We start from the raw sequence: 288,358 nt of genomic DNA on the forward strand, positions 1-288,358 counted from the left end.
AGGATTGGGGGATTGCAATGTTTCCATTGAATTTTGTCATGTATTAGGGTATGGAACTCGTATTTAATCAAGAGCACCAAACCAAGAGCTTCTGAAAATGTCGCTCCTGCTCCCGTTTTCGTTCCCGCTCCCCGCTTTCGCTCCCGCTCCCAAGTAACACTGTTCCTGATGATATGGGTCTGGACACCAGTGTTGAGTTGGCATTGGCCAACATGGATCTAAATTATCCAGTGCTAGAGCCTGTTAGATTTGATGACTTAGAGGGGTCATCCTCCACACCAGCAGGAGGAGGATGCAGAGGAGAGCAGTGGGGACCATGATGATGAGGACATTGATGCTGATTCTGATGTTGATTGATGCCTTGAGGCTTGTATACCTGTAGTTGTTTTATATTTTCTATTTCTATTTGCCATTGGCATTGCACCAGCACTACCTATGTAACACATTTTGACTTGATGACTTAATGAGAAAACTACAGTTGTCAGTGTGTTTATCTTACTATCTTGTAGTTGTAAGTTGTCTTTCAGTTATGAATTATGAATCATGATTTAAATTTTTAATAGATTTATCATTTATGTGACTAGTACCACTGACATTTATTTGAATTTTGTATGTACTATGCATGCTAATAGCTATAGATGAAGATCTATGTTTGAAATCAATAAATTTGTATCATTAATTAAAATTTGTGTAGGAAATATCTAATTTTAATATATATATATATATATATATATTTTAATAAAATAATATATAACGAATCCTACGTGTCCTGTTCTAGGGGGTCAACGTGTCCGAATCCGACACCACGAATCTCGAATCCTACGTGTCCCGAATCCCCGTGTCAGGTGACTTAGGTTGCCACAGAAGGTGTTCGAGGAGATTTCTTGCAGTGAGGGGCAGGGATAATTTTCCGGAGAGGCAGTGTTGGGCCACGCAGTGGTAGCACAGAGCTTCAGAGGGAGTCTGTATTTATGTTGGGGAACAGTCGGGATCTAGCGCTGGAGCCAGGGTGTGAGACCAGGGGGCCTGAGGGCCGAAGTTTCCAGCGAGTAGAGGATTGAGAGGAGGTGCAACGCAGTCCCAACAGCAGTGATGCAGTAACTGCGTGGGTGTGACACCGTGCTGTGTAGAGGCTCATCTCCATCGCAGATCAGTGCTGAATTTCCCAGTGACAGGGGGCGATCATCTCACTATCATTTTGTCTAGTTAGGTCTCTGTATAACATTGCCAGTTTGGGCATCCGAAGAATTGTACTAAGAGATTACTGCATAATAATTCAAACCCTCAGTTGCTACACCGATTTTCCCACATTGGGTTTTTCCGGGGACGTTTGTCCAAAAGCAACGGTGTCACTTGTGTGTGCTATTTTTTTCTTGCTCAGTTCTTGCTTCCGCATATTATTGAAGTTGTGAAGGCTGCAATTGTATTTATTTCGATGTTTATTGTATAATACTGTAAATAACTTGATTCAGTAGGAGAAATATAATCAGTTGCTGCATTAGTGATTCGGGGATTCCAAATTTTCACATCATCTATAGAAGACAATCATGCCTCCAAGTTACTGTTGTACTGTTCTTACATCATGGTCACAAATATTTAAATCACAATCATGCAAGCTCACTACCATATAAGAGATCATCGCCATAGAACAAGACTACTGTCATGTCTAAGGTTCACTCTGTGATACACGATTACAATCATCACAAGTATTATTTCCAGCATATATTATTCTTTGTCTAGAATGTTACTAACATAAAAATAGATAATTACTGCCTTGTATCTGGTCCCTCATCACTCTCATGATCACAACCATACAACATTGTCATGATAGCAGATGATGTTGCCAAGAACCATGCCCATCAAACACTAGAAGTGTTACTGCATTATGTCATTGTCTAAACATCATAGGGATAAAGTCGAACTACAAAGAAGCCATAGATATGCTAATGCGAGCCACTGAAATTGGGAGTCATAAAATGCGAGTTACAGAGATGTGATCCATTGGGAATGCGAGCCTTAGAAAATCAAGTGCAAGTTACAAAGATCCGAGCCACAGTTAAGAATAGCGAGTCACAAATACGAATAGCGAGCCACAAAAATGCGAGCTATAGAGTGAACCATAGATAAGAATAGCGAGCCGCAGATACGAATAGTGAGCCATAAAAATGCGAAGTGTAGTTAGAGCGAGCCTTAGATAAGAATAGCGAGCCACAAATACGAATTGTGAGCCATAGAAATGCGAGCTACAGTTAGAGCTATTAGAATAATGCTATTTAGTGTTTAATGCTCATTCTTATTCGTTGTTTCTATTTTTATCGTATTAGCAGTTTCTTAGAAGAAACTGGTTGTTTCTATTTCCTAAATAGAAACTTGATGTTTCTATGTTTGTAAATATCTTTGTATTACTTATTGAGCTTCATTTGCTCATGAAAATCAATTCAATTCATTCATTGATTATGGTATCAGAGCACAGGTATTTTTCGAAATAATTTTTCATTGCTTGAAAAATTCTGTGGTTCATTTCGAAATTGCTCTTGGAATCTGAAATTTTTTCGGGGCATCAATTGTTTTTTGGACGTCGTCGTTTAATTTGCGCCTGCGGGATCTGACTACTCCGAGGATTTCTTGACTGCTGGAATATACTTGGGCGCACGATCTTTCTTAGCGTCGAACCCAAGCCAGGTAGATCCGTGGCACAACGTAATTTGTTCCGCGATTTCCGTTGCTGTTCGCAGACGCGGTTGTCATTTCCAGAATTGTGGAGGTGGCTCTAGTTATTCCCATGCTGTTTGGGAGAACGACAGTAAAATCACTGATATCTTTGACGTCATGCAGTTCAAGAGAACTCTGCAAGGTGACGTGCTGTTTTAATCTGCGGGTTTCGGTTTTTTAACACGCGGGTTTCGTTGTTTTAACATGCGGGCAAGAGTTAGATGGTATCTACAACCTGCAGGTTTTGGTCCTGATTAGCGCAGTAATCAAAGTATCACGTTCCACACAATCCAGAGTCTTGGCTGTCGGTGAAAAACACGACGACGTCTAACATCTCTACAGCACCGTGTTCAGGGTCAAGCCGGAAAACAGTCAGCGTCAAGACAACGACATCATCCATCATTTGTTTTTTGCCGAGTGTCTGAGCATTTCGGCTAGGCCATATTAAATTTTTCAGATCTACGCATCCACTTTGGCGGTGTTGTTTTTTGCAGAGTTTATTTCTGAGGATCTGCGGAAATGGTCAACGCAGCATAGTTGTTAATGATAAGCTGAATTCAGTTCTGTGATTAGTTTCTTAGAGAGAAGTCCGAACTTGTGAGTACCATCTGTGACAGCGTCAAGCCATAGCCTGTAGTGACAACATTCTCGACAAAGGGACCAGCCGAAGATCCTGATAGCACGTGATTATATGTGGATCCATATTCACTATCTTGGTGGGTTAGGTATTCTTGGGAGACAGTCAATGTAAAATCTGGTATGTTATTGTGGAGACCACGAATTACTGGTAGCCTGCCTGTATCAATCTCTCAGTATATGTTTTTTTATTATTTTTCAGAAAACATAGATTTTTTGCATACACATTAGTTTCTGGGCATACAAATATCTTCCAAGTTTCTCCCTGCCTAAGCTTCTCAGAACGATTTCTGGTTCTATTTACTTCAAACCTATGCCGGACTCCTTTTGTTGTTTTCTGTGTCTTGGGAAACGTGCAGATGGCTTCTCTAACCAATCTGATGTTAGAAGGCAGTCAACGCTTTAATGGCACCAATTATAACATCTGGAAACAGAGAATGTTGACCATTTTTGAATATAGGCATCTTGATCAGCTCATTTTGGGCAAAGAGCTACGTCCCGGTACAACTGGTACTGATCAAGATAAATTTGATGATCGAAATCGAGAAGCTGTTATGCTTCTCAAACTCTCTGTGACTGATGATCAGTTACCACAGATTCCTTCCGGCAAGATAGCTGCCGAAATCTGGCAACATTTGACATGAGACATTTGACAAGAGCAGAGCTTTCTTGCTAAAGAATCAGTGGTTCTCCATCATGATGGATGAACATATGTCTTTACAGGAACATCTTAACAAAATTAAAGAACTTCGAGATCAGCTCGAAGCCATTGGTTGGACAATGGAGGAAGAAGACATGGTAGTTATCACTCCGAAAAGTCTACCGAAATCTTATGAACACTTCATAGAAACACTCAACATTACCACCACTAATGTTGATCTGAAGTTTCCAGAGTTATGCACCAAACTCTTGTAGCAAGATCGTTGGAAACAACAGTTTGGTAGTGGTACTTCATATGCCTCCTCAGAAAATGCTTTTGCTGCCAAATATCAGTCCTCTCAGTCCTTTCAGCAGAAAGGTTCTTTGCAGCCTTTTGATCCTGCTAGGAAGAAAAATGTGCAGTGTAATTACTATCACAAGTTCGGCCACATGAAGAAAGATTGACGATAGAGGATTGCTTCTGAACAGAAGAAACAGGGAGGGCCCCATCAGACAGCGAATGTTGCAGAACATTTCGAGCAAGCAGAATCTGCCTTTTACGCCTTTATGGCTAAAAGGTCTTCAGATCATGTCCCGTCTTCTGCCTGGTACATTGACTCTGGTGCATCACACCATTTCTCTCACAGGTGTGACTGGTTTATTGACTTCTCACCTTTCAGTGATTCCGTGATATTCGACGGAGGTGAAAAGTACACAGTGGTTGATAGAGGTACAATTCAGATCCAGTCTGGTGGGCGCACACTCATCTTCCTGAATGTGTACTATGTTCCAGGTATGGAAATTAATCTACTGTCTGTCAGCCAGATTATGAGGAACTCTTCTCAGCTTGATGTAGTGTTCAGTGCGCATAAGTGCTCCATTATCGACAGGGAGACTAGTCTTATGGTTGCTGTTGGCCTAGAGGATCATGGTCTATACAGGCTTCTTGACACTGATGATTCTCCAAAAGTGGCTCTAGCAGCTCGTGTTTCTCCCATCAGTACTCTGTGGCATCAACGATATGGACATCTAAACATGCAGTATCTCTCTCAGCTCTCTTGCGTGCGACTTGTGTCAGGGTTACCTGATATTCAGACTCAATAGTTGGGAGTATGCGATGCCTGTCAAGCTGGAAAGCAACATCGGTGTTCATTCAAGGATAGAGAATCTTGGTACACATTTAAGGTACTCCAGTTAATTCATGCTGATATTTGTGGTCCTATGAATACATCTTCTATTACTGGTTGCAAATATTTTTTGCTTATTGTAGATGATTTCAGTAGAAAGATGTGGGTGTATTTTCTAAAATATAAATTTGATGTATTTAGTATCTTTCAGAAGTTTAAATCCTTAGTTGAAAAAGAGTCTGGCTGTAATATCATAACTCTTAAGACAGATAACGGCGGGGGGGGGGGGGGGGGGGATTTTGTTCTTTTGCTTTCTCCAACTTCTGTGATACTCATGGCATCAAATGCCAGTTAACTACACCCTACACTCCTTAGCAGAACATTGTTGTCGTGCGCCGCAACCGTACGGTTGTTGAAATGGCTCGTTCCATGTTACAACATAGGAGTGTTCTGAACAAATTCTGGGCTGAAGCAATATTTATTGTGGTCTATCTTCTTAACCGATCACCTACGTAGGTTGTTAAGGGGAAGACACCCGAAGAGGTTTGGTCTGGCCATAAGCCTAAGATCAGTCACCTCAAAGTATTTGGCTTGGTTGCATATGTTTGGATTCTAGCTGCTAAGCGCTCTAAGTTGGATTCCAAAAGCCAGAAACTCATGATGACAGGGTATAGTGATCATCACAAGGCCTATAGGCTGATAGATATAGCCACTGGTCGTCTTAGCTTCAGTCGGGATGTAGTATTTGATGAAGACAAAGGATTCTTTTAGTCTCCTCTTTCTGCGCAGTGTTCTGAGGATCAGCCTCACAGTGTTCTTCTACCGATAGGTCGACCCGCTGGGAGGGATGATGCAGCATCAGTATTTGATGATACACTACCTGAGCTTCCTCCGGAACATAACCCTCCTCTTGCTGCTCCTATTGTTCTTGAGCCTTCTCCACCTCCTCTTGATATTGGTTCCTCTACTCTCCGGCCTAAATGGTGGGCTAAAACCATTGGTGATCTTCGGGATAATGAGCTCCTTGAAGGTAGAACTTCTAGACATAAGAGCAAACAACAGTGTACAGTAAATTTTGTTCTTATGGCTAACCTGCACAGTGTTTTTGAGCCTCAAACCTATTCAGAGGCTAAGGGTACATCTGAGTGGGAACAAGCTATGGAAGTTGAATTCCAGAGTCTTCAGAAGAATCACATGTGGACCCTTTCTGTTCTTTCTGTAGGGAAAAAGCCCATCAGCTGCAAATGGGTGTATAAAGTGAAATACAAAGCTGACGGAACCCTAGACAAGTATAAAGCTCGTCTTATTGCTCGAGGGTTCTCATAGAAGGAAGGCATCGACTATGAGGAGACCTTTGCTCCTACAACCAAGATGAGTACCATACAACTTGTCCTTGCCCTAGCAGCGCAGTTCAATTGGAAATTTCATCAGATGGATGTAAAGAGTGCTTTCCTAAATGGTGACTTACAGGAAGAAGTCTACATGACGCAACCTCCAGGATTCAAGGTTGCCGGTCAAGAACAGAAAGTATGTAGATTAGTTAAAGCACTCTATGGATTGAAACAAGCTCCTCGGGCTTGGTACATGACAAATGATTAGTACCTAACAGATCATGGCTTTCAGCAGAGCCCATCTGATGCAAACTTGTATATCAAGCATACTGATGATGATATTTTGTTTGTGGTTGTCCATGTGGATGACCTTATCATTACTAGCAATTCAGCACATTTGATCCATGGGATCAAACAAGATTTGTGCAGCACCTTTGATATGACAGATTTGGGACTCCTTCATTACTGTCTGGGGGTTGAGGTCTGGCAGACTGAGAACAACATCTTTCTCTCTCAGTCCAAGTATGCCAAAAATCTTTTGGACAGGTTTAGAATGCAGGATTGCAAACCTGCCACGACTCTTATGGAACCAGGGCTCAGTCAGCCTCGCCCCTTGTGGATAAAACTTTATTCAGGCAATTAGTGGGCAGCCTCATCTACCTTACTGCCACTAGACCTGACATCAATTTTGTAGTGAGCTATATTTCTCGCTTCATGTCAGCTCCCAAGGTTGGTAATTGGATAGCAACGAAGCGTGTGCTGCGTTATGTGTGTGGCACCCCTGATTATGGACTTCTGTACACTCGAAGTTCCAATCCTATACTCAGTTGTTACACTGATTCTGACTGGGCCGGTTCGGTTGATGACCGTAAATCTACAGCTGGATATGTGTTTAGTCTAGGATCCAGTGTTGTCTTCTGGACTAGTAAGAAGCAGCAGGCAGTGGCTCTCTCCTCAACTGAAGCAGAATATCGGGGAGCAGTTAAGGCATCTTGTGAGGCAGTTTGGCTTCGACATATGCTTGCGGATATGCATGTTTCCCAGATAGGTCCTACTCCCTTGTTCTGTGATAATCAGGGAGTTCTCAAACTTGCCAAGAATCCAGTCTTTCATGAACGAACAAAGCATGTGGAAACCCATTACCACTACATTCGCTAGCTTGTTGAAGATGGATCCGTTTAGTTGCGATATGTTCCCACAACAGAGCAGCCCGCAGACATCTTCACCAAGCCCCTTGGTCCTGATAAGTTTGTAAAACTTAGAGGATCTATTGGTGTTGCAAATAGATTGAGCATTAAGGGAGGGTATTAGAATAATGCTATTTAGTGTTTAATGCTCATTCTTATTAGTTGTTTCTATTTTTATCGTATTAGCAGTTTCTTAGAAGAAACTGGTTGTTTCTATTTCCTAAACAGAAACTTGATGTTTCTATGTTTGTAAATATCTCTGTATTACTTATTGAACTTCATTTGCTCATGAAAATCAATTCAAATTCATTCATTGATTAAGAGCGAGCCATAGACAAGAATAGTGAGCCACATATACAAATAGTGGGCCACTCAAATGGATTGCGAGCCATAGAGGAAGATGTGAGTTTCCAAGAGAGATATGCCAACGATCCAATGTGTGTATTCCATATTTGATATGCTTGTTGCTACCTATGAAGGGTCACAACCCTTGGGCAAGCCGACATGTCAATATGGATGGCTGAGTTCAAATATTGGAGAGAAAATTACCAATTCAACTTTGCTAATTAAACCTTGCCCAAAAGTTTTTGTCAGAACAATAAATAATAAAGAGAGAAGTGCTAAACCAATAATAATTTCCTTTATCCAATATAAATTATCTTTGGGGTAGGATGGGCTTTCTTTTGGGGCCGATGGGTTCTCCTTGGGGTAGTTGGGTTTCTCATGGGAAATTCATCCCATAGTTGCCCGAATTGTCAAAATATAATAAATATGTGAATCATAAAATTTACATTTTATTACATTATGAAGACCAACACTAGTTACGTTTTCAGCAAAGGCCACTTCTATTAAATAAAAATAAGAGACATTAATGTCATTACAAAGTGGGTGGAGAGTATGGTCAAATAAAGAACAACAAAGTGCAATGCTTTAAGCTGTCCTTAAACTAAATTACTTGTATAAGAATGATCACAATATGTAATGAGAAGAATAGTGCTTGTGTATCTATACACAACTAAAGAGCTAGGGTGTTTTCCCCAAGGAGGGGTTGTGGGTGTACATTGAGTGGACTAGGTTGGTCTTTACCAAAACTAGAAATATGATCTAATACTAAAATAATATCAGCAGTGGCCATTGATTTGGCACTGACCTTGTGTTGATTTTGGGTGCTTTCTGTGCTAATTAAGAGTGCTTCCCAAGTATATGCATGCAGAGAATGTAGAAGCGTCAATTTGGATGATTTGGTTGTAAATCGTGTTGGAAAATGCAACGTGGAAACTTATTAATTCAATTTTCCTTAACCTTAATACTTTCTTGTGAACTTTATTATTTTTCTTGTGTTTCTTTATTAGATCTTCTTCATCAAACAAATATCAAGAGAAAAATAATAAAGACAATGGACACCAAAGTTATGCTCCATGAGAGGGGAAAACCCAAAAACTCTTCTCTTCTTATAGAATCTGCTTCAAATGAGACGACAATGACCCAAGCCCTAGAGCAAGTCCTCCTCTAAGTACCAAGTCAGCCCTTCAGATAATCATAGCTCAATCCTGCATCAACCAGCTTCCAACTACAACTTTGACCACATGTTCTGTCTTGCAATTTTGTTCTGTAACTTCGTCCTACAATTTCGGCCTTGTAGCTACTATAGAAACCTAATCCAACTTCTTCAAGAGTCCCTCCTAGAGCAAGACAGATCCTCCCAAGGTTAATGAGATCAAGATAGAGTATTCTCTCTTCCAACACCATGATACTGCAACTCGCTCTTCTGCAATTCAGACCTGCAATTTTATCATCCTTTGTAACTGCAGAAACCCTAGAATTTTGCACGTCAGAGAGAGAGAGAGCACAAAAACATGTTTTCTTTGACTTCTAGGTCTTCGTTCCACCTTCTGTGTCTCTTCTAGCTGTAGATCGAACTTGTTGATGGGTGAGTGCCAAATGAGGTCGAACTGTGTCTTTATATAGCCTTTCTAAGGGGTCAAATTCCCTCCTTTAGGTTGACTGGAAGCTTGTAGTGCCGACTTGTAATTTGGAGGTTTCTAGGACTTTATAGACTCAAAATAAATTCCTTACAAGATATATTTTGCCGGGAAGGGTCTTGTAAACATGATGTTGACTCTCTTGACTCATGACAATAAATCCTACGACTTAACAAACCCTAGAAGCATGAAGAACATGCTTTTACCCAGAAGACCATTAATATAGAGTATGAAACCCATGCTTAAAAATAATAACTTTTTCTTTTCTTCTTTTGTTTGTTACATAAGATACATATTAAAATGAGTACAATAGGAGTTATGAAGACCGAAACTAGTTACATTTCCAACAAATTGAAGTATGATTATTTTCACACTACAGAGGTCATTTAGAGCCTCAACAATTATGTATTTTGGGTCATATATGGATTGAATTTGGTGCTCTTTTGTTACATTAACTCATACATGTTATATACATGAGTGAACATTACATATTTTGTGTGCAATGTTTTGAATGTACATTGATATTGAAGTATATATAATTTTATTCAAAATTTGGATATTTTAGGTATGGTTTGGTCAACCAATATGTCTCTGGTTTTCAACAGTTATGAAGACCAAAACTAGTTACATTTCCAACAGATTGAAGTATGATTATTTTCACACTATAGAGTTCATTTAAAGCCTCAACAATTATGTATTTTGGGTCATATATGGATTGAACTTGGTGCTCTTTTGTTACATTAACTCATACATGTTATATACATGAGTGAACATTGCATATTTTTTGTCCAATGGTTTGAATGTACATTGATATTGAAGTATATATAATTTTATTCAAAATTTGGATATTTTGTGTATGTTTTGGTCAACCAATATGTCTCTGGTTTTTGGAGTTGACCAGATTGGTTTCAGTTCCGTTTCTGATAACATCGATCCGTAACAGCTCTGTCTTCTATTCTATAAAACTGTGATTTCCCGATTTCCTAAGTCTTTTGAAAGTTTGGTTTGTGAAATGGCTACTAGAGTTTTTCGAATTCGTATCCTTTCCATAAACCATACCTGTTTGCCTTTTCAGGTAACTAAGTTGATACAGTGTGTCACAAAAAATCTATATGAGATTATCATCTCAAACCTTTTAATTGAAGATAGATCAAATGGGAAATGGATCTTTAAGATGCAGAAATTCAATGGATTAAAAGATCCCTGCTTATATGGAAAAGCAGTGGGCAATGCAAATCTAGTGTTTTTAGCAAGCTTTTTGTTGATTAGTGATACGTAAGCTATTGTGGATATTCCACTAGACAGTTCATCACAATAGATTAGATAAATTATTTTTAAGCATATGAAATCTATGTTATTAGGGTTTATTACTGTTTAGATTCTTGGATCTTTAGATTAGTGTTAATTGCATATGCATGCACATTAAAATTCATGCAAAAAATAGAGAACAACGGAATAAAAAATCACATTTGACACGAGATATATCCTAGGAAACACCCAACTGGAAGATGAGGTCGCTTTGCTCTCTTTTACTGAATAGAAAATGGTTGCGAGTACAAAGAAGTATGGTCTATGACCCATGGGCTAGTATAGTGCACAAATCCTCTACAATGCTCATCAATGGAACAAAATACACTTGAAAAGAATGGAACCCCTTTTCCACCTAGTGGCCCAGTTATAACACATCCTGATAGGCTACTAATGGTTAGGTTTGACTCCATCTCTTAACCAGAGTTACAATATTGACTCTTCTATAGTCTTGTTCATTGTAATCACGTGGCTAATGTTGGAAAAATAACTAGGTTCGGTCTTCATAATTGTCTTTGTACTAATATATGATGTAAAGAAGAAAGAAAAATTATTTATTTGTTTAAGAAACATGGGTTTCATGCTTGATAGGTCAAGGCATCCATTGCATGCCTTTAGAATATCTTGTCTAAGAAGTCAATTAAGTCCTCTAGCTACAAGTCTAAGATGAACTACAAAAAGCACAAGAAAATCGGCCTAAAGACTCTACTAGACAACCTGAAGAAGACTCTACAAGTCGGCTTACATACCTCTATTCATGTCGGTCTGGTATGCATTTTTTCCTCGTGCAAGTCCATTTGTTGAATAAAATCTGGGATCATCTTTCTGGTCAAATCTGTTAATGAAAGGATTACTTACTGTAGTGATCCCTCTCTTGTTTTCAGGACTTGTGGTTCTTGTACATAGCAACATATGGATGTCAATTTTTTTTATGTATGATACTAGTCCATTTCAGTTTTGGCTTTCATCCACACCTCTCTCGATTTTCATCTTCTACGACCCGTGTCCCTTCATTTTTTTAGCAGAGTGTGCTGGAAAGAGGATGATGCCGGTTGAAAATTTCTAGATTAGGAACCCTTTAACGAGGATTGTAGTTATCAATGTGAAAAACAATTTTATGCCGATGAAGACAAGCATAAGAAATTGACGAAGCATAATTAAAGGAGCCTTTCCATGATATGGGCTAACTACAGTACAACTCCATCTTTTGAGAGAAACTCAGAATCACGAATCATTCCTTGGAGAGAAAATATGTCTATGTCCATGGGAACTATTTTATAGATAGAGAATACATAGATGTTTGAGATCGTGGATTGAGATTTCTAGTGTTTCAATATGAAAAATTTGGATGATAACTGAGTCAGGGGAGTTACCGACGATATTTTAATAAACGTTTCTGCCAAGTTTTTTATATCCTTCGTTAAACATTAAAAACAGTTGAAATCTCCTTCGATATTAAATCACCAAAATTTAAGTGCGATGAAAATTAATAGAATTTAGTACGACGAAAACCAAAAGTGGGGTTGTGAACTGTGTGGATTGATCATCGAATTTCATTGAGAAGCATTGATAATAAACACACTTATAAACCATTTGAAATGATAATTTTGGTACTTTGTTTGTGTAGGGCCGGTTTGAGATACTGTCCTTGTCAGGCTCATTCTTGCTTACAGAGAATGGTGGAACACGAAGTAGAACAGGTGGCCTGAGTGTTTCACTGGCTGGTCCTGATGGCCGTGTTATTGGTGGAGGGGTGGCTGGAATGTTAATGGCAGCCAGTCCAGTGCAGGTATTATAGGCATACATGTCGCTTTTCATTCAGTTGGTTGCTTAGAAAAGATTTTGATGCAGACTTCTTTTTCATACAGGTTGTCGTAGGAAGCTTCATTTCAAATGGTCGAAAAGCCCAGGCCAAGCCAGTGAATCCTGAACCTTCCATTGCCCAGTCACAGGCAGGGTATTCAGGAGGTCCAGCAGCGGCCATCCCCATCTCAAAGGGTGCTGTGAATGAGTCCTCGGCTGGTAAAACTGGTGGTGCAGGTAACCCTTCACTTAATCAAAATACGGGAGGTTCAGTTAGCAATACTTCTGCTCAGCAACCCATACAGAACACAGCCACATACCAGTCCATGGGCTGGCCAGGCTCGCAGTCTACAGGAGATTTAAGACGCAACACTGATATCAACATCCCTTTACCTGGTGGGTAACTGTAGAAATGTTCGGAATCTTTTCTGTGGCTATTTGACTGACTATATTTTTCAGTGATCAGGTCAATGGAGAAGGGCCTTAAAGTCAGGTGGGATTGTTTCCAGTTCTTTTTTTTGGATAGTTTCTGAAGGATCATCAGTTTGTGTATACTCTTGCAAACTAACCGATAAAATTTGTAGTCCTTAGAGAACAGTTGAAACAGCTATGCAAGCTGGAACTGCTTTTGATGTGAGATAAAAAGCTCTGATTGTAGTTTTTCATTGCTTGTGTAGCATTGATGAGTTTGTTTTTGCTCTTCGGATTTGCTGACACTGATATTGATAGGGCACATCTTTGCTGGGGTGTATTTTGATGATGTATTGCCCTTGATTTGTAAGTCCCAAATTGTATTGATGTTACTAAATGAAGTTGGGTCCATGAATTGTGACCTGCACCTGACTTGGTTTCATATTTGAGTTTTATTCAAGAAAAGTATCCTTATGTGTTGGTGGAATTAACTTTTTGAGTATGGCGTCAGTGAGCAGATGAAGTTAGCTTCCTAAACGTTTACAATTGAGTTTCAAGGAGATACTAAATAGTGCAAGGTGTCTTCCTAAGATTTTAATGGGTGTTTGAAATGCTGCACATGATTTATCAAATATCACAATTTCTATCTTTTTAGTAAATGCTTCTCGTGCAATTGAGAAAAATAAAACGTAGGGGTCATATTTTAAAATCTACATGCTTTTATTTTCAGAATTTTAGAAATCTAGGTGATTACTGTTCCTCTACTAGGGCTGCAATTTGTCTAAGCCTGAGCTTATTTGACCTGTCTTGAGGAGTGCGACGTGGAGGATCCGCAGTTACGAAATTTTAAAGTTCTAACACATGCCTCTACGGACAGCAATTACTTCTTGCTATAAACATTTATTTATGGATTAAAGCTCAAAGTTCTGTACGTTGCATTGCTGGCTCATGCGTTTCAGCATAATACAGCGTTTATGAAATTTTAGTAGAATTTTGGTATGATCTGGCATCTACACCTCTATGAAGGCTTAACTAAATGATCAATAGAACCTCTGGCCACTAGGAAAATGAGGAAAAAATAGGGAATTTTAAAACTGATTTAATATCAGGAAAATTTCTGATCTTAGTCTACGAATTTGCCACTGACTATATTTCAATATTCCGCTTTAGTGTAAAATATAAGACACGAAATAAATTGTTAAGAGCCATAAGTCGTAGGTTCCATTTTAGACTTACATTTAAAGGAGCAATAACCTTTAGAAGATTCTTTCTCCTGCAACGAAGAGCTTTGTACGATTGTTGGCGAAGTTATGGAAATTAGTATAGAAAGTTAAACGTCATTTAAACTATATATTTTCCTATGCAGCCGCCTAATAATCCTAATAATAGTGCAGGAATTACATGAGCTGCATGCGAACTACAATTTTAATATTACATCGGCTAAGGAGAGGACCTTGAATACTTATGGCAATCCTTTGAGTTTACTAATCTAAATTAATTAGAAAAAGAGAAGGAAAGTGACGTGATTATTTTTTCGTTTTGTGTCGTCGTCTTCTTTCTTTTTCATTATTTTTTTAATAAAATTGAAGAAATAAGTTTGTTGGATTTTAAATATAATTTAAAATTATATTTATCAAGGTAATGTTACCTATGAATTTTTACAAGCAGATTGTGGAAAATTTTACATAATTTAGATTAGAAAAAGGAGGGTATAAAAGAGTATTCATTTTACCAAATTGTTGTGTGCTTTTTAAAATTTTTACAAGTTAAATAAAAGGGAATTGAAGAAATAAGGTTGTTTGCTGAGAATTTTACTTAGATTAGGAAAAAGGATTATATAAAAGAGTATTTTTTTTTGGTAAAATGAAAATTGATGTGTTTCTTTTTTAATGAAAAAAGGATTATATAAAAGAGTATTTTTTTTGGTAAAATGAAAATTGATGTGTGTTTTTTTTTTAAATTTTTATAAGTTAAATAAAAGAGAATGGAAGAAAAATTTTAGTTAGATTAGGAAAAAAGATTATATAAAAGAGTATTTTTTTTGGTAAAATGAAAATTGATGTGTGTTTCTTTTTTAATTTTTATAAGTTAAATAAAAGAGAATGGAAGAAATAATGTTGTTTGTTGTGGTATGATTTAATGAAATTAGACACTGCAAAATCTTTCTTTTCAATATAAAAATGGATTAAAATAAAGATTATTAATATTTAGGAAAATATAATAGGGAAATTAAATATGTTAGGCATTTTATTCTTGATTTCATAGTTAGGTGAATATGGTATATCATGAACAGAACAAAATAGGTAAATGAAGAAATATGTTTGTTTACTCCAACATTATTCCATGATATTAGTCATAAGGAAATTTACTTTTAATAAAAAAGAATTAAATTAAATGTTTTTAATAGTCATGGAAGTATAATAGGGAAAGTGAGTATGTTGACATTACATTATTCCATGATATTAGTCATAAGGAAATTTACTTTTAATAAAAAAGGAATTAAATTAAAGTCTTTTAATATTCATGGAAGTATAATGGGGAAAGTGAGTATGTTGACATTTTTTTTTCCTTGTTTTCATAGTTAGAATACGACATGACAAATGATGGGTAAATGATGTAATAGGTTTGTTTGCTTTGGCATTATTAAGTTGTATTTTAATTTTAGGTTAAAAAAGAAGATTAAATTAAAGTTTGTTAATATTCATGAAAGTATAATAATGAGTATGTGTCTAGGCTATGGCTTGGAAATAAAGAAATAAAGAAACCTAGTGTATGCATTTCAAACAAGTAGAAGCACTGTAAATATTATGAGAAGAGACTAGCTAAAAGATGTGTATCTCATGTTTAAATAGATATCATTTAAATATATGTAAAATAGGGAAGAATTTGTGACTATGTATGTTTTACATGTATATTTCAATTTCTTATCTCTAAACATTTTATTACCTAATCCTAATTTTACTCTAGTGTAGATTGGACATGGTTGAGAAAAATACTCAACAATATAATCAACCCTCTAAATAGGTTCATGACAACATATATACACAACTCCTTGAATTATGTGCACAAATTTTCATCACTTGAGTTGATCACATGATTTTTTCTTGCTCTATCAAGTAAATCACTCATGGTAAGTTACGTTAACAAGTTATGTGATGTACGTATATAGTTGTTCTATCTCAACCATATAGTCATTTGCCTAATTAGGATTATAAAGAATAGATGCATATAACTCCTTGAATTATGTACACACATGTTAATCACGTGTCTTCATCACATGAAATCTGTCTCTCTTTCAAGGAAACACGTGGGAAAGTTAGATTAACAAGTTATCTGATACATATATAATTGTTTGTTTCTACTAATCAACTCACTCATCAAGACATACATCAAAGTTACTACATGACCAACACATACGACTATCACATGCTAGTGCATTACCTAAGATAAGGAGTTACATATTTCAATACTTCTATTAGTGAGTATTGATTTTGATCTTTTATCAAGAAATGCTTTTCTCTAGATCACTTCAAAAAATGTTTCCTATAAAATATAAACATGTTTGAAAATATATAAAGATTAGTCATTTATTAAAGTACATGAATAACAAACCACTTTAACTATTAGTCTATTAAGAAGTCTCTTTTGATCATGGTTCAATAACTCCTATGATGAGTTCATTAAACTCATCTTGAATGTGATGACAACAATTTCATAAATTAATGTAGTTAAATAGATGCACCTTCTCTCTAGCAACATATCCTTGGAGGCTTACATCATTTTAACATATAAAACAACTCATTTATAGAGTTCCAAGGCTAATAATTTACGTAAAGTTCACGACCAACATATGCCCTACATTATTAACATGTGTTAACAACCCCTTTATATGCAAACAACTTGCATGGCAATAAGCTCAACGCAACAATCATCACCAATGATATTATTACCTCAATTTTCTCAGGTCTATTTCAACTCTTAAAAGCTTTCAAAATCACTAATAACGAATTATTCAAAACTTGATGAAATGTGACTTGTTTTTATGTGTTGAGTGCAAGTATATCGAGTGAAAGTAAATAGGTCCATGCTTGACCTCCTATGTACACGTGGTATGTGAAACTTTAAACCATAATAATTCATCACAATAATTGAGTTTTACAATATCAACTATTTAGCATTAGAAAAACACTTGAAGTAGCATTCTAGGGAAAATATAAGCTCAGTAACTTAGGGACATATGTAAACTATGTAGGATATTTATATATATCACAAGCATGTCTTCTTCAGAATTAGTACAACCTTCTCTCAAATGTAAAGGTCTTGATGAGGTGATAGAGGTGTGACAATTACTTCAACTTTGACATAGGCTCAAACCTCAACATGTTCATTTTTTCATTGCACAACAATTGTATCGACATTTGACTCGATGTTGTTTATTACAAAACTACATTTGCCGTTGTCACAAGGATCAACTTTCAAATCAAACATGACATATGATAAGTGCTTTGCTAATGTGCACTACCATTACACTATCTCTCAACATAATGACTAGTTAAGGTTTGCACTCCCACACAAGGGCATGGTCCAATATATCTACGAGTCAATGCTTTCAATGTCCCTACATGATCCAGAGGCACTAAGCATTGTCTCAAAAAAAAAAAAACATGCACAGCTCTATGTTAGTGCTTGGATTAGTAGCCTAAGAAGGGTTTAATTAGGGTGTTAAGCAATAAACACATAATAGATGCACATATTGTCACCTTGGCACTTTAGGCCAACTCCTACAATGGTACAGGGGTTATCTTATACTACACATGTTTCACCAACAAGCAAAAAAGATCAGTGCCTATAAATAGTAAGTATGATGAAGGCTAGGTGTTAATTGAATCAAAATGTTAGGTCTAAATAACTACACAAAATACAAACCAGCATGCAAAGATCACTCAAAACACCCAATAGATGGTTACCTTTGATGCTCATTAGTGACGGGATGGTACATACATCAATTGAGACGGGTTGTCCTTGGTTGTCACTTGGTTTATAACCTAATTTGGAGAACCTTACTGCTATCCTACACTAGTAGATCTACATAATAATGAGAAAACATAGAAATACAAATTTTGTAGTTTCTTTGAAGCAACCTAGAAGTGTGGAAACACACTAGGATAATAGATCCTTGGGTGCTTGAGTTTAAATGTTGAAATGTGAATGAAAACTAACTATAATAAAAATGCAAGTAAATGGCAAGTTATAACAATCCGATCCAAACTTACATAAAAAAGGGGCCGAATACCCCTAGGGTCAAAATTGGAAAATGCCCTAATCAAGATAAAACCTTTTCTAGCACTTAGGGAGGCTTAAAACACTTCCAAATATTAATAATATGTAGTTGAAATATTTAAAAAATGGAACTATAACATTAAAGGGTTAGAAACCGCCTCTTTGACAAAACATTAAGGAGCCTTACTAATCATTGAGCCACTAGTTATGGTGGGTTCCTCCCCTTTAAATGCTTTAACCATACGCGCATCATGTTAAAACCATATTCCTGCTACCACATTTCGACGATTTGGCTTGCATCCAGTTTAGTGAAGACATTGCGCTCGTGGAGGAGAGGCCTAGGGATCGAATCCCTTAGACTCTTAAAGATTTTACATAATGCCTCATTTAGCCAACCAAAGAAAGCCACATGGCCCAATCCCGGCGTGCCACATGGAAGTTGTGGATTGGCTAATAAACCTATACTAAAAATCAAATTTTTAATATAGTTTTAAAATTAATGAAATTGCCTCCTTTTCTAAGGATATGGGCAATTTTCATTATACAATATCTCCTTCATTTGAAGGTCATTTTTGCCCATTCAAATTGCATTGGATTCAGAATGAAGAGATCTACGCAATGGGACTATTTCCAAAAACATCTATTAACTTCCATTTTTGAGCATTAAAAAGTCATCGAGGATCATTTCCTGATCACTCCTCCCAATTGGGAATCTTTTGGACCCCAAAATACTGATACACTGATCTGAACAATAGATGAGAGTATAATACCCTCTTCTTTCAGCGTCCATACACTTTCCTGCAGGGCTAGTGCCTTTGAACCAAAACTCGAAGGGAGTCAACACTTCTCTTCCTGGACGCACTTGTTCTCCTGTTAAGAACTGTCTTCCTTGAATTCATTTAGAATTTATAAAAGATCATCGAACATCGCTTCGAAGCCACTTCCATGGTGACCTTTGCTGCTGCAAATCTCCTTCAGCAGATGATGTCAAAATACAAGAAAACAACTTGACGACATAAATTCTTGCTCCATCAAAAGAAACAAATTTCACATCATGTGAATCAACAACATGTCTTTACATCTTATGCACAAATAATCGACTAAATCCCAAGCCGACAAAAACATGCCCTTTCAATGATTGACCCTTCAAGTCAAGCATGTACAAAAAGAATTTTAATGATTCTTTTACAAAGATGAAACACTTCATCATTATCTCCCTTTTACAATCTTGGAGACCAAATGAACTCTTCCAAGTCGATATGACATTACATGCATGTTTAAACAAAACAATATGATGGTCGATAGCTTTCCATAAAGTCAATTACATATATGTTCAAATACAAGGAAATCATTAACATCCCTGTGTTCATACATTCTATTCTCATGCATGTATTTGTTTCTTCAAATTTCTCTTAATTACAATCATAAGTACAAGATCCTCGATCACATGTACATGTATTTTCAAAGCTGAAATGAATATAATTTTGCTGCAATAAAGTGAGTTTACATACTCAAATTTTCCATCCTGCAACTTGCATTCCATTAGCAAAGAAATGCAAATAGATGTGACACATTTCTTTTCACATCAAAAGACATGTAACTTTAATTGGATAAGAACTCTAACCATTTCTTACCAATCCACACCAAAGGTGCTTCCTTTAACTGCACATTGATATCAACATGTGGATCATCTGGGAACACATCAATTATGGAAACTTCCTTTCCATTCTTGCCATACTCTTTTTCCACTTTCTTCAAATTTCGTGGAAGCATTGTTGGATTTAGAGTCCAACACCTTTCAACAATATGTCCTTGCTTATGGCAATAAGTACAACACATGTTCATCTTCTTGACAGCATAATTTGCCTTGTCCAATGGACCTTTGGCTTCTTGCCTCGTTTCTTTCAAAAGTTTCCTGTATGTGGCCATTCTCTTCCAACATCTAAAAACACTATGGTTAACCAAACCATAAAAGGAAAGTGCAATTATTTTCCAACGCTTATGTGGAAATTTACCATGCTTAACATAATCAAAAGAAGTGTGATTGAAATCAGATTTATACCTTTCTCTTTCACCTTTATTACCTTCATGAGGAGGTGAATCAAATGAAAAAGTAGCTCCCTTTGGAACACAATCAATCATTTCAATGGTTTTATAGCTTTCACAACTTTCTGGTTCAAGTGTATGCTTATGTACAATTTCTTCCTGCAAATGATGTTTCAAACAATTGCATTCCCCAAGAATGCAATCTTTACAAACTTGAGGTAGGGAACCTGAAATGAAACTCCTTCCATGAACTATTTCAATTGCTTTCATCGCTGCTTTGGAACTTTCTCCATAGTATTGTCCATAGCCAATACCCAAATACTTAGGCCTTTCCTCAACCATTATTAGCTCAACAATGCCTTGTTCATGTTTCCCTAATCCTTTTCCTTCATAGCCCATTTTGGACATTAACTTGGACCCTATGCCACTGGTATCTTTTTCAAAAGAACCGACATAAACATTCTTAGAGGAAATTGAAGACAAACTAGAATTGTTTACCTCTTCTTCAAGCTGATACTTGACTAAGGCTTCTTTGGCAACAAGGAGTTGTGTCTCCAACTCATGCATCTTTTCCAGATCCATATTTGCAATATGAAGTTGTCTCTCCATTTCCTGCAATTTGTCAGAAAGCAACTGCTTCTCTTCCTTCATGGAATTCAACTACTCTCGAAGTTCGATGCTCATTTCTCTCACCATATCCATCATGATGAACAAATCTCACTTCAAGTTTTCATCAAAGAATCTTGTGAAAGATGAGGATTTGGAAAACTCACTTGTAGAAGTTCTCATTATCAAAATGAACAAAATCACTTCAACAAAATTCACAAAGGTTTCAAAGAACTAATAACAAATTTCTGAACTAAATGGCAATGGAATCAAATTCTTATTCAAGCAGCCTTTTTTAAACCAACCTTCTTATGCTTCAAGGGTTTCCTTGAGCTTCTTTGGGTAAGGAGAATGCCTTCAGCCCTTCTTCTTGTCCTCTCCTTGAGTTAGCTTATTAGTAGCTTTCCCTTCACCTTTGCAAACTCAAACAATAGCCAGTGTACAAACAATCAAACAATAGAATTTGACTATTTGAACACCTTTCAAACAAGCAATCTTTTGCTTTGTCAATCAAACAACCTGCTCTGATACCACCTGATCTGAAATGAGGGTTTAACTTGTTATGCTTACAAGAACCCTCCATTCCAAAGCTTACAAATATATGATCTAGCGTATGTTGACAATTTTTGCGGAACTAAGAACTTGAAATAGGTGTATGCTTTTGTTTGTCTTTAACTGTTTATGTGCTTTAAGTTCTTTTACTTCGCTGATATTTAAACACACATAATAGTAAATGCGGAAAATAAGCAACCACAAAAGGCAACAAGTTTAATTAGGAGTTCACCCCACTCTCGTGGGCTACGTCTCCATGAACTCTTGTCAATTTAACTTGGTTCTTTAGGATTATGGCTTGAATTCTTTTACAAGTTCCACACTCAACTCCAATGGTTATTGACTTAACCAATGGGATTAGAATACCATCTATATCCCTAGCTATCACTGCAAAACAGATTCAAGCTCCCTTGGACTTGATTCCTTCAATCAGTGCCCCTACACCGTCTTGAGCTTCTTGATGACACTGACCCTTTAAAATTCTGCGACTCAAATGTTGAAACTAACCATATCAGAAAATTCAGAGCATCGAGACGATGTGAAACGCCTATAAACACACCCCTTTTCTGACAATCGACCTCCGGACATCCCAAAAATCAACTTTCTCTGCGACTGCCTCCAAATTTGGCAGTCCCGCCAAAAGTAACAGAGCGCTACTAAATGTGGCGACTTCTGCAAAACTCTGCAATAAAAGAAAATGCTCTCCGCACTGTTTTAAGTATCAACCGATCCCTGAATTGGTTGGGCGCCTTGATATATACGTGTAGGGTAGTCGCGGGATCGACTCCCCCTTCCTCCTTCCTCGACGCTCTTTGAGACCAAACCTTTTTTATATATAGTAAGGGCATCAATAATTGATCCGTGGCTCTTTATGTGGATCTTCGTGGCGGGTCTACATACTCTCATCACATAACTGTTGCAATGCGATTTGGTGTTGAATGTCGTGTACCGACTTTGTTGGAGTTGACGCTATGCTAAACTTAGAATAAGGCTTTAATGAACCTTACCACTCCTCCGTCTGTGGCATAGAACTTTCCTCTGTTGCCCTGTGGTTATCCGTTGGGTGTGGATACGTGGATAGAACCGTTGACTGCATATCGTGGAAAGATTCCATTCCATGCGTCATGGTAGATTGTATACATGGAAGAGTGGTTTAACGAAGGCTCGATGCGGCTTCCATATGTGGCAAAGGGAGGGGAGTGGAGCCGCTAGTTATGGTGGGCTCCTCCCGTTTTAATGCCTTAACCATAGCGCATCATGTTAAAGCCATGTTCCTGATGCCATATTTCGCCGATTTGGATTGCGTCCAGTTTGGTGAAAGCATTGCGCTTGTGGAGGAGATGTCTAGGGATCAAATCCCTTAGACTCTTAAAACTTTTACATAATTCCTCTTTTAGCCAAGCAGAGAAGGCCACGTACCCAATTCGGCCTGCCACGTGCCAACAGTGGATTGGCTAGTGAGCCTATATTAAAAATCAAAATTTTAATATAATTTTAAAATTAATGAAGTTGCTTCTTTTTTTAAGGACATTGGACAATTTTCAATTTACAATATCTCATTCGTTTGAAGGCCCATTCAAATTGCATTGGATTCAGAATGAAGAGATCTACACAATGGGACTATTTCCAAAAACATCCATTGACTTTCATTTTTGAGCATTAAAAAGTCATCGAGGATCATTTCCTCATCACATATCGCTAGGTGTCCTCTCAAATCTACTTTTGAGAAGATATGGTTTTCTCCAATTTATTTCCAAATTAAATATCCATATCCCAAGGTGTTTTCTTAAATCTATTTTTGAGAAGACATGATCTTCTCCAATTTATTTCGAAATTAAATATCCATATTCCAAGGTGTTTTCTCAAATCTACTTTTGAGAAGATATGGTCTTCTCCAATTTATTTCCAAATTAAATATCCATATCCCAAGGTGTCTTCTCAAATCTACTTTTGAGAAGATATGGTCTTATCCAATTTAATTCTAAATTAAATATCCATATTTTCTTCCCGAAACGTCTTCGCAAATCTACTTTGAATAAGATATGGTAAGAAAAGTCAATGATACTAAAATGAAAGTATGAGGGGTAGTTATGACATTAATGATAGATGGTTGAGGTGGATGGGAAGAAGAGACATAAAAGGGGAAGGAGGATGAGAAAAGAGAGGGAGAGATCCTTGGCCTTGATTTTGTTTTTTTCGAGGATTTTGTTTTGGGGGAGGAATGTGGAGAAAGAGAACAGAGAGAATGGAGAGATAAATGAAAGAATTCAAACTTAGATTTGGAGAGTGTTGGTTTAACTTGGACATGCTAAAGCTGGTTGGACCTAGGCTCGGAGGGCTAGGGAACTTTTGGAGGTTCCCTAGGCTAGGAAATCATTTCTAGTTGGTTGGGAGGTAAAGTTAGTCAGGTAGCCGAGAGGAGCATCGCAACTGAGTCAGGAGCATCTCAACCAAGCTATTGGAACAAATATTCCTCTATTTATTGATTACTTATGTAAATTGTTGCAATGAAATTTTACTTGTTTAATATGTTGTAAATAAATTTTAATTGTATATTGTCGTCAAATAAATGTTGAGTTATAAATAAGTTATTTCCCTTCTTATTGTGTTTAAAAAAATAATAATTTAAATTTAGTTTTAGTTAGAGGACCCTAGGATGGATCCTCACATATTGTATCAGAGCCTAGGTTCAAAATCTAGACCTTGAAACCTACCTACTAGCAAAAAAAAAACAACAAACAACATTGCAAACAAATTTAATTATTGAATTGAGGCTTCTGTGATTCATATCAAGTTTATGAGACAAAGTTTTTTGGCGTAAATCACATGATATTTGACGTGTTTCGAACCAACCAATGTGGTTCATCGTCAGGACAAGTTGAAGAAATAGATCTAGGCTGCATGTTATAGTCAGAGCAGAACATCCAATAATTATATTTGACTAGGCAATGGCTATATTGAACTGGTAGGCTAGACCGGCTAACGGCTATATTTGACTGGGAAACGGCTAGTCGGACTGGACCAAGGGACAGGGATAGGAGAGCATAACTATATTTAATTAAAAATTAATCAATAGGAATTAATCACATATATTTAAGTAAGATAAATAAATATTTAGTTAGTTAATTGAAAGTTAGTTAAGTATCAAATAAAACTAGGTAATATATTAAATAAATAAATAAGTTAAAGTTACAGATTTAAATAATTATTAAATCAATAGTAAGTTAGTTATACTATTATTAAATTAAAAGGGGTTTAAATTTATATATAATTAAATAGTTAATGGGAAGTTAGTTTAAAACATATGTAAATAAGGTAACATATGAATTTACATTAAATATACATAAAAGTTATTAAATATTTCATATTTACTTAAATATTTAGTTAATTAATTGTAAGTAGTAATGTTAGATTTATTAATATAACCACTGATTGTTGTTAGATCTATTAATCGATCTTATTAATAAAGCTATTAAAATAAATTAATTTAAATATTATATAATAAGAATATTTCTTTTATATTTTAATTTTTGAATAAATTATTAGGAATTTCTCATTTCTTTCTAATATTTATAATTTTAAAAATATAAATTAATAAGTCATAAAACATATTATCATTTTAATTTAACCCTAACTGTAGATTGAATTTCAATATCAAAACAATTATTTTTCTTTTTTATAATTAAGTTAAATTTAGTATATAAATAATTGTTTAAAATAAATTTAAATAATAAAGCCATCCACTTGGAACAAAAAATTGCTATTTAAATATCTTATGCTATATAACTAACCTACTAGAAGAGGATTATAAAGGAAGAATACCAAAGAGGATCAAAGAACTATGGCAAAAGAGATCAAGTTAAAGGATAACAAGGGGAAACTTTCTTTATAAGAAAACTAGAAAAAGCTATTAAAAGAAGGAGGGGAGGAAAGGAAGGACACTAGGAAGCGAGGGCTGGGACCCAACAACTACTTATCTTCCAACTTTCCTCTCTATAGAGATTGCTAGGCCTTTTTTCAATCTCAAGGGCTTCCCTAAATTTACACCGAAGAACTTTTTCTCATAAATTGAATTATATTAGAAACCAAAATAAATTGAATTATTAAATTATTAAATGACATTGACCATAAATTTAAATGATGGAAAAATAATATTTTTATGTTTTTTTATTTATTATTTTCCATATTTTCATCAAAATCAATATATATATATATATATATATATATATATATATATATATATTAGGCAGAATGTCACATTTACTTTTTCCCCACAATTTTTAGAGCAGAATTTTACCATTACTAGATGTAACCACGATGTATTTTTTTTTTTTTAGATTTAACCATCAACATTTTGAAAAATTAAAATCTATTGAAAATTAAAAAATTAAAAATATCACAAAACAATGGTGTTAAACAAGAGAGCAAGTATATAAAATTTTAAATTTGAACTAAGTTTTTAGTGTGGAGCATTTGAAATAAATACACTGATGGTCTCCTTTGAATGATGAAGAATGAGAGAATATGCAATAAGTTAGGGGTTTTTAAAGTTAAATGAAGGGTTACATGTCTCAAAGATCCCAAAAACCAGAAACTTCCTCCTTGTGCATCCTATACTTTGGTTGGTTACGAAATTACAATGCAAAAATTCTGCCTCTATCTTAGCCCTCAGATCCCAACTTTTGCATCTATCATCAACATATAGAAGAAACACCCATGACTAAGACCAAGTCAGAGATTCCATGACCATCGTACACCCATCCTCACCATCTTTGAAGTACTGTCTTTGAATATCGTTTGTCATTGCTCAGAAATAGGGGAAACTCCCAAAGTTCCACTGCAAATATTTAGTGGAAAATGCGTAGGGTATTGCTGCTACTTATAGTGAAAACACTCCGAAGAAATCAAGTTTAATAATTTTTTTACTCGGAAGAAATCAAGTTTAATGTAACCCTACTTGTCGTATAAGATTTCCTAACAAAAAAAATTAAATGTAGTTACAATGATAAAAAAAGGTCATAAATATTTACAGGGAGGAAGCTCGCAATGTTTTGTGATGGAACCTGGTTACAAGGCAACGAAATAGGGTTATAGAAAGGATATTGGCACACCCAATATCAAACCATGAATTTCAGTGAGATCATAACCATGAATTTCAGTGAGATCATAATCATGAATTTTATTTGAACTTAGTTTGAAAAGAAAGAGCAACACAAAAGAAATCTTCCGGGTCTTTAATCACTTTATCATTGCTTGCACAATATGTGAATGCATTGGCAATGAGAGGAATTCTTAACACGGTATTTGATGGTGATCACTTTCTTATTGCTTGCACAGTATGTGAATGCGTTGGCACTGAGAGGAATTCTTAACATGGTATTTGATGGTGAGCATCTTGGTGTGTGTGAAATCTTGCAGCCTATACAAGCTTTTGAGCCACACACATCCTCTGCAACACCATCTTGGAAGAAGACAATAGAAAATCTGTTTACATCAATAATAACTTTATGGGATCACAAAATAACTATTTTACTGTATCTTAGCTCTGTGGCAATTTTTTTTTCTGATAATCACGTGTAATAACTTATTCCATAACAATTTATTTTTCTTAGAATCAGGTGTAATAACTTATTTCATAACTCTTTTATGCTGGTGAAAAACACACTTTGTTATACTGTTATCAATATTTTTATCTTTAGAATCAGGTGTAATAACTTATTCCATAACTCTTTTATGCTGGTGAAAAAACACACTTTATTATACTGCTATCAATATCTTTAACTTTGCAACACACTTTGTTATACTGCTATCAATATCTTTATCTTTAGAATAACGTGTAATAACTTTTTCCATAACTCTTTTACACTGGTGAAAAAACACACTTTGTTATACTACTATCAATATCTTTATACACTTTGTTACACTGCTATCAATATCTTTATCTTTGCATATCGTGTCAGCTAGCTGCATATGAAATTTAGTCTCTATTCATGGGTCATATATGTTAAACAATATGCTTGGAGTTTTATGGTTCGTTTTGTTATAGTACAAATTAACATATATAAGATGTCAGATTCTAAAATAATTTTGATATATTGTTTACGAAAATTTTAACCTTCTCACAATATAACTTGTTAATAAATATGCGCAATAAATTCAAGGTAAATTTAACAACATATATATCAAGTTTCAGAAAATGATAATAACAATTTACATTATAAACTCTATATAAAATAAAACAAAATAATTTTGTAATAAATAATATTAACTCTTTGACAAGATAACTTGCATATTTGTTAGTTATATGTTATTAATATTTCATTTTTTTTTAAATTTTTTTACTTTGAATTATATATATATATATATATATATAGACACACACAAGAATTTACAACCATTTCCATGAAAGGTACTCATAACTGACTAATTTATCATGATTTTTTAATAGTCCGTCATAACTGACTAATTTCTTATGATTTTTTAATAGTCCACTTAGCACTCATTGCATCGGGTGATGCTCATAAGGGTGAAGAAGTGAGATTGAAACTAGTGAAATGAATCACATAGCGTCAATCATCACTCACTTTTGGGGCTTGACACCCGATAACTAGGACTTCCCGAGAGGTCACCCATTCCAGATCGCCTCTGGCTCAAGCGCGCTTAACTATGAAGTTTTCCCCACAATCAAGTTTACTTAGCTTGCTACCCCATTTGCAAAACCATAGCAAGTATTGTGCCTCATGAACCATTCAAGTACAGTTCTCTTCACGCTTTTGAATTTAAGTATTAAGGGGTTTTCGCAGTGCATTATATTAGATATCGTTTTTTGGGATTCAACTGCGTTAAGTAAGTCATTCATCTATGACCATTTCCATGAAAGGTAGTCATAAATGACTAATTTCTCATAATATTATTTATTTATATGACCATATATATATATATATATATATATATATATATATATATATATATATATATATATATATATATAATTTAGGCTTGAATTACACATAATATTTTAACTTTAGTTGAATTTATTCTTAGAATGTGTATATTAAGGGAAAAATCATGATTCAAAGGTTTTAACATAAAAATATAAGTGTTAAAAAAAACATTTATACCAAATAAATGTGATAAGAGATAATAGACATATTATTTTGTGATCCATATTCGACTATGACATAAATTCATGAGAAGATAATTTGTGAAACCAATATTGCAATAAACATAAAATTGTTTCTACTCATATAACATTTAGAGAAATTTAGTTAGAATGTGATATATTCTTTTATAGTATCGTCATTTAGGAATGATCGAGATTTGAAAGAGTTATAGTAGTGTAATTTGAAATAACCACCTGGTGTTGATCTATGATCTCAATTGATGAAAAAAAAATACTGTAGAAATTTTGAATAATTTAACACATATTCAACAGAGATTATCCCGATCATACAATTTAAGCGGAACATGTATAATACATAATCTCCTCTACGTTGATCAAGAATATAGCAGCATCAATAACAATAAAACATCAAGAGCATTCACACATTAACACAGTATGTATCACGGGGAAAGCATCTTGCTAAAAACCCCACACTATCTGTATATTAATGATTGAGTCATGTAACATTACATAGCATAATACTTCTCACAAGTATCTCCACCTCTGTTACACACAATACAACTCAGATCTGATCTCCAAATCTCTTCCACTGCTTGCCTGCCTCCACTGCTCAATACCTGCTCAAGAACTGATGAGAATTGCTTCCCAAACTCGATTTTCACCTGCAGAATAGTCACTCACTCTTTGTGGACGTGAGCAAAGGCTAAAATGTGGGCCAAATACGTGAGCAAACTCATTGGCATACTCAATCCCTTGATTGTGCAAGATCTGGTGCACAACTATAGTCACAACTGATAGCAATCTGATTCTCTACCACCTGTCCCTGTTGCACTGAACATGCACTGACATGCAACTGAGTTAACTGATGTATTCTTTAGTTGTATTATGAGTTAATAATTCGTTCAACAACTCATCATTAGTCTATCTGCAGTTAGACTAACTACAACCAGTTTAACTAAGTTAAACTGAACACAACTCCATCAACTGTACCTCCAGTCCACTAATCTCAACTCACTTGAGTTCTAACTGAAGTCATGCATGCAACAACTCAACTGACTCATAAGAAAAACGAATTTCCTTCTGACAGCTGCATGTGCCACTTCCGTAGCTCAAACTGAAGTGCTCCAAGAGAATAAGATTAAGTTTATAGTCCAAATATTATTGTGAGATAATAATATTTGACTTTTCTATTTTTGACAGCCAGTCTAAAAATAGACTTGATCACTCACACTGTGATCACTCACACTTTCATCAAAAATAGAAGTCCATCTATTTTTCCCAACTTGATCAATCATCCATAAACATAGACATGATCCATATGTCTAAAAATAGACATAGTCTAAAAATAGACTTGCGCCAAAAATAGCCTGCGGGCCCACTTAGTGAAGGCGACTCTTTTCACTAAGCTCCATCATCTTGTTGCAATCTCAACACTCCCTCTCGAAAAGATATGGATTATCAGCAACCCCTATCCTGCCTCGGTGGTACTCGAATTTTCTCCTGGTGAGAGCCTTCGTCAGAATATCAGCATCCTGATCCTCCGTTGGAATGTACGAAAGTAACATGATCCTCCGCTGCACACAATATCTGATATGATGGTACCTGATGTCAATATGTTTAGATCTATCATGAAATACAGGATTAGCCGAGAGTTTAATGCAACTCTGGTTATCACAGTAAATCACAGTAGGATCCAAATGAGAACCGAACAAACCAACCAGGATCTTCCTCATCCATATAGCCTCGCATGCAGCCAAACTTGCTGCCATATACTCGGCCTCCGCTGAACTGAGTGCCACGGATCTCTGCTTCCTGCTGTACCAAGAAACTGCTGTCGATCCGATACTGAAGACCCCTCCTGATGTGCTCTTTCTGTCTGTTGGGCTCCCTGCCCAATCTGCATCCGTGAAGCCACATAGCTTCACCTCATCCTCCTGTCTGTACCACAAACCATATCCCGATGTGCCTCTCAAGTAGCGCAATACATGCTTGCCCGCCTTCCAGAAGAGCTTGGTAGGCTTAACCATAGCTTGTGAAAGCTGGTTAACTGCATAGCATATATCAGGTCGTGTATTGACCAAATACATCAGCGACCCCACCAACTGTCGATAAACAGTGGCATCCACTTCTTCTCCCGAAGTGGCATCCTCCTTCCTCCAACCTCCAGGAAGAGGAGTATCAACAGGCTTGCAGCCATGCATGTTGAACTTCTCCAGTCTCTCCCGAGCATACTTGCCCTGAGAAACAAACAGTCCACCACTGCGCTGCCATATTTCCAATCCTAGGAAATAGTGAAGGAGGCCCAAATCCTTCATCTCAAACTCTGTAGCAAGATCCTTCTTGCATGACAGTATCAACAACTCATCACCCGTTAGAATCAAATCATCAACATACAGTACAATGATAAGCAACTTACCCTCCACCACAATCTGGTATAGGTTCGGATCCGCCTCGCTCTTGGAGAATCCAAGTCCTGTGAAATAGCTGTCTATCTGTGTGTACCAAGCACGTGGTGCTTGCTTCAACCCATACAACGCTCTCTTGAGCCTGCACACATGCGACTCGCTGCTGAAGACTTCAAAGCCTTCGGGTTGCTCAATGTACACCTCCTCCTCAATGACTCCGTTGAGGAACGCAGTCTTCACATCCATCTGATGAATGTGCCATCCCATCTGCGCTGAGAGAGCAAGAATCGTCTGTATGGAAGAATACCTTGCGACAGGTGCAAAGGTCTCCTCATAATCGATCCCCTCAATCTGTGAAAAGCCTCGGGCAACAAATCTTGCCTTGTACTTCTCCACACTCCCGTCAGCTGCCTGCTTAACTTTGTAGATCCATCTCGAACCCACCACTGATTTCCCTTCCGGTCTAGGAACAATCTCCCATGCACTGTTTCTGACAATAGAATCATACTCTTCCACCATGGCGTCTACCCATGCGAGATCCTCCACAGCTTCCTCGAAAGAGGATGGCTCAGTCACAACACACTTGCTCATAAGAGCCATGTATCCAGTGTACCGATCAGGTGACTGTCTCTGCCTGCGTTGGGCTGTAGGTGGTCCTACAACTTTCTCTGCATCTTGAGCCAGTCGCTCAGCTTCTGTCAAGCGCTTTCGCCCTCTGATGGTTGGCGCTGCATGAGTGGTCTCTTCCACTCCATGAACCTCGTCCTGTGGCTGATCCACGTCCTGAAGCTCATCCTTAGGAACTAATAGCTCCTCATCTGCATGCAAGTGTAGCTCCCTCTCAAGCGAACACTTCATGGCTTTCTCCTCCTGAAATTTAATATCCCGTCGCACAACAGTTTTACCACTGTCTGGCAAATACACACGATAATTGTGGGGCGTATCAGTGTACCCCACAAATATCCCAACCTCTGCAGTCGGCTCCAACTTCTTTCTGGCATCCTTCGTCACATGCATGTAAACGTTAGCACCAAAAATCCTCAAATGAGAAAGATCAGGCTTCTTACCAGAATAAGCCTCCTCGGGTGTACTCATGCCAAGTATCCTATGAGGACAACGGTTCTGCACATAAACTGCTGTATTGCATGCTTCCGCCCACAAGTGAAGGGGTAGGCCCTGATCATGCAACATTGCCCGTGCAGCACCCACAATCGTTCTGTTCTTCCGCTCAGCTACCCTGTTCTGCTGTGGGTTATGGGGAGCTATGAGCTCTCTACGAATCCCTTCTGCCTTGCAGAAATCCTTGAACTCGTCCGAGATGTATTCACCACCATTATCGCTCCTAAGAGCCTTCACCTTCTTCCCCGACTCCTTCTCGACCAGTGCTTTGAATTCACAGAACTTTGAATATGTCTCGCTCTTCTTCTGCATGAAGAAGATCCAGCACTTACGAGAGAAATCATCAACAAAAATCACATAATACCTATGTTTTGCTGTCGAAGCAACTGAGAAAGGTCCACACACGTCTGTGTGAATTCTCTCAAGGATCGTCGTGGCGCGACTATCCTTCTCGTGAAAGGTGGCTTTCACAAACTTCCCCAAAGTACACCCCTTGCACTGATCTGACTGCGCAAGTGTGCCTTTAGGAAGCCCTGTAGTGATCTGCTGCAGTATCTTCAAGGCTCCATGGTGAAGGTGACCCAATCTCCTGTGCCACAACTCGCCATCATCCCGGCTCACCAATCCTTCTGCCTTGCCTGCCATTGCTGCACATCCATCTACATGCAACTGATAAAGGTTCCTCACTTGAACCCCTATCTTCCGGGTCTCACCAGTTGTCTTGCTGCGCAGGAAGGCCTTTCCCTCGCTGAAAACAACATCATACCCCTTGTCTTCTAACATCGCCACTGAGATGAGATTCTTCTTCAATCCTGGAACATGCATGACTTCCTTCAATACAAAGGGTTTACCAGACTCCCTCTCAAAGGAAATGGTACCGATACCGGTCGCACTGTATCTACCATCATCACCCATCTCGATGTGCACTCCAAGATCTTTGTCCTCCAGATCAGAGAACAAATCTCTATCTCCCGTCATGTGAAAAGACGCACCACTGTCCAGCAACCACACTGATCCCATCACACTTGAAACCAAGCATTCGATCAATGAAAAATCAAGCTCAAACTGAGAAGCTAAAGCCTCTCCCCCTGCAGATCCAGCAGCTTGCTTGTTCTTCTTCTTCTGCGGACAATTTGTGGCATAGTGTCCATGCTGGTGACAGTGAAAACACTTCACTTTGGACATATCCTGCTTCTTTCCTTTCGCACCAGACTGAGAAGCTTTCTTGCTCTTCCCTTTCTTTGCTTTGGCAGCCAAAGCACAATTCTCTTCATCAGCTCCCTTTGACGAAGATCCGTCCCTGGTACTCCACCTGATCTCCTCCTGCACAAGATCTGACCATAGTCTTTCCCATCCTGGCAACTTCTCCCGACCATTGGCAGAGTCCTGATAGGAATGCCAACTCTTCGGAAGACCAAGGAGAGCCAAGCTCACCAAGTCCTCATCATCGACAGTAACCCCCACACTTCCCAGCTCATCTCGACACTGAGTGAACTTCGTGAGATACTTGGGAATACTGTCTCCCTTCTCGCATTTGATGTTTCTGAGTTTATCTTTGAGCGCCAGCTTCCTCTGATCGCTCTTGCTTTGGAATAATTCTGTTAATGATTTCCACATCAAATATGGAGTAGCCTTTCCATGGAGGCTGGACACAATGTGATCCTTCACGCCCTCCAACAGAATTCTTCGACATTTTGCGATCTTCTTTTGCCAAGCATCAGTAGGCTTTGGGATATCCGTATCTATGAATTCCTTCAGCCCGTTATCATCCAATACTGCCTCCATCCTGTCCTTCCATGCAATATAGTTTGAGCTGCCCTCAAGAGCATACTCCAATCGCAATCCGTTGAAAGACATTGCTGCGTTGTCACCAAGAAAACACTGCTGCAAATTCGAATTCCACCAGCAACCAACTCAACTGCTTCCGATCAACCCTCGCTTGATATCCTGTAAAAATCTCTTCTACAAATCAAGCTGCTCCGATACCATGTAGAAACTTTTTCTACAATTATCTAGCTCTGATACCATGTAGAAATTTTGAATAATTTAACACATATTCAACAGAGATTATCCTGATCATACAATTTAAGCGGAACATGTATAATACATAATCTCCTCTACGTTGATCAAGAATATAGCAGCATCAATAACAATAAAACATCAAGAGCATTCACACATTAACACAGTATGTATCACGGGGAAAGCATCTCGCTAAAAACCCCACACTATCTGTATATTAATGATTGAGTCATGTAACATTACATAGCATAATACTTCTCACAAGTATCTCCACCTCTGTTACACACAATACAACTCAGATCTGATCTCCAAATCTCTTCCACTGCTTGCCTGCCTCCACTGCTCAATACCTGCTCAAGAACTGATGAGAATTGCTTCCCAAACTCGATTTTCACCTACAAAATAGTCACTCACTCTTTGTGGACGTGAGCAAAGGCTAAAATGTGGGCCAAATACGTGAGCAAACTCATTGGCATACTCAATCCCTTGATTGTGCAAGATCTGGTGCACAACTATAGTCACAACTGATAGCAATCTGATTCTCTACCACCTGTCCCTGTTGCACTGAACATGCACTGACATGCAACTGAGTTAACTGATGTATTCTTTAGTTGTATTATGAGTTAATAATTCGTTCAACAACTCATCATTAGTCTATCTGCAGTTAGACTAACTACAACCAGTTTAACTAAGTTAAACTGAACACAAGTCCATCAACTGTACCTCCAGTCCACTAAACTCAACTCGCTTGAGTTCTAACTGAAGTCATGCATGCAACAACTCAACTGACTCATAAGAAAAATGAATTTCCTTCTGACAGCTGCATGTTCCACTTCCGTAGCTCAAACTGAAGTGCTCCAAGAGAATAAGATTAAGTTTATAGTCCAAATATTATTGTGAGATAATAATATTTGACTTTTCTATTTTTGACAGCCAGTCTAAAAATAGACTTGATCACTCACACTGTGATCACTCACACTTTCATCAAAAATAGAAGTCCATCTATTTTTCCCAATTTGATCAATCATCCATAAACATAGACATGATCCATATGTCTAAAAATAGACATAGTCTAAAAATAGACTTGCGCCAAACATAGCCTGCGGGCCCACTTAGTGAAGGTGACTCTTTTCACTAAGCTCCATCATCTTGTTGCAATCTCAACAAATACAACATACATTTATGGTTATTTGCTAAAACCGTCCAAGGACCAATTGTTTATATGTTCCCCAGGAAATCCTAAGATTCATAAAATGGACATAAATGATTTTAAAACATAGTATAAAGGTTGGGAAGGAGAAACTAATTCCCATAAAAGGAAGGCATGACTAAAAGGGTATTATTCACATTAGTATTTAATTTAATTATTTAAACCAAATTATTAATTAACTTTAATATTTATGGTTATCAAATAATTTGGTGTTAATAAAGCATCAGAGCGTGACTAACACGTACATTGCACTAGTAACCTAACTAGTATGAATAAAAAATTTGTACGTTATGTAGAGCTCACACATGAGAAGACTTAGTAGATCTTTGGGGATCTGCCCAGTACTAATAATGGTCATTTACGAGCATAGTAAAAGAAAATATGCCTCTCATTTTATATATGTGTGTAAGTCCTAAGTTGCATCAATAAGTTTCGTATGGTATAGATAATTGAACAATTCAAAATGGTGAAGACGCGAGGAAATCAAGGTCAAGGAGGATCATCACAAGGACCTCCTACAAATAACCCATTTCCATCACCGGAGCTAGCTCTCATCTTGCGTTCCCTAGAAGCAATTAATGAGACTTTAAGAGAACGCCAAACAATTGAAGTGGAAGTGGAGCACCTTCCATCAGGGTTAGGAAATCTCGAGGGATCAAGAGACTTTGATAGAGGACCTCCAATCGTGGATAGTACTAGGGAGCTCCAAGAGATTAAGCTCCCAGAGTTTGCTGGAGGTCGTGCCAGCGAACGAGCAGAAGCATGGTTAGAAGGAATGAGAAGGTGCTTCGCACTAAGAGATTATACTTCCACTTCAAAAGCTAAAATAACAATATTCCAACTTAGAGATCATGCTCTGAATTGGTGGGGTAACTTAGAGCGTCAACTACACCTCACTCCGGACACAGTTACCTAGGAGTTATTTGAGGAGAGATTCAGGAAAAAGTAACTACCAACATACTATGAAAAACAACAAGTAGGAGCCTTCTATGCTTTGGTACATGGAAATCATACGGTAGAAGAATATGAGATTAGATTCATGGAATTGGTCAAGTATTTCTTGTACATGGATACTGATGAATGCCAAGCATATCGTTTCATTTATGGATTGAACCTTAATATTTGGGCAATGGTGCGGATGTGGAAACCATCCTTAGTTGTAGAAGCTGTGGAACATGCTTGTTATGTTGAAGAGCACTTAGACTTAAAGGGTGGAAACAAAACCATTTTTCCACAAAAACCAAGGTTTATGGGGAAGGCCCCTCACACCTTCTCTAGGGGAGGAAGTTTGAGGCCACCACAATATGGAAACAATGTTTTACCCAGAGCACCGACAGTGGGGATTTAAATGGTTACCAGTGCAGCTTCACCCGCAACTTCAAGGACTCGGGCAAATCAAGGTCATACGTGAGGAGAAACAAGTAGGGGCAGGGGTCCCAAGGGAAGGAACTCTTTCCAAATAACTCCACAACATTTTGTTCAAACTCTACCACGCATCACTTGTTGGGGATGAGGGGGACCTCATTACCAGGGTGAATGTCCTGAGTTGCAAACTGGTAACAACCATAGAGAAGTAAAGGCACCAATGGGGGGAGAAAGTAGCCACCATCGAATATATGTAGTAGTTGATAACCAACAAGTTGAACACCAATCTGCCGTGGTATAAACCTCAGGTATAATAAATAAAGTAAAAGTTAAAATTTTGTTTGATTCTGGTTCTAAAAACAGTTTCATTTCACCAATTGCATTAGAAAAATTTGGTTTGGCATCTTATGAGCATGATGACTTTAAGCAATTTGAGATGGCTTCTGGGATAAAACAAGCAGTGGGACCTAGTGTTGACAAATGTCAGGTGAACCTCAGGAGCGAATTCATGAGTGAGTATGATTTTGGGATCTCATACATTAAGGGAAATGAGAATGTGGTGGCTGATGCACTAAGAATGAGGCCACAAACCTTCTCCCTAGTACCCTTGAGGGTCAATTTGAGGGAAAGTGTGTTGGAGAAACTCTTTGAAGATAGTTGGTATCTAAAGGTTATATTAGCATTCTAGAGTGGGAAGCAAATAAAACCAAAGTTTGAGGAATATTTCCTTGAACCATATGGACTATTGAGATTTCAAGGGAGAATGTACATAAGTAAGGAAGGGGGTATAAGAACAACCATCCTCGAAGAGTCACATAGAGCGCTCAATTGTGCACATCGTAGAGTGAAGAAGATGTATGAGGACATGAAGAAACTCTTCTTTTGGGCAGGCATGAAGCACTACATAGTCCATTTTGTCACCAAATTTCTTGAATGTCAATGAGTGGAGGCTGATCATCGCCATTTGACAGGACTGCTACAACCACATGACATCTTTATGTCTAAATGGGAGGTAATTTTTATGGAATTTTTTTATGGGTTTTCCACTCACTTCACAGAGGCACAATGTTATATTGGTTGTAGTTGATAAATTGATCAAAAGTGCCCATTTCATCCCAGTGAGAGACACTTACGATGTTACTGATGTGGAACGAGTTTTTATAAGTGAAGTTATTCGACTACATGGGTTACCCACAAAGATAATTTCTAATAGAGACTCTCGATTTACATCTAGGTTTTGGACAAGTTTGCAGTCAACACTAGGGACTCGGTTGAACTTGAGCATTGCATATCATCCAGAAACAGATGGGCAGACTGAAAGAGTAAATCAGGTTATGGAAGACATGCTTAGAATGTATGTCATGGATAATCAGACTCAGTGGGAAAGGTACTTACCATTGGTAGAGTTTTCCTATAATAACAGTTACCACAATTCAATCGGGATGCCTCCTTATCAAGCTCTATATGGGAGGCCATGTAGGACGCCATTGAGTTGGGAAAAGTTGGAGGACCGAGTAATAGTTGGGCCGGAATTAGTTCAAGAAATGGAGGAACAAGTAAGACAAATTCGACAAAGGTTAAAGGAAGCACAAGATAGACAGAAGAGTTATGTTGATTCACATAGGACTGATCGAAGTTATGAAGTAGGAGACCAAGTTTTTATTTGTATCCGACCCAAAAAAAACATCGTTTGGTTTGAGAAAGGGACGAATTTGTCACCTCGGTTTATAGGACCTTTCAGGATCAATGAGAAGATTGGACCAGTTGCTTATCGTCTTGTACTGCAACCTCATTTGCATAAAACTGATGATGTTTTTCATGTATCTATTTTACGACATTATGTTTCTGATGAATCTCACAAACTGGATTGGAGGGATTGCAGGTATTGGACGTGGGAACCATAATGGTCGAACCATTACACATATTGGACCGTAGGGTTCGACATCTCAGACATCGCATGGTGGAATAGGTTAAGGTCCAGTGGGACAAGTATAACCCAGGATCTGCTACGTGGGAGGATGCAAAGACTATACGTCGTGACTACCCCTTACCTTTTGAGCATTTGTAATGCCCATTTTGACTTACATAGCTACCTATGCTAAGGTTCTATTTGTAGTTCCATGTTATTTATTTATGAACGCTATGTAATATTGATGCATTTAGTTGGACAAGTGAAACTACTTATATAAATCATTATATGGATTAGGTATTGTTGATTGAAATGTCTGATGTATGACCTAATGTACGACTTACTTGGTTATGTTTTATCTAGTGTATGACTTATCAGAGTTATTCTTGTTTCGTGTATGGCTTAAGTGGATATGATTTATCAAATGAATGACTTAACAAAATTATGAATTATCACATCTAAGATTTATTTTCAGTATGAAGTACAAAATTAACATGTGGATACTAGACTTAATGACATGATGTTCAATATCACTTATCTATATATATTTTATTGTTATGTATATGCATGAATGAGAACTAACCTTCAGATTGGAAAGAACTATATGATAACCAAGATCTACTCTTCCGATTAGGAATGTCGAGACATCGAATGAAGAATGGTATGATGTACATTGTTCTATTACATTTTTTATCTACTTGATATGCACTCTTATGACATGGGTAAAATGTAAATGGTAGGTGACAAGACTACCTGACTAGATTATTGGATGACAAGTATCCAACCAGTGCTATAGTGTGGTCCATATTAGGGTGTTAACCTCAGTTGTGAGGATGGGTGGAGTAATTTCCCACAGTGTAACCTCCAAACCTGGAATCGTGGGAGGGAAGTGATGGACACACTCCCTTAGACGTGTGATGGTGATTGCCAGTTTCCTGATGGGGAAGTTAGGTCGATATAGTCGACGCTTCTGCCATATTGGTTTTATCAGTGGTTAGATCGGTATAGTCGATGCCATAGTATATAGCAGCAGAGGATGGATAGGGTGGGAGCGGAAGTAGGTTAGAAAGGATAGGAGGATATAACTTAGTTGGAGACTCTTGATGGGAAGTGGTATCATTTCCCGACTTACTTAATTTGACTACTATAACTCTCTCTATTTTGTTATACCTTATTGTCAAACTTCATTCGAACTCTGTGTATCTTTTCACTCTAACTTCGGGACGAAGTTTTTTGAAGGAGGGGTGTATGTAGTGCCCTACTTGATCCTATCATGATAATTTTTATTAGTGTTTAATTAACCTGAAAATATTGACTCATAATTATTAAGAAATATTGGTATATACCTACATTTGTGAAACTGTAATTTTATTTTACTGATATGAATTTTATTATTGTTATTATTCAATTCCCAAGTTGTCTTCTCAAATTTAATTTTGGATAGGATATGGTCTCCTCCAATTTATTTCCAAATTAAATATCCATATCCCTAGGTGTCTTCTCAAATATACTTTTGAGAAGATATGGTCTTCTCCAATTTATTTCCAAATTAAATATCCATATCCTAAGGTGTCTTCTCAAATATACTTTTGAGAAGATATGGTCTTCTCCAATTTATTTCCAAATTAAATATCCATATCCCAAGGTGTCTTCTCAAATCTACTTTTGAGAAGATATGGTCTTCTCCAATTTATTTCCAAATTAAATATCCATATCCCAAGGTGTCTTCTCAAATCTACTTTTGAGAAGATATGGTCTTCTCCAATTTAATTCTAAATTAAATATCCATATTTTATTCCCAAAGTGTCTTCTCAAATCTACTTTGAATAAGATATGGTAAGAAAAGTCAATGATACTAAAATGAAAGAATGAGAGGGTAGTCATGACATTAATGATAGGTGGTTGAGGTGGATGGGAGGAAGAGACATAAAAGGGGAAGGAGGATGACAAAAGAGGAGGAGAGATCCTTGGTCTTGGTTTTGGTTTTTTGGAGGATTTCATTTTGGGGGAGGAATGTGAAGAAAGAGAAGGGAGAGAATGGAGAGATAAATGAAAGAATTCAAACTTGGATCTGGAGAATGTTGGTTTGACTTGGACACACTATAGCTAGTTGGAATTGGGCGTGGAGGGCTAGGGAACTTGTGGAGGTTCCCTGGGCTAGGAAATCATTTCTAATTGGCTGGGAGGAAGATTCAGTCAGGTAGCTGAGAGGAGCATCCCAACAAAGTTAGGAGCATCTTAACCAGGCTATTGGAACATGTATTCTTGCATTTATTGATTACTTATGTAAATTGTTTCTTACTTGTTTAATATGTTGTAAATAAATTTTAATTGTATACCATCATCAATTAAATGTCGAGTTATAAATAAGCTATTTCCATTCTTATTGTGTTGAAAAAAATTTTAAATTTAGTTTTAGTTAGCGGACCCTAGGATGGATCCTCACAAATTTTGTCAAAAAATGGTTGGATATTGGATTAGTGTTTAAGTGTCTTATCTCCATTATGGAAATTGGGGTCAAGATAAATGTCCCTTTTAAGTTGGATTTTCAATTCTTATGGATTAGGAAAAGACGTAGAGCCCTATACATTAAAATATGTCTTTATGTGATCATCATAAGTTATGAAACCAAGCCATACTAGAAGGGATCTCTCTAAGGGAAACATCTTCAACCAAAGGATCAACTAAGGAATGAAATGCTATAAAAACTCTTGTTGAGGAACCTATAGGGTATGGCTTGACAATGAGAATTGACTCTTACCTCACACCAACAAAGGAGAATTGAGAGATTTACCCTAGATGTCTCTCCCCAAGTGACAAAGTTTCCCTTCAAATGGATTAATCTTGATAGCCTTGTAGTAGTATTGAATTAACATAAACTTGGGTTTTGAAAAATATGTAGAATAATCAAGAAAAATTCACTTCAAAGTTGACACTAATGATTTATGTAAATATTGCATTATGGTAAAATGATTGATAATTTTAGCAACAATGTCCTTAGACATGTAATTTTATTAATAAAAAAATAAGCATTACATAAGGGGTGAGAAGCATAACATATATATAAACTTTGTAGCCTTATATCAACATGCCATGTGTCACATTACCTCAAAATATAACAGGAATTTTGAGGGGTGTCAGAAGACAGTGGCTAAACCAAGAGACAATTACAAGGTGGGGGTCCACTATCACCACAACATATCACATCTTCTTTAGTGAAATTTCACCACAAGGGAGGCTTCCTAGTTGATGAGCCCTAGTATTGCATCAAGGATGTTGCAACTTCCACGACTCTTAACTTAAATGATCAACCTAGGATTCATACAAACTTATAGGTGATAGTGCTATATGCACAGTGGGTTAAGTTCTACTCATGTCACCCTCAATCCTTAGATCAAATCAAGGCATACATAGACCACTCCTTCAACTAACTAAAACGAGAATTTCTATGAAATCATATCATTATTGCAAGGGAATGAACATGATTCTAACTACAGAAATTAAAATACCATTAATTAAATGTAAAGGCTAATTGTAATTGTATGAAAGGAATAAATTGTTCTAGTTGCAGAAATAAACCATGTTACTCTATTTTCACACTAATCAAATCAATATTCTACTTGCATGAATCATTTATCTAATTGCAACTTGCTTGAGAAGGAGGAATTCAATCTTCAACACAACTATGAAATTAAAAAAAAAACTAAGTCTAATCTACTTGTTGTTTTGTGTTTGTAGTGAATAAAAGATAAGGTTGGAGTGGCCTTGGAGTCTCCTTAATCATGAAATCAAAGCCTGGGGGCCATTATTCAACTTCAAAATGCAAGATTCAAGGTCCTAGGGAAAATCTAGTTGGATTTAAGCAGTGCTACAAGACTGCTACAAGAAGTGCTATAGGAGTCCTTGTTTTGCTACAGGAGTGGGTCCGAGAGATTTCTAAGGGCAAGGATGGTGTCTTGAAGGTGGAGGAAGGTGGATGAAGGTGAATGAAGGATGTGGGAGCCCTTTTTCCAAGCCTAGTACCCCTCGAAGGTCTATTTTGCATAAACGTTCATGTGCATGGTATCCTTCATTGGACCCGAAAGAGTGATCTTAGTGGCAGAGTTTGAGAGAAGTATGAGGTGTCCAGGAGGAAGATGGAATTATCTGAGTGAATGTGGATGAGTGTTCCAACCCCTGCAAGTCAACAATAACCCCTGCAAACTAATCAAGCACATGCATTAAATGATCAATATTACAAAAAAATAAATCAAAGTGGAAGGGATGAGATGAATTTTATCTCTTTAAGATCTACTCTATCCTTCAACATATACCTACTGTCATTTCCAAATGAATGCAACTAACTTCTAAGTTGTAGAAACCAAGCATGCAAAAGAGTTACAATACAAAACTTACCAATTTCCAAGAAATCATAAACACATTTTTTTGGCTTCTTGTTGTAGATCCTCCAACCACAATTCCCACAAGAGAGGTGGTAGTGTGGTGAAGTAAAATTATAAGTGCGGACACAAACAAATTCCTCTAGCTCGATAATGGGTCTAGCCACAATAGGTACATTCTATGGAAGATTTCTTTAGGTTAGAATCAATCAAGAGGGCCTACCTCTTGGTTCGATTATTTTGCTTGATGATTTCCTCGCTTGCTCGCTTCCTTCTTCAAGCACCTGAAACAAGTAAACAACAACAAACAACAAACATGATAATAGACAAATTGTAATTCAACCTACTTAACAAGTCAAGAAACATTAATCCATGAATATGTAATATTAAAAAACATGTAGGAAATCAATCAATAGTTGCATATATTAATATCAAAGAGAGATTACAACCATTCGTCTTGACGTTGCAGTCCTCTTCTGACAAGACCAGGTTCCCACACACTTCTGCTAGCATTCCATGATGGCCTCAAGCAACAATAGCTTTAAGGCTCTTCCCTTTAGGCTTCACCCCAAACCAAACAACACTTCTTCCTCACACAACTAGATAGCTACAACTAGTAATAACTTGTTGTCTACTCCAAACCAAAATAACATAAGCACACTAACATCAACGCTCTAACTAAAAAATAGCTTGTGCTTGGGAAGAAGGGAGGTTTATATAGGAAAAATGGATGGAAGATGGATCTGACTCTCATGGAAAAAGGACTTATCCCTTGAGGTAGTTCCATCATTATAGGGGAAAGGAGCCCAAACTGTCATCCTCGACCCCATCCGGCCAAACCATTTACCAGACTTCTGTTACGAAGCTTCTAGAGCTGGAAGCTTCGACTCTAATTTAAAAAAAATTCCATAACAGGACCGACGCGACTGGAACACAACTCAATCGCTCCGGTTGGCGCGAGGAGTAGTGCTGATATCTGCACATTGGCGTGGGGGAGACAAAGGCCATTAGCGTTGGTCTTGTAAATTTGGAAAAACAGAATTTTCAGGGGAAATGGTGCAAAAGGGAATTTATCTGCTCATGAAGAGGGACACAATAGGAGTTTCTTCATGAAGGCAAAGCATGCGGGGTTCACTATAGAGGTCCTCCAGGATCAAGAAACGGGGAGTACCGGGACAATGACAAAATGCGATGTAACAGTAGTCAAATCCACAATTACAATTTTTGTAATATAATTCCTACTTAAACAAGGAAATAAATACAATTTATTGAACAAGAGCAAGGAAAGAATACATGATAGGGACTAAAGCCTCTGGGTTGGGCCCAAACGCAAGGGTTTCAACCCTCCAAAGTTAAATTAGATGTAGGGAAACAATAATATTTTCATTGACATAAAATATGTCACATACATCTAATGAACGATCAAAATAGCAGTATCAAGCACTAGGCTCTCAGTAGCTACTCCTATCTCCAACAAAAGTTTGAATCCTAATGAGCCTTTAGGCTTGTTTATTTATACAAAGAGTGGTTGAGGGGAAACTCCCTTGAAGGGAGGACTGCTTCCCTCCAAAATCTTGAAATTGGTGGATCTAGTTCCCTTGGATATTGACATGCACTTGAGTTCCTAGAGTGCCAATGAATTCGAGTTATTGGTGAGGAATCTTCGGTCTTAAGCTGAGTTGGAGAGTTAATGTGGTGGACAAACCTCCCATATTCTCTCTAGATGCCTCCAACAAGCCCCTTCATAGTAAATATATCCAAAAATGCTTTTTTTTTCTTGCATATTAATCACATTAGGCCATGAAATATGACAAGCACCCTTTATTCTTCCTACTAAGCATATTATGGCTAAAAATGCAAATTAATGTGAGAAAAGGAGAGTTTTAAGGGCTGGAGGATAGCACAATGGGCCTCAAAATATACCTATTGATGGGACCCATCATCACCCCCCCGTTGAAGGTGTTTCTCACCCTCTGAGCAACTCAGTCACTGATGTGAAGTTCATTCATGGCCCTAGTGGCCTCTCTGACATCCCAAGGCATCTCAGATGGTGTGCCTTCTTGTGGATAGAACCCTACATTTGCTTCTATGTCTGTCCACTCCTTTTGTTCTTCTTTCTAGTCTCTTCTCTCCTATAGGCCTAACAGTAAGAGAGTACTGAGTTTGAGCCCTATCAATTTGATCTTCAACCTTTTCGTGATTGTTTTGTAGAGTGGGGTTCTTCAAGGCATTCCTTAGTCTTTTTGGAGAGTGATACTATCTGATTTGCAAACTGTGAGGCAGAGCATGCCCTCTTCTTTGGCAAGCCCATAAAATTTTCATCCCCAACATCTTAAAGGTTTCCTCAAAATGGAGTATAGCTTGTTCTTAGGGTGACATATAACAAGGTGCCAATTCCGGATTAGTGGAGATGAGGTTGTGGTTACTAATGACAACCTTAGGGCTCACTAATTCTGCTCTGATGTATAAAGGCTCATTCTATTTTTCTGTCATCAACCTCATTACTTCTTCAACTCTTGTTTTTTCACGGGTCAGCCAAGAGGTTGGTGCCATTATTTGCATGTCCCACAATCTTGAGTTGAGGTCCCTTTAATTTCATGTCTGTGAGGATCATAATGTGCATGTAGATCTTAGACAGTTTGGCTATATCCTCATTACTTTCATTTTTTCAAAAGTCAATGAAATTCCTCTAGTCTTGGAAAGGTAAAGAGTCATATTGTGCTAATGTATTTATATGGAATTGGCACCACTGCTCCTTGAGGAAGATGGCATAGGATTTGGATGGTTGCCTACATTGTAGGACTTCCATGGATAAAATTTACATATTGGAAAGTTGTATCTCTTTAAGTTGTATATATTTTTCTTGTAGCTACTCTCTTAGCCTTTTGTTCTATGTTTGTAGCTGCTCCTTCATGAATAATTCCCTAAGCCTTAAGTTATTCAATTCCTTGCTCATTTCATACACTTTTTCCTCCATGAGGCCCACATATTCTACCTTCTTGGATCTTACAATTTGCATCCATCTATGAGTTCTACCTCTTTCCCTTTCCAACTCAAAGAAGAGTGGTATTGCAAATTTCTCAAGTATAATCCTACCTCCCTCAACAAATTTGTAGTAGGATCCAAGGTCAGGTTATGGATCAAGCTCCTGGAGTTCTTAGAGACCTTCTTCTTTTCCTTTTGATGTGGCTGCCACTTCCCGTAGTGTTTCCTATTACTCCTGTAACAATCCCTATTGCTCATGTAGTAGTCCTTTTTCTCCCTGTAGCAAACATGTTTTTGTTTGTAGCTCCTCTGTTTTCTCTTGTAACAAGGTAGCTTGTGCTTTGAGCCTCTTAGATGTGATTGCTCTAGTGGTGGGCCTCCCTATGGGTGGCAAAGGTTGTCTACCCTTTGCTTTAGGGGAGGTAACCTCCTCAAATTTTCCTTCACTAGGTCCCACTTCTTCTCTTTGGTTGGTTTATTCATCAATGGTGATAGGGATTGTTGAAGGAGGTTGAGGCTTCCCTTGCCTTGTTTTGGTGCTCTTTAAAGTATAAGGGGCCTTTCCTGGGCTTCCTTCTCTTGGGCTTGATAGGTGTGCCAAGTGTGGCCAATGTGGAAACCACCTCTTGTTCTGTGTTTCCTAGTGAGAGGCTTATTTACTTCCCTTGTCTTCATGTCCTTTGAGATTTAGAGGGAACCTCAGGGTTCTCTTCCTTTGCTCTCTATTTCTCTCCCTCTTTTTCCTCTATTCTCGCTTTCTCCTCCTCTTCTTCCTTTGTTTTTTCTTTAACCTTCTCTTCCTCCTCTGTTTTTGCTTTCTCATTCTCTTCTTCCTTTTAACATAGTTACCAAACAAATGGGAACTATTACCTCAAAATGGGTACTCAAGCCCAAAAATCCAAAAAAAAATGAAAAAACAACCCAAAAATAAAAGTGTTGATTCTGCATCACCCTTTTTTTTCAGAGTATTTTCAATATTTTTTAAAAATAGCAGTAAAAAACAATAAAATCCATTTTGTTTGGTGCAAAAAACACTTTGAAATTGAAAAGTTTTTATGCAAGACAAACGTTTTTTTTTAGGGTACATTTTCAACATTGTTTAATAATGATGTTAAAAATAAAATATCATGACTCTGAAAAACTTTAAATTTCCAACGATTTTCAAGTATGATATTAAAGATAAAATATCATGTCTTTGAAAAGCCTTAAAATTCCAACGATTTTTAAGCATGTCATTAAATTTAAATATCACTTTTTTGAAAAACCTTAAAATTCCAACAATTTTCAAGCATGGTGCTAAGAAAAAATACTTATAACTGTTTTCAACCATAGCATTAAAGATAAAATATCATGACTTAGAAAAACATTAAAATCTTGACAATTTTTCAACCATGGAATTAAAACTAAAGGTCATGACTATAAAACAGTCTTAAGTTTTCAAAATATTTCAAGCATGACATTATGGAAAAATTTTATGACTTAAAACACTTTAAAAATGAACACTCGAATGAAAGAGTTATTATACTTAAATGCTAAATGTAAAATGATTTCAAAATATTAGCCTAAGACAACTTGGTACATTGCAAAAGAAAATTAAAAATCAACTTTCAAATTGACATGCAATGTGGGTGAAATCAACCCATTGTAATGAAAACTTAAAGACCAACCATGAAATTAATACATTGTGGGGCAAATTCAATTCATTATAATGAAAAATTTAAAATCAACTATCAAATTGCACATAATGGGATCGAGTTGCTAGACAAGCATCGATAGGGGCCCTACTATATATATATAGATATAAGAAAGATACATGAGAAAACAAAAGTTCAAATATTGAAAAAGAAAAAAACACACAAAAATACAAAAGAAAACAAAAATTCAAATATTGAAAAAAAAATTTAAAAAATAATAACAAGTAATAAAACATAAAAAACATGACATAAAAAATCAAATATAAAAAAATATATAGAAATGCAAAAATTCAAATGTTGAAAAAAAAACACAAAAATACAAAAGAAAAAAAATTCAAATATTGAAAAAATAAAAAATAAAATAATAACAAGTAATAAAACATTACCCGGATGCGGGTGTTTACATTCGCAATCAATGATCGTGCCTACCTCGCAGACACCTGGCCTGACGGATGGCAGGCGGGAGATTAACCGGGTACGCGTCATCGAAGTTTGTTTAAGGTTTAAGGCAGGCGAATTAAAGCCTGTTCAGTCTCGAAGTAAGCTGAATTTCAATGCGCGCATGGCTCCTCTGTCCTTGATTCGGCTCATCAACATGGAACGCCTAAATTCCTCTGCTGCAGTAAATGCCTTTGCTCTATATGAAACCATGCCGCCTCAGTTCCCTTATCTGGTTTTTCATGTCGTTTTAGTGGGTCGGCTCCGGAATTGTCTAGACAACAGCAACATTCTAGTCACTTCGGGTTTCCTCTGTCTTAGTCGATTGCTCAGGTTTTCTGGCTCTGTTGCAATGCCTCGCAGTCAAGGTATTCCGCGTCGGGGGGGTCAGTCTGGTATCAGAGCTAGCCCCGCTCAATCTGAGCCCCAGCAAATTTCCCCAATGGCCTTGATCCCTCCCTTATCTCCGTTGTCAGACCAAGAGAGATTCATCCCCAAAAATTCTTACTAGACATCCAGATTTGTTTTCCAAAGTCGGCTCAACAGGCCGACGGTGACAGTGAATTTTACAGTTTTTGTTTCTGAGGAGGAGAGCTACCAGCTCAGCTCGACCCCTCCGGCTTCCTCAAATTCTCAGGAGAACAGCATTTTACTTGGGGATATGGCTGGGCTGGTGTATCATGTCGACCGCAGGAATGAGGGCGCCCCTGCTCAGGAAGTGCCTCAGCATCCAGCCCCAGCCAAGGATGATGAAAATGTCTGCGAGCCATCTCAACGCCCAACTGGCCGTTTGCATTTGGTCACTGATTCTGGTGGAGAGCCGCTTCTGGACGAAGATGGGTTTGTTACTTGGGTCGCCTCTCCAAGCCCAGCGAAGGAGGACATGCACGCTGATCCAAGTCAGGCGGACTGAATTTCCACTGGGTGCACATGCTATGCTTTTTGATTCTGTGTCTTCGGTTTTACAGCTCAAATCTCTGGTCTGTTTTAGTCTTATGCTTTAGATAGTAATTTCAGTCAACTCAGACTGCAATTTTTGTTGTAAAGTCAGATATGATAGTTGCTACTGTGTTTTTAAGATCACTGAAGGGTATGTTAACTGTAGTCCGGGTATTTTTTGTCAGTATGTCAGGGACCGAAATCATATTCTTGGAGTCTGCATTGCAAATCTGATTGACAAGTTAAACTGTATTGTCCCTGAGTTTATGGTTGAGGAACGGCCTCGGCCTCCTCTGAGGCTCTGACCTCATTGTACATATTTTTTCACTTTTTTAATAGAATAGTATTTACAGAGAAAAAAAAAATAAAACATTAGAAAACATGAAAATAGAAATCAATTAAAAAAAAGAAAAAAAAGTAAGAAAGTAAAAAAAGAAGAAGAAGAAGAAGAAGAAGAAGAAGAAGAAGAAGAAAGAGTAAAAAAAGTTAACCATACCACATAAAATAAAATAAAAACCAAATAAAAAAGTAAAAATTAAAAATTAAAAAATAAGAAAAAAAAGTTACAAAAATAAAATACAACATTAACAAAAAATTAAAAACTTAAAAGAAAAAATTAAATTTCGTTGGCTACCCCGAAGCCCAACTAGCCATGGATGGTAAGGGGACGATTCATGACCAAAAAAAAATAAAAAAAAATAAAAAATTAACTTGTAAAAATGAAAAACTAATATATATAAAAAAAATCAAAAATCAATTATAAATTTTAAATTATAAAAAAAGTTTAAAATTATAATTAAAAAATATTTAAATTTAAATTTAAAAATAAAAAAATAAAAGTATGAAAATATATAAATTTTTTTAATTTACATTATAAAATTAAAATTAAAAAAAAATTAAAATTAAAAATATTTAAATTTAATATATATATATATATAAAACAAAAAACGAAAAAACTATAAAATTGTTAAAAAAAAGCAAAATTAACTTGTACAAAAAAAATTGAATAAAAAACTTAACCGAAAAAAAAGGAAAAAAGAAAAAAGAAATGAAAAATTTTAAAAATAAAATAAAATTTAAAGAAAAACAAATTAAAAAAAAAACCTAAAACCATTATATATATATATATATATATATATATATATATAAACCTCATTTGAAAAAAAATTAAAATAATCACCCAAGAAAAAAGAAAAGATGTTAGGAAAAAAAATCACTTAAAATACAAAAAAATTAAATTAAAGAATTTAAACAAGCAAAATTTAAAATTTAAAATAAAATAAAATAAAATAAAATATAAGATTTTAACTCTTTCTTCAGTGAAAGAGTTCTGAGGCTCGGTGAAAGAGTTAAAAACATACTCTATATATTCTTCGGTGAAAGAGTTCTGAGGCTCAGTGAAAGAGTTAAAAACATACTCTATATATTCTTCGCATATATTCTTCGGTGAAAGAGTACTCTATATATTCTTCGCTGAAAGAGTTCTGAGGCTCGGTGAAAGAGTTAAACACATACTTTATATATTCTTCGCATATATTCTTCGGTGAAAGAGTTCTGAGGCTCGGTGAAAGAGTTAAAAACATACTCTATATATTCTTCGCATATATTCTTCAGTGAAAGAGTTCTGAGGCTCAGTGAAAGAGTTAAACATGTAACCTATTTACACTTCAGTGAAAGAGTTCTGAGGCTTGGTGAAAAAGTTAAACACGTACTTTATATATTCTTCGCATACATTCTTCGGTGAAAGAGTTCTGAGGCTCGGTGAAAGAGTTAAAAACGTACTCTATATATTCTTTGCATATATTCTTCGGTCTGCGGGCTGGGGTGGGCACGGGCGATCTGCAGTCAGGTTTGCTGATATCAGGTGCACACATTCCTTATCTTTTTCTTTTTCTAATACATATTTTCTCATATAATTTCAAGTATGAATATTTCACCACAGTTACCAAAGATTACCAAGGGCAGAGCTAGCACAGTTACTCTACAAGGCCTTTATGAGTATATAGAGTCTTTAGAGAAACATAGAGAAGAAAGAGAAGCCAAGCTACAAAAAGAGTTAGAAGCCATGCTGGAAATAAATTTGCATCTCTTGAAGACACGATCCAAAAAGAAATAGAAACTAAAATAGAACTACTGGAGAATAAAATGGAGGCTAGATTGCAGGTTATAGACAAACAAAACCAAGATACTAACCAACCATCCCAGCAAGGAGATGCTGATACTTTAGAGAGTCTTAAAATGAAAGACATGATTAAAGAACTAGAAGAAAAAGTTAATAGCCACCTCACCCTAAATAATGTGGTAGATAAGTTAGATACCAAACCAATTAAAGATGAAATGAAAAAATTAATAGAATTAGACCACGAACGTAACAAAAGGGCCTTGAACCTTATAATCTTCGGTTTAAAAGAGGAAGTAGATGAGGATACTTTAGCCTTAGCCCAGACAGAATTACATAATAGATTACAAATTGAAACAGTGTGTCTCACAAAAGCAACAAGGTTGGGGAAATTAACCAAGAATAAAGGAAGACTAATCCGCATAAAGGTGAGCTCCACTGATCATAAGTACAACATACTTAGTAAAACCTCAAGTCTAAAAGGAACGGGAATATTCATAAATGAAGATCTCATTCCAGAAGATCAAGCAAAATTAAGAAAGGAGGTTCAAAAGGTAAAAGAAGCTAGAAAGGAAGGAAAATGGGCAATAATCAGAAATAGAAAAGCCTTTATTCGAGATAGAAACCAAAAAGATAGTAATCAATAGCAATTAAACATGCTCTGGATCCTTTCTTGGAACTGTCGGGGCTTCCCATGGAACAAAGGCCCCAAGCTAAGTTGGATTTCAAATGATGTTGATATTATTTTGCTTGTTGAAACTTGGGAGCACGAAGAATCTAAGGTCCCTAACATAGATGGCTTTACGCTATGGTCTACTTGGAACAAGCGATCCTCCCGTAGAGGCATTGGGGGAATAGCTTGTTACATTAAGAAGAACATCTCCCCCCATGCTAGGATTTATAAAAACGACCCTCACAACCAATATAGTTGGATAGAGATTAGAGACATTAATAATAAAAAGTCCTACATAGCAATATGTTATTTTCCCCCATCAATTCTAACTTCTATAAGAAGAAGAATCTAGATAAAACTAACCCTTACAATGGTTTAGAGAATGATATTTCTAGCCTAAGGAATGACGGTAATATCCTTTTAATAGGTGACTTTAATGCTTGAACTTCAAACAACCAAGCTATTATTCTAAGCAATCATTCCAACCCTAATCCTCTTTGGTTAGATGAAGACCCTACTCTAGCTAGTAGGTACAAAAGAAGCTCTGAAGACCTCGGGGAAAATTTGTTTGGGTCGGAGCTAGTCAAGCTCTGTAGTGCTCAGGATCTCATAATTTGCAATGGTCTAAAGAAGTGGCCCAATTCCAGCAAGATGACCTGCATCCATGGACTTGGTAGCAGCGTGGTAGACTACGTTATTTCCGATCTCCCATTATACAACGAAATAATAAATTTTGACATCTTAAATGACCACGAACCTGACTCTGATCATAGGCCTTTACTTATAACTCTTAATTTTTTCATGCATAGAGTTCCCACAGAAAATAATACTTACAACCAAAAGAACTTAATATTTGATAGAAATAAAAATGATCTCTTTCTAAATGAATTAAAAACTAATTTGCTTCCTTTATCTAGTATAGACAACATAGAAGACCTTTATCATAATTTTACTACAACCCTCTTATATTCTATTAACAAGTTCTCAATTGAAGTTTCAAATAATAAAAGAAATAGAAAAACCAATCCATGGTATGACAAAGATTGTAAAAGTGCGAGGAGAGCAATTAAGGAAGTTGTTGATGAATCTCTTAAAATGGACAAGATAAAAATATATAAAGCCCTAACTAAAAGGAAAAAGAGGCAGTACATTCGTCAAAGACAGGAGAATCTCTTACACCTCTCTAAGGTAGCTCCTAAGAAATTTTGGAGGCAGATTCTGACTAGGAAGACTAAAGATAATAATAAAATTGCTCTTCACGATTGGAATTCCTATCTTAAAAATCTTTATGAATCTCCAAATGTCATGGATAATTTGGAAACCCTACTCACAACGAAAGAAGCTTTCTCTTTAGAAGACATTAAGTTTGGGGTTAATCGCCTCGCTAATGGGAAAGATAAGGACATTGAAGGTTACCAGGCGGAAATCTTAAAAATTGGAGGTCCTGTCCTCATCCCCCACATCCACAAGCTTTTCAATCAAGCAGTCAAGCAAGGGTTCCCTAAACCTTGGACTGAGAGCCTCATTATCCCTATTTTTAAAAGTGGGGATATAAATAACCCCTCTAATTATCGGACAATTATGATCAGCCCTCTCTTAGCCAAGTTATATGGTAGTATTTTGGAAAAGAAGTTAAGCATATGGCTTGAAAGTGAAGGTAAGCGGGCTAAAGGCCAAGTAGGTTTCAGAAGGCATCACTCAACAATAGACCACCTCGTTACGCTTAGGATCATTGCGGAGGAATGTCATAATGATAAATCCAATTTATTTTGTTGCTTTGTGGACTTTAGAAAGGATTTCGATACGATTCCTAGATATAACCTTTGGAATAGATTAGAAGAGCTAAAGGTTCCTCTCGAGTTGCGAGCTGCCGCTATAAGGTTATACGAGAATGTAATTGCCAAGCTAAAGAGCAATGAGGGGTGGTCGAAAGATATTAAGTTTAACATCGGAGTTAAACAAGGTTGCCCCCTCTCCCCTACCCTATTTGGCATTTACATCGATAAGCTCGAAGGCTATTTAGAGGAAGCAGGATGTGATGGCACGATCTTAGCTGGGATAGTCATCATCCTTCTTCTCTATGCTGACGATATTGTTCTTCTAGCAAGGTGGTGCCCATCTAATGTTGATAAGAAACTCAGGCTTCTTAAGGATTTCTTCTCTACCATGGGTATGACTATTAACACTGACAAAACAAAAGTTATGATTATCAAATCCAAGAAGGACACTTACGCTAATTTTATGTATGACAATAATAACTTGGAGGAAGTGTATTCTTACAAGTACCTAGGAATTGATATTCATCACAAGCTCAACTGGAACCATAGCATTGAGAAAAGGATTAATGGGGGGTGGAAAGCTTATTTTGGTCTTGAAAATAATTGTAAAACAACAAACCTTGTAATGTGGGATAAAAAGAAGTTCCTCTTTGAAACTTTAGTCACTCCTGTTATCTTATATGGCTGTGAGGTTTGGGGTTGCAGCATCTCCAGAGAATCATGGAGAAATATTGAGCAAATTCAGAAGCATTTTATAACTTATAACCTGAAAATTAAAAGTAATACACCCTATCCTATTCTCCTTATAGAAGCAGGTATTTCCCCTATTGAGAGTCTAGCTATGATTAGGTTTCTGTTGTACAAGCACAAACTCAATAACATAGATGATCATAGACTTTCTAAGCTAGCTTTAAATTCCAGCCAAAACCACCTAAGGCTCAATCGGGGGTGGCATAAAGACACAAGGGCCTGGTTAAACTATTGGGAGATCAACGAGAATGATGCATTGCAAAACATAAATAACATTAAAGATATTGTTACTTTTAAGTTCAAAGAAAAAATGTGGTGTGAGAAAGATTTAGCGGCTAAAAGAAAATTAAGTTATTATAAGAAGGTCATCAACCCCACCCTAAAAGATAAAAAGTATTTCTCTATTTTAACTAGCTCAAAGAAGAAAATTAATATAGTAAAGATTAGAACAAATTCTCACGAGCTCCATAGTGAAACAGGTCGTTAGGCAGTTCCTAAAACGCCATGGATGGAAAGGATCTGCCATATATGTGAGAATAGGAATATCGAGGATGAAAACCACTTCCTCTTAGAGTGCCCCGCGTACAACCACATTAGATCTCACTTTGACAATCTTTGTTACAATACTGACCTTCCTAGCCTTTTACAATGTCAAAATTATAGTGAGCTCGTGAGGCTTCTCTCCAAGCTTTTTGAGCATAGGAATAAAATCTTAAATCAAAATAAATAGTTTGTTTCTTTAGGTCCGATAGACCAATGTTTGGTCTTAGTGGACGTTAACCATCATCATCATCATCAACATAAAAATAAAAAAACAACATAACATAAAAATATATATATATATATATATATATATATATATATTGAAAAAAAATATATTATAAAATTTAAATTATATAAAAAAATTAAATTAAAACTAAAAACAATTTAAGAAATATTTAAATTGAAAAAAACTTTAAAAAAATATTTAAAAACCCCTCTCACTCCTCGTCCCACCTGACCCCCTTCCTCCCCTCCCTACCTCACCTGACCACCCCTCCGCTCCCCACCCGAACTCCCCTCGCCACCCCAGCTCCTCGCTGCCTTACCCGACCCTCCTTCCCCTCCCTACACGAGCTCTCCTCCCCACCCCACCTCCTCCCCGCTGCAGCCGAACCTCCCTCCCCTCCCCCTCCTCCCCCCTCCCCACCCAGCCTTCCTCGTCGGACTGACCCCCCAACCAGCAGCGAAAGGGGTCGCACACTGATTCTAAGAATTGCGGGAATTAGCTTGTGACCCCTTTGGCTGCTGGCTGGGGCCCCAGGCCGGCGGGGAGGGTCCGGCGGGGGGGGGGGGGGGGGGGGGGGCGGCGGTGAGGGAGGGGGTGGCAAAGGGGCAGGGGGTGGAGTAGGAAGGGGGCGCAAGGAGGGGAGGAGGGGTAGGGGTGAAGGGGACGAGTGGGGTGGGGAGGGGGACGCGAGGGGAGGAGAGGAGGGGGAGGGGAGAGGGGGTCGGGTGGGGCGAGGAGGGGGAGGTGAGGGGAGGTCAGGTGGGACGGGTGGCGAGGAGAGGAGGGGGAGAGGAGGGAGTCAGGTGGTGTGGGGAGGGGTAGGGGGAGGAGAAGGGGGGTTGGGAGGCGAGCAAGGGGGGGGGGGGGGGCGTTTTAATATATATATATATATAATTTTTTTTTCTTAATGTTTAACTTATATATATATATATATATATATATATATATATATTTTAATTTTTAAATTTAATATTTTTTAATTTGTTCCTTTAATTTTAATTTTAATTGTTTTGATTTTTTTTTAATGTTTTGTTTTTAAATTTTTATAATTAATTTTAATTTAATTTTATGTAATTTTTTATTTTTATAAATTTTAATTAAAAAAAATTTAATTCTTAAATTTTTATTTTATTTTGTTTATTTAAATTATTTAATTTAAATATTTTTTTAATTTTTATTTTAATTGATTTTTTTTCCTTAAGTTTTTTTTTTAATTATTTTAATTTTTTTTCCAATGAGGTTTTTATTTTTTATTTGTTTTTAACTTAAAAAAAATGGTTTTAGTTTTTTGTTTTGTTTTTCTTTAAATTATATTTGTTTTTGAAAAAATTTCATTTATTTATTAATTTTTTGATATATATATATATATATATATATATATATATATATATATATATTTCAATTTTTTTATTTTTACAAGTTAATTTTGTTTTTTTTTTTTACATTTTTTTTGTTTATATATATATATATATGTATATATATATATATATATATATATATATGTATTTTTGCATTTAATATTTTTTTGTCATTCTCTTTAAATTTAATTTTTATGTTTTATTATTAACATGAAAATCACCAACTTTAAAAAAAATATCTACATTTAATTCATTAGAGAATTTAAAGTGTAAAAAATAAGCTCTCTAAACAAAAAGGGTCGATGCTCATGAGCACTTTTCAAAATAAGATGAAAATCACTAACAAAAAAAAAAATGTTCACACTTGATACATAAAAAAAATGTAAAGTGTCAAAAATAAGTCTTCTAAAAAAATGTGTTGATGATGCATCAACACTTTTCAAAATCAGCATGAAAATCACCATGTATTATGAATCACCATTTTTCAAAATCGAGTGATTTTTTGCTACTTCAAAAAAACAGGTACTAGGTCATTTTCCCATTTGATTGGTAACTATGTTTTTTCTTCCCTACCCCCAGTACTAGATGTTGGTGTTTCTTCTTGCTGTGTGGAGGTAAGGGCGTGTTTCTCAATGAATACCTCCCTATCCATGTCCACAAAGTCAGCCCACAACGCATGGTTCTTTAGGTGGTTTAAGGAATCCATGGCAATGAGATTGATGAGGCCATGATGGGCAATGTGCTGGTGCTTCCCCTCCCTCAATTTCTAGCTCATTTCAATGATGGAATGTAAGAGGAAATGTGGAAGACTGAGCCTCTTTGGAATTGGAAACTCTGTATGGAACCTTAGCTCATAGAGAAACCTAAATTGATAGGCATACACAATTCTCAACCTCCCCTCACAGGATATGTACTTGAGGATGTGATAGGCCACTTCATCCCAAGGGTAAGGGAGGCTCTCTCTTCTTACTCTATTTTTGTCTTCCACAAGCTTCTCTTTATGGAGGAAGAAATTTTTCTTGGCTGTAACATTTATTGCCTTATCCTCCTTGACCCATTGAACTCCTAAGGTTATGGTGGATACTTTGGTTATGACCTTTGCATTCAAATGGATTGAAAGTCCTCTTACAATAGTAGTGGCACTATTTTCTCCTGTGAGAATTGAGGGCCATGGAAAATCCATGGCTTACCTCATCATCATACCCCATTAATTGCTCAAATAATCCCATCCACTTATGTCTCAGAAAAATGTCCCTAACAAGAGGATGTTGATGGATTATTTTGGTGTCTATGGGTTCTCTTCGATTGAAACCTCCTCCCATTGCTCCTACTTCTCCTTCTCTAAGTTATCTAAGGGAATTTTCAATATTTTTCTCTGAGCAGTCTCAGGTGCAGAGGTAGTGGCTAATGTTTTTCTTTTTGTGTCAGAGGAGGAGAAGGATGATACCCTTAACTATGGTAAAAACTTTCCTTTTCTTATAATGCAAGGGTTTGCTATAGGGTACCCATAGTAAGCAAAATTCTTCATGCAATTATATGAAAATTAGAGAGGGAGGAGGCCACTTACCCTTTTTAGGATGACTCTCTCATGTTCATGGGGGTTTGAGGAAAATTTCTGGTGGTTTTGGCTCCTTTTCTCCCCTTAATTCATCCCTGTAGCTTCTCTTATGTGTTCCTGTAGCACTTCAGGTCCTCCTGTAGTAGTGGTATCCAGTCTTGTAACACCTACAAAACTCAGCCTGTAGCAATTTAGTGGCACCCTAGGTAGACTCTGGTAGCATCTAGCTCATCCTTTGGTACCTTGGTGGGTCTCTCCAACTGTTTTCTAGGAATGAGAAATTGTGCAAGTGGAATCAAGCCTTGTACTTTTATTCCCTTTTGTGGTAATGGGCTCAGAGCACTTTGGTGACTTGGCCCTTGCATGAATTTCCTCTTTTAACCGTTGTCCCCACTCCTTGTAATTATCACTCCCCCTAGATTGGAGTTTTCACATTGCATGGGTGGCTGAGTAGATTGTAGTTTACTAATCGAAGGTGGCCAAGTTTATTGGCCACCGCCAACCACTAAACACTCTATTCTCGTTCATTACACACATTATTTTACTATTATGGGCATAGGGAAGAGGTGAGGGGTGTCATACCTAAGCCTACCTGTGATGTCAAATTGTTGGAGATGCATGCATGTTGCTGCTAAGATGATGATCGATTAAATTCCCTCTAGAGGTGTTGACTTCCTTTGTTTTCTTATGCACATGTTTTCACAGCATAATGATGTAGTCGACTGATGAAACCTTTATTCCATGCATGCCTCGTTCTAATGTTCGATCTGCTGTTGCTGGAGTGGATATGTGACCTTAGAATTTCTCCTTAGGGATGGCATGACTTCTCTAGACCTCATTAATGGCCTCTTTATGCCTTAGGGTGGTCAAATATTCATTTTGGAGCTACAAGAATGTTTGGTCTATGGTCTAGTTGGATCTATGCAGGTTGCTACCGGGCTGATCTCCTTCCTGTAGCAATCACTCCGTTCCTCCTAAAAAACTCATATTGCATTTAGGGACTTGGACAAATTATAATGGGTCTAGAGACATGAACATAATCTTCAGAAGGTGGTGAAAGTTTGTGAAAAATAAAAAGGTGAAGGCGTAGTCCTTTTTTGTGTGTGTGTTTTTTTTTTATATGGTTAGAGGTGGAATCTTAAGGATGAAATTGGCTAAACGAAAGTGGATGAGGGGTGAAGAAATTTGGGTGGACCTATCCCAAAATTTCCCAGGGAAAAACATGTCCTTTTGGCTCCTTTTTCCAAGTGGATTTCCCTCCTGTATCATTTTAGGTTGCTCCTATAGCAGTTCAGGACAATCCTGTAGCATTGCAAGAATGAGGCAAAATATGGTTCAATTGCTTGTTAAATGATGGAGAGAGGTAGGGAGGTGGATGAATGATGATGAAAATGCAATGGTTGGATGGGAAAAATGGAGAAATGTACTGTGGACCCTATTGATGTAAGGACACCTCCTTGTGCCTTATTATCTTTTTTTTCTCTCTTTTTGTTTTTTGAGTCATGCAAACTTCTTCTGAGAGGTTTTCAACCTGCATGCTTGCCCTAGGCACCTCAAAGGAGGTTTTCACTTGAGGATATTTTCATCTTATTTTTCTTGTCTTTTTTATTTTTTATTTTTATTTTTTTCTTATTTCTTTTTTGCTCTTGTGTTGCCTCACTGAGGTTTTCAACCCTAGACTTGGACTTAGATGCCTCATGGAGGTTTTCATCTAGGTCCTTTAATTTTTCTTTTTACTTTTTCAGAAGATTGGTGGACTGAGGGCTATGAGCCTCCAAATCACATTCAACTTCTTGCTAATTGAACTAATAAACTCTTCTTTGGACAGAGGTCTTTTGTACAACTTTAGCTTGTAGCCATTAACAAGCAAGGGAATACCTTCCTCATCAATTGTTTTGATTTGGATAGACCCATTATCATGACATATTTCCACTAGATAGGGGCCAAACCATCTTGTCATTAATTTTCCTTTGAAATATTTGAATTTGGAATCATACAACAGGGCACAATCACCTTCTTGAAAAGTCCTCTCCCTAATGTGTTTGTAATGCCAAATATTCCTTTCTAGCTGGATTACCTCAATGTGTAGGAGAGCTTGCCACCTGAATTCATATAAACCATTGATTTGGAGCAGCCTCTCTTGTTGTGTTGCAGTGTCCAAGTATAACTAAGCTACCATCCTTAAGGTATTGTATTCAAATTCAATGGACAACATGGCCTTCTTCCCATAGACTATTTTGAATGGGGTAAATCTAGTGGTGGTATTCCAAGTGGTGTTGTAGGCCCAAGTGGCTTCTACAAGTCTATTTTCCCAATCCTTTATGTTGCTACTAACAACCCTAGTCATAATGTTCTCCAATGCTCTATTTATGACCTCCACTTGCCCATTCGACTGAGGGTGATAGGAAGTTGTTGCTTCATGGGGTCTTTGATCATATTTGATGTGAATTGTGTCCCTTGATCAATGACCAACTCTCTTGGAAAACCAAACTTTTAGAAGATTTTCTACCTTAGAAACTCAACCACCTTCTACTCAATTTCTTCCTTTATTGTCTTTGTTTCAACCCATTTAGTCAGGTAATCAGTGCACACAATGATATACTTCTTCTGTCTTGATGGGGGATCAACGTGCCTAATGAAGTCCATGCCCCATTTCTCAAATGACTCTAGAGTCACTTGAGGTTGTAAGGGAATTTCATCCTTAAGTGTGGACTTACCCATCCTTTTTCATTGATCACACCTGGTGGTGTACCTTCTTGCATCTTGATGTAGAGTGGGTGAGTAGTAACATGTTTGTAGAAATTTGAAGGTTGTTCTCTTACCAACAAAGTGACCTCCACAAGGTCCATCATGGCATGCTGAGAGGATTTCAAAGGCCTCCTCTTGCCTCACACATCTCCTCAAGAGATGGTTTGGCCCCAACTTAAAAAGATTCCCCCCAATCTAAGTGAATGGGTCACCTTTCCTAATAATCTTTCTTTTCTCCTTGGAGGATAAATTAGGAGGGAACCTCCCTGCAACCAAGTAGTTGGATATATCACAAAACTAAGGAGAGATCACTGATATGGAAAAGAGGTGTTCATCTGGGAGCTGATCATCTACTATTTCCTCATTTTCTGCAGGCAAGGTTAGCCTTGACAAGAAATATGCAACAACATTCTCTTTCCCTGGTTTGTCAATAACAGTCAAATCAAATTTCTGCAATAATAACAACCATCTAATTATCCTATCATTGACATCAGGTCTATTCACTAAATACTTAATGGCTACATGATCAATGTGGAAAAAAGTTTGATATCCAATTATGTAATGCCTAAACTTGTTCAAAGAGTGTACCACAAGCAAGAATTTATTTTCAGTGACTATATAATTTAGCTCAGATTTAGAAAGGTTCTTATTGGTGAAATAGATAGCATAAGGCAATTTTTCTTCCACTTCTCCTAAGGTTGCCCCTACAACTTTATCTGATGCATATGTGTGTATATGGAAAGGTAATGCCCAGTTGGGTCCTCTAAGGATGAGTGTAATGATCAACTTTTCTTTTAGCACTTTAAAGGCCTCTTGAAAAATTTTTGTCCAACATAAATTTGAATCTTTAGCTAGTAGTCCAAATAAGGGTGAAGCCAATTTACTGAAGTATTTAATGAAACTTCTATAATACCCATGTGATCCAAGGAATCTCCTGGCATATCTTTACTTTTAAGGGATATGGACCCTTTTAATGATGGAAATTTTGTTGGGGTCAACTTGTATCCCTTCCTTGGATATGGAATGGCTAAGGACAGTCCCTGCATTCATAAAAAAATCACATTTCTCAGGACTCAATGAAATATTCATCTCAATGCATTTCTTTAAGACTTTTCATATATTAGAAAGAGCTTCTTGGAAGTCACATACATAAGGAGTGAAGTCATCCATGTATATCTCAACAGTGTCATGAAGAAGGTCAACAAAGATACTTAGAATTGTCCTCTGGAAGGTAGCAGAGGCATTTCATAGACCGAATGGAAGGATCCTATAGGAAAAAGTACCCCAAGGACATGTGAATGTGGTCTTATCTTGGTCCTCAGGGTTGATCTGTATTTGGTTGTACCCACTAAATCCATCTAGGAAGGAGAAGAATATCTTCCCTGCAAGGCCATATAGGACTTGGTCAATGAAGGGAAAAGGGAAGTGGTCCTTATTTGTATCCTTATTAAGTTCTCGGTAGTCAACATAGATCCTCCACTTCCCATTTTTCTTGGGGACTATAATGAGAGGGGACACCCACTCACTATCTGAAATGGGGTATATGAACCTTGCATCTAGTAGATTTTGTAATTCTTCTTTCACAATGTCCTTAAGAGATAGGTTTATCCTTCTATGGGGTTGGCACACAAGCTTGCATCCCTCTTTGATGTAGATATGATAAGTACAAACTGAGGGATGCACACACTTCATATTATTATAGTCCCAAGCAAAATCATCCAAGTGCTACCTCAACACATTGCATAATTGTTCTTCCTGCTCGGATGAGAGAGGGGTTGATATTTAGAGTTATGGATGGGCTAATCTCCACAAGCTTTGCATGTTCTAGGTTAGAGTCAACATAGCACAAATCAGTCCAAGGATTACTCTCAAATTCCTTTATCATTTCATCAACATGCATGGAAATGGGAGCCTGATTTTGTAAGATATGGTTGATAAGGTCATCTTCATCAAGCTCCCTTCCTCCTATATCAGTGTCTAGTGTGTAGATTGGGCAGAGGGATGCTTGATAAAATTATTCCTCTTCCTCATCCTCTAACCACAAGGGAAATTCATGCTCAATAGAAGGTTGAGTAGGAGGATACAACACAAGTTGTTTTGATAGATGCCCATTCTTGATGGTCATGTTCCCAACCTTGCAACTAATGTAGGCATCAACAATGGCTAACCAAGGTCTTCCTAGGATGAGATGATAGCCATTAAACTTATTTTTTGGCTCGAGGATAAGGAAATCAGTGGGGTACTCCCAGGAGTCAATGGATACCATTACATCCTCAATAACTCCCTTAGGAGCTACTGTGGATCTATCTGCAAGTTGCAGTACTGTAGTGGTCTTCCTCAAGGCCCCTTGGAGGTTGAGATTGAGCATGGTTTCCCTGGTCATCACATTGATTATAGCCTAGTAGTGGATGTGCACATTGATGGCATCATGGTCCCTAATACCTCGATTGAACTTGGGGACATTACCCTCCCAAGCATCAGATCAGACAACTATCTAACAACACTGGTAGTGGGGGTATCTCTTCTTCTTCTCCTAGGAATTTTGAAACACTCTTCCTTGATAAGCTTGTTGTAAATGGGGACATCTTTGATTGCCTAGAGAAGGGGTATTTTGACACACAAGTTCTTCGATTCTTCTAGAATTTCAGCCTCTTATGGGGTATGTTGTTTAGGGTAGACCAACCTTTCAGGGTAAGGAGGTGCATTGGCTTGAGGGGAACTGTTGGCTTGATGGGCCCTTGTAGGTTTTAACCCCGTACATAAATTACCTGCATACGAATTCTAAAACACAGAAAATAAACAATGCGAGAGCATAACACATAAAACACATATACACATAGATTTTCCCCTGGATCCCAAAACCGGGACTACCAGCTTGATTTTTCATTATGTTCCTTTCAATGTTACAATACATATTTATACATGCCAATTCATCCAATACCATGGACCAAAAACCATCGTGTCCAAAACCATGGACCTAAAACCATCGCGTCGAAAAACCATGTGCGAAAAACATGCACAAAACCATACGTAGGTCTGCCTAACCTAATATAGGGTCCAAAACCAAAGTTTTTTGGGACACTGCCCCTGAACACATAGAGTGGGGTTACCAGCACCCCTCAAACTCCCTGTGACTACCCCCGCTATGTAATCGATGCAACGAAGGGGGGGGGCTCCGCCCCCCTTCTAACCCCCCAGTTAACTACGTGGGCTAGTCGTGGAAAGAATATAACACAACCCAACATTCTCCCACTTGTTGTTTTCTTTCCACAGGGGCCACATGAGAGCTTAGTCATTTATCCAACCCTGCAATGCCTATTGTTTCTCTACACCAAGAGAACTTCTCAGAGCTCACAAATTTTGTCAATGCATTTGCAGTATTCTTCAAAGTGTCCACCTTTACCAACAACACCTTTTTGTCTTCTATATATCCCTCACAAAGTGATACTGAACATCAATGTGCTTTGTCTTTGAATGATATGTAGGGTTCTTTGCCAAGAATATTGCACTTTGGCTATCACAGTCTATCCTTATATCTCCCTGTACTAACCCCATACTTGAACATAATCTCTGCAACCAAACTGCTTCCTTGCTTGCATGAGTGGCTGCCATGTATTCTGCCTCTACAGTTGATAGTGCCACTACAGATTGTTTCTTACTCATCCAATTGACTGCACCTCCAAATAGGTTAAACAAATACCCACTTGTAGATCTTCTCTGATCCAGATCTCCAGCCCAGTCTGCGTCAACAAAGCCACGAATATCCAACACTCTATCCAATCTTGGTCTTCCTTGGTAGCACAAACCATAATCACTAGTGCCACGCAAATACCTGAAAAACCGCTTCACTGTTGTCCAGTGCTCATTCCCTGTTTTTGACATAAACCTGCTCAATACTCCCACTGCATGTGCAATGTCTAGTCTAGTACAGACCATTGCATACATCAGGCTACCGACTGCACTTGCATATGGAACATGGGACATGTCCTATTCCTCTTCTTGTGTCTTGGGACACTGTTCAATAGATAACTTTACACCTACAAGAATATGAACCTTCATCGGTTTACTATCCTGCATATTAAACCTCTGCATTATTGTCTCGACATACTTCCTCTGGTTTAACCAGAGCTTCCTCTTTGTCCGATCTCTTTTAATTTCCATGCCCAAAATACAGTTTGCAACACCCAGATATTTCATGTCGAATTTGGAGGACAAACGAGTCTTCAAATCATGGATAATTTCTTTGTCATTTCCAACCAGCAACATATCATCCACATACAAGACCAGATAAATAACACAGTCACCAATTAATTTAAAATACACACTGTGATTTGCTTTGCTTCGGGTGAAGCCAAGTCCCCGTATAAATGTATCAAATTTTTGATACCACATCCTTGGTGACTGTTTTAACCCATACAAAGACTTCTTTAACTTGCATACCAGTTCTTTCTTACCCTTCACCGCAAAGCCTTCAGGTTGCTTCATATAGATCTCCTCTTCGAGATCCCCATGAAGAAATGTTTTCTTCACATCTATCTATTCTACCTCAAAATCAAAAGCAGCAGCAACTGATAAAAGTAATCTAATAGAAGTTACCTTGGCAACAGGAGAAAAAATATCACCAAAATCAATTCCCGGCACCTGGGAATAACCTTTTGCTACTAATCGAGCTTTGTATTTCTCCACCTTTCCTTCTACATTCGTCTTCTTCTTGAACACCCATTTGCTGCCAATGGGTTTCCTTCCAACCGGCAACTCCACCAGATCCTAAGCCTCATTTTTGTGCAAAGATGCCATTTCATCAACCATGGCCTCTTTCTAGAGTTTTCCATCCTATGAATCTACTGCTTCCTTCACAGTTCTGGGATCATCGTCAATAATAGATAAAGCAAAATTTGAATAGAAAGTAGATGGACTATACCTTTCTGGCTGCCTTCTTTCTCGAGCTAATCTTCTCACACCCACATTTTGTGGCTCTTCATCTTCTGATTCCTCCTCGGTTTTAGAGTCTGATTCTTCCTCCTTAAGCTCAAACTCTATCTTCTCAGGTTCCTTTGGTTGGACTTCATGTTTACTAACATCTTTTACCTCTTTGAACACCACATCTCAGCTGTACACAACCTTCCTTGTTACTGGGTTCCAAAAATTATAACCCTTTAAACCATCCTTATGCCCAGTAAATATGCACTTTTTAGATTTACTATCCAACTTGGTTCATTTCTCCTTTGGAACATGTACATATGCATCACATTCAAATACCCTCAGATGTGAAAGAGAGGGTTTCTTACCAGTCCATACCTCTTGTGGAGTCTTATCCTCCAACGCTGATGAAGGTGATCTATTGACCAGGTAACATGTTGTCTCCACTACCTCTGCCCATAATTCCTATCCTAACCCGGCACAACTGAGCATGCTTCTTGCCCTTTCCATCAACGTCTTGTTAATTCTTTCTGCAAATCCATTTTTCTCAGGTGTGTATGGAGTAGTCTTCTGCCATGCTATACCACACTTCTTACAAAATTCTTCAAATTCCTCACTGCAAAACTCTCCACCATTATCTGTCCTCAACACCTTTATCTTCTTCTTTGTCTAGTTTTCCACCAGAGCCTTAAATTCTTTAAACCTGTCAAAGACTTCAAATTTCTTCTTAAGGAAATATATCCATGTATTCCTTGAGAAGTCATTTATAAATGATACATAGTACATAGACTTACCCAGTGATGGAACCTTCACAGGTCCAAACACATCACTGTGCACAACTTCTAATATCTGTTTTTCCCTCTTACCACCAGAGGGGAAACTCACCCGATTCTGCTTCCCATATACACAATTTTCACAGAAATCAAAATCTAGAGAGCTATTACTCATACCTTCTACCATACCTTTACCATGAAGTATTCGAAGGCCCTTCTATCCAATATGTCCAAGCCTTTAATTCCACAACATGGTCTTCTCTACAGAGACCACAGATTTTCTACTCCACTTTCAAGAACCACAGAGCTGTTGCACCCATCAACAACAGTGCTACCTTGTATCTTTTACAGAGTTCTAATCCGAACTCCCCGCATCAATACTAGTGCTTCCAGAACCATCTTGTGGGTATCCTTCTTGAACACTGTTTTTACACCTGCATCATCCAGCTTACTTACAGAAATCAAATTTTTGGCCAATGCAGGAATATGCAGAACACCCGGAAGTGTTCCAACCCTTCCACCTTGCAACTTCAACTTTACTTTTCTGTGACCAACGATTCTAGCCTTCCTATCATCCCATAAGAAGACATCACCACCATCGTATTTCTCATACTCGCAGAACCACTCTCTATGGGTAGTGAAGTGAAAGGATGCACTTGAGTCAATCAACCATGCCTCATGATCTACATGTGTACTTGAAGAAGCCAAGTACACATCCCCACCTTCATCTGAGGTGGTTTTCGCCTCTGTAGAAGGAGCATCATCAGATCCCTTTCCTTTACCAGGAGCTTTAGATTTACAGTCCCTTTTGTAGTGCCCTTCTTTTCCGCATTTCCAGCACACCACCTTTACAGGTTTTCCTGGAGATTTAGATCTCCCTCTAGATTTAGATCTCCCACTCGATGACTTATTTTTGTTTCTGTTCTGGGACCGTCCTCATACAAACAAGGCATCACCATTCTGGCTCTCCATATTTTTTCGTCTCATCTCCTCTGTCAGCAAGGATGAGACTATTTCATCAAACTGCAAGGCAATTGTATTGCTACTTATTCCAATAACTAGACTATCCCACGAATCTGGGAGAGAACACAACAAACTGATGCACTTATCTTCATCTTAAATTTTAATATCAACAGATAATAACTGACCTACCACAGTATTAAATGCATTCAGATGCTCTGTCACCGAGTCTCCATCTTTCATCCTTAGGTTATGCAGATTTTTTCGCAGGAACAGTTTATTCACCAAAGAATTAGATTGGTACAAAGTCCCTAACTTGTCTCACAAAGCCTTTGCCGTAGCTTCTCCCGATACATTCAGAAATACTGAATCTGAGACACACAATCGTATTGTGCTCTTTGCATTCCGATCCAACTTCTTCCATTCTTCATCAGACACTCACGTTGGTTTAGTACCCGGATCTACTGTGATCCATTTATATTTATCCACCAACAAATCCTCCATCTTGAGTTTCCACAACTCAAAACTATGACCATTAAATTTCACGATCTCTATCTTTCCACTGCACGCCATCTTCTTTCACCACCAGAATCGATCTCGCAGATCTCCCACTGAACAGGGTTTACCATAGGCCCGAGCGAAACCCCTCAACAACAAAGGCGTCCCCTTGAAGCCAAAACAACTCCGATACCAAATGTAGGTTTTAACCCCATACAAAAATTACCTGCATATGAATTCCAAAACACAGAAAATAAATAATGTGAGAGCATAACACATAAAACACATATACACAGAGATTTTCCCCTGGATCCCAAAACCGGGACTACCAGCTTGATTTTTCATTATGTTCCTTTCAATGTTACAATACATATTTATACATGCCGAAGCATCCAATACCATGGACCAAAAACCATCGCGTCCAAAACCATGGACCGAAAACCATCGCGTCCAAAACCATGTGTGAAAAACATGCACAAAACCATAGGTAGGTCCGCCCAACCTAATATAGGGTCGAAAACCAAAATTTTCTGGGGCGCTACCTCGGACCCCATAGAGTGGGGTTACCTGCACCCCTCAAACCCCCTGTGACTCCCCCCGCTAAGTAATCAAAACAACTAAGGGGGGGCTCCGCCCCCCTTCTAACCCCCCGGTTAACTATGTGGGCTAGTTGTGGAAAGAATATAACACAACCCAATAGCCCTGACCCAGGTTCGATGCTAATTAGCTAAGTAAATCCTTACACTACTAGCCCTTTCGGCATCAATCCGCAGAGCGTGGATTGAAGTCTCACCCAAAGCAGTATGGGGGGATGCAGGAACCAAGTTTCTGCACCCTGAGATGGTTGTGATGTTGGTTTTCTACCTTCAGCCCCTTCTTCGCGCATGTCGATGAGCCTTTTAGTCTTACTGATATATTCTTTTTATTTGTCCTCTAGACCTCCGCGAAGGTCTACGAAGGTCCTTCACGCAACCCTAATAGGTGGTTCAAGCACTTACGTGCCTCTACTATATAATTCCCTGAATTATCTTAAGTGTTGGCCAACTTTAACATGCATTTATGATTATCTTGGCGTAAACATATATCTCTACTTGCAGTCACATAAAATAGAGAAATGTATATATTCGCGCATCAGAGTAGCAATAAGACAAACCTAGTATTCAACATAACATAATTGCATGCAATGAACATAAGTAAAATACACAGATAATTTCAAAATACTCCTATTTGTTATTGATTCAAATATCCAGTACATACTTTAACTACCCTACGCACACAACTGCAGGGGTCCGCGCACTCAGTGACAGACTTCTACCCTAGGCCTCTGCGCACTCAGCTACAAAGCCTCTTCCTACGCTAAGAATCTTTGCTCGTAGACCCAAAAACCAACTTCCTCTGAACTACTTAGCTCCACTGAACTATCTTAGACTCCTCTAAGACCTCATTTTTATACAATCCCATGGTCAGCGAACCAAGGGAAGTTCTCATCAAGCGGACACCAACTATCTAAACTAAGGGTGGAAAACCTTTTTGACTCTTGACATCTTCATGCTCCACGACCAAAAAATGCAGAGAATTTACATTCCTTTATACAAAATTTGGGCTTTCTGCCCCAAAACTTGGGCTTTTAACCCCAAAATTGACCCTAGGGGACCCGTTCCCAACAAGCCCCCAACAAAAACATGGTGACTCACCCTCGAGTCACTTGGCTAGAGCGAAGGTCTTGTCCCGAAGACCTCCCAACTCCACTTGTACCACTACGACTTCGGTGGTGCACTGAGTTGCCTCTTGCTGTACCTACTCGACCAATTGCTCTATTTTTGGCCTTGCGTTGTCCGTTTGAATCTTGTGTTGTGTCACCTATATACTGGCTAGTTTTCCTTCGATGGTGGCTGTGAGCACATAGGCTTCATCAAGCTAAGGCCCTATTCTGGCCTTGAGGATGCCTCTTTGTGCTGCGTTGCATCCACCTACTCCTTTAGTGCCTTTGCCTCCTACAACTTTGTTAGCCTCTATGTAAGGGCAACGTTGCGTGCCGTCGCTTTGACTTCATCATATCTTTGTTGCAGCTCTCGGGCCTCTGTTTCCAACCTTTTCATGGTGGGATCCTCCTGCAAATTGGTAACCACTTCGAGTGCTTGCTTGAAGAGCGACGTGCACTCCTTTACTGTGCTATTTACAATGGCTACTGCATCTCTGATAGCGGCCTCACACTGCTCCTTTACCTCTGGCGAAGTCAAGGGATGGTCCCTCAATACAAGTTCTATGATCTTGAGGTTCAATTCCAATTGAACCTTGGCTAGCTCTTATCTCGCTTCACACGCTTTGGCAGCAAGCTTCTGAATTCGTTCATCCACTGGCGCATCTTTTGGAATATCCAGCTCGGGGATGGACTTGCATGCCTCCACCACTACCTTGGTAGTGTTCTCATTCTTCTTCGTGACAGCCTTAAAGAGCTCAATGGAAAAAGTCTTCTCGGCAAACATTTGGGTATTTTTCACCTTCTACTCATTGATGACGTTCAATGCTCGCTGTTCCCGAGCCCGAAGTTCTATGATCACACCATCATGTAGGGTGTGAAGGGCTTCTCTTGGATGCACATCCAAGTTTATCCTGACCTTCTGGAGGGCTTGGAGAGTGACCCGATCATACTCTGCTTTCGTGGTTAGCGCTCCATCTGGCAGTGCGATAAACCAGGGGTCCAAGGGGCGAACCATTTCTGCTGCTTCAACTTTCCCAGGTGCCAAGTTGGTTGACGTCGCGCTAATTCAACCCATACTGGTTTGCACTTGTGACGCCTGGATCTGAAGCTCGCATAGAACCATCTGAATGGCACCCAAGGCTTGCTTTTGCTACTGCTCAAACTGTTGTAGCAGTTCCACTTTGGCATCCCTCGCCGTATCACCAATGTCATTCAGATCACCTTCTGTCAAGGTGATTGAGTCACGAGATGTCTTTCTAGCCTTGGAATTCTTCCGCGGCCCTACTTTCTCTAGTTCCGTGTTGCGCTTGATCCGTAACAGAGTAGTCTCCGGGTCCGCTCCTCCTTGCCTTGTCTACTGTTCCTCCTCCTCTTCTGTTTCCGAGGAAGGCGACTTCTGACTCCTATCTGAGTCATGCTTCTCTTCTTCCTCTATCTATTTTTTGGCCGTTTGCTCTGCCCTGGCTTTGTCCTTAGTGTCCTTCTTCCATTTTTCTGCTAGTTGTTCCATCTTTCGCTTGGCACCTTCCTTCTTTCGCTGCACTACAGACTTGCTAGACCCCGCTGTCAAGTCCGAAGCAGTGCACCAATTTTCCAGCCAGTGGTCGAGGACCGCTACGATCGCGCCATCTATGGCTAGGTATGGAAGGTCATACCACTTTTGTTTGGGGTCCTTTCTTGCATGCATGGAGACATGGTGGATGTCCGCCTTGAACTCCACATACTCTGTAAATTGATCAAAAACTATGGGTGATAATCGTGGCTTGCGGTTGATGGCTATGTGGATACTCATCTCCATCAAAAGCCAGAACACATTGCTATCCTTAACCATTTGGGGGTCCTTCGTAGCCCAAAGCGAAGTGAACTTCACTGCTTCTGGTAAGTCTTGTGCGACTGGAGGAAACTGACTATCCTCTGGTAACTCCCACGTGACTAGCACTATGGACAATAAAACAACCATGCATAGTGAAATGTTTTACTTTGATCCTGCGCCTCTCTACAGTTCACGAGGAACTCACTGTAGAGGTAGCGTGCCCAGTTGAAATATTTCCCTCCAAGCACTGGGCCTCTAAAGACACTACTGGTGCCGACACTTCATCTGCACGACACTTCCACATAATCTTGCCTGCTAGGATCTGAGTGGCTACCTTGACCGTGGGGTTAGTTATGCTAGTGATGGAGTAGCCACGCGACTTCTTTGCGAGCTTAAATTTGTCCTTCTTTGCTTCGGCGAGGTCGCTCTCACCTGTCTTTCCTCCAAATGCCATGGCCAGATTTTCTCCTGCGTGCGACAACCGAGTGATCCTATGGATCAGCATGTCAGTGATTGGTATCAGCTCCTCTAGCCACAAGCACCCATCGTGCACTAAGCACAAAAGTTTCTTGATCACTACCATGGTTATGGGCATGCGGTTGTAATGCGGTACCCATAGCATGTTTAATAGACCAGCCTTATCCACCCATTTTACTCACTTCCTTGGCTCCAGTATGGTCACATCGGAGTCTTTGTAGAAATCCGTCGCTAAGTCTGGAAAGCGTTTAGTATTAGCCAAATCCCAGTCCTCCAATTTTAAATGGGGGACACACTCTAGGTGCGGTCCTTCAAAGACAATTTTATCTGGCAGTAAGGGTGTATGTAGCATGACCTTGCTTTCATCAATCTCCTTTGGAACCTTTGTTTTACCTCTGTGCGGAGGAATGTACTCAGGCAGTTTAGAGATAGGGTCAGACCCCTCAATGTCAACATCTTCCTCCCCCATGTCAATGTCTTCCATGCCCACATGGAGTTCTTCAACATCTACTTCAGGCTCTAGGTCAATTACCTTGCCCTTCTCCTGCGTAGTGGGCTTTTCTGTCTATGGGTGCTTTCTAGGTGATGTGCGCACCGGCTGTTGCACTTTTTGCTTATATTTCTTTGATTTTGGACCCTCTTTGGTCAGCGTAGGTCTCAGCCTGGGCATCCTTGGTGATTTAGGCACTTATTTCGGTACTTCGATGCTCTCAACCTCTGGGGCATCTCCCTTGACTGTCATTGCTACTTCTGGGGTAGTTCCCTCAGCTGCCATTGCTTCTCCTACACTCATGGTTTATGCGGGCGTCGAAATAATGCTAGACAACAAATCTTACATTTCCTTTGGAAATTTATCAAACACTGAACTCGGTATCAGAGCTTCAAAGTCTTCACGGTTCATACGCACCTGAGATTTTAAAACCTCAATTCTCAAAATGCCAAGTGTTTTTCGTTGGGCAGCCACTTGTAATTTATAGGCATTTTCGAATTAAAATCAAATAGTTCCCCCCAAAATTCGTTCATAAATGCTGGATTGGTGGCATATTTTCACAGATCTTGCCCTTAAATTTTGACTTAAATGTTGCCCCCCCCCACCCGGCTCCATTTGGTCATTTTCCCACTGTCAAGTCATGAACAGTGACCATAAAGGTCACTTTCCAGCTACCCTGCATGGTCCCTTCTTGGATAATGCAGCTCCCTGCATGTTTCTACTAATACTGTGACATTAATTCATTCCACACAATTCCCCAATCACGTAGCTCCCCAAACCGGGCAGTGTAGTTTATAGTCCTGCGCCTCCTTTCAGCTACCTGGAACGCTAAGACTATTTTTTCATCATGTAGTCATATAGCTGGATTGCCGACGTATAGCTTCAACCGGCTACCATTTACCTACCCTAGGAATGGTTCTCCATTCAACTTTACCAACTGAACTGCTCCACCATCGGTAATCTCCTTGATGACATAGGGCCCCAATTTTCCCGGAAATTTATCAAACTTGCTGTCATATAATATAACTAAATCATTTACCTTGAAGGTGCACAGTTTGATGTGTCGACCATACCATGCCTTTTCATGTTTCTTTTGGACTTGTTGATGGACTTGGGCGAGGGTGTAAGCAGTGGAGGTGAAGATGGAGGTGGTGTGGGTGGATGAGGTATTCGCGGGAACCCTTGTTTTATCAACTGAATAATGCTTTGTGGAGAAGCCTGTGCTGCTTCCTCGTCGTCACTTAGAGGAGATTCGATCAATGGGCTATATTCAGGGCCTCTTCTTCCTTCGTCCATGAAATTTCTTCCACTTCATGTAGCTCCAACCATCAAGGCAACTGCATAACCCACTTTTCACAAAATAGCATCTTAATCCAAGTATTTAAGGACCTTAAATACTTACCTTGCGGTCCTTTAAAGAAGCGCCACACCTCTTCGCTGTAACTGAATGAAGTATTGACCATGAACTCTATCACAAATCCTCCTATGATACGATCGAGCCAATGATCGATAGTGTGTGCGATCTGAACTTCAGAGACTTCCAATCTCTGCACTAACTTCGGGGTCCAGACAATCGGACCATCAAACCTCCACCTCCCTTGGCCATCTGCCAACTTCACGATCCACTCATATAATTCAATTGGGAAGGAACATAAGAAGATTTCATGTATCTCTGTGTACATATATATGTCCAACCACTTTTATTTCGTCAATTGCGGATTCTTGTTTTCCTGTGCCGCGAATTCGTGGATATTTCTATCCAACTAGTGTTCGATCTCTTTTTTAGTTGGGTTCCAATGATGCAAAACCACACATCTCATTATGCAGATCCTGATCCCGGCAATAGAACCATTTGTTGGCTTGATGGGCCCTGACCCAGGTTCGGTGCTAATTAGCCAAGAAAATCCCTACATTACTGGCCCTTTCGGCATCAATTCGTGGAGCACAAACTGATGTCTCACTCGAAGTAGTATGGGGGGATACAAGAACCAAGTTTTTGCACCCCGAGATGGTTGTGATGTTGGTTTTCTAGCTTCAAATCCTTCTTCGCACAGGTCGATGAGCCTTTTAGGCTTACCAATATATTCTTCTTATTTGTCCTCTAGATCTCCTCGAAGGTCTACGATGATCCTTTGCACAACCCTAATAGGTGGTTTAGGCACTTACAAGCCTCTACTATATAATTACCTGAATTATCTTAAGTGTTGGCCAACTTTAACATGCATTTATGATTATCTTCGCATAAACATATATCTCTACTTACAGTCATATAAAACAGAGAAACGTATATATTCGTGCATCAGAGTAACATTAAGACATAAACTCAGTACTCAACATAACTTAATCACATGCAATGAACAAAAGTAAAATACACAGGTAATTTGAGAATACTCCTCTTTATTATTGATTCAAATATCCATTACAGACTCTGATTACCTTGCGCACACAGTTGCAGGGGTATGTGCACTCAGCTACGGACTTCTACCCTAAGCCTCTGCGCACTCAGCTACAAAGCCTCTTCCTACGCTAAGACTCTTCGCTCTTAGACCCAAAAACCAACTTCCTCTGAACTACTTAGCTCCACTGAACTATCTTAGCCTCCTCTAAGGCCTCCTTTTTATACAATCCCATGGTCCACGAACCAAGGGCGGATCTCATCAAGCTGACACCAACTATCTAAACTAAGGGAGGAAACCCTTTTTGACTCTTGACATCTTCACACTCCGCGACCACAAAATGCGGAGACTTTACATTCCTTTATACAAAATTTGGGCTTTTTGCCCCAAAACTTGGGATTTTAACCCCAAAATTTACCCCAGGGGACACGTTCTCAACATGAACTCTCTTCCTTCTCTTATTTAAGCTCTCCAGGTGGAGAAGGTGGGTGATTATCTGGAAGCACCTTCCCGGACAAAAGGTTGATCTCTTGGATTTCCACAACTTAAGCAGGATAGGACGTCTCCCCAATATAAACATGTTGTTCCTACTTATTGTTTGGGTTTAGATGGGTTGAGTAGGAGTTTGAGGTTTCTTAGGTGGGTATGGTGAGGGAGCTATGGTTGAGTTTGAGGTGGAGGCATTAAAGTAGGAGGTTGGGTTGTTTGAGGCCTCCACCCTTGTGAGGAGTTTCCCCATTGGGAATATTGAGGTGGGTATGGCTACAAAGGAGGGTTAATAGGATGGGGATGATAATGAGGAGTATAAGGCCAATGAGGAGCTATGGGCCATGATTAATTAGTGGAAGGTTACCAAGGCTGGAAAGGTGCATTCTGAATTGGATTATAATGATCATCGTGTGCACCTTGCATGCCCCGTTGATACGACCGAGGGCCTTGAGTCCTCGGTTGGTTAATGAAGCAGAGTTGCTCTGAACCACCTTCTGTCCCTTGGTATACAACTTTCAGACCTGGCGGAGAGGGACACTTATCTGTTGCATTATTTTCTTCACAGGCAGAGTAGACTTCTATGAAATTTAGTGGGCACTCATTCCTAGGGTGTCTCTCAGTGCACCTACGACAGAAGATAGTTAGTACCCTTTATATTTCCTCTTGCTTCCTTTTAAATTGCATAGTATCCATTTGTAGGGAAAAGGTATGCAACATTTCACTCTTAAAATCCTCTAACATACTTCCTATCTCATTTTTGATGGCTGATGTAGAGGGATATGAACTAACCAAGCCTTGGCTAGACCTACCCCTTTTCCTAGCAGCCCTAGAGTGATTCCTGAATACTGTTTTAATGTCATCATAAGGCAATTGGTAGATGTCACCTCCAGAAAACGTGTTGAGGGTTTCCATTACATCCTCCCTAATCCCTCAGAGAATAACTATCTTGAGTGACTCAAGGTCATAGGTACAGTTAGCTCTCCTATAATTGAGTTGGAATATTTCCTCATAGTCTCAGGATACATTTGGTCCTAGGGTCATCCTAAACATTTCCTCTCTTTTTTCTTTGGACCTACAGTAATCCCTATACTTGTCATTAAAGGCTTGTTGCATTTGGGCCCAAGTAGTGATGATGCTTCCATGTAAACCCATACACTAGCGCAAGGCTTCATATTTAAGGGTAGATGGAAACAACTTCAACATCTTTTCATCAGAGGCATAGTCCTAGGTCCTACAAACAAAAACAAATTCAAACATGAAGGTGCTAGGGTCCTCAGAGGTTAGGCCATGGAAATGTGGGAGGGAAACATGGCTTATGTTATTCATTATGGCCTCCCCATTGGTTTCTATGATAGGTAAAAACTCATTTTGTCTATTTTCAGTGATGGCTTGGGTAGGTGAGATAGGTTCTTATTCCCCTATGGGTTCCTAAAAAATTTTAGTTTGCTCATCTAGAGGGTCTTCTAAATCCCTTGTACTTAGAGAGGGAAGTTCACAATCACCAAAGAAGAATGAAGGTTGACTTCTTGAAGGGGTGGGGGTGTTTGGTAGGAATTTGTCTTGACTATCCCTACTCCTTCGACGCATGAAAGAAATAGCTCTATTTTTTTTAAGCTTTCAAATCAATAAGATTGATGCAAAACATAAAGAAAAAAACAAGTAACTCCTAAGTAGAAACAATGCCTACTTAGACACCTCTCCTACTACGACGCCAAAAAGTGATGAACCCTAGTATTTCATCAAGGATGTTGCAATTTCCAAGGCTCTCAACTTAAATTATCAATACGGTGTTCGTAAAAACTTAGAGGTGACAATTCTATAGGCATAGTAGGTTAAGTTCTACTCATGTCACCCTCATTCATTAGATTAGATCAAGGTTACAGAGACCACTCTTTCAACTAACTACAAAGATAATTTCTATGAAATTGTAGCATGATTTCAAGGTAATGAACATGATTCTAACTATATAAATGAAAATACCATTCAATAAATGTAATAATTGTAATTGCATGAAAGGAATAGAATATTCTAGTTGTAGAAATAAACCATCCTACTCTATTTGCACACTAATAAATCAATATTCTACTTGTATGAATCATTTATCTAATTGAAACTTGCTTGAGAAGGAAGAATTCAATATTCAACACAACTATGGAATTAAAAAAAAAACTAAGTCTAATCTACTTGATGTTTTGTGTTTGTAGTGGAGAAAGTATAGGGTTGGAGTGGTCTTAGAGTCTCCTAAATCATGAAATCAAAGTCTGAGGGCCATTATTCAACTTCAAAAGGAAAGAGTCAAGGTCCTAGGGAAAGTTTATTTGGATTTAAGCGGTGCTACAAGAATGCTATAGGAAGTGCTACAGGAGTCCATATTTTGCTACAAGAGTGCCTTGTTTTTCTACAGGAGTGGGTCTGAGAGCTTTATGAGGGGAAGGATGGTGCTTTGAAGCTGGAGGAAGGTGGATGAATGTTAATGAAGGATGTGGGAGCCATTTTTCCAAGCCTAGTATGCCTTAGAGGCCTATCTCACACTTAATTTCATACCCATGATGTCCTTCATTGGCCCTGAAAGGGTGATCTCGGTGGCAGAGTCTGAGATAAATATGAGGTGTCCAAGAGAAATACAGATTTATCTAAGTGAATGTTGATGAGTGTGCCAACCGCTGCAAGTCAACAACAATCCCTGCAGAATAATGAAGTACATGCATTAAATGATCAATATTACAACAAAATAAGTCAAAGTGGAAAGGATGAGTTGAATTTTATTTCTTTAAGATCTACTCTATCCTACAACATATACATACTCTAATTTCCAAATCAATGCTACTAAATTCTAAGTTGCAGAAACCAAGCACGCATAAGAGCTATAATCCAAAACTTTGCAATTTCTAAGAAATCATAAACACATTTTTTTGGTTTGTTATTGTAGATCCTCCAATCACACTTCCCATAAGAGAGGTGATATTCAACTCTGCAACTAAAATTTTTGTAATATAATTCCTAATTAAATAAGGAAAGAAATACAATGAATTGAACAAGAACAAGGAAAAAATACATGAGAGGGACTAAATCCTCTGGATTGGGCCCAAACCCAAGGGTTTAAACCCTCCAAAGTTAACTCAAATGTAGGCCAACAGTAAGCTTTTCATTGTAAAAAATAAGAGTCACATAAATCTTATGAAAGATGAAAATAAAAATATCGATCACAAGGTTCTTAGTAGCTAATTCAATCTCCAACAAAATTTTGAATCCTAATGAGCCTTTAGGATTGTTTATTTATACAAAGAGTGGTTGAGGGGCAACTCCCTTGAAAGGAGGATTGTTTCCCTCCAAAATCTAGAAATTGCTGGATCTGGTTCCCTTGGATCTTCACATTCACTTGATTTCCTTATCTGCTAGTGGATTTGAGCTATTGATGAGGAATCTTTGGTCTCAAGATGATTTGGAGAGTTAATGTAATGGACAAGCCTTCCATATTCTCTCTAGATGCCTCCAACAAGCCCCTCTATGGTAAATATCTCCAAACATGCTTCTTTTTCCTACATATTAATCACATTAGGCCATGAAATATGACAAGCACCCTTTAGTCTTCCTACTAAGCATATTGTGGCTAAAAATTCAAATTAATGTGAGAAAAGGAGTGTTTTAAGGGCTGGATGATAGCACAATGGGCCTCAAAATATACCTATTGATGAGACCCATCACTAGTATTGGTCAGCTAATAGGTATTTTAGGCCTACAGTTTATAGGTGACAAATGGATAAACTCAAGAAGAGCACTCAAACTAAGGACAAGGCTCAATCCAATAGAGAGAAGGAAAAGAATGCAATTCAAGATGCCTATCAAAGTCACTTATGACCTAGGGTTTTATGTAATAATCAATGATAATGACTTACCAAGGTGCATAAGGCCAAGAAAAGGTTTGCAAAATATTTATATAATCAACTAAAGGAGACACAATCCTTAAAAAATCCCTAAGTTGAAGCCTAGTGTTAAGCTATGGTTTTTATAGGGAAAAGTTGCCCAGGGCTTGTGACATAGCCCTAAGGGCACAAAATTAACCATGGAAAAGGCTATATTTTGAAGCAGTTGTACTCAACCCACGTGTATGGCCTCACAACAAGGCAATACACTCCTCCTGGTTGAATTCGACCCTATGCCCAAATTAATAGCTTGCCTTCAAGTGCCAAAAATGTAAGTGAATGAGAAAAACAGGTTTTAGAAAGGTTTTCAATGATGCATGATCACCTATGTAGATGCTAGTGCTTGTTCATTGTGTGATGGAGTCTAAGAAAAACCTACTTATGGAGATATCAAACACTAGAATGGAGTAAGGGCAAGAAAAACACTAGTTTTCAAAACCCTAACTACCACTTTATGAGGGGTTAAAATCACGAAGAGATATTACTTTAAGATATTCAAGGGATGTCATATATTCTCTAGTTAAAACATGCAATACTTTACCAAGATTCCATATAAACATATTCAATTTAACAAGAGCATAAAATCCATAGCAACAATTATTCCATGCAATAACCATTAAAAATATAATCAACAACAACAATGTAACTCACAAGATATGCATGATCAAATCCTTTATTATCACAAAGTGATGTATGAAAAAGAAAAATCTAGTCTCCGAGAGAAAAATTATCCACAATAGATCACATCCCCACAAGAATACAAGTCACAACAACTAGAATGAAATCCTATAGGGAGGAAGAAATAGTAAAGTGATCATGATAATCAAATGTGAGGTGGAATCTATTAATATTAGGTATGTATCAATTAAATTTAGCCTAAGAAGCCCCTAAAACAAATTTGACAAATATTAAACCTTGGGTTACAAGCCGACCCACTATCTCAATGTTAAAACATGCCATAAATTTGCACACATGCAAGTCATAAGCCTTATAAAATCTAATTTCATGATATTTTTGGGATCCAAATGTCATTTTATGGTGAGATGAAGGCTAAAAACGTGTTTTTGGTCCATGATCAGCCACCATTTGAGGAGTAACCTCAAATCCACCTCAAATAATCCTCAGGGGTCTGAAATCCAGCCGAGGTGTCATCACACCATCACCATGTGTCTCAAGTGGTCAACACAAGGCCTCCTCTCTCTAACATTAAGGCTCCATCATGTACAATAATCCCACCCTAGTGATATCATGGAATCCCATCCTCATCCGGGCTTTGAATCATGGCTATCCCATCAGGTAGTGTGAAATCCAACCTGGGGTATGTTGGGTGTAGTGGTGCAATCATTAATAATCCTCTGTGCTGGGTCAAAAAAGGTCAATGTCTTGGGTCTTGAGGATGCTCTAGGACATGTATCATTTCCTCAAATCATCAAAAGGCCCAACACTTTGATGCAAGTGAGAGGAACTACATTTTTTAATTCATCAATCTCTTTTAAAGTCCTAAGTACTTGTGGAGTGGGTGCCCTCAAGGCCTAGGATGCTATGGACCAAGTGCCAAAAATGTAAGTGAATGAGAAAAACAGGTTTTAGAAAGGTTTTCAATGATGCATGATCACCTATGTAGATGCTAGTGCTTGTTCATTGTGTGATGGAGTCTAAGAAAAACCTACTTATGGAGATATCAAACACTAGAATGGAGTAAGGGCAAGAAAAACACTAGTTTTCAAAACCCTAACTACCACTTTATGAGGGGTTAAAATCACGAAGAGATATTACTTTAAGATATTCAAAGGATGTCATATATTCTCTAGTTAAAACATGCAATACTTTACCAAGATTCCATATAAACATATTCAATTTAACAAGAGCATAAAATCCATAGCAACAATTATTCCATGCAATAACCATTAAAAATATAATCAACAACAACAATGTAACTCACAAGATATGCATGATCAAATCCTTTATTATCACAAAGTGATGTATGAAAAAGAAAAATCTAGTCTCCAAGAGAAAAATTATCCACAATAGATCACATCCCCACAAGAATACAAGTCACAACAACTAGAATGAAATCCTATAGGGAGGAAGAAATAGTAAAGTGATCATGATAATCAAATGTGAGGTGGAATCTATTAATATTAGGTATGTATCAATTAAATTTAGCCTAAGAAGCCCCTAAAACAAATTTGACAAATATTAAACCTTGGGTTACAAGCCGACCCACTATCTCAATGTTAAAACATGCCATAAATTTGCACACATGCAAGTCGTAAGCCTTATAAAATCTAATTTCATGATATTTTTGGGATCCAAATGTCATTTTATGGTGAGATGAAGGCTAAAAACGTGTTTTTGGTCCATGATCAGCCACCATTTGAGGAGTAACCTCAAATCCACCTCAAATAATCCTCAGGGGTCTGAAATCCAGCCGAGTTGTCATCACACCATCACCATGTGTCTCAAGTGGTCAACACAAGGCCTCCTCTCTCTAACATTAAGGCTCCATCATGTACAATAATCCCACCCTAGTGATATCATGGAATCCCATCCTCATCCGGGCTTTGAATCATGGCTATCCCATCAGGTAGTGTGAAATCCAACCTGGGGTATGTTGGGTGTAGTGGTGCAATCATTAATAATCCTCTGTGCTGGGTCAAAAAAGGTCAATGTCTTGGGTCTTGAGGATGCTCTAGGACATGTATCATTTCCTCAAATCATCAAAAGGCCCAACACTTTGATGCAAGTGAGAGGAACTACATTTTTTAATTCATCAATCTCTTTTAAAGTCCTAAGTACTTGTGGAGTGGGTGCCCTCAAGGCCTAGGATGCTATGGACCACGTGACAAAACCAACTTAAACTCCAAGGAAAACAACCATTCATCAGAGACTAAGATCATATAACCATCTAAATGGACAAAACTTGCATGTTAAGGGCATATGAATACTTCAATCTTAGATCACCTTCTGATATCTAACTAAACCATGTCTTCTAAAGGTGTTCCCTACCTTGATAGAGGTGGTTAATGGTAAACCCTATTAGGTGCTTCCAGCCCCCAAGGGGAGGTGAAATTTCCAAGGTCATCCCCTTAATGAATATATGTTTGTGTAAATGAGTGGAAATGGATGGGAAAAGGATTCATGGCTAAGTTCCATGGTCAAGGGCACTAGCACATGGAGAGTTTTCATATTGAGTGTATAGATGTAAAGGAAGGAGCAATCATGGAGGCATGAGTTACCATACTTGGTATGCTTTCTCTACCCTTTTAGTGCATCTTTTACTTTTTCTTGATAATTCTTTGTATTAGCGTGCATAGCTCAAGGGTTACAACTTGCTCTTTATGATGTAGCATTTAATATCTCATTAAGATGGGACAATTCATCACTCATTAGGGTTGGGAAATGCAAGGGTTCCTTTGTATGTAATGGAGCATCATGTGCTTAGGAATTGTGTGATGGCTAATGACGACGGTGGAAATCATGCTAGGATTTTTCTCACGTGCTAACTTATATTCTTCTTTTTCTTGTATTGTGGCTTTATTATACTTTTTCATTATTTCAGCGACATCAACCTCCATGGCACTGTTTCTTGGACCTACTCAAGGAGTTTGGACATGAGGGTGCAAAATCCCAATGAACCAATGACAAGTTAGACCCGAAGAATGGAGGTGGTGTATAAAGAGGCTTGTAATGTGGTATGAAAAGTTTCAAGTATGATGTAGGGGAGAATGAACACACTATCTCAATCCAAGTTTTCAAAGTAGTTCCCCTCCTATAACCCTAAGGCCTTAATGTGGGTCCCAATGGACTAGAGCTAAATATTAACCCCTTGGTAAGGTGAGAGAACATATATATAGTCAATATCAGTCAATCTTCCAAGTCACCTCTTTATCCATACTAAATGCCCAAATAAAAAAAGTGTAAGCACCCGATTACAAAATGATTAAAGTACCTTTGAATAAAAACCCATGTTCATTCAAGCGGAAATGTTAGATGGCGAGGGGTATGTGGCTGATGCATATGGTATATCATCATCAACAAATGAACATTAGGGGTTGCTGGTTGCCTAGTTATATGTCTGGCTATTTGATGTAGGAGAAATATTTTCTCCTATGGGGTTACCCATTTTGGTAGGTAACAATTGGCTCCAACTAAGGGACATGAGATCAGTGTAGAGCGCATGATACATGTTCTTAAATGGGGAGTTCATGAAAACTCCAACAATCCCTGGGCTTACAGATCTATTACCTACACATTCAAATCAACTTGTTTGGGAGCATGTGCATTGGGTGTTGGTTATCATCTTGGTTTTATCTAATATAATAAAATCCATACAGAAAGTAAACTCTAACTAACTGAAATCTAATTTGTAATGCAACAAAACAATTGAAGAATGTAATAATTAGGATTCTCACACAACGTGCAATGCAACCTAGAAAAACATTCTAGTATATGACATGGTGACTAAGTATAGGCATACAACCAATGAAGAAAGCATAGTATCAAGTCAACATTACACCTTTACACCTATGATTAATCAAGAGATAAAACAAATTATTATCACAACTAGTGAATACAAGCTCATAATATTGAACAATCGGATTAGAGCAATGAGGGAGGGCGGTGGGAAAAAAAATGACCATGGATCATGGAGAGGACTCAAGGATGAAGAATGAAATGAGGAATTTAGATTACACCATTGGGTCCTCTCTTGTAACATTAATATGGTGTAATTAGTAATCAATTTAATGCATTATTTCCCAATAGATATTTTAGGTGTACAAATCTTATTGATTTTACTTAAGATAGGTTGTTAGTTTCCTGAGGAAGGATATGAATAGAGGGGAAAGGTCTCAACAAAAAGACTGTGTATCATAAGAATCATATTCAAAAGGCGCAACCTAAGTTGGTTCATCATGTTCACAAGTCATGGAATCTAAAAATGACAGAGGGAAGACAATAGGGAGATCTAAGGATGGCTCAAATACATTAACAATCATATCTTCCCAATTATATGAAGTGTAAGGCAGAACATTGTTGTTGTTAACATCATCATTGATATAATAAATTGGGTCCTTGTCCAAATTATGGATATTTATATCCCACTTCCCCTCTTTGATATACAAACCAATATTAATCTCCAGGGAATTTATGGGATCATCCTTTTCAAGGTCTTTAGAAAGTGTATCATCAAACTTTACATTGAAGAAAAGGGTGGAGCTCTCCTCAACTTCATTTTTCAAAGTATCATCTTCAATGGGATCCTCCCCTTCTAGGTCACCTTCAAGGTAAGATTCAATGTGTTCATATTGATGATACAAAGGGACTCTTTCTCTTGCTCATGGTGTTCCTTTTCAACTTCTTCAATGTGATCAAGGACACATCCCTCTTGAAGGGCTATGCCTAAATGTTTAACAATATCTTCAAAATGACACCATGGCCCCCAATGCTTAAGAAAAATTTCAATAAATATCTTAATGAACGTGATTATTTTAGGCATACAAGAAAATTTAAGCCATTCTCTTTGATGAAAAACCTCATGAGAGAATCCCCATGAACCATATTGATCCTTGAAGCATACTTGATGATTTTACAACATGATCCACAACTGAAGGACATCAAATCTTGATACATTTTTCATAGAATTCGTATCACAATGATTTGGATATCCAAGGATTTCCTTAACATCAAAAGCAAGTAACATGTCATGTAGATATCAAGGAGCCATTTCCTTGAGTCTTACATAATTACCAAATGGGGAGTCAATGTTATAGCCTATTTTTCCCACCTTGATTCAATGAGAGATACCATTGTCCATTTAAGACATGTTGACCTTAATGCACACTTTTTCCTCTCTGATAAATCATTTTAATAGGATGGTCACTCCCATGATGCTGACATGATGTGTGCAATCACTATGTTGCTAGAGACTGTTGGGTCCCTATAATACTAGTGATTACCCCATTACTATTGTAGTTATACCCCTTATTTATATTGTTGTGCCCCTATTACCCCCATATTGTTATTTCTATGCCCCATAGAATCCCTTATTGTTATTTTTGTGGCTTTATATTATTATTGTTAGGTCGGCTGGATTATATTGTGACTCCTTAGACTCCTATATATAGAAAGGAGGTTTTGTCATTTGAATCATCCAAGAATTTTTCATTTATGTAATGTAAAGGAGGTTGCTCCCTCGAAGAGGCTGAATTCTAAGGCGTTGATCTATCTTTTCTATCTTTTCTTGAGCTGGTTTCATAACATTTGGTATCAGAGCTTTGGATTCTAGGGTTTCGCTGCTCCAAACAGGTCATCGTGGCATTTTCGCTATAACTTTTTTTTCTGTGACATTTCAGAAGTCACAAAACAAACCCATTTTAGAAGAAATCGCGTTGAACCTTGGGTCCGAATTTCAGAGCTTTTCGCGCGATATTTGCGGAGATATGATCTGAGGAAGTTGGTCTTTTTGCAGACTCCTGAATTACATTCAAAACAGGTGACCTGGGGAAAATCGTCATAACTTTCTCTCTGGGGATTGGATTGAAATTTCGTAAGAAGGTACAGAAAGAGGATGGACTGTAGTTTCTTGTATGATTTTTTCAGATCCAAAGATTGAAACAGTGACTCGTGGCACGTCGTACAAGTTCGCTCTACCGAACTAGTCTATAATCAAGTCACTGTGGGAGATTTCGCATAATAGAGCATTATTATCGGTAACTGATGCCCCGAGGAAAGAAAATGCAAACACCTAGTAAGGAACCTGAAAGCTCTAGCATGACTCATGAAGAAGAAGAAGAAATGCTATATGATATATCAAAATTACAAGAACAAGTGCAACGAGTGTCACTTGCACAAAAAGCAACAGAAGCTAAAATGGATGGTTTAAGGAAAGATGTAGAAGATAAGATGGATGGTTTAAAGAAAGGTGTAGAAGCTAAGATGGATGGCATGGAAGCTAAGGTGAATGGCATGGATGCTAAAATTGATGGCATGGATGATAAGATGGAAGAATTGAAGATAAATATGAATAAGTTGCTACAAGAAATGGTCACTAAGGGTGAAGGGTACTAAAGGAAACTCATGATGAGAACAAAAGAAATGTTAATCATGATTCCATAGAATCTAATTTTGGATCAAAGACTCACCATGTTCCAAAAATCGATATGAGGAAGTTTGATGGCAAGGATCCCGCCACATGGATATTACAGATGGAGCAATTCTTCGATCTCAATAATGTGCAAAACGCACAAAAGGTACGTATGGAAACTGTATATTTGGAACCAAATCAGTTTGTATGGTATCAATGGCTTTGTTCTCGTAAACAATTTATCACTTGGGCAATTTTTACGGAAGAATTGATAGCACATTATGAGGATACAAAAAGCAACACTTTTTTTAGCCAATTGATAAGTCTCAAACAAAAGGGTTCAATAATGGAGCACATTGAGGAGTTCCAAAAATTGAACATAAGGGTAAAAGATATTCCAGAGGAGCATAGGATTGATGTGTTCATAGGGTCTTTAAAGGATAATATCCAACATGATGTTTGCCTTTGGGAACCTGATTCATTAGAGAAGGCATTCAGGTTAGCAAGAAAAATGGAAAGCAAAATTATGGCAACTAGGAAGCATACCACTCACAACTATAAAGATGGAAGTGTTGTTGCCCCTAGTCTTCCACAACCTACAAGGTTGACACCACAAAAATTGGAAGAAAAAAGAGCAAAAGGGCTTTGTTACAGTTGTGATAGCAAATACACAAAAGGTCATAAGTGTGCTGAGAAGAAATTATTCTACATAGATTGTGAAGAGGAAGAAGAAAAGGAGCAAGAAAGGTCAAAAGAAGAGGATATACTCCAGGAACAAAGCCTAGATGAAGAAAAAATAAATCCGACCATATCTTGTAATGCATTGGCAGGAATTACCACTCCTCAAACCATCAAGATAGAAGGACAAATCAAGAAGAAAAAGGTAATAGTGTTGATTGATTCAGGAAGCACCCACAATTTTATTCATTGTAGGGTAGCAAAAGAATTGAATTGCTTCCTATATCCAGCACCAGAGTGTCAAGTGATGATTGCAAATGGAGGAACAATAAATTGCTCTGGAAAGTGCCATAATATCAAGCTATCCATGGGAGAATATGTATTGACTAGCCCAATGCTTTCCATTCCAATGGGAGGTGCTGATGTTGTACTAGGAGTCCAATGGCTACAATCCTTGGGTACAATAGCTTTTAATTTTCAAGAACTTTTCATCAAATTTTCTACGGAAGGAAAGGAAGTTGAATTAAGGGGTATTGCAGGGAAACCAGGAAAGATAATCAGCTCTAATGGCATGACAAAGCTTCTAAAAAAGGAGCAAAGAGGTGTAATTGCACAATTATGTTCGCTAGATGTTTCCACATTGGAATCATCTATTTCTCCAGATCTCCAAAAAGTCCTGGACAATCATTCCAAGGTATTTGAGACTCCCAAAGGTCTCCCACCTATGCGTGATCATGATCATGCTATTCATCTGATTCCAGGAAGTGTTCCTCCAAACATCAGGCCGTACAGATATCCCTATGTCCAAAAAAGTGAAATTGAACGTATGGTTGCAGAAATGCTAGAGGCTGGTATAATTCAACCGAGTCAAAGTTCTTTCTCAGCTCCAGTAGTATTGGTGCACAAGAAGGATGGATCATGGCGCATGTGTCCAGATTATAGGGAGCTCAACAAGCTCACTATTAAAGATAAGTTCCCCATTCCTGTCATTGATGAATTACTGGATGAATTGCATGGATCAATTTACTTCACCAAGTTGGATCTTCGTTCGGGATATCATCAAATCAGAATGAAGATTGAAGACATTCCGAAAACAGCATTTAGAACTCATGAGGGTCATTATGAATTTTTGGTCATGCCTTTTGGCCTTACCAATGCACCTTCAACATTTCAAGGTTTGATGAATTCAATTTTCAAACCATTCCTTAGAAAATTTGTGTTAGTATTTTTTGATGATATACTAATCTACAGCAAGTCTTGGAAGGATCATGTTGAACATGTTGACAGGGTGCTACAACTATTGGAGGAGAAACAATTATATGCAAAAAGATCCAAATGTTTCTTTGGAGTCCAGGAGGTGGAATATTTGGGTCATATTGTATCTCATGAAGGAGTTAAGGTAGACCCTAGCAAAATTAAAGCCATTAAGGAATGGAAAATCCCCACATCCATAAAGCATCTGCGAGGATTTCTTGGGTTGACAGGGTATTATCGCAAGTTTGTTAAGAATTATGGGAGAATAGCAGCACCTCTAACAACATTATTGAAGAAAGATTCATTTTCATGGACTTCGGAAGCAACAAAGGCCTTTGAACATCTTAAAGAGGCAATGTGCCAAGCACCGGTCTTAGCTACACCGGACTTCACAAAAACCTTTATTGTGGAATGTGATGCTTCAGGAAATGGAATTGGTGCTGTTCTAATGCAAGATGAAAGACCCATTGCTTTTGAAAGTCGTCCAATCAAGGGAAAGTTTTTAAGCAAAGCTATTTATGAGAAGGAAATGTTGGCAATACTCCATGCACTTAAGAAATGGCGACCCTACCTAATGGGAAGACACTTCAAGGTAAAAACGGATCATGATAGCCTTAAATACTTTTTAGAACAAAGATTATCCTCTGAAGAGCAACAAAAGTGGGTCACAAAGATGTTGGGTTATGACTTTGAAATCATCTACAAAAAAGGGAAGCAAAATGTGGTGGCAGATGCACTCTCAAGAAAGGATGAGGATGTGGAAGCATTGTTGTGTGCCATTTCTATTATCCAACCAGATTGGATAAACGAAGCAAGGGAGGAATGGAAGAATGACGAAGAAGTGTGGGCACTTATTCGAAAGCTACAACAAGATTCCAGTACTTCTGATACATTTAGCTGGCAAAATGATTCGTTATGGTACAAAGATCGCTTATACCTCTGTAAGAATTCCCAGCTAAAACAAAAGATTCTTATGGAATTGCACACTTCTCCCTTAGGAGGGCACTCAGGATTTTTAAAAACTTACCACAGGGTTAAGAAGGATTTTTTTGGGATGGCCTTAAATCAGATATTCAAAAGTTTGTGGCGGAATGTTTGGTTTGCCAACAAAATAAAGTTGAAACAATTAAGACACCGAGTCTATTACAACCTTTATCCATTCCAAGCCAACGTTGGGAGGAGGTTTCAATGGATTTTATCACAGGTTTACCCAAGTCTGAGGGAAAGAGTGTCATCATGGTGGTAGTTGACAGACTTACCAAGTATGCACACTTTTGTGCATTATCACATCCATTTAAAGCCAGTACAGTTTCTACTGCATTTATGGAAACAGTTCAAAAGCTACATGGAAACCCAAAGATTATTGTAAGTGACAGAGATCCCATTTTCACTGGAAATTTTTGGACAGAATTATTTTCTTGTCTTGGTACTCAGTTAGCTCATAGCTCATCTTATCATCCTCAATCTGATGGGAAAACTGAGATAGTAAACAAATGTTTGGAAGGATATCTTCGTTGCTTTGTATCTGATAAACAGACACAATGGGTCAAATGGTTGCCTCTGGCTGAATGGTGGTATAACACTTCCTTCCATACAGCAACAAAAATGACCCCATTTATGGCACTTTATGGGTATCAACCACCATCCATCACATCATATTTAAGAGAAAATTCTAAGGTTTAGGCAGTGGAACATCACATCGAACATCAACAACAAGTCCTCCAACTCTTAAAGGATAACCTCGTGTTGGCACAAAATAGAATGAAACAACAGGCAGATCAACATTGTTATAGCTCCAAATCCCACTCTTATGGTTTGTGATGCTGCACTCATGGCCTAGGGCAACCCCTCCTTCCAGACCTGGTCCAAAAATTTAAAAAACAGTGTTTTATTCCCTATACGCGACATTTCCCTGAGTTAAACGCGTGTACACGCGGGTCTGTCATACCCAACCCGCGTGTATCTATTAAAACACTTAAAAAATATATAATTTCCTCTTTTTCGGGCGGTGATCGCGGGTTTACCTGCTGGATCACCTGTTAGTGCCCGTGGCCCAACTGTTCCCAACCAACTCCTAACTAAAAAACTACTTTGGAGAGGGTATAAAAAGACATCAATGGGAAGGCCAAGGGGAGAGAGAAAGGAGAGCAAGATTATGATGCTGAGATTTTTCCCTTAGATCAGGTCTGAAGTCCTTGGTGCTTTCTGCACTTCCCCCATCTTGCATAGGAAACCCTTGTTTCCATGTGTATTGGTGATCATTCATCCTTGATACCATCATTGGAGTAGGACTTGGAAGGAGCTCTTGTCGGAGGCTTGAGGCTGGAACGAATCCGGGAGGAAGCTTGCTTGGAGCCTGCTGAAGGTGTTCAGGTGATATCTTTCCGATATCTGTACTTTATTTGCCTTTATTTATAAAGAAACACGTCTTTGTTCCCGAATAATCTTTCTTTATGCTTATGAAATTCTTGTGTTGAATTCTTGTGAAAGTGGTTACTTAAAGATCTTTTATAACTAACTTTATAGCATGAAGATGATTTATACATAAGTATTTGTACAGGTACTGTTGTGTTCTTTGATTTGTTTGTCTTGCAGGTCAAAGAAAGAAGAAGGGAACTCCAAGGAGGGTTTGCACCCTAACGGTCTTCTCGAACGTAGGACCATAGGTATGTGCCCTAAACCTTAGAATTTGCTTAAAAGTAAAGATGATGGCTGTGTGTGTGTTTCTTTAGATAAGCAATTTTCAGTCTGGTAGAGTCTTAGCCCAAAGGACCCTAGGGGTACTTTCCCTTCAACCAGAATTGGCAACTCCACTGGGGACAACACTCTTGTTGTTCCTAGTTTGGGTAGTCCTCAAGCCAATCAAGGCTCAGCCCCTCTGTTTGATGGCTCTGACTGTCTGATATTTTCCTGAAATCCAAGCTTTTCCAGATTTTCAGTCTGTGTTTTTTTATTTTTCTTGAAAGACTTCAGATACGCTCTTTTTCTGGATTACAGAAGCGTATATACCCTAGTTGCGCTAAGTGAACCCGTGTATACGCAGGTTTCCTTAGTTTCAGTCGCGTATACACGCATTCTGCAAATAATTGCAGGCGTGTATATCACATTATTTTCAAGATTTATAATTTTTCTTTTTGCTGAATGTTTTTCTGGTGGTTTGGGTCAGTGTCAAGCAGTTATTTCTCCAGTAACAGTTCCCTGTTTGACAGGGGGCATCTTGTTTTGAACTCTCTCTCTAGTTATAATGAGTGCTAGTCTTGTTTTTCGTTGATTGCAAGCGTCATTGATTTTTGACACACAAGATTTCTGTCTAAGAATCTTGATTGCTCTGTTCCGGCAGAGTGGGAAGATTGTTTTCAATCTTTGTGTCCATCTTGTTTTCGTGACATTTGTGTTTGCTTAACGGAATCATTTTTGTGACCATTTGCTCCTTCTTTTCGGGAAATTTGTTTGTTACCATTTTTCTTGAAACTTGTCTTTTGATATTTTGGACTTTCATTGCTGCTTTTGATTGTCAAAAGCGATTTCGAACACAATTTATTTTTGTTGAGTTTTCCTCATTTGAAAGGTGTTAATTCACAAAAGTGTTTGGTTGCTTGTTTATCAATCATTGGTGTCAGTTTTTGAGAGCTCCCCCCTTGAAAAAGACTTTTTGGTTTGGTTGAAAGAAAATCTTGTGAAAGTTTTTGAGTTTCGCTTTCTTAAACTTGCTTCTCATTTGATTTCCTTTTTTGCGAAGAGAAAGTGCTTTGTTTTTTATCTTAAACTTGTTTTTATTGTTTGGACGAAATGATTGGTAACAAATCATCTTCTATCTAAGCATTTCAGTGGCAAGACAAAATTTGGTAAAGCAGCAACTTTCCTTCTTTGTTTTTAGAGTAGTCTTTGAATCGTGCATCCACATTTAGTTCTTGCATTAGAGTAAGATTTGCATCTCTTTTTTAGGCATATTTAGTTTTGTTAGTTTTTGTGAGTGTGGGGTCTGAAAAGAAAAAGAAAATTTGCTTATATTACAAGTGTCTCTGAACCTCATAGAAGTTGCTATTCATCGAAAACAAAAGTGCATGTGCATGTAGCTAGGTTTTATTAATTTATTTTGCGTCCATAAAAACACCACAAGTTTCATTTCCATAACCCTGTGACTTAAAGAACAGCCTAATAAAATCAAGCGCTTAATTAAAATCCACTAGAACTTTTTGTTTTAGTTATTACACCAACAAGTTTAGGATTTTAGGGCCTTGGATTAGGCGCGTGGAGAGTTAACTCTCCAAGGCCACGTTAAACGTCAAACATAAGAGTCTGATTAAAGAGAGTAAATCCAATAGCGTTAGGAAGACCAGGAAAGCTCCGGATCTGGGAGTTAAGCACGAGGGTCTGTGAAGACAGGGAAGAGAGATACCCCCTCTCCTACTTGTCCGAACTTACCTCAAGACTGTTCCGCCTGGCTTCTGCGACGAGTTGGTACCCATAGTTGCCTCTCATAGGGATCTGCATAGGTGGCTGCGGAGGGGAATCCCGTGGCACCTGAGGTCGACGTTGTATCACTCTCGACGGTACTTCCGGAGGGCACCCTTGTGAAGCTTGGGGGCTTGCACCGGCACAGGCTGTTGTTAGGAGGTCAGCGTAACTTTCTCTGATACCTTCGCTGATAGGACTGGGCCCTCATCATCCCAGACTATTTTCGGAAGGCCCTTTGATTCACTTTCTCGTATTTTGGTGTCCGATCTCAATCACCCGGAGCGGAAATACTTGAAAGTTGTTTGACTGGCTGTATCTTTAGGAACTTTATAGTGTGTGCTCTGTGCTCCTAGTCGGCTTAGCTTTTAATTTTTTGAGTCTTTAGCTAGATCATAACAAAAAATTCAAAGTGGCTGACCGGTCTCCAAGACGGTCTCGAAGACTTCGTGGTCTCTCGCCACCTAGTTTAGAGCCTTCTCCTAGAAGGCACAGAGGAGATATTACCAGTAGGGTCCGTCCCATGCCGGTTGACGCATCGGGGATTGATCCTCCTCTCGGGGATATTAGCGGCCAAGCAAGGCCTGGCACTTCTGAACAAGAGAGGGACACTCCAATCCTTTCTCGAGTTCGCTTTCAAGCGGAGAACGACGTAGAGGTAGAAGAACTTTCAGAATCATTAGTGATTCCAAATTCTCCACTACCATCTAGTTATCCGGACGTATTGCAATACGTCGGGACTCCGTCGAATAGACCTGCAAGTCCAGGTTACGCTACGCGCTTACCTTTTATGATCACTACTGGAAGCATGGCTTCTACGAGTGCTGCGACTATGCAAACCCCAATATCGGTGCAAGGGGGAGGAACCATTTCCATCCCCTCCGCTTCCTTGTTTGGATCGTTTGCTAGCACATCTTTGGTGGAGTCCACCTCCATTCCGTCTACGAGTGGAAATGCCCAAACCAATGCTTTCAGTACTGGTTCCTTCCTTTTTGGCACCCAATCACTGGGTATTCCTTCAGTTCCGCTCAGTGCCGCTACGTCCATGATGGGCGGATCGGCTTCATTCCAGGGTTTCCCTTTCGGAAGTGGTCATATCCCACATTCCAACCCAACGGTAGGATCCATGCCTTTTTCTTCAATAGGACAAAGCAGCAATCCTTTCCAAGGTTGGAATAACCCTGGGGTTAGTAGCGCAGGAACTGCGAATCCATTTATCAGCCAACAAGGAGGTAGGCCGTATTCCACGGTTAGCATGTTCCAAAGTATTCCTCCCCTCGCTTCGGCTTGGAACCCATATCAGGGGTTATCAACCCCTTACCATTCTTTAGGAGGGAACTTTGCAGGCTATGGAGGTTATACGACAGGAGTTGGTCAAACTCCGAATTTTGCTGGACCACAAGGCTTGCCTGTTGGTTCAGCTGGTTCTATTGGTCACTTGGGGCAGCCTGGTGCCTCTCAAATCCCAGGACAATATTTTCAGAACTTTGGGAGTTCTGCCCAGTCTGGGTGGAATCCCCTAGGTCCTCCTAGGCTTCCATTTCTGGCAACGTTAAACTTGCCAGATCTCACTAAGCTAACGAACGACCCTATCAGATACAATCCGACCTGGCCTCCGGTCCCAACCAAACTCCCTTCGGACATTCCAAAATTCGAAGGGAAGAGTGGTGAAGATCCGGGCGATCATGTAACCACATTCCATTTGTGGTGCTCATCTAACTCCCTCATCGAAGATTCGGTTAGGTTGAGACTCTTTCAGCGCACCTTGACTGGTAATGCGGCTAAGTGGTATATAGAGTTGCCAGGGGGCAGCTTTACATCGTTCACAGACTTAGCTAATATCTTCTTGAATCACTTCCAGTTGCCTGTCCGCTATGATGCCGGAACTGAACTTCTGGCTACCTTTCGCCAGGATAAGGCAACCCACATTTCTGATCACATACAGGAATGGAGACGGAGAAAAAGGCTCATTAAAGCCGAGATCCCTCCGGAGTACCGTCTAGAGTGGTTTTTGAAGTCTTTGCAACCCGAGATCTCCAAGGATGTCTCCATGTCTGGGGTCTATTCTGAGGAGCAAGCCATTTTCAGGGCCCAGCAGTTAGAACTGATTTACTCTCAGTCTGGGATCCTCCAAAAGTACTTGCCAGATGCTCCTGGATCTAAGGTTGATTTAGCTAAGCCGAAGCCAGGTCCGCATGCGGATGGCATCGTGGGGTCAGTAGACTCGACTACAGTGAACTTGTTGAATCAATTGCAGCAGTTGTCATTACAAACTGCTCCTAACAACCAAGTCACAATGTCTAATCCTCAGGCTTCCCAAAATTCTTCCATTAACACCGTCCAATCTGATAACCCCAAAGGAAATCAAAATTCCAATGGGAAAAAGAAGGGACGTGGTAAAAAGAAGAATTCGGATGGGAAGCCAGATGCAAATAAATCTGGCAGCAATGCTGGTGGTGGTAAAGGTGAGTCGAGAAAGAAAGTTAAGTTTCCTTGCAAGTTATGCAGTGGGGACCATCTAACTCATCTTTGCCCTCGAATTGAAAACGCTCAGCGCTTGTTAGGACATCAAGGGACTTCTAGTTCGCAAGCTGTGTTAACTAACCCGTTTCCCCAAGGGCAGCAACTTCTTGCTGGCGCGAATTCGAATCCTGGGACCTCCTCAGGGGGCAACCAGGAAGGGGAGAAAGCATCAAATGTTTTTATGATGGGTTCAAATGTTAACGTGACCACTCGGTCACGCGATTATGGTGAAGCTGAAACATCTAAGGATAAAACGGCTCCCGGAAGTAATGACCTTCATATTGAGCGACCTCTTGTTGAGACTATACCTAGGATACCGAAAGGTTCCGCCAAACGCACGACGATTAACCCTAACGCTAGGGCTGCCCAAAATTACTCCATTGTGGAGGATTTGGCTCAAAGCCCGTGTGCTATGTCCGCTTTGGAAGTTCTCCAATCGTGTTCGTCTCAAAGAAGTTCTTTACTCTCCGCCATTGGAGCAGTCGATACAGGTAACTCGTTAGTGCTCTCTTTCGACATGTCAAGTGTCAAAAAGAGACTCCCTCATCATATGGCTTTCCAGGTAAAGTCAACATACCGGAAAATCAATATTTTTCGCACCGTTATAGATGAGGGAGCTTCCACGTGTGTCATGTCCATGTCATGTTGGAAGGCTATTGGTTCACCTGCGGCTGTTCCTTCACCAACTGTCTTAACTGCATTTGATGGCCATTCTCACAAGCCGCATGGGATTATCCTGGCCTTTCCTATATGTGTTGGAGGAAAGGTCGTTAATATCGAAGTGGAAGTCGTAGATGCTAACCTAGATTATAATCTCCTATTAGGAAGGAACTGGGTGTACGAGATGGAAGCCGTTGTATCGACTCTGTTTCGTGTCATTTGCTTTCCTCATGAGGGGAAAATCGTTAAGGTTGATCAATTGGACTATGCTCCAATCGATCCTCAAGCAACCTCCGACTCTACGGTTCCTTTGGTGGATAACCCTCGCCCGCCGACTGAGAATTTAGGAGTAGGGATGTATTCCTCATTGATGGGTACGTTTGATCTTCCCTCTCCTTTTGCAAGAATCAATGCTATTTCATCATCCAAGGAGTCTTCTCGAGAAAAGTTCTTTCGAACTCATTATTTTTCCGACCCTTAGACCTTGCCTTCACCTACGACCACATTAGTTGAAGGACAAGTTAATGGAATGGCATTTCCTATATCTGCAGCTGAGCTTAGATATCAGTCTATCGTAGACTCTGCAGATAACCATTCTACTCCTTTTTCCGAAGAGGAATTGGATGGTCATGTGGCCCCCGCTTGGAGCTTCGATTCTAACTCTGCCTTGGACTGCTTAGATTCGGTTCTACCTTCTGAAGAAGCAATCCTCGAGGTGATGATGGGTATAGATCGACCTTGGGAAGACTTACACCATCGTTCATATTTTCTTCCGCCATTGCAGGAAGTGGAATCTAGATTCTCCGAGCTCGTTGGTAGTGATGTTTGTACGGTATCGAACCCTTTGGCTCCAACACACACACGTGCTGAAGGTAATATGTCGGTAATTTCAAAGACGATACCTATAAACATCTCTAAGAATCCTAACATCGTCGAGAATATCTTCATCGGAATTGAGTGTTCCCCTGAAGAAATTCAAATTTATACCGACCTATTCAAAGAATATCGCGATGTATTTGCTTGGTCTTATGAGGAAATGCCCGGCATTGATCCTTCTATCGTCCAACATGAGATCAAGACGTACGAAAACGCAAAACCGATTCGTCAAAGGCTTCGGCCGATTAACCCTAGGAAAGCAGCAGCTATCAAAGCTGAGGTTGAGAAGCTGCTAAGGGCGGGTTTTATATACCCTGTTCCTCTTACGGATTGGGTTTCAAATCCAGTCCCTGTAGACAAAAAGCAAGGAACAATCCGTGTATGCATCGATTTTAGGGACTTAAACAAGGCTTGTCCAAAAGACAATTACCCCACGCCATTCATTGATCAGATTATCGACGAGTGTGCGGGTAATGAGATTTTCTCCTTTATGGATGGCTTCTCAGGTTATAATCAAATCACTATTCGTCCTGAGGATCAGCATAAGACTGCCTTCATATGTCCCTGGGGTACCTTTGCATATCGAAAGATGCCTTTTGGTCTTAAAAATGCTGGAGCTACCTTTCAGCGGGCCATGTCCTACGCTTTCCACGACATCAAACATATCATCGAACCATACTTAGATGATCTCGCTGCTCGTTCTCGAAAGAGGACTGATCATCCTAGTCATCTTCAATTAGTTTTTGAGCGATTTCGTTTCTATAAAATCCGGTTGAATCCCAATAAGTGCGTTTTCGCGGTTACATCCAGTCGGTTGTTAGGGTTTATTGTGTCCAATGAAGGGATCCGGGTTGATCCCTTCAAGGTAGAGGCAATAGTTCAGTTGCCTCCCCCGTCCTCAATCCGTCAACTTCAAAGTCTTCAAGGGAAGGCCAATTTCTTGAGACGGTTTATAGCAAACTACGCCGAGATCACTAAAGGGTTCATGCGTTTGTTACGGAAAGGAGTTCCATTTGTATGGGACGACTTTGCGCAGCGGTCGTTTGATGCTTTGAAAAAGGCATTAGTCTCTGCCCCGCTTTTGAGTCCACCGGATTATGGTAGAGACTTCCTTTTATATCTCGCTGTAGCAGAATCTACCATTGGTATGGTTCTAGTTCAGGAAGACGATGCTCTCGTCGAACACGTGATTTATTATTTGAGCCGAGGCTTAATAGGTCCTGAACTTCGCTATTCTCCGGTTGAGAAGTTAGCCTTGGCAGCTGTTCATGCTATCCAGAGGCTCTGTCATTATATTTTGCTACGCAAAACTTTTGTCCTAGCGGCGGTCAATCCATTCCAATTTTTCCTCAGTAGGCGAGTGATTGGGGGAAAATATAATAGATGGATAGTTATTTTACAAGAATTCGATCTCGAGTTCTTGTCCGCCAAGTCTAAGAAGTCTATGGTTTTCGCGGAGCTAATTTCCGAGCTTCCTTGTGGAGAGGATATTGTTTATGAGGAAAGTTTACCCGACGAGCATATATTCCTCATCTCTTCACAAGACCCTTGGTATGGAGATATCATTGTTTATCTCCAGACTTCGAAGTTTCCCTCTACTTTCTCCAAGGATGAACGTCGCAAGTTATGTCACCTGGCTAAAAACTATGTTATCATTGGTGACACGTTATACCGTCGAGGAGTTGACTCAATTCTTCGACGTTGTTTAACCTTAGAGGAAGCAGAGTCTGTTCTTAATGATTGCCACAGTGGAGCTTGTGGTGGTCATCTATCCGGGCTTGCTACAGCCCAGCGCATCTTACGTGCCGGCTACTTTTGGCCTTCACTCTTTAAGGACTGTGTGGAAGCGGTAAAACGCTGCCACCCGTGTCAAATTTTTACTCGCAAGATGCGCGCGCATCCAGCTCCCCTCTTTCCCGTTGTCACCGTCGGTCCCTTCACTAAGTGGGGTATTGATTTTACGACTTGTAATCCGCCTTCAGCGGCGAATCACAAGTACATTATCGTGGCCGTAGACTACTTCACGAAGTGGGCGGAGGCCATGCCTACTTATAAGAACGACAGTGACACGACAGCTTTGTTTCTTTTCAATCAAGTTATCTCAAGATTCGGCATCCCAAGAGAGATTGTCACTGACCATGGCAGTCATTTCCAAAATCAGCTAATGTCCGAATTGGCTTTTAAATTAGGTTTCCGTCAGGAGCATTCGTCCCCTTATTATCCTCAGGCCAATGGACAGGTCGAGGCGGTCAATAAAACTCTTAAGACGATACTCCAACGGACAATCGATAAAAATCGGTCCAATTGGCACATTATGTTGTATTCGGCTCTTTGGGCATACCGAACCTCCGTCAAAACGGCTACTGGTTTTACTCCTTTTCAGTTAGTTTACGGGATGGAATCTATCTTTCCGATCGAATGTGAAATTCCATCTCTGAAATTGGCTGTCGAGCTTCTTCCTGAGACTTCAAGTCTCGAGGAGCGCCTAGTTCACCTGAAACATCTCGATGAGCAGCGTCGAGATGCTGCCACGACGAATGAGGCACATAAGAAAAGGGTGAAAACTCAGTATGATAAGTCTGTCCGTCCTCGTGTCTTTTCAGAAGGTGACCTTGTCTTGGTCTATGACCAAGATAAGGACGCCTTGGGGGCAGGCAAATTCAAGCCTATGTGGTACGGTCCTTTCATTATCAAGCGAGTCTTAGAAAAAGGATCGTATGAGTTAATTGACTTCGAAGGAAACAAGCTGGCGGAGCCCCGAAATGGGCTCTATTTAAAGAAGTATTTTGCTTAGTTTTACCAGGCAATGGCTTCTTTGTATTTTATGTATATTTGTACATATCTTATCGAGCGTTTTTCTGATATCAGCACTTTTTGGTCTGCTTTGGCAGGTGTTGATGGATGATTGGGTTTATTTTGGATTCGCCGATGGTGCTAGTCAGCACACTCGGAATCTTGCTTCCGCAGCTTGGGTACTTTATTACCCAACTGGTCAGTTGTTGACATCGAGAGGCGTGTGTATCGGTCCTGCTTCAAACAATATGGCCGAGTATACAGCTGTTATCAATTTATTGTCCGAGGCAATCTCGTATGGGATTGACTCGTTGGTAGTATATCTTGATTCGCAATTGATAGTGTCTCAGTTAAATAACATTTATCGGGTTAGAGATCCATTATTATATCGCAAATATTTAAGGGTGAGGTTGTTGCAAAGATCATTTATTTACATTAATTATTTGCACATTCCAAGATCTCAAAATTGGTTAGCTGATTCTATCGCTAATCAAGCATTAGACTGGCATATCAATCATTCATCATCATAAAATCACGCATCAAAAAGTCAAACTGTATATATATATATATATATATATCGCAAAAGCGTCTCGAGTGTACATATGTGGGTCCAAAATATACAAAATTGGGACTCAAATGCCCATAATCATGTCAGGCATATCTAACGCCTCGGCTCTGGATGAGCAGCTAAGTAAGTAACTATAGCATTGGCCACGCGCCGGAAGATGCGAACCCAGTCACGTGGCATTCCAACCACATGACGCTGCATATCTGGAGGAAGGTCCTCCACCTCGGCCATTGGTACTTGGCAGCTCAGTCTCGCCAAGTGTCGCTGGACGTTGTTGAGGGTCCTTTCCGCATCCGCAGCCGCCTCTTCGGCTCCTCGGCCACGCCGTCCATGCCGCGGGAATCCATCTGGTCGCACAGGCCCAATGTCTGGAACATGATCATCATATTAGTCATTTGAATCTCATCAAAAAAATGTTTTTCAAAGTTCATCATTATACTTGAAAAATCCTAAAAATCATAAAAACATAAAAATCAAAAAAATCTTACCGATCTCGCCCCATGCTGCATCTGGTGGTAACACTAGGTCAGGATCTCTGCGGAAATCCAGTCCAGCATAGGGGTAGTCGTCTATGGCGATGATCTGTTGCTCCCACCAAGCAAAAAAGTCGTCGTCGAATGCATTCCTGGGCACTTCCCCACCCCCCAGACGTTTCATCAAGTCAGCCCACCGGCCCATACGTGGATCACGTGGACTACTGATGGGAACTGCTACACTGGGGCGGAGTGCGGGAACCTTCTCGAAGAAAAAAGTGCATAAAATGGTTCCGTACCCAAAGTTCTTGGTTTGTCCCCTCCTGATAGAAGCAAGCTGCTCCTTCATGTTGGAAAGTAGAGGAGTACACCAGTCAAACACCGTGGTGAGACAGTCCACTGCTACGCTCATGTTTACCCGTGATGCCTGATGCAGCGAGGGTGATCCGTTCACTCGAGCTATAGTGAACAAGATTATCCGCAAGGACAAACTCTCCACGTTTGGGATAGAGATCTGGCTCCCAACCTTCCGATGACCTGGACAGTAAATGTGAACATAATCGTCTACACTGAGACTATTTCGGGTCCTGCCCCGGGAGTGTACTACCTCTCCCCTTCGGGAAAGGCCCGTGATAAAATATATATCTTCCACTTCTATCCTGAGTGGCATCTGGTCAATCATAAAAGCATCTTCCTCGACATCCCAATAATCAATGAGTCTCTCGAGCAGACGCACGTTTGCTTTCATATTCGGCAATTTGAAGAATTTTAACAATCCGCATCCCCGTAAGGCATCTAATGCCTCATCATTGTTCATAACCTCATTATCCACAGCTGAGTGCTCTCTTTCACGCCATGTGATAGTCATCCTGGAAGAAAAAATCATTTTCATCCATTAGTTTTTTGTATAAGAATGTTTCGCTGCGCACACGCGGGTTACCCTATACACAGTCGCGTGTAGGGCCCTCGTATACGCGATTTATATACATTCAACCCGCGTGTACGCCGCAGAGAAATTTTTTGCAAAAATCGAACGGTGAAACACCAATAAAACTTCCTAAAAACTATCACAATTGATTGCAAGCCAAGTTTAGTGCTTACCTGGAAGTTTTCGGCAAGTTTGAACGGTTGAATAAGTCACGGGGAAGTTTGCTCCTTTTGCTCCACAATTTGCTCTCCAAGTCAAACGGTGAAAATGGTAAGTCCAAAATTTCTTTTTATAAGTTTTTGAAAATGCAAAATTTTTTCAAAATTTTATTTTGTTTGGTTTCATGTCACTTTTAACTTGGGAGCTTGGAATGTCGAGATTGAGTTGTTTTTCAGGACATTTTTGACATTTTTCGACGGTTCGAGACGGTTCCATGACTGCTGACCCGTCATGGCAGGTATCGTGTTCTCACTGGCATATAGGTTAGGGACACCATTTTTCCGTTGCATTATGCATACTAGCCTCCATTTGACCGATACATCTGCTGTAGGGTCGACCCCATCATGTTATGGTTCGCAAGCCATTTTCACTCGCCGATTTTTTAAATCATGACATGATGGTAGAGCCATCCTTTTACATGGGCATCCTAGTTAGCACCTCACTGACATTTCTTTCCCATGCTGCTTCGTTTTGAGTAGGATCGGGAGTCCTCTGTAGTCCCGCCATGACTTACGCGTTGAAGAGTCATTCCTCCTTGCTTCCTCGCTTCGTTCTGGCCCTATATCCTAGAGGCTCCTATGTGTGTTGAGTTGTACTTCTGCATTGCATGTTGACTATTTGCACCTTTTGGCCTATAGCCGGCTTCACTTGGACTCGTGTTTAAGCCAACTGTTGACCATGCCGTCTGCAAAATCAACCTTGCATACCTTTGACTTCTGCAGCTTGACATACCTTGATCCGTGGAAGGAACATACCTTTGAGTGTCACTGACCAATTTTTCACCTCCCTGCATTGAGCATAGGAATGTTCCTTTTCCCAGGAACTAGATCATCTGTTTCACCGACACTCGTTCTTTCCACTGTACCATAGCATTCTTTTATTCTTTTTCCGGCTTATCAGAAAAAGACAAAAAAATTAAATATTCCAAAAAGAGCGGGAACAGGGACGTTATTTCCATTTATTGTTGGCAGCTAGAGTCAGTCGTGTCGCCCTTGAACAAAGCACTCAAAGCAAAAGTCTCCTCCGCATGGGTGGGATTTAGTTTGACTTAGGTACGCCATAACCTTGTTATCGAGTCAGTTCTCCCCCGATTGGTTATCTCTTCCAGTCATATGGAGGGTTCGTTCATGCCTCCTACATGACGGACTTATACAGATTCATTTTATGCTGCCACATAGTCATATTGAGTCGTGCTTTTGTTCAAGGGAAGTTAGCCTGAGTCGGCCTTTCTGCGGTGTCTCTTGACTCATTTTTTAGTCGGCCATCCCTGGTTGTCAGTGTCATGTCTATCATCACATCAGTTATATTGGTCCTTTACTCGTGCCGGTTTGAGAAGGTCCCCATTGACTTCTTGCTGGCGGGTCTTGTCCTTATCGACGACGACACATTGCTCTGAGGACAGGCCTAGAGCCGCACCCTGGCCCTATTTTCATTATTGATAGGTCACCTTGTGCTCAGCATCGATCAGTATCATGGGTCTTTGACTGAGTGGTTTCCCTTGTGTTCGACATCAGCATACATTATCACACATTGGGATTCGTGCAGTACCTTGGTTTCCATTTGACCCTATTGGTGGATACCTCGCCTCTGTGTCGGCTTTCATTATTGGTTGGTTCAGAGGGTTTCTGCCGTGCGCTAGCCACATCTTGTGTACGCCGGAAACGTGCTTCGGTTGGGTTACTACATCTTTTTCGTCCGATTCCTTCCACATTATTGGCCTACGGGTTACACTCGCGCTAGATTGATGGAGGATGCCTTAATGCCTTCCTTCTAGCGGATCTTTCCCTATCGACTCCGACTCATTGCTCTGGGGCAAAGATCTAGAGTCCATTTGGCAGTACCTTGGGGTTTGCAGTCATTAGTGGCAGATTCCTCGCTATCGACAGTGGGAAACCATCATTGTCTCCTGATTGATAGATTCTTACAGGTGTTCGACTTCATCTCATCCATTCACACTTGTTAGATTGTACTGGGTACCTTGACGCTCATTATCATTATCGGTGAGTAGTCTCGCGTTTGTTAACGGTATACATCAATGACCGGTAATCAAACGATTTCTCACATGGTCGACTTCAGATCATTTATTCCCATGGTGTAGAAATGTACCACGGCGGTCGGTGAAGACCTCAGGTTGTATCAGCATTCATTGGTTCACTTGACAGTTGCTCCTGTTACTGCTAGTTGATACCACTCCACCTTATATGTTGCAGTCAGTCACGGCGACATCCTATATGCTGGCACCTGAGTTTGCAGTGTAGTACCATCCTATTCCATCATGTTCAGTTGGTACTGTTTTTTGGGATCAGTCTTTGATATCAGTGATCCGTTGCATCTTTCAGCATCATTGACAATCTTATATGTGATATTCAGACATGTACTTACTCATTATGATCAGATGATCCATTATGTATTTTTCCAGTCATTTATACTTGTATACTTAGTGGATCCGCTTGTACTTGATATGCGGACATGCTTTACTTTTCCTGAGCATGGGTATGCCCGCCTCAGACGGTGTTTCTTTCTGACCTCTTTTTGGTGGCTTGGCAGGCTGAATTCTGGTGAAGTCCTCCTCAGTTTTTCGGCAGAGTTCCTTTCCTTGTACTTACTTAATATATTTCGGCCATCATGTTCCCCTTCTGACCTCATATATTAGGGGGCATCTTTTATAGCTCCAAATCCCACTCTTATGGTTTGTGATGCTGCACTCATGGCCTAGGGCAACCCCTCCTTCCAGACCTGGTCCAAAAATTTAAAAAACAGTGTTTTATTCCCTATACGCGACATTGCCCTGAGTTAAACGCGTGTACACGCGGGTCTGTCATACCCAACCCGCGTGTATCTATTAAAACACTTAAAAAATATATAATTTCCTCTTTTTCGGGCGGTGATCGCGAGTTTACCTGCTGGATCACCTGTTAGTGCCCGTGGCCCAACTGTTCCCAACCAACTCCTAACTAAAAAACTACTTTGGAGAGGGTATAAAAAGACATCAATGGGAAGGCCAAGGGGAGAGAGAAAGGAGAGCAAGATTATTATGCTGAGATTTTTCCCTTAGATCAGGTCTGAAGTCCTTGGTGCTTTCTGCACTTCCCCCATCTTGCATAGGAAACCCTTGTTTCCATGTGTATTGGTGATCATTCATCCTTGATACCATCATTGGAGTAGGACTTGGAAGGAGCTCTTGTCGGAGGCTTGAGGCTGGAACGAATCCGGGAGGAAGCTTGCTTGGAGCCTGCTGAAGGTGTTCAGGTGATATCTTTCCGATATCTGTACTTTATTTGCCTTTATTTATAAAGAAACACGTCTTTGTTCCCGAATAATCTTTCTTTATGCTTATGAAATTCTTGTGTTGAATTCTTGTGAAAGTGGTTACTTAAAGATCTTTTATAACTAACTTTATAGCATGAAGATGATTTGTACATAAGTATTTGTACAGGTACTGTTGTGTTCTTTGATTTGTTTGTCTTGCAGGTCAAAGAAAGAAGAAGGGAACTCCAAGGAGGGTTTGCACCCTAACGGTCTTCTCGAACGTAGGACCATAGGTATGTGCCCTAAACCTTAGAATTTGCTTAAAAGTAAAGATGATGGCTGTGTGTGTGTTTCTTTAGATAAGCAATTTTCAGTCTGGTAGAGTCTTAGCCCAAAGGACCCTAGGGGTACTTTCCCTTCAACCAAACATCGCAGTGAAAGAAGTTTTGATGTAGGTGATTGGGTATTCCTACGGCTACAACCATATAAGCAAATGTCCCTAAAGCAAGCTAAGAAGGATAATAAATTATCACCAAAGTATTATGGTCCGTACCAGGTGTTGCAAAAGATTGGTACTATGGCATACAAATTGGAGCTTCCTGCAGCTTCTCGATTGCACCCAGTTTTCCATGTTTCATGTTTAAAGAATGTTATAGGCGACAAGCTCCCAATTAAAACAATATTGCCAGAACTTGACGAGGAAGGAAAAATTATATTGGAACCGGAAGCAGTCACAGAAACAAGAACTCAACAGCTACGAAATCGATCAATTTCAGAGTATCTTATCAAGTGGAAGAACTTATCCGCTGAAGATTCCAAATGGGAGGATGAGAATTTTATGCAGAAGTATCCAGAACTACTCAAGCGTTGAGGACAACACTTTTTTGAAGGAGAGGGGCATGTTGGGTCCCTATAATACTAGTGATTACCCCATTACTATTGTAGTTATACCCCTTATTTATATTGTTGTGCCCCTATTACCCCCATATTGTTATTTCTGTGCCCCATAGAATCCCTCTATTGTTATTTTTGTGGCTTTATATTATTATTGTTAGGTCGGCTGGATTATATTGTGACTCCTTAGACTCCTATATATAGAAAGGAGGTTTTGTCATTTGAATCATCCAAGAATTGTTCATTTATGTAATGTAAAGGAGGTTTCCCCCTTGAAGAGGCTGAATTCTAAGGCGTTGATCTATCTTTTCTATCTTTTCTTGAGCTGGTTTCATAACAGAGACACAATTTCCTATTTTCCTTTGTACATGGAGTGACCATGATCAAAGATTCTAGAGTTTTTCATTCCTAAGGATATCAGCTTTAACTACTTGTGTGTGGACATATAGGGTCTCAATATGTTAGGAAAATTCTAAAATAATCAACCCCTAGCCAACTCATACACAAGTAGGTCGAGTTGATCTCCTTAGGAATGAGAAACCCTAGAAATTTTGACCACGGTTTCTCTCTGTTTAAAGGAAACTAGGAAACTGTCTCTTTTATTATGCATTGCATCATAGTGATCGTACACATCATGTCATTATCATGGGAGTGACCATCCTGTTAAAATTACTAATTAAAGAGGATAAAGTGTGCATTAAGGTCAAAAATTCTAATAGTGGAGAATGGTCTCCCTCACTAACTCAATGTGGGAAAAATAGGCTATAAAAATCATCACGGTGAGTTCAAAATTTCTTTAAGAGATGCTTTCTTCACCCTACAAGAATTGAAACTTTGAATCTCAATGAATAACTAGGGATTTTCTCTTTCTAATGGAGTCGTCAGATGAGTTGATTTTTCCTTGTCTATAGGATAAACTCAACCAAGAAATTGAAGCTAAAAATTTTGACTACAAGGAGGTTTACTCAAACCCTCCCCAACAACAATTTCAGAAGATGTTGACTCAAAATCTAGCAGATCTTGTGAGGGCGCTCATAACATGATAGGTAGACTAAGAGAATACAACAAGGTGGAGGCCCATTGTCACCATAACACAAAACCTCCTATTCTTTAGTGTACTTTCATCACAAGGAAGGCTTCCCAGTATTGGTCACCAAATAGGTATTTGAGGTCTATGGTTCATAGGTGACAAAAGGATAATCTCAAGAAGGGCACTCAAACTAAGGACAATTCTCAATCCTATAGAGACAAGGAAAAGAAAGCAGTTCAAGAGGCCTATCAAAGACACTTATGATCTCTGGTTTTAGGGAATAATAAATGATAATGGCTTACGAAGGTGCATAAGGATAAGAAAAGGCTTGTGAAATATTAATATGATCAAATAAAGGAGTCACAAGCCTTCAAAAATCCCTAAGTTTAAGCCTAGTGTTAGGCGAGGGTTTTTTAAGGGAAAAATTACCTAGGGCTTGTGACATTATCCCTAAGGACGCAAAATTAACTATGTTAGAGGTTATGTTTTGATGCAATAATACTCATCCCACGTGTATGACATCACAACAAGTCAACGCACTCCTCTTGGTTGAACTTAACCCTATGCCCTAGCCTAACAATTTGCCTTGAAATTCTGAAAATGTGGAAGGAGAACAATAGGTTTTAGAATGGTATTCAATGACATATGATCACTTATGAGGATTCCAGTGCTTTTTCCTGGGTGATGGAATCTAATGGAATCCTACTTATGGAGATATAAAACCCTAGAATGGAGTAAGGGAAATAAAAACCCTAGCTACCATTTTATGAGGGGATAAAATCATGAAGAGAGCTTACTTAAAGATATTCAAGGGATGCCATACAATATCTAGTTAAAACATGAAATAATTTACCAAGATTCCATAGAAATATATTCAATTTAATAAGAACATAAAAATACTAGCAACAATTATTCCATGTAATAAGCATTAAAAAGATAATAAAAAACAACAATGCTCATAAGATATGCATGAAAAATTCCTTTATTATACCAATGTGTGTCTCAAAAACATGATCTAGTCTCCAAGAGAAATTTTATCCATAATAAATCACATCTCCACAAGAATACAAGTAACAACAGCTGGGTCAAAATCCCTTAGGGAGGTCAAAATAGTCCAAAAGCAATGATCAGAATCAAATGAGGTGACTTATATTTATATGAGGTATACCTCAATTAATTTTAGCCTAAGAAGCCCCTAAAAAACGTTTGACAACAAGTAAATCTTGGGTTACAAGCCAACCCAATGGTTCAATGTTAAAACATGCCATAAATGCCCACACATGTGATCTTTAAGCCTCATAAATGTTGATGTCATGCCCTCTTTTGGCTCCAATTTTCATGTCATGGTGAGATGAAGGCTGCAATTGTGCTTGTGTTCCAAGATCATCCATCATTTGAGGAACGTACCTCAAACCCACCTCAAATCATCCTCATGGGTCCCAAATCTATTTGGGGTATCACCACATCTTCTCCATGTGTCTCTAATGGTCAATGCAAGGTCTCCTCTCTCTAGCGTTAGGGATCCATTAGGTGTAACAAGTCCTCCCTAGTCATCTCATGGAATAACATCCTCATTTGAGCTCTAAAACATGACTTTCCCATTAGATAGTGTTAAGGCCAACCTTGGGGCATGTTGGGTCTAGTGGTGCAATCATCAAGAATCATCTATGTTGGGTAAAAAAAGATCAATGTCCCGAGTCCCAGGCATGCTCTAGGACATGTATCATTTTCTCAAATCATCATAAGGCTTAACACTATGATGCAAGTGGGAAACACTACATCTTCTAAGTCTTCAATCTCTTTGAAAGGCCTAGGTACTTGTGGAGTGGGTGCCCTTAAGGCCTGGGCTATTGTGGATCACTTAACAAAACCAAATTAAACTCTAATGAAAGCAACCATTTATCAGAGACTAAGATCATATAAGCATATGAGTGGATCAAACTTTTATGTTAAGGGCATATTAATACTTCAAACTTGGATCACCTTCTGTTGTAACTCAAATCGTTCAAAGGGGTAGAAAGATCCAAGTAAGAATTCACTAAAGACTGACAAGTCCTCCCACTCCAGGAATTTTAGGTTGACCACCTACACACCACAGGGGGTATCCCTGACTATACTTATATGATTTAAAAAAAGAAGTGAATATAATAGGGTCAGATAATAATAAATCGAGACATTTCATTGGTTTTACGGTATTAATAGAAGATGTATTAACCATTAACAACCGATGACTAATATGACTTGTGTATTCATGATAAACTGAAATGTTTGAAATAAAAGTAAATTAAATGAAACATAATAAAAGACATATGTTACAGTAGACTGAAAAAAACACATACACTTGAGATAATAGGTTTACCCAATAATAATGTAAGAATGTCGCAACAAGTGCGAGTTTTATTTATCTCTTGATTCAATACTTCTATGACGGGTGATTTGAATAATAAATATTAATACTCTAAAATAATAAATATTGATGAAACAAAATAGTAATTTTGGTGTCTTACTAATATCCCAAATACAAAAAAATTACAGAAAATCTAAATAAAAAGAATGCAACACTTGATAATAAATCAAATGAAGATCGCTGCTAGTTATAGAGGCAATCTTCTAGGACTACCTTCAATCAAATTCTTAGTATTCAATAATTCAATTCGATACATAAATACCAAAATGTGATAAGACTGAATATAAAAGAAAATTTGAGCGCATAACAAGTCCTGAATTCAATTTTTCAACTATTATAAAGAACACACATACACAAAAAAGTTTATCAAGATTGCAAAATAATTTCCTTCATACGATAAACAGTATGTGTAGCATGTAGAATCAGAACTATGAAAACAAAATTTTCTCTTTAGTTAATAACCCCCCCCCCCCATTACAGGAAATAGAGCTTTAAATAGTAATCTAACAAAACAACTGTCATAAAGTAACTCTCTTGTATTTAATGAAATGTCCGAAGTAAAATTAAACAACTTAATTTTCAAATAAATAACTTAAGCATTATGGCTGCTTTTGTGGCTTTGATACTTTAATTTTATTAGATGTGCCTACAGGAGAAACACTATGGGCTTCACACACCCTGTTCACCGGTGTTTGAGTAGTGATCAAAGATATATCACTCCAATCCTCTGGTTGATTTGTTACTGATTACATCGAATGAACATGGTGGAATGCTTGAGTAGTTGAAGATATTTGTTCCATAGTAAGATTCCTCTTTAAAAGCTTTCTGACCTTAGAAATTTGATCCCGTTCTGCAGTTGATAGCCACGACACATTTTTGTACTTAGTTATGACTACGCTTAAACGAGATTTGATTTGATATCGTGCCTTAAGGAGATTCTATATCAACTTATTTATTCCATCTAGGATAGTAAAATATCTACAAAGAGTGTTCCTTGCCATAGATGGCGAGACCGATTCTTCACAATGTATGGCTACACAGTCAAGGTCTTGCTCTGTATTCTTCAACTTGTCACAAAAGTCTTCATGTGATATGAGCCAGTTTTCCTTTCCCTAAAACGATGGCACAAAAAATCTACCGAAATAATTCCAATCGACTATAAAATCATTAATTTCTCTAGAAGCCTTGTCAAACTCCTCCTGCATGAGCTGCATTGCATTACAATTTTCCTTCATCATGCAAAGGGAGAAAACACACTGATCTCTTGGAGGTAAATTCAACTCTGTTATTGTTTCGCCTTCCAAGGTATTGATGAAGTAAATAAGTGAATCAAAATATTTTAACCTTTCCTCCAACATTGTAGCTGCGCTTTTTTCTTCCAAATTTGTGACTTTTAATTATTAATTTCTCACAGTCAGAGAGGATTTCCACATAATCTCTTACCATGGAGATTTTTTTCTTAATCTCCCTCTAGATATCTTGTTTGGCCTGTATTAGAACCTGTCTTTCTGTGATGGTAACTCTAATTATTTACAACAGGTTTTTAAATTCACCTTGTTTCTGCTTAAGCGTGTCTTGGATTTGTTCAATTATATCATTCTTTTGTTTCATTAAATTTTCCCCTCGATATTTTGCTCTTCACTTCTCCAATATGGCCTCTTCTAGTTCTTGTTCCAGCTGAGAGATTTTGATATGCATAAGTTTTGAATCTTCAGCTTCAGAAGCTTGGGATCTGTTGAGGGCTTGATCAATTGAATTTTTGTAATCTGCTATGACTTTAAGGTGGTGTTGTTCCTTTGCACATGACTCTTCCTTCAAAGCCTCCATTTTCCTAAGTACTTCTTTAATCTCTCCCTCTTTGAGTCAAAGGGATGCTTTCATCTTCTGGAGTTGAGTCTCGACCTCTTCCTTTCTTTCGAAAGCCTGGATTAAGATATGCAAATCATAGTCTAGTATCTTCATAGTGCTCTATATGCCTTTGATTTCTTTCTCCTTCTCTTCCAATAACTTCTTAAATGGCCCAACTTCTTTGGGTTGGCCAAATTTTCGAACTATAATATCTTCCTTTTCTTTAATCTAATTAGTTTTTGTTCTTAAGGCGACCCATATTATATGTAACTGGTCAAAAACGTTTTCAAACATCGCATGCATTTTTCCATTCCCTGTTGTTGAATCAAGCAATCTCCTTGCAATGATTTATCCTGCTTGCTAATGTAGATTGATCACATCCACATCTGACACTTTTCCCAAATTGATAGTTAAGGAGGAGGTTCAAGAACCTAGCATATGTTGATTCTCCCCTATCTCTGGCTAAACCACTGTGAGATTTAGAGTGTTTGTTTTGAAGTCGGTAGTAGAAATAAATCGAGGTCCAACTACGGGGACCACCTCCTTGAATGTTGGTGTTTCTATCTATTGAAACTTCCCGGACAATAAGGCTAACTCTGTACCAGTTGTCAAAATCTATTTTCCCTCTGTGAAATTATGTTTGATGTCAAGGGCCTGCTTTCCAAAATCCTCTGGCTTGGTGTTGTCGATATTCTAATACATTTATTACTTAGTTGTTCTATTTCTTGTTCCAATAGCTCAATGTCCATATCATCTTTTTTTTCCTTCACCCATCACAATGCTTCTGTTGGGTTTAAAACCTCTGATTTTCTCTTTGTAATCGAAGTTGATGTAACAGGTGTTGGTTATTCGGTACTTGTTTCTTGAATTTTCATCTTAGTGGACATCAAGGCATGACGATTAACTCCTTCACCTTATGTAAGCATCTGTGTCACCATCGGTGTAGGAGTATGCATATGCAAGAGGGTATTTTCCAACTTCTCAAGCTTGCTCTCGTGCACATAAACTGATAATCCACATGTTTTTTCAATCCCGAGATAGAAGTATGAAAAGAGCACATGATATCATCTTTTAAACTTGAGAGGAAATGTGTTTTGGAATTGGTTTTAAGGGAAAGTTATCCATGACTACTTATGTGATATTCTTATATTGAAATAGATGATGGAACATGATTGCATGATAACTAAGTAAGTAATGTTACAAAAACAAAACAATTGAGTATTAGTGATTAATGTGATCTCTACTTCTCTATATTATTGATGGTTGGTAAGGTGGGACCTTACATATGGTATCAGAGCCAACTACAATGCTAGGGCCTAATGGGCCAACATGTTTGCTTATAGGTTGATGATGTATGAATGCTGATTTTTCCTACATGTTGAACTATTGTGTATGTTGACTTGGAAGTTTTTGTAGCGGCTACAACCACCCTCCAAAATTTTGCCTATGCTTCGTTTTGGAGCCTCCCTCCTAAATCACAATAGCTTATCTTGCACTGATCTAGGTACTTGTGTTTTGATTGAGCTTTACCTTTTGCTTACGGCTTGTGTTTTCTAACTTTCTTTACTATCTAACCCACAAGCTGATCTCTTGACTTGGTTTCAACTCGGTTCTAGGATTTCCTTAGTGAACTGCACAATCCTTGAGGGAAACCAGCCTTGCTCTCAAGAATTTCACAGTCCAAGCTAGCAATGAGCCTTCAGCTCCAAAACTGTGTAGAGCCAGCTTACAACTTACCTTCAACTGGGAAATTGCGCAGAGCATGAGAGGCATCTTGGGTCACTCAACCCAAAAATTGCGTAGAAGCCTTCCCTCAGAAGCTGCCCGATGCATGAGTTAGTGAGTTGTCTAGTTCTCCCTGGAACTGCACAATCTCTCCGAGCATGCATGGAAAATTTTTTCTCGAAAAAAATAAAAAATAAAAAATCGAAAAAGAATCCCTAGAAAATAGGGATCTATTTTTAGCAGTCAGAGTTGGCACTTGAGTTATTTTTGGAAATTTCCCCCAAGTGTCTCTTTTTCCTAGATTTTTGGCCTTCATGTCATAACATAAATAGAAAAAATCTATTTGATGGACGCTGCCAGAGCTCATTTTCACATTTGATCTTGGAGCTTTGGCATTCCTTAGGAGATCTAGGAACATTTGGCACAATCGTCGCAAATTTTCCGGGTAAGTCTTGCTTTTATAGTACTTTTCTTCCTCTTCTGTTGCTTTTGTTTGCTTGGCTTGTGAGAGTATTATTTTACCCATTTTATTGAACGAATGCTAGTGTTTTGATTTATTTTAGATTGTAGAAATGTTTTTTTTTTAAATTTTGCATTGCCTTTCCCTAGCGTCGCATGTATAACCCAACTTTTGCACTAACGGTCGTCATTGCGATGACTCTCTCCTTGCGCTTCATTATTCTCATCTTGATCACTTGTTTTATTTTCATGGTTAATCATTCACTCAGATCTACACTAACCTTCACTTCCCCCTTTAGATCTACTCATTTTCATGTTGCCATTGGGAAAATTTGGGCTTCCTTGGCCCATATCTAACTCCTCCCAAGCATGCACATCGCATTTCTAGATCTTAAGGCTCTGCCTTGGCTCCAAGAATTTCGCAGAGGTTACCAAGGCTTGGATCCAACTGTGAAATTCTAGGAGCCAATCCTGAGCCTTGGCCACTGGGATTGTGCAATGTGTAGTCCCATCTAGCCTAAGCCATACTGAACTATGCATTGTGTAGTTCCAGTCAACAACACCTCCCCACTGGTAGCTCAAAGTGTGTAATGCACAGAACCAACTGGAATCAGTCACCTATGAGACCCAGTATTGCACAATTCTTCCCAGCAGTTTCCCAGTTTGTTGTTTGGTCTGTTCTTGAAGTGATTTTCGTTTCACACTAATATTTGCATGCTATGAGTGTCCTCTCTGTCTCCAGATATAACAATTTTTGAGAAATTATCCAGCAGTTATAGGTAACATGGCTTCCAAGAGAGTTGCATCAAAGGATACTGTTAAAAGCAGCATTGGGGAAGTAGTTGAGAAGGTGTCAGTGAATTTTAAATTTTATGCAAACACTCAACTGTTCATTGAGAAGGGCATGAATTCAACATGGCAGGAAATCAAGGCTATCTTTATAGGGTAATTCAAGGAAGATCTAGAAGATTGGCATGTTTATGTCAATATCCATTGATCAGGCTTACATAAAGTTGCATGCAAGTACAATGCCTTCCCATGTGCAGACATCATCCACTAGATTGTCTCACACATAGATCCTGAGACTATGACATTTAGCAGTGCGAGTGGGATACAACTTGCTACCTTCAGGACATAGAACTATCATTAGATGTATCACTTCCCTCATTCGGTGAACCGCATGGACACACTTTTCTATACCACCCATAGATTTGTAAACATTAGAGATATTATAAAGCATTGGGTGAAATATTCGTCAAAATTCAGAGTGACACCCACTCATGTTTACAAGAGAAAGTCACTCAGAAAATCCTACCAGTTCTTGATCATCTTCGCATGCCAATTATATGGTCAAGAGAGCACGAAGACATTTCTGGAGAATTGTGTGGTTGTGTTGGACCAGTTGGTGAATGACAGAAGGCCATTCAACAAGTCAGATCCGTTGGCTCTTCAGCTGAAATTCCATGCGACTGACGCCCATAATCCGCCCAAGGATGAACAAGCGAGATTCTACATGTCCACATATTTACTTGATGCAATCTGTGCCCAACATTAGTTTCCTGGCATGGGTTGGACATGGACACCCCAAGAGAATACCATCAATATTTAGTGCAAGTTTCTTTTCGAGTGTAGCTACCGAGGAGTTATGGCAAGGCTAGCTGACCATTTCATCATCCTGGAGTTTAAGTTTATCTTTGAGAAAGATCCACCTTGCATGTCCTAAGAAGTGATGGAGGTAATACTTAACATTACATATTGGTATGCCTTGCCTGGTGGCACCTTCATCAAGATGTTTGGCAGAGAGAAGCCTTCGCATGTTGCATATCAAATCTCCACAAGGTTATCAGTAGGGATGGATAGGAGGAAGAAGGAACCATGGCCTTCTCTTCCTTTGCGGATTGGATTGTACGAGATTAAGAGCTTGAAAGATGCGGATATCGAAGCTAAGGAGATAACGAAGTTTGAGTTCAACACCATAGATTACAATCCATATGATCCCCATGAGATTTGAAAGAACCATTGTGCAAGGGTATATTATCCATGGATCCATGGGGCATATCATTAGGAAGAGGAGGACCCTTGGATATATTTTTACAACTACTCCAAGCTCAATGAATTGGTCATTATAGACACAACATGGAAAGCTTCTCTGCAGGAAGCAACAACAACAACAACAATAAGGAAAAAACTGGCGCAGGACAAGGGTAAGAGGAATATTGTCGAGAAACTAAAGGTTGAGAAAAGATACAAGTCTAAAGAGTATCCTCTCATTGAGAAAGTAACTTTGGAAGTGGAGGAAACGAGGCAACAATGCATAAATAGAGTAGAGCGAAGGAAGAGAGAAAAGAAAAGGTTGGAGGGTGAAGAAAGGAAGTTGCAGGAAACAAAGAAGAAGTTGAAGGAAGAACAAGAGCTAAGAAGGATAGAGAGAGGGAAGAGAAGCAAAAACAAGAACAAGAAGAAGGAAAAGGCATGATGATAGAGAAAACTGTGCCCATACAGGTTGAGGAGTTAAAATAGCCAACAAATGAAGAAGAGGGGGAGCAGATGCAGGATCGAAAGCTTCCTCATTAGATTGAGAAAATTGTTGAAGCAACGGACAGGGAGTTGGGATAGGAGCCACAATACCAAGATACTAACCTCATGCCGAGAATTCCCGGGGTCACCCCTCAGTCTCCACCACCTGCAGTATCAGAACCAGTCCTGAGTGAGAAAGGAGAGGTTGTTATCCTTTATGATGATCCGTGATGGAAGTGTACAATCTATCATTTGATGAGTTGCAACAAAAGATTGTATAGGCACATAGAAAGCATTTCCTAGATGATCACATGTCAACTAAATTTATGAAGGAAAGGGGGATACTGTCAGATGTCAGAAAAAATCCAGTCGCCATGGTCGATGCCACGATGGATTATTTAGGAGCCACGAACTCAAATGTCAAGTTCCTGTTAATAGAGAATGAAATGATGTCAAAGAACTTGCAAGCAGTCGGGAAGAAAGTAGAACAATCCGAAGGATCTGCAATGGAAAATATGAGGAAAGCAATAACTGCTGAAGTATCAACTCTTGAGGCCACCATGTAGAAAATCTATGATGGATTTGTCACCATTCATAAGGTGGTTGTCCATCTATATGGTTTCCAATGATGGAGCATAAATATTTTCGAAACTCTCAAAGACATAAATGTGGCAATCGCCCATGTGTAAGAATGGACAATGAGATAAGGGAGCCCCGCTTCACTTGCTCAAAATGATGAAGTAATAGGCATGGCTAGACAAAGAAAAGTTCCAGATGTAGATCCAAAACTATGAGTAGCTCACCCCGTTCGTCAGTAGCATACATGCTTCATATGCATAGTTGTATAAGAGTTTGGATGTCATGGTGAGAATGCACAAGATCCTGTCAATCGGTTCCCTCACTGAAGCTAAGGAGAAGAACCAAGTCCGACTAGAGATTGACAAGTACATGGAGTAGCTAAGGCGAGAGGCCACCAGTGATGACTTGGAGCTGAGCGCAGAAAACATGCAGAAGTATATTGGTGGTCATGTCATAGTCAAGACCATGCCGCACATGATTTAGGTAAGTTTGGCAAGGGTTCCAATAACATATACCCAGAACCTATGGAGGCAAGAGTCTACTATCAGAAAGACACTATTAAGAAATATGGGGACACCATAGCATAGTACCAATCTTGGTATCAGTACGTCACTGAGAGTAATCAAGTGGATGTTTTCGAGTTGGTATTTCCCAAAACTTTTGAGTCATAGTGCTTTGTCTTGTTAGGATTTCTATAGCCTATTTTGTCTCACATGGGTACATATGGAAAATGTATATTATTTGTAAATATGTTGTAAGTGAAATTCCAAGTGTCATTAGTGGAATGTGAATAGTCACTATGTAATGTAATGAATTATTTGTAAAGGAAGTTGAAGAGTCATGAGGGTAGTCAAAGAGTCACAAGGGGAAATGTTAAGGGTCGCCCCAATCTTTGTTATAAATAGAACCTCATAACTCATAGAACAGGTTTTTGGGAGCCAAGCTTTTGGTTAGGATTAAGCTTAGGCTTAGAGAAGGCTTGGGAGTATTGTGACGAGCCTTGGCTTCTCCACAACATAGAGAGAGTATACTTCTTTGGAGGATAAGGTGTTCTTGACTGTAATGTTCCACTACTAGGGCTAGTGGATATCAATGGTGTATGTATGGATGGAACTTTCACTTATAATAATTATAACTGAGCCAACACGTTTTCATGCATATGTTGTTATTGTAGTTGGACTATTCTGTTTGCTTTAGCAATGTATGTTGTTTAGCTTACAAATTTTCTTATGAGCTATTTTGTATGAAATTGTATGAATCTGGTTGATGGCATGTTGTTGGATTGACCCATCACTTTGTTTTGTGGACTATTCCGCATTTCAACTCGTGATGTAATTTTGCTCATGTGTTCCTTCAAAGATGCGTACTATTATAGGCTTCTAAGGGACACACTTACTTTTCCCCTCTGTGTGTTAGAACCCCCTTGCATCTCACTTGACTCGTTGCAAGGTCACACACTTGCTTCCGACCAAAGTCATCATACTTATCTCTGCACGCTACCATGGTTAAGGCACTACATTAACACCCATAGCTAGGACTCCTACTCCAAATGGTTTTAGGTCTAGTTGGGACTTCTTACCGGGGAGATCCCCTCGAATGTTGGTGGGTCCAGTACCATCAAAATTTATGGCACTAGAAGGAGGTTCAAAATGACAAGCTAAGACATCAAAGTTTGTTTTGAATCTCTGCACATCATTCATGACTTACATCACAATCTCAACCCCAACATGTTTTTCTCATGCTCATGATTTCGATGTGTCGGTGGATGTCATATATGACTTGTCATGTTTTAAATATGATGTTGAAAATGGAAGAACGTTGTTAAATCAAAGAATTTACTTTTTGGGTTTCTGTGACAGGAATGAAGTCCCCTCAAACGACATCCCCTGTGGGTTGTTCACTTACATGTTCGAAGGGTGTGTTAAGCAATGGTGTCTCACATTGCCCACAACCTCTATACACTCTTTCAATTACATGTTCAGAGAGTTAGGCTATTCTTTCTTCTTTTATGACTGTAAAGCACATAATTGCAAAATTTTGAAATTACGAAATGCATGTGATGAATCTATTGCGCACTTTTATGAACACTTTCGTCATTACTTTTTTGAATTTCTAGAAGATGAAGTTGATTGGAAATTTTTGACTGAAAGATTTCAGTGTCTTCTTCACATCTCAAAAAATCCACATGAGTTAGAATCTTTCGAGCCCCTCCCGACATACCTTGGTGTTAGAGCTTCTAAGTATGAGACAGACAAGGTTGCTATCACATGTGACCCTCCGTCCCATTCTCATCAAACAACTCTAGCTCTGTAGGACGAGGTGGGAGAAATTGTGAACCTACCTATTGAAATGTCATATCTTCCCACCCCACCTTCTCTGGATTTCTGTACAGAATTGGACTGCAAGCCTGATGGTTATCACGTTGTCTCATCCCCTCGACCTCTGTCCACTAGTTCCTTTGATCCTCTAGATTTTGGTGTCTTGTGTTCATCCATTCTGGATTCAACATGTGATGTTCACGAGGATCAAGTTATTGATGGAGTTGGTGTTGAGCAGCCAACATATGCTATCATTTTTTATGAGTATGTGTGGGAATCTAAACAAGAATTTGCGGTGAAGGATGAACTCCTTCTGCTCACACCTCGTCCGATTTATCCTGACATCTTCTGTGATTCTACCATTTCTGATTTTTCTTGTGAAAATTTATCCCCAGATGTTTCCACTTCTAATCATTCATAGAACACACATGATGTCAGTTTGTCATTTAATTGTGGAGAGGACAAATATTTCTTTCCGAATCCACTTGACCTCTCATCTTTCATTTCTGGAAATTCAGAGGGTAAAGTTTTTTGTTTCTCATAAACCCCTCACTATGATTCGTTAGATCATGAGGATGCCAATGTCTATCTCAAAATTTTGATTGCGGTTGTCATGATATTTTCACTCATTCATGAGATCATGATTCTAATTCACCTACTATTGATCATTCTAAGCCACCAGTCTTTGATGATCCAGTTATGATGAAATGGAAACCCCTCAAGCCATTAAGACACTTTAGCCCAAGATGATGGTTATGTTAGGTTCTCGTAGCCTTGAGGTCAGTTCCACTTTTGATAATAAATCTATTGAATCACCCTAGGCTCCTCATCACTCTCTTGTTTACATTGAAAATCAATCTAGTTCACAATTTTCACATCCTACAATAGAATCAGATAATCCTATCACTCATGCATTGGAGGAGTCATATGTAGCAAGCACTATTGTGAAACGAAAATTCTCTTCCTTTTTCATGTTTTCTCATTTGTCACGTTCAAAATTGTCTACACCCTTGTTGTCCACGCGCAATGTGACACAATACCATAATATGTCTGTAGGGTGCCTTTCATGTGCTTTCACTTTTTTATTTTCTGTGGACACATTCAAACTTCGAACGTTCTGGTTTGAATTGATTTATCTTTCTTGTTTATTGGTTTGATTGAATATCTTTCTTGTAAGTCACACCATCACTTACATGGGTTAATCAATGCGCCGATGGATGCATTGGAAATATCACTTCACGTGAGTTGGCCCATGTTATGCTTAGCTTAGGAGTAGGAGCAGTGTTTTCTTTCTAGTTTTTTTTTGCTTACTTGACTTTGTTTTCATCTTACTTATTTCCTTCACTTGCTTCTTTGTTTATGCACTCGTAGGATTAGTTTACCCACGAAATCGTGTTTGGCTTCTTGAGACAAGCAAGGTAAAATATAAGAGGACTTATACAAATATCAAAATTTGGTTATCTGTCTTCCCTCTCCTTATGAATATCTTACATTTCTTTTAGTCAATGATACCCTGATGGAAAATACGTTCCTTTCAGAGTGAGTCTTGGTGAAATCACAACGCTTGCACTTTTAACTAGTACCGCCTACTCTAATCGGTTTTCTATATTCGATTAACCCTTGTCAACTCAGTCAAGTAGAGTAAGGTGAGGGGGAAAACCTTAACAAGTATGTTAGAGGTATATATAAACATCCTTCTCTGAAGGGACAACCTCTTCTCTCTCAATAAGTCGGGATCCCTCTTTCACCTCATGAAATAAATAAGTGCATATGCACAATTATTTGAAAAATGAAAAATGAAAAAAATAAAACAAAGGCGAAAGAAGAGAAAGGATTCCTATGTGGGGGGTGAAGCAAGCAACTCTATCGGGGTATTGTCCAGGCTCGCTGGTAGCGAAGAAATTCTTGTGTTCTTGAAGTGACTCCGTCGAGGTACTGTTCAAGCCTACTCGTAGCGGAGCAACACCAGAGATGAAACTAAAATTGTGACAATCTATATTACTTGTGCATCAATATACCCCTTGTCCCCAATCAAAACAAATCAGTTAACTTGGCTTGGTAATAAGTGTGAAGGTTGAACATTGTTGATCGGGCGTTGATTAAAAATGAGACATGCTATATTGAGACACAAGCTGGAAAACCTATGCTTTCATTAAACAAGAAAATTGTATGGTACAAGGTTGGAAAATGTAGCCAATACAAATTTGATTTGTCTCTTGTAATCATTACTATTGAGCTATATTATTTCAACTCTATTTTATATTACAAAATTCAGTTTTTCATATTTGAAAATGAAGAGATAGGTAGTGAATAGTTTGAGAAGACCAAGAGACAATGCCTCATTTCATATTCTTGCAGAGAATACAAACAACCAAGAATCCATGATTATAAAATATACATTTTTGAATGGAAAAAAAAACTTTTGTTTGAGTGGAGCAGTTTGTATGAGAGAGATCATGAGTAGAAATAGAAGGCAAACATAATTGAAAATGTGCAGTAGACTTGACAGCAAAAAGCTATATCAGGTAACTAGAACTCTTGAATTGATATTGTGATTGAGACATTGCAGTCTCTTTTCAAGTTGCAGCTTGATAAAGAACAAGTGGTATCTTGTTGAGGTAGGAGCCTCATGTGGGTTGTAGCCTGCAAAAAATTTGTGGAAGTTGGAGCTTCCTTTGAGGTAGGAGCCTCTTGTAGGTTGGAGCCTACAAAATTTTGATGTAATGAGGAAGTAGGAGCTTGCCTTCACATCACTTTCAACGAAAAATTTGTGGTTTTAACCCTTACGAGTTTTCCACTTATATCTGGTGTCTTCATGTGTTGTTTCTTGAATATTGTGTGAATTCTCTTGAATTATGAATAAGTATATCTGCAAATTTCTCTCTCTGGTAACTGCAAAAGGAAACCATTAATAATTGAGTATATACATAAATCATTAGTTGCATAAGAAGAAATTTAAGTTGAGAAAAACTTAAGTTTAAAATGATTGATTCACCCCCCAGTAATTTCCAAACATAAATATCAATTAGTATCAAAGCCAGTTCCTTTAGTAGCAATCTAACAACTAGAAGGAGGTTCTAAGTAAGTAAAATGGCTATTCAGGAAGGATTTTCAACAAATAAAGCCCCCTTGTTTACTAGTACAAACTATGCCTTCTAGAAAGTGAGAATGAAGACATATTTAATGTCTCTTGGAGTAGAAGTTTGGGTTGTTGTGATGGTAGGGTATATAGAACCAAAAGAAATGATTAGTGGCATAGATGCCAAACTAGATTTTATAGCTAATGCAAAATCTATGAATGCACTTCTGAGTGGATTATGTGAGTCTGAATTTATTAAAGTAATGCATTGTTAGACAACTAAAGATATTTGGGTTAAATTAGAAAATATTCATGAAGGAGATAAAAAGGTAAAGATGGCCAAATTACAAGTATATAGAACACAGTTTGAGACTTTAAAAATGAATGAAGATGAAGATATAGCTAAGTTATTTTTAAGAGTTGATGAAGTCATAAATGTCATGATGGGTCTAGGAGAAACAATCAAATAAAGTGTAATAGTTCAGAAAATATTGAGGTCATTACCTTCTAAGTTCAATCCTAAGGTTTCAGCTATATAAGAGACAAAAAACTTTGAGACTTTGAATAGGGATCAACTACTTGGTTCCTTAATAGCATATGAGATGAGAATTCAAAAGGGGAAGTCAGTCACTAGAGAGGCAGCTTTCAAGGCAGACAAGTCCATAGAAGAAAATGAATGTTCATGCTTAGGTTATGATGAAGAAGAAGCAAAATTTGTCAGAAGGTTGAAGAAAGGTATAGGTAAGTACAAAGGAAAACTTCCATTTAATTGTTTTAATTGTGGAAGAGTGGGACATTATGCCTCAAAATATCCTTATAATAAAGAATATAATTAGCCTAAAGGGAAAAAAGAGAAAGTCTAATAAAATGCAGAAAGAGAAAAAAGTTTAAAAGGAAAAAATTCTATGCTCAAGAAGGCAACAATGTATTTGAAAGTTCCAATGAATCCTATAGTGAAGATGGAACCAATGAATTCATGTTGATGGCCTTGGAAGAACTTGAAAAAGATTGTGAGAAATATGAAGAAGAAGAGGAAGGTGAGGTAGATCTTGAGGGGGAGTTGATCAGTGCCTTGGATGAAATAGAAAGGCTTAAACAAAAGAATATAAAGTAGAAAGATATATTGTTGAAATATGTAAAAGAAGAATCAAATTCAGAAGAAATTATCAAGTTGAAAGTTAAACTTGAAGAAGAAAAGAAAGTGGAAGACATTTTGATTCAACAAATAAAGGAGAAAATCCAAGAGTGTGAAAGATTGGAAGAAGAGGTGGTAAGTCTGAAAAAGAGGCTAAAGAAGGCACAAAATGAATTAAACATGAATATTCAACATATAAAAGGTTCTGAAAAACTAGATGTGATATTAAATGCTCAGAGGTATCCACTCATAAAGGTTGGGTTAGGCTATGAAGGAGAATCCAGTGAATCCAAGGCAGAGGATAAAAGGACAATCACTTTTGTAAAAGTTGTCAGGGGAGACAATGATAGTTCACATCAATCTGAGAACAAAAAATTGAGAAACAATTCAACATCAAATGAAAAACTACAAACAAACATTTATGAAGAAGCACAAGAGAAAAAAGGAATGGACAATCAAACAAAAAACTATCAAAAACCATACTTCTTCAGGAGACAAGATTATCAAATGTTAATATGGTTATATCCTCAAACGACATCCACTACCAGGTACATATATATTTTTCTATGGATATTGTTCCTTCTATAGGAATTTTGGAGATAAAGCCATAGATTGTAGAGGTTATGTTAGAATAAATGATTTGGTAAATTATAAGAGAATTAAAGCTAATAATGGATTCACAAACATAAAAAAAAAAACATGAATCTAGACAAAAATGTGTTTGCCTCTCTCCTTGATATCACTGAATGTTTCTATTATCACAACTTTCGGCACAAGTCGTATGAATGTCAGCTTAAAGACAATAGATTATCATCTCAGAACAATTATAGAACAAATGGATGCATGCGAGGAGAAAGGAGAGGGAAGAAAAGGAATTTGATAAGTGTGACCTAGTTCTATATGTTCAAGATCAAAACAACAAATGGCATGTGGATAGTGGCTGCTCTACACATATGACAGGAGATAAAAGAAAGTTTGTACCCCTGGATGAAAATATAACTGGAAATGTCACATTTGATAATGACGAAGGAGGAAGAATTAGAGGAAATGACACAGTTAGTCTAAATAATGGAAGAGGAAGCAATTATGATGTATTGTTTGTATATGGTCTAAAACATAATTTGTTGAGTGTAACTCAGATGTGTGAAAAAGGTTGTGATCTTCTATTCAGAGCTTAATACTGTAAAATCAAGCCAACAATTACTGGGAAGATTTTTGCTAAAGGAGTTCGAACAAAGAATAATGTATATATCTTGAAAGAAGAGAGTGAAGAATGTTACATCAGTAAACACGATGAATTGTGGCTATGTCATAGGAGATTTGGGCATCTCAATTTTGATCACATCATCAAGCTTAGTAAGAAGAGAGTAGTTAGAGATCTACCAACAATAAAGAAGACATTATCTGCAAGTCATGTCAAATGGGTAAAAAAACACGAACATCATTCAAATTCAAAGATAAACTATCAAGTAGTAAGTCTTTGCAACTAGTTCATATTGATTTGTGTAGGTATTCTAGAACAAAAGCACCAAGAGGAGAAAAATATTTTATGTTGATAATTGATGATTATTCTAGATTGACATGGGTGGCATTTCTCATAAATAAGTTAGAAGCATTCGAGAAGTTAAAAATATTCAATGCATTGGTAGAAAACCAAATGGGGTGCAAGATAAAGTGCATAAGGTTAGACAAAGGAGTTGAATTTACTTCAGATTAGGTCGCAAATCTATGTGATGAAATTGGCATAAAACGACAATATACTATTGCAGACACACCTCAACAAAATGGAGTTGCAGAGAGACACAACATGTATGTTCAGAAAATGGACAGAGCCATGGTGCAATAAATAAACATTTCTCAAACATATTGGGTAGACATGGCACATATAGCAGTACATATTCTAAGGCACATCTCAGACCAAACTGTGATAAGACACCTTATGAACTGTGGCACAATAAGCCAATTTCAATCAAACATTTTAAAGTATTTGGGAGTAAATGATATATTAAAAATAATGATGAAAAACTGGGAAAGTTTGATGCTCAATTAGATGAGGGAATATTTTTGGGATATTCATAAAAAATTAAGGGATACAAATGTTATAATAAAATACTACATAAGATTGTGGAATGCATAGATGTAAATTTTGATGAAGAGCTACCTGATAAGAACAACAACATAGGTTTTATCAATCCTCCATATCATCATCATTATGATAATAAAGAAAATGAAGTACAAGATGAAGAATTAAAAATAACAAAGACACATTTAAAAGGTCCCTCAAGACACGCACAAAAGAATCATCCTGAATTTCAAATCATTGGAGATAAAAGTGAAGGAATGCAAACAAGGATTTTGCATTTACTAAGGCTAAACTAAATCAAACCACTTCACCTATTTTTTCATCATATGTTTCTTCTTTATTTGGAAACTTTTTTATAAATCCCAAGATGACTAAGTGCTTACAAGATTATCCAGTCCATGTGTTGAATGTATAAGGGTCACTATTGTTGTGTTTTCATCGGGCATGCATTCCTTGTTTTCCTAGTGAGCGTGGAGCCACCTCAACCCAGTTATTCCTTGGAGCACATCTTTCGTTTCTTTCGGGTGGATGTAGATAGGAAGGCCCCTTACCTTACTCAATTCTTATGCATATCACACACTATCCAGGCACCCAAGAGACCGAAACTTCCCTTAATTACAATTTCATTGAACTCCCGAGCACCAAACTTTCAGGATGTTGTCATGACTATATCACCCCGCGCATATGTATGGATACTTACACTCGCTTGCCTAGAGACCCTCTCACCCAAGTGATTTTAGAAATGTGTTTTAAGTAAAAGGTTGGGCCCTGGGCAGTTGTATGTTATAATATGAGAAGGTTCTCGCCTTGCATTAGTAATTGCGTAACCCTTTTGAACCCGGAAGACCATTCATATTCCTCCTCAAGAACATCCTGGACACATTTTCCTCTAGGCTACTATAGTTGGATCCCTCTAAGAAAACCCGTTCTTAAAGCAACTCAGTGGTTTCTTGTTGGTAATTTCATATTCTCCTCGGGCTCCATTCATCTAGGTTGTTGGGGACTATCCTCAATGCTCGCCAACTCATACTACTCTTTTGAAACAAATTGTGGCATCTGTCATGTTCGAGTAGCCACTATGATAAGGTGACAAATTGGTGAGCGCACACATAATAAGAAAAGGAAATGCACCATGGTAAATTTTGATTTCTCATTCTCTTTTGATTTTCTTGTTTATATCTCACTCCACTTTAATAATTAATATGAAAGCTCCAAGTCTTTTCTATATATGTATATCCACGTTGTTACATAAGTTGGGACTTGGCTTGATTCCATGGCACTTTATAGAAAATTTGGATCTAATATAAAATCAGAACAAGCAAAGAGAATAACTGTTGCTACAATTCATAATGAAGCACATTTTCATTTCTGATGATTTTTGTTTACTTCTAATGAGTCATTATTCTTCTAGTTTAATGCTCGATGTAGTTTAGATGCAATAAATTGATGGTATTGAGTGCACGAAAACTACATTAAAATGTTACTTTTTCCTACTTTTAATTTCAATCAAAAGAAGTTACCTATTTTTGAAGAAAATCAATATCTTTTAGGTAGTTTTTAGCAAAAGTCTTCAAGGTATGTTTCATATGCTCATTTTCATATGTTACCATTTTCTTTATGCATATTATGTCAGACTTATTTTTTAATAATTTTTTATCTAAAACTTTGTTTTTGTAGTTCTACAAGAGTTGATTTGAAAATTTAGCACCCTTGCTTACTCAAACTTGGAATTCGTTCTCCTTTTTCCCTTTTTATTTATTTATTATTATCTTGGCAAAGAAACTATGATGTTGATTAAAATTGCAAATAAGCTAAAAGTGGGAGTATCTCAACCTCTATTTTTCTTTCGCTTAAAATTGTCATGAGTCTTGTTTTTGTTAGGAAATCATCAAGTTTTTTCCATGCTGGCTTAATTTCGAAACAAGAAAATTTTCAAGAGGAGAAACTTCTTATTTAGCTTCATTTTTTGTCATAATTGTTATCTAGAGTTATAATTTCCGTTTGAATAAAAAATTAATCATATACAACTTTGCGAGACAACTTAACAATATCTCAACTTAGGAAAAAATTGCTTCATGTCCCTCATACTTGTTCTTTTGTTGAGATGTTTTTATAATTTGTCTTGTTGCTGTTTTCTTTCAATTTCAGCTTTTCATTCAACTTTTCATTTAGCTTTCTTCTCCTCTTTTGAAAATTTTAGAGTGTGTCAATTTCAATTTTTCTTTGGATTGGATTTGGTGATATTACCAAGATTTATATGGAAGTTTTTTTTTCACCAACATTGGTCGGCATGCATGAAGAATTTTTACTCTGTCAATTTAATGGGTTTTCACTTACCTTAAAGGGACATATTTATTTAATTCCAAGTCTTCTCACCTCAATTATTTTCCCATGGAGGAACCCTCATATTTTCCAAGTGATATAGTTTATCTTTCCAAGGAAAGAACTGTCTTGAGTCTAACTCAATGGATCCCACCCATACCCCCACTTTACATAAAAGCCACTAGATTGTTAGTTGTAGGGAAAGATGAGGCAGTAAAAACTTTATAAGTGTTATATCCATTGTATTTAAAATATCTTGTACCACCCCTCCCTCTTCACCCAATTGCAAAAAGAAATTTTCTAAATAAAGTTTGTTAAAAGTATGGAAAAATAGGGTTGAAAGCACATATGTGTGGAAAGCACAAGTAAACATGTTGGGGTACTGAACAAGCTCACTGGCAGTGAAGTGATGTTAGGTAAGGGAGATTATTTATATAAATGGATTCATACTTTCTTTAAAACTTCATATCCGTACCTCTTTTTTCACTCATAGAAGGTAAATTTAAAATTAAATATTTTCCCCTAAAAACAAACATAGATTCATGGTTTGGACTTAATTTGTCTCAAGTATTTATCTTTTTAGAACTCGTATTTCTTTATCATTTAATATGGGGCCCATGGGAAATGTTTTAATGTTTGAAGGCTTGATAGAATTCATCATCTTAACCTTTTGGTAAATTTGTCTTCATTACCTTTTTAACCTGAGATAATTGCTTCTTCCCCATATGTAGCCATTATTCTGGCAAAACAACAACCCCCATTTTTACATTATTACCTAATAATGGGGACGTCTATGTAAATTTTTGGTCATATCACTTCTTTCATGCTTGATTTTTTATTTTTTTTCGGGATTTTCATTTTTCTTAGTTTTCTACTTTGATCACTTTATTGTGTGTGGTTTCTTTCCACCATCCCAATGAATCTTTTGTTGTGTTTGGATTTACGGTTTGCAAATGATGTTTGTATAGTGTTTGAGTGATTTTCACTGCCTACACTTAATTATGTACAAAATGTGTTTTACTTCTATTGGAAACCTTTGAGCACTACTAAGAGGGAGGATGAATTAGTAGTTGGATCTTCTTATCAATTTTTCCTTTTATCACTTTACTTACTGAATCAAAAATACATTAGAAGCAACCCATAAAAACCATAGCATGTGCATAACATAAACGTAATTGGAAACCATAATTAGCTACAAAACAATAAACATGCACACCACATCAATCACACATGAGACACAACATTTCTATTGGAAACCCTTCCGGGAGAAAAACCACCCTTGATGTTGCTGCTCTGCTCTAAATTTGTATTATGTCAATAAATTAATATTTTACATGGTGTGCTTACTCCCATCCGCATGGAGACTCAACCTCATGCACAAAATTCCAACACTGATCGGCTAGGAGACTTGATACTACTGATCATCTCGGAATACTTGGTTCTCTACGGATCTCTACTGAGTACCATCTGTTGAAGGCCACCCTGAGCTGTCGATCCTCACCAAACTACCATTGGACTATCCAACCACCATTGGATTGAGAAACTTCTTCCTTTTGTTGAAGCTTCGACATCACTACTCCTCTCTCATGAAGTCATTTCTCCTCTCTACTATGCGTACCCTTTCATGTATTTTGAAACTAGATCCCAAGACATTATGATCAAACAGAAATCATCTATGCATACATGCTCTCAACAACAAGATACCATTATCAAATCAATATAAAAAATGCACCAAATATGTGCTCACCAATACAAAAATGTTTCGACACAAAACTGAATATTAGACCCTCACAACAATAGAATGTTGCATACTACATATAACATCATAAGACACATGGCTATGTGCTACATGAATCAACATCTCCTACAAAACAAGTGTGAGAGGATCACCAACATATACTTGAGCATCATACAAAAACTTCTCCAAATGATCTCTACTCTAGCAGCATCAATTATGATCTATTCTGAATCATGCTTCTGATATGCACATTATTAAGTCATTAACACACATGGACTGAAGCATCTATGTTATCCAATAGTTATGAATCATAATATCCTTCTCTGCAACCTTCTCACTCACTCACTACTATCATGAATCAATCCTCAGCTCCAAGATCAAGTATATGAAACATGTAGGGAAAAATTGAGCTTAGGGTTGGTATAAAAGGTGCACAAATTCGACCAAATCAATCCACTAAGGTCACTACTAGTGCACTAAATATATTCACATAATGAGAGGAAATTTTCAAACTATTCTTAACTTTTTCTAACAATTATGGAAGCCTCTGGGATTTTCCAAGTTAATTTTCTTCCGAACAGTGGGAGGAATGCAAAGATTTTCTCATGTTTTCCCCCAGTCACACCCTTGACATAGAATGAACTCAATTGTGGCTATAATCACTCCCATAGCCTAGCCTCCATGAAACTGAAGCATCCCAACCACTCCCATAGCCTGGCCTCCATGAAACTGAAGCATCCCAACCACTCCCATAGGCCTATGTGCATGCGACTAGGGCTTAGGCTCAGGAAAACCATCAATCCTGCATATCATGACCTCTACCATACGTTTCTTCCTCTTCCCTTTCATTTGTACATGCCTGAAGACTTATGACATGGCCTCTGACACCTCTAAAAATTTATCAAACAAGCCTCCCAAGTGTCACTGCCAAGTTGACCTAGAAGGGTCAACAAACAAGGTTGGCAAGTATGCCAACAAGTCCTCCACTCTCCATCAGACCTCTGAACAAGTTGCAACACATTTGAAGCACCTCTGCAACCTTTGTAGCACCATCATCAAGCCATCACATCACTAAAACAAGTCTCCTCATAGGCATAGACATGAATACCTAATGAATACCTAGTTGACAACTCAACTAGTGTGCCATGAACGATCTCCATCAAATGTAGATCTGCATGATCAACATATTGCAACATCATCTTCCTGTAGTAGCATCATCCAACTATCTTGCAACATCAACAAGCCATCATGACATGTTTATCAATGCACATGCCAATACATCCAACTCATCCATGACCAACATGCCACCATCAAGCTCCATCAATGCCATCACATGATTCCATGCCAACAAGTGTGTCATCATTAATAAGATCAATCATCAATACAAACACATACCAACACACACCATGTTCCATCAATATGCAAAATGAGGTTGAAATAAGTGTATGACCTCAAGAGTTGAAATCAACACAACCATCTCACTGTTAATATATCAATTCCAATAACTAGGACCACCAAGTCACCATCCATCACACATGCATATGACAAGTATGACCATGACCATGATTTGTTGACATCAATTCCAACACAACAACGCCAAAAAACTCCCCCTTTGGCATTGATGTCAACCTCATCAACACGTGAGCCTGATCTCTATGCATCCAAATCTCTCCAAATTCTCTCCCCCTTTGACATCAATGGAAAAGGGCCAATTCCATATGAACAGGAAACAAGAACTGAAGTGAAACTGGAGGATAGATCTCTACATGGCTGAAATATAATGCATCAAAAATCATGCATGCCTCCATATAAGAAACATATATAAGCAATCATCATCCAGAGCAACGTACCATTCAATAACTACTAGCAGCAAGCATCATAGCCAACATAAGGCAACCATACTCATCATATGCAACATCATCCTAATAACAACTATGAGAAGAATCAGGTATACATATGAGCATCATCATAAAATGTTGCAACATCCACATGAGGAAAGCATGCACAATATCCCCCATGACTACATAGCAACAACCACCATAACATCTGATCACATGAGGCCAAGAACTTCATTGTCATAGCATAGTATGAGGTATAGAATGAACACCTACAAGAAGACCATAATTCCAACAATGTATGGCTGAAGTAAATACGAACAAATAATTCTCCCCATGAACACATTCCATCTCCAAGCTGTAGAGATACCAATTGTTGGGTCAAAATGACCACTTATGCTGCAAGCAATGCTTCCTTTGACTAATAGAAGCACCATATGGACTGAGACTCCACATGGCCATGAATCAAGTGACATATACAATGATAAATACATGTTTGTAGCAGCGACATAAGACCTCATACATGACTATTACATGACCATAACATGACCTCATGACTCATGGCTATATGACCCAAAAGATAGTACATCATAATTACATGGCCCCATGAGCAATATACATGAATATATCAATGAAAAACATGGCTGCTATAATCATCTCCTATGGGACAATGACTCAAATATGTAATAAACCGTGTCAATTACATAGTCATTAGCCCATACATGTGGTTGCAATAAGACTCCATAAGACTCCTCCAAAACCAGCCTATCACCATGATGACTCAACATACTATTGATTGGACTCAATACCAACATAAAATGATGAGCTAATAATGAATACATGGATTTAATGCATATAATAGCCCATACATGGTTGGTCCGTGTCACATGTCATCACAGAACATCCTGGAGTCAGATTACAATCTATGCATGGTTGCACATCTTTTCAGCCAGTTTTTACTGGAAACCAAAAGCATATACGTGGCTGAAAAATGTGCTCTTTTTCACTCATAAAACATATGTATAAAAACTATAAAAATATGAGTGAAAATGATGAAGAATATGCCAAATATCGCATGTAAATCACATACCATGCATAGCTCCCCCTGAGATCAATATACCTCCAATAGATAGGTTGATCCTGTGGACATGAATATGCATGAGGCTCAAATGAACTCATCATATGCTGCTGCAAAATCCATCATATGCTCCCCCTGAGGTTATGCGCCTCTCATAATATGTAGTCCTCTATAACCATGCATGATATAACCATGGATTGTAGGAGGGAATTCTCTTGACTAGATGAAGAGTTTTTGCTCCTTCTTTCTCCACACAGTTTTTGGATGTTGCTTCTCTTGCTTCTCTTTCCTCCTCTCTTACTTCACTTTTTTAGTGTTAGATCCCCTTTGTTTTTATTGTCTTTGATGGTTTTGACTTGAATAACGGGGCAACAAAAAATCTCTTGCCATATGGCCAAATATATGGAAAATATAGAACTCCACATGTCCAAGATATGAAGTAAGAGGATCAAATATTCTACTTCTCATGTTAGATCTAAACCATGCATGAAATATGTCTCTCCTCCATCGGTTAGACCTGCAATGGATTTCCTTATGGCTAAACAAGTGACATGAGTAGAAATAACCATAAAAATAAAAAATGTACCTGTTGTTCATTCTCCTTGGCTGCTGATATTGTTGGAATCTCTGTTGATATGATTGATATGTTCTACTCCAACAATTTGCTGCAACATGCCCAAACTTGTGACAATTGTAGCATTGTATGTCATGCATCAAAGGAATGAAAGGACTTTTCTTCCTTTTAAATCTAATAGAGTTTCCACGATCATCTCTACGAGCAAAAGATCTTTTGAAAGTAGGTGCTCCTTGAGATTTTCTTTTCTACTGCTTGACCGACTGTTAGTTCTGCTTGCTTTTCTGTTGTTGGTTCTTTTGTTTGCTAACTGGCTGCTGGGTCTACTTTTTGTTTCCTTGGATATCATTTTTGCTACTGGAATTATTTTCAATAGGTTTCTTGTGTTCTTCTTTGGTGTCCTTACCTGCATGCAAACTAGATTCACCCTTTTGAAATCCAAGACCAATTTTATCCAATGGTGATATTTGGATCTCAAGCAAATTATCCAAGACTACTGTGCTCTTCTCCATTTTCCGTTGCTTTCTCGAGGAAGCCACTTCCGTGTCCAATTTCTCAACCTCTTCAACATTTACTTCGTATTTCTTCCGCATACCTTCCTCAACCTTTTCATATTCGACCAATTTATCTTTTAATCTCACTATCGCTTCCTTGAGCTTGGCCTCCTTATCATCACAGATCTGCAATATTCTTTCTTAATCCTTGCATGTAGTTGTTAGCCAAGAAATCTAAGATCTATGACTCTTAAAATAATTCGCATCTTCACTAACCAATTCACCATGATCAAAATCTGAATCATCAAAATTATAACTCAATAGAAAATTGTTAATGTTTATACCTTTAGGTGCAAGATTTTTTGATCTCTCCTCATCATCTACTAAATAATGTGCACTAAAAGAATGAGACTCTTGTGGCTGAGATTCTTGTTTTTGGAGGCTCTTCTTCTTGTTATTATTCTTGTTCTTCTTCTTATTGCTCTTCTTCTCAATTTCCTTATTGTTGTTGGTGTCATCTCCAAAAATTTATTCTAGCTTGTCCCACATATCTTTGGCACATTTGAAACCCACTAGTCTCTTCATATCATCATTATGAATATTATCATAAATTATACACCGTGCTTGTGCATCATGCTGCAAAAATTCATCTAGAATTGAATATTTTCCACAACCTTCACACACTACTTTCCAAATGTTAGATATAGAAGATAAAATTTGAGATTTTACATTTTTGTACCATACTTTATAATTTGCAGTAGTGAGGATAGCCATTTTGAAAAACAAAATCAAATATCTTCCAAAAAACCCCATATATACTCTCTAGTGATCAATCTGCAACCAAGAACCCCACTCTGATACCAATTGTCAGAAACCTTTGAGTACTATTGGGGGGGGGGTGAATCAGTAGTGTGGTCTTCTTATCAATTTTTCCTTTTATCACTTTACTTACTGAACCACACATATGTGGGAAACAACTCATAAACATCATAGCATGTGCATAACATAAACATAACTGGAAACCATAAGAAGATACAAAACAATAAACATGCACACCACATCAATCACACATGAGATACAACATTTCTGGTGGAAACCCTTCCGGGAGAAAAACCATCCCTTTTGTTGTTGCTTTGCTATGAATTTCTATTATGTCAAGAAATTTATCTTTTACATAGTGTGTTGACTCCCACAAGCATGGAGACTCGACCTCATATACAAAATTCCAACACTAATCGGCCAGGAGACTTGATACTACTGATAAGCTTGAAATACTTTGTTCTCTACGGACCTCTACAAACTACCATCCTCTAAATGCCACCAAGATCAGTCGACCCTTGCCCAACTACCATTGGACTATCCAACCACCATTGGATTGAGAAAATTCTTCCTTTCATTGAAGCTTCGCCATGACTTCTCCTCTCTTATGATGTCATGGCTCCTCTCCACTATGCATACCTCCTTTCATGTATTAACTAGATCCCAAGACACTATGCTCAACAATAAATCATATTTGTATACATGCTCTCATCATCAAATCAATATAAAAACAATGCAAAAAATATGTGCTCACCAATACAAAATTGTGTTGACACAAATATGAAAATCATACCCTCAGAACAATAGAATGTTGCATACTACAGATAACATCATAAGACACATGGCTATGTGCTACATGTATTAACAGCTCCTGCAAAACAAGTGTGAGAGGATCACCAACTCTAGCAACATACAGAAACTTCTCCAAACGATCTCTACTCCAGTAGCACCAATCCTCATCTATTCTGAATCATGCTTTATATATGCACATTATTCAGTCATTAACACACACGGAATGAAGCATCTATGCTCTCCAATAGGTCTAAAGCATAATCTCCTTTTCTACAACCTTCTCACTCTCTCACTACTATAATCAATCAATCCTCAACTCCAAGAACATGTATAAAAAAACATGTGGGGCGAAATTGAGGTTGGGGCTAGTATCAAAGGTGCACAAATTGGACCAAATCAATCCACTAAGGTCACTACTAGTGCACTAAATTCATTCACGTCATGAGAGGACCTTTTCAAACCATTCTTGACTTTTTTCTAATAATTTTGGAAGCCTTGGGAATTTCCAAGTTAATTTCCTTCCGAACAGTGCAAGGAATGTAGATATTTTCTCGTGTTTTTCCCCCAGATGCACCCTTGACACAGACTAAACTCAATTCTGGCTATGACCACTCCCATATGCTAGCCTCCATGCAAATGAAGCATCCCAACCACTCCCATAGGCTTATGTGCATGCGACTTGGGCTTAGGCACAGGAAAACCATCAGTCCTTTAGCTCAGGACGTTTGTCATCTATTGCATCCTCTTCCCCTGCATCTGTACATGCCTCTAGACTTCTGACATGGCTCTGACACCTCTACAAATGGCTCAAACAAGCCTCCCAAGTGTCACTGCTGAGTTGACCTAGACAGGCCAACAAACAAGGTTGACAAGTATGCCAATAAATCCTCCACTCTCCATCAAACCTCTGACCAAGCTACGACTCATCTGAAGCACCTCTTCAACCTTTGTAGACTCATCATCAAGCCATCACATCACTGAAACAAGTCTCCTCATATGCATAGACATGAATACCTAGTTGAAAACTCAACTAGTGTGCCATGAACGATCTTCATCACATGTAGATATGCATGATTAACATGTAGCAGCATCATCCAACTATTTTGTAGCATCAACAAGCCATCATGACATGTCTCTCAATGCACATGCCAACAGATCCAACTCCTCTATGACCAACATGCTACCATCAAGTTCCATCATTGTCATCACATGATAACATGCCAACAAGTGTGTCATCATCAATAAGATCAATCATCAATACAAACAAATACCGACACACACCCTTGTCCATCAATTTGTAACATGAGGTTGAAATAACTGTGTGACCTCAAGAGTTGACATCGATGCCAACACAACCATATCATTGTTAATACACTAATGCCAATCACTAGGACCACCAAGTCAACATCCATCACACATGCATAGGACAAGTATGACCATAACCATGACTTGTTGGCATCAATGCCAACAACTTCTGTCTTGTTAATTTAATTAATTTCAATATGTAGATATAATTATTTAATTAATTTTAACTAATTAACTTAGTTAGGTTAATTAATTTGTAATTATTATTATTTAATTAATTAAGTTAATTGCTATTTATATAATTTAGTTGTAAATATTATTTTTTAATTTATTTAATTATTTAGTTTGACAAACACACAAAACCATCATAGCCAAAAATGTATATATACACCTTAACCATATAATATAAATAATATAGAGTTATTTTAAAACAAAATATAAAAATTATATATATATATACACGCGGAGCTTCAACCTTGAAACAAAGAGCTAAATACCAATTTCATAAACTCTCGGGGCTTAATTTCCAAGCTCACATCATTATAAAATGAAATGATATTTTAAAATCCAATGATGAGGTCAATAAATTTTTAATTAAACATTTTATATAATACATTGAGGGAATGCCCTCTCCACATGGAACCCGACTCCTCCCTCCCCTCAATTTCAAACTTCCCGAGCTTGTGTTTCTCATGTTATACAAAAAGCACGAGATTATATCATAAAGGAGGTTGTTGTTTTATGTTTCAAAGTAAATGTATATAGTATAGGGAGAGGGCCCCACTCCACGTGGAGCCCAGGCTCCTCCCTCCCTTGCTCCAAAATAAATCTCACGGGTTCATTATTGAGTCTCAAATCCACTTCTCAAAATAAATCTCCTGGGTTCATTATTGAGTCTCAAATCCACTTCTCATTTTTTAAAAAGAGTTTATTAACTCTTATTAATCCCTGCCGGGGACTATAAGCGATCGATAGATCGCTGACTTTGGGTTGACCGCGGCGATATTTGGAAATATTTGCTGGTTTTCCTAAGTCGGATTAAGGTTTACGGGGCGGCAATGGTTGGGGGTCTTATTACGCGCTTCGCATGGTTCGAGGCGAATGGCACGTGGCGCGCGTGAGGGGCACGTGGTTGCATGCGGTCTGGTGGTCTGATCGGCGGCCAGGTGTCCGTCCTCGAGATGCTGGAACGTCGGGGGTGTGTTTTACTGTCTTCGCGGCATTTGGGTTGGTATTGTTCTGTGCGATGTTTGGTCTGCGGTAGAGGTGCTGTGTGCCCGGGTATTGTTGCTTGCAGTCTGTGCGATTTTTCGTCTGTGGTGGAGTTCCTGCCTGCTCGGTGTGGGTTTGGTGAGTTCGGCTACTGTGTCGCCTGCATGCAAAAATCGATGGCATTCTGGTTGAATACTCAGGGTTTGTCTTCTGGTTAGATACTGAGGGTTTCTCTTACGTGCATGCAAGAGCCCATGGTTAGTTGAAGGTTATAAGTTAATGGCATTGTGGTTGAATACTGAGGGTTTGTGTTGGCTGTCGTCGGCATGTGGTATGGTGGTCCGATCGGCGGCCAGTTGTTCCTGCTCGACATGCTGGAAAGTTAGGCTTGGGTTTTACTGTCTTCGCGACCTTTGGGTTGGTATTGTTACTTGCTTGTTTAGCTCTGCAGTCTGTGTGATTTTTCGTTTGCGATGAAGATCCTACCTGCTCGGGTATTGTTAGTTGCTTGTTTAGCTCTGCAGTCTGTGTGATTTGTCGTCTGCGGTGGGGTTCCTATCTGCTCGGTGTGACTTTGGTAAGTTCGGCTACTGTATGCCATTCTGGTTAAATATTCAGGGTTTGTGTTACCTGCATGCAAGGGTCCATTGCTATTTGGGTTTTACCCTGTTCGCGGCCTTTGGGTTATTATGATTACTTGGTTGTTTAGCTGCGCGGTCTGTGCGATTTTTCCTTTCTATTTGTTCTATTGTCTGCGGTGAAAACACAATGCGGTTCCTGCCTGTTGTGTTAGCTGCATGCAAGAGTCCATGGCTGTTTGAGCATTATAAGTTAATGGAATTGTGGTTGAATACTGAGGTTTTGTATTAGCTGCATGGGTTTTATGCAAATTTGGGTAAATGTCTGCGTGAAGCTATGATTGTTAGTTGCATTGTTTAGAGGTTAAGTTCGGCTACTGCATTATAAGTTAATGGCATTTGGATTATTATTGTGAATACTCAGGGTTTGTCTTCTGGTTGAATACTAGGGTTTTGTCTTACGTGCATGCAAGTGTCCATGGTTATTTGAGCATTTTAAGTTAATGGCATTCTGGTTCAATACTGAGGGTTTGTCCATGGGTTGACGGACACGATTTTTGCAAACATTTGGCATATTTCCTAAGTCGAACTAAGGTTTACGGGGCGGAAAGGGTTGGGGATCTTATTACGTGCTTCGCATGGTTCGAGGCGAATGGCACGTGGCGCGCGAGGGGCACGTGGTTGCATGCGGTCTGGTGGTCTGATCGGCGGCCAGGTGTCCGTCCTCGAGATGCTGGAATGTTCGGCTTGTGTTTTATTGTCTTCGCGGCATTCGGGTTGGTATTGTTACTTGCTTCTTTAGCTCTGCAGTCTGTGCGATGTTTCGTCTGTGGTAGAGTTCCCGCGGTAAATGTCTGCGTGAAGCTATGATTCTTAGTTGTATTGTTTAGAGGTTAAGTTTGGCTACTGCATTATAAGTTAATGGCATTTGGATTATTATTGTGAATACTGAGGGTTTGTCTTCTGGTTGAATACTGAGGTTTTGTCTTACGTGCATGCAAGTGTCCATGGTTATTTGAGCATTATAAGTTAATGGCATTCTGGTTGAATAGTGAGGGTTTGTCTTAGCTGTGTTTGGCATGCGCTGTGGTGGTCTCGTCGGCGGCCAGCTATTGCTCGTCGACATGCTGGAAAGTTCGGCTTGGGTTTTAGTGTGTTCGCGGCCTTTGGGTTTTACTGTCTTCATGGCCTTTGGATTGGTATTGTTAGTTGCTTGTTTAGCTTTGCACTCTGTGCGATTTTTCGTCTGCGCTGGAGTTGCTACGTGCTCGGGTATTGTTCATTGGTTGTTTAGCTCTGCAGTCTGTGCGATTTTTCGTTTGCGCTGGGGTTCCTGCCTGCTGGGTGTGCCTTTCGTAAGTTCTGCTACTCTATGGCAATCTGGTTAAATACTGAGCATTTCTGTTACGTGCATGCAACAGTTCATGGTTGTTTGGCTTTTACCCTGTTCACGGCTTTGGGTTGTTATTGTTACTTGGTTCTTTAGCTCTGCGGTCTGTGCGATTTTTGTTTTGTATTTGTTGTATTATCTGCGCTGAAAACACAATGCGCTTCCTGCCTGCTCTGAGGATTGCTGTTACCTGCATGCAAGAGTCCATGGTTATTTGAGCATTATAAGTTAATGGCATTCTGGTTGAATACTGAGGGCTTGTCTTAGCTGCATGGGTTTTATGGAAATTTAGGTAAATGTCTGCGTGAAGCTATGATTCTTAGTTGTATTGTTTACAGGTTAAGTTCGGCTACTGCATTATAAGTTAATGGCATTTGGATTATTATTGTTGCTTGGTTGTTTAGCTGTGCGGTCTCTGCGATTTTTCCTTTGTATTTGTTGTATTATCTGCGGTCAAAACACAATGCGGTTCCTGGCTATTCGGTTAACTCTGTCGCAAACGTTTGGTTGCGGTTGTGTTGTTCCAGATACAACTTCTATCGCTCGACTGTGTGCTGTCGCTTTGGTAAGTTCAGCTACTGCATTATAAGTTAATGGCATTCTGGTTAAATACTGAGGGTTTCTGTTACTTGGATGCAAGAGTGCATGGTTATTTCAGCATTATAAGTTAATGCAATTCTGGTTGAATACTGAGGGTTTGTCTTAGTTGCATGGGTTTTATGGAAATTTGGCTAAATGTCTGCGTGAAGCTGTGATTCTTGGTTGTATTGTTTAGAGGTTAAGTTCGGCTACTGCATTATAAGTTAATGGCATTCTGGTTAAATACTGAGAGTTTCTGTTACCTGCATGGAACAGTCCATGGTTATTTGAGCATTATAAGTTAATGGCATTCTGGTTAAATACTGAGAGTTTCTATTACCTGCATGGAACAGTCCATGGTTATTTGAGCATTATAAGTTAATGGCATTCTGGTTGAATACTGAGGGTTTTGTGTGCAGACTTCGTTAACCAATTACGTCATTTGCACATTTTCTCATGGTACTGGCATAGGCTGCGTTGTGCATGCATATGCTATAGACAAGAAGGAATTCGAACGCTCGACTTCGTTGCAGGTACGGTGTTATTCTACTAATTGCATTTTGTCAATTTTTGTATTGCTTGCTTTTTGTCAATTTGTTAGTGTTTTAATTTTTGTGTTGTGTAGGTTTATGGTCCAGTTACTCTAGGTTTATAGTCCAGTTACTCCGTCATCCCTGCTGGGGACTATATGCGATTGATAGATCGCTGACTTTGGGTTGACCGATGCGGTTGCTGGCTGCCGTGATACTGTGGGTTTCTGTTAGCTGCATAGGTTTTATGGAAAATTCTGTAAATGTGGGTTTCAGCCACGATGTCGCTTCGTTATCATTTGAACCGAGTGGACCTGGGCGAAGCTATGGTTCTTGGTACAGATTGAGTCGCAGTGTTTTGTAGTTTGAACTGTTTTTGCACATGAACATCTAAATAAATTGGGGATTTTGAACTGTTTGAAATGTTAAAATATTGAAGATTGCAGTCTGTTTTGTAACTGCACGGTTTCCTATCTTAGGCGTGTATTCAAGGTTTTTCGCTCGTATAATTTATGTATATGTTTGCTTTGGTCCTTAATGTTTGTTCAGGTTTGTAATTCTGTTATGGATGTATGAATATTCGACTCTGATATTACTCCTAGAACGCAAAGTTGCTTTGTTAACAACTTTGTTAAGTTCATTTAGTTAATGTTAAGTTCATTTGCTTTGTTAACAAGTGTTGAATTCAAGGTTTGCTATATTGGTACTAGATGTTGTTCGTTTGTTGTTGCTTATATATTGGATGAAATGTTTCGTTTGCGAAAATTATAAGCTTTTCTGTCATTACCTACATGGGTTTTATGGAAATTCCCGTAAATGTCAGTTTCGAGCACCATGTGACTTCCTTGTCATTTGGGTCGAGATGGCCTAGGTGAAGCTGTGGTTCTTGTTACAGGCTCTGTTGTGCATGAATATGGTCTAGACGAGAAGAAATTTGAATAGTCGGCTTTGTTCCAGGTACGCCATTATTCGACTAATTGATTTTTGTCAATTTTTGTATTAATTGCTTTTTGTGAATTTGTTAGGCTTTTAATTTTTGCATTGTGTAGGTTTATGGTTCAGTTACTCTAGATTTATAGTCGAGTTACTCTGTGATTGTTTTAAAAAACATAGATATTTAAGCTGTATTCAGTCATTTAGATCTTTTCTGTCATTCAATTATATTGGAATTCAAATCTGAAATTGTCATTGTTTATTTTGTGTTTACATTAATATTAATATTAATATTATCAATTGTTATAATCATAACAACAATATTATTTGAGATGATCCCAACAAGTAGAAGTTGAGTAATGCATGCAACTAGCTCCGTATAATGATGAATCAAGACATTTTGTCTATTTAAACCTTAGATTAAAATGTCATGTTAGCTAGTTATAACCAGATTGGTTCTCATATGATGTTCAACTACCTTATTCTGCTCAGACAGAAAAAATTATTTTATTATGAAAACAAAATTACATTTATTATATATGTTCCTGCATTTCACAGATATGCTTAAGCATAGGAAGTGATAAAAGTATTGCTGGGAACATATCTTGTTTCATAAACAGTTTCCAAAAATGTCAATATGACAGCCCTATCATAGTAATTCTAACATATATCGAAGCTTTGAAGCGAGTTTTATTTGATAACAACCCTGTCATGGTCATTCTGACATACATCAGAGATTTGAAACCAATTTTGTCTCATGAAGAATTAGGTCCTAGATATGTTCATAAACAGTGGCATAAAAAATTATACATAGATATTGGCATTTAAAAGACATTCCATTAGCTGTCCTTCCACTCTCTGTTGAATCAGCCAAGCTCATGCTACCAAGTGTAATCTTGCTTTTGACAGTCCATCAGTTTCCATGTTCCTGTCTTTGTGTAATCTTGCTTTTGACAGTCCATCAGTTTGCATGTTCCTGTCTTTGTAAACATGTTCAAACATAATGTGTCAAATACTCTGTTTAACGAAGTCGAATCTCCTGAAATATAGGTTGAAGTTTATAATTATCCAATCAATTTTTTGCATTCATCGAATTCACCACAATTTGTGAATCATCAAAGATCTGTAATTTTTGGGCATCTTCTTTCACATGCGACAATTGGCAATAGTCTTGGGACAATTTGCTTAGGCAGATTGTTGCTGTGTTTGCCAAACCTGCCCTTTGAATATATTACATGTTCATCATTTATATGGATCATACCTACAATGTCCCATAATGATGGATCTTGTTGAGAAGCATTATGGAATTATGCTTATGCACTACTCGTATCTGGTTCTCAATGCCTTGTTTGGGTTCCTTGATCCTTGAATTCTGTTTAGATCCATATAGTATAACCATATCCAAATGTCGTTAACTTATAATGCAGTAGCCGAACTTAACCTCTAAACAATACAACTAAGAATCATAGCTTCACGCAGACATTTACCACAAGAACTCTACCGCAGACCAAACATCGCATAGACTGCATAGCTAAATAAGCAAGTAACAATACCAACCCAAATGCTGCGAAGATAGTAAAACACAAGCTGAACATTCCAGCATCTCGAGGATGGACACCTGGCCGTAGATCAGACCACCAGACCGCATGCAACCACGTGCCCCTGACGTGTGCCACGTGCCATTCGCCTCGAACCATGCAAAGCGCGTAATAAGACCCCCAACCCTTTCTGCCCCGTATACCTTAGTTCGACTTAAATGAAGACTTCAAAAATTTCAATTGCATCTCAAGTTGCATTAATCATGAAGTAATGATATTGATAAAGGAAAATATCGTTATCCTTGAACATACCCATTTTGAAGACTGCTTTGTAGAAGCATTGTTTGCAAAAATAAAAGTTGACACGTTAGAAATTGCAATACTCAATATATATGCATTGCCACATGCAAACCTAAACAATATCCTCAACGTCATTGCAAAATCCTTTTACCAGTTAGATCTAAACAATATCATAGTTATACTAGGGGACTTGAATATTGATATGGTGAATTGCAATCAAAAAACAAAGCAGCTAGAAACCTACATGCAAAACTACAATCTTCATTTCCTAGTTGACAAAACTAATAGCATGTACAAATCATTGATTGACCATGTTTGGGAAAATCTAGGCAATACAAACTATAAAATTCTCGTATTGGATGCATATTGGTCTGACCATGATATAATATCTATTGTCCTTGACCTATGATACACACATGAAACAGTTTACAAAATTCCAAATTTTGACATTTTTGCAATATCTCATTGCTTTTATCATATCTATTTTACTAAAGCATACTACAATATCTTTTTGTGGTAAACGAAGTGATAACAACATACATACTATGCATTCTATTCTACATTTGCATATATGGCGTTCTGTATTGATCAATGCAACTTATGCCAGAGACAACCTTTTCAATTAATGAACAGAACTATCCTGTCATAAATTTGCAGATATGACCCCATCTATTTATGCATGCAGATTCTACTAGTAAAACCCTTTTCAATTGAACAGAACAACCAAGAAAAAAGAACAACAACATGCAACATAAACAAACACAGTATATTCTTTTTGCCTTTCCTTTTCCATGGATCATGCATCTTGTCTTCTTGTTCAAGTTTTACTTTCATATGTTCTTTTGACTTGTACTAAATATCTCTTGCTATTCTATAACATAGCATAAAACTTGAAAAAGGAAATGAAACAATTCAAGAAATAGAATGCATAAGCCAATTAGAAAGCGCAAACAAATCACTTGTTTTGCAAAGCTATGTCTATGAGAACTACACAAAAATGGTAATTTGTATTTAGAATATTAATGTCTACTATATATGCATTCTATTTTTATTTTTACATATGTATGGTTCTATGGTTTTAATGTTCTTGTTCAGTTTCTTCTTCTAGTTTGCACTAGATATATGTTAGTATTCTATAACATAGCCTAAATATTCAGAGACGAAACGAAACAATTGAAGAAATAGAATCCATAACACAATTAGAAAGGGCAAGCCAACCACTTGTTTTGCAAAGGTATGTCTATGACAACTATCCAAATATGCTGATTTGTATTTAGAATGATAATGTTCAGCAAGGTATGTCTATAACAACTACACAAATATGCCAATTTGTATTTAGAATGTTAATGTTTAGTATATATCCATTCTATCTTTACATATGTATGGTTCTATGGTTTTAATGTTCCTTGTTAACTCTTTACTTCTATATGATCTTTGAAATTGAACTAAATATATGTTCCTATTCTATAACATAGCATAAATCCTGGAAAAGGAAAACAAACAACTGAAGAAATAGACCACATAACTCAATTAGGAAAGGCAACCCAACCGCTTGCTTTGAAAAGGTATGTATGGCAACTATACAAATATGCTATTTGCTATTTAAAATATTAATGTTTACTATATATATCTCCTCTTTTTACATATCTATATTTAAATGTATATATGTCAGATCATGCCACCAAACCCCCGTGAAGCTTCTCAACGCCAAAGTCTTTCCCAAAGAACGATCTCCCTTTTTCAACGAAACTGCAAATGTTTGCATTGGTAGTTTTGTTGAAAAAGGGACATCGTTCTTTGGGAAACACTTTGGTGTTGAGAAGCTTCAGGGGGGTTTGGTGGCCTAACGATGTCAGTCATGTTCAGTTTTTGCTAGCTTCATCAATATTTTTTTGCAAAGTTGTACAAGACAACTGCAAAAGCCAACCCTGGTAAGCAATTGCACATAATGGAAGAAATAATAGATGTTGACAATTACAAATTCAGATTGCAATGCATTTTTCTTGACAACATTGATATTGTATTAAAAAGAAATGGTCTTTTTAGACTAAATGCATTTTCATATACTGTAGGAGATTGTCTATTTGACTCGTTCGAAATGCTTCTACATTTTCGTTATACTTCAAATGAATTGCGAAATGCATTAATAGACCACTTTCTTTTTTGCTTAAAGAACAATGACGTTGAAGCAATACAGTCATATCAATATGAACTAGCACCTTAGTTCCTATACGAGTTACATCGTGTTAATGATATTGGTACATATCTTCATAAAATGCATTATTCTGCATCTACAAATATAAAGGAGTCTGAACGAGGTTTATGGGGTGATACCTTTTGCATACGTAGGTTAGCTAAATGACTAGATATATCAATTGCATTAATGTTGGAAACCACTTTAATATCAGTTTGAATCTTCTGCTGCATTGTTGACGTTCTGTTTTACTTGGTGATGCATCAGAAGAAAAACGGCTTCAATCAGGGTAGAAGGAGGCTCAAGTTAGCGTGAATCTGAAGTTTGATCGCAAATACAATTCTGTAACCAGCAATAGCATCGCATACAATAAAACACCTTTAAGAAGCTTGATCTTATATTGAAATTGTGTTCTTCCCTGCTCACATAAGGCAAGTGCAATCTACAACTATTTGATGCTTCTTTCTGTTTGCAACTATTTCAGGTTTTTTTGCAAATACCTTATCCAGACATCTTTGTTTTATTTATGACTCAACATATTATTAGATGCAAAATTGAGTTCAGATGTTTTATATTACACTTCCATGTTATTTCAGTCTTGCATAGTTTGACTACTGTTTTGACTCAACTGGTTTATTTGCATGAGCAAGTGCACTTGATGATACAAAATGCAACTTGTCATAGAGCATCATGATGATGTTACATGTGTTTATTCTTTCCCAAATATTTCTGTTGGCTTACCTAAGTTGTCAAATTTTTCCATCACATGGAGCACCGCATCAAATTCTGTTGGATTCAGATATAGATAGAAATGACTTTTTTGCAATTCTTTATCTTCTAAAACAGAACCGCTCACAGTTCAACGTGGAAGTACGTTTATTTTCTGTTTCACTTGCTTTTACATATATGTCTCTAAAACTTTGCTACGTGTTAGTCTGGATTCTGTGTGCATTCTGTTTTAGTTTAATTGCATTCATTTGACTCGAGAATAAAAAAACAAAGATCATGACACATAGTTACTAGTCCCTGCCAGGGACTATAAGCGATCGATAGATCGCTGACTTTGGGTTGACCGCAGCGATATTTGGAAATATTTGGCATTTTTCCTAAGTCGAATTAAGGTTTACGGGGCGGAGAATAAGGTTTATTTGGCATTTTAAAATAACCATGATAAAGAATGTCCAAGCAGTAAGTTTACCTCAACCCATTTCATTTTTTATATCATTTGAAGTGCACTTCACACACAATGTTGTCTATGCAGAAGCTACTTTGGAGTACTTCGGCAAGGGGACTTAAAACTTTTTATGAAACACGTGCCTAAAATTTCTAGTCGGTTCTTTGCATTTAATTTCCTACATCCTCAGCATTCTGCAATAATTTCAGCCAATGTTTCTATTAGACCTCATTGAAAAGCACATGCTACAGGATTTGTGCCAAAAGTTTATGGCTTTGTAGCCTCACACTTTTGATCTCTCCTTCTGCATTCTCATGTTTAGCTAGTTAGCGTGAATCTGAAGTTTGATCGCAGATACAGTTCCTAACCAGTAATAGGATTGCATATGATAAAGTACGTTTCAACAAGTTGATCTTATTTTGAAATTGTGTTGTCTAATTGGCAGGGATGCTGTACCGACTTCTGATATGAGGCACACAACAGCTGCCAATATTAGAATATTACAAAGAGAACAACTTCCTCGGTGTGCTTTCGAAACTGATCAATTGGTTGAGGTATGTACAATACTCACTTTCTAATAAACTGTTTTTGCAAATCAAAACAGATCTCGTCAACATTGCAAAGCTGCAACAAGCCATCTTAGGCATGTGTTTTAGTCTTATACAGCTTTAGTCAACAAAGCAACCTTCCGTTCTAGGAGTAATATCAAAGTCGAATATCCATAGATCCATAACCGAAAAACCTTGAATACACTCCATAGCTTGACTCAGGTTGTCTCGTTCCAAATGCCGGTCGAAACCGACATTTACAGAAATTTCCATAAAACCCATGTAGCTAAGACAAGTCCACAGCATCACGGCCGACAGAAACTGCATTGTGTTTTCAGCGCAGACAATACAACAAATACAAACGAAAAATCGCAGAGATTGCAGAGCTAAACAACCAAGTACCAATAATAACCCAAAGGGCGCGAACACAGTCTGATTCATACCAACGTTACATAACGGCTTGGGAGTCACCGGACCACCTGCCCTTCACCTCCAACGATGCGAGGCCCCCAATAACAACCCAAAACCTTTCCACCCCCAAAACCAACCTTTCCAACCTCCAAAACCTTGGTTCGACTTAGCTTATATCGCTCATAAAAGCCATGCAGATAAGAGAAACCCTCAGTATTTAACCAGAATGCCATTAACTTATAATGCTCAAATAGCCATGGACTCTTGAGGGAAACGAAGAGACAATAAACCCAAGTCGAGTAACTTTTCAGGATCTCGACCAGGGACAGTTGTCCGCCCACAAGACCACCACAGACGAAAAATCGCACAGACTGCAGAGCTAAACAAGCAAGTAACAATATCCGAGCAACTAGGAACTCCACCATAGACGAAAAATCACACAGACTGCAAAGCTAAACAAGAAAGTAACAATACCAACCCAAAGGCCACAAAGACAGTAAAACCCAAGCCGAACTTTCCAGCATCTCGAGCAAGAACAGCTGGCTGCCAATCAGACCACCATAGCGCATGCCAACCACAGCTAAGACAAACCCTCAGTATTCAACCAGAATGACATTAACTTATAATGCTCAAATAACCATGGACTCTTGCATGCTCGAATAACAAGCTCAATTTTTGATGCGTTGCTATGAACACACTTTATTTACTGATCATGTTTTCTTTGTATGGTCAGATTTCTGATGCCAAAGTTAATCTTCTTGAAGTTAGACCAGGAAAATCTGAATCACTGATTGAAATTTCAGGCAATCCACAGCAAACAACTGCACCAATTTTGTATGCAGTTCTTGATCTCCCTATGACATTTTCCAACATTTGCCAACAATTCCTCTACTGTCCCTCTGTTGCTACTTTTTGATTTTGATTTCTTACAACAAAAGCATATTCCTTGATTCAATTAAATTTCTATTTAAGATAATTAACCATAAATCTGCCTGCAAACACGAACGCCTGCAGTACTAACTATATGCTTTGTTTCAAAATTCAGTCAAATCGCAATATAAACAGTATTGGCAATTTCTCTGAGTTTTAGGACCCAATTCTTTGTCAACAGACTTCTGCCAGATTTGAAAGGTACATAACATTTGCAAAATTTTGTCAATTGCTACTATCATAGTGCTTTTGCTGATCAGTATTTCTGTGCTAATGTCCTTGACATTGTATATCACCTTTGGCAGCGTGACAACCATAAATCTGTATGCAAACATGAACCCCTGCAGTACTAACTAACTATATGCTTTGTTTCAAAATTCAGGCAAATCGCAATATAAACAGTATTGGCAATTTCTCTGAGTTTGAAGACCCAATTCTTTGTCAACAGACTTCTGCCAAATTTGAAAGGTACATAACATTTGCAAAAATTTGTCAATTGCTACTATCATAGTGCTTTTTCTGATCAATATTTCTGTGCTAATGTCCTTGACATTGTATATCACCTTTGGCAGTGCGACAGCAGCTGGTCAGCTTATCACAAAAACTACAGTTGAAGTTGAGTTTGAGGACCCAATTCTTTGTCAACAGACTTCTGCCAGATTTGAAAGGTACATAACATTTGGAAAATTTTGTCAATTGCTACTATCATAGTGCTTTTGCTGATCAGTATTTCTGTGCTAATGTCCTTGAAATTGTATATCACCTTTGGCAGTGTGACAACCATAAATCTGTCTGCAAACATGAACCCCTGCAGTACTAACTAACTATATGCTTTGTTTCAAAATTCAGTCAAATCGCAATATAGACAGTATTGGAAATTTCTCTGAGTTTGAAGACCCAATTCTTTGTCAACAGACTTCTGCCAGATTTGGAAGGTACATAACATTTGCAAAATTGTGTCAATTGCTACTATCATAGTGCTTTTACTGATCAGTATTTCTGTGCTAATGTCCTTGACATTGTATATCACCTTTGGCAGTGTGACAGCAGCTGGTCAGCTTATCACAAAAACTACAGTTGAAGTTGTAACATCTGAACGCACAGTTGAAGTTGTAACATCTGAACGCACAGTTGCAGCCATTCTAGGAAAGTCTGGAAATGATCTTGTTAAAATTCAGCAGTTAAGCTAGTATAAAGAAGCATAAATTTCTGCAAATTCCATGGGATCCCCTTCAACTGAAATTTTTGAAACATGCAGACTTGGAATGAACTGCTGTCATTGCTGGCAAAATGACATTGTATTGACAGAAGGCAAAATGTTACAGCACAAATCCTATGTTCTTAAATGATCATCTTGTATGTGAACATTCATCTAGTGGAATGTTGCATTAATTATTAGTTAATAATAAAAATTGGCACTGGCAGTTTTTATTTTGTCTCTATGGCTCTTGATTCATTATGCTAATGTTTAATGCATTAATTATTACTTAATAAAAATTGCATTGGCAGTTTTTATTTTGTCTCTATGGCTCTTGATTCATTATGCTAATGTTTAATTAAATTTCAATATCTCTGGTCCAATATTTTTTCATTATGCCAATGTTTAATGCATTAATTATTAGTTAATAAAAATTGCATTGGCACTTTTTATTGTCTCTATGGCTCTTGATTCATTATGCTAATGTTTAATTAAATTTCAATATCTCTGATCTAATATAAAAATATTATTATTATTTATTTTTATTTAATTGTAATATCACACTCTATCTTGCATTGTTTAAATAAATAATGCATTTTATGATTTAAATTACCCATATAATATTAAATACTGCTTATTCATTTATATTTAATTATAACTATTAAATTATTTATAGTTTTAACTAAGTATAAATTTCCTATAATATTTTTATTATTCAGTATTCATGATGGAAAGACTACATTTCCAATCACAAAGAAATAAAATTCTGTTATCTATTTCTTATTTAAAACAGTATTAATTGAATATGACTTTCATAATTCATAACATGTAATATCATTCCTTCCACTTGTATTACTTTCTTGTTACCAGGTATAAAGTTTAATAACATAATAACTTTTAAAAAATAAAAATATTCTTGTTATTTATTTTTATTTAATTATAATATCACACTCTATCTTTAATGTTTAAACAAATAATGCATTTTATAATTTAAATTAGCCATATAATATTAAATACTGCTTATGCATTCATATTTAATTATAACTATTAAACTATTTATAGTTTTAACTAACTATAAATTTCCTATAATATTTTTATTATTCAGTATTCATAATACAAAGATTACACTTCCAATCACAAAGAAATAAAATTCCTTGAATAAAAAGATTCCCACATTGAAATGAACTCTTATCTATTTTTTAAAACACTATTAATTGAATATGACTTTCATAATTTATAACATGTAATATCATTTCTCCTAGTTGTGTTAACCTGCAATAATTAGCTTATCCCAAGGCAAGCCTTTCTTGTCACCACGTATAAAGTTTAATAACATAATAACTTTTATAAAATCAAGCTGCCAAAACATTATTTCTAACTAAAAAATAGAGTAATTTGAAGTACTATAGTCAATCTCCATTTTATTATTATTTTCAATTATCTCAATTTTCGTCATTCTATATGTCATCATACCTCCTATGCTATGCCAAATAAATGAATTATATTAAACTATACCCCCTTATTAAGATAATCACAAAATAGAAAAACAACTATGTTCAATGGCATCTGTTTATCTGTGATGTAAGTCCTTTCACAACACCAAAAGATAATGAATATTTTCTTGCAGATCATGATCAATTTACATTTCAACTCGTAGAGTTTGAATGTTTTTTTAATTTTAATTTGTTTGTTTTAGTTTTTAATTTATAAAATAAACTTATCAAAATTGCTTTGCTATTGTACTTAGATCCAATATTTACTAACCCAAAGCTATAAAAAAGACCAAAAGTCATGTCCTTTTGCATCACAACAAATTATTAATTAAATGCAACAAATTACTAATTAGAAATTAGATACAGGGTTTATTTTCTTTGCTAATTTGTAATTGAAGAAATTTAAAATTCACACTAAAGTTATGATAAACAATATTTTAAAATAAATATATCTTTTGTTCTTTTGACCATGAAATAATTCGCCAATCATTGACATTAACCTGAATGCTATCGCTTATGTCCAAACATGTTACTTGATATCTAATCTTTCAATCATGGGTCCAAGACTCCATAATTTTTAAATGCTTAAGTTCTTCTTTGACTTCCGACAATCGTTTATCTAAATATTGAACACTCTCCACCACGGATTTAATTATCAAATTTATATTCATAATAATGTTTATTTGCTGATTATCATTTTATGAATATTTCCATAATATTCAAATGTAAAAAAATAACAAAATTCTATCTTTTATGCACCATTAAAATACATAACTTACTTTAACACTCTTTAATTCTTCATACATTATAATGCATTATTATTACCTTTTATAGTTTTTTCCCATCAAAGTTTCCATGATTCAATATTAAATTTTATTACATTTTAATTATTAATCTACACATTTTCTAAATCATGACACATTGGAATATTACATATAAAACTAATCTTACATTTATCACAATTCTTATTTAACAAACGCAAAGTTCATTATATTTTACTCTTTGCATAAAGTCAAAAAGTCCATACAACAATCCGCTATTCAATTCATTAAACCTTAATACAAGTAAACATGCCTAAAACATACTAGTAATGCAAACCCGCTCTGATGATAATGCAAATTAAACACAAGTTAAATCTCAACCGGCAGGGACTAGCGCCACCACAGCGGCTCCTTGTTTTTAATTATTTTATAGATAATTTATTTATTTTTATAAAAAAATTATTTTATTTAAAATTTAATTGTTTTATATTTTAAATAGGCTATAATTTTTGGTATCTGTATAATTTTGTTTTACTTTAATTTGTATATATAATTTGTTATTTCATTTTAAATTATTTTTAGAGTTTTATTAGAAAACATAATTTTCAATTATTTGTTTAGCGATATATTTTTTAACGTTTTGATAATCTTGATAATCCAATTTTAGAAGGCTTTATTTTGAGGTTTTTTTTGGCCAAATGAGGCTTAAGATGGCTCGTTGGAAAGATAAAATTATGGAGAAAAATATGAAAGTGTCAAATCAAGTAAATTTGAATATTTAATAACCCAAAAATTTAGCAGAATTTTGAGTAACGAATTTGCAACAAAAATTAATTTTGTTGAGTTTGATTTGGGAAAATCTCATTGGTCTGAAAGAATTGTTGTCACTAATTCATTCTCCAGATTACCTACGTGTTATTCAATTCTCTATAGGAAACAATCACAACATGGAACATTTTTGTTTTATTTTTCCAATTTAATTTTTATTTGGGCAATTTGTTGAGAGAATTAGGATTTTGTTTAATATTTGCAAATGTAATTTTTACAATTCTGATTAGTTTTGGCAAAGGGCAGGTGAAAATATCAGCCCCAAATCTTCTTGGATCAATTAGAATGATCTAAGCCAAAAATGAGAAAAAGGATTTGTAGCTCCAAAATAGATGGATTAGAACGGTATTTGATAGCTCTCCATTTTTTGATTCATTTTGTAAATTCTAAATATGAGTTTGGAGAATGAGGAAGGGGTTCCTCTTTTCTACAACTTGGATACTCTAAGCACTCTTGTAAAGGAATTTTAGCTATAGGTGAAGGGGAAAACTTAGATCTAAGTATTTGGGGATTTACTTTTTTAATATACCATGTACGTTCTTGGATCAGGGCTTGTACTATTGCAGTCTTTTACTTCAGCAACAAAGCTCACGGGTTTTGGGAAATATTGTTGAGGATATTTCTTTATAAAATGGAGCAAGGATTTCAAGTTCAATTATTTTATGTTCAAACACTTGTATTTAATAATACAATTCATATTCATTCAATTGTGGATTTGTGTTAATTGTTTTTTATTTTTCACTTTTGTTAAATATGAGAATGATTGTGAAAATAATTATCTATTTGATCTTGTAATATCATTGACTAGTTATTGGTTTTTTCATTTTCTCTTGTATTAAAAAGAAAAACAAATTTTTGAGTAACAATTTACTTACAAATATGCTATCTAAAATCTATTTAACTGTCATTGGAATTAAGTAACTAATCTTTCATTGTTTTGAAATCTCTAAACAAAGCAAGTTGTGTGTTTATAATATAATTTGTTAGAATTATTTCAACAACATGATATTCATCTTAAAAAGCATGTTAAATTCCCATTAATAATGAATTCTTGCACTTGGTATTTATGATATATCATTTAAGTATCGAGTTAGGTTAGTTTCCTTTATTTTTCGCATTGCATTTAGATTAGATTTAGAGTTAGATTAATTGATTCCATTCTTAGAAGTCCCCTTACACAAGGGAAAACTTTAGTTTTGGCTTGGTTGAGCCCTCAAGTCAACTTAGGGATTTCTTTCCTGCAAGCTAGTAGCAAGAAAGTAATTCCAATATCTCTCTTCTTATTGATGTTTAATTAGAAATATCACAAGTTAGCAAGGACAGTGAGGGGGTAACTAGACCCAATATAAATAGTCGAAACCGCCAAATCAAACATATAAGAGCTTAGTTTGGGGCTCTGACCAGGTGGCCTTATTAAATTTTTATGAGTTCATTTTTGTCCATCAATACACCCATCATTATCCTCAACTCCCTAAGTTGAAGTGAATGATATAAGCCAGGGGATTGGAGGGGATAAACCAACAACATGCAGTAATGCAGAATCCCTTCCCTCACCAAGGAGCGGTGGCCACACAGAATGAGGCCGCCCCTCCGCCATATCAACATCCAATTAGGGGAAGTTCTAATGATGCAACAAACCGTGACATTTACATTGTGAGGATAGATGTCCTTTTACAATCTTGAAACTGTGACTATGGAACCCTTCCAGAAACTAATCCTTCCACATCAATTAATGTTAAAGCTATGCCGCCTTTGGTGTTTCTATGACCCTTATTGAACCCATCCCACATATGGTTATATGGTCATTGTGTCATATGACACATAACACAAAAGTCGATTACAACTACAACACTATTGATTACCTAGCATAGTCACCTTCAGCCATGTTAGCATTAGAGGTCCTACAAACTTTTCCAATGTAGCGGAAATCCCTACTGTCTATTTTAGGTGAAATCTACCCATCTTATTTGTGATTAATAACATTTTATTTGGACAATTAAGCACCATGACTACCATCCACTGCCTTTCAGTTTCCAGTCATTGTTCGGAACATCATAATGCATAGATGAATCATCGATGCTAGGGGCATCTACTTTTATCATGTAAAAGTTAGTTTGGCATAAACTTGGATCCCCTGAGCTCACTGCTTCCCCCATTACATTAAGAGCTTATGATGGGTTCCCTTCAACAATTGTAGGAATTTTCAAGAATGATCCCATAAAACTTTCCAAAAAGGAAGTCCTCATAGACATTAAAGTCCTAGACACACAACTTGAATACAATATCATGTTAGGACAAATTTATGTGTATGCCATGAAAGAAGTAGCGAAATCATTGTTCCACACAATGATGTTCCCACACAACGGGAAATTCACCGCCGTTGACCAACTTACACATTACGAGACACATGCATCCCCATCCCTTGATGGAGTTGTTACACAAAAATATCGTCACCATGATTATTCGCAGTCGGTATGGGTCTATCATCACTTGTACTGTCCTCCTAGGCAAGTCTCAGACCTCAGCTCTTCAATTCAAGCTTTGAAAATAAGAGAAAGACATTAAAAATCAATGAAACTCTGGTTCCGTACTTTCTCTCACTGTTACCTGCAGTCCCGCACCTTCTGTTTACAAAAACTGCGGACCTGCCCGCTCTATCCCTAAAGGTGTGGGTGCGGACCCCTGTGAAAGCCAAAAAGGCGCAAGTTTATTCTAAAAAACTCACTTTGGGTTAATTCTAGATGATTCTAGAAGGATTTTTGACGTGGATTTGCTGCTCTTAGGTGGTTCATGCATCCCAAAAGAGAAGGAGCTAATCCCTTGATGAGAGGAGCTATCCCTTTGAAGGAGGGCTTTATCCCTTTGAAGGAGGACCTAGTAACCTCCCTCCATTGCACTATAAATTCAGGCATTGGGCTGGTTGCTGGAGAGGTTAGAAGTTGAATATTTTTGAGGGCAAATGCTGGTGAAATTAAGGCTTCCTAGTTGAGCTTAAGAGGAGAGATCAAATACCTTTTTGGCTTCATTGGGGAGTGAGTGAAACTTGTCAAAGTAGAGGAGACTTCTTGCTGGACCCTGGGAGGAGCTTGTACAACGTCAAGGCACAAGTTGTAAAGTTCTTCTTCTTTTGAATTAATACAATCAAACTCATTTTTCTCAACAAGTATCTCATGTTATTTGTTTCATGAACTCCTTGACTTTCATGTTTAATATGTTTTATGATATTGGATTTTCAGGTGCTATTTAATTTGTTTGCTTGTTTGTGTTTGCAGATTCGCGACAAAGGAGCTCATTTGGATCGAAGGAGCGAGGGCATCCACAAACTTGCGTTGGACCTAAGGTAGGCCCTAAAAGCACTTGTTTGCCTTTGTTTATTAAAGCATATTTAGAGAAAGATAGTGTCTGGTTGGTTTGCTTGTCATTAAGTCTTCTTTAGATTCTAGGAAGGTCTATCTTGTCCGCAAGATTGACTTATTCCGTGTGACAGGAGTGTTACCATTTGTTAGGTATGAGAATGGAGTGGTCCCATGCCTAACCGACATCAGTCCAAGGATGTTCAAAGCCTCGTCACTCCTCGGAACATATCCAGGAGATCCCCAATTAGTCATGACAATTTCCACATCACTAGTATGGATGATGAGTTCATCAAATGCTACCCAATCCTAGTACCCTCAACAAACTCTTGAAACACCTAGCGTTGTGGAAACCGAGCCACCCTTCTTACCTTACACAATATATCCCAAACACCTTTCTTATATCGTCCACCTAGTTTTGTCTCGCACCAAATCATGGCAACTCTCACGTTGCCTAACATGGCTATCATGATACCTATTTGGTATTTGGTCCCACAGGCCATGTCATAAAGCTAAAATACTAATTCTACCATAGTGATTCCTTTAAAAATCCCTCAATACACCACTCATCAAGGATTCATACAAGCATTGACACAAACAAGTGCCGCCAAAAGTGTTACACTTCATTTTGTCTATAACACCTCCACCTACATTTATCCACTTTCACCGGATTTCCTGGGGTAAAGATGAGCTAAGTTTCACCATGATAAGACTCAACCTCCTAGGTAATCTTAAGGAAATGGAGTCAACAAAACAAGACCTTACAAACCTCCCTCAGGTGCTTCAGGACCTCTAGGAGCTAATCCACCACTCCAGGTGCCCAACCCTTGAGTTAACCTATAATTTCAATGAATTAAACCCAAATTCTCTCCCATGACAAGGCATGCATGTGACTGGGACCATATAGTTACTCCCACAATGCCTGCAAGGGAGAGACTTCAATTTTTTTTAGCCAGTTCTATGCCAGAGACTACGATATTTAAGCCACTTTTTCAAGGCTAGTCTCCAAACCAATGCCTAGAGCTTGATGAAACTTTCCAAGAAAATAAATGAAACCAAGGAAAATCATCTAACAAAAATATTGATCAAGGGCTTGACCTAAAAAAGCCAAACCATGACAGACATTTTGTCAAACACTTAGTAAATATGCAACCTATAGGTGTAAATAATAGATCTGAGCATAAGGGTCTCATACTTATCTGAGAATTGCTATAAACCATTATTCCCTCATGGAATTTGTTGCATTATCATATATTAGGTGATAGATACATTATCCATTCATTTACAAGTAAAACCATGAGATAACCATGACATGAACCAGTCATATAACCATGTTGATAACCAGCATTCAACCATGTAAATATTAGAGATATGACAACCATCAAATCCACATATAAATAAGTGGAAAAGTAATAGAACTTAGCTTTCATTAATCATAGGAAATCTGACCAGGTTCAAGACTTCCACGTATCACTCAACCGTAGACATGGCTAAACCAAATCTTTCTTTCAACCTATCATCCTCGTGCCATATTCCAAGCATGAATGTGGGGTCTTATAGAACAAACAATCCAAGGAAAACCAAGGGAATATAGAGGTTAAACCACCTCCACCCTCATCAATGTTGGGTTGTGTTATATTCTTTCCATGACAAGCCCCCATAGTTAATCGGGTGGTTAGAAGGGGAACGGATCCCCCCCTTCGTTGCACCGATTTCATAGCGGGGGGGATCACAAGGGGTTTTAGGGGTGTAGGTAACCCCACTTTATGGGGTCCAGGGCAACGTCTTGGGAAATTTTGTTTTTGGACCCTATATTAGGTTAGGCGAACCTACCTATGGTTTTGTGCATGATTTCACACATGGTTTTGGATGCAATGGTTTTCGGTCCATGGTATTGGATGCTTCGACATGTATAAATATGTATTGTAACATTGAAAGGAACATAATGAAAAGTCAAGCTGGTAGTCCCGGTTTTGGGATCTTGGGGAAAATCTCTATGTATATGTGTTATGCTATTGCATTGTTTATTTTTTGTGTTTTTAGAATTCGTATGCAAGTAATTTCTATACGGGGTTAAAACCTACATTTGTTGTCAGAGCTGTTTTGGATTCAAGGGGATGCCTTTGTTACTAAGGAGTTACGCTCGGGCCTGTGGTAGACCCTGTTCAGTGGGAGATCTACGAGATCAATTCTAGTGGTAAAAGAAGATGGCGAGGATCTGCTGGTGGATAAAGATCAGTGGATTGCGGTAGATCCGGGTACTAAACCAACAGGAGTGCCCGCTGAAGAATGGAAGAAGTTGGATCGGAGGGCAAAGAGCACAATACGATTGTGTGTCTCAGATTCAGTATTGTTGAATGTATCAGGGGAAGCTATGACTAAGGCTTTGTGGGACAAGTTAGGGACTTTGTACCAATCTAAGTCTCTGGTGAATAAACTGTTCCTATGGAAAAAGTTGTATAACCTGAGGATGAAAGATGGAGACTCGGTGACAGAGCATATAAACACATTTAATACTGTGGTAAGTCATTTATTATCTGTTGATATTAAAATTTCAGATGAAGATAATTGCATCAGTTTTCTGTGTTCTCTACCAGATTCATGGGATAGTTTGGTTATTGTAATAGGTAGCAATGCAACTGCCTTGTAGTTTGATGAAATAGTCTCATCCTTGCTGACAGAGGAGATGAGAGGGAAAAATATGGAGAGCCAAAATGGTGATGCCTTGTTTGTATGAGAAAGGTCCCAAAACAGAAACAAAAATAAGTCATCGAGTGGGAGATCTAAATCTAGAGGGAGATCTAAATCTATAGGAAAACTTGTAAAGGTGGTGTGCTAGAAATGTGGAAAGGAAGGGCACTACAAAAGGGACTGTAAATCTAAAGCTCCTAAAAAAGGAAAGGGATCTGATGATGCTCCTTTTGCAGAGGTGAAAACCACCTCAGATGAAGGTGGGGATGTGTACTTGGCTTCTTCAAGTACACATGTAGATCATGAGGCATGGTTGATTGACTCAGGTGCATCCTTTCACTTCACTCCCCATAGAGAGTGGTTTTGCGAGTATGAAAAATATGATGGTGGTGATGTCTTCTTGGGGGATGACAGGAAGGCTAGAATTGTTGGTCGCGGAAAAGTAAAGTTGAAGTTTCAAGGTGAAAGGGTTAGAACACTTTCGGGTGTTCTGCATATTCCTGCATTGGCCAGAAATCTGATTTTCGTAAGTAAGCTAGATGATGTAGGTGTAAAAATAGTGTTCGAGAAGGATACCTGCAAAACGGTTCGAGGAGCACTGGTATTGATGCGGGGAGTTCGGATTGGAATTCTATACAATCTGCAAGGTTGCACCGTTATTGATGGGTGCAACAGTTCTATGGTTCCTGAAAGTGGAGTAGAAAATCTAGTGGTCTTTGGAGAGAAGACCATGCTATGGCATCAAAGGCTTGGAAATATTGGAGAGAAGGGCCTTTGAATACTTCATGGTAAAGGTATGGTAGAAGGTATGAGTAATAGCTCTCTGGATTTCAATTTCTGTGAAAATTGTGTATATGGGAAGCAGAAGCAGGTGAGTTTCCCCTCTGGTGGTAAGAAAGCGAAACATATATTAGAGCTTGTGCATAGTGATGTGTTTGGACCTGTGAAGGTTCCATCACTAGGTAAGTCTGTGTACTATGTATCATTTATAGATGACTTCTCAAGGAATACATGGATATTTCCTTAAGAAGAAATCTGAAGTCTTTGACAGGTTTAAAGAATTTAAGGCTCTGGTGGAAAACTAGACAGAGAAGAAGATAAAGGTGCTGAGGACAGATAAGTATGGAGAGTTTTGCGGTAAGGAATTTGAAGAATTCTGTAAGAAGTGTGGTATAGCACGACAGAAGACTACTCCATATAAACCTCAGTAGAATGGAGTTGCAGAAATAATGAACAAGACGTTGATGGAAAGGGCAAGAAGCATGCTCAGTGGTGTCGGGTTAGGACAAGAATTCTGGGCAGAGGCGGTGGAGACATCATGTTACCTAGTCAATAGATCACCTTCATCAGCATTGGAGGATAAGACTCCACAAGAGGTATGGACTCGTAATAAACATTCTCTTTCACATCTGAGGGTATTTGGATGTGATGCATATGTACATGGTCCAAAGGAGAAAAGAACCAAGTTGGATAGTAAATATGAAAAGTGCATCTTTATTGGGTATGAGGATGGTTTAAAGGGTTATAAGCTTTGGAACCCACTAACAAGGAAGGTTGTGTACAATCGAGATGTGGTGTTCAGAGAGGTGAAATATGTTATTAAACATGAAGTCCAACCAAAGGAACCTGAGAAGATAGAGTTTGAGCTAAAGGAGGAAGAATCAGACTCTACAGCAGAGGAGGAATCAGAAGATGAATATCCACAAAATTCGTGTGTGAGAAGATCAGTTCGAGAAAGAAGGCAGCCAAAAATGTATAGTCCATCTGCTTTGTGTTCAAATTTTGCTTTATATATTACTGATGATGATCCCAGAACTGTGAAGGAAGCAGTAGATTCAGAGGATGGAAAACTCTAAGAAGAGGCCATGGTTGATGAAATGGCATCTTTGCACAAAAATGAGGCTTGGGATCTGGTGGAGTTGCCAGCTGGAAGGAAACCCATTGGAAACAAATGGATGTTCAAGAAGAAGACAAATGCAAAAGGAAAGGTGGAGAAATACAAAGCTCGGTTGGTAGCAAAAGGTTATTCCCAGGTACCGGGAATTTATTTTGGTGATATTTTTTCTACTATAGCCAAGGTAGCTTCTATTAGATTACTTTTATCCATTGCTGCTACTTTTGATTTTGAGGTAGAACAGATGGATGTGAAGACAACCTTTCTTCATAGAGATCTGGAAGAGGAGATCTACATGAAGCATCGTGAAGGCTTTACGATGAAGGGTAAGAAAGAACTAGTATGCAAGTTAAAGAAGTCTCTGTATCGGTTAAAACAATCACCAAGGATGTGGTATCAGAAATTTGATACATTTATACGGGGACTTGGCTTCACCAGAAGAAAAGCAGATCACTATGTGTATTTTAAATTAACTGGTGATCATGTTATTTATATAGTCTTGTATGTGGATGATATGTTGCTGGTTGGAAATGACAAAGAAATTATCCAGAATTTGAAGAACCAATTGTCCTCCAAATTCGACATGAAAGATCTTGGTGTTGCAAACTATATTTTGGGCATGGAAATTAAAAGAGATCAAGCAAAGAGGAAGCTCTGGTTAAACTAGAGGAAGTATGTTGAGACAATATTGCAGAGGTTTAATATGTAGGATAGTAAACTAGTGAAGGTTCCTATTCCTGTAGGTGTAAAGTTATCTGCTGAACAGAGTCCCATGACACAAGAAGAAGACGAGGATATGTCCCGTGTTCCATATGCAAGTGGAGTCGGTAGCCTAATGTATGCGATGGTCTATACTAGACCAGACATTGCACATGAAGTGGCAGTATTGAGCAGGTTTATGTGAAAACTAGGGAAGGAACATTGGACAGCAATGAAGCGGGTTTTTAGGTATTTGCGGGGCACTAGTGATCATGGTTTGTGCTATCAAGGAAGACCAGGATTGGACAAAGTTTTAGATATCCATGGCTTTGTTGATGCGGACTGGGCTGGAGATCTGGATCAAAGAACATCTACAAGTGGGTATGTGTTTAACCTATTTGGAGGTGCAGTTTGTTGGATGAGTAAGAAATAATTTGTAGTGGCACTATCAACTACAAAGGAAAAATACATGGCAGCCACTCATGCAAGCAAGGAAGGAGTTTGGTTGCAGAGATTGTGTTCAAGTATGGGGTTAGTACAAGGAACTATAAAGGATAGATTGTGATAGCCAAAGTGCAATTTTCTTGGCAAAGAACCCTGCATATCATTCAAAGACAAAGCACATTAATGTTCAGTATCACTTTGTGAGGGATATTATAGAAGACAAAAAGGTGTTGTTGGTAAAGGTGGACACTTTGAAAAATACTACAGATGCATTGACAAAATCTGTGAGCTCTGAGAAGTTCTCTTGGTGTAGAGAAACAATGGGCGTTGTAGGGTTGGATAAATGACTAAGCTCTCTTGTGGCCCCCCTATGGAAAAAAAACAACAAGTGGGAGAATGTTGGGTTGTGTTATATTCTTTCCACGACTAGCCCATGTAGTTAATCGAGGGGTTGGAAGGGGGGTGAAGCCCCCCCTTCGTTGTGTCGATTGCGTAGCGGGGGGGATCACAGGGGGTTTGAGGGGTGTAGGTAACCCCACTTTATGGGGTCCCTATATTAGGTTGGGCAGACCTACCTATGGTTTTGTGCATGATTTCACACATGGTTTTGGACACGATGTTTTTCGGTCCATGGTTTTAGACACGATGGTTTTCGGTCCATGGTATTGGATGCTTCGGCATGTATAAATATGTATTGTAACATTGAAAGTAATATAATGAAAAATCAAGCTGGTAGTCCTGGTTTTGGGATCCAGGGGAAAATCTTTGTGTATATGTGTTTTATGTGTTATGGTCTCGCATTGTTTATTTTCTGTGTTTTTAGAATTCGTATGCAGGTAATTTCTGTTCGGGGTTAAAACCTACAATCAAACCGTGATCACAACAAAACTGGTGCTCTGATCACAACTGAACCGAACTTGGAATGCCATCTAGAATCCATCACTATCCTTGAGGAATTTTGCGTCTCCTTGTCTCTCAAGATATATTGCAATCCAATCCCAGATCACTAGGACCTAAACCGAGACCAATCTCTCAGGCTTTACTGCAATCCAAACCCAGACCCCTAGTCCCTAAATCGAGACTCCTCCCTCAGGCTTTACCATGTCTCCTGCCAAAACTGGTCAAGGGATTCCTAGGCCTTTGGGAATGAAACTTGAGACCACCTCAACCTCGGATTCTGAAATCCATTTGGCAAACCAAATCTCACAAATAGAAATAAACATCCCAACACCATGGCATCTAGAAAAAGGAAAGGTTAGGTTGAAAACAATTGTCATAACCCGACAAAACCATGCCACTAACAGCAAGAGAACCATACACCAACATGGAAATCCATTCATGTCCAAACCAACTAGGAAATCACACATGCAAAAGGTTACCTACAAGTGTTTCTGTTGAAGCTTCTTCATCCTGCTTTCCTTCCTTGATCCTTGCTTTCCTTTCATTTCATTTCCTTGCTTTCCCTTCCTTGATCCAAAGCTTGCTCCAAGAAAACTCTAAGTGACTAAGAGCGAGAGAGATAATAATGAGAGAGCTCCAAACTTGAACTGACCAAGAACCTGCCAACTGATCCTCATAAGCCTTTTTATCAATGAGGCCTCAAATTTCTTCATTTTCCATTATTTTCCTTCACTTTCCTCCTCACATGCAACCTATGACCTTTCATCTTACTTTTCTCCTAATTTCCTTTATTTTCATAAATAAATGTGCCAAAAATGTATTTTTCATTTTAATGCCTTTGCCTTAACCTTTTGTTGGCTAAAGGGGGCCTGACCTAGGTTCAGAGTTGTTTGCACCAACCAACAAAACCCTACACTACTGTCCCTTTGGGGGATGCTAGAAATAGGTTTCTGCATACAGAGATAGTGTGATGTGTATCTTGAAGATCCTATAGCCTAGATCTGCCTTCACGCAGATCGCTCTACTACTGCCACTTAACCTAATTGTCTTTTAGGTCTTCGCAAAGGTATACAAGCGTGCTTATCAAACAAAACATAGACAAATTCACACCTTTCTCTTAGCTAACAACAAACCTAGATCTCCCTTCGCATAGATCTACATGTTTTAATCAGTTATCTAAATAGATCTAGTTACTATCTTCGCGAAAATAGTTTATTACTAATATCATGCATTAACAGGTCTAAACCTATTGAATCGCACATCAAGAATACAATATTTCATAAAAAGTAATATTCATAGCAACAATATATATAACTTTATGCATAATTCAAAAAGAACACATATGCATTGATTCGATCCAAAACTGTCTTATATTAGATTCTCCAATTCCAATACAAACCCTTCGACCCTACGCACTCAGCTGCAGGGGTCTGTGCACTTAGCTGTAGGGATTTGCGCACTCAGCTGTAGGGGTCCACGCACTTAGCTATGGACTTACCAAGGCTTCTGTGAACTTAGAAGTAGATCCTTCCCCTTCGCCTAATTATAGGAACAAAGTTTTCTGCCTTAACATCCTTCTAACACATCATGATTTATCAACTTTCTTCCTTGGTTATTTCTGGACTCGCTAAGACTAACTTATTTATAGCTTCTTTCATTATAATACCATAGCCCACGACTCATGGGTGAGTCTCAAAACCATCCTATCACTTACCCATACAAGGGGCTAATGCCCCTTTGACTCCTATTTGATTTTGCGCTCCGCTTGCACATTTTGTGAAGTCTCTACCTTCTTTTACAAAATTCTCATCAAAATTGGATTAAACTAACAAAACTTGACCCTAGTGACCCTATCCCAACAGCCCCCCAACACAAATATGGTGACTTTCCCTTGGGTCACTCGGCTGGCTTTTGTAATTTCTGGCGGAGTTAACTGAACTCTAGCTTCAAGACTTCTAGATCCACAATGCTCTGAACTACAACTTTCTTCACTTCTTTGACCAACTTTTCCATAGTTGGTCCCTCTACTGCAAGTTGCATGGTACTCTAAGTTTGTTGCAATTCTTTCAGCGTTTCTTGAATTTTCTGAGAGATTTAGCTTGCCTCCTTTGTCCAAGGCTGAATCCGATCCTTTAGCACTAATTCTTTCCATTTTAAGTCCTGAACTTGTGCCTGTAATGCTTTCCTTCCTACAAGCGCGCGAAGCGCTGGACTAGCGCTAATATGCGTGTAGTCTCCCTTATCTCATCATATTTCTGTTGGGCTTCTCTGATTTCTTTACCCAACCATTGCAAGTTGGGGTCCTCCTATAATGTGTCCCATAATTCCATGGTGTTGTTGAAGTGGACATCACAACCTTTGACTACCTTTTATAGAGTAGTCATATGTTCCTTAATGGTTGTGTCATGCTTCTCCCTGACCTTTGGTAGAGTAGCTAGTTGTAGCTTCAATTGTAATTCTGAAATCTACATCTAGAAGTTGAATGTGACTCTTTCGACTTCGTCTTTGGACTCGTGCACCGCAAACAGTTGCACATCCGACAATCTTTCCTCCAAACTATTTGGTTCTTCACTGGTTTAAATCCTAGACAGGTGGTCTAGACTTGCATTTAGCTCGACAGGCTTCACAATTACTTCAAAATCATACTCCTGAAACAATAAAAACCACCTGTAGATTTCCCCCCAACACAGGTTTATTGACCAGGTATCTTAGCGCGGAGTGATCAATATAAATTTTAAAATGTCCGCCTAACAAGTAATGTCTAAACTTTTGCAGCACATAGACCATTGCCAACCCTTCTCACTTTGTAGTTGAATAATTATTTTCTTCTTTCGAGAGCTTTCTACTCAAAAAAGCTATCGAATGATCAATTTCCCCTTCTCCTACCTAAGTTATGACTGCACCTAGCGCAATGCAAGAAGCCTCCACATGGATGTGAAATTATTTCTTCCAGTAAGGAAATACCAAGATCAACGTAATCACCATATTTTCCTTTAATACATCTAGACTGCGCTGACATTCCTCATCCCAATAGAATTTCGCATCCTTCTTTAGAAATTTCTCCATCGGCGCGGTGATTTGAGTATAGGCTTTGATGAACTTCCTGTAATACCCAGTGTGCCCCAACATCATGCACAACTGTTTGACATTCCTAGGGGCTTCCAAATTTACAATTACAACAATTTTCATAGGGTCCACCATCAATCCTTTCTTACATACTACATGACCCAGTGATATTCCAAAGGGCACACAAAATACACACTTTTTCAAGTTGAGTGTGATCTAATATCTTTGGCATGTATCCAACATAAGGCAAAAACTAGCAACATGGATTTTCACCAATCCGAACACGGTCTAATCATCAAAATATACCTCCAAAAACTTATGAATAAACTCCTTGAACATCGCGATTACCACCCACGAGAAAATTGCAGGCGCGTTCTTCAATCCAAAAGGAATTACTGTATACTGGAAGCAACCTCCCTCTGTCACGAAGGTTATTTTGCTTCGATCTTCCGGCGTGATATTTATTCGATGGTAGCCTAAAAACCCATCAGTAAAGGAATAGGCCTCCTGTCTACCAACATTTTCTAGCACTTCATCTGTAAATGGTGTTGGAAACAGATCATGTATACATGCATCATGTTGGGATGTGTTATATTCTTTCCACGTAGTTAACGGGGGGTTTGAGGGGTACCCATAACCCCACTTTATGGGGTCCGGGGCAGCGCCCCAGAAAATTTTGGTTTTGGACCCTATGTTAGGTTGGGTGGACCCACCTATGGTTTTGTGCATGATTTTTGCACATGTTTTTTGGACACGATGGTTTTTCAGTCCATGGTGTTAGACACAATGGTTTTTGGTCCATGGTATTGGATGCTTCGGCATGTATAAATATGTATTGTAACATTGAAAGGAACATAATGAAAAATCACGCTGGTAGTCCCGGTTTTGGGATCCAGGAGAAAATCTCTGTGTATATGTGTTTTAGGTGTTATGCTCTCGCATTGTTTGTTTTCTGTGTTTTAGAATTCGTATGCAGGTAATTTCTCTACGGGGTTAAAACCTACATTTGGTATCAGAGCAGTTTTGGCTTCAAGGGGACGCCTTTGTTGCTGAGGGGTTTCACTCAGGCCTGTGGTAGACCCTGTTCAGTGGGAGATTTGCGAGATCGATTCTGATGGTGAAAGAAGATGGCGAGTGGTGGAAAGATAGAGATTGAGAAATTTAATGGTCAGAGTTTTGAGTTGTGGAAACTCAAGATGGAGGATCTGTTGGTGCATAAAGATCAGTGGATTGTGGTAGATCCAGGTACTAAACCAACGAGTGTGACCGATGAAGAATGGAAGAAGTTGGATCGAAAGGCAAAGAGCACAATACGATTGTGTGTCTCAGATTTAGTATTGTTGAATGTATTAGGGGAAGCTACGGCAAAGGCTTTGTGGGACAAGTTAGGGACTTTGTACCAATCTAAGTCTCTGGTGAATAAACTGTTCCTGCGGAGAAAGTTGTATAACCTGAGGATGAAAGATGGAGACTCGGTGACAGAGCATTTGAATGAATTTAATACTGTGGTAAGTCAGTTAGCATCTGTTGATATTAAAATTTCAGATGAAGATAAGTGCATCAGTTTGTTGTGTTCTCTACCGGATTCGTGGTATAGTCTGGTTATTGCAATAGGTAGCAATGCAACTGCCTTGAATTTTGATGAAATAGTCTCATCCTTGCTAACGGAGGAGATGAGACAGAAAAATATGGAGAGCCAGAATGGTGATGCCTTGTCTGTACGAGGACGGTCCCAAAATAGAAACAAAATTAAGTCATCGAGTGGGAGATCTAAATCTAGAGGGAGATCTAAATCTCCAGGAAAACATGTAAAGGTGGTGTGCTGGAAATGTGGAAAGGAAGGGAACTTCAAAAGGGATTGTAAATCTAAAGCTCCTGATAAAGGAAAGGGATCTAATGATGATCCTTCTGTAGAGGCGAAAACCACCTCAGATGAAGGTGGGGATGTGTACTTGGCTTCTTCGAGTACACATGTAGATCACGAGGCATGGTTGATTGACTCAGGTGCATCCTTTCACTTCACTCCCCATAGAGAGTGGTTCTGCGAGTATGAGAAATACGATGGTGGTGATGTCTTCGTAGGGGATGATAGGAAGGCTAGAATCATTGGTCACAGAAAGGTAAAGTTGAAGTTGCAAGGTGGAAGGGTTAGAACACTTCTGGGTGTTCTATATATTCTTGCATTGGCCAGAAATTTGATTTCTATAAGCAAGCTAGATGATGCAGGTGTAAAAATAGTGTTCGAGAAGGATACCTGCAAAATGGTTTGGGGAGCATTGGTATTGATGCGGGGAGTTTGGATTGGAACCCTTTACAAGCTGCAAGGTAGCACTGTTGTTGATGGGTGCAACAGTTCTGTGGTTCCTGAAAGTGGAGCAGAAAATCTAGTGGTCTCTGGAGAGAAGACCATCTTGTGGCATCAAAGGCTTGGAAATATTGGAGAGAAAGGCCTTCGAATATTTCATGGTAAAGGTATGGTAGAAGGTATGAGTAATAGCTCTCTGGATTTTGATTTCCATGAAAATTATGTATATGGGAAGCAGAATCAGGTGAGTTTCCCCTCTGGAAGTAAGAGGGCGAAACAGATATTAGAGCTTGTGCATAATGATGTGTTTGGACCTATAAAGGTTCCATCACTGGGTAAGTCTGTATACTATGTATCATTTATAGACGGATTCTCAAGGAATACATGGATATATTTCCTTAAGAAGAAATATGAAGTCTTTGATAGGTTTAAAGAATTTAAGGATCTCGTGGAAAATCAGATAGAGAAGAAGATAAAGGTGCTGAGGACAGATAATGGTGGAGAGTTTTGCAGCAAGGAATTTTAAGAATTTTGTAAGAAGTGTGGTATATCATGGCAGAAGACTACTCCATATACACCTCAACAAAATGGAGTTGCAGAAAGAATGAACAAGATGTTGATGGAAAGGGCAAGAAGCATGCTCAGTGGTGTCGGGTTAGGACAAGAATTCTGGGCAGAGGCAGTGGATACTACATGTTACCTAGTCAATAGGTCACCTTCATTAGCGTTGGAGGATAAGACTCAACAAGAGGTATGGACTGGTAAGAAACCCTCTCTTTCACATCTAAGGGTATTTGGATGTGATGCATATGTAAATGTTTCAAAGGAGAAATGAACCAAGTTGGATAGTAAATCTGAAAATTGCATCTTCATTGGGTATAAGGATGGTTTAAAGGGGTATAAGCTTTGTAACCCAATCACATAGAAGGTTATGTATAGCCGAGATGTGGTGTTCAGAGAGGTAAAAGATGTTATTAAACATGAAGTCCAACCAAAGGAACCTGAGAAGATAGAGTTTGAGCTTAAGGAGGAAGAATCAGACTCTACAACAGAGGAGGAATCAAAAGATGAAGAGCCACAAACTCCAGGTGTGAGAAGATCAGTTTGAGAAAGAAGGCAGCCAGAAAGGTATAGTCCATCTGCTTTATGTTCAAATTTTTCTTTATCTATTACTGATGATGATCCCAAAACTATGAAGGAAGCAATAGATTCAGAGGATGGCAAACTCTAGAAAGAGGCCATGGTTGATGAAATGGCATCTTTGCACAAAAATGAGGCTTGGGATCTGGTGGAGTTTCCGGCTAGAAGGAAACCCATTGGCAACAAATGGGTGTTCAAAAAGAAGACAAATGCAGAAGGAAAAGTGGAGAAATACAAAGCTCGGTTGGTAGCAAAAGGTTATTCCCAGGTGCCAAGAATTGATTTTTGTGATATTTTTTCTCCTGGTTCCAAGGTAACTTCTATTAGATTACTTTTAACTGTTGTTACTGCTTTTGATTTTGAGGTAGAACAGATGGATGTGAAGACAACATTTATTCACGGGGATATGGAAGAGGAAATCTACATGAAGCAACTTGAAGGTTTTGCAGTGAATGGTAAGAAAGAACTGGTATGCAAGTTAAAGAAGTCTCTGTATAGGTTAAAAGAGTCACCAAGGATGTGGTATAAGAAATTTGATACATTTAAACGGGGACTTGGCTTCACGAGAAGCAAACCAGATCACTGTGTGTATTTTAAATTAATTGGTGACCGTGTTATTTATCTGGTCTTGTATGTGGATGATATTTTGCTAGTTGGAAATGACAAAGAAATTATCCAGGATTTGAAGACCTAATTGTCCTCCAAATTCGACATGAAAGATCTTGGTGCTGCAAACTATATTTTGGGCATGGAAATTAAAAGAGATTGGGCAAAGAGGAAGCTCTAGTTAAACCAGGGGAAGTATGTCAAGACAATACTGCAGAGGTTTAATATGCAGGACAGTAAATTGGTGAAGGTTCCTATTCCTGTAGGTGTGAGGTTATCTGTTGAATAGTCTCCCAAGACACAAGAAGAGGAAGAGGACATGTCCCGTGTTCCATATGCAAGTGCAGTCGGTAGCCTGATGTATGCAATGGTCTGTACTAGACCAGATTGCACATGCAGTGGGATTATTGAGCAGGTTTATGTCAAAACCAAGAAAGGAGCATTGGACAACAGTGAAGCGGGTTTTCAGGTATTTGCGTGGCACTAGTACTTATAGTTTGTGCTACCAAGGAAGACTAGGATTGGACAGAGTTTTGGATATCCATGGCTTTGTTGATGTAGACTGGGTTGGAGATTTGGATCAGATAAGATCTACAAGTGGGTATGTGTTTAACCTATTTGGAGGTGTAGTGAGTTGGATGAGTAAGAAACAATCTGTAGTGGCACTATCAACTACAGAGGCAGAATATATGGCAGCCACTCATGCAAGCAAGGAAGCAGTTTGGTTGCAGAGATTGTGTTCAAGTATGGGGTTAGTGCAGGGAGCTATAAGGATAGACTGTGACAGCCAAAGTGCAATTTTCTTGGCAAAGAACCCTGCTTATCATTCAATGACAAAGCACATTGATGTTCAGTATCACTTTGTGAAGGATATGATAGAATACAAAAAGGTGTTGCTGGTAAAGGTGGACACTTTGAAGAATACTATAGATGCATTGACAAAATCTGTGAACTCTGAGAAGTTCTCCTGGTGTAGAGAAGCAATGGGCATTTCAGGGCTGGAAAAATGACTAAGCTCTCCTGTGGCCCCCTGTGGAAATAAAACAAGAAGTGGGAGAATGTTGGGTTGTGTTATATTCTTTCCACGTAGTTAACAGGGAGTTTGAGGGGTACCCGTAACCCGACTTTATGGGGTTCGGGGCAACGCCCCAGAAAATTTTGGTTTTGGACCCTATGTTAGGTTGGGTGGACCCACCTATGGTTTTGTGCATGATTTTCGCACATGTTTTTTGGATGCGATGGTTTTTTGGTCCATGTTATTGGATGCGATGGTTTTCGGTCCATGGTATTGGATGCGATGGTTTTCAGTCCATGGTATTGGATGCTTTGGTTTTCGGTCCATGGTATTGGATGCTTCGACATGTATAAATATGTATTGTAACATTGAAAGGAACATAATGAAAAATAAAGCTAGTAGTCCCAGTTTTGGGATCTAGGGGAAAATCTCTGTGTATATGTGTTTTATGTGTTATGCTCTCGCATTATTTATTTTCTGTGTTTTAGAATTCGTATGCAGGTAATTTCTGTATGTGGTTAAAACCTACACATCATTCAACTTCCTTATATCTACACAATCCCGATTTTTCCTTTCTGTTTCTTCTCTTGGACCACCATTGGACTTACCCAATCAGGTTCTTCAACTGGTTCTATAATTTCGACATCCAACATCTTATCAAGCTCTTGGCGTACTTTTTCCTTATACTTTGGATTGAGCTAATAAGGTCTCTGTTTGACAAGCTTCACGTTAGGTTTCAATTTGATCTTCATAATGCCCAAATATCCAATTATCTCCTTCTAATCCGAAAACTTTGTTGGGTAGAGATCCTGATATTCGCGCAGAAATTCAGAAACTTTATCCACCGTGTCTTCATCCCAATAATCCCCTATCTTCGCGAAGTTTGGTTCTGCATCATATCCATTGTTTACTTGTCTTATGTTCAGAGGCTCCAAGATATCTGGGTTCTCTGTTATTGGTCTTTCAACTGCACGTTGCCCCTATATCTCTGGAATGTTAATATTCCTTGGATCTTCTTCTTCATCTTCAGCAGTCACATTGTAACATTCTGCTATGTGGCGCAGCTATGTACTCGAATCTAGCTGAGTCCATTCTACCTATTCCTTCGGTGTTTTGAATATGGTGGCTTTTATCTCCTGGAGCTCTTCATCAATGCATTCAAACCCATCCTCAAAGCTGAAAGTCAATAAGAAAATTTCCCTTAAGATGTCCCATTTCGTGGTTCCATGGTGAAGCTATGAATCCAAATACCAGTTCATTAGGATTGTATCTAAGGTATGAAAAAAAATGTGCACCCATTCTGGTTGTGGCTTCGTTCCCTAGAGCTTAGCCCATTGTACTTCTCAGTCATCGTAGTATTAGCATACTCAAACCTTAGTCACAACATTCTTCTTTATTCCTTCCATCCAGTGAATCTTTCTTTGTTAGTACCCCACCAACATACGCCTCGTAGGGCGTAGTGAAAACTCCAGTGCTTGTAAGCGATGTTCTTCAGGTACTTCTCATTTAAACTAATCTAAAAATAAATCCACATCAGTCATACCATCATAATGTGGAAGCTTCCTTACCTCAGCTAATAGCCATTGCGTATTGATTTGGTCAGCTTATTGCATCGCAGAGTAGATACTTCGTGCATTTGACTTTGCCAATGCTCCAGTTCTTCATTCGAGTCTGAGGTACACGAACAATCCCTGTCCCACGCGATGCGACCATCTGCTATAGGATTAATGCAATCTTCATCTCATGATATTATCTTGTATATCTGGTCCAGATCATCATCGTCCTCCACAAATTATCGGACAGGTTTAGTATAGCATGCACCTTCTGTGGGATCTAACGACACTATAACTCTAAGCGACTTCCTCTCAAAAGTCATTTTCCACTTATTTAAGTTGATCACCGCGTCCATGTTGAATGCCTAATCAATTCCTCGTAGCGTAGGATCGGGTTACTATCATCCACTATTTCAATGACCTCAAAGTCAGCTAGCGCACTCGCACCCTCAATGTCTATTGTCACACCATATAAATGCCCCATCAGAATAATCTTCTGTTGATTAGCCATACACAGCTGAATAGGAGACCACTACAACACAGGTCTCCCCATCCTTTCCCATGTATTTCTTGGCGATACATTAGCATCAGATCCCATATCTAGGATTACTTGATCCATCTCATATTCTCCTATCTGTGTGGCTAGCCTCATCTCGCGCTTTGTCTACTTCTTGTTCTTACCAATTTTTCTCATAGTGCATTGTTCAGCAAGATTCTTTTCTTTTATTCACGCAATTTTCAATTAGCTCTTGCAGCCCTTCTACTGCTTTCTTATCGTGCAGTAACTTCATGCAGGTCTTTAGGAAAGTAGTTAATACCGACGGGTCTACAACTTTCGTCTCACTAGTTTCAGGTTGTTTCTCCTGGATTCCTGAGGTGGAGGCCTCAGCAAAGCTCTTCTTTTCTTCCATGAATGTTTCCTTAGCCTTGCTAATGTCAAAGGGTACTTCTTTCTCAGTATCTTTATGCACCCACCCCTCAGTCTCAGGTTGCTTTCCCTTGTCTTCATCGGTGGCTATACCACTTCTTGTTACTATATTTACACTTTGATCCTCTTCGCGAGGCTCCTCCCTCATCATTTGTAAGTTTTGAGTAGGTTGTTGGGGCTGCGTTTTCTTTTCTTACATTTTGGCTATAAGGATCGGATAGTCTTCTATCACATGGTCGAACTATCTATGATACTAACATGAAGGGTGCATGGGGTTTTAGAAATCTTGCACGAAGTGTCCTGGCTCACCACAATTGTAGCAAATAATCTGACCATGACCTCTACCAGGTCTGCCCTCTCTCCCTCGTCCTTGTCCTTGAAATCCTTCACGCACTGCTCCTGTGCCCTGATCCTGAGGCCGGGTTTCTACTTGCATTCAGTAGGTAGTGGTTCTATCCATAATTAGTTAATAACTCCTACAATGGCACTCGTCATGACCTACAAATTTATAGAAATTGCAAAACAATTGTTGGGGTGTCTATACAAAATTTTGTAGTGAATGAAAATTATTCGTTGCATGTTTTCCAGCAACTTGACATATAGCACACCATAGTGCAGCTCTTGTGCTCATCCCAACTTCTGGCTTCAGAGGGACTGGCCCTCCCCCTATCAGATAATTCTGATAAACCAGACAATGGTCCTTATTGTGACCATGACCCTTGCATTTCACGCACCAAACCTCCTTGCGTACTTCTTGTTGGGTCTATTTGCCTTTTTTCAAGCTTTGTAGCTCTAAGTGTGGACTTTCCAGTTGTGAGTGAATTTGTTGCACTCCCAAGTTCGTGCCTTGTATGGGCGAGGCATCCAATCTTATCGCAATTTCTACTTCTTCTGCTTGTGTTGCGATATTTTGCTGTGACAGTGGCACCCTTAAATGTAGTAACAACGATGCGATATACGAGTCTATATGCTGGGAATATGAGATTACCATGCTGGCTTGTTGAATCTAGCACTTCAATCTCTGATTGAAATCCCAGGGTGACTCATCTAACTTTTACCGAATTTCTTTAAACTCGGTCACTGACTGCGCCTCGGATTTAGGCTTTCTAAACTCCTTGTTCAAAGCTTGCTGGATCCCTGCCAACATCGCATTGAGGTTATAAGTGTAGTACTTTATATACCATGTCAAAGCTCAATCCTGTAAATATGTGACCAACTACGCCTTCTTTATATTATTTTCCATAATTTGTTGTGTTGTCCACACAACATCCGTGATGGACCAAAACTGTTCTAGGTCTTCGCTCCCTATTCCTCTGAAAATCGACATCTTTGTTGCATTAGCCATGTTGAATGGTGGAGGTGGAGGTGGAGGTGGAGGTGTAGGTGAAGGTGTATGAGGCATAAGTGGAGATGGAGTTGGAGTGGATAGATGAGGTATTCGCAGGAAACCATGCCTAATCAATTGTAGTGAACTTCACGGTGAACTCAGCGCCATCCTTTCATCGTCACTTGAAGGAGCCTCAATCAACAGACTGTATTTTGGATCCAATCCTTCATTTCTTTTGAAGAATTAACCACTTCATGTAGCTCCATACATCAAGGTAATTTCATAACTGCTTTTCATATAACAACATTTTAATCCAAGTTTTTAGTGACTTCAGATACTTACCTCGTGGTCCTTTGAAGAGTCGTTGTAGCTGATAGTTCGATCAACCACAAACTCAGTCAAAAAAATTCCAAGTGTGAGATCAATCCAATGATCCACAACTCATGCAATGTTACTTTCTAATGCTTCCAGACGTCGCACTAGTTCTGGAGTCCACACTATAGGACCACAAACCTCCACGTCCCTTGACTATCGGCTAATTTAGACAACCACTCATGTAGCTCATCAGGGAAGAAACAGGAGAACACTTCGGTCTCGTCTGTATATAAATATCTCTACAACCATTGTTCCATAGATAGTTTAGGGCTTTTGTTCTCTTGAGCAACAAACACATGCACTTTTTGGTCAATCCACTTCTCGATCTCTTTCTTCATAGGGAACCACTTATTCGACATCACACATCTCTTAGATAGATCTTGGTCCCGACAACGAAACCATTTGTTGGATCAAGGGGGCTTGACCTAGGTTCAGAGTTGTTTGCGCCAACAAACAAAACCCTACACTACTAGCCCTTTTAGCAACAACCTAGGTAGCGCAGGCTGCAGTCGCACCTAAAGCAGTATTGGGGGATGCTAGAACCAGGTTTCTGCATCCCAGAGACAATTTTATGTGTATCATGAAGATCCTACAGCCTAGATCTTCCTTCACGCAGATTGCTCTACTACTACCACTTAACCTAATTATCTTTTAGGTCTTCATGAAGGTATACAAGCGTGCTTATCAGAACAAACAGAGACAAATTCACACCTTTCACTTAGCTAACAATGACCCTAGATCTGCCTTCGTACAGATCTACCTATTTTAATCGGATATCTTAACAGATCTAGTTACTGTCTTCGTGGAAACAGTTTATTACTTCTATCATGCATTAACAATACTAAACCCATTGAATCACGCATCAAGAATACAATATTTCATAAAAATAAATATTCATAGCAACAATATATATAAATTTAAGCATAATTAAGAAAGAACACAGATGCATTGATTCGATCCAAAACTGTCTTATATTAGATTCTCCAATTCCAGTACAAACCCTTTGACCTTGTGCACTCAGCTGCAAGGGTTCATGCACTTAGCTACGGACTTACCAAGGCCTTTGCACACTTAGCTTCAGAGTCTTCCTCTTCACCTAAGTACAAGAATAGAGCTTCCTGCCTTAGCAACCTTCTAATACATCATGATTTATCAACTTTCTTCCTTGGTTAGTTCTATACTCACTAAGACTCAAGTATTTATAGTTTATTCATTACAATACCATGGCCCACGCTCATGGGTGAGTCTCAAAACCATCCTATCAATTATCCATACAAGGGGCTAACTCCCCTTTGACTCCTATTTGACTTCACACTCCGTTTGCACATTTTGCGGAGTCTTTACCTTCTTTTAAAAAAATTTCCTTAGCCAAAACACATATCCAATGATGCCCACTAAGATATCTTTTCTCAATATTCAACTTGGAATATGTATCCCTTACCCGTGGTCTTATTTTTCCTTTATTAAATTTTATTACATGAAATTTTCACCAGGGCTATTATAGAACCCTCCCCCTTGGGGAACATTGTCCTTGGTGTTAAACCAGACCATGACCTCAAAAAAACCACTGAAAAGAAAACATACTACCCATGGAGCTTTATAACTTAGCTCGTTGCAGTATTTATAATGAAATACCTACTCAAAATAAAAACATCATCACAATATGACCAAAATAACAATCATATCGCATACTGGAGCTTTATAACACAGCTCATTTCGGTATTTAAAATAATCACATATTCACATTTTCTAAATAGTAAAATAAAAGGATATGATGCCCATATCAATCAACAAGGGAATATAGATGAACACACCTCCACCCTCAAAAGTAGTACTAGGATTCACCTCCTTCCTAGGAAGTCTAGAATCCATTGTCACAGTCAAAGTTGCATCCAATGTCTAACGCTACAATCCTGCACCACTTGTCCCCTTAGTAAACAGTTACCAACTCATTGTTCCAGGGCGCACTCCCAATGTGCATCTGATTCCATCTGGAAATACTAATAACCAATATATATATATATATATATATATATATATATATATATATATATATATATATATATATATATATATATATATATATATATATATATATATATATATATATATATCTATATATATCTGTGTGTGTGTGTGACCTTCCCTTCTCTGTTACAAAGTCCCTTGGGAAATCTAGTCACCCCCTTCTATGCAGTCACTCACCTTCCAAGTTCCCTGGAATCCCCTATCCCGGGCGATCCATCCCTTGGCAAGGATTCCTCGCATCGGAAGATCAAAAACCAAGGAATATAACTGCCTCAAAACCATAATACTAGTCATAGCATGCTCATGGAAATCAATGGACACTAGTGGGTACTACTGTCCCATAATGGCTCTACTCTTGAATTAATTTACCAGCATACTACTGCATGTTCCAATTTATTTTCTTATTGCTGCCAATTCTTGCAGTCGACTTCAACCACCCAACCAGGCATGTTCATGCTTTCCTGTTACAAGCACATAATTTCCATTAGATTCAAATAAATTGAAATAACCTCAAATCATACCTCATTAGTAGTTTTTTAATAAGGTACACTTGCAATCCTGTTCACTTCCTGTCACAACGAGTCAAACTAACTATTTCATAAAAACATCATGTATAAACATATCACATCTCGTTAGCTAAAAACATAACCATAATAGATCAACGTCATAAATCACATGTAACCATCATAAACTAGAATCATAGATCACATATACTCATCATATACCATAGTCATAAATCACATGCATAATAAAATTGAAATAAAATGATGATACTTATCCTTAGCTTCTACCGTTTTCTTTATTCCATACGCACTCCGGATCGATTTCCATGCCAAACAAACAAATAGTGCCTTCTCCTCAACCATGTTCACATACACATAGTGTGCATCAAACACATACAACTACACACATCATATAACACCATGCAATACATACATTTACACCAGCACCATATGTACCACATGTACACAGTACCACCTGTTAGAGTCGGTTTGGTTATCCCTCCGTCAGAGATCAAAAACTTTTTTTTGCATTTCATGTTTAGGTGTCACATCAGTTTCGATCAGTTGCATTTCGTTAGAAGCATGCCATAAATCTGACGGAGAGGTTTGTGTCACTCATTCCCCTCGTGCTTGGCACTGTTGGCTTAGGTCTAGTTTTAAAAAATTAAGTCTTGAAACAGTCATTTGCAGTCCTATTTCAGTCTCTGGGTCATAACAGTTTTTCGGTCATTAGGTCTAGGGTTAAGTTGATAAGGTCTTTGATAAAGTTTAAATGAAACCAGAGGGCCAGAGGGAGGTCCTTGTTAGATTTTTATCTCAGAGATTTTTATCATTATACGGATAGATTCTGACTTCTCTTCAAAACTCTGTTTTGAAGATAAGTCAATATTTCATTCTTGTAATAAATTTTCAAAAATTTCAGTTCTTGAAATGTCCCAGCACAACCCTAGTCTCCTTTTCCAGATCATATCATAGCTATCCCTGCAAAAATTTGTCAAAGAAAATCATTATTTCAACCAAATTTAAAGAGGAAACAAAAAGGTCAAAATTCTATTAATCCTGAAAAAGTGTCAATTGCAAAACATAACAAAGTGGGTTATGAAAGAGGAAAAAATCAAATTGGTGTCTATATAAGGGTTTTCAATGAGGTTTCAAGTCATTTGTGCATGCCAAAGGAGGAGAAAACAATTGCAAGTCATGTTTGAGCATTTTGGAGCGGATTGGTACTCATTTCCTCTGCGCGGCGCACACAGTCATCCAGGCCAGTGTAAATTATAACCAGCGCGGCGCATATAACTTGTACGGGGCATTGGGTAAGGAGCGCGATGCTTACAGTTTGGAGCCTGTAACTTGTCCAAAAACTCATCAAATCGCCTCCTCTTCAGATCAATTTGTCAGGTAGGCTCGCCTCCATTGCCTTGGCTTTGTTTTTAATGGTGAATGTGATGGGTTCATAGATGATTGCCGTGGAGACCGAATTTTAAAAGCATCCCTTTATCAATATAAAAGTGTTGTAGGGTTTGAAAACAGTTTGTTACCAAGGTTATGTTTTTTCCCCATTTCCCTTTGTTCCTTATTCCCAAACCCACTCCTCATATTTCCTCATTAATTCCCTCCATCAATTCCCTCATTATCCTACACTACAATCCATGAAATCCTAATCTCCCACCTCTATAAAAAACTCCTTAATCTTATTTAATATCCCAAACCCTAAAACCCTAATCTCATATTTACCTTTCCCCTCATATCCCTAAATACATTTCATTTCAAAATTCCCCAATTCCCTGATGTTTTCCCTTTCCTAATATCCCTTGTACATTGTTTCCCCTTGGTCACAGCATTGTTTGAAACAAAGGAACTGTCCATATTCAGTTGCCAACAACAGTTTCACTTATCAGCATTCATTTGAGGCAGCTTGTATATCAGCAGTGATGTCATCTGGTCACTCATCGGAATATGAGGCAGAAACCCAAAGTGATTCTCCCGTAGGTGAACAAGAACCCCGGAGGCCTTGTAAAAGTGGCAAACATGTCAGGGAAGAACCAATCACCCTTATAGAACTGCATGCCTGTCCTCTTGCTATGCAGTGCTTTGAGCATCAATCATGCTATGAGTTTTGTCAAAAGGTAGCTGAGGTCCAGTTTCATTATGAGTTGGCTCGTCTTTTTGTCTTGCATTTGCATGAAGACCAATCTACCTTGGCTGGAGTCACCTTCACACTCACACCAGAAACTATTTCGCTAGCAACATGTATACCAAATATTGGTGAACTATGGCAGAAAAAACAACAGATTGACAAGCAGCATTATGAGCCATATATCAAACCCAATTTCTTGAGGCAGCTCAAAAGAGTGTTCCCGTTCAGGTACCTGAAGGATGAATATGCTCCTCTCATGAGATTGATCATGAAATATTTCAGCTGTGAGGGACGATTCTCTCGTCTTTATGCTTATCACATCAGGTTACTTATGCATTTCACCAGGGTGCAGATGATGAACATTCCATATTTCGTCTGCCGGAATATAGAGAGGATGACAATCTTTATACAACGTAGAACCCCTCAGCAGCAACTCAATAGTGTATATCATTTTGCGCTTATAAATATTTTGGTGGTTCATCAGCTTGGTTTGCAGGGCATCACTTGGGATGACTTTATCTCACGTGATTTCTTCAGAGCTTCACGAGAAGTATCAGAGGTGAAACATGAGGGTGAACCTTCTCAACAGTATGAGCATCAGGAGACTAGGCCTAGTTTCATTACATATCAGAGAGGCTATCCGAAAGGTACCAGACCTTTGTTTGCAGTAGCAAAGCAAGTGTTATCTCCACCTGGCATGGAAGGGGCCTCACTTCCGACATCAACACCACAGGTACAGGTACAGGAAAAGGGCAAGAAGCCCATGCATGAGAAAGGGCCTTCAGGTGAGCCATCAGGTTTCGTTTTCATTCCTGATGTTGAGACAACTATGGATTTAGAGAAGTCTAGATATAGAATGATGATTGAGGAGTAGGAAACAGACATTCAAGCCTTGGAAATCCAGTTGGAGATGGCTAAATGGAACATCAGGTATCTAGAATAGAGAAATAAGCAGCTTGAAGATCAACATGCGATCATGGAGCTACAGAACATTCGAGATAATCGCCAAGCTTCCCGACATAGGAGGATTCAGTCCACTTCTCTAGAGCGACAGGTCAATGAGGATCGAGAGTCTAATCTCGAAAGGGTCAACATTTACTTGGAGAAGCGGCTGAGCAAAGCCAATAGAGATAATGCATTGTTGAGACATATGGCTGTTCACTACAGGGCACGGAACCAAGTTTGCAAGGCTCGGATAAGAAATCTAAAGGCAAAATTGAAGAAGGCAATCCGCAAGCAAAAGAAGAAAAGGGAGCTCGATCGTCTTCAGATTTTGGCTGAGGCCTCTTTAGCTCATCATCACACTTGATGAAGGAACTCCAGCCCAAATTTCAAGAGATTTGGGGCAATTTTGGTCATTTTGAAATTTTTGCATTTAAAAAACAGGTTTTTTCCCTATATGCACCGCGCACCTTGCGCGACCCATAGGATTGGGAGCTCCAAATCACAAATGGCTTGCAGTTTTGGATTTTTCATGAGAAATCATGAATTTTGGTACTTGGACAAGAAGTTTGGGAAAGTTTTGGCTCCTCAAAAGGTCAAAAAACATGCAAAAAATGACCTCACTGCCCCTATTTGGACACACAGGAAGCAGTCTTGGGAGAATGCACTTTTGGAGGGGAAAATGGACACCAATTTTGAAAATTCCACTTGGGTTGGATAGTAGACAGGCAGGGCTTTCCAACAAGCCAACCTGAGCTCAATTTGGACTCCTACAGGTACCTCAAAAATAGCAGCAAAGTAGCACGGCGCATATAGAAATTTGCGTGGCGCATATAGCTTTTTTTCCCTATTTTTCATCCTTCAGCTCAAAAACTCGGCTAGTTTGACCAGTTTTGATTTGTGATGTAATTTTTGACTTTTTATTGATGTAATGATTGAAATATGATTTAATTTGACACTTAGTTACTTGATCTAGAAGATTCATTCACCAAAGAGTGAAAATTTAATGAATGAATCAGTTTCCTACCTTATAGAGGCAAGTTGTTTTGACTGCCTAAATTGTAGTGCTTTGTTTAGAATTGGTTGAAACAAATACTAGAATGATGAGCTCGACCCCTAAAGGCAAGGGAAGAGGTTGTATTGCCTATATTATGTAATTTTCAAGTCATTTTCAGGGTTGTACTCTTGGGAAAAGCTTGACACTCTATTGTACATTCACTTCTGCATTTTTGGCAAAGGAAAGACCAGGGTTTTGCAGCACTGTTTGGGATCCATGTGGATTTATGTGTTGATGGTGTGCTTCTTTCAGTATTTGTAAGTTGTTAAGTGTATCATTTTCCTTCTTTCATCTTCTGCAATTGAAAAAATGAAGTGTTAAGGTAGAATCCATAGATTGTTATGCTCCGCCTTTAAGTTTGTTTGATTTTCCATGTTTTCATTTGTTTAAGGAGAATCCTTGAAAGTTTCTTGCTCTCCTTAGCTTCTCACCAGTCAGATCTAGCCATTCATTCTCTTTAAAAGCATTAAGACAATCGCCTACCTTGCCCCAAGTAGACCTCTGCAAAAACTGTGTCTCATCCCCGCACCCAAAATTGCCTTTTACTTTGATTCAACAAAAACCTCAAAAATCAACCTCAAACTCCTTGTACTTCATACCTAGCCTAAGATAAATTGCAAATATAGTCATCTCGAGCCTCATCAATTACCTTTTGCCGAGATTGACCTGGAGAGAGCCCTCTCCCGTCCTTGTAGGGCTAGCTACGAGGCTGAGCATGGTTTGATGTGGACCTAGAACCTTGTCTTTTCAGCCTGAGACAAATCTAGGCTCTAACACCACCTATACAATGTGTGCATAACATCACATGAACACGACACCACCTACACAACGTGTACACAATGCCACATGTACACTACACCATTGTACAATGTGTACACAATACCACATGTATATAACACTGAATATCCAACTTGTACATACCATCATTTGTACACATTGTCGCATATGCAATATCCGCACAACACTACATGCACATAACTTCACATATGAAACATGTGCACAACAATAGTACCACACATCAATAAACACATTGTCTCTACCAAGCAACCTTACTTCCAGTGTCTTATCCATGCTTGTCCCAGCATGTCACAAACTACACTGCTTTGATTTCACTATTGTATACCTCGACATAAATTTCCCATAACATAAACATAATATAATCACATAATATCAACTCATGACCATATGATACTGAACTTGTATATTTTTCATGACTATGGTTCTCAATTGATTCCTCATGAACCAGAAATCTCTTCATGTCATTCACCTGCATAAGAAATCATTCCTCCACAAGAATGACCCCTGACAACCTTGCCATAAAGTGACATAGATACATAAATAAATACATATATAATCATTAGCGTAAAACAATCATCATTTTGTCAGACAATGACATACATACATACATGTATACATATATAAACATCAACATAATCATGATCATAACATAATTACCAGATAACATAAGGTCTAGGTTAAGAGAAATTCCTTTATTCATGCACAACATCCACAACATTGAGAATAATCATTCCCAACATAGCCAAGGCATTGACATCTGACACCTTAGATCCATTTACTTTACCTTTTTTGGCTAACTTTCTCATGTCTGTGTTGCCACCATCCATTTACCATAATGGAACCCCACCAATCCAACTAACTGCCATAGTCTTACCTTCCGCTACGCTTACTCATGCACAGAGCTTCATTTGATTCTTACATTACCTGTTGGGTACCACACATCTCTCCCCAAGCTCCATTAACTTTCCTCTTTCTTGACCAATTCCCAAGACTCAAAACATAAAAGGTAACCAAAAAACCAACAAGAAGAAAACCATGGCAAACAATATGAATTGCGAACAAAGTGGCATAGCTATGCACCATACACACTCAAAATCGCAAATCAAGCACAACAATTGCGAAAGACCAAAATCAAAATACTGGCAACATACACCATTACTCAATCCCCATGGTTACCAATAAAAGCTCGACCTAAGCCTACTTCAAGTTTTCATGGCAATTTCTCTTGCCATGCAACTCCCTGCATCAGATTGTCATAGACACATAGCTATCAGTGCATAAATAAACATATAAATACACCTGTTACCTTATCCTTTTGTATCACGCACATTTCTTACAACTGAACACATCCACACCATCTCTCAAGGGACTCCAATCCCCTTGACAAATCCACCTCTAGCTAATGTACCTGTCAAGGATATGTTCATGAGTCTAGCACATATCCACATAATATTAGACAAAATCAAGGTTAAGAAGGATTCATGTATGCAAAGAAATCATTCGTTTGGAATTAGGGCTTCCGAACATAGCCACAGGAATTATTTTTAATTCCTTCCTTTTACTTTTTTACTTGGTTGCAATCAAGGCTTTTTAGTACTGCCACATCACTGCACTGTTAGTTATATAAGCACATCAATTGTTACCTTGTCACGTTAATAACAAGCATGTTTCCCTGCAACTTTCTCACACATGTCAATCTCACGTTCTAAAGATAAAAACAATCATATCTAACAATTTCAACCTTTACCAAGACTAATGATCATGTCATAATCCATATTCAACTCATAGTCCTTAGACACAATGTTACAACTATCACCTACTATACTCAAGTACATATCAACTATCTCAACATATATGTGTTGGTACAATCATATTAAAATAAAATCATTTAAACACATACTCATATTATGAAATTCATCAAAAATTCAACCAACTTGCAAAATACCATGTTAAATAAATTATCTAGATGACATAATCAAACAGTCAAGCACCAAATATACAACATAAGCAAACTTATACCGTACGTATCTCAAGGGAAGTTATCTTATCATCACAATCAAGCTAGTTAGCACGATATAGCTAACACATCATCTTAAACATAAATAATATCATGTTATCCATAATAATCACTAACTAACATGTTCACATCCTAACTCATAAATAGTTATCATTTATGCATAGAAATCACATATGTATGGTTGGTCTAGATTAGTACAACACCAAATCACAAATATGTCAGCTCATACCTAAATATCGCAACCATAACCATATGCATAGGCCAATACAGGTTAACACAATACATATACCATACATATATTCAATGTGATGAACATAACCATCATGCATATGGCCAATCCAAATTACAACATCAAGATCTCAATGAGATAACCCTAATCATCAAGTTAATAACATATAACAAAAATAATCTATATATCATGCTCATCAACAACATATAACCTAATCGTCAAGCTAAATGTCATATAACAACAACAAGTTAACCTATAACATACTCATCAACGACATATAGCGTAATCATCAGGTTATATAATATAAAACAACAATAACAATGCATACAACTACAGGTTACTATCATTCTTGACTATATTACACATGCATATAACTACACTAATAACCTAACATGTATCATGAATGTAATAATAACATCAAAAGAAATGTACATAAACCTAATGCATATAATAATCCTTAACTTGCATACCTACATGCCAACATACAATACTTGTATGACAATCTGTGCTTACCCGAAAGTCTAATGTTGCAACCTCATTATGATGATTTGCACATCCTTCTTTATCTCATTCAACACATTAGCATCATAACAAACCAATAGCACCATGATGACCTAAATTTCATACCATGACTTCAAAAGGCATGTTTGACCTACTATTCATGCATAACTATAACCAATATCATACATGCATAACAACTACATATAGACATATAACACATAAGTACCAAACCATATTCACATCATTCTAGCTAGAGTCCAATCATCAATGCATGACCATATAAACTTCACAAAGCATGACCTCATGCATGAAAAAAACCATTACTCCATTGTACACATTGCCACATGCAACCATCAACATGCATAAGCAATTCCTAATAAACTACACATACACTTGAACACATGTAGGCGAGAATAAGCCATCAATTCTTGTAACAAACCTATAAGACTGATACATGTAACCAAACATAAAAGAATGCAACCAAGCGACATATAACAACATGTAAACGACATATAGCAATATGTAACTAGTCATACACACATGACGATGAATTCCACCAAAATCAACATCAAGTTCCTCATGACGACTACAACCATGATCAACATCATTAAAATGAAAAAAACACATGGACTACAAGTGTAAGATACACACATGAAACTAACATGCATGCATGATCAACACACACATCCCATCTAGTCTGAGTTGTGAACCATGCTTTGATACCACTCTGTAATGCCTCCACCCACATTTACTCACTTTCACTGTCTTTCCCGAGGTAAAGATGAGCTGAGGTTCACTATGATAAGACTCAACCTCCTAGGTAACTATTGTAGCAGCTACAACCACCCTCCAAAATTTTTCCTTAGCTTAGTTTTGGAGCCTCCCTACCAACCTTTCACAGCAACATGTCTTGCCTTCTCAAGTACACAAGCTTCAGTAATTTTCTTGTAGAACTACAGTTTGTCCATGAGAGCTTGTTGCATCCCCCTCATAGGTTGTTTCTCCAGACTTGGTCCAGCTACAGGTTGAGCATCTCCCTCAAGAAATTGTGTAATTCTAGAGGGGAACCAGCCTTCCCTCCAAAAATTGCGCAATTATGTCTAGCAGCTTGCTCGGCTCCTGAATTGCGCAAATCTGCCAATCAAGCTTCACTGAGAAAATTGCACAATTCCTCCCAGTAGGGCTACTTATCCCAAGAATTGTGAAATTATGGGCAACAGTCAGATGCTCAACCCAAGAATTGCACAAACCTTCTGGGTAGCCAACCTTTCTCCCTCCTAGAAATGCACATTTTTTCCCCTCAACTGAGCAGACTGTTGCATGTGTAGTTGGGTTGACCAGTTCCACCTGAGATCGAGGAAACTTGACTTGCATGTATGGGCTGATTTTTCCCAGAATAGCAAAAAGAAACATGAAAAAAGCATCTCTATATTTTAGGGAGCTATTTTTAGCAATTGGAAGTTACATGAAAAGATCATTTTAGAATCTTTCCTCCAAGTGTCACTTTTTCGTAGATTTGTGGCATGTGGGGCATGAGCCTCAAACTTATTTATTCGATGCTTCAGAGCTAACTTCTTCACATCGATCTTGGAGCTCTGACATCCCACAACACATCCAGCTCAACTATTCATGGGTAAGTTTCCTTAACTTGTCTTTTGCAACATTTCCGTCACTTTTTGTGTTTTGGCTTGTGTGAGTGTTGTTTTCTTGATTTATGTGAACTCTTGTTGTCGTTTACATGCATAGTACCTTGTACTAGCACCATTTCAATTTTCGTTAGCATCTCACTGTTGTTGCATGCATGAAACTGTTTTGCATGAATGGTCACTGATTTGGCGACTCGCTTCACCCACATGCATGTTGTTTCATTTTCTGAATCTTTCATTCATTGTTTGCATGCACAATCATTCACTCCTACAATCACATTCACATTTGCTTTCAGTTGTCTATCGAGGAGTCTAGGCAGCCTTGACCCAGACTCCACCTCACCAAGATAGGATTGTGTAATCCAAAGAAGGAAGGCTTTGTCTTCCTCTCAGGAAATGCGCATTTCTGCCCAGTGACTGTCCTCCAGTCTTGCATTGCGCAATTCTGAGGGACAGTGATTGCTGGCATAGAAAATTGCGCAATGCAGTCATTGGGCCTGCAACCACTGCTAGCTGAAATTTTGCATTACGTAGTTCCAATAGCCAACATGCCAGCCTAGATTGCGCATTGCTCAATTCCAACAACCAGCCAGCCTCCCCACACAGCCCAGAATACCTTTTGCACAGTTCTGGAAACTAGTCTCCCAGCCTCCCAGAAAAAATTGTGCAATCCTTGCTAGTCAATCCCTAGGTATGTTGCATGTCGTTCCTCAAGTTTTCTTTGGTTTTCGCTGATAGATTCCTTGCCATGCATGTCTCTTTGTCTCCAGATATAGCAGGTGTTTGTTCACCTCTTAGAAATTTAGGATCAATGGCTTCCAAGAGAGCAGGATCAAAGGACACTGACGGAAGTGCAACTGGAGTAGCAGTGGAGTGAGTATCTACAAGTCTTGCCGATCTGTGAAGACACCAAGTTGATTGTAGACAAGGACATCAAGTTGAAATGGCAAGAGGTCAATGATGCATTTGAAGGCACATTTTGGGAAGACCTTGAAGACCACCAAGTCTATGTGAATATCCACAAGTCCGGCTTGTACCGAATTGCACGCAGGTATCTCGTGCTCCCATGCACGGACATGATACATTGGATTGTATTGCACACTGATCCTGAGACGACGAAATTGAGCAGTGTCAGCAGGATGGAGATTTCTACCTTCAAGGTACACGATTATGATGAGATGTATTAGATGTCAAAGCTCGTGATCATCATGGAGACTCCCTTCAACATACCCAGCAACAATGCCAGCTCCAGAGACATTTTGAAGAATAGGGTGAAGGAACCAGCTAGATTTAGGATGACACCCAACCAAGTCTACAAGACAAAGATACTGTGGAAGGCATATCAATACTTGGTCATCTTTGCATGTCAACTGTATGGCCAAGAAAGCATGGAAACCTTCCCATAGAGTTGGGTGATCACATTTGTTATAGACAATTTTGTGCCTTACAGCAACAAGCATGAATTGTCAATAATCCAAGGGATCCAAAGTTCCCTAAACATGATGTTCCTACCCCTAGAGGAACAAGGTCAGCAAACCAAACAGCTCTCAGATCAGTTCTCCACCTGAAAACACTCAAAAACAAGCAATCCTGAAATCAAAGCAGGTGCTCCACTAGGGTTCTGCGCTGAAACTCAGTTGCTCCATGGTGTACCTGCGTTGCAAAGCAAGTGGGACAAAGGCCACCTGCGCTGAGCGAGAAAGGACAAGTGGCACAGTGAGTCATTGCTTTGGAATATTCCAAAAATGACACTTGGATCAGGTATTTCGCCTTGTGATGAGTCAGAGGCTTTGTTTCTCCAAGTGGAAGCAAGGTTCACCAAGTGGACTCAAGAACTGAAGATCAACTAAAGATTAACTGAAGAGAGAGAGGACACAAGGCAGCTACACATCAGTTGCAAGCTGACTCATCCTTTCTCAATTCATCTATATATTGAGCTCTCTCCTATGAGCTCATGAGGCTGGAATTTTGTGCAAAGTAATGATATGCTGTTGGTTTCATTATTGAGTTATTGGGTGATTGTTTGAGAGAGGTGAAGAAGAGCAATTCTTTCTGCTGGGAGGTGTTGCTGGGTTGGAGCCTGCAATGGTTGTAATACTCTCAGAACCTTTATTTCTTCATTAATAAAAGCTATTGAGGTTCTTCTATGTGCTCTTGTTTCAATTATAGATTGTGATGATTGCATGTTTGGTTTACACTAATCCATGAACCAGTTATGATTGCATGCCTCTTGTAGCTTCCTTCTTTGTTATTGTGCATGATCTCATTGTAGCTGGGCGAGCAGAAGAACAAAGAGCTAGGAGCAAGCGGCCAAAGAGAAGAGTTTGGATTCGACATTAAGCGCAAGGCAACGGTTAGTGCTTTCTCCATTCTCTTTTTCTTTCATAAAGAAGTAAACCTTAAGTAGTTTGTTTTACAGTTGTTGCTAAGGAACTGTCACCCTTAGAGTGGGATAGGGTCATCCGAGTCGGATACTTTTCCCTACAACAAACTGGCGACTCCACTGGGGATCGTATCCGTTTGATTGTGTTTGTAGTATTTTGCTATTCATTTCCTGAACAAAAGAGTACCAAATCGAAAAGCTTTTGACTATATCAAAAGCGAAGTAGAGGGCAGCTACTCTTGCTCATTTTCTGAGCAAATTCATGATTTGAAGAGCTGATCTACAAAGATCCTTGTAAGCTCTTAGTGATAGCTTTGCACCTTCTAAATCATCCCTTTGAGTGTGCTTGACTGATTGCTTCTGATTTGAGCAAAAACCGTGCATTTTTGAGAAAATTATGACCCGGAAACTGTGAAAACGCAATTCTCGTTTTCCAAAGCAGGTAGTACACAGGCTACCTGCTTTGCAACGCAGGTCCCGAAGGGGCTACCTGCGCTGAGAGCCAGTTTGGCTGTGCAGAGCCTGCGTTGGCCCAAATTTTCTTAGTGCATTTGGGGTTTCCTCCTTTCTCTTGCCTGTTTTCACTTAGTTTTGCTGCTAGGTGTCAGTCTTGTGCCTGTTTTGAAACCAATATTACTTGCCATCATTCTGCCTCTGTTATATAACGAAATTGTACTTGTTCTTTGTATTTCTTACTCATTTACAATTTCCCATAACGAAAAGTAAACTAGTCATGCTTTTGGCCTCTTAGATCTGAACCTGTGTTAGGCATTTTGCTGGTCTGAGTTAGCTTGTTTGCTGTCCATAGCTGATTAGTCATTTTACTTTCGTTAGTATGGTTTGATTTCATGTATTTCCAGTGATTAAGCAAGTGAATCTTAAGGTGTCTTTTGATTTTGGACAAACTTGTTTACTGTCGCTTTAAATCGAAATCAAAGTTATATGACCACTTTCTGTTTGTAATCCATCCACATTAAGAAAGGCAAAAGAAAATACATGCATTGTGCATTTTGAATTTGAAAAAGTTTGCATGATGATTTAGGAGAAAGTGCATTAGTTTGTGCTGTATGAACTGTGTGAAAAGAATTTGCCTTTCTTCTCCCTCAGTAGCTAAGATTTTCATCAGTCAAAAAGATTTGAAAAAGCTTGTTTCCCATCTTAGGCTGCATTTAGGAATTTGTCATATACATCTCGTGGTGAACCTTGAAAGGCAAACTTTAAAAAGATCAACTTAAAATATACTGAATGAACCTAACAACGCATTTGAAACATAACGCAAACATCTAGAGGTCTAGGTAGAGACGTGTTCCGGCGTCGTTAAACATAGTGACTGTCGATCTCTACGAAGGTGGGTGATTCCTCCTGAGAGTCGGTGGCACTAATACGGACTTGTGCTCCCACGTACCGTCGAGTATATATTGGGAGACCCCTATAGGCAATTATCCTTTATCCATAGGAAGCTGTGTCGGCCGCCCTACTGATCGCGATGCAGTGAACACAACATTCACGAAGATCGACCACCCGTACCGTAAAACGTATTCTGTGGTTTCGTGAAAGGTTTGGCACACCCTCTGCCTAGATCTCCAGAGCAGTTTCTTTTGGCCCTTTTTCAAACTCTATAACTGAAAAGGTCCAACCGAGCATTTGTCACTTCGGGCTCGTTAATACATCGAAGGAGACTAGAGTCATCTTTAGCTTTTTCTCGACTCTTAAAACATGAAAAAGCAAAGTTATGTTTAAAAGCGTCTAATAAAATTCATTCAAATCGGAAACACAAATTTTCTCCTTTATATTTTAGTTGATCGAGTAATCCGCAATCGTGGAAGAAAGTCAATTGAATATCTGTTGTTCTCGGAGGCTTGCGAGTCAACCGTCTTTGTCTCCGGAATCGAAAACAATCCGGACAAAGCGAGCTCGTCGAACCAGTTCAAAATCTCCTTTAAAAGTTAGAACAAGTGTTCCAACAACATCTGAGATTCTGGTCACTCCAAAAATTTCCGGAAACCCTGCCTCCATAGAAGAAGTTCAACCGCCACAGAGGGACAGTAATACTGATCCTAGTCTGGGGGCAAATACTTGTATGACTGAACCAGTTCCATCTGTAACTGGTCCAGAGAGTTTTGTTCCTCAAACATCTGTCGCTTTTGATACAACCCCTTCTTCGGCACCGGAAATATTTTACGGACCTGACAGTCTTCCTCTTCCACCTGGTCTGATTGCGATAGAGGAAATTATAGAGGAACCGCAAGTATCCACTCCAATTCAGTTTGGAGTAGGGGTCACTCTATTTCCTGCTACAACAAAAGTTTGTCCATCACCAGTGGAAGTTCCTGTAGAATCACTAGGCGATCAATTGGATAGACTAAAAATGTCTGAACAACCGTCAACATCTAGGACTGTGTCAAATGACACGGCGACGACAGAATTACCTGCTGCAAATCCAACAATGTTCGCCGGCATACCATCTATCCCAACTAGCTCTCAGTCGTTAGAAGGAGTCCACCAAGAGACTATCTCGACAGTATGGTCTGTTCTTGTTTGTTCCGGAGTAATGTCTGGTAACTCTCATGGTGAGGCTCATCAAATTGACCCTTTAGGGAATCTAATTAGGCCATCCAGTCCTCCAGGACAATCAATTGCCTTGAGTTCTGGGTTGCTACCGTATGGGGGGCAGTATGCCCTTTCATTACCCCCTCCGGGAGGGTACCCATACGGGAGTTCTCAACCTTATTCAAGTTATGGCGGAATTGCAACGAGTAGTTGGGTACCTATGATATCCCAGCCACCAAGAGTTGTATATTCTATGCAACAGTGTGTACCTGTGAGGAACATCCCAACTACACCGGCTATTGTGACCGTGTCGCAAGTTCAAACAATGCCTGTTGTATGTCAACCTCAGATTGCTCAGGTTCTCCTGCAACAGCCCCTTGACCCTGCGACCCAACCACAATCACCTACTGGTGGGGCAACACAAGTACAGTTGGGTACAGCTACCCCACATCTTGGTCCAATGGTTAGTGTAGCGCAACAACCCATGGTGTCGCAACCGTGGATAGTGCAATACCAACAGCCGCAATTCCAACAAGTGTACCAAGGTTCTGAACAGCAAATATTTGCGAATACTGGACAACCATATATTCAAAATGGTCAAAATCAACCACCTTATAGTGGTCAAGTCCATCAACCGTATTCATCATACCAACATCAACTCCATTATGCTGGTATGCAAAGACCGACTGTTCAGGCGATTCCATCGTATCCTGGTTACGCTTCACCTAACTTGAACCAGCAGTTACCGTTCGTGGCGACTTTAGAGTTGCCTGATTTACATCGGTTAACCAATGATCCAATTGCTTACGCCCCTTGGTGGCCAGTGATTCCACACAAACTTCCATCCGACATTCCTAAATTCAATGGAAATCCAGGTGAAGACCCGTCGAATCATGTGATGACATTTCATCTATGGTGTTCGTCGAACACTTTAAATGACAATTCGATAAGGCTTCACCTCTTTCAGAGGACATTGACAGGTCCAGCGGCAAAATGGTATATAGAGTTGCCTAGAGCTTCGTTCGACAATTTTGGCTCCCTTGCCACGACATTCTTGACCCACTTTCAATTACCAATAAGGTATGAAACGGGAACATAGATATTGACTAACTTCAAACAGACAACCGCAACTCATATATCAGATCATATACATGAGTGGCGACGTCGACGAAGAATGGTTAAAACATACGTTCCTGATCAGCTTTTAGCTGAGTGGTTTATAAAGTCATTACTTCCGGCTATAACGGAAGATGTAGCAAAGGGAGGAGTCGTAACAGAAGAGCAAGTTATCGCTCATGCACAATACTTGGATTTAGTATATACTCAGTCCGGCACGCTCTATGACAAAATACCAGACACCCCTAGACCAGAGTTTTCAATCCCTCCTCCTCCTAAATCAAACAGTGACTCTCATGCCGGTGATGGTGTGATTGGCACGGCAAACACGAATCCGAAAAGGACCAATCAAAAGAAGGCCCGTAAGGATTCGAATCAAAATGCGCATGAAGAAGTTCTTGCTTCGGAAGTAAATGCCGTATCGACAGATAAGGGCAAAGAAACCAATCAACCAGGAAGCAAGAAGAATCAAAACAAAGGGAGGAAGAATAAACAAGGTGGGTCATCCCCTAAGAAAAATTCTTCAAACCCTCCTGGGAATAGGAAACAGTTTCCGTGTCAAATATGCGATGAAAAAGATCACAACACTAAGGATTGCCCATTCAAAGCTGAGCTAAAGAGGTTCTTTAAAAGTCCTCATACCTCAACTATGTCAAGTGATCAATTTCCTAACCCAGGTCAAAATATGGTTGATAGTGGAAATGCTTCCCCGTCCCAAGTACTTATGTTGTCGATTTCGAAACAGCAAAATGATGCTTTGATTTCGAAAAGGAGCAAAGATTATGGGAATCCACAGGTGTCGAACGATAAAGGGACAGATCAACCTAGCAGTTCGACGACAACTTCGGCAGAAGTTGTACCCCCCATCACACGTGAATTAACAATAAAACCGCCAAAGGGAGTAGTACACAAGTCGACATTTAATCCTCGTGCCAGAGCGGCACAGCATTACAACATAGTAGAAGATTTGGCGCAATCGCCATCTGCTATGTCGACTCTTGAGGTATTACAACATTGCCAATCCCAAAGGTAGGCATTGTTATCAGCGATTGGTGGGGTGGATCCTAAAGATTCCAATCTGGTATCCTTTGATCACAAAGGGTATGATCCTCAGTTACCAGCTCAACTAGCTTTCCTCGTCCAAGTGAAAGCCCTCAACAAAACAGTTCATAGAACGATTATTGATGAGGGGGCATCGACATGTATTATGTCGATGAGTTGCTGGAAAACTTTAGGATCTCCAACCTTGTCGTGATCATTGACAACATTAAAAGCATTCGACGGAAGGATATATACCCCTTACGGTATCCTTAGTAACCTGAAAGTTGAACTAGGGGGCAAAACAGTAGAAATAGATGTTGAAGTCATTGATGGCAATCTTGACTATAACATCCTACTGGGAAGGCCATGGATTTATGCCATGGAAGCTGTTGTGTTGACCTATTTTAGGAAAATCGCATTCCCCTTTCAAGGAGAGATTACGATCATTGACCAACAAAATTTCCTCCCTAATGGTTCACAAGTTACAAGAAGCGTTCCTCTGATCCATGGAAGCGACCATTCGTTTCAAAATATCGGAGTAGGCCTACTAAAAGATCCTACATTAATGGGAACTTTCACCCTTCCGCCAACGTTCATTGTGGGAGAAGCGGCGACAGTGGGAACCTGCAATATGATATCTTCCGCACAAAAGATGTCAGAAAACGATATCAACATGGATCATGTAAAGGTTTTGTCCCCAAGCCCAATGGAAGTATTGTAGCAATCAATTTTCTGGGCCTGGGGGGCAACCCCAAATCAACGCTCATGAAGCGTTTGGATAGATAGGTCTAGAGAATATGGCACCCCTTCATGTCCTTGGTCGCGAGTGCATGGAACCGACAAAGGAATAATCCAATCAATGGTAATTGACGGGGCACCATGGAATGATTCCCACCATTGTTCCCTTCTCCCGGGTTGTGGAGAAGATACTCAAGATGACCTTTATCATCCTTCAGTTTTCGATTTTCTATCGAATACTGTAAATACAGTGGGCTATGAGGATAGTTCTTTTACTATGTCAACCTCATTAAAAAATGAAACGATCCCCTTTCCAGATCTCAATGGTAAACCTTCATTCCAACCAACAAAGTTGAATGCAATGAAGCTTGGGGGGCATGCACCTGGATTTGCGTTATTATGCTGGGGGCATCAAGATCGAGCAGTTTTAGCAATGTTCATGCTCGTTAAAAAATAAACGCAAGAATCGAGCAGTTTTGTACAGAGTTCATGCTCGTTAAAAAATAAACACAAGTTGTGAGCAGTCTTTCCCTACAGTTCAAGCTCACCCAGAAAAAATGAACCGGTAAACAACCTCGAGAAATGTAACCTTTGAAAGCCATATTAAAAGCCCTTGGTCGTGTTTATATGCCATCACCTCCATCCGTTCATTTGGCCAATCGTTCACCTCCATATGTTTTTTTACCCATTTTGAGGAACAGCTGCGAAGAGTGATTTCACTTAGCCATCCTTGTGACACTGCCGTGATTGGAGAATTCCAACCTGTACCTGGAATCTGCTGCTATCCATGTTCATCACTCGTTCCTCAAAAGACGAGTCTTCTTTGAGCTCTTTTCACTGACTCGTAAAATATGAAAAGTTTGCCGAGTTTTGGCCTTCCAGCTCGTTAAAGGACCGGAAGAGCTATCCCTCCTCTAGATTTTAATCTTTTTGGACCTGAGGGATTATTACACAAAAAGATCGAGCGCTTGTTTTGTTCGGCTCGTTAAAGAAATCGAAAATTCATCCCTTCTGTATTGTTTTATACTTTTTCGGACTTAAGGGATTAAATGACGAAAAAGGAATTTTGGAGTTAACTTTTCGTACCTTTTCAGACTCTCTAAAAATGAAAAGGACCGAGTTTTCTTTGTCGTTAGACTCGTTAAAATGATTAAATAGCGACAAACTTGTCTTTAGACGAGAACGAGTTTCCCTATCGCTAGGCTCGTTAAAACATAGCGATGGGCTTGCCCGAAGGGCAGGTTATAGAACAAGCATATGTTATCCTCCTCAAGCTTGACAAAAATAAAGAGGTACTGGTCAGCAATGACTGGGGAAAAATTGGGAGAACCTCACAGCATTAATGGTAGCAAGTCGCTCTTGAACATGACACTTTGTCCTCCGTATCACATCGGGTTGGGTTGTTTCATTCACCGGTCTCATAACCATGGTCCTCGCCACACCATCCACAATTGGGGTAATGCTACCAATCCATCACATCAATGTCGTTATATGTTCAAGAGATGTGGTTCTGTAAAGAGTCAACCGTGTTCCACCCACTACCATACATTATCCTTCATCCACTTCATGACCGCCACCCTGAATCATACATCACAATTTGTTTTCACCTCATCACAATCACTAGCTCCGTTCCGTGTCACTGATGCGGGATTCATTAAGGCCCTCCTTTGACGGATCGCTCCTTGTCGACATCAGCTCATTATCCAAGGAGTTGATCTAGGAACAACCCCTTCAGTACTTTGAAGCTTGCATGCCTCAATGGCAAGTTTCTCACTTCCGGCGACAGGTATACATCAATGACCTTCGACCAGAAGATTTTGCATGGTGGTCGACACCAAGTCCTTTATTCCCACCATGTAGATTGTACTGCCGTACCTTGAGGGTCATCATCCTTATCGGTGATTCCTCTCGCGCTTGTTAACGATTTACATCATTGACCGGTAATCAAGCGATGTCTTTCCATGTTCGACTTCAAGAAATTCTCACATGGATCGACTTGTACATCGAGTGAAGATCGGAAGAGATTGAAGACCCCGGATCTAGTTTCATCCATCCGGGCTGCGATATATATTCAGGACATAAAGACATTTGATATGTACATCATTACAGCAGATGATCATCCTTCTTAAAGGATGATAATTTCGGCAGAGAATTATCAGACGATCGTCTGTTCTATGTACCAAAATGTATTTATAAAGCTGAGCATGGGAATGCCCGCCTTAGCTAGATCATGAAAAATGTATGAAAAATAATGTATTGTATTGTATCTTATTACAGGACACTTCTCAGCAGATTGAATGAACTTCGGATCCTCTCAATAAAGCATTTCACCCAATAAACGACCTCATACTTTAGGGGGCATCTGTTATAGACAATTTTGTGCCTTACAGCAACAAGCATGAATTGTCAATAATCCAAGGGATCCAAAGTTCCCTAAACATGATGTTCCTACCCCTAGAGGAACAAGGTCATCAAACCAAACAGCTCTCAGATCAGTTCTCCACCTGAAAACACTCAAAAACAAGCAATCCTGAAATCAAAGCAGGTGCTCCACTAGGGTTCTGCGCTGAAACTCAGTTGCTCCATGGTGTACCTGCGTTGCAAAGCAAGTGGGACAAAGGCCACCTGCGCTGAGCGAGAAAGGACAAGTGGCACAGTGATTCATTGCTTTGGAATATTCCAAAAATGACACTTGGATCAGGTATTTCGCCTTGTGATGAGTCAGAGGCTTTGTTTCTCCAAGTGGAAGCAAGGTTCACCAAGTGGACTCAAGAACTGAAGATCAACTAAAGATTAACTGAAGAGAGAGAGGACACAAGGCAGCTACACATCAGTTGCAAGCTGACTCATCCTTTCTCAATTCATCTATATATTGAGCTCTCTCCTATGAGCTCAGGAGGCTGGAATTTTGTGCAAAGTAATGATATGCTGTTGGTTTCATTATTGAGTTATTGGGTGATTGTTTGAGAGAGGTGAAGAAGAGCAATTCTTTCTGCTGGGAGGTGTTGCTGGGTTGGAGCCTGCAATGGTTGTAATACTCTCAGAACCTTTATTTCTTCATTAATAAAAGCTATTGAGGTTCTTCTATGTGCTCTTGTTTCAATTATAGATTGTGATGATTGCATGTTTGGTTTACACTAATCCATGAACCAGTTATGATTGCATGCCTCTTGTAGCTTCCTTCTTTGTTATTGTGCAGGATCTCATTGTAGCTGGGCGAGCAGAAGAACAAAGAGCTAGGAGCAAGCGGCCAAAGAGAAGAGTTTGGATTCGACATTAAGCGCAAGGCAACGGTTAGTGCTTTCTCCATTCTCTTTTGCTTTCATAAAGAAGTAAACCTTAAGTAGTTTGTTTTACAGTTGTTGCTAAGGAACTGTCACCCTTAGAGTGGGATAGGGTCATCCGAGTCGGATACTTTTCCCTACAACAACATTGGACCAACTGGCTAGAGAAGGCAAAGCATGCAACTGGTCCGACATGTTGGATTATCAGCTGAAGGAATAGGTGACAAGGACTAAACAGTTTCCCAAAGGTATGCAAGAAAAAATCTACATGTACGCTTATATCTTGGATGCAATTTGTCCTCGCCATGAGTTCCTAGGCTTGAAGTGGGCATGGACACCAGCGGAGACTACTGTGAACACTTATTGTAAGATGTCTGAATGCAGCTTCAGAGGAGTTATCACACAGTTGTCTGATCATTTTGTCACCCCAGTTTACAAGATGATTTTTGAAAAGGATCCACCTTACATGTCAAAGGCAACAATGGAGGCATTGATCAACATAGCTGATTGGTATGCCTCACCATTTGAGATCTTCATACAAATGTACAGTTCAGAGAAGCCTCCGCATGTTCTACCGAAGTTTTCCTTGGACAAGCACATCATGCAGGAAGTATCATATCACATCTCGGCAGGATTGAAAGCTAGGTTGCACCGGAAGAAGAAGGCACCTTGGCCTGTTCTTCCATTGTGGATCGGGTTATACGAGATTTAGATTTTCAAGCATACGGATGTCGAAGAAGAGAAGATGAATAAGTATCCATTCGACCTCCAAAGTTACAATCCGTATGACCTGCATTGTCTTTTGAAAGATCATTGCGCGAGAGTATAGTTTAACTAGATCCATGGGGCATGCCATTGGGCAGAGGAAGACCCATGGAGATATTGTTACAACTCCTCCAGACTCAATGAATGGGTCAACCTTGTTGTGGAATGGATAGCGGAGTAGTGTGAAGCAGCATCCCGGATAGCACTAGAAGCAACAACAGTAGTAGAGGCAAACATACCAGTGTTCGACAAGGGCAAGAGGAAGATTGTTAACCGCATGGAGGAAGAGAAAAGCTACAATTTCCAAGAAGACCCACTTGTGCATAAAGCATCTTTGGCCATAGAGATGAAGAGGCAACCATGCGACAAGAGAAACACTCAAAGGCAGAGAGAGAAACGAAGAATGGAGGAAAGAGTGAAGGAGTTGCATGAGTTGAAGGAGCAACTACGGAAGGACTAGGAGCTGCGTAGACAGGAGAAGGAAGAAAAATAGGAACAGGTACAATAAGGGGCAAAAATTGTAGAGATAGATGAAAATGCACCCATACAGGTAGTGGACTCATCAGAACAGCCGACATCAGGGTGAACCATTGCAGGAGCAGGACATCGCTCAGGAGATAGAGCAAGCACTTGAACAGATGGATACGATATGGAGCAACAAGAGTTAGAACAAGACATCAATCTCATGCCTCACCACCAAGAGGTCGACCTACCAGCTTCATCACATCTAGAAGAGTAGCAAGTCCCAAGCGACCAAGGAGACACTGAGATCCTTGGAGATCAGCCATAAGGAGTGATGCACAAGATCTCATTCGATGAGTCTCAACATAGAGTTGTGCAATATCGCAGAGTCTCGACTCTGGATGATCATACATCTCTTGTGCAGTTTGAGGAAAGAGTGATCGTGTCTAATGTGTACAAACATCCAACAACATTGGCCAATGCTACCAGAGCATATGCCAAAGCCACTAGCTCGAGTGTTTGCTTTCTGATAGCTAAGAATGAGCGAATGGCTAAGGAGCTACAGACAACCAAGAAAGGAGGATAATTGGTTACAACATCCGCTCGAGCAGAATTGAAGAAGGAAATATTGGATGAAGTATTGTCTCTTGACACAGTCATGTGGGCATTGTATTCCAAGTTTGGTACTGTGCATAAGGTAGTCATCCATCTCAACGGTTGGCAGCAGCGATGTGCTAGGAGAGCACGTATCTTGTTGAACATGCATGTTGTTGTTGATTACATGAAAACATGGACAATGAGATACAAGGGAGCCCTGCTTCACTTGCCTAAGATGATGAAGCCTAGAGCAGTCAAGCTGAAGGCATGCATCAAGAGTCAGATCTGGAACTATGAAGATCTCCCGTAGCTCATCACTAGTGTACAGGTTTCCCATGCACGTGTATTCAAGAGTATGGATGTTGTGGTGCACGCACATGTGATCCCATCTATTGGGACACTCACCCAAGTGAAGACAAAGGCACAGGTCTGACTAGAGCTTGACTTGTACTTTGACAAGTTAATGCACATAGCCACTAGCCCAGACTTGTCAATTAGTGTAGACACCATGCACAAGTATGTTTCTGGTTCGGATGCGCTGAAGACAATGATGCACATGCTATGAGACGAGTTGGACATAGAAGCTTGAGCAGTGTACCCGGATGTTATGGAGGTAAGAGTCACGTTCTAGAAACATGTCACCTTAGAGTACACGGACACCATCGCGGAATACTGAGCTTGGCATTAGTTCACTATTGTCGACCACCAGGAGGATGTTGAAGAGTTGGTCTTCCAACAGTTGTCTGATTCATAGTGATTTATCGCATGGCTTGCTCAAGCCATTTTGTCTCACATGGGTACATGTGCATTGTAATGTAATGTTTTGTCAAGTGTAAGTTCAAGTGTTGATAGTTGGATGTAACAGTCATATAGTAGATGAAGAGTCATGAGGATAGATGAACTGTCACAAAGGGGAATGTCAAGGGCCACCCCACCCTTTTCTATAAGTAGTCGCTCAAAACTCATTGTAAGGGCTTTCGGTCAGCCAAGCTTCGATGGTAGTATCTTAGAGAAATCTTGGAAAGTATTTTAACACGCCTTGGATTCTCCACTGCGCAAAGCTAGTATATATCTTTGGAGGAGCAGGCAGTTGTGGTTGTAACGTTCTGCTATCGGAACTAGCGATTGGACATGGAGGTATTGTATGATTGGAACTTACACTTCTTAATATAACAAGAGCTAGCACGTTTCATGCATATGTTGTATTGTGTTTCAGCTATCTTGGGTACTCTAAATGATATATGTATATGTTTTCTTACACGTGCATGTATAGTTATTTCTGTATATGTATGTATGAATATTTCTAAAATGTGTTGTTGGTTTAACCATCACTTTGGATTGCTAGCTAACTTTCCTTCCATGTTTTTATGCATCTTTTCTTGTGTGTTCCCTTCTTAACTCAATGTTATCAAGGGTTTCCAAGGGGCACACTCACCTCACCCTCCATGTGTTAGAACCTCTCATGCACCTTCCTTGACTTACTGTAACTTTCACACCCTTTCTCCCAACAGAGACATCTTACTTACCTCTATGCGAAACTGTGGTAAAGGCATTACCGTACGACCCACTGTTGGGACTCCTACACCAAACGGTATGAGGTCTAATTGGGACTTCTTACCAGGGAGATCCCCTAATATGTTGGCGGGTCCACCACCGTCAACATTTCTAGTGCTAGAAGGAGGGCCAGCTGACAAGCTGTGTCCTCTCATCTTGTTTTGAACCTTTTTATATCTATCATGGAGTCTTGTACTCTCCTCCCTCCATGATGTTTTTCGCATGCAAAATCTTACGCATATGATTGTGAAGGCGAAGTGGCATGGCCTGAGTTCTTACATGACTTCCTTGGCATGCTTCATGACGAAGATGGATATTCTGACGAACAGGTCAGTTTGTTGCTTGCATACACACTTCACGAATCTCCACATCGATGGCTATGCAGCCTACCACTGACAACATGCACTCACTTGAGCACTTATGTGATCTCATTGAAGATACTTTCTATCATTTTGATCCAGAACATATTGAATAAAAACTGTTACAACAACAGAAGGCTCCACATGAATCACCTATGGATTTTTGGTAGTGCTTCGTGATTTGCAGTTTCAAGCTCCGAAGAGCCAGATGAAATTTTTCTATCTTTGGGATAGATTTGAGTATTGTCTTAAGAAATATGCCCATCCCAAGAAGAAGTTTGAACTCAAGCCTTGCTCAGTATTCTTTAGTGATGGAGTTGCGCAATCACAGATGGATATGGCCACTGTCACAAGTGACTGTCCGTCGTCCCCTCATAAAACAACTCCACCACTGCAGAGTGATGTGGGAGATCATGCTCACACATTTGTTCAGCTGTCACATCCTCCCAACATCACTTTGCTTAATTTTCGCGCAGATTTGGTTGTGAGTCCATCGAGTTGTCATATGAATTTTGTACCACAACCTCCGTCTTCATACTCGGATGATCCTCCGGATGATATTGTCTTATGTTCTTCCATTTCGGACTCTACACTTGTTGTGAACGAGGATCAAGCCATCGACAGAGTTGGTGTTACACAACCAACATGTGTTGTCATTCATGAATAGTATGACTGGGAGCTTGAGCATCAACACTTGGTGAAGAATGACTCCTTTCCATCCGAGCCTCCTCTGTTCTTTCCTGACATCTCTGGTGAGCCTTCCATCCATTATTTCGCATGTGTATCTTCATCTATGAATGCACCCATTTCTGATCACTCGTAGGACACACTGGATGTCAGTCCATCATTCGAAAATGAAGAGGATAAATTATTCATTGAAAATCCACGTGATCCTTCATCTACCTTTTCCGGAAAAACAAAGGATGAATTTGTTTGCTTCTTATCTACCCTCTGTTTGATTTATCAGATCATGAGGATGTCAATCAAATCATTGATTTTGCTAAGTGTGGCTGTTGTGATCCATTCACTCCCGTATTCGATCACGATCATGATTCTATTGTAGTTGATTTTTCTAAGCCACTTGTTTATGATGATATATTTGATGATGAAGTCGAAACACCCCAGATTGTCGAGGCACTTTAGCCCGAGCTGATGGTCTTGTTAGGCCCTCGCTGTCCTGATGTTGGTTTCACTTCCGATCAAGAAATTTTTCAATCACCCAAGGCTCCTCATCACTCATCTGTATGCGTTGAAGATCAATCTCACACACAGATCATGCTTCCTCCACTCGAACTTCATAATCCCATCGCTCTTGCATTGGAGGAATCTTACATTGAAAGAATGCATGCATGACGCAAGTTGTCTTTTTTTCTTTCATTTTCTTTCACGTCACAGTCAAGAGTATGCGTATGATTCAAAGCTGCACACAGTGTCACACAGCGCCGTGACAAGTCCACGGACCACATGTCATGTACTTGCACTCACTTATGTCATGTGGAAACTTTCAAACATGAAGTGTGTTTGTCTTCATTGTTATATCTTTCTTGTTTTCTAGTTCGCACAACCAAGTTGCTCACGGACCAAGCCTTCACCAACATGGGTCAACCAATGCGCCGGTGGATGCATTGGAAATATCACTTCACGTGATTAGGCCCATGCACCATTAGCTTAGGAGTAGGAGTAGTGTTTTCTTTCAGTTTGTTTGCTTGCATGCTTGTTTTCTTACTTTGCATGTTTGTTTGTTTGCTTTCTTGTTTTCTTACTCATTTTGCTTTCACATTTACTTCTTCTTCTTCTTTACTTTGTTGTTTGTTTGCTTGTTTTTGTTTGTAGGTTAGTTTCGCATGAAAGCATGCATGACTCTTGAAACATGCTGGGTAAAGTAAAAAAGGCCTTGTGCATCTATCACTACTTGGTTATTTGTCATCCTACATCTATATGAAGAAAATTTTACTTTTATTCCATGATACGTTGATGAAAAATACATACTGTTCGAAGTGAACCTTGGTGAAAACACAACGCTTGCGCGCTAACTAGTGTCACCTACTCTAGTCGGTTGTTTTTGGGTTAACCCTTGTCAACTCAGTCAAGTAGAGTAAGGTGAGGGGGAAAACCTTAAAGCACATTAGAGGTATACAATAAACTACTTCTCTAAAGGAGCAACCTCCTTTGCTCTCAATAAGTCGAGATCCCTCTTCCTCCTCTGAAATGAATAAGTGCTATGCACAATTATGAAAATGAAAAATGAAAAAAAGAAAATTGAAAAATTTGGAAAAATGAGAAATGAATAAGGTGAAAGAAGAGAAAAGCTTCTTGCACAGAGAGGTGATGCAAGTAACTCCGTCGGGGTACTGACCAGGCTCACTGGCAGTAGAGCAATGCTTGTGTTCCTGCGTGACTCCATCAGGGTACTGTCCAAGCCTACTGGCAGCGGAGCAAAACCAGATATGAAACTAAGACTCTAACGAGAATACATCTTGTGCACCAATATACCCCTCAACCCCAATCAAAACAACTGTGTTGACTTAGCTTGGAATGTGTGTCAATCGACCAAGATCTTGTCACATGCTACATCTTACAATCAAGCAAGTGTGGAAACTAAGACGAATTGAGAACTGAACAATACTTCTAGAGGTGTTAGAATTTATTTTCACGAACAAGGTCTATTCAGAGAGCTGGAGTTCTACCAGTGTTTCACCAAGTGTTTGTAGAGGCTACAACCACCTTCCAAATTTTTTCCTTAGCTTCATTTTGGAGCCTCCCTACCAACCTTTCACAGCACCATGTCTTTCCTTGTCCAGTACACAAGCTTCAGTGATTTTCTCACTAGTAGTGAAGCGATGCTTGTGTTCCTGCGTGACTCCGTCCGGGTACTGTCCAGGCCTGCTGGCAGCGGAGCAACACCAGAGATGAAACTAAGACTCTAACGACTATACAACTTGTGCACCAATATACCCCTCAACCCCAATCAAAACAACTGTGTTGACTTAGCTTGGAATGTGTGTCAATCGACCAAGATCTTGTCACACGCTACATCTTACAATCAAGCAAGTGTGGAAACTAAGATGAACTGAGAACTGAAAAATACTTCTAGAGGTGTTAGACTTTATTTTCATGAACAAGGTCCATTCAGAGAGCTGGAGTTCTACCAGTGTTTCGCCAAGAATTGTAGTGGCTACAACCACCCTCCAAAATTTTTCCTTAGCTCATTTTGGAGCCTCCCTACCAACCTTTCACAATACCATGTCTTTCCTTGTCAAGTACACAAGCTTCAGTGATTTTCTTGCAGAATGACAACCTATCCATGAGAGCTTGTTGAATCCACCTCACAAGTTGTTTTTCCAGACTTGGTCTAGCTACAAGCTGAGTAGATCCCTCAAGAAATTGTGCAATTCTGGAGGGAAACCAACCTTCCCTCCAGAAATTGCGCAATTTTGTCTGGCAGCCTGTTGTGCTCCAGAATTGCGAAAATATGACAAGTCAAGATTCACTGATAAAAATGCACAATTCCTCCCAATAGTGATGCTCAACCCATGAATTGTGCAATTCTAAGTAGCAGTCAGTTGCTTAGCCCAGAAATTGCACAAACCTTATGGGAAACTAGCCTAGCTCCCTCCCAGAAATGCGCATTTTTCCCCTTGGCTGAGCAGACTGTTGCATGTGCAGTTGGGTTGACCAGTTCCACTCAGGACCGAGGAAAATTGACTTGCATGAATGGGCTGCTTTTTCTTGGAATAGCAAAAAGCAACATGAAAAAAGCATCCCTATATTTTAGGGAGCTATTTTTAGCAACTTGAGGTTACATAAAAAGATCATTTTAGAATCTTTCCTCCAAGTGTCGCTTTTTCCTAGATTTGTGGCATGCGCATCATGGGCCTCAAACTTATTTATTCGACACTTCAGAGCTCACTTCTTCACATCGATCTTGGATCTCTGACATCCCACAACACATCTAGGAGTCTCCAACACATCCATCTCAACTATTCATGGGTAAGTCGCCTTAACTTGTCTTTTGTAGCATTTCTATCACTTTTTGTGGTTTGTCTTGTGTGAGTGCAGTTTGCTTGATTTCTGTGAATGCTTTTTGTATTTTACATGAATTTTATCTTGTACTAACATTGTTTTAGTTTTTGTTAGCATCTTAATGTTTTCACATGCATGAAATTTTTTTGCACGAATGGTTGCCGATTCGGTGACTCTCTTCACCCACATGCATGTTGTTCCGTTTTCTGAATCTTTCATTCACTGTTTACATGCATGATCATTCACTCCTTCTTACACTCAGTATCACCATGCAATCACATTCACATTTTCTTTCAGTTTCCCATCGGCGGGTCTAGGCAGCCTTGGCTCGGGCTCTGCCTCAACAAGATAACATTGCGTAATCCGGAGAAGGAATGCTATGTCTTCCTCTCAGGAAATGTTCATTTTTACCCAGTGACTGTCCTCCAGCCTTGCATTACGCAATTCTGAGGGACAGTGACTTTTGGCCCAGAAAATTGTGCAATGCAATCACTGGGCTTACAACCACTGCCAGCTGATATTGTGCATTTCACAGTTCTAGCAAGCTAGACTAGATTGTGCATTACGCACTCCCAAAAGCTAGCTAACCTCCCCAGACAACTCAAACTACCTTTTGTGTAGTTTTGGCAGCCAGTCTCCCAGCCTCTCAGAAACAATTGCGCAATCCTTGCTAGTCAATCCCCAACTATGTTGCATGTTGTTCCTCAAGTTTGCTTTGGTTTTTCGTTGACAGATTTCTTGCCATGCATGTCACTTTGTCTCCAGATCCAGTAGGTGTGTGTCCTTCTCTTAGCAATTCAGGATCAATGGCTTCCAAGAGAGCAGGATCAAAGGACACCGATGGAAGTGAAACTAGAGTAGCAGTTGAGTGAGTGTTTACAAGTCTGCCGATCTATAAAGACACCAAGTTGATTGTAGACAAGGACATCAAGCTGAAATGGCAAGAGGTCAATGATGCATTTTCAGGCACATTTGGGGAAGACCTCGAAGACCATCAATTCTATGTGGCCATCGACAAGTCTGGCTTGTACCAGATTGCATGCAAGTATCCCGTGCTCCCATGCGTGGACATGATACATTGGATCGTCTCGCACACTGATCCTGAGACAATGACATTGAGCAGTGTCAGCGGGATGAATATTGCTACCTTCATGGCACAGGATTATGATGAGATGTATCAGATGTCAAAGCCCATGATCATCATGGAGGTTCCCTTCAGCATACCCAGTGACAATGTCAACTCCAGAGACATTTTGAAGAATTAGGTGAAGGAGCCGACTAGATTCAGGATGACACCCAACCAGGTCTACAAGACAAAGATACTGTGGAAGGTGTATCAATACTTGGTCATATTTGCATGTCGATTGTATGGCCAAGAAAGCATGGAAACCTTCCCACAGAGTTGGGTGATCGCATTGGACCAACTGGCCAGAGAAGGCAAAGCATGCAACTGGTCCGACATGTTGGCTCATCAGCTGAAGGAATAGGTAACAAGGGCTCAAAAGCCACCCAAAGGTATGCAAGCAGAAATATACATGTCCACTTATATCTTGGATGCGATTTGTACCCGTCAGGAGTTCTGAGGCTTGAAGTGGGAATGGACACCTGCGGAGACTGTTGCGAACACTTATTTTAAGATGTTGTCCAAAAGAAGCTTCAGAGGAGTTATCACACATTTGTCTAATCATTTTGTCACCCCCGTTTACAAGATGATTTTTGAACAGGATCCACCCTGCATGTCAAACACAGCAATGGAGGCACTGATTGACATAGCTGATTGGTATGCCTCACCATCTGACACCTTCATACGGATGTACAACACAGAGAAGCCTTTGCATGCTCTACCGAAGTTTTCCTTGGACAAGCTCATCATGCAGGAAGTATCATATCACATCTCAGCAGGATTGACATCTAGGCTACACCATAAGAAGAAGGTACCTTGGCCCACTCTTCCGTTGCAGATCGGGTTATACGAGATCTGGAGTTTCAATATGCAGATGTCAAAGCAGAGTTGATGAAGAAGTATCCATTCGACCTCCGAAGTTACAATTTGTATGACCCGCACTGTCTTGTGAAAGATCATTGCGCAAGAGTGTTACAGGGAAAAGTGTCTACACAGAACTGCTTATCCCACTAAGGTGTGGTAGCTACCTCAGAAACAAACAGAGTAAAGCTACTTTCGTTTTTCCTTTATGAAATATAGATGAGAGAAGAACAAAGAAGACCAACCTCTGTCTTGCGCTAATCTCCTAGTTTGATTCCTCTCTCTCTTGATAGCCTTTCGCTACTTGCTCCCTTGTATGCCCAGCTTCACAGAGTACCTGTAGGATCACAGTAGCATGACACTATACAAGAACATGGATCTATAATCATAAACAATCTAGGATCAGATGTAAATTGACCATACAAATGCATAAAACATAAATGACAAAAGAGTATGGAGGAAAACTTGAATAGATTTTATTGATAAACAAGAAAGAGCCAAGGGAGTTACAACCAGTTGTTCTGACCCAACATCATCCTCTCAGCAAGTAAGCCCTTCTTCACCTCATACAAAGCTTAGATCACCCAACACTATGATGTTGTCTCAAGAAACCAACAACAATTCCTTACAATATGCAAAATTCCAGCCTCTGGATCTCTGGGATGGGGGATCCATATATAGATATCTGTAAGGGAGATGAGTCAGCTTGTGATTTGATTAGTGTCTTCTCTCTGATAGTTATTGCTTCCACTTGGAGATTGATAATCTCTTACTCATCCTTGGTCGAATTCAGAGAAGCAAGTGTCACAGGAGAAGTTTCTGGAAGATTCCATGCCTCTCCACCTCGCGGAATGACATTGCCATTTGTCACTTCTCACCCATTGCACCCCATAGAAGGGCATTTTGAAATGTAATGCACCCACACAGTGTATTTAGGTGAGATGCAACGCACTTTGCCTATGGAGCAGCTGAAATGATCCTGTTTTGACCAGTTTTGAGCAGTTTTTCATGGAGAACTTCTGGGAGAAGCTGTAATCAGTTGACCTTGTTCCTTTAGGGGTTAGAACAACACTTTTAGGGACTTAGGAGCCCTTGGTTTATGGACATTTTATGCTTGGGGTTGTAGTGCCCAAAAATGTCTATAACAAAGAGTACAGTTTAAATGGATCCATGGGGCATGTCATTAGGTGGAGGAAGACCCATGGAGATATTGTTACAACTCCTCCAAGATCAATGAATTGGTCGGCCTCACTGTGGAATGGATAGTGGAGTAGAGTGAAGCAACATCCCAGAGAGCACCAAAATTAGCAACAACAGCAGAGGAAAACATACCAGTGCACAACGAGGGAAAGAGGAAGATTGTCGACCGCATGGAGGAAGAGAAAAGTTGCAAGTGCCGAGTAGACCCACTTGTGCAGAAAGCAACTTTTGTCATAGAGGAAAAGAGGCAACAACGCAACAAGAGAAATGCACAAAGGCAGAGAGAGAAATGGAGAATGGAGGAAATAGAGAAGGAGTTGCATGAGTTGAAGGATCAACTCCTGAAGGAACAGGAACTGCACAGATAGGAGAAGGAAGCGCAACAGGAACAGGTATAGTAGGGGGCACAAATTTTATAGACAGATGAAACTACGCCCGTACATGTAGTGGATTCATCAAAACAGCTGGCATGAGGCAGAAAGGGTGAACCATCGCAAGAGCAGGACTTCGCTCAGGTGATAGAGCAAACACTTGAACAAATGGATATGGATATGGAGCAACAGGAGTTAGAGCAAGACATCAAACTCATGCCTCACTAACAAGAGGTCAACCTACCAGCTTCACCACATCTAGAAGAGGAGAAATTCCCAAGCGACCAAGGAGACACTGAGATCCTTGGAGATTAGCCGGAAGGAGAGATGCACACCTGGAATGAGAGAACAAGTGAATGACTAAGGAACTAAAGACGGCCAAGCAGGGACAAGAATTGGTTACAACATCCGCCATAGCATAATTGAAGAAGGAAATACTAGATGAAGTATTCTCTCTTGACGCAGTCATGCAGGCATTGTATTCCAAGTTTGGTATCGTGCATAAAGCAGGCGTCCATCTCAATGGTTGGCAGCAGCGATGTGCTAGGAGAGCACGTATCTTGTTGAGCGTGCATGTTGTTGTTTATTACATGAAAACATGGACAATGGGATACAAGGGAGCCCCACTTCACTTGCCTAAGATGATGAAGCCTAGAGTGGTTGAGCTAAAGGCACACATCTGGAGTCAAATCGAGAACTATTAAGAGCTCCCACAACTCTTCACTAGTCTATAGGCTTCCCATGCACATGTATTCAAGAGTATGGATGTTGTGGTGTGTGCACATGCAATCCCATCTATTGGGACACTCACCTAGGAGAAGACAAAGGCACATGTCCAACTAGAGCTTGACTCATACTTTGACAAGTTGATGCACATAGCCACCAGCCCAGACTTATAAATCAGTGTAGACACCATGCACAAGTATGTTGTTGGTTCGTCTGCATTGAAGACAATGATGCACATGCTATTAGACGAGTTGGATAGAGGAGCTTGAGCAGTGTACCCAAATGCTATAGAGGCAAGAGTCAAGTTCCAGAAAGATGTCATCTTAGAGTACACAGACACAATCATGGACTACCGAGCTTGGCATCAGTTTGCTACTGTCGACCACCGTGAGGATGTTGAAGAGTTGGTCTTCCAACAGTTGTCCAAGTCATAGTGATTTCTTGCATGGCTTTCTCAAGCCATTTTGTCTCACATGGGTACATGTGCATTTTGATGTGACGTCTTGTCAAGTGTAAGTTCAAGTGTCGATAGTTGGATGTAAGAGTCATAGAGTAGATGAAGAGTCATGAGGGTAGATGAACTATCAAAAAGGGGAATGTCAAGGGCCACCCCACCCTTTGTTATAAATAGTCCCTCATAACTCATTGTAATGGCTTTTGGTAAGCCAAGCTTGGATAGGAGTATCTTAGAGAAAGCTTGGACAACATTGTAACCTGCCTTGGCTTCTCCACTGCGCAGAGCTAGTATATCTCTTTGGAGGAGTAGGTGGTTGTGGTTGTAACGTTCCACTATCGGAACTAGTGGTTGGACATGGTTGTATTGTATGATTGGAACTTACACTTCTTAATATAACAAGAGCGAACATGTTTCATGCATATTTTGTATTGTATTTCAACTATCTTGGATACTCTAAATGATATATGTATATGTTTTCTTACGGATGCATGTATAGCTATTTTTTTATATGTATGTATGAATCTTTCTGAAATGTGTTGTTGGTTTAACCATCACTTTGGATTGCTAGCTAATTTTCCTCCATGTTGCGATGCATTTTTGCTTGTGTGTTCCCTTCTTAACTTCATGCTATCACAAGTTTCCAAGGGGCACACTCACCTCACCCTCCATGTGTTATAACCTCTCATGCACCTTCCTTGACTTACTGCGACTATCACACCCTTGCTACCAAGAGTGACATCTTACTTGCCTCTGTGCAAAACCATGGTCAAGGCATTACCGTACCACCCACTACTGGGACTCCTACACCAAACGGTTTGAGGTCTAATTGGGACTTCTTACTGGGGAGATCCCCTGACATGTTGGTGGGTCCAACACCATCAACATTAACCTTAAGGAAATGTAGTCGACAACACAAGACCTTACAGACCTCCCTCAGGTGCTTCAAGACACCTAGGATCTAATCCACCACTCCAGGATCCTAACCCCTGAGTTAACCTAGAATTTCAATGAATTGAACCCAAAGTCACTCCCATGAAAAGGCATGCCTGTGACTAGAACCCTATAGTCACTCCCATAATCCCTGCAAGGGAGAGACTTCAGTCTTTTTCATCCAATTCTGTGCCAGAGACTACGATATTTAAGCCACTTTTTCAAGGCTAGTCTCCAAACCAATGCCTATAACTTGATGAGGCTTTCCCAGACAATAAATGGTACCAAGGAAAAGCCTTTAGCACAAAACTTTTCAAGGGATTGACCTAACCAAGCCTAACCATGACAGACATTTTGTCAAACACTTAGTAAATATGCAACCTATAGGTGTAAATAATAGATCTAAGCATAGGCATCTCATATTTATCTAAGAATTGCTATGAACCAGTGCTCCCTCATGGAATTTGTTTAATTTTCATCTATTTAGTCATAGATAGATTATCGATTCATTTACAAGTAAAAACATGAGATAACCATGTCATGAACCAATCATATAACCATGCTTGTAACAAACATTAAACCATGTAAATATCAGAGATACGATAGCCATCAAATCCACATATAAACAAGTGAAAAAGTAAAAGAACTTATCTCTCATTAATCATAAGAAATTTGACCAGGTTCGGGACTTCCACATACCACTAGACCATAGACATGGCTGAACCAAATCTTTCTTGCAGCCAGTCACCCCCATGCCATATTCCAAGCATGAATGTGGGATCTCATAGAACATCCAATCCAAAAACAACCAAGGGAATCCAAAGGTTTAACGACCTCCACCATCATCAAACCATGATCACACAAAATCGGTGCTCCGATCACAACTTAACTAAACTTGGAATTCCATCCGGAATCCATCACTATCCTTGAGGAATTTTTCGTCTCCTTGTCTCTCAGACTTTACCACAATCCAATCCTCGATCACTAGGATCTGTACTGAGACCAGTCTCTCAGCCTTTACCGCGATCCAAACCTAGATACCTAATCCCTAAATCGAGAATCCTCCCTCGGGCTTTACCATGTATCCCACAAAAACCTGTCAAGGGATTCCTAGGCCTTTGGGAATGAAACTTGAGACCACCTCTACCCCAGATTCTAAAATCCATCTGGTAAACCAAAGATCACAAAATGAAATAAACATACCAACACCATGGCATCCAAAAAAAGGTAAGGCTAGGCTAAAAACCACTGTCATAACCCAACAAAACCATCTCACTGATAGTAAGAGAACCTTAAACCAACATGCAAATCCATGCATGTCCAAACCAGCTAGGAAATCACACATGAAAAAGGTTACTTGCAAGTATTCTTGTTGAAGTTGCTTGATCCTGATTTCCTTCCTTGATCCTTGCTTTCCTTACCTTTCATTTCCTTGCTTTTCCTTCCTTGATCCAAAGCTAGAGTGCTCCAAAAAAATCTAAGTGGCCAAGGGTGAGAGAGATCCAAACTTGAACTGGCCAAGATCCTGCCAACTAATCCTTAGAAGCATTTTTATCAATAAGGCCTCTATTTTCTTCATTTTCCATTATTTTCCTTCAATTTCCTCCTCACATGCAACCTATGACCTTTCACCTTAATTTTCTCCTAATTTCCTTTATTTTCATAAGTAAATGTGCCAAAAATTCCTTTTTGCCTTTTAATGCCTTTGCCTTAGTATTTTCCAATTTTCCTTAGCTAAGACACACATCTAGTGATGCCCACTAGGATATCTTTTCCCAACATTCATCTTGGAATATGTGTCCCTTACCTATGGTCTTATTTTTCCTTTATTAACTTTTATTACATGAACTTTTCACCAGAACTGTTACAATGTCACGATGACAAATGATCATCAAATTGGATCTCTCGCCATCCATCCAAGTGTCATGAAGCACTCCCTCGCAAGTCAACAACTTATATACCTTGAATAAAGTGAAAATTCTGGTAAACATGGTCCATAAACCTACTTTTATTCTCCTACACAATTTCCTAGCCAGTTTTTATGCGTGTGTAGTTACTGACATTGATCCCTGCGCATATGTGTGCTCTATCTTCCACTAAAAAGTGCACACATGACTCAATAAAAAGTAAAAATAATAAAATTTCTCAAGAAATAAATTTATGATTATAGTCCATCCTCCAACATATTATAGTTTTTCCTATTTTTGTAACTTTTTACGAAATTTAAATCTGATGCTCAGAGAGAAAGTTATGACGATTTTCCCAAGGTCACTTGTTTGAGATGGAATTCTGGAGCCTACAAAAGCCCTAACTTCCTCGGCTCATATCTCCAAAAATAAAGTGATACAAGATACAAAATTCATACATGAGGTTCACCAAGATTTCAGCTTCACGTTGTTTCAATTTCAGCTTCTGAAGCATCGTAGAAAAAAAGTTATAGTGAAAATACCATGATGACCTATTTGAAGCAGTGAAACCCTAGAATCCAAAGCTCTGATACCAAATGTTATGCAACCATCTCATAAAATAGAAGAATAGATAGATCAACGACTTCAAAATTAGCCTCTTTGAGGGGGCATCCTTCTTTACATTACACAAATGAACAATTCTTTGATGATTCAAATGACAAAACCTCCTTTCTATATATAGGAGTCTAAGGGGTCATAATGTAATAAGAGCCGACATAACAATAATAATGTAAGGGAACAACAATAAAAATAGCGAGCTTCTATGGGGCACAATAATAACAATATGGGGACTACATGGGCACAATAATAACAATAAGGGGGATACACTGACAATGAAAATAAGGGAATACACTAGTATTATAGGGACCTAACATGCCCCTTCCTTCAAAAAAATGTTGTCCTCAACGCTTGAGTAGTTTTGGATGCTTCTGTATAAAATTATCATCATCCCATATGGAATCTTCAGAGGGTAAGTCCTTCTAATTGATGAGATACTCTGAAATTGGTTGATTTCATAGTTGTTGAGTTCTAGTTTCTGTGACTGCTTTAGGTTCCAATATAATTTTTCCTTCCTTGTAAAGTTCTGGAAATTGTTTGAGATGGGCGCTTGTCACCTATCACCTTCTTTAATCATGAAACATGGAAAACTAGGTGCACTCAGGAAGATGCAGGAACCTCCAATTTTTATGCCATAGTACCAATATTTTGAAACACCTTGTAGGAACCATAATACTTTGGTGATAATTTATTATCCTTCTTAGCTTGCTTGAGGGACATTTGTTTGTATGGTTGGAGCCGTAAAAATAGCCAGTCACCTACATCAAAACGTTTTTCGTTGCAATGTAAATTTTCCTGTTGTTTCATTCTATTATGCACCAAAGTGAGGTTATCCTTTATGAGTTGGAGAACTTTTTTTTAATTCTTGATGTCATTTTGTAATGTCCCCAATATGTTCAAGAGAAGTCTAAGCCTTATTTCAAATTACCTTGTAATTTGTAGCCTTCAATCACGTCGGTCATCCCTGAGTTAGTCTTTACAAACTATTCTTCAAGAATTGAAATTGATTTCGTGTCATAGGCCCTCCTACGATGAGTCGGTTCCTATTGACTTTAGTTCATTATCTAGGAAGTTGATATATAAAACCTTTTTAGTACCTTGTGGCCTTCATGCCCTAATGGAAGTTTCCTCACCTTCGATGACAGGTTCTCATCATTAGCCTTCGATCGAATGATTCTATGAGTGTTCGACTTCATATAATCTATTCACACTCTATAGATTGTACTGAGAGTACCTTGAGGACCATTGTCATTAATGGCGGTTTCCCCCGCACTTGCTAATGGTTCACATCATTGACCGGTAATAAAGTGGTTTATGCCATGTTCGACTTCAAGACATCTACTCACATGGTTAGTTTCATACTATGGATCGAGAGATAGAAATCAAGATCCTGGATCTAGTTTCATTTATCCAGGCTGCGAGGAGTTTTGTATCCATGATTATACATAGAGTTTTATGTTTGATGGTTGTGTCCATCCTATATCTACTTTGACATGATGTATTTCCCTACTGATTCATCGAGTTATCTTTACTCTAAGTATGGGAATGCCTACCTTAGTACTGATTATTATATTGCATTGTAATAATGGATTGATTGTTGCAGGTTTCCAACCATGATCTCTAGTCCAATCCTTGATATGATAAATTACTTCAGTCCTCAAACTTTTTTGACTTTGCACTTTAGGGGGGAATCTGTTACACTTCATTTTGTCACCATGACAAATGATCATCAAATTGGATCTCTCGCCATCCATCCAAGTGTCATGAAGCATTCCCTTGCAATTCAACAACTTATATACCTTGAATAGAGTGAAAATTCTAGGAAACATGGTCCATAAACCTACTTCTAGTCTCCTGCATAGTTTCCTAGTTAGTTTTTGCGCATACACAATTATTGACATTGATACCTGCGCAAATGTGCATTTTGTCTGCCACTAAAAAGTGCACACATGAATCAATAAATAGTAAAAATAAAAATTGAGATCTAGAAGCATTGTTGTGGGAATCATTACCAACAGAAAGCCTCAAACTCATGTTTATTCAAGCCTAACCTCATTTTTAATGGAGCTAATCCCCATTCTTCAAGGAGCTCTCATCCCTCTTTTAGTGGATCTCATCCTTGGACTAAGGATCTCAAACTACTTCCTTTTGGCCTATTAATCAAGCTATAGGTGGGGAAGTTAAGGGAGGTTGCTGGGAATAAGTTTGTGCTGGAGAAATTAGGTTGGAGAGCTTATCATTCTTGGAGAGGGTTGAGATAAATGGGAGGAGCTTCACAACATTAAGGCATAGGATTTGTATCTTTTTTATGTTTCTAGAATTAATAAAAACAAGCGTTTCTTCTAACTACATTGTTTAATGGATTAATTTATGAATTTCATGGATGATTTATGTCATTCCTATTTGTCCATTGGAATGATGTTTGTTACTAGTATCCTTGATCACTAGTTTGAATTATTGAATCATTTATGTTGTATATGTCTTTGATCCTTTGTTGTTTCCATGTGTGTAGGTTTGGATTCAAGCATGGAGGAGCTACACTGAAGCACAAAGGGGGATCTTCATCAAGAATGTCGTAATAAGGTATGAATTTCCTTTTCTCACCTTGTTATCTTATGATTCAAGAAAATATATATTCAGGGAAGGAATTAGCTTTATTGTTTGTTTGTTACTCAAGTTCTTTTGAAACCTAGGGAGATTTCTTGTGTCTGCACTTGCGATTTGTCCTCATAAAAAAAAGGGAGAAACAAAAAGTTAAGAAGGTTAAAACTTTATCTAATGATTCCCCTAGAGTGTCTCCCCCATGCACATTATGTAATGTAATGGTACACCCTACCAACCAATATCTAACATTGGAAGAACTGAATGCTCTCCTTCATGCCTCGAAGGCACCAATGGACCCACCTCCACCATCAAGAGATAATGTTGCTCCTTCGCGTAGTAATGGATTACGCATGTGCCATTTCTGCATAGCATGGCCACTACACACACCATTTCCCTGATCTCCCTAGCTATTAAGATGCATTGGTGGCCCTCCATGACCACATGTACATTGCACCATCTATACACTTCACCACATGTACAACATGTACTCAACACCATATGTACACAACACCTCATGTACACAACACAACAAGTACCACACATACAACATATACAACATAGATACAACAATAGTATTGTACATCCAGAGAACACACTATCTCTACTAGGCAACCTTGCTTCTAGTGTTTTTCCATTATCTCTGATTGTCCTAGCATGTCATAGATCGTACTACTTTCATTCTGTTGATGTATCCCTCAGCATTACCTGCCATAGCATAAAAATGACATAGTATAAACACATAATATCACATCATATCCACGTGATACTGACATCATAGATCTATCAGAGATACTCTTCCCACTTGATTCCTCATAAACGAAGAACCTCTTCATGTCATTCACCTGCATAAGCAATCATTCCTCCGCAAGCATGATCCTTGGCGATCTTTTTAGACAACGACATACATACATACACATATATACATAAATACATACAAACATTAGCATAAGAAATCATGATCCCTGCAGATCATGACAGAAAACAACATACGCACATACATATATACATATATAGACATCAACATAATCATAATCACAACACAGTTACCAGATATCATAAGGTCAAGGTTAAGAGAACTCCCTTTATTCATGCATATCATTCACATTATTGAGAACAACAATTATCAACATAGTCAAGGCATCTAATGCCTAAAATCTATTTACTTTACCCTTCCTTTTACCTTTCTCATAATTGTCTTACCACCATCCATTTACCCCAATGGACCAAACCAATCCAACTGTCTATCATATTCGTGCTTTAGTTGCCCTTTACTCATGCACCAGGCTTCATCGAGGTCTTACATTACCTATGGGGTCCCACAAACCTCTCCCTGAGCTCCATTAATTTTTCTCTTTCCCCATCCAATTCCCAAGACCCTCAAAACATAAAAAGGAAACAATAAGAAGCAAACAAGGGGAAAACCATGAAAAAACAGTAGCAACACAAAACCACAAAAAACATTAGAGGAAATTTTAGCCTAAAAGTGCCTATGAAATTTTCACATAGTTTCCATTTTATAATATGTAAACCAATTAAAATCCTTTAAATTTTAAAAGAGGTACATGTAAATATGTTGGAAGGAAAATAAGAAAAGCTACTACTTCTTCTTCTTCTTCTTCTTCTTTTTTTTAGCTTATCTCTTTATAGGTTTACTCAAATTTTAAGTGTAGACACTCGTTGGATGCGAAATTTAATTCTGAATCCAACGAGTACCATTATTCATAGTTTTTGGAAGAGACACATTGATAAAAATTGAAGATACATTAAAAAAACATGTTCAACATGCTTTTTTAATGTATCTTGATTTTTTTTTATCAGTGTGTGTCTTCTCAAAAGTACGCAAATGGGTTCTCGTTGGATGTGGAATTAAATTTCACATCCTACAAGTGTTTACACTTAAAATTTGAGTAAACCCATAAGGAGATAAGCCAAAAATACAAACAAAAAAATTAGTTTTCTTCTTTTCCCTCCAAAATTCATAACTCTTATTTTATTAATTTAACAATTATTTTATTATCTTTCATTAGGAGGCCACTTTTAGGCTGAAATTTCCTCTAATGAGTGGCATAGTCATGCACCTGTCATAAACAAAATTGCAAATCAAGCACAAACAAGTTAGAAAGCACCAAAAGAACAAAACTTGCAACAAACACCATGACTCAATCCCCATGGGTTCCCAATACTTCCAAGGGAAAGCTCAACCCGAGCCTTTTTCAAGATTCCATGGCAGTCTCTTTTTCCATGCAATCCCTTGCATCATACTACCATAAACACATAACTATTAATGCATAAATAAATATACAATATACCAGTTACCTTACCTTGTCATACCTAGCACGTTGACCTGTAACTGAACACGTACATATATCATTTCTCAAGGGACTCCAATCCCCTTCGAAAATCTAGCCATAACAAGAAACCGATTGTTATACATGTCAAATACATGTTCATGAATATAGAACATATCCACATAATGTCGAACAAATCAAGGTTACGAAGACTTCTTCTATGCAAAACACACATTCATTTGGAATTTTAGTTTCCAAACATAGCCAAAGGAATTCTCACCCAATTCCTTTCTTTTACCTCTTTCTTGCAACAATTGAGTCTTATTATGTGCTATCACATCACCCAATTGTGATTTATATAAACAAATCAATTGTTACCTTGTCATGTTAATGTCAAGCATGTTTCCTTGCAACTATTCACATATGTCAGTCACATGGTCCAAATATCAAGGCATCATGTCTATTAATTTGAAATCAACCTTTACCAAGACTAGAAACCATGTCATAATCTGAAATCAACTCATAGTCATTAATCATAATACTACAACTAGCACCCACTTACACTTAAGTGCATATCGACTATATCATCCTATATTGTGCTAGTACAACCATCTTAAAACATTATCATTCCTTCATGCAATCTTATAGACACATGCTTATATCATGCAATTAATCAAACATTCAAACAACCTATAAACATAACATTTTAGATAAATCAAATTGACGATATAATAAAACTCATAACTCAATGTTTCTTAGGGGAGGCTATCACCTCTTCATAAGTCAGTCCATATTAGTATGACACAATATCGCAAGTATATCGAATGATACCTGAATATCATAACTATAACCATTTGCACAGGTTGATCCATAATAGCACGATACATATAACATCAAGATCTTATTTGACATGACCATAAGCATCATGCATATGACTGCAATGAATATAAAAACAAGTTACTACCATTCATGACTATTTGATGCATGTGCATATGCCCGCACCAATTAGCTAACATATATCATGCATGGAACCACAACAAGGATAGAATGATAGGAATGTACATAACCATAATGCATATAAAAAACATTAAATAGCATGCATGCATGCCCAACATATAAACTTGTATGATGATTTACTCATACCCCACGGTCTAGTGCTACAACCTCACTCTAATACTCTGCATCTCCTACTCTATCTCGGAAAAAATGTTAGCCTCATAACATACTAACAACATCATAAATTGAATAATAACCACCATGATGCATGCACAAAAAACACATAGACAACTAACATACATGTATGACAAACACATTCCGCCCATCTAGTCCAAATGTTGAACATGGGAGCTCTAATACCACCCTGTAACCTACTCCTCCCATATTTATCCACTTTCATCGGCCTGTTGGGCTAAACATAAGACATAGAGAGACTATGACATGACCCAAACCCCTAGATCCACTTAAGGAAGTAGGGCCAAATAATGACCACAAACTAACCACTTGACACATCCTACAGGAACTACACATCACACAGGGGCTGAATAATCACCCTAGTTGTCCAAACCCTGAACTATACTTGTTTTTCTCAGCCTTGGGCTCTAAAACACTCCCATAGTAGTTCATCCATGCGGTTGGAAGCCTCTAATCACTCCCACAAACCTACATCTCAGCCATTGCAGCCCAAAAATTTCAGTTCAAAGCATGCGGTCCTCGATTTTAAGCCTAAATTCCAGGTCAGCCTCCAGACTACTACCAAAAAATCAGTGAGACTTTCCACAATGATAAATGATATCAAGACAAAGACATTCATACAAAAGTTTCTCAAATACTTGACCTAACCAGGCCTAACCATGACGTTCATTTTGTCAAACATATTGAGAACATGAAATCTATAGGTCATGAATGCATATCTGAACATAAGGGTCTGATACTTATCTTAGAATCATAAGTAAGGTCTAATTCCCTCTCATAATAGATACAATAAAATCTATTAGGTCATGCATTCATTATCCATTCATTTACTAATCAAAACATTATAAGAGCCATAACTAGAATCTGTCATGATACCATGCTTATAACCACCATTAAACCATAATAATAACAATGATATAACAACCATCAAATCCACAAAATAAGAAGTATATATACTCATGAAATATGAGAGGGAAATATCTCTTATTAACATATGGAAAATCCAACCAAGTCAAGGACTTCCACGTACCACTTGATCATATATTGAGCTGAACCAAATATTTCTTTCAGCCAATCACCCCCATGTCATATTCCAAGCATGAATGTGAGACTCAAGACATAAACAACCAGAGCTTCCTCATGCTTTACCGTAATCCGGAAAAACTAGTCAAAGGACTCTTAGGCCTGAAACAAGCACCTACACAGCCAATTTTACCACAATCCCACAAAAACTAGCCAAGGGGTCACTAGGCCCAAAACAAGGACATACACTACCAGGATTTACCGCAATCCAAACAAAACTAGTCAATGGATCACTAGGCCCAAAAAAATCTTGGATGCGTCAAAATTTCTTCACCAATACCTTGAGGAATTTTCCCGACTCCACCGTTAGGCTTTACCCTAATCCCACCAAAACCGGTTATGAGATTCGTAGGCCCTCAAGAGTATTAACCACCTCACCCATTTCCAAAACCATCCTAAATTAATTACTAGCTTGAAAAATTTAGATAATTGTTCCTTGTGTTCATGTGATTATTGTTGATTTTCTCTTTGAATTTTTTATGGTGAAATCAGAGATGGAAATTTGTTTACGTGAATGTGACACACACACACACATTCATGCAAATATCTAAAGTTGTGTTTGAGTGGGATATATATATTTTATCATGAATAGACATCACTCCAAGTTTAGGAGAGCTTTTTTGGAATAAAATGTTAGGTATCAAAACAAAAAATAAAACAGAAACATAAGAAAAGATAGATCAACGACCAGATAACAAGTCGCTTCAAGGGGGAACGTCACTTTTCAAGGGGGTGGGTTGGTGTTGGAGAATTTTTTTGTTTTTGTTTTTACGATTGAATGAAAGCTATAATGCAATGCAATTTTCTACTTTTGAAATTAAATATGCCTAATGAATTTTTTTTTTTTTTTTTTGCAAAAAGTAAAAAGAAATTAATCAACTAAGGAAGGAAACAATGCATACTTTGACACCTCCCTGGAAACAGCGCCAAAAAGTGATGAGCCTCAGTATTTCAACAAGAATTCTGCAACTCCCAAGGCTACCAACTTTAATTATCAACCCGGGGTTCATACAAACTTAAGAGGTATCGACACTATAGGTGCAGCATACAGTGTGTCCTTCCTTTGCTGTCATGATGTAATGGAGTGCATGTATTGAAGTCAAATCCTAAACTAATTGCAGAAAATGAAATGTTCGAAATGGAATCTTAACCTATTGCAAGAAAGAAAGTACAAGGAAAGAAACCTATTCTAATTGCATAAAGAAAATGTAAAAGAAACCTAGCTTAACCCTATTTATCACATGTGATGATTTAAACTAACTGAGAATGAAATATGATCTAGAGAGTACTAACTATTGTGTGCATGTGTAAATATAAAAGAACTCATTTTTTAAATCTTTTTTCTCTATAAATGCAAATGCTAATCTTTCCTTGATCTTTGGCAAGGGAGACAAGTGTGGAACAAGAGGGTTAAAATGGTCTTGATGGCATGGAGTTCAAGTACAGGTCTAATCCCAACTTTAATGATGATTTTCTCAATTTAGGCTCAAAACATGATTTCCTATAGGATGCTACAAGATTTCCTACAGGATGCTACATGATTTCTTATAGGATGTTACAGGATTTCCTACGGGATCCCTTGATTTACTACAGGATGTTACGTATTTACTATACGAAATTATAATTCATCGAATGACCAAGAAAATCAAATCAAAATTGGATGGGACCAATTTTTTTACTGACTAGGATGTCTTAGGCCACCATGCCAAGTGGAATCACTCAAGAATACTTATGTTAACCCATGCTAAAAAATAGAAAAACATTACTAGTCGAAAATCTAGAAATTCGGGAACTAGTGAGCTAGTAAATTTTTAAAATGCCTAACCTAATCAAGTGAAAATGTAGTGGGGTAACTATTGTTATGAACTATAATTTTTTTGTGATATAATGCAAGTGGAACCAACTCTATTGAAGCTCGTTAGCATGCTCTAAAAAATAGCAAAATTTTATTGTTCTTTGCCACAAAGGAGTTCCATAAATCTAGATTTGGGAATAAGAAAGCTAATCCAAGTAGATCAATGATTACTATGACCTTCCAAAGCTTTTCCAATGATGAAATGATGCTTGTGATCCTGCGAAAGAACTTACATTAACCATTTAACCCAATCATACAACACGAAATCATTAATACCAAATGCAAAAGTAGAAGGAAATAAAAACAAGAGATGCATGTGAATAAGAAGTGAAAAGAAGGTAAGAAAATGATACAGAAGGGCTTTGAGGCTCTCGGGGTGGCCAATTCCAAGGAAACTCAAAGACCTATGGAGGAGAACAAGATTTAGAAGCTGAACATGATACTAATCTTCCTTATTTTCATCAATACAATTACATCCCTGCAAGAAAATACAATGGAGATGCAGAAATACGAGTTCTCTCCACCAGAACACTAAATTAAAATCTATCCCTAGAGTCAAATTCGACTTGGCACTTATAAAAAATGATTAGGAATCATTCCCCATGAATGGAGGAAGCTTTTCCCACCAAAATCCCTTGATTAGTGGATCTGGTCTCCAAAACTAGGAATCTGCATTAAATGGCAGGGAACACATTCCTAAATTTTCTCAATCATTGGAGTTCCACAGTCCTGTGCCATAATTCCATAATATCTTGTTGATTTATTATTTATCATTGATCCTCTTGTAGTAGGGATCAAGTCCCTAAATTATCTCCCCTCCAAATCTTCATAATTTTCCCAATATTCTCATAATATTCCACAAAAATAAATAATATTAGGCACAAATATGCAATTATTCATAAACCTTCCTAATGAATATATTAAAGTTAAAAATACATTATCTAATGCAAGAAGAGAGGTTTAATATGCCGAAGGATGGTTAGATGGACCTTAATTTATGTTTAATTTATAGGCATGGGCCTTAATTTATGTCTAATTTATAGGCCCGTCAACATCAATGGCACCATTGTCCCCCATACCTTGATTGATCTTGGGGCTGCCATTAATGTAATGACTAAGGACACCATGCTCAAGTTGAATCTCTAAGGATCAATAAGAAATACCACGACAATCTTGCAACTTACAGTCAGATCCACAGTAGCCCCTGAGGGGATTGTTGAGGATGTGATAGTCTCCATTGACTCCTGAGAGTACCCTATAGACTTCTTAGTTCTCCAAACTAATACCAAATTTAATGGTTATCCTCTCATACTTGGGAGGCCTTGGTTAGCCATCGAAATTGCCTACATAAGGTTCAGGGATGGAAACATGACTATAAAAAATGGGCATCTATCCAAGCAGTTGGTCATGTACCCTCCTGCTCAATCATCTTTAGAACATGATTTACCTTTATGGCTAGAAGAGGAGGAAGAAGATGAAGTCTACTCATCCCAACTGTATACCCTAGAAAATGGCATAAGAGGAGGACAACCTGATGAAGATGATTTGATTGAACACATACTCCAAAATCAAACTCCCAACACCATGTGTCTAGAGGAAGTAGTGAAGAAAACCAAGAACAACCATCAGGTTGATCTATGCTTAGCTGACTCAAACCCTACTCGTGTCAAGACAATAGAATTCAGCCCTGAAAGAGCATTGAGAATCAACCCATTATAGACATATTCTCTTCTGTCTCTCATTTTGCATTTGTCGCTCCAGTGTTATTGTTCTCCTCTTTCTTCAATTATTGCTTCTTACCATCAATATTGAGTTCCTTTCGTGAAAATGAAGGAAGATAAAATGTAGAGTACAAGACATGAAAGGCGATGAATAATTGAATATAAAATAAAGTAGGCTATAAAAGATTTATACGGCATATACCTCAACATTTTTTAGTGTCCACTATGCGGCTAGATGACCTGTATAAACAAAGAAAATAAAACGTCACCATAGAAAATAACACCTTAGGAACTTAGTATTCAAACTTCAACAAAACCTTAGGCACAGTCATACCAACTAAGTTACATGTTAAAAATATCAGACAATAGATAACTTGTGAAAAAAAATGGAAAAAAAAAAGATTAATGTAAAAAAATCCTGATTGCTTGTTCTAAAAGAGTCATGTTCATTAAATTTGGATATTCTTTTGCCCATAGTCAAATTTCCTCACTATTATGACCTATGTTTTTAGGATCATGAGATTGATCCAACATCATATTGGATTGTGGAGACAAAATGATTCAAATTTCCAACATGAGTACCTCACTTGGTTGAATGAAGGTGCTAACTATGTGAAGGTGCTAACAAAATAAAATTAAAAGAAATGCTAGAAAATAGAAAATCCTTCCATTGCATCATTTTCGCCTTTTCTTTAATTTCTTTAATTGAGAACATAACTTTCAAAAGAAAAAAAAAGGTCTCAAAATCCTAACAAATGCTCGAGTGATTGTCATATCAATTAAACAGAAAGGCGATTGTTCGATATGATTTTAACTTGTGGAATATATTGAATAATATGAAGCTTTCTCATCCCTTCTCCTAATCAAATTAGTAAACCGTTGGTTCCAATCAAGTAATCAATATCCCTCCAAGATAGTTAAGAGATCACTTTGGAGAAGGACTTCTAGAAGCATTGGGATAGTAGAAATGGAATTAAATAGGAGGAAAATGAAACACTTTAGTAGGTGATCCAAAATATTTGAACACAACTAAAAATGATTTTATACTCCCTCCACACATTTTAAAACAAAAACCATTCAGCTGCATCTCATTTATTTTCCACCTTTCTGTAATATGTAATTCTTTGAGCAAGAATAGAGCATTCATAAATATTGTCATGAAAGAGGACTCTTCATAATCCTAATAAGTTGGGCTCTAACAAATAAACAATTTCATGTAGTGAATAAATCTTACATGGTAGATTTCAATGATTAAAATGACAACTTTATTCTTAATCTCATTACAACAAAAATAAATTCAACCCTAACTAGTTGGGATCTAACAAATCAAGAATTTCATGTAGTAAAGTAAACTTACATGGTAGATCCCAATTATTTGCAATGAAAACTTTATTATTGATCTTATTACAACATATATAAATTCAAGAGTACATACATATTTCCTTATCTGAGATAAACTTTGAACACATTCTGAGATTTCATAGAAATATAATGATACGATTTACCTGTAGGACATGAGAAAGCTATCTACATCTAACACCCGTCACTGGACAATAGTGTTATTGAGACACCATCTCATGGAATTAGAATCATGTAGATAGATAGTGTTATAGATATACCTTGCAACACCTATTCAACACTACCTTCAAGCTTCAAATTCATCAATTGATTTACTTTAGTAGAAAATTCTAGTGGGATTTCATTAAATACAACCCGAAAAAAGCCATTTATGATAGTTGTCATTGCCTTCTCTGGATCTATCCCCCTATGGAAATAGAATAACTGATATTCCCCAATTTTTGAGGTACTTGCTTCATGTTCAACATGGGCTATTAGGTTCTTCACGTGGAAAAGGTTGAAAATATTAGATGTATAATGGAAACAAGCATGAAATTCAAGGTTGCTCCTAAAGTCTCTTGGGTGAATTATAAAACACCATCTACTTAAAACATGATATATGGTAGTAACAAAAACCTACCCAAGATCCCACTTAAGAATTCAAAATGTTGCAAATAGGATATGTATTAAACAATATCAACTATTTAATTTCATAATCACACTAAAATAGACAAATCTTTAAAATGTCGAAAAGTGTCAAAAAAATGGAATTGGAATATTATAGTTATGTCACAGTAGATATAGCTATGTAAAATGTAATTTCTATCTAAAACATGTAAATGTAACTTCTATAGCTACATGAAATGTAACTTCTATATAAAAGAATGGAGTTGGAAGTTGGAATATTATAGTTACGTCGGGGTAGATATAGCTACATGAAATGTAAGTTCTATATAACATTATAAATATCCATTTTCAGTCATTTAAGAGACTAACATTTTTTTTTATCTTCGGTTAATAACTTAATACTCCACCAAAAATAGCATTGAATTGGTTCTTCACCAACCAAGGGGAAATTTTAAAACAGTGTGAAAATGCTTACTCATTCCCCTGCCATATTTATGATATTTTATTTGTGTGTAGATTTAAGCTAGTGTAATGTAACCTCTACATATTTGACAATTTAAAGGTAAAAATTTACCCAGATTGAAGTTATACAATTAACATATGCAAAATAAGATACAATATGCATGAATTACAAGTAATATGAAGTTTACATGTTATATCAAGACAAACATTTTCTCATCTCATTAACTCTTATCTTATAGTTGGTGATGGATATAGCCTTTAAAATCATGAGCCATCCTTATCATATCTTATATTTAATGATGGATATAGCTTTTAAAAGCATCAACCTTGTTTGTTATTTTATGTATGTTCAATTTAAATGGAAGTGCTCATAATTGTATTCAATATTATCTTGTACAACTGGAAATAAAATGATGTGGGGGTGGTGTTTCTAGTGATTTTAAAACTTGGTTTCATTACCTAAATTTAGCCTATTTAAAATAAAAAGGGGTGGTGTTTCTAGTTATTTTCAAACTTGTTTTAATTACCTAAATTTAGCCCTTTTAAAGTAAATAGTTGCACTGATCATCTTATCTTCAAGTCAGTAACTTTGCTTGAGGGCATCTTCATGACATCCACCATCTTTGAAAATGATGAAATATTAGTATTATCTTGCACTAAATAGACAATGTTGGCATATAATATTTTATTGTGTTTTTTAATCCGTGTCACAAATTTATTGATTTTTTATGATTCTTGGTTTCAATTTCCATGCTAAGTTTGGATTCATCATGCTTGCTAGGATTTTTAGTTGTGCACATATCATATTGCTCACTTCTAATTGTATAAAAAACATAGAGTATGCACAACGACATGTAGTGACATGTGGGTGTCTATTTTACTCAATGATATGCTTGATTTTTTAACCCATTCCAATCCTATCACAATGAAATTAAGAGAGATAAGGACACAAGAAGGACTATCAATAAATTAAATTAGAGACTTTAGAATGCAACTCAAATTATACTTGAATGTAACGATAAGTATTTGCAACTTCCTGGTCATCGATAAGCATCAAATCACACTATGAAAAATTCCTTGCATTATGAGAATTTGGTTGCACCTACACTAGTCCTCTATAATAGTCCCTTGACTTGACTATATATATAATTTTAGAAACAATCCTACTTCTTCAATTCTTCCCTATATGGATCATCTTTGTCCCCCCTATTGATATTTATTTTTCAAGGCAACAGAATAGAACTCTTCAATTGCATCATCGCCTTTAAAAATAATGCTTGAGTATTTCCAGGTGATTGTCGAACCAGTCTCTACTCAGGTCCATGAAATCCTTGATTTGTCTCCATCACACAAACCTCTTTTCATAATAAAATTATAAATCCCATGTCTACATTCCTCGTCCCCGACATACCAATTCTTTACAGTGGAATACTTTATCGTTGCTCCCTCGGTGAAATAGAGATCCACTACTATGGCATGGAGATGATTGGTGTCATAAAATGGTGCAATGCATCCTTCAATATATGTCACAGAACTCCTCTCACCTCACAAAACTCCTCTCATCTACAATAATAAGAGTCCTCTCAAACTGCCTAGTCTCCATCTCATTCATCCTGAAATAAGTGGATATTTCCATGGGTGACAAAGTGTGCTTGGGGATTTAATAAAAGGAGTTATCACTAAAAAAATACAATGCAGCATAATAGTTATCAGCAGGAGGAAAAAACCTACCAAGCTACTTCCTAACTAGATCAAGATACTCCTGAATTACCTCTTATAATGAACAAAAGATAACCTCAACTGCCTATAGAGTCTACCTATGCATGGTAGCAATGAAAACACTGTAAAAAACAACATCTACAACAACGTTGGTCAATCTCTTCTTCTAGTCAAGGGCATGCCCAACTTTTGAAAAGTATCAAGTAGGTCAGGGTCCACCTCATCCATGCTCCTCTTCTTCTTCTACTCTCTTTGTTTAGGTTTAGAATAATATCAAATATCTTGGAAATTGATGGGTGGGTAAAAGTTATCAGACCATTTTGGTTCTTCCATTTTTAATCATTGTCTGTAAGCATTGAGTCTAAATTGCAAAAGCCATTCAGGTTCCTTCTTTTTAGCTGAAATTTACGTAAGCTTTAGGGAGTTGTAAGGTTTAATGGATCTAAGTATATTCTACTTAAAATATAGTAACATGGTTTAAAACTGTATGCATTAAGATCAAAATCTAAGGATAAAATAGAAAATATTTTATATTCATGATTACAAGAAATTTTAATTTCATGTAACAAAGTTTGAGGAAGGTCTAGTATTTGCATCCTACCATAAAATAGATTCCATTACAAAAACAATCAACCACTAAAAAAAAGGGTGAAAAGAAAAAATAAAATTTCATGCATTCTGACCCTAGAAAAGTTAGGGAGGAGTGAACTGATCTGTATAATAAGGATATGAAAAATTCTTACTTCTCCATTGTCTTTTGATGAATTGTTGTCTGCAATCAAGATCTGCATTATCATAATGATTAAACCCTTTGTACAATATGGACATGCAAAAAACTTATTTGTGCATTGTCTTTTGATGAATTGTTGGCCGCAATCAAGATCTGCATTATCATAATCATTAAACCCTCAACTCTAGATGAAATTTATGCTTTGATCATATAAACCCTCGAAATTTTTTACCCATAAGAACAAAAATCATCTTTAGTAAAAATGAAGAACTCTCCAGAGTCCAAATTCATACCCATGTACAAATGGCCAAAATCTCCACGCCCAATGACCTTGGCCTTCCTCCATCTAATTGTTGATGCTCTCCTAAGGTGTTTCCTATGAAAACTCCATCTGGCGTTAGAATCCCATGAAATCCATAGATCACATCGATGGTCTTCCTTCTTCTAGCATTTCCATGCAAATATCAACAAGGCAGAGAAAAATGTAGTGCTACAATGGGATGTCCTAATATACAAATATTTTATTTGAACCCAACGCTAAACTAGAAATGAAAAAGAAAAGAAATATTTATAATGGAAAAGTAAAAGAAATATTTATAATATAAAATAAAATATATAAATTGCAATTGGGTTAAATGATTTATTTTTAATAAGAATTTGTTATTTTTGAGTAAGAAGCTAAATTAAAAAGAAGAAGAAGTTAAAAATTATATTGGGGTGAGTGTAAACATTTAATTATGGACTCAATTAATAATAAAAATTTAAATTAATAAAAATAATAAAATTCAATTTGTTATATTTTGATTTTTTTATTAACTTGTGAATAGGCTTTGTTACAATACCATGGCCCAATAACATGGGCCAATACGATGGCTTATCAATACTACAAGTCCAAAAACCATAACTTATTTCACAACCAAAATATTTTATAACAATATGACAAGATTCTTAACTGTCGATATTCATCTCCACATTACTGCAGATATTATTAACTTGTAAAAATAACCTTTGTTACAATACCATGGGTCAATACCATGGATTATCAATACCACATTCCCAAAAAACATAAATTATTTGACAATCAAAATATTTTATAAAAATATGACAAGATTGTTAACCATGGATATTCACCTTCACTTTACCATAGATATTAACTTGTAAATTGGCTTTGTTACAATACCATGTGGGAATACCATGGCTTATCAATACCACATGCCAAAAAACCATAACTTATTTCATAGTAAAAATATTTTATTTTAATTTAATTTTAAAATATTTTTTAATTAAATCTAAAAGGGAAAATGTTACAATTTGAGATATATCTAAACCCTCTATCCTCACGATTACTAAAAATATTCCCATAGAAATTAAATTAAGGTTTTAATAAAATTAAGCTAAGATGGATCTATATCGGTTCTTTATATGCATAGATCCATCTTAGCTCATCTTAGCTAATGATCCAAGGGATGAGAGCATGCAAATTGACTAATTATAGTAGATTAAATATAGTGCGTGATTTTTTAAAGTTTTTCATTATTTTATTTTCTTTGACATGATTGATCCAAAATATAGGTTTAATATTTTACAGCCATTTTTTTTTTTTTTTTAAGATAATTTCTTAAACACAATACAATGTGATCCAATTTAAGAGAGAGTTGGGGAGGGGGCGGAGAGAGGGAGGGAGATAGTGAAAAAGTTGGAGGGAAAAGAGAGAGAAAGAGAGAGTGATGGGGAGGAGAGAGAGAGAGAGAGAGAGATGGAGTTGGATTGGGAGAGAGAGGGAGGAAAGAAAAAGACATAGAGAAATAAAGGTGGAGAGAGAGAGGAGTGATAAGGGAGAGATGGAGAGAGAGTGAGGAAGAGAGGAGAGGAGGGAAGAGAAAGAAGAGGAGAGGATAGAGATAGGGAGAGAAGGGGAAGGGATAGAGATGGAGAAGGATAGGAAGGGGGGGAGATAGTGATAGAGTTGGACATAAGAGAAAGAGAGAGAGGGAGAGTGGTTTGGGGGGAGAGATAGAGGGAGGTGGGAGATAAGGGATAGAGAGGAAGGAAGATAGAGATGAGGAGAGAGATATGGAATTGGAGGGGGTAGGAGAGGGGGGGAACAAGAAAAAACATAGAGGGAGAAAGGTGGAGAGAGGGGGTGGAAACAGATTTATGGAGAGAGAGTTAGGGAGAGAGGAGAGTGGGAGGGAATAGAGAGAAGGATATAGATAGAGAGGAGAGAAGGGGAAGAGAGGGAGAGAGAGTGTGTGTATGTTTGGGGGGTGAGATAGAGAGAGGGAATAACGAAGAGACACAAATTCAAATATAGTTATTATATAGTATTATATAACCAACCTATATCCATATTAACCCTATAAATATTAAGTGCCGATAGGGATCCAATCTCTCGAGGTGCAAACATTTCCTTAAGTTTTTCACTAGAAAAAAAAGTTTGCACCTCGAGAGATTGGATCCCTCTCGGAACTTGATAGACCCGGAGTTAAGATGGATCTAGGTCGGTTAATATGAAATTAGAGCAATTTTTATTTGATATTATAGTCTTAAAAATTAAAATTTCTCTTCAAATTAATTTCAAATTGGAACTAGATCCAATTAGATTCAATGAATAGATTTTTTAAAAATACATAAAACAATTTTCTTATTAAAAAATATATTTTTAAAATTACAAATTATTAGAGATAAATAATGAAAAGTTGTCTCACCTATACACCATGTGAGGATGAAGAAGTGTTTAAGGAAGGATAACCTTTCAACCAATATTTAATATCCTTTCAATCCGCTATCACTTGTAAGTTTAAATTGTTTGACAAAATTAAGATGACTAACGTAAAAAACCAATTCATATTATTGTAGTACTTGTTAAGTAGTTGTATTTTTGTTCTTAGACTAAATTAGTCATTCATGTTAGTCATTGTTAGTTGTATTACTTATTAGTTAGTCACATATTTTAACCCGCGACTAAATTAGCGATTTATGTTAGTCATTTTTAGTTCGGTCACTCAAGATTGCTCATTTTTTGTAGTATTTCACTTGGAAAAGCTGTAGTGACTAACGTTTTTAGTCACCTAGTCACTAATTTCTCATTTTCTACTAGTGTCTCTCTTTGTACACCAAGAAGAAGAGTTATGTAATATTCTAAGAGAGAATTTGCATGCCTTTGCTTGGAATTACAAAGAAATGAAGGGAGTGCACCCCTCGGTGTGTACTCACCACATTTACATCAAAGAAGGTTGCAAACCAGTCTGACAACCCCAAAGGAGAATGAATCCAACTCTCAAGGATATAGTTAAAGAAGAGTTACAGAAGTTGTTGGATGCAGGATTTATTTATTCTATCTCAAAAAGTGGGTGGGTGTATCCTCTGGTGCTGGTTCCAAAGAAAGATGGAAAGTGGAGTATTTGTGTTGAATACAAAGAGTTAAACAAAGCAACAAAGAAGGACCATTTTCCTCTACCTTTCATTGACCAAGTGTTAGATGGCCTGGCAGGGAAAAAGTTATTCTCTTTCTTAGATGGGTTCAACAGGTACAATCAAATCCAGATTAGCCCAGAGGACCAAGATAAAACCACCTTCACCTGTCCTTGGGGTACTTTCACTTATAGGGTCATTTCTTTTGGTCTATGCAATGCCCCTGCCACTTTCTAGAGGCCTGTCCTGAGTATCTTTGCAGAGCTAGTCCATGATGTAGTAGAAATTTATGTGGATGACTTCACACCCTATGGGTGTGATTTCCAAGAGGCTCTCTCTAACTTGGGTAAGGTGCAGAATAAATGCATTTAAATTAACTTATCCCTTAGTCTCGAAAAATGTGAGTTCTTGATGACTACAAGGACTGTTCTAGGTCACTCAACATCCCAAGAAAGACTGCAGGTAGACCCAAATAAGATAGCCATCATCAAAAGGGTCCCGACTCCATAGAAACAAAGGGATTTCAGAAGCTTTCTAGGTTTAGCCGGATACTATATGAGATTTATAAAACATTTCAGCAAGTTAGCTTCTCCCTTATTTGGGTTATTGGCCAAATACTGAATTTTTATGGTCAGAAAGCTACCAAGAATCCCTAGACACCCTAAACGACAAGTTTACTATTGCACCTATTCTCCATGGTCCAAATTGGGCTCTTCCTTTTCATATTCATGCTAATGCCTCTCATAAAGCTATAGGAGCAGCTCTAGGCTAGATAGATGACAAGCTACCTTATGCCATTTACTTCATCAGTAAGAATCTGTCAAAAGCCGTGATGAACTACATAGTGACTGAAAAAGATCTCCTAGCTGTCGTGCATTCATTGAATAAATTTAGGCATCACATTACTGGTTACCAGACATTTGTAAATACCAACCATGCTGCAATTAAATACTTGATGAATAAACTTGATGTAAATGCCTGAATTATTATATGGTTACTTTTATTGCAACAATTTGATTTAACTATTATTGATAAGCCTAGCAAGGAGAATGTTGTTGCAATTTTTTTATCCATATTGACTTTGCCTATAGGGGAGGAAGTAATGGTTGATGATCAGTTACCAAATGAACATTTATTCGCCATTTTAGTTCTCTCTCCATGGTTTGCTGACATAGAAAACTACTTGGTGTCTACACAGTTTCCTCCAAATTTGTCCTCCAAGGAAAAGAGCAGAATCATAAGAAAGAGTGCCCCATTCACTTGGATTGAGGGCAATCTCTTCAAGCTAGGTTCGGATCAAATTCAAAGAATATGTTTCAGGGAGGAGGAAGTCTCCGACATCCTTCTAGCCTGTCATGATGGGCCTTGTGTAGGTCACTTTGTAACCAAAAGAACAATATTCAAGGTACTACAAGTTGGTTATTACTGGGCCACTCTTCACCAAGATGTGAGGAGGTATACCAGCCAATGTGATCGGTGCCAAAAGATGAGGAAACCTACCCCAAGGGATGAGATTCCTTTGTAACCTCAAGTGACTTTCGAGCCATTTGACAAGTGGGGCATGGATTTCATCGGGACCATTTACCCTCCATCCAAACAGAAACAGTACATCATTGTGTGCACTGACTACTTAACAAAATGGGTTGTTGGCTTGATGGGCCCTAGCCTAGGTTCAGCGTTAAGCAACCAAGCAAATCCCTACACTATTGGCCCTTTCGACATCAATCCATGGAGCGCAAACTGAATTATCAACTGAAGTAGTATGGGGGGATGTAGGAACCAAGTTTTTGCACCCTAAGATGGTTGTGATGTCAATTACATGCCCTAACCCTTCCTTCACGCAGACCGATAAGTCCTTTAGGGTTTATCAAAGTACTTCTCTTATCCATCCTTGAACCCTCCGCGAAAGTCTCTAATCATCCTTTACGGACCCTAAATAGGTAGATCAGGCACTTATATGCCTCTGTAATTACTCTTACTTCTGTATTTACTCATATTCACTTAAGTATTGGTTAACGTGAACATGCATTACGGTTATCTTTGTGTAAATAGATATTCTTACTTGCGTTCATATAACAAAGAGAAATATATAGATTCACACATCAACATAGCATTAATTCATAACCCTAGTATTCAACATAATATATTCGCAACATTCATCACATAAGTAAAATAATGCATACATAGATATTTCCAAAATATTTCTCTTTATTGATAGTCCAGATTTCCAGTATAGACTCTGACTACCCTGCACACATAGCTGCAGGGGTCCATGCACTCAGCTACGGACTTCTACCCTATGCCTCTATGCACTCAGCTTCAGAGCCTCTTCCTACGCTAAGACTCTTCGTTCTTAGCTCTCACAGACCCATAAACTTACTCAAAAATCTACCAAAAACTTATGAAGTTCGCTGCTTTACACTCTTCTAAGGCTCTTTTTTTATACAATCCCATGGTCTACGAACCAAGGGTGGATCTCATCAGGCTAACACAAACTATCTAAACTAAGGGCGGAAACCATTTTTGACTGCTTACATCTTCGCACTCTGTGGCCACAAAATGCGGAGACTTTACATTCTTTACACAAAACGTGGGCCTTTAGCCCCAAAACTTGGGCTTTTAACCCCAAAATTGACCCCAGGCCCCCAACACAAATCTGGTGACTCGCCCTCGAGTCACTCTGCTAGTGCAGAGATATTGTTGCGAAGACCTCCTAGCTCCACTTGTACCACTGCGACTTCGACGGTGCACTGTGTTGCCGCCTACTTCACCTACTTGACCAGCTGCTCCGTCACTGGCTCTTCGCTATCTACCTGTATTTTCTACTGTGTCGCCGGTAGACTGGCCAATTTCCCTTCAATGAAGGTAGTTATTACATAGGCTTCCTTTAGCTCAGGCCCCAATCTGGCCTTGAGTACTGTCTCCTTGCATTGAGTTGCATCCACCTATTCTTCCAGCGCATTTGCTTCCTGCAGCTTCACTAACCTTTGTGTAATGGCAACAGTGCACGTCATTGCTTTAACCTCATCATATCTCTGCTGCAGCTCCTGTGCCTCTGTCTCCAGCCTCTGCATAGTGGGATCCTCCTATAGGTTGGTGACTACTTCGAGCGACTACTCAAAGAGCGCAGTGCACTCCTTCACAGCAACATCTATAGCTGCTACGACATCTTTGACAGCAGCCTCACATTGTTCCTTCACCTCTGGCGGAGTCGAAGGCTGGGCCCACAACTCGAGTTCTGCAATCTTAAGGTTCAGATCAAATTGAACCTTAGCTAGTTCTGTTTGTGCTTCGCGCACTCCAGCAACGAGCTTCCTAATTCTCACATCCACTGGTGCATCTTCAGGAATATCCAGCTCTGGAATAGTCCTGCATGCCTCAGCCACTACCTTGGTCATGTGCTCATTCTTGTCCGTGATGGCCTTAAGAAGATCAATGGTAGAATTCTTTTGTGTATCCATCTGAGCGTTGTTCACCCTCTGCTCACTGATAACGTTCAGTGCGTGTTGTTCTCGAGCCCAAAGTTCCATGATCACACCATCCTGTAGAGTGTGAAGGGCTTCACTAGGAAGTGCGACCAAGTTTAGCCCAACCCCCTTGAGGGCGCTGACAGTGGCCTTGTCAGCTTCTGCTTCTGTGGTTAGTGCTATTGCTCGGGGATCTAGTGTGCACACCATGCCTGCTGCTTCTAAAGCGCCAAGTGCCAAACTAGTTGACGTCGCATTGCTCCACCCCACACTGGTCTATACCTGTGATGCCTGGATCTGCAACTCACATAGACCCATTTGAATGGCACCCAAGGCCTGTTTCTACTACTCCTTAAACTGTTGCAGCAGTTCCATGGTCGCATCCCTCATCGCATCGCCAATTTTGTTCAAATCACCATCTGTCAAGATGATTGGGTCGAGGTACATTTTACTGGCCTTGGACTTCTTCCACAACCCTACTTTCTCCTTATCCCTATTGCACTTAACCTGAAATGGAGTAGTCTCCAGGTCTGCTCCTCCTTGGTCAGATCGTTGCTCTTCCTCTTCTATCTCTGGGGAAGGAGATTTCTAACTCCTGTCAAAGTCACACTCCTCTTCTTCTTCCTGCCCTTCTGTATGATTTTTGGCAGCACGCTCCACTTTGGCTTTATCCTCAACCTCTTTCTTCCTCTTCTTGGCCAACTATTCCATCTTTAGTCTGGCCTCTTCCTTCTTACACTTTGTTGTAGACTTGCTAGACCTAGCTTTCAAGTCTGAGGCCATGCACCACTCTGCTGGCCAGCAGCCAAGCACCATCGTGATCGCATTGTCTGTGATGAGGTATGGAAGTTCATACCACTAGGGTCCTTTCGTGCTTGCATGGAGACACAATGGAAGTCTGCCTTGAACTCCACATACTCTGCCAACTGGTCGAAGACAGTCGGTGATAACCGTGGTTTGCGGTTGATGGCCATGTTGATACTCATCTCCATCAAGATCTAAAAGATCTTGCTATCCTTGACCCTTTGGGGGTCCTTGGTGGCCCAGAGTGAAGCAAACTTCGCTGCTTCCGGTAAATCCTACACAATCGGAGGAAATTGACTATCCTCTGGTAACTCCCATGTGACCAGTACTATGGATAGCAGTAGCCATGCATAGTGAAAGGTTTTGTTGTGGTCCTACGCCTCTCTGCAGCTCGTGAGGAACTCACTGCAGAGGTAGTGCACCTAGTTGAATTTTACGCCCTCCACGCACTAGGTCACTAATGATACAACCAGTGTCGACACTTCAACTCTGCGAAACTTTCTCATAATTTCCCTTCCTAGGATCTGGGTGGCTACTTTGACTGTGGGGTTAGTTATACTAGAAATGGAGTAGCCACGCGGCTTCTTGACAAGCTTAAATTTGTCCTCCATTTGCTTGGAAAGGTCACACTAACTTGTCTTTTCGCCAAATTCCATGGCCAGATTTAATCCTAAATGTGGCAGCCGAGTGATCCTATGGATCAACATGTCAGTGATCGGTATTGGCTCTTCCAACCACAGGCACCCATCGTTCACCAAGCACAGTAACTGCTTGATCAAAATCATAGTTATGGGCGCATGGTTGTAATGCGACACGCATAGCATGTTTAACAATCCTACCTTGTCCACCCCTTTTATCCATTTCCTTCGATTCAGCACGGTCACACCGGTGTCCTTATAGAAGACATGGCGCATGAATTGATCAATCACAAAGTGGGGAAAGAACTCCATATCGGCCAATCCAAATCCTCCAGCTTTAAAAAGGGGACGTATGCCAAGGGCAGTCCGTGAAAGGAAATCTTGTCCGACAGCAATAGTGTATGCAGTGTGACCTTACTCTCATCAATGTCCTTGGGGACCTTTGCCTTACCTCGGCGTGGAGGAATGTATTCAAGTAGTTTAGAGATAGGGTCAAACCCTTCAAAGTCAACATCCTCATCCCCCATGTCAATGTCATCCCCACCCATATTGATTTCTTCACTGTCTTCTTCAAGTTCCATGTCAACTACCTTGCGTTTCTCTTGCACAGTGGGCTTTTTCTTCTGTGGGAGTTGTTAGCGCTTGAGATTTCACCCTAGGCTGAGGAAGGTAAACCTTCAAGGCAACATCAAATCATTTCACCTCGTAGCTAGCCCTACGGGGTATGAGAAGGCTCTCTCCGGTCAAACTCGGTAGATCTTTCAATAGGATGAGCTGACCCAATTAGGAACACTGATATTAGGCTAGTGCACTGATAAGGAGGGTTGATTTAAAGTTTTTAGGGTTTTTGGTGGCAATTGGAGGGAGTGCAATTCAGGGTGTGGGGATTGAGCTCAGTTTTTGCAGGTGGGTCTTTGGGGCAAGGAAGGAGTTTGTGCTGATGCCTTAAGCTGAGATGGATGATCAAGGAAGAAAGAGAGGGAGCTAAAGAGGGCAAACAATGACTTTGAATCCTATTTAGACAGTGGAAAACATAAATATTAAACAAAATTGAAAGCTGAGCATGGCATGCATGAATTCAAACTTTATCACTTCTTTTGTTTAATTAGCAGCAATAGAATAAGAGATGGAACACATAAACACACTTACAATGACAAGTAGGAAACACACCATCAACACAATAATCCACAAGAATCCACAATGATGTCTGCAAAACCCTGGCCTTCCTTTTCCTCAAATTGCAGAGATACAAGTAAAATATACAATAGAGCTTCTCCCTCAAGAGTCCAACCATGAAAATGAGCAAGAGAAGGCATAATATAGACCATCTAACTCCTTTCCCCACCTCTAGGGGTCGAGCTCAGCTTCCTAGGAGCAGTTTGAACTAATTATAAACTTAGCACTAGATAATAGGCAGTCAAAACAACTTGCCTCTAAAACTTAGCTAACTCATCCATGCATTAAATATTCACTATTTACATCAAGGAAGCTTCTAGAAGGGTTAAGAGAGATTAAATCTATCAATGTGCCATGAAAATTATCCATACATCCATCATTTACAAGTACAAATGATCAACCAAGGTAAAAAACAGAGTTTGCAGGCCTGAAAAGTCAAAACTGGCAATTTTAGCTCGAGTGGTCGCGCCCCCTGCTCGAGTGGTCGCGCCCCTTTGCAGCACTTTTTGAGTGGGTTCCAGTTGTCCAAATCAAGTGCAAGATGGCTCATTGGAAAGCTCTGTGTGTCTACTTTCCATCCCAAGTGGAATTGTTGGATTTGGAGTTGATTTGACCCCTCAAAAGTCAATTCTCCCAAGGTCACTTTCTGCAACTCAAAAAGTGGGCAGAAAGTCAAAATTTTGATGTATTTTGAGCTTTTGGAGGCCCAAATCTCAAAATCAAGTTGACCCCAAGTATAGGTAATTCTAGTTTTTGCATGCCCTTTCCAAAATTGTCAACTTTTTTTGATTCTGAGCAGTCCTCCCGAGTGGTCACGCGCGGGGTGAGACCACTCCAATGGCCAAAACCTGTAAATTGCACAAAAAATTCACAAATGAAAAAATTTTCTCCAAATTTCTTGAAATTTGGGCTGGGAGTCCCAAATAAAATACCATGCTCAGTCAAAGAGGCTTTGGCCAAAGTTTGGAGTGGATCGGGCGTTTTCCTTCATTTTTGTGCTTTGGCCAACCGTCCTTGGAGCACCTTCGTTCTCGTCGGTATTTTTGACATTTCTCTCAAACCATGACACCTGTGTAAAAAGTGAAAGAGGTTTTTCTTCCTTGGCATGTTGTGGACAAAAACCTCTCTCAGTTTTGCAAACTTCATCTTTGATTGCTCAGAAACAGCTTTTGAGTGAAACTTGTCCTGATGTGTGAAACAAGGAATTTTGTCGAAATGGAGCGAAATGAAGGGGATAGAGGGCTTCTAAATTCTTGGGGAAATTTTTGGGAGTGGGGAGGGATGTTAGGAAGCAGGGGAAAGTGGAATCTCAGAGATTGAGTGAGGGGAAGGGGTCGAAAAGGACAAAACACAGGCCAAACCTAGAAAATTGCCAGGTTGTAGCTAGAAACTAGGGTTTGTGCAAAAATGAGGAATTTGGCGGATCTAAGGGATGGGAAGTGTTTGATAAGGTACTTTAAGGATAGGGGAAGGTGTATGAACATCAGGAAACAAGTTTTGCCGGTGATTTGACCGTCCAAGAGAAATTGCCTTCAAAACCCTAGGAGAGGGAAATGACCTTGCCTAGGTGCAACTGAAGCATGAACAAGGTGTAAAATGACTCATTAGACACTGACATGATAATGACAACCCTACGAATGATGATAAACTCAGCTGAATGGTGACATGGACTGACATTTGGGCAAACCCTAGACCTAATGCCTAGTGACCAAATTTTGCTTGAAGACTCACTGAAATGACAAAATTTGACCTTGACACTTCAAAATCACTTTGTAAGAGCACATTTGATCACTGTAGGAAGGCTGGAAAGACTGACACTAACATTGGCTCCAATGGGGATGGTAGCTCCTTGGAGGTGCCAAGAACCTTAGACCTCTGGGAGAGCAGACCAGTGCCTTACAATCATTGGGCAATGGAGTCATAAACTCAAGCTGAAATGCAAGACTGAAAACTGACACAAACTAACTTAACCACAAGGCTAAAAATTGACTCATAAAGGACTCATGACTCAACTAAAAACTGACTCGATACTTAAACACACTCGACCAACTGAAAATGATGCTCAAAGTGGAGCTTATTCATCAAAACCTACTCTAACAGTTTCATTCATCACCTGGTCAAGTGAAATGAAACAACCAATGTAACCAAGTAAGTATCTCATCTGTTGTTTGAAATCTCCGCAAGTTCTCACTTATGACCAACAAGAGAGAACTACTGAAAGACAACTCCCATGACAACTTAGAAACAGATCCATTGAATGATATAAATTCTCTATCCGCCTCCAAAAACATTGCATAAGGATCTTGAAATTCAAGCACACTGGAACTTAGCTCATCCAATGGATTACTTCTCTTTTCCTCATTACATGAATGCAAACTTTGATCTGAGCCTTGTGATGAGACCTCTGCTGAAAATGACAAAGAAACTGACTGTTGTATCAATTTCATATCAGCACATGTTTCAAGCTCACATGTGGTCAATGGAGAAAGACTTTGACTGCAAACCTCATCCAAAACATCAACAATTGGATCATGAAAAACTTGAAAAGACTGCTGTAATGTATCCATTGAAAATGCATGACATCCTTCTAGATGTTCATCTTGTTCTTGAGAGATTTTATGAGAATTCTGCCTTATAAACTGAAATGCTTCAAAACAAAAGGGTATAGAATCTTCCTGTATCATCAAATCGTCTATTTCGGCTGCCATACCTTCATCTGTAATCTGCCCTTCAAGTTCATTTGGTGGCTGCAAATCTGATGTTACAGGCTGCTCAAGAATTTTGTCATCTGTCTCATCCTCAACATTAAATGATTTACTATGCAATCTACCCTTCAAAAACTGAATTGATTCAAAACAAAAAGGTAGGGAACCTTCTTGTATCATTTGATCAAATATGTCAACTTCCATGCCTTCATCTGCAACTTGACAACCAATGGCATTTGGGGGCTGCAAATCTAAATATGAGAAGTCTTGAACAAGGTTTTTATTGCCCTCAAGATGGTCTAGATCAAGACTTGTTGAAAATTGATTTCTGATTGCATGGAAGTTGTCTCTGATGAACTGACATGAATCAAAACAAAAAGGCAAAGATCCTTCACTTACTTCAAACTTTGATGCACTTTCCTCATCATTGTCATAGCTGATATGTGATGGCTGAACATTGTTTTCGAGCTGCTGAAAATGAACTTCCTCCCACAAACTAGCTGTTGATTTGTCTGTAAGATTAGCTTCTGTTTGGAGAACATAATCATCGTCATACTCATCAAAATGAGGCAAATCATCACTATAAAACACATCATCAAGCGTGCATGTTATATCAATAGATCTCTCTTCTCTAAGGTGATCTACAAAACAATCATTATCAGATCTATGACAACTAGGAAAAGAAACAAAATGTTTTGGATCAGCAACTTGTTCTTCTTCAATCAGCGAGCCTTGATCTTGAACATCATAAGCATTTCTTGCATTGATCTTGTACATCATCTCTTCCACTGCACTTACCAAAATATCAAGCTTCATCTCTAGAGATGACGATTCTTCCGGATCTATGTTTTTCATCTCTTCTTCTTTCAACCTTGCCCTTCGGATCAGCAGATGAGCCTCTACACTTACTGCACTGTTTTGCATCTCGTGAAGTGTTGCAATATCCCTTTCTCTCAGCTGAAACTCCATCTCCGGATCAAAGGCGCCTGGGTAGTGCAAGAGAGCAGATCTAGGAGTAGGTCTTATATCAACTGGCATTGAATAATAAACTTGATTAAATCTGGCCGAAAACTGTTGTACTGTCTCACCTGGCAATCTTTTCAACTAGTTATACTCTTCTACAATCAAGAAAAGGTTCTGCCCGATCATCCACCTATCGAGAAAAACTTTGACAAACTGCTGGAAATCTGAGATGCTCGCATCAGGCAGGGCTTTGAACCAACTCTTCACTTTGGCTTGCAAAGAAAGAGCAAAAAGCCTTATACTAACATCTTCATCATCAACTTCAAAAAGATCTAGAAAATTCTCAAAATTCTGGACATGTTGCTTAGCGTTGACATTCTTGCATTCACCATCAAACATCGGCAAGTATAGATCATAGTTTTTGGGGAAAGCATGAAGAACAGAAGGTAAAACAAGAGGTTTATACCGATCTAGAATTTTACAAGGTATAGGGGTATGTACAGCAGGTATAGAATCAGACTTGGTCTTTTGAGATTCATCAATTTGAATATGATCATCACAAAATTCGGAAAAAGGATCTTGATCAAGCTCAAAGGCATGCAAATCATTGGTATTCACGATCTTCAAAGGGAAAGAATCAACTGTAGGCCGAGGATCTCTTCTCAAATACAATATACTTTGCAAAGCCCTTTTTACATTCTCAGGAAAAGAGGAGAAATAATTTATAACAAAGAACAAAATATCTTGGATGAAATTCCAACTTGAGTACTTGATCTGTCCATATTCTCCTTTCATGTTTTTGCTGGTCGGGATCACCCTCCAGTGGAGTCTTTGGATCTGATCTTGAAACTGATTTAGAGTCGCCAAGTGAATGATTTCAGCCTGTCAAGTGTCTGATCGTTGTTCACCATCAACATCAGATCTGAATTTGATACATGTCCTGGCGTAAAATGCAATCGAAGTGGTCGTATTCACAAGCTCACGGAGATTGACTGAAGCAACGTTTATCTACTAACGCTGATGTAAAACAAGAGCGTTTTCGAAGGCTTTTGACGTAACTTCAGGCTCCGTCTAAGACTTATGAAACAAACACATCAACCCACAAACAAGTTTGTTCTGCCCAGTATGGTCGCCAATATGTTAGCGCTTGAGATTTCACCCTAGGCTGAGGAAGGTAAACCTTCAAGGCAACATCAAACCATTTCACCTCGTAGCTAGCCCTACGGGGTATGAGAAGGCTCTCTCCGGTCAAACTCGGTAGATCTTTCAATAGGATGAGCTGACCCAATTAGGAACACTGATATTAGGCTAGTACACTGATACGGAGCGTTGATTTAAAGTTTTTAGGGTTTTTGGTGGCAATTGGAGGGAGTGCAATTCAGGGTGTGGGGATTGAGCTCAGTTTTTGCAGGTGGGTCTTTGGGGCAAGGAAGGAGTTTGTGCTGATGCCTTAAGCTGAGATGGATGATCAAGGAAGAAAGAGAGGGAGCTAAAGAGGGCAAACAATGACTTTGAATCCTCTTTAGACAGTGGAAAACATAAATATTAAACAAAATTGAAAGCTGAGCATGGCATGCATGAATTCAAACTTTATCACTTCTTTTGTTTAATTAGCAGCAATAGAATAAGAGATGGAACACATAAACACACTTACAATGACAAGTAGGAAACAAACCATCAACACAATAATCCACAAGAATCCACAATGATGTCTGCAAAACCCTGGCCTTCCTTTTCCTCAAATTGCAGAGATACAAGTAAAATATACAATAGAGCTTCTCCCTCAAGAGTGCAACCATGAAAATGAGCAAGAGAAGGCATAATATAGACCATCTAACTCCTTTCCCCACCTCTAGGGGTCGAGCTCAGCTTCCTAGGAGCAGTTTGAACTAATTCTAAACTTAGCACTAGATAATAGGCAGTCAAAACAACTTGCCTCTAAAACTTAGCTAACTCATCCATGCATTAAATATTCACTATTTACATCAAGGAAGCTTCTAGAAGGGTTAAGAGAGATTAAATATATCAATGTGCCATGAAAATTATCCATACATCCATCATTTACAAGTACAAATGATCAACCAAGGTAAAAAACAGAGTTTGCAGGCCTGAAAAGTCAAAACTGGCAATTTTAGCTCGAGTGGTCGCGCCCCCTGCTCGAGTGGTCGCGCCCCTTTGCAGCACTTTTTGAGTGGGTTCCAGTTGTCCAAATCAAGTGCAAGATGGCTCATTGGAAATATCTGTGTGTCTACTTTCCATCCCAAGTGTAATTTCTAGATTTGGAGTTGATTTGACCCCTCAAAAGTCAATTCTCCCAAGGTCACTTTCTGCAACTCAAAAAGTGGGCAGAAAGTCAAAATTTTGATGTATTTTGAGCTTTTGGAGGCCCAAATCTCAAAATCAAGTTGACCCCAAGTATAGGTAATTCTAGTTTTTGCATGCCCTTTCCAAAATTGTCAACTTTTTTTGATTCTGAGCAGTCCTCCCGAGTGGTCACGCGCGGGGTGAGACCACTCCAATGGCCAAAACCTGTAAATTGCACAAAAAATTCACAAATGAAAAAATTTTCTCCAAATTTCTTGAAATTTGGGCTAGGAGTCCCCAATCAAATACCATGCTCAGTCAAAGAGGCTTTGGCCAAAGTTTGGAGTGGATCGGGCGTTTTCCTTCGTTTTTGTGCTTTGGCCAACCGTCCTTGGAGCACCTTCGTTCTCGCCGGTATTTTTGACATTTCTCTCAAACCATGACACCTGTGTACAAAATGAAAGAGGTTTTTCTTCCTTGGCATGTTTTGGACAAAAACCTCTCTCAGTTTTGCAAAATTCATCTTTGATTGCTCAGAAACAGCTTTTGAGTGAAACTTGTCCCGATGTGTGAAACAAGGGATTTTGTCGAAATGGAGCGAAATGAAGGGGATAGAGGGCTTCTAAATTCTTGGGGAAATTTTTGGGAGTGGGGAGGGATGTTAGGAAGCAGGGGAAAGTGGAATCTCAGAGATTGAGTGAGGGGAAGGGGTCGAAAAGGACAAAACATAGGCCAAACCTAGAAAATTGCCAGGTTGTAGCTAGAAACTAGGGTTTGTGCAAAAATGAGGAATTTGGCGGATCTAAGGGATGGGAAGTGTTTGATAAGGTACTTTAAGGATAGGGGAAGGTGTATGAACATCAGGAAACAAGTTTTGCCGGTGATTTGACCGTCCAAGAGAAATTGCCTTCAAAACCCTAGGAGAGGGAAATGACCTTGCCTAGGTGCAACTGAAGCATGAACAAGGTGTAAAATGACTCATTAGACACTGACATGATAATGAAAACCCTACGAATGATGATAAACTCAGCTGAATGGTGATATGGACTGACATTTGGGCAAACCCTAGACCTAATGCCTAGTGACCAAATTTTGCTTGAAGACTCACTGAAATGACAAAATTTGACCTTGACACTTCAAAATCACTTTGTAAGAGCACATTTGATCATTGTAGGAAGGCTGGAAAGACTGACACTAACATTGGCTCCAATGGGGATGGTAGCTCCTTGGAGGTGCCAAGAACCTTAGACCTCTAGGAGAGCAGACCAGTGCCTTACAATCATTGGGCAATGGAGTCATAAACTCAAGCTGAAATGCAAGACTGAAAACTGACACAAACTAACTTAACCACAAGGCTAAAAATTGACTCATAAAGGACTCATGACTCAACTAAAAACTGACTCGATACTTAAACACACTCGTCCAACTGAAAATGATGCTCAAAGTGGAGCTTATTCATCAAAACCTACTCTAACAGTTTCATTCATCACCTGGTCAAGTGAAATGAAACAACCAATGTAACCAAGTAAGTATCTCATCTGTTGTTTGAAATCTCCGCAAGTTCTCACTTATGACCAACAAGAGAGAACTACTGAAAGGCAACTCCCATGACAACTTAGAAACAGATCCATTGAATGATATAAATTCTCTATCTGCCTCCAAAAACATTGCATAAGGATCTTGAAATTCAAGCACACTGGAACTTAGCTCATCCAATGGATTACTTCTCTTTTCCTCATTACATGAATGCAAACTTTGATCCGAGCCTTGTGATGAGACCTCTGCTGAAAATGACAAAGAAACTGACTGTTGTATCAATTTCATATCAGCACATGTTTCAAGCTCACATGTGGTCAATGGAGAAAGACTTTGACTGCAAACCTCATCCAAAACATCAACAATTGGATGATGAAAAACTTGAAAAGACTGCTGTAATGTATCCATTGAAATCACTATCAAAGCTTCAAAGTACTCACGGTTCATACATGCCTGAGAGCTTAACACCTCAATCCTCAAAATGCCAAGTGTTTTCCACTAGGCAGCCACCTGTAATTTATAGGCATTTTCAAATTCAAATCCGACTGTTCCCCCCAAAATTCATTCATAAATTCTAGATTGGAGGCATACTTTCACGGATCTCACCCTTAAATTCCGACTTAAATGCACCCCCCACTTCAGTTAGCCATTTTCCCACTGTCAAGTCATGACCAGTGACCATAACAGTCACATCCTAGCTTCCTTGTGCTGTCCCTTCTTCGATAGCACAACTCCCCACATGTTTCTCCTGGCACTGTGACATTCCTTCATTCCACGCAGTTACCCAATTGTTCAACTCCACAACCTAAGCAGTGTAGTTTATAGTCTTGCACCTCCTTTCATCTGCCTAGAGCACTAAGACTCTACTTCCATCATGTATTCATCTAGCCGGATCGCCGGTGTATGGCTTCAATCAGCTGCCATTCACCCTCCCTGGGAATGGCTCTCCTTTCAACTTTACCAATTGAATTGTTCCACCATTGGGAATCTCCTTGATGACATAGGGCCCTAGCCAATGCATCCAAAATTTTCCTGGAAATTTATCAAACTTGTTGTCATATAATAGAACTAAATCATTTACTTTGAAGGTGCACAGTTTGATGTGCCGATCGTGCCATGCCTTTTCTCGCTTCTTTTGAACTTGCTGATGGAATCTAGCTAGAAACCTATCCTCTTCAAGCTCTGTAATTTGTGCGAGCCTTTCCTCCTGGGCTCCGTGATCCACCATTCTTGTGAATGTTGCTATGCGCATACTAGGTACAATGTATTCCATCGACATCATAGCTTCTACACCATAAACTAGTCTAAAAGGGGTTTGTCCAGTCAACTTCATGCAAGTCATTCTATAAGCCCATAGCACCGCGGGTACGTGCACATCTTGGTCATTTCTTTGTGTATTGCAAACCTTTGTTAGTGCATTCTCCATTATCTTATTAACGCTTCTACCATTCCATTAGCCTGTGGGTGATATGGCATGCTCTTTTGATGGTAAACCTGAAACTCTTCTGTCATCGCATTGATCGTCTCATTAAGAAAGTGTGTACCACGATCACTCATTAAAATTTTGGGACAACCAAACCTTGTCAGTAGGTACTCAAAGATAAATTTTGTTGTTTTCTCGCTTGTATATTCCTTCACAGGCTGCGCCCCTGCCCATCTAGTTAGTTACTCAGTCACAATGATGATGTACAGTGCACCCGTCTTCTTTCCTAAAGGCTGAATTGGTCCCACAAATTCAATCGCCCACTTCTCAAAGGGTTGTAATGATATCTTTGGATTCAGAGGTAGCTCATCCCTACACGTAGGGTCTGCCAGTCCGTTGTCATGTGTTGCATGTCCTACAATACGCTTTTGAATCCTTATGCAAGGTCGCCCACCACAAACCAGCACGTAGAATCTTCTGCGTTGTTGCTTTTCCTACATAATGACCTCCTGCAACTCCGCCATGAGCCTCAACGAGGATGCTGTTTTGTTCAAACTCTAGCACATAATGTTGTAATATTTCATCTGATCCCATTTTGTACAAGCACCCTGTAATGATAGAAAAGTCTGCCACGCGCACCACTAGTTCCTTCTTATGTTGGCTTGTATATCCTTCCGGAGTCGTACCTGTCGTCTGGAAGTGTATAATATCTTCAAAGTGGTTGTCTGCGACACGCACTGCAAAGAGCTGCATGTCAGGTAGTCCTTACTCCAAATTAGTAGGCTCTTCTTCAGTTTCAATCTATGACAGATGATCCGTTCCTACATTCAATCATCCTGGTTTCAAAATGACTTCAAAATCATATTCTTGGAATAACAACATCCACCTACATATCTTTACACCCAACACAGGCTTGTTGACCAAGTATTTCAATGCAGAATGGTCTGTATAAATCTTAAAAATGTCTGCCCAATAGATAATGCCTAAACTTCTGGAGCGTGTACACTTGTTGATGCCTCGAAAATCGCTGTAACAACATCGGGGATAACCACCCGGTCCGGACCTTAGTACAACTGTTTTTCCGTTTGAAACAGTGGCTCCGACTGGGGATAATGGGACCAGTTTCCCAGAAGTGGATAAATGGGATGGATGGATGATTATAAACTATGCTAGCGACGAGCGAATAACTAAAACTATCAGCAAGAGTATAATAACTATGATCTATCCCGGGAACTTATTGAGCTCTAAAGCGTGGCGTTAGGTGGTCTGTGTCTAAAGACAGGCATATAGATGACTCCATCTTTAAGGCATAGATGTTAATTCATTGAAGACTGCTGTGTCTAAATAGTTAAACAAAGCGATTAAAACAAAATTACCACACTTTATCATTCATATCATTGTCACATGCATGATTGAAAGGAAAGGCACATCGTAAAACATCCAATAGTGGAATGAATAAAGATCTGCTGTTATAGCACATGCATATAATCAATAATAGCAAGAATAATCACGTAACAATTCATATAAGAGGAATGAATCCAGACATAGATAGAAATACCATATGAGCTGCTTGACACTCCCAAATATAAATCGCTATTTGTAGTTCTTCCTTCAACGCAAAAACATCCTCAACAACGACAATAGTGCACAATTTCGTAAAGAAGCTTCCTTGTTAAATTAATAACAATTGGCCCAGTTTCATAAAAGAATATTGACTGAAGCACAATAGTGCAAACTTCAGTCTATTAAGTCTGTTACAAAACTTTACGACCCTTTCCAAAACAATGAAAGGGTCTATAAATACTAAACTAATCTAAATATCTAATAAACAGAAATCCTACATAATTGGCATCAATAAATATTGATCCTATTTCCTGGAGCGATCTGGCAATCGGTGACATAATTTATCAGGTAGGCTGCTTGCCTTTAAACCTGAGCTGACTTGTCGCAAGCATTGGCTCAACTTCGGGTGGTTTGTTGAGAAGCGAACTAAGCTGGGTAGCATAGGTGGCATCCTTAATGTCGGGAATTATACACCCGATAGCATATGTCAAACACTTAAGGGTGGCTCTCTGTGTGTGGGGCTTAATCAGGAAAAGCCAGTATGCATCGAAGGTCAAACTGTTAACCCCAGCGATTAATCTCCCCTTTTCCTCCAAGTCAGGATAACACGTTTTCTCCAACATGTTTGTTGTTGTTATCTTTCCTGGAGTACACTGGGAGATCATATTTGCCAAGTAGAGAGTGTTGTTAACTAGATCGACTAGGTTGCTGGAGGTTGATTTACACCTTGAAGCTGCCCTTTCTGCTTTGTCTCGGTCAATTCTGCCTGTAGTGCAAAAATTTCTTGGTCCTTAGTCTTCAGTAGAAGACTTACCTCCGATGCCTTGTCGATTGTTGCTGCGGAATAGGCTCCTGCATACTTTGACAGCTTTGTTAGGTCATCGGAGGGGTCCAATTCCTCCTTCCATACTACATTACCCGTGACTGTTTGCTCTGGAAAGATTGAAGGTTGATCAGTCCTTCGTCTTTTCCTTGATCGCTTTACAACTGCTCTATGTCTCGGGCTGTAGAAAACATCCAGGGGAGGAATATCTTCTACCTGAAGAACGATTTGGTCAGAGGGGTCCTTTGGTATTACTTCAACATCCTTAGAAATGGGTGGGCCGCTGGTTCCACTTAGAACCTGAGGTGAAGTGATGTCCTGTGTGTCATTTGTCTTGGAAGTGTCCCCATCTTTTGAACATTCCAATCCACTGATGATGGAATGAAATTGCTGCCATTCTTGAAATAGTTTGGGGTCTATGGTAGTGTCCACATTGACATCGGTGGTGGTATGTTTCTCCTTTTCTTCTTGGGACTCTTCTCGTTCTTTTTCCTGCTCTTTCTTTTGCCTTTCCTCTTGCTCTTTCCTCTGTTGTTCCTCTTTATCTTTCCTCTGTTTCTCCTCGTGTGCTCTCTTCTGCCGTTCTTCTTTTTCTTTTCTCTGCCTTTCCTCCTGTTCTTTTTTATGGTCCTTTGTTACCACCGGAGGTTCCTTAGATTGTTGCCGAACAGGCCCGCTTGATGAAGTCGCTGGGGTTGTTGCTAGTAAATCTAGAGGCAGAGTTTGCAACCTCTGTTCTCTAAGCTTATTGAACTCAGTCAGCCCTTCATCATTATATTTCAATCGAGCAAGTTCTTTAGCTTGACCTATTGTTTCGACTGAAACGAATAGGTCGTCAAACCAATCTTCTTTGTGCTCAAATTTTGTCAATTTGGCCTGTTCTAATGCATTGTAGGCAACTTTCTTTGGATCATATGGCCTGTTTGGGATAGTGGCCAGAGTTAAAGATTGAAGCTTTGTGGCTTCCTTTTCTGCATGTTTGAGATCATGCAGAGTATATACACCACACCTGAAGGGAAAAGAGGGCCATCCCCTCTTCTTTTCTTTCTTGAGAGTTTGTGTAACACTCTTAGCCGTAATCTGATAGGCGATTTCTCTTGCTAGCAGCTTGTCTGGTATATACAAAGGGAGAACATGTGGGTCGGCTTGGCTAACGAAAACTCTTATATAGGTAAATCTCTCCTCCCCGAACCAACTTGCTACCACTGTTATATCAAACGAAGCTTGATAGGAAATCTTGGGAATGGGTTTGTCAAAAATAGAATAGTGAATAGGCACCATAAAGCCATTGCAGACTTGGTACAGATGGTGCTTATAAGAGGTCTTCCATAGTTTCTGATGGTATATGTGGATGGTCGTGGGATCTTGTGGCGTCCACCTCCAGCCGAGCACAGGGAATTCAGAATTGAAACATAGTGTATCTAAGATATATGCACTATAATAAAATGGGGGAATTTTCCTTTCTGTGACGATAGTCTGATGTCTAAAGTCACGGACAACTTGTGCTAATTTGTCAGAAAGGATGGTGGCCCAATCCATAATTATACCGTTTACAGCTGCCTCCATTAGAGGAACCATCTCTATGGTAAAATTAGTAGAGTCATGCAATCCCCATAATCTACACATCATTATCCCCGCATAGCAATAAGGAGAAGCCAGAGAGTCGACTAAGTACTTACCCGAAGATTTGTGCTTGTGTTTGGCTAGATTTTGTCTCCAATCCCAGATGGGTTCGGATTCAACTTCATTTTCATTTGCAAACTTCTCCAGGAATGCTTTATTATATATCTTCTCTGGCTCGGGCAAATGATACATTTGTCTTAGATCATCTGGCCTGAACGATCCGAAGATTCTCCCATCTCTAGTGTTGAAAGTTCTGTCCAAAATTGGGATTTCTTGAATCGCCCACCGCACTACATCTGTGTATGGTAGAATTTGCTCCCTAGCCGCTATTCTGTGAAGGAAAGAGTCGGCTAAATCTTTGAGAGTACAATCAGAATTGCGAGTAGGATCTGCAGTAGCTTCTATTACTGTCTTTTATGGTTGTTCGGCTTCAATGAGATTATAAGTGCCTTGCCAAGTAACTCTGGTGAGGCCTGTGCAAGTAGTATCGGAAATTAAGCCCTTTTTCTTGTCCACCAGAGCTTGACCTGCTGTTGATGTAGTGGAGGCACCTGCGGTCTTCTTTGATTTCTTCCCCATCTTGTTTGAGTTTTCTCTTTCGGATGGATTCTGCACAGGGAGACAAATGTGCGTAATACAGAGACAGTAATGAAAACTTGCAAGTAATGAGAACATATGCATAGGTGAGTAATAAGGAATTAGTCTTTAAAAATAGGCGCGGACACAATCCATGGAAAGATTTTAAGAATTATGATATCATTGATTGGCCATTTAAAACCTGTCATCCCTTAAATGCCCATTATATCGTTATTCGGCTGAATGATTCACTTAAGCGTGCAGTGGGCGTTTTGGCAGTTGAGTGCAGGTAAATGGCTGCTTAACCGACCAAGCTTTAAATATGAATGATTTGCGATATCCCATCACTTAACGGCTTTTTATTGAAAACTGCGCTTTATCGCATCGCGTCGGGGGAATGAGGATTATAAAGTGCACATATAGTGTATCGCCGATAGCCGATAGCGATATCGGTTTGCATCGGGGGTATGACTTGTGCGCCTTAATGATGTGCATTGGATATTGCCGATTGCCGACTGCCGATTGCATCGCATCGGGGGAAAAGCTTTGAGCATATTAAGACTTAAGTGAGGACTACCGCCGATATCCGATCGCTAATTTCGCATCGCATCGGGGCTAATGGCATGGGGCGCTTTTAAAATGTGCATGAAGTTTTTCCGATCACCGATTGCGGTATCACATCGGCGGAAATCAAAGTGTCGTTTATTTATATTTCTTATGTCATTGCGATATGCGATCTTGCGATCGCTTTATCGCAACGACAAAGATTTGCCTTATTTCTTTAAATGGATCTTTTTTTTTTAAAGGTTTTATAAAATGAGTTGATTTGATTATCGGACCTTTTTGAACAATAAAAGTATTGATACCAATTAATCTTTAAAGGGACCCATTTCATATGTTAATATTTATAAATAAAAATGATATGAAATGGGGGGTTGTTGTAGAGCACAACAATTGGCGATTCGCTGGAAGAACCAGTTATCTCTGTCAAAAATAGAAACACTTAAGCTTTTTTTCAAAAATAGATTTTCAATCAAAGGGGAAAATTCTAATATAACTAGATTTCTATGTATTCTGAGGAAAATGAAACTATTTTGTTGACTTCCTCTTTTTTAAGAAAATAAATACATTCTGTGTTTAAAATAGGCCTTTATTGGTTTATAATGATAAAATAGAATATCTTTCCAAATCAGCTTTTATAATAAACTTCTCTGTCATAGGTAGAGCCTCTGCTACCAGCAAACATCTATAGTTTCGACAGGGATACCTTTTAACCATGTGATTGTCCATTGTCCCATCCAATTAAGAGTGTTATTAACAGAATGAATTCAAAATATGTTTTCATATTTTGTACTTTATTTCCTTTTCTGTTGTTGATAAGATAAAAAGCCATTGTCCTGGTTTGGTGGCCAGCTATTGACAATGCCATTCACTGGTAGTAGTCTAACTGAACAAGCTGGCTCGTGATGAGACCCCTTGTCTTGTAATTTCAAGCCATTACCCTGTTTTGGTTTGCAGTATTGGTAATGTCAGATAAACTATTTCCTTATGAACATGGTAAGCAGGCTTGTAATAAGACCTCTTATCTTTAATATCTTATATTTTAGAATTACACTCTGAATAATCATAAAATTTGGTGAATGGGGTGAACAAATTTCTCCTTAAGAGTAAATGGATGACAGGGTGAGAGTTGAATATGCTAAGATTGGATTGATTTCTATCTTGATATTGATAACCTTTTGAGACCAATTTGAAAACAGAAAATGATTTACAATATTTCTATGCTTTGAGAGGAGTTGACAAAACTTGAACTGTGGTTTCAGAATACAATGATATCTAATTTCCTAGAAATTATCCTTTTTTGGTTAAAAGTTCTATTATTTAAAAGCAAATGTTCATACTAGTTTTGTGGGATAACTTTTTCAAACACAGCAAAAGGTCAATGGAAGATATCTCACAACCTTATTTTCTAAAAATCCTACAAACTACAAAATCCTACTGAAATGAAAGGAGAAGGGGTTACCTCCTCAGTTAAAGAATTTCTTCAAGATAAGGCCATTAATAGGGAGAGAATCTCTCAAACCTGATAAATCTTGCAATATAAAGGTTGAATGGCCTATCTTCTCACAGATCTGAAATGGCCCAAGCCACAACTTCTGGAACTTGGAGTGTTTACCCTTGTCCTCATGGGCTTTGTCCCATTTCAGAACTAAATCACCGACTTGGAATTGTTTTGAACCGGACGAGACTGAATCAAAAGCTGCTTTGATGACTTGCTGATGTTTGGCATGGATAACCTTGGCTTTTTCTCTTTCCTCCTCTAATTTTAGAATCTGGTCATGTCTAAACTGAATAGAAGAGGAAGGAGTTTCCTCAATAAACTGTACTAGGGCTAAAGAAGGAATAACAAGATTTGTGGGTAGGATTGCTTCTTTTCCATATACAAGATTAAACGGAGAAGTTCCAATAGAAGCTTTCAGTGTTATCCTATCAACCCATAATGCAAACACTAAGGATTTGTGCCAATTTCTCTGATTTTGTTCGATAGTTCGCTTGATGATTTTAATCAGATTCTTATTAGTAGACTCCGCTAAACCATTTCCTTGGGGATAGTAATTAGCAGAATATTTTAACTTAAATCCTCTTTTAATAGCGAAATCAAACATAGCATTGCCTGAAAAGTAAGATGCATTATAAAAAACAAGAGCATTTGGAACACCAAACCTGGTAACAATGAATTGATCTATGAATTCAATGATTGCTTCATAATTTGCTGTCTTTAAAGGGATTGCCTCAACCCACTTAGTAAAATAATCGGTAGTAGTAAGGATATACTTATGCTGTTTTGAAGACGATGGAGTAATCTCCCCAATGATGTCCAATCCCCATTGCTCAAATGGTTGTTCAATATTGACTGGTTGCAGAGGGAAAGCTGGTTTACGTTGTCTTCCACTAGCAGTTTGACAATTGATACATTTCCTTACATACTCATGGGCATCTTTAAACAGAGTAGGCCAATAGTAACCAGCATGAATAATTTTGTGAGCTGTTGTGTCAGCTCCGAAATGTCCTCCTGCTGGTCCATCATGTAACTCCTGCAAAACCTTTTGGGCTTCAGGTTTCTCAAGGCATATTAACAAGATAGAATCATAATTCTACTTAAAAAGCACGTCATCAATAATTGTAAAATTTTTCGCTTTTAACCTAATGGCCCTTTTGTTTTTGTAAGACAAATTCGGAGGTGCATAACCATTCTTTAAATAAAAGATTAAATCTGCATATTGAGATCCAGAATCAGTAACACTTATCTGATTGATTTCTTGAGTTTGATCTGTATCGCTTGATTCTGGAATGTTGGATGCTCCTGCCAATATCCTGCAAAAACCTTGACCCCTAACAATCTTTGCTGGCCTAATTTCTAAGTCATACTCTTGAAGCGCTGTGACCCAATTTGCCCTTTTTCCACCCAGCTCTTTTTGGATTAATATTTGCCTAACTGCCGGGAAAGGAACTATCACTTTTGTGTGGGTTTTCAAAAGGAAGGGTCTATAATGTTTGACTGCTTTAAAAACAGCAAAGGCTTGTTTTTCTACATCGGAGTAATTCAATTCGGCACCCTGAAGATTTGAGCTAAAGAATGAAATGGGTGCTTCCAAATTGTGAGCGTGTAGTTGCGTGAGAACTGCAGCATAAGACACGTCGGATGCAATGGTATACAATGTAAAATGATTAGAAAAATTTGGAGTATTCAAGGCTGGGGCATTGATTATTGATTGCTTGATTATATCAAAAGCTTGCTTTTCTGCTGATCCCCACTTGAAGACTGAATTCTTCTTGATCATCGTTTGAAGTGGTAAAATAATTTGAGAAAAATTAGGAACAAATCTTTTAACAAAATTGATCTGGCCTAAAAATGGCTGCATCGACTTTTTATTGTGTGGGAAAGGGATTTCAGAGATTTCCTTGATCCGATCAGGATCGATATAAATGCCATCTTTGGATACAATAAAACCCAAGAGTTTTCCTTGATCAAGAGCAAAGAAAGACTTCTTTGGGTTAAGAGAAATACCATATCTTTTGCAACGCTGAAAGATTTGATTTAGATCATGCAAATGATTTACCTCTTCTTAGAGAATACAGTAATATCGTCTAGATAGACGACCACTGTTCTATTAATCAACCCTCTAAAGGCTATATCCATAGCTCTCTGGAATGTTGCTCCTGCATTTATAAGTCCGAAAGGAATTTTCTGATACGTATATGTTCCCCATTTTGTTCTAAATGTGGTTTTAAGTTGGTCATCAGGATGAACCAGAACTTGGTTATATCCTGAGAATCCATCAAGAAAGGACATCAATTCAGAGCCTGCTACTGATTGGAGTATTTGCTCCATAGTAGGTAATGGGAAGTTATCTTTCAAGCTCGCTTTGTTTAAATTTCTGAAATCAATACAAATTCGAATGTCGCCATTTTTCTTTCTGACTGGCACCATATTAGAGACCCAGTTTGAGTGTCGGACAGGAAAAATAATCTTGGCTTTCAAGAGCTTGTTAAGTTCTGACTTTATCTGGCTCTCTAAATTTGGATGTATTTTTCTTAACTTCTGCTGAATTGGTTTCTGATCAGGAAGCATTGGAATGGTATGCTGGATAATAGATGTATCATATGTCTTCAAATCATCATACTTCCAAGCAAAGACCTGCTTGTTTTTTCTTAACAGTTTAATGAATGCCTCCTTCTCTTCCAAGGAAAGTCCTAATCCTAAATTAATGTTTTGAGGAGCGTGGTCAGTACATAGATTTATCAATTCAAACCTAAGGGTAGAACTTTGGAGCTTTGCATTGATTACAGGTTTAAACTTGTCTTTGATATCATAAAGATCTTCGAGCTTTACCACTGGTTTAGGAATTGAATTTTCCTGAGGTGTTTCTTTCATTTGTAGATCATGGTCATTTTCCTCAATAATTTGATCGTCATAGGACTTTTCAGAAGTTAGAAATTGCAAAATATCTTCATCATGGTTAAATACTCTCCAATTAGTGACATTGTCGGGAATTGAAGGCCTAAAAAGTAATTCTACCGAAAATATATCAAGGCTGTAGTCTTCAGAAGGTAGAAGCTTGGAAGCTACATTGGCTAGTAGGTCGGCTGCCGAGTTTTGCGACCTAGGAATGGAGGAAATGTTAAATGCTGAAAAGTGTGAGGTAAGATCCTGTACTAGCGATTGATAATGCTTGAGGTGTTTTGAAAGACAATGAATTGCATTTCTCACCTGTTTAACAATAATTTCCGAATCACCGAATACTTTTAGATATTGCACTTTAAGGCCGATTGCTTTATATAATCCCTGGATTAAAGCTTCATATTCGGCTGTGTTGTTTGTGCATTCAAATTCTAACCTACAAGACAGCATTGTCTTTTCTCCTTGTGGACTAACCAAAATGCAACCTGCTCCTGAGCCCTCGCTGGACTTAGAGCCATCAAAATATAAAGACCAAAACAAAGAAGTATTAACAAAAGTATTTACATTTTCCTCAGCATCATTAAAACATCTAGACTTATCAGTTTGTGAAAAAATTTCAATCTGAGATGTAAAATGATTGACTGAAAAAGGAGATGGTTGGGCAACAAAGTTGCCAAAGAATGACTCTGACGAATAATTCCCCAAAATGTTGTTGTTGAACGCTACAGGTTGGTTTTCTTGCTCAAATTCAGTAACTGTATGGGTCATGTGCTTCTCTCGATCGATCCTTATTTGATTTGGCTTCCCCTTGTAGGGAAGCCACATATGTGACCAATCGGTGGAAATATACCCATGCAATTTCTCGGACCAATCCCTACTCAGAATTAAACCGTAAAATTCAGGTATATCGGCTATTAGGATGTAAATTCTCTGTACAACTCTAGGATCGGCAGACAACCTGATAGTTATGGAATTAATTTCTCCCACAACCTGCACTTTTGTCCTGTCCAACTGTACAATATGAATGGCAGACTTCTGGGGTTCAATGTTCAGTTTAGAGCAAACTGAAGCTGGCATTATGTTAGATGATGCCCCTGAGTCAATTAAACAGTTGTGCAGGTTTCTGTTATAAATCTCATAGGTCAGCAGGAAGGGTGGAGTATGAGAATTAGATCTGTCTCCGATTAGAACTGAATCGGTAGCTTCAACCATACCTGGAGGAGGTTGGCCTGAATCATTAGTAGCTTTTGCACTGGGAAGGGGTGTAGAGGGAACAACATTCAATTCTTTAAGAAGTAATTTTTGCTGATGCTTTAATTTACTAAGTTCAAAAATAGTTATGTTTGCTTTAGTTTTCTTCATGTCATCAACAATGTTATATTCCATTGAATCGGATACCACTAATGTTTTGGATGTTGAAGGAGAATTAGAAGTTGAAGGCTGGTTTTGGGGAACTACTACAGGTGATTTCTTTGGGGGAACTTTTTCCTTTGTTGTGGTAGCACCTGCACTCCTTTTCTTTGAAGTTGCCTGGGCAGGTTCAGAAGTACTTTTACTTCTTGTAGTAACCGGGAAGGCTTCTTCTTCGTTATCGGTATCAGAGTTAGGGAGTATAAAATCCCACATTCTGTGGCATTCAGCTACTTCTTCTTCATCATCAGTTTGTGAGGTCATTTCCTCTTCCTCTTCTTCTTGCTCTGAATCTGCGTTAGATATGACATTAGGTGGCTTTGTTTCAGTTTTCTTATAAGTCCTAAATGGTCTTTTGTTTGAGGTTTCGGCCACCTGCTTCTTTATTTCAACCATTTCGTTAGACAAAGTTTTCAGGACTTTTTGCAAACCCTCCATGTCGTATGGGTCTTTTGGGGTTTTCTTCTTGGAATCCTCTTTAAATGAGACTTTTTTGGCTTTTCTGTCTTCCAAAGCAGCTTTCTTTTCTAGAGCATTGATGCACTTTTTCACAGCAAGTGCTTCTCTCATGTTTTCAGCTAAGGTAGGTTTCCCAGCCCTGTCTACAAAAATGGCTATATTGGCAGGTAGGGCGGTAATATACCATTTGCTTCGAATTTGTTCACTTGGTTTGGAAGCTGTAGGGATTTTATTCAGGAGTTTATTAAATCTAGCATTAAATTCCTTTATCGGTTCCCTATGCTCTATTCTCAGATTGGAGAGGTCGTTTATTAAAGTATCTAAGGACCTATCATCTCCATATTTGGTAAGAAACTGCTCTTGGCAAGTGTTCCAACTGGTAATTGAACCAGAGGGTAAGGAAAAATACCAGGATCCCACTGATCCTTGCAAGGTGTACGGGAAGAGTCTAACAACAACATCTTGCTCTGTTACTCCTTTCAAGTTGACTGCTAGCATAAAATTATTAATGTGTTCTTCGTCCTGGGTCCCGTCATCTGGGTTAAATTTAGGTAGCCATTTTTCAGGAGCATCTGGTAAAGGATACAATGGTGCAGGCATGTTGACTGCACCTGGCCTAGTCCATGGGTCTGCCATTATAATAGCAATAGTGGTTGATACTACTGTTGGAATTCCAGATGTATGGGAAGGAATTAATGCTGAGGAGTGAGCAGGTTGGGATGTTGAGGCTTCTAATCCCTGGTGAACGACAATATGTAATGGGGAAGTGGATGGTTGACTTTGCAGAGGGGAATATGTAATGGAAGATGTGGATGAAAGCTCTCCACTATCAGATCCTTCAGTAATTTTCTTCGCCTTTTTCCTTCTGGGTAAAGGGAACTCAGTGGGTTCAATACTGAGTTTTTCGCTCTGAAGTCTGGTGAGAGGATGAGTTAAATTGAACTGCGAAGTCGCACTGCTTTGTGATACTTCAGATTTCTGTGGTGAAATCGAGAAGCTCTGAAGTTTGTGGATAAGAGACTGGACTTCAGGTGATTCAAGACTCAATTGTTCTGGAGTATGATGAGTTTGAGCAGTGGTAGTTGATTCCCCTTCTCCTTGTCTGGATACCGGCGAACCAATATGCAAATGGGAAGATCGAGGGGATACAGAGGGAGAATTACTCTTAGAATGGCTTATAGGTTTTGACTTATGTGCCATTCACAGTTGATGGCCCTCCTTCTAGCGACAAAAATGTTGATGCCTCGAAAATCGCTGCAACAACATCGGGGATAACCACCCAGTCCGGACCTTAGTACAACTCCTTTTCCGTTTGAAATAGTGGCTTCGACTGGGGATAATGGGACCAGTTTCCCAGAAGTGGATAAATGGTATGGATGGATGATTATAAACTATGCTAGCGACGAGCGAACAACTAAAACTATCAGCAAGAATATAATAACTATGATCTATCCCGGGAACTTATTGAGCTCTAAAGCGTGGCGTTAGGTGGTCTGTGTCTAAAGACAGGCATATAGATGACTCCATCTTTAAGGCATAGATGTTAATTCATTGAAGACTGCTGTGTCTAAACAGTTAAACAAAGCGATTAAAACAAAATTACCACACTTTATCATTCATATCATTGTCACATGCATGATTGAAAGGAAAGGCACATCGTAAAACATCCAATAGTGGAATGAATAAAGATCTGCTGTTATAGCGCATGCATATAATCAATAATAGCAAGAATAATCACATAACAATTCATATAAGAGGAATGAATCCAGACATAGATAGAAATACCATATGAGTTGCTTGACACTCCCAAATATAAATCGCTATTTGTAGTTCTTCCTTCAACGCAAAAACATCCTCAACAACGACAATAGTGCACAATTGCATAAAGAAGCTTCCTTGTTAAATTAAGAACAATTGGCCCAGTTTCATAAAAGAATATTGACTGAAGCACAATAGTGCAAACTTCAGTCTATTAAATCTGTTACAAAACTTTACGACCCTTTCCAAAACAATGAAAGGGTCTATAAATACTAAACTAATCTAAATATCTAATAAACAAAAATCCTACATAATTGGCATCAATAAATATTGATCCTATTTCCTGCAGCGATCTGGCAATCGGTGACATAATTTATCAGGTAGGCTGCTCGCCTTTAAACCTGAGCTGACTTGTCGCAAGCATTGGCTCAACTTCGGGTGGTTTGTTGAGAAGCGAACTGAGCTGGGCAGCATAGGTGGCATCCTGAATGTCGGGAATTATACACCCGATAGCATCTGTCAAAAACTTAAGGGCGACTCTCTGTGTGTGGGGCTTAATCAGGAAAAGCCAATATGCATCGAAGGTCAAACTGTTAACCCCAGCGATTAATCTCCCCTTTTCCTCCAAGTCAGGATAACACGTTTGCTCCAACATGTTTGTTGTTGTTATCTTTCCTGGCGTACACTGGGAGATCATATTTGCCAAGTAGAGAGTGTTGTTAACCAGATCGACTAGGTTGCTAGAGGTTGATTTACACCTTGAAGCTGCCCTTTCTGCTTTGTCTCGGTCAATTCTGCCTGTAGTGCAAAAATTTCTTGGTCCTTAGTCTTCAGTAGAAGACTTACCTCCGATGCCTTGTCGATTGTTGCTGCGGAATAGGCTCCTGCATACTGTGACATCTTTGTTAGGTCATCGGAGGGGTCCAATTCCTCCTTCCATACTACATTACCCGTGACTGTTTTCTCTGGAAAGATTGAAGGTTGATCAGTCCTTCGTCTTTTCCTTGATCGCTTTACAACTGCTCTATGTCTCGGGCTGTAGAAAACATCTAGGGGAGGAATATCTTCTACCTGAAGAACGATTTGGTCGGAGGGGTCCTTTGGTATTACTTCAACATCCTTAGAAATGGGTGGGCCGCTGGTTCCACTTAGAACCTTAGGTGAAGTGATGTCCTATGTGTCATTTGTCTTGGAAGTGTCCCCATATTTTGAACATTCCAATCCACTGATGATGGAATGAAATTGCTGCCATTCTTGAAATAGTTTGGGGTCTATGGTAGTGTCCACATTGACATCGGTGGTGGTCCGTTTCTCCTTTTCTGCTTGGGACTCTTCTCGTTCTTTTTCCTGCTCTTTCTTTTGCCTTTCCTCTTGCTCTTTCCTCTGTTGTTCCTCTTTATCTTTCCTCTGTTTCTCCTCGTGTGCTCTCTTCTGCCGTTCTTCTTTTTCTTTTCTCTGCCTTTCCTCCTGTTCTTTTTTATGGTCCTTTGTTACCACCAGAGGTTCCTTAGATTGTTGCCGAATAGGCCCGCTTGATGAAGTCGCTGGGGTTGTTGCCAGTAAATCTAGAGGCAGAGTTTGCAACCTCTGTTCTCTAAGCTTATTGAACTCAGTCAACCCTTCATCATTATATTTCAATCGAGCAAGTTCTTTAGCTTGACCTATTGTTTCGACTGAAACGAATAGGTCGTCAAACCAATCTTTGTGCTCAAATTTTGTCAATTTGGCCTGTTCTAATGCATTATAGGCAACTTTCTTTGGATCATATGGCCTGTTTGGGATAGTGGCCAAAGTTAAAGATTGAAGCTTTGTGGCTTCCTTTTCTACATGTTTGAGATCATGCAGAGTATAGACACCACACTTGAAGGCAAAAGAGGGCCATCCCCTCTTCTTTTCTTTCTTGAGAGTTTGTGTAACACTCTCAGCCGTAATCTGATAGGCGATTTCTCTTGCTAGCAGCTTGTCTGGTATATACAAAGGGAGAACATGTGGGTCGGCTTGGCTGCCGAAAACTCTTATATAGGTAAATCTCTCCTCCCTGAACCAACTTGCTACTGCTATTATATCAAACGAAGCTTGATAGGAAATCTTGGGAATGGGTTTGTCAAAAATAGAATAGTGAATAGGCACCATAAAGCCATTGCAGACTTGGTACAGATGGTGCTTATAAGAGGTCTTCCATAGTTTTTGATGGTATATGTGGATGGCCGTAGGATCTTGTGGCGTCCACCTCCAGCCGAGCATGGGGAATTCAGAATTGAAACATAGTGTATCTAAGATATATGCACTGTAATAAAATGGGGGAATTTTCCTTTCTGTGACGATAGTCTGATGTCTAAAGTCACGGACAGCTTATGCTAATTTGTCAGAAAGGATGGTGGCCCAATCCATAATTATACCGTTTACAGCTGCCTCCATTAGAGGAACCATCTCTATGGTAAAATTAGCAGAGTCATGCAATCCCCATAATCTACACATCATTATCCCTGCATAGCAATAAGGAGAAGCCAGAGAGTCGACTGAGTAATTACCCGAAGATTCGTGCTTGTGTTTGGCTGGATTTTGTCTCCAATCCCAGATGGGTTCGGATTCAACTTCATTTTCATTTGCAAACTTCTCCATGAATGCTTTATTATATATCTTCTCCAGCTCGGGCAAATGATACATTTGTCTTAGATCATCTGGCCTGAACTATCCGAAGATTCTCCCATCTCTAGTGTTGAAAGTTCTGTCCAAAATTGGGATTTCTTGAATCGCCCACCGCACTACATCTGTGTATGGTATAATTTTCTCCCTAGCCGCTATTCTGTGAAGGAAAGAGTTGGCTAAATCTTTGAGAGTACAATCAGACTTGCGAGTAGGATCTGCAGTAGCTTCTGTTACTATCTTTTCTGGTTGTTTGACTTCAATGAGATTATAAGTGCCTTGCCAAGTAACTCTGGTGAGGCCTGTGCATGTAGTATTGGAAATTAAGCCCTTTTTCTTGTCCACCAGAGCTTGACCTGCTGCTGATGTAGTGGAGGCGCCTGCGGTCTTCTTTGATTTCTTCCCCATCTTGTTTGAGTTTTCTCTTTCGGATGGATTCTGCACAGGGAGACAAATGTGCGTAATACAGAGACAGTAATGAAAACTTGCAAGTAATGAGAACATATGCATAGGTGAGTAATAAGGAATTAGTCTTTAAAAATAGGCGCGGACACAATCCATGGAAAGATTTTAAGAATTATGATATCATTGATTGGCCATTTAAAACCTGTCATCCCTTAAATGCCCATTATATTGTTATTCGGCTAAATGATTCACTTAAGCGTGCAGTGGGCGTTTTGGCGGTTGAGTGCAGGTAAATGGCTGCTTAACCGACCAAGCTTTAAATATGAATGATTTGCGATATCCCATCACTTAACGGCTTTTTATTGAAAACTGCGCTTTATCGCATCGCGTCAGGGGAATGAGGATTATAAAGTGCACATATAGTGTATCGCCGATAGCCGATAGCGATATCGGTTCGCATCGGGGGTATGACTTGTGCACCTTAATGATGTGCATTGGATATTGTCGATTGCCGACTGCCGATTGCATCGCATCGGGGGAAAAGCTTTGAGCATATTAAGACTTAAGTGAGGACTACCGCCGATATATGATCGCTGATTTCGCATCGCATCGGGGCTAATGGCATGGGGCGCTTTTAAAATGTGCATAAAGTTTTGCCGATCGCCGATTGCGGTATCTCATCGGCAGAAATCAAAGTGTCGTTTATTTATATTTCTTATGTCATTGCGATATGCGATCTTGCGATCGCTTTATCGCAACGACAAAGATTTGCCTTATTTCTTTAAATGGATCTTTTTTTTAAAAAAGGTTTTATAAAATGAGTTGATTTGATTATCGGACCTTTTTGAACAATAAAAGTATTGATACAAATTAATCTTTAAAGGGACCCATTTCATATGTTAATATTTATAAATAAAAATGATATGAAATGGGGGGTTGTTGTAGAGCACAACAACACCATAGCTAATCCTTTGAGCTCTGTCGTGGAATAATTTTTCTCAGCTTTGGACAACTTCCTACTTGTGAAAGCTATAGGGTGATCCAAGTCCCCTTCATCGGCCTGTGTCAGTACTGCTCCCAACGCAATACATGACGCGTCCACATGCACATGAAATTCCTTCTTCCAATCCAGGAAGACTAGGATCGGTGCAGTGACCATTTTCTCCTTTAGCACATCCAAGCTCTTCTGACATTCTTCATTCCAACAGAACATAACATCCTTCTTTAGCAGTTTTTCCATTAGCACAGTGATCTGGGCATAACTCTTGATGAATTTCCTATAGTATCTTGTATGCCCCAACGTTGCGCACAGCTGTTTCACACTCCTTGGCGCCTCCAAATTGATTATGACCGTGATATTTGTAGGGTCAACCATCAAGCCTTTTCTGCATACCACATGACCCAACAAGATCCCAAAAGTGACACAAAACAAACATTTCTTTAGATTGAGTGCAATTTGGTACCTTCAACATGTATCTAGCATCAAGCATAGACTTTCCACATGGCGCTTTACCAATCTAAACATTGTCCAATCATCAAAGTATACCTCCATAAATTTTTGAATGAAATTCTTGAACACCGTGATGACTATGCATGAAAATATCGTTGGCACATTCTTCAACCCAAAAGGCATCACCGTATACTGGAAGCATCCCCATTCGATCACGAAGGCCGTCTTACTTCTATCCTCCGGTGTGATCTTGATCTGATGGTACCCAGAAAACCCATCAGTGAAGGAATATGCTTCTTGGCTGCCAACATTGTCCAGGATCTCATCTGTGAACGGAGTTTGGAAGGGATCATGTACGCATGCATCATTCAACTTCTTGAGATCTATGCATATATTTATTTATTCCTTCTTCTTCTTTTCCTGAACTACTATTGGGTTAACCCAATTAGATTCTTCCACTGGTTCAATAATACCTACCGCGAGCATCTTATCTAACTCTAAGCGGACCCTTTCTTTGTACTTCGGATTGAGGCGGTAAGGTCTTTGCTTCACAGGTTTCGTGTCCAGTTTTAGGGTGATCTTCATGACACCCAGGTCCCCTATTATCCCTTTCAAATCTGAAAACTTCATGGGAAATAGATCTTGATATTCGCGGAGTAGTTCGATGACCTTATCTACTGTCACGTCGTCCCAGTAGTCCCCAATCTTTGCAAACTTCGGCTCTACCTCCGTGCCAATGTTCACATATCTGGTTTTGAGCGGCTTGGTTATGTCTGGGTTCTCTAGTTACGGTCCTTCAACTTCACGGTGACCTTCAGTCTCTGGAATATTAATCTTCCTTGAGTCTTCGTCTTCTTCTTCCGTTGTTACATTGTAGCACTCCAGCGTGTGGCTCAGCTGGGTAGTCCAATCATGTTGAATCAAATCTAGAGGATCCTATGATATCTTGAAAACTGATATCTTAACCTCCTGCAATGCTTCATCGATAGATTCAAATCCATCCTCAAAACTGAACATCATCAAAAATCCTTGGCACAAAACATCCCATTCTTCAATGCAATGGTGGAGTTCCATTTCCAATTACCAATTCATTGGTATAACATCCAAGGTATGAAAAAATAGATGGACCCACTCCGGCTAAGGCTTCGCTCCATATACTTCATTCCATTTGGCCAAATGGTCGCGCAAATCATTTCTTCCATAATACTTTTCTAATAATCGTACCTTCGGATGATCAAAGCGTACCCTCATCATCCTCCTATATTCATGCTAATCATCAAAACTATCTTTGTACGTACCCCACCATCTTGAGAGCATAGCGTGTAGCACCCAATCCAATGCGTGGAAGCAATGCTTCTCTAGTACTTCACTTTCAAATGCATCCAAAAAGTGATCAACATCAGTTAAACCATCATAGTAAGGCATATTTTTTACCTCTGATGATACATAGTGCAATGACTTGGTCATCATATTACAGCTGTTAGGATATTCCGACACATAGGATATAGTTAAGTTCAACTTGGTCTAGTATAGAGTTAGGTTAGAGTTAGGTAAAGTGTGTTTCTTTACCATTGTACATTTTGTAACTTACAATCCGACAGTCACGATATGTAGTGATCCGACGGTTCACTCTCACCTCGGTATTACCGACACTTGATCCGTGGCTTGACACCCGATTGGTCCATGAGTTCTATTTAAAGCGCATGGAGGGTCATTGTTCGGGTAATCCGTGCATGAGAGAAGCTTATGTAAATTTTCATTCTTTGATTAATAAATTTCCTGTAGTACCCACGTTGGGACAGGCCGTGGACTGTTTCCCTCCTTGCACTTTGAGGGTTTTAACCACGTCAAAAATACTGGTGTATTGATTTGAGACCTGGTTGTGAGCGGTGTCCTTTTGGTATTCTTTCTGAGGAACTTACCCTGTAAATTCCTACATGGTATCAGAGCTATTTGAGGGCCGCGTCCGTTGGTGATCCAAATCTGAAGCCGGTAGAACTGCATGCGGTTGTCGTTTCCTAGATCTGCTGTTTCTGACTGCTTTCGGGCCGAGAGGACTGCTCTGTTGCGTTCGGAGCATCTGTTCTAGTGAGGAACCCCTTTCGTTTCATGCGAAAAGGTTTCCGGTAGCCCTAGCTGCGTCATTTTTCAGATCGGGAGGTATACAGTGTTTTTTGCAGTTTACTGTTATTTTCTCTCTGCTTATTTCGGTCTCAGTTTATTTAGTCTTTTTTTTAACCGGATCTATACCTTTCATTTTTGCGTATGCTCTTTGCCCTGCGACTCTGTGCGATCTGGGCAAATCAGAAACAGAAAGGAAGGATTTTTCTCATGCGTATGCTCTTTTCCCTGCACCTTAGTGTGATCTCGGAAAATCAGAAACATTGAGAAAAATATTTAGTTTTTCGGCTAAAGCTAACTTTGAGATTTTTTTTTAATTTTCTAGTTTTTTGGCTAAAGCTAACTTCGAGCCGCAAGGTTCGTTTTTCTTTGCATATTCGTGTTGGGTTTTGTGTTTTGTGTTTTGTAGGGAAAAAGAGCTTTCTCAAGGCAAGCACGCAAACCAAGGCCCCCCCGCTCTCTCTCTCTCTCTCTCTCTCTCTCTCTCTCTCAAATTTTTTGTATAGATCAATTGGTTCAAAGCTATTTTAAGAGAGTAGAGGTCTTGGGTTCAAGTCTCCATTTTGTGGGGGCGGATTTTTTTCATTCCCGCACATTCGCGCACTTTGCCGGCAACGTCAACAATTTTTTTTCAAAAAGCCATAACTTCTTCATCCGGAAGCCTTTTTCAGAGCCGTTTTTTTTTAAAACCGCCTATTTTTTCGAGATCTATCCATTGGAACACTTACTTTCAGCATCTTCAGCTTCAGTTTTAAAAAAAAATGGAAAGTCCATGCCAAGTCATTCTTGACAGCACTAACTACTTCCAATGGGTAGCCTACATGGAAGATTTACTTAGAAGTAAAGGTCTCTTCAGAATAGCCACAGACCAAGAGAAGAAACCAAAAGATGAAGACAAGGCGGCAAAATGGGAAAATAGACAAGATCAAGCACGTGGTTTGATAGGGATGTCTATTTCTCCTGATCTTAGATTCCACATTGCAGAACTTGAGACTCCTCATGAAGCATTAGAAAAACTTGCTAAAGTTTTTGGGATTAAAAATGAAATTAGAGCCCATCAACTTGAAAATGAGCTGCTTACTTTGGATCCTAATAATTTTTCTTGCATTGAAGATTTCTTGTCCAAATTCAAGACCCTTAGATATCTCTTGGAAGGTGTTAAAGTTAAGAAAGAAGATGGTAACCTTATTTATTCCATCCTTACTAAGTTGGGACCAGCCTACTCTGTATTTGTTTCCACTTTCCATTCTACAAGGGAAGCTTTCATTTGTCAAGGACAAGACTACAAGGCCCCTTCCTTTGACTCCTTTTGTGATTCCTTAATAAGAGAACAAGAAAAACTCTTACACCTTGGTCTTCTTAATCTTGGAAACTCTTCCACGAAAGCGTTAGCCGCCCAGCAGCAACCAAATTCAAAGAATCCTAAGAAGTCATATCCTCAAAAGAATGGTCCTAAACCATCTCAGCCTCAAAATGAAAGATCATTTCAGCAAAATGATAAGACCAATAAAAACAAATGGAAGAAGACTGATAGACATTGTAACTTTTGTAATCGAGATGGCCACTTAGAATCTAAATGCTTTAAGAAGATGGAAGCCTTGGAAGCCGCAATGAAGAAACATAACATCCATGTGGAGCCTACTTCAACTTCAACTTCCGGAATGGCACTTTCTGCATGTATTGTCAATCATCTCAGTCTGGTTATGCATTAAATGTATCTTCTTCTTCTTCTCATTCTCATGAGTGGCTCATTGATTCTGGAGCCTCTTGTCACATGGCCAAAAACCAAGCCATGTTTTCTTCTTTAAATGATTGTAACACCAAAAATATATATATTGGTGATGATAGATCTCTTAATGTTGTAGGGACTGGAACTGTTCATCTAGACAATGGTCAGTTTAATGATGTATTATGTGTTCCAACCTTATCCTGCAACCTTCTATCTGTCTATCAGATAACTCATTCAGGTGAAGGTAAAATTGTTGAATTTTCACCTCATGATGTTGTAATCAAGGATCTAAAAGATCCTAAACAGATTCTAGCTACTGGTCTTGCTGATGATTCCAAAAGGTTGTATAAGTTTCACAACTTTGGGTCATCAAATCTTCCCTCAGTATTTGTTGCTCATAATGATGAAGTGAGCAAACTTTGGCATGAGCGATTTGGTCACTTAAACTATCGCTCCCTTCAGCATCTATGTAAAGAAAATATGGTGACAGGTCTTCCTATGGTATCTTGCAGAGATGGTGTTTGTTCCGGATGTGTACTCGGAAAACATCATCGGGACAGTTTTGACAAACGTGCCTCTTGGCACGCCTCAGCCCCTTTACAGCTTGTGCACAGTGATTTATGTGGTCCTCTTCCTGTTGCTTCATTCTCTGGCTGCAAGTACTTCTTAACTTTCATTGATGATTTCTCCAGACGCACTTGGGTATACTTCTTAAAACTCAAGAGCGAAGTATTTAACACTTTTTTGGCCTTCAAAGCCTTTGTTGAAAAACAATCTGGACATCAAATTCTTAAGCTAAGAACTGATAATGGTGGAGAATATGTTAAAAACACATTCATCAACTTTTGCACCGAAAATGGAATTCAAATGCAACATACTGTTCCATACACTCCACAACAAAATGGTGTAGCTGAAAGGAAAAATCGCACCTTAAAGGAAATGGCTAATTGTATGCTGCAATCTAAAGGACTCAGTCTTAGTTTTTGGGCCGAAGCAATTAATTGTGCAAATTATATAATCAATCGCACTCCTACTAAGGTTCTAGAGAATATCACTCCAGAAGAAGCTTGGAGTTCCATTAAACCAGATGTAAGTCACTTTCGTGTGTTTGGAAGTGAAGCATGGGCCCATATTCCAGATGAAAAGCATAAAGCTTTAGAACCTAAGAGTGAGAAATGTACTTTTGTTGGATATTCTGAAGATGTAAAAGGTTATAGACTTATTCCATTTAAGTCCAAAAATGTTATCATTAGAAGAGATGTAAAATTTGATGAAAATAAATCGGCCTGCGAGCCTAGTCCGGCGGATGTGCCACCTCTTCCTATCTCTTCTACTTTTGAAAACATTTCTTCTTCAGATGATGAAAGCGAGGATGATAATCCTCCCCCACCCTCTCAGGATCCTCAACTTCCAAGATGGGTCCGTGCTACTCGGGATGCAGCAGGTGATCTTGCCGGTGATCCTACAGATCAGCGACGTACACGTTCTCAGTTTGAAAGAGCCTCTTCTTTACTGGCTCAAGCTCCAGTAAATCATGATCCTGACACTTTTGCAGAAGCTTCAGGCCATCCACATTGGGAAGCAGCTATGAATGAAGAATATCATTCATTGATGACAAATGATACATGGGATCTTGTTCCTCTACCAAAGGGACGCAAACTTGTTAGATGTAAATGGGTTTACAGAACCAAGTATGGACCAGATGGGAAAGTTGATAAACATAAAGCTCGTCTCGTTGCTAAGGGCTTTTCACAGGTTGAAGGCATTGACTACACTGAAACCTTCTCCCCTGTTGCCAAAATGAACTCTATCCGCCTTGTTCTTTCCCTTGCTGCCTCTTTAAAATGGGAAGTCCATCAGATGGATGTTAAATCTGCCTTCTTGCATGGGGACTTGCAGGAAGAAATCTATATGGAACAACCCATTGGCTTCATACAAACAGACTCCAGCCTTGTTTGTCGACTTAAGAAATCCCTTTATGGCCTCAAGCAAGCTCCTCGGGCTTGGTATGCCAAAATGGATAGCTTTCTTTTAGAATCTGGCTTTTCTAGGTGTCATTCTGACAATACTGTCTACACCAAGAAAGTGGGAAACTCTCTTATCATCCTTGTTCTTTATGTTGATGATCTTATTCTTACTGGTAGTGATCCCAACCTTATAAACCATGTGAAGTCCAGCCTTAAAAAGAAATTTGAAATGACAGACTTAGGACACTTACACTATTTTCTCGGTCTTCAAGTCTTGCAATCCCAAGAGGGTATTTTCCTTTCCCAGTCCAAGTATGCTTGTGATATTCTTCGTCATTTTCACATGGAAGACTGTAAGCCAGCCCCTTCTCCCTTTCAGTCTGGAGTCAAAATTTCAGTCTCTTGTACTTCTCCTGAAGTTGATGCTACCTTATACCGTCAACTTGTCGGAAAACTCTTGTATTTAACCCATACTCGTCCTGATCTTTCCTTTGCTGTTGGCCTTGTTGCTCGTTTTATGCAAAACCCCCGTGAAAGTCATTGGAAAGCAGCTAAAAGAATACTTCGTTATGTTCGAGGTACAATACAGTTTGGGATTCATTACAGTGCCAAAGCAGCTCCTCTGTTAGTTGGTTTCACTGATTCTGATTGGGTTGGTGACCCTGATGATCGGAAGTCTACTGCCGGTTATGTCTTCACTCTTGGTTCAGGACCTATTACATGGGCTTGTAAGAAACAGACTGCCATTTCTCTTTCGTCAGCAGAAGCAGAGTATCGTGGTGCCGTGGAAGCTAGTAAGGAAGCCTTGTGGCTTCGTCAGATCCTATCAGAGTTTGGCTTTGAGCAGCAGCATCCAACCACACTTTGGTGTGATAATCAAAGTGCCATTCAGCTATGCAAAGATCCAGTCCAGCATCAGCGCAGAAAACACATTGAACTACACATGCACTTCATCGGAAATCTCATTCATGACCATGTTCTTGAAGTGCAATATTGTCCAACAGATGATCAGGTTGCAGACATCTTCACAAAGGCTCTCACAGAGGCGAAGTTCACTAAACTTCGATATATGCTTGCAGTTCAGGAAGTTGTCACTAAGGGGGGATAGGCTCTAGTGCCTCCTTCCTTCTCCTATTGTGTCATATTTGTAAATCCTTCAATCCTATCCCAAGTTGTTCTTAAGGGGGGATGTTAGGATATTCCGACACATAGGATATAGTTAAGTTCAACTTGGTCTAGTATAGAGTTAGGTAAAGTGTGTTTCTTTACCATTGTACATTTTGTAACTTACAATCCGACGGTCACGATATGTAGTGATCCGACGGTTCACTCTCACCTCGGTATTACCGACACTTGATCCGTGGCTTGACACCCGATTGGTCCATGAGTTCTATTTAAAGCGCATGGAGGGTCATTGTTCGGGTAATCCGTGCATGAGAGAAGCTTATGTAAATTTTCATTCTTTGATTAATAAATTGCCTGTAGTACCCATGTTGGGACAGGCCGTGGACTGTTTCCCTCCTTGCACTTTGAGGGTTTCAACCACGTCAAAAATATTGGTGTATTGATTTGAGATCTGGTTGTGAGCGGTGTCCTTTTGGTATTCTTTCTGAGGAACTTACCCTGTAAATTCCTACAATAGCGCAGTGTAGATACTTCATGAAGTCGATTATGCCAATGCTCCAGTTCTTCATATGAATCTGATGTGAAGGAACTTTCACGGTCCCATGCAATATATCCATCTGCTATCAGATTCACCCAATCTTGATCTCGTGACATTATCTTGTAAATCTGGTCCAAATCGTCATCACTTTCATAATCGCAGACTGGTTCAGTATAGCGCGGTCCTTCTACAGGGTCTATTGTCACCACTACGCGGAGCGATTTCTTCTCGAATATCATCTTCCTCTTCTTCAGATTGATCACCCCATTCATGTTAGTGGCCCAGTCGATCCCTAGGAGCGTGGGGTAGGGATTGTTGTCATCCACAATCTCTATCACTTCAAAATTAGCCAACGCACTCGCGCCTTCAATATCCAATGTTACTCCCTGCAATCTCCCCATTGGGATGATCTTTTGCTGATTTTCCATTCTCAACTGAATCTGATACCACTGCAGCATAGGTCTTCCCATTCACTCCCATGTCTGTTTAGGAAAAACATTCACGTTGGACCCTAGGTCCAAGATAACTTGCTCCATTTCGTATTCTCCTATCTGCGTGATGAGTCTCATATCATGTCCATTTCTTGCCTTACGCTTACCAAGATTTATAACAACGCGCGGTCCATCGGTAGTGTTTTCCTTGCCAACGCACCTATTGATCAACTCCTACAGTCCCTTCACAGCCTTGCTATCATGTAGTAGTTTCATGCAGGTCTCCAAGAATGTGGTAATCATGGACGGGTCCATTACTTCAGCTGGCTTCTCTTGACTCCCTGAGGTAGAGGCCTCAATGAAACTTTTCTTTTGCATGTTCTAGATCAAACCCGGTCTCCTTTTCTCGTGCTTTGTGGACCCACTCAACTTTTTTAGGCTGATTCCCCTTATCCTCACCAGTTGTCACTCCACTCAGTAGTACAATATTTACCTTAGGGTATTCCTCGCGAGGATCATCCCTCGTCATCTGTAGGTTCTGGGTCAGTTGTTGAGATTGCCCCCCCTCTCGCGTATCTCAGCTAACAATATAGGGCAATCCTCCGTCGCATGGTCAAACTAAGTACAATAGCGGCATGACAGCCGCATCAGATTCAAGAAATCTTGTGCGTAGTGTCCTGGTCCTCCACAATTGTAACAAATAACCTATCCTCGACCTCTACTAGGTCCTCCTCCACTTCGGCCTCGTCCACGCCCTTGATACTCACCTCATGCTCCTCCAACACCTTGGTCCAGAGGCCGCGTTTCTACCTACACCCTATATGCAGGTGCCCTATCCATCATTAATTCGTAACTTCGATAATTGCATTCATCATGACCCACATATTCATAGAAGTTGCAGAAGAGTTGTTGCAGTGTTTGTACAAATTTATGCAACAAATGGCAATTGTTTGTCGCATGTTTCCCGCTACCTGATAGATATCACACCAAAGTGTGGGCCCTATACTTGGCCTTGCTATAGCTTCTGGCCTCAGAGGCATTGGTCCCCTTGCTGCAACATAATTTGCAAAAACTGGACAGTGATCTTTGTCATGCCCCTGGCTTTTGCACTTTAGGCACCACACTTCTTCGCGCGCCTCTGGCTGAGTTGTTCTGTCTTTTTTCAGACTTTGCATTTCGAGGCAAAGGTTCTGCAACTGCACATGAATCTGTTGAACCCCCAGATTAGCATCCTGCATTGGTGTCTCATGCAATCTCATCACAATTTCCAGAGCTTCCACCTGGGTCCCAATCTTCTGTTGTGATAGTGCAACCCTTAGATGAGGCAGGAGCGAGGCCACAAACCATTCGCAGTGTTGCCCATCAGTCAAATTCATATTAGCCTCATAGATCATACACTCCAATCTTTGATCCAAATCCCATGGCGTATCACCAAGATTCATCATGATATCTTTGAATCCGATAATTGATTGCATCTCAGACTTAGGTCTACTAAATTCATTATTTAGCACAGTTTGGATATCTGCCAATGCAGACATCAGATTATCCGTGTAGTACTTAATGTAACACATTAGTGCACAATATTGAAAAGCACTAACCAACATCGCTTTCTTCATTTGATCATCTGTGATGCCCTGAGCTTCCCATGATGCCCTAAGCTTCCACGTTGAATGGTGGTGGAGGTGGTGGTGGTGGTGGTATGGGTGAGGGTGTAAGCAGTGGGGGTGAAGATGTAGGTGGTGTGGGTGGATTAGGTATTCAAGGGAACCGTTGCTTTATCAATTGAATAGCACTCTACGGAGAAGCATGTGCTGCTCCCTCGTCATCACTCAGAGGAGGTTCAATCAGCGGGCTATATTCAGGGCCTTTTCTTCCTCCGTCCCTGAAAGTCCTTCCACTTCATGTAGCCCCAAACATCAAGGTAACTACATAAACCACTTTTCACACAAGATCATCTTAATCCAAGCATTTAACGATTTCAAATACTTACCTCGCGGCCCTTTTAAGAAGCATCACTCTGCGTCGCTGTAACTGACTAAAGTATTGACCACGAACTCTGTCACAAACCCTCCTATGATACAATCGAGCCAATGATCGACAACGTGCACAATATTATCTTCAAAGGTTTCCAATTTCCACACTAACTTTGAGGTCCAGACAATTGGATAGTCAAGCCTCCACCTCCATTGGTCGTCTGCCAACTTCGCGATCCACTCGTATAATTCAACCAGGAAGGAACATAATAAGATTTCATGTATCTCTGTGTATAGGTATCTTTCCAACCACTATTCTTTCGTCAATCGCAGATCCTTATTTTCTTGCACCGTGAATTCGTGGATTTTTATATCCAACTAGTCTTCAATCTCCTTCTTAGTTGGATTCCAATGATGCGACATCACACATCTCATTATGCAGATCCCGATCCCAACAATGGAACCATTTTTTGGCTTGATGGGCCCTGACCCAGGTTCAGCGTTAAGCAGCCAAGCAAATCCCTACACTACTGGCCCTTTCGGCATCAATCCGCAGAGCGCGGACTGAAGTCTCACTCGAAGCAGTATGGGGGGATGTAGAAACCAAGTTTCCACACCCTGAGATGGTTGTGATGTCGGTTATATGCCCTAACCCTTCCTTCACGCAGACCGATAAGCCCTTTAGGGCTTATCAAAGTACTTCTCATATTCGTCCTTGAACCCTCTACGAAAGTCTTTGATCATCCTTCGCAGACCCTAAATAGGTCGATCAAGCGCTCACGCGCCTCTATAATTACTCTTACTTATGTATTTACTCATATTCACTTAAGTATTGGTTAACTTTAACATGCATTACAGTTATCTTTGCATAAACATATATTCTTACTTGCGTTCATATAAAAAAGAGAAACATATAGATTCACGCATCAACATAACATTAATTCATAACCCCAGTATTCAACGTAACATGATCGCAACATTCATAACAGAAGTAAAATAATGCATACATAGATAATTCCAGAATAATTCTCTTTATTGATAGTCTAGATTTCCGGTACAGACTCTGACTACCCTGCGCACACAGCTGCAGGGGTCTGCGCACACAGTTGTGGACTTCTACCCTAAGCCTCTATGCACTCAGCTACAGAGCCTCTTCCTACACTAAGAATCTTCGCTCTTAGCTATCACAGACCCATAAAATTACTCAAAACTCTACCAAAAACTTATGAAGTTCGTTGCTTTAGACTCGTCTAAGACTCCATTTTTATACAATCCAATGGTCCGCAGACCAAGGGCAGATCTCATCAAGTTGGCACAAACTATCTAAACTAAGGGAGGAAACCATTTTTGACCGCTACATCTCCACGCTACGTGGCCACAAAATGGAAAGACTTTACATTCTTTACACAAAAATTGGGCCTTTAGCCCCAAAACTTGGGCTTTTAACCCCAAAATTGACCCTAGGGGACCCGTTCCCAACATGGGATGAAGCTAGAGCCATAAAAGTAGAAACAAAAGAAAAAATGGTTGAATTTTTAAGGGAGAATGTGTTTTATAAGTTTGGGTATTGATGATTGATCAAGGCAGTCAATTTACATCTCACATAATTGAAAATTTGTTAAGCCAGCACAAGATCAAGAACAGAACATCCACCCCTTACCACCCACAGGCTAATGGGAAAGTGGAAGTAACCAACCGAGCATTGGAAGGCATTCTGACCAAGGTGATTAACAAGAACAGAAAGGATTGGGTAGACAGATTAGTTGAGGCCACCTGGGCCTACAATACCACCTGGAAGACCACCACTGGCTTCACTCCTTATGAGTTGGCCTATGGGAAGAAAGCCCTACTGTCCATTGAATTTGAATAAAACACCTTAAGGATGGCAGCACAACTAGATCTAGATATCGCAAGGGCACAACAAGAAAGATTGTTCTAGCTGTATGGGTTAGATGAATTTAGGATGCAGGCTCTCCTGCACACATAAGTGACTCAAGTTCGAAGGAAAATATGTTATGACAAGAATATAAAATACAAATAGTTTCAATAAGGTGATTTGGCTTTTCTGTATGATTCCTAGTACAAATATTTCAAAGGAAAGTTAAGGACTAGATGGTTAGGGCCTTATGTAATAGAAAAGTGTCATGATAATGGTGTTGTGCAGATAAGAACCATTGATGCAGAGGCTATCCCTTTGCTTGTCAATGGGTACAGATTAAAAATATACAAAAATCCCTTATCAAAGCAGGAATTCATCAATAGCATCAGCAAGACAATGATGGTGGTAGAGCAAGTCTCAACTTCCACCCCACCAAGTCCCTGAAGAAAAAATAAATAAATAAAGAGACTCAGGTGAAAACCTCCATGAGGCACCTGAGTCCCACTATTGGGTTGAAAACCTCTTGAGACAGCCCAAGAGTGTTAAAGAAAAAAAAATATCTCTGGGTGAAAACCTCTTTTGAGGCACCTAGGGCAGGAAACTAGGATGAAAACCTCCTTGGGGGCAGACTAGTTGTTTTTCAAAAAAAAAAAAGAGAGAGAAAAAAGAGAAAAAGATACAAAAGATGACAATTCTATTTTGCAGGTTTGCAAGAGGAGGATAAGCACAGCATGAGGAGGACATCAGGACCTATAAAAGCCATGTTTTAATTCACCCATCTCATATCCTCCATTACCCCCCTAGTCTTCCATCTATACACCACTCCATATCATTTCAAACAAGTTATGTGTTTTCTACAGGATTCCTTGTAATCCTACAAGAGTTTCCTGTAGAAATGACAAGAGATCTTGAAAACCACAAGAAGAGCAGTCCAATGGAAAGGTGGTGACACAAGCCTGTGTCTAAATAGAAAAAACCATTTACTTCACCATACCACATCCAATACTTTTCATCACCATGTCACCCCTGTATTTGTTATAGAAATATTTGGGCACTGCAACCCCAATCACATATGTCCATAAAACCAAGGGCTTCTAAGTCCCTAAAAGTGTTGTTTCATACCCTAAAGGAGCAAGGTTAGCTGATTACATCATCTCCCAGAAGTTATCCATGAAAAAATACTCAGAACTGTTCAAAACTGGACCATACAGCCTGCTCCATGGTCAGGGTGCGATGCATACTAAAAAGCCCTTATATAGGGTGCAATGGGTGAGAGCAGACAAATGGCAGAGGTAGGTGGCTAGGTGGAAACCCAGATATTCTTCTAGAAACTGCCCATTTGACACTTGCCTCTCCAAATTCACTGAGGGATGAGTAAGAGATCATGAAATCTCCAAGTGGAACCAAGAACTAACCAAGAGATGACACTAATCAAAATCCCAGAAGCTGACTCACCCACCTTCAAACATCTATATATGGATCCTTCATCCTAGAGATCCAGAGGTTGGAATTTTGTATTTTGTAAGGAAGTGTTGTTGGTTTCTCTGTGCAACATTGTATTGTTGGGTGATCTAAGCTTTTCATGAGGTGAAGAGGGCTTTCATGCTGGGAGATGGCGTTGGGTCAGACAAATGGGTTATAATCCTCTCTTCTACTACTTCTATCCATAAAGATATTTGAGTTTTCCTCCATATTCTTGTGTATCTCTGAATCTTGTATTGATATATGCATTTGTATGGTTAATATACATCTGATCCTATATTTTTTTTGGTTATAGATCTCTATGCTTTGATGGTATCATGCTGCTTTGACTCTACAGGTATTCTTTGAAGCGGGACAAGTGAGGAAGGAGTGGTGAAATTCTGTCAGAGGGGAAAGGGAACAAGCAAGGAGCCAAGCAAAAGACTGAGGTTGCTACTCTTTGCTTCTTTCTCATCTATCTCTCATAAAGGAAAACGCAAGTAAATTTAGTTTGTTTGTTTCTAAGGTAGCTACCCGTCTTAGTGGGACTAGCAGCTCTAAATGGACACTAGTTTTCCTGATAACAAAATGGCGACTCCACTGGGGAGCGAATAGCTTGTTTTCTTGTTTATATTTGTTTGCTTTATAAACTACAGACGGAGCCTAAAGTTAAGCCAGCTAGCCTTCGAACTGAATTTGCTATGCAAGTGCAAAGTAGATCAATGCTGCTTCAGTCCATCTTCGAGTTTTGTTTATAAATTAAACAACTGACTTGCAAACATCCTAATTTCCCTGGTGGTAACTCAAGTAACCTCATTAGATCAGCCCCTATACTTTGTGTTTACTTCCTATCATTAGCTCAGCCTAAACCCCTGAACTCAGCTGCAAACTGTGAGCAAAAACCAAGCTTAGTCTCATCCCTAGACCATCGCACTATCTCTCATTGGCAGTCTAGATGCATTGCACCTCCCATGTGTTGTAGGTGAGATGCATCCCTGTTTCCCTGTGTTATAGGTGCGATGATCAGATAAGATTGTTTCTGCCTCTAGATTTGGTTTTTTATTCATTGTATTCAGCTTTATTCAGGAGCTTTGTTGTTTGTAATCAGTATATCATTGTTGAAATTCCCTTCCTTTGCATTATTCAGCCTCCATTTTACAAAGAATTGTGAATGTTTTTATGTATTTTTCACCATTTACAGTTCTCTTTTGCAAATGGTAGCTCAATTGAACTGTTGTCTTTTGATTTGAAAGTGTCGCAAGTGTCGTTTTCAGTCAAAGAAAAGAATCCTTCTCTTTCTGATAATCGATTACACTTTTTCAATTGTATTTGATTTGAATCATCAATTATTTGAAGTGTTGAAAGCAGTTTTCAAATTGAAATTGAAAGTGTAGCTCTTAGTCTCCCCTTCGTCTTTCAAATTCGAAATCGCAAAGTGTCGTCTTAGCCTTCCTTTCGTTTTTGAATTTGAAACCACAAAGTAGTCTTCCTTTCGTTTTTTGAATTCGAAATCGCAAAGTATCGTCTTAGTCTTCATTTCGTTTTTTGAATTTGAAATCGCAAAGTGTCGTCTTCGTCTTCCTTTTGCTTTTGAAAAGAAAATTGTTAGTATTGTCGCTTTGGAAGAAAAATAATTCAGATTTGTACTTAGCATTCTTTTTGTCATTCACACATTAAGAAAGCGGAAAAAAATACATGCATGTGCATTTGCATTTAGACTGCTTGTTGATATTGATTTAGGACAGTGCATCTAGTGTGTGCTCTCTGCTCTATGTTGAAAGATTTCTATTTTTCTTTCCTTAGTAGCTAGGATTTTCATTGCGAAAAGAAGAGTAAACGACTATTTATCATCTTAGATTGCATATTTAGGATTTGTATATCTACATCATGCGGTGAACCTTAAAGGAAAACTTCTTAAGAAATATCAACTGTAAAATAAATTCAATGAACATAAAAACACTTTGGAACCTAACACACAACATTTAGAAGTCTAGGCTAGAGACGTACTACAGAATCGTAAAACCTAGTAACTATCGCTTTCATCGTAGGTTGGGTGATTCCTCGTCTTTGAAACGACAAGTGCCAGTACAGACTTGTGCTCCCACGTACCGTTGAGTATATATTGGGAGACCACAATAGGCTATATCCTTTATCCTTAAGAAGCTATGTCTACCGCCTTATCGATCGCAATGCACTGAACACAACATTTGGGAAGATTGACTGTCGTACCATAAAAAGTATTCTGCAGTTTTGTGATTGGTTTGGTAATCCCTCTGCCTAGATTTCCAGAGTAGTCACTTTTGTTCCTTTTTAGACTCCTTAAAAGAAAAGGTCTATCTAATCACTTGTCACTTCAGGCTCATTAAAAATCGAAGGCGACTAGAGTCATCTTTAGCTTTTTCTCGACTCTTAAAAATTGAAAAAGAAAGTTGTGTCAAAGCGTCATAAAATTTATTTTAATCGGAATAACGTCACTATTCCCTCGTTGGTCTTAGGTTGAGAAAATGGATTCCACCAATCAAGGACTCCATTTTCTCAACCTAAGACCAACGAGGGAATAGTGACTCTAGTCTCTTCTCCTCTTGGGGAGATGTTGGTGCACCTCATATGGCCACATCGTCCCTTCCAGGACTGACAATTGGCTTGCAGGTATGGCTTTTCTCGACCTCTGTGATTCAAAACACTGTGATTCCTGAGCAATCAAATCAGCAACCAGATGATGCTAGAGTTACCCCCTAACCTTCTACTTCATTTGTTTCTCCCTCTCCTTCTTCCTCTTCACTTGTTGAAGCTAGTGAAACTAGAAACCAAGTAACTGAGAAGAAGAAGAAAGGGAAGGAGAAGAAGAAGAAGAAGCCCGCGGTGAAAGGGGGAAATCATGCACCATCTGGCGAAAATCCACACACTGCACCATCCAAGCCTAAATCTCCATGTTTCATTTGCAAAGGGGACCACTATCATCGAGATTGTCCCTGCATCCCGCGGATTTTAAGGGACTGGTCTCCCCGCTTGCACAATACAGTGTCCTCAACCTATGACAATCATGTTGAAATTACACCGTCAACTAGTGAAAACGAAGTCAATGGATAGAAAGGAAGATCTAAATTTCCTTGCAGACTGTGTGAAGGCAATCATGCCCTCCATCGTTGTCCCTTCCTGGACGAAGCTAAAAGAGTCTTGGATAACCGTCCTGCATCACCGCAGTGACTTCCTCCTGGATACAAGAAACTCTTACCGAGTCCATTGCTAGTTGAAAATCTGACTAACACACCTTTTTTTTCGGTCGAAGCACCTATCATTGAAGATAAACCCTCTGAGTCCACCCCGAACCAAAGTCAACAAGTTGAGATGGAAGTCGACCCAGTCTTGTCTTCAGAAGGTCTACCTTCAGTTGATATTGTCACCAAAGAGGATGAGGACGACACCATTCAAATTCTCTTCGTTAACACAGAATCCAATGAACATGGGGGAAATCTACCCATTCCTTTACCGTAGGAAGGAAGTTCGTCAGAGATTTACCCAACCATTTATTCGGTCCCTCCTCCAAGCAACCTAGTCGTTTCCTTCCACTGGAATCTACTAGGTAGACCCCACCTACCATCTAATGTACCATTCCGAATCATAGTACAAGCTTACAGAATGATCATGGTTGGTACTATCATAGATGAAGGAGCTTCTGTGAGTATCCTTTCCTCAACTGCTTGGAAAGTTCTTGGTTCGCCATCGCTTCTGCTTGAGATTCGAAATCTGACAGGCTTCAACAAAGGAACCAGTCGACCGTTAGGGGTCCTTCCAAGTTTTCCTATAACTTTGAGAAGGAAAACCATTCATCTAAACGTGATGGTAGTCCAAGGACCTTTAGTCTACAATATACTCCTTAGGTGTGACTGCATTTATAGCATGGGAGCTATTGTTTCCTCACTCTTTCGAGTGATGTGTTTTCCGCATGAAGGCAGAGTGGTCCAGCTCATAGACCAGCTTTCATTCTCCGGCTCACACATAGCTACTAGTCAAATGCCATCCCTAACTGGTCCTTTTACGCAAGGAATGTCTTATCAATCTCCAGTCCATCCACCTGATGAGCACGAGTGATTCGGTGATTGTGACTGAAACCCAGGGGGCATGTGCCCTGGTTTGCTTTGGCAAAAAAACCTTAGGTATAAGGTAGGTCTCTGCAGAGGATATATGACTAGTTTGACACACTTGTCCATTTAGGAAAATTGGATTATATTGGAAAAGGATTCCCTCATTAAAGGTTATGTGATTGGAACTAACACCAGTCACCTTTGTCCATTTCGGTGGACATCGCCAAGGAAGTGTTTTTTCTACGACGTGGATGGGCAATCTTACTAATGCAAGAACTTCCATATGGTGACCTGGAAACTCTACTTTATACTTGGGGGCATGCAAACCTTTTTGCATGCAAGTGAAAAGCGACCATTTATTTTCTTAGTTTGTAGGCTCTTAACCCTTTAAACTTGTAGGTTGGTCATTCCTAGCTTGCATAACAAAAGGCTTCGGAGCAAAGTTTCGAATGGGGCAAGCTCCCTAAAAATGAACCTATCGATGAGACATCCTTGTTATATGACTGGCACGAGTAGGTTTACGCGAATTTCAAGCTCGTTAAAAAATAAACCTAGCAATGAGCATATGTTCCCCCAGAGTTTAAGCTCATTAAAAAATGAACCCATCCTTCGGTAAATAACCATTGCGATCACATAATTATCAGCTTTTAAACCCTAGTCGTGTTCTTACCATCACCTCCACTCTTTTTTAGCCAATCATATGCCTCCATTTGATTGTTTACCCCTTTTGAGGAACAGATGCGACAAGTGATTCTATTAGCCACCTTCTTTACACTGTCATGATTGAAAAGTTCCAAACCTTACCTGGAACTAGCTGCTATCCGAAAACATCACTCGTTCCTCAAAAAACAAGTCTCCTTTAAGCTCTCTTCATCTGACTCGTAAAATATGAAAAGGTTGCCGAGCAATTGGCCTCTCCAATTCCTTAAAGTGATTGGAAGTGCCATCCCTCCTCTAGATTTTAATCCTTTTGGACCTGAGTGATTATTACACAAAAAGATCGAGCATTTGTCTTGTTCGGCTCGTTAAAACTATTGAAAATTCATCCCTTTCGCATTGTTTTATACTTTTTCGGACTTAAGGGATTATATTACGAAAAAGGAATATTGGAGTTTCCTTTCTATCTCTTTTCAGACTCTATAAAAATGAAAAGAACCGAGTTATCTTTGTCGTTAAACTCGTTAAAAAAATAGCAACAAACTTGTCCATGCATACAAGAGTGAGTCTCACTGTCGCTAGGCTCGTTAAAAAATAGCGACGGGTTTGCCCGAAGGGAAAATTATAAAACAAGCATATGTTATCCTCCTCAAGCTTGAAAAAAATAAAGAGGTACTGGTCAGAAATGACTAGGGAAAAATTGGGAAGAAAACTTGAAGAAACTTTATTGGTAGCAGGTCGCTCTTGAACATGACACTTTCACTCCATCACCATGATCAAATCAGGTTGGGTTATTCCGTTCACCGATCATATCACCATTGGTCCTCCGTACCATCCATATTTTGGGTTTACACTACCAATCCATTTTAGTGTTGTCGATATGTTCAAGAGAAGTTTCTCAGAGAATTCACTAACCCAACTTATGTCTCATCCGCTGCAATACCTTCACGCTTCATTCTTTCATGACCGCCACCCTAAACCTTGTATCATCAGATCGTTTTCACCTCCACAAAATCATTTGCTCCATTTCGTGTAGTAGATGTGGGATTCATTAAGGCCCTCCTACGATGGGTCACTTCTTGTCGACATCAACTCATCATCCAAGAAGTCGACCTAGGAACAAACCTTTCAGTACTTTGAAGCTTGCATGCCTCAATGGCAAGTTTCTCACTTCCAGCGACAGGTTTACATTAATGGCCTTCGACTGGAAGATTTTGTGTGGTGTTCGACATCAACTCATGTATTCACACCACGTGAATTATACTGCAGTACCTTGAGGGTCATTATAATTATCGGTGATTCCTCTCGCGTTTGTTAACAGCTTACATCATTGGTTGGTAATCAGACGATGTCTTTCCATGTTCGACGCCAGAACATCTTTTCACATGGATCGACTTGTACTTCGGGAAAAGATTGAATGCGTTTTAAAGACCCTGGATCTAGTTTCATCCATCCAGGCTGCGATATATTTAGGAAACTAAAGACATCAAATGTACATCATTGCTACATAGATAATCATCCAAGCCAAAGGATGATGGCTCTACCAGAATCATTAGTCTGCCACACAGACAGTTGTCTGTCCTATGTACATGAAAATGAATTTATAAGCTGAGCATGGGAATGCCCACTTCAGCTAGATCATGAAAATATTATGAAGATAATGTATTGTATTTTATCTTATTACAGGTCACCTTCCAGTTCGAAAAACCTTGGATCCTCATGATAAAACATTTCACCCGACATCAAAAAGATTTACGACCTCATGCTTTAGGGGGAAACTGTTATAGACATATTTGGGCACTACGACCCCAATCAAATATGTCCATAAAACCAAGGGCTTATAAGTCACTAAAAGTGTTGTTTCATACCCTAGAGGAGCAAGGTCGGCTGATTACATCATCTCCCAGAAGTTCTCCATGAAAAACTACTCAGAATTGGCCAAAACTGGACCATACAACCTGCTCCATGGTCAGGGTGCGATGCATCTCACCTAATGTACACAGGGGGTGTGATGCATACTGAAAATCCTTTCTATAGGGTGCGGTGGGTGAGAGCAGACAAATGGCAGAGGCAGTTGGCTAGGTGGAAACCTAGAGAATCTTCTATAAACTGCCCATTTGACACTTGCCTCTCTGAATTCGCTCAGGGATGAGTAAGAGATCATGAAATCTCCAAGTGGAACCAAGAACTATCAGAGAGATGACACTAATCAAAATCCCAGAAGCTGACTCACCCACCTGCAAACATCTATATATGGATCCCTCATCCTAGAGATCCAGAGGCTGGAATTTTGTATTTTGTAAGGAAGTGTTGTTGGTTTCTCTGTGCAACATTGTATTGTTGGGTGATCTAAGCTTTTCATGAGGTGAAGAGGGATTTCATGCTAGGAGGATGGCGTTGGGTTAGACCAATGGGTTGTAATCCTCTCTTCTACTACTTCTATCAATAAAGCTATTTGAGTTTTCCTCCATATTCTTGTGTATTTTTGAATCTTGTATTGATATATGCATTTGTATGGTTAATATACATCTGATCCTATATTTTTTATGGTTATAGATCTCTATGCTTTGATGGTATCATGTTTCTTTAACTCTACAGGTATTCTTTGAAGCAGGACAAGTGAGGAAGGAGTGGCAATATTCTATCAGAGGGGAAGGGAACAATCAAGGAGCCAAGCGAAAGACTGAGGTTGCTACTCTCTGCTTCTTTCTCATCTATCTCTCATAAAGTAAAATGCAAGTAACTTTAGTTTGTTTGTTTCTAAGATAGCTACCTGTCTTAGTGGGACTACCAGCTTTGAATGGACACTAGTTTTTCCGATAACAGTATCCATCAAAGAAATTAGTTCAAAAAAAAATTATTACAAAAAAAAAGATAAGAGAAAAGGAGAAAAAAAAAAGAGAAAAAAAGGAAAGAGGAGGCATACCCAAGAGTAGCATCCCTCACCTACCATTCCATACCCACCTTCTCCACTCATTTAAACACCCCTTCTACTTCAGAGTTGAGAAAAATGTGAAAGTTTAAGGGAAAGGCAGCTACAGGACATCATGTAGACACCTTGTAGGAAATCCTGTAGCAGTCCATCCCACAAAAGAAACCACAGAGACTGCAGCCATATTCAGCACAAGGACTACAAGGATGAGGAAGATCCTCCAAAGCTCAACAGCAGTAAGAAGATCACTAGCAAAAAGGTCCAACACCTGCACATCATCGAAAAGGAACAAAGCATCAAAAGAGGAAATACACAGTGAAAATATGCAGATTGAAAGGAACAACAAAGTGGCACCACTCTCCAACATGCATCATCAATGAAGCAAAATACCGACAGGTATGTCATCTTATTAATGATCTCTCATAAGTATGATATGATCAAAAGTGTAGGAATAATGTGAGAGTTGATTTTATAAGTGAAGGTGGCCAGTTAACTTAGCCACCCTCGACCAGTTAACTTGGCCACCCTCGGTCAGATAATGAGAAGAAAAGGGTTAGACCACTACACATGTGGAAAAGGTCAAATCAAATGAAAAAGGGAATGCATCCAAAAATGGCTAAGTTACAAAGGATAAGAGTGGGAGATGATTACGAGTTAAGGTGAAATGATGGACTAATAGTGGGACCAATGTTCCAAATGAAGGTTCTCATACTTGTCCAGCCAGCACACCACCCCACACTATCATACATAAATAGAAATAAAACATTGATTCCCATACGAATAAAGAAAAGGAAACTTCAAGAATTCATCAAACAATGAGGTTACTCTCGGCATTCTTGGAATAACACTCATAAGAAATAGTAAGCATCTATAGCAAGTAGGAAACCTGCAGGATACAAAGAGATTATCCTACCAAGCTATCAGTGGACACTAAGGGCTATCAAATCAAGGGTTTTCATCACCAGAGCATACCAAAGTGAGGTAGGTGGCATACCTTCCATATTTTCCATTTACAAAGAAGAAATCCTCAATGCAATTAGGAATTTGCAGTGCATATAAGGATAGAAAGATTGGATTGCATGTCACTAAAAGTTAAATTCCAAAACTTCCTCACCTAATAGAAGTCTTGAAAAATATCCACACAAACCTCAAGAATTACCATGAAAATATGACAGGAGGTTTCAAAAAGAGAGAACCCACCAACACAACAAGAATCCACCAACATCCCCTTGTAGTGGAAATTTTTACAAGGCATCAATGGATGTGGTTCTTTGAGAGGATGATGTGGCTAGAGAATTTTCCCTCTCACTCATACCCCTCACTAGAGCCAGTGCCACTATTATAGTGAAGGGTTTATCAGTAGCAATTACCCCTAAGGTTATAAGCAGAATAACTACACTCCCCCTAGGGTTACAATGGAGAAAAGAGGACAAGACTAACATCACCCTTGCAAAGAAAAGTTTCTTTTTGGAAGGAGAAGAGCCAATTGAAGACAAAAATGGGGATATAAGGGAGATAATCCCATACCCCTGGAATGAAGTCAGTTACCATATCATCAAATATATTTCATTTGAAGGGAGATACAGTGTAGTGTATGGATATCGCTTCAAACTCCTCCAAGAATTTAGATTTGGAGAGAACACACCTCCTCATAACATATTGAGTATACCCTATTTTCTTCTACAATCCATGATAGACATGAGCAACAAGGTGAAAGAGGGAAAACA

At 38.9% G+C, this 288,358-nt stretch overlaps 1 protein-coding gene across 4 annotated transcripts in view; it reads left to right on the forward strand.

Annotated features, from left to right (window-relative positions):
• Positions 1–13,578, forward strand: part of LOC149149467 (AT-hook motif nuclear-localized protein 9-like) — a 144,181-nt gene extending 130,603 nt beyond the window's left edge. For all 4 annotated transcript variants that reach the window (XM_089445472.1, XM_089445474.1, XM_089445473.1 and 1 more), the window contains 2 exons: positions 12,550–12,711; positions 12,791–13,578. In XM_089445472.1, coding sequence (XP_089301598.1) covers positions 12,550–12,711; positions 12,791–13,129 — 501 coding nt within the window. In that variant the 3' untranslated portion in view covers positions 13,130–13,578. The remainder of the gene's footprint in view (positions 1–12,549; positions 12,712–12,790) is intronic.
• The last annotated feature ends 274,780 nt before the right edge of the window (positions 13,579–288,358 follow it).

Source organism: Pinus tabuliformis, chromosome 9 (genome assembly GCF_031772625.1).
Source record: "Pinus tabuliformis cultivar Carrire ecotype Pingquan chromosome 9, CPIR1, whole genome shotgun sequence".
NCBI lineage: Eukaryota > Viridiplantae > Streptophyta > Pinopsida > Pinales > Pinaceae > Pinus > Pinus tabuliformis.